This window comes from Excalfactoria chinensis, chromosome 3 (genome assembly GCF_039878825.1).
Source record: "Excalfactoria chinensis isolate bCotChi1 chromosome 3, bCotChi1.hap2, whole genome shotgun sequence".
NCBI lineage: Eukaryota > Metazoa > Chordata > Aves > Galliformes > Phasianidae > Excalfactoria > Excalfactoria chinensis.
This window is the reverse complement of record NC_092827.1, coordinates 55,217,513-55,432,226: the sequence shown is the minus strand read 5'-3', so window position 1 is coordinate 55,432,226 and position 214,714 is coordinate 55,217,513. Positions and strand designations below refer to the sequence as shown.

The following is a 214,714-nucleotide window of genomic DNA, read 5'->3' as shown; positions in this document are numbered from 1 at the left end:
TTCCCCTCACCTCCACTCTTCTTTAGTTCAGTCCATGGCTGTGCTGATGGATCAAGTCACTTCCTTCACTCTTTCTGCTGCCTTTCAAATCTTGTTTTTAGACACACAAAACCACCGTAGATATGGTAGTCAGAAGAGTACTCTTTAATTTCCTCATTTACTAATCTGTCATACGTCTGTGTTTCTGTAAGTGAAAGCCTCTTTTAAAATATGCTTTTGAAAACAAGCAAACAAAAACCCCACCACAACAAATATCTGAAAATGTAAATGAAAATGAAGACAAACAGACATATTGGTGTGGTACCAAAACTGAATTACAAACTGGGCTTTGGGAAATTACTTTCTCCGCTCTTTGTTCAGCTTTGTATATTTTTCTCTTCTGGTGGTCATTTAATTGAGATTAACTGCAGAGGATGAAATGGTAATATGCTGTAAAGCAGAAATTAAGAGAGAAACAAGAAATTTAAACCAACCTTGAGAAGGAAAGAAGCCAGCTGTGTGGCACTGCATAGTTGATCTGTTAGATAAATCAACACAAAAACTGCTGAATAAATGAGCACATAGAAATGACTTTGAACTCTCTCGCAGCCACCTTTTCCTGCATCGTGGTTCTTGCTACCCCTTTCCTGGAACAAAAATGAAAATATTTTGAGACAGCTGCATCGTGAGAATTTCTCTACAAGTCAATGAAATAACCGTAATCCTTGCTGTTCTTGATGACTCTTGCACAACGCACTTAAAACACTGCAGAAGACAGAATGGAATGAGAGCTGTATAATGGGCTTTTGCAAAGGAAAACTGGTACTTAATATCCTTGAGAAAAATGTGGCTGCCACAGCTCCTGACTGAAATCTTAAATTCACTAACTGTATGGATGAGCTGCAAGTTCCTTTGCCATCACTTTCTGTTTACGGAAGGAACACATTTGTATATACTTCACAGATTCATCTTGAAGCACTAGCATTTTAAGTAGATGTGAAGGAGCATTATGACAAGGCTTAGCAGTATGATTACTAGCGGATAAAGTGTCATCAAATAAAACAAGAAGAGGATGAATTGGGATGTCACTTTGGGAAGTAATCTCAGAGATAAATAGAATACCTTTGGAAGCCTTTAGATGCCTCTTTAGGGTATATTATGTAATAAATCTGACTAGTCAGAAATTCAAAATACACAAGATTTCTTCTCTCCCTCTCCCCCCAGATGTTATGTGAATGTCCAGAAATTCTGGTTATTTTTCTGTAGCCACTGACCTAACATCTTTATCATATATGAGAGCCCAAGTGGTACACTGGGATTCAGAACCAAATCTAAAACCTTGAAAGTCTCAATTAAATTTTGGGTGGTTTGGATTAATCACCAAAATTTCCTTTCTCCTTAAGTTTTCTGAACCTGCACGGTCTAAAGTTTGAGAGTGTTTTTATTTTGGATTGACTTTTTATTCCTTATTTAATCTTAGTTTATCTTAATTGAAGTGATATCCTTCTATCAGAGTAAATGACCATGAACATTTACAGCAACCATTTGAGACAGGGATTTTTAAAATTGCAGGCATCCCTGATGGAAGCTGGAGAACTTTCCTATTTTTTCGCCTAGTCACTGAAAACATCCAAGTGAATCTCTTGTCCTGCTAAAGGATTCATTATGCAACAACAGCAACCTGTATGCTGTAGAACTGGATAAGGTATGTTGGATTCAGAAGGAGGAAGTCCACACCCTTCCTTCTTCCTGGGCCAACACAGCTAGTTAAAACATTATTAACTGTAGTATAAGGATCTGTCTTCTCCTGGGAGTTACTTGTTTGTGACAATGATAGGGTGTATTTCAGAGGGGTGCTAACAACTGACATTTAGTATTAGCGTAAACTTTAAATGGCTACCTAAATCTCTGTGAACTGAATCATCTTTATGTAGAAGTCATCTTTTTAGGATACTTGCTATAATGGGAATGCTTAACTACTATGTCTTTTTCCACTTATCCAGTATGGTTCTTCTGTCCTTCATGAATAAATTAGCATGCCTAAATAACCTTGTACTTTTATTTTGATTAGCCTATAAACATTTTTCTGATTCAACTAACCATCCAGATATAACAATCCAATAACAAAAATGAAACATCCAATATAACACCTTCAGAGGTGAAAATTCAACTCTTCTTCTTAATTTATGATTCCAGAGCTTCCAGTGATAATGATACATGATTAAACCATTGCTTGTGTAACTTAACTTATCTATTCAAGGCCAGTGTTCTTGCACCATTAAAATATTAAAGCCAGTGCTTAGTGTGTAGTCTCTATACCACAACTGGTACACAGTATGTTTTGGGTAATGTTATTCTTCTTTCAGGGTGAGCATATATTCTTAGTATTCGCTAATGTCCCAGAAAGTCAAAGGGGAAAGAAATAAATGAGCAGAATATAAAAGCAGAACAAAATGTAGCTGAGAATAAAAGTGTGCACGCAAATGGAAGTATGTGAAGGTGGCAGGAAGTAATTGCATTATAAGTCCCCTACCTTTTTTCCAGGTTTTGAATTATTCTCCAAACTCTGAAATCATAGTGGTGGATAAAACAATCTCCATTAAGAATCAACACAACAACAAAATACCACAACAGCCCACTGTTATTAGGCTGTATAGATATACCGTGTACAGCTTGTTACTATTTGCTGATTTTCAATTAATTCATTAAGATCAGCTCTCATTTTTTAATTTTCAGTAATCAGTGTCACTCTGTTATGAAAGCACCTCTGCAGTCTAGACAGTACATACTCATTTATGTGATAAATAATGAATAAACACTGAGTGTGCCATTAGCCGTTAATGCAGTAGATTGATTCCCTGCAGCACATACTCTCTATCCTTGTTTTAGCACTTATGCCACCTGTCTCTTGCACTTACTGCGTGATGCTTCAATAATGCGAATGGGGTTCCCTGATCATTCTTAATTTAGCTTGTTTTTATTACCTCATAAATAGGTCGGCACTGATATGACAGATGTGCAATCAGAGGGTGTCTCACTACTACCTTCATGATTGCTATTACTGCTCTTCCCATGGTTTAACACGATACAGATTACTTGTGGATGGACAGATAGAATCGGTCAACCTTTTTTCTTTTCACATATTTCTATTTCAACATATCTCTACTGCTTTGGCCAAGCGGCTAGGACAAAAGCAATTTAATTGAAATCTCTGTTCCCTCTTCCTTCAGATATAGGAACAAGGTTTCAAAGTGAATTAAAACAAACAGAAAGATGAGCTCAGTAAGTCATCAGGACAGATTGGCATTCAACCAAGATTTTGAAGGAACTCGTATGTGAAATGGAAGAATTGCTGGCCAAGGTGCCTCACAAATTATAGAAAGGGCCCCTGTGCCTGACTGTCGGTGTAACTTCTTCCTGCCAAAAACACTCTTAAAGAGGTTTGGGGAACTGCAGACTAGTGGCTGACTCTATTCCTGATAAGATAGTGGAGTGCATCTTACAGAGTAAGATGCCTGATCACACAGATAAACATCATCTGTTGGGAAGAAGTCAGTATGGCTTCCGTAAAAGCAAAGGCCATTTGAAGAACCTACCAAAGTTCTATGAGGGGAGCCAATAAGCACAAGAATAAAAAATATTTAGGAAATAAAATATTTTGTATTTTCGAAAGTTCTTTCATTCCACATGAGTGATTATTAAAAAAAAAAAAAAGTAATTTCCCATGGAGGTGTTCCTTTATGGACTGCAAGCTGGTTAAAGGGTTATGCGGATGAATGGGTGTGATGGTCAGTACTAAAAGTGGGGTCAGTTATTGGAATTCAGCTAGGGAGAACAGCTGATTCATGAGAGAGTGAAAAACCAAGGGATTTTCACTTAGGAAAGAAGAAGGTTGAGGGATGTATGACCTAATTCTTAAAGACAGTACAACACTAAAAGAGACATTCAATAAAGCAAGCAGAACCTTAGTTTAAAATGTATTTTAAGAGCAATACCTCACAGAGCAGATATTAAGCTTTTGGAATCTGTTGTCTCACCCAAAATTGTATCTTCTTCTGACATATTTGTAGAGATAATATTGGGCTAAGTAGGCCATTGGTCTGAAATAAGGATGTTCATTTATTCTTGTGAAGCATTTGAGGCTCTCCTAGAGAACATCTAGTGTTTGTTGCATCTCACTGACACACCTTCATCACTGTTTTGAGTCAAAACCATGAAAATAAGGGAAAAAGTCTGCGGTTTCACAGACACAAATTAAAGATTGATCAGCAAACTAGAGATGCTGCAGAATTCAAAGGTGCATCCGACAAAGTAAGAAAATAGAAGACTGAAAGAAGGAGGATGTATGTAGGAAACGGAGAAGACACAGTTTCAGCCTCACTAGAGTCTATTTGTGAACAATGATTTTCAGTATGACACAGCAGTGTGCATCAGCATTGCCAGTGGGATAGTTGGTGACTGATGTGACTGTTGTTACTCTATGTGAATTGGATGCCTTTGGCCAATGACAAGGTATTAGATGAGGCACAGTGACAGATTAGAACATGAACCTTCATTAAACTGTAGGAAAGATGGGTAAAATAAGGCATAAGTAAGGATGGACATAACTAACTGGAAGATGAACTTTTCCTCAAATCCAATGATTAAAGCAGTCACCAGGAACATGAAATGGTTCAGTCCAGTTCTTCCCAGTAGCAGAAAAGACTAGAATCTGTAGCTCCAATTCCTTATTGTCTCCAACGTGCTAGAGGATATGCTGGAAGGGAAGCCTGCTTTTAATTATTTTCGGTGACCGTATATTTGGTATAAATAGTAAAACTGTTATTGTGGTGGTTAGTGTACAGGTTTCATTTCTGAAGCAGAACTGAAGTTTTCTTGTGACCTTGGCTGCTGACTTGGCTGCTGTTTTATGCCAAGGGAAAAAATATAAGTGGTAGAAAATTCTGCTGTTCCACAGCTTAGCTATTAAGGCTGTCATATGCAGACAGAATGAGAGCTAGTCTGAATCGACTCTGTGCCTTATTTATGTATGACCATGACTTTCTAGCCCTGTGTTTGGGTTGCTCTCTCGGGTAAAGAACTGGTGTTGCTCATATCTTGGGTAGAAGTTCTAATCCTTAAGTTACTAGCTAAAAAGAGGGGACAAAAGAGCAGGGAAAAACATTATTTTTGCAATCGTCACTGCTTCCCAAAAGCAAGTATTAAAGTGTTTGAACGAATATTGACAAATAAATGCTCTCTGAATGGGCACATGCAACATTCCTGAGCATGTGAAAGGCGGTTAAGCAGAGAAAACAGCCTTTGAAAAATAGCTCTAGAGAGAACACAGTAGAAGCCAAGAGCAGTGCAGAATGGACAGAGATTTCAAGAGGTCTCCAGCGCTTACAGACATAGTTTATTTTTCACAGGAGCTAAGGCTGTGAACCAATCAGGTTACTGTAAATATATAACAGAACAATATAGATCCAGTGTGATATATGTGATATATCTTTTGAGTTCCACTTACTCGGAAGCAGATTCAATTCCTCACAGAGAAAACTGCCACTATAAGGTGTTCATTCAGGAAGAAGAGTTACATCTTCCCACGACCAGTCATCTTTGCTATGACCACAATGGAAAATTACATTTTTTTCTAAGGCTTTTAGTCAGAGAACGTAGTCTTTCTTCTTTTTGCCAGCACTTGCATTTTGCAGAACTTTTAATATAAGACTATTAGAAATTAAAACTGAAGTTAATAAGGAAGATTTCAAAGTGATACCACTGGAACTAAAAAAATAAAAATAAAAAAATAGGAGTGATTATTATTATTATTTTTTACTGTAAATTAAATCATTATTGCTTGCCAGAAGAACATTATTCCTCAGCAGTACCAGAAAATTCCCAGTGATTATGGCTAAAATTTGGTAGACAGGGTTTAAACAAAAAGCTCAGTATGAAATCAAAAACCTTCCTGGTGCCAAAGAAATGCTTTTTCTTGATGATTTTTTTTATTTATTTTTTTATTTATTATTATTTTTTCCCCCTTCTGTTGAAAAACCAAAGAGTGCTTTTGTTGAAGACACAGGTCACATTAGTCACACTGGCCACCTTCAAGTAAGGATCTGATTTCCCATCAATGATAATCAGAGAATCAGAGAATGGCCTGGGTTGAAAAGGACCATCATGATCATGTAGTTTCAATGCCCCCACCATATGCAGAGCCGCCAACCACCAGACCAGGATGCCCAGAGCCACAGCCTGGCTTTGAATGCCTCCAGGGATGGGGCGTCCATGACCTCCCTGGGCAACCTGTTCCAGCATGTCACCACCCTTTGTGTGAAAATCTTCCTCCTAGTATCTTACCTAAACCTGTCATTGTTTAAAAGGGACCTTGTCCTATCACTATCCACCCTTGTAAATAGGCATTCCTCCTCCTGTTTATATGCTCCCTTCAAGTACTGGTCAAGGAGACATGCACCCTGCACTTGGCCTTATTGAACCTCATTATGTTTACATGGGCCCAATTCTTCAGCCAGTCCAGGTCCCTCTGGATGGCTTCCCTTCCTTCCAATGTATTGACAGCACCACTCAGCTTGGTATCATCTGCAAACTTGCTGAGGGTGCACTTGATGCCATCATCTATGTTATTGATGAAGATGTTGAAGAGCTCCAGTCTCAACCACTAGATGCCCTTTACTGGTCTGATCCTTGATTTTTTCCCACAAGCTCTTGACTTGATCATGGCTGTTCCTCAGAGACAGCTCTTCACAATCTATCCACTCTTTGACATAGAGGGTGACTCCCCCACCCTCCTTACCTTGCCTATCCCTTCTGAAGAGCCAATACCCCTCAGTGGTGGTATTCCAGTTATGGGAGTCATCCCTCCATGTTTCCATGATAGCAGCAAGGTCATTACTTTCCAAGTGCAACACAGTTTCCAACTCATCCTGCTTATTACCCAGGCTGCATATGTTGGTATAGAGGCACTTCAGCTGGGTTTTCTGTCTCATTGCCTTTATAGAGGATCTAGAGTCCCCTAGAACAGCAGCATCCCCCTTCCCTACTCCATCCCTTTGTACTCCACCCTCTTTGCCCATCAAGTTTGGTACAAGGCCTCAAACTACCTGCTCAAACCTAGAGGCCCTCATTTTGTCCCCTTCCTCCTTCATACCTACTTTCATTGAGTCCCTCCAGTTCCTCGGCTAGGATCCTCTTACCCCTTGGCGACAGGCTACATCCTTCTGCAGCCGTCATGCCAGGTACAAAGTAAATTGCCCCATTGTAAAAATAAATAAAATAAAATAAAATAAAATAAAATAAAATAAAATAAAATAAAATAAAATAAAATAAAATAAAATAAAATAAAATAAAATAAAATAAAATAAAATAAAATAAAATAAAATAAAATAAAATAAAATTCCTGTGTTTGTACCAACCTTTAAGCCATTTATTAAGGTGGGCTTTTTTGATACTCTCAGTGTCCTTCCCTGCCACTGAAGGGATAGAGGAAAAAACAACCTGCATGCCTGTTCCATCAGCTACCCATCCCAGTTCCCTGAAATCTTTTTGTATAGTCTTCAGGCTTTTCTCAGTGACTTTGTCACTGCCAGCCTAAACTATCAATAAAGGGTAATAATCAGAAGGGTGAATCAGTCCAGGAAGCTTCCAGGAAATGTCCCTGACCCGTGCTCCAGGGGGGCAGCACACCTCTCTGCAGGTAGGGTTGGGTGGACATACAAGACCTTCTGTTCCTCTCAGCAGGGAGTTGCCTATGACAAGTACCCTTTTGTCCTTCCAGGTGGAGGCAGTCTTGAGGTGTGGGGCCATGGGCTTCACCTGAGGCAACCTAATAGGTGGGCCTCCCTTCACATCTCCACTCACTTCTTCCTTGAGTTCCAGGGCCTCAAACCTATTTCACAGAGGCACCTGGGGAACCAAGGGTGGTCAGGATGGGTGATGCCCACTTCGTCGAGCCGGTACCTGTTTCCACTCCTCATTTCTCAAATTGCCTTGCTCTGCTCGGTGACAGCAGGGCAGGGGGTCCACCACTGTCTTGATGCCTTTCAGGGAGAGAGTTAGACTGGTTTTGCCACTGCCCAAACCTCACAACCTCCCACCATTGTTGCTAGGGGGAGGTTCTTCATCATTCAGGCCTGTCTGACTGTGACTGGGCAGAGGGTCTTTTCTGGGGGTATCCCCCTGGCACTCTTCCCTCCGGCACAACAGCAAATCACTCTGCAAATCATTCTCCCTCTCACACTTAGCCTTTGCACCTCCTCCTTGAGCTCCACCACCAGGATGTTCTTCCTTGAAGAAGGAACAACCATAATGTTCTTCCTTGGTTGAGAGGAGTCCTCAGAGATGGCTGCAAAACTGATTCTCAGCAGTCTTCTCCTTTAGTAACATGAGCCTCCTCCTTCAGAGAAGGAACTTCCCTTCTTATGAAGACATAGACTGGACTAACTGGGCAATGTACCTGACTGGGTTTTTTTTCAAGTATTGGCAGCAAAATCTCCAGCTGTTTGGAGAGGCCAGAAGGTCCCTGCCCCATCATTGCCATTACTGATGGAGGTCTCCATAGGACAGGCTCCTGGCAGTTGCTATGACCAGATCCAGGCCTGGCAATTCATAGGGGTCCATGTGCATGGCTGACAGACAGTCTCTTTGAAGGCACGTATGGGTTTGGCTGTAGTAAAACCACCACAGGAAAGGTTGGAATGCTGGTGTGTTCAATTTAAGCAACAATAACCCTTTCATCAAAGGACTGTCAGAAAAAGGGTTTGCTTTTATTTATTATTTTTGTGGGTGAAAGCTACATCTTTTATCCTCAAAATAAATACATCTAGCCCTGCATAAAGAAAGTGAAACTGAGAGATGCTCTGAGATTTAAAATTCAATACATTTTGCTTCTGGCTCCATGAGATCCTTTCTTTCTCAAAATGAGCAACTGAGTCATTCTACAAAGGAAAATTGCAGAAAGCAATCTGACTTTCAGAAGAATTGTTATTATTGCTGAACCTTGGAAAAAGCAGTAAGAAGCCAACATAAAGTACTGGGCACGTCTTAATGCCAGAATGCCAGTCTCCTGTCACTGAGCTATGTTCAGCCTACTTTTCTCAGTACATTTTCATATTGCATTCAGGAAGCAAAGTTATTTCAGTGTAACAACAGCAAGAACCACTCATGTCCTTCCCACAACACATCCTGTGTATCTTTACTGTCGACTAATCTGATTCTTGTGTGAAAGTTATTGCCCTATCAGTTGACCAGAAAGGACCCGATCATATATACTTTTAATTCAAAGGAAAATCACAACAGCCTTAAGAAACAGGCACTGAGTACCAAGTGGCTGATACTAGAATAATAAGAGCACTTGGCAAATGACAGCGGCACAGTCCGTCCCTTCCCATGCTAGCCTGCTACTTCTACTTAGTTTATCTGTTGGGCTCTGTATTTCCTGGGGCTCTGGGTGGGTGATCTGGCTCCTTGCCTGTGATCTTGTCTGTGGGTAAGATATCAGGCCAGGACTGGGGTCCAAGTCCACTTGGCACTGATTCTGTCACATTCTTCTCCAGTGCCTTGAGGAAAGCCCAGGACAGCCATGGAAATTTCTCCTCTCTGTTAAACAAGCAGCATATGCCACCTTTGCTACTCTGAAAGCTCAGCTGTACTGCCTCAGGAAGAGCACTGGGAAAGAATTGTTTGTATATCTGTACATATATACCACCTCCATTTATGGGAGGCAGTTGCTGACAGTGACAGACTGCTTGCTTTTGACATCTGACTCTTGATAAATAGAATCAAATCCTTGACCCCACTTGCTGTTCTATATACAAAACCTATCAAAACCTGTGTGGTGGAAATGAACCAAAAGGGAAGAAATTGCAGCCTCTTCATATGAAAGGTCACAGAAAGAAGCAGGGAGGTCTGCTCCTCCTCATTTTCTTGCCTGCCAGCACAAACTGAAGTCATAATCTTTTAACTTCAGTTTCCCATCCGTAGAAAAGGGCTGTTTCCCTGCTCTTACATAAGGTTTGGGAGAATAAAAAATTAATCTTTTTTGAAGCAGTCGCACTACAGCAACAGTAGCCACAATAAAGAGACAGCTTCCACTGGCAAAATCTTCAGGGTTTGTATTCCTGGAGTTGACTTTTAGCCGAATCCTACACTTCAGCATGCACTGCGTGCACATATATGTCCTACTTGGTACATGTAGCACTGATGAGAAATAACAGGCTTTTTGAACATTTGAATCACTTAACCGGTACAACATTCATATCTGTGTCCTTAGCAAGATAAAAATAGTTTCAATTACATAGTTAATAACAACTACCTGTATTCTTAAAATTTTCCCTGGTATATCTCCAACTTCACTCCGTCCCTTCTGATTACCTGCTGTCTCTGAGTTGCAACTCAAGGTCCAGCCAGCCCTAGTGGTGCTCTGACCTGATGGAATCAGTGAGATACCCTTAGTAGCCCAGCTTCTGCTGCTTCAGATGTTTTAAGTTTGGCCTTCATTGCTGTTTTCTTTAACCTAAGTCTGGCATAATCTGAACGCAAAAATACTTAGTTAAGTTTCACAGCGACCAAGGATTATCTGACTGAGTTGATGGAAAATATCTTTTAGCCCTTAAAGAGAAAAGGAAGAAAACATCAATCATGTAACCTATAAAAACATTCTAAATATTCTATCATAAATTGTTTAGCTGTTCTGCATGTTGTGAAAGATAATTTATCAGAGTTATAAATAATGGCATGGTAGCAGTCAGATTAATGTATAGCAATACTCAATGCATTCCATCAAGCCATTCATGTAGATAGCTAAATAATCAGTCTATTACTAACCTGATTGGATTCTTAGGATACTTATAATGAGTTTAATTTAGTAATAATAAAATATTGCTTATGCTAACGGTGCTATCCAGATTAATAGGTTTTAAATGGTTGGTGCTATTTTGTTGTCTCTCCCTGAGTAATGAACTATGTCTATATATGCACTGTACATCAAATGATAAATACGCAATTCAAACAGCGTCATTACAGCGGTATGAATATGGGAATTTGAGAGGTATTTTTATTATGCGTTGAAGGGCCAGGTTGAAGTTTAGGGGGAAAAATGCTTTTAGTGTTTAATGTGTGCAACAGAAACTGTAAATAGCTGACAGAACACTAGGAAATTGGTAGCGCCTGAATGCCTCGCTCAGACCATCTGTCACACACTTCTTTGGGAAAAAAAAATATCGAAATGTTTGTTCTGAAAATGCAAATTATTATTTTTTATTTATTTCCAGTCACGTAGCTGGATCTGTTTCTTACACCATGTCTGCGCAGAGATATGATGCTTACTTAACTGCTTCAGAAAAAGGTTGTGGAGGCTCAGAAATTTAGCAGTCTTCAGTCAAGACAAGCTTGAAATCTCTGTTTCAAGTTGCTAAAGGAAAAGGGTAGATGAGGACACACACAGCACAAGCACAGGCAAGTGCCTAAAAGTCCTGTCCAGGTCTGCTGCTGCATCCATTGCTGGATGTGTTGCTGCCATGCTAATGATGCTGGAAAAAAGGTTTTGTTCTAGTCTCTCCTGCTTGCACTGTGAAGGCCCCACTGCCAATAGGAGGAGCAGCTGGCCCCACTGTCAGCATGGCCTGCCTGGCCAGTACCAGCACCTGCAGACAAGGTGGTGGGACGGCACAAAGGGGCAGCCAGAGGAGGGGTGTCAGCACTCAGAAGTGTCGTGGACTGACATTACTCTGAGCAGCTTGTGCAACTTTGCTGCAGAGCCTCAGCTCAGCAAACTGCTCAAATATATACCTGACTGGAGGTGCACAGAGTATTGATATGAACTTACTGGATCACTTAAAGCACATTATTAAGTGCTTCCTGAATTGAAATGATTTCCTTCTCAGTATTTCTTCTATTCCCATCCAGAATAATCCTGTTTCTTCAACCCCTGTCACTACATACTTCATTTCTCTCAGCATATTTCAGCCATCTTCTGACTCCGTCTACCCATCCTGTCAGGCCTCCACCTGACCATGCAGAACACGGCTGGAGTGCAGCATCAGCTCTTTGCCCACAGTAAGCGGCTGCTTGGCAGCCAGCATATTTGCAGGCATGAAATCAGCTGTCCATATCATGTTTGGAACTGAGACCTATGTGATGAAGGAACATCCACTTGTGTGCTGCTTCTGGCTGCTGCTCTGCTCCTGTGGCTCTGAGGAGGCAGAGAAAAAGCAAAGGGATTCCAAGTCTGCTCAAAAGGAGATTGAAGCAAGATTGGTGTTGGCCTCTTCTCCCATGTAGCAGCAATAGGATGAGAAGTAATGGCCTTAAGTTGTGCCAGAGGAAGTTTGGGTTGGATATTAGGAAAAACTTGTTCACAGAGGGAGGGTTGTGAGGCACTGGCGCAGGCTGCCCAGGAAGGCGGTAGAGTCAGTGTTCCTGGAGGTGTTCAAGAACTGTGTGGATGTAGCATTGAGAGACATGGTTAGTGGACATAGCAGGGGTGGATTGATGGTTGGACTCAATGATCTTAGAGGTCTTTTCCAACCTTAATGATTCCCTGAAGTCTTGCATTGTGTGAGTGAGGCCTTTGAGTTTAGGTCACATCTCCCCAGTTTGTTGGCTGAACTGTTTCAGGAATCAGAAGGTTTAGTTCTTGATTGTTCTTACAACAGTTCCCTGAAGCCAAACTTGAAGCCTTCTGTTTTCTTAGGACTTGGGTATTTGTTATGCTGTCCACAAATGTTCCTCTTCAGCAGAATGGTGCAGTGTATGCAGATAATAACTTGCTACATTCGTTGAAAGGGGTAATGCCCTGGATAGTCTTCAAAGTCCTGCTGGGATGGTGATGGAGGACAAGAACTGACAAAGGCTGGCGAATCTATCAGGCGAATGTACTGTCAAAATAGCCTCTTATCTCCCCTCTTAAAAATATTCTGCTCTTACTTTCTTTTGTCTGTCTGAAGCTGCATCTGATCTGAGGAAATCCATGATGTTTTTTCCCCATGATGCCTCCCACTATCTTATTAGATCTGCCTGCTAGAATTGTTTTATTTTATTTATTTATTGTCCAACATCTGTGTTAGCTTACAATTCAGGAACATGAAATGCCTTTAGAAATATTTGGATTTTTTTTTATATATATATATATATATATATTTTTTTTTTGCAAATATGCTATTTTGATACTTTGAAAGAAAAGCATTTCACCTATGCTGTTTAACAGACCTTTATAGATGCCTAGGGCAGAGACTATAAGACAAAAAGATGGGTTGTAAGTTATTGTATGGGTGTGAATGAGTTTTCCCTGCCCACTGCTTACAGCTGCTGTTAACTCCTCTGCAGCTTCAGACATTTATGGAGTATTGAAATATAATTACAGCTCAAATGAAGATGTCATGGAACTTTTGATTTGCTCTTTCAGTAATCTCTGGATTACTAAAACAGACTGTGAGCCAGGAATGCTGATGGTGATGCTGTAGGCCCAGGAGTTGATTTCCATTTCTAAGTGTTGCTATCTACCAATTGCCTTTCCCCACCTGTTCCGTAACAAAGTATTTTTATTACATTGCTGATGACAATTTTTAGCTTAAGGGTAAAAATGTTTTTTTAAAGCAGTCAGTCAATGTCCTTAATGGCCAAAAAGACAATATGACCACTTTTATTATTATTATTATTTCTCCATCTCAGGTATTTTTTTCATAATTATCCTGAGGCCGCAATTAAAACTGTTACTCAGCAACAGTAAATGAATACAGTCCTTTTAATTTAGTAGTGCCTACTCACATGAAAAATCCAGTGATTCTCAAAAACATAGAAAACCGTGTACACTCATATCAGTAGTTGAAGAAAGGAAACCTTTTATTAAGTGTGCTGCTTTGGGCTCAATTGCACTTCTCCCAGAGGTGCGTAAGAAATGTCATCGTCTATGAGAAAGGATGGAGGGCAGAAGATTGTAAAGTCCATAACACTTAAGCATTTGTTTAACCTCAGGCCCAAGAGAGCATCACCAAAATCACTTGCTTTGTTCCTGCACTTAGCAATAAGAATACCTTTACATCACGGCTTTGCTTCATGCTTTACCGTACAATACCAGCTATGCAATTTTACCCAGCTCCCATTGATGTAGGAATCATTATGCCGTCTTTAGTGGGTCTTAAGTAAGATTAAGTATTCCATTAGAGAAATGTTGTTTCCATTACAGTTTACAACAATTTTAACATTTAAAGACTATCATTAAAATACATAGCTCTATAACATGCTTTATTTGTATAAGTAGCAGATTGCTACTTACTGGCAACTGGTCATGTATTAATTTTTCAGAAACATGTTTCCTGAATATGACTAATGACTCATATTCTTTTCATATCTCTTTATTACAGATGAGTGCTATATGGATTCTAAAATGCAAAACATATGCTGACCAGCTAATTGGAGCGACGATGTCTGAAAAAAATAGAAATTCTAAGTTCAAAAAATACAAACTTCATACAAAGTTTCCCATCTTGATATTTCACGTTTATAAACTTGTAGTATTCAGAAGATAGAGCTTATATTGATCTTTTTGCTATTAGGATTGGCTACATCATGACAAATCAGTACCTCGCTAGAGGTCTTTCAATACATTTGGGTTTTTAAAGTAGAAAATGTAATTTGTTTTTTGCCTCTTCCAAATCTGCTACCTGGTTCTTTTTTGTTTTTGAAGCAGGACAGGTTACCCTGCTGGTTGTTAGGCTGAGTGTCAGCGCATGCTCAATTCTGGCTCACGCTCTCCTCGTGACTAATAATAATTGATTAAATGCCACCAAAGAGTAGCCACTGTTTTGTGATCCTGAAGAACTCCATTAGAGGCACACCTCTTGAGAACTACTGGTGAATGGTGGATGGTTGGACTGGATGATCTTGTAGGTCTTTTCCAACCTTGGTGATTCTGTGATTCTGTGGTTCTGTGGTTCTGTGACCTTGGGAGCTCAAGGTAAGCACAGACACAGTGCTCTCCTTGCTCCCTATCTGCACCTTCCTTCCGGTCTGGGGATAGTTTGGTTTGCTTAGTCCTTTTGAGAAGCCACTCTAAGTTGTCCTTCTCACTCTGCTCTCATTTCACCGCAGTCTTGCTTTGTAAAAAATGTGTGCCATCGTGGCTTCATGCAATGCTGCAGCTTTTATATCCTTCTCCTTTCTGTCTCATAATAACCGACCTGTCTTTTTGGCCACTGCTGAACACTGCACCAACATTCTTGCAGTACTGCCCACAGTGATTCCTAGACCATTTTTTGGTCACTGATAGCTAGTATAGATACTCTGTGATGATATATTTAGAGTTAGATTTACTGAGGCAGTGGCAAAGGTTGCCCAGAGAAGTGGTGGGTGCCCTGTCCCTGGAGACACTCAAGGTCAGGCTGAAGGAGCTCTGAGCAACCTAATCTACTTGTAGGTGTCCCTGTGCATCGCAGGGGAGCTGAATTATTGACCTCTAGGAGGATCCTTTCCAACTCAATTCTGTGATTTCTTCTTGGTCTGTGGTTGCTGACCGTGAGCTTTACTTCCCCCGTATCTCACACCTATGTGATACCTTGAGAAGCATACTGTCAGGTATCACAGATTTTAATATGCCATATGAAGGGGTTAGTTAGGACCTTACGTGACAGAACTGATAGAAACACTTCTAACTGTTCCATGTCTTAAATTGTGCATTCATTAATATTTTAATTTTAAAGCATTTTATTTCATTTTTTTCACTTTTCAACTGAAGTTTTAATGAATGTTTTTCATGGGAATTTTTGAGAGTGAGATTTCTTAGGAATGAACAAGCCCAATACAGATGTGTGATAAGCTTCAAAGGCGTGCATTAACTGTTCATTTCAGTGAATCGGAGTTTTAGATATTTTGATCATGTACTGTAACATACATGAGAAGAACTGAAATCAGACTGGAAAAATGAAAGGCTCTCATAACCAGTTTTTCAGTTTCCAGTCCCACAGATAAAAATCCTCGTCTTGTTAAAATATTAATTTATGATCTGTCACTACAACAAAAAACAACACAGACCAATGTTTCAACTTTTTTTTTGACACTTCAGTAACGCTCTGAAAGCGATGCATTAACCTGCATGAAGGTCTGAGTGACAAGAGCCAGTTAACTAGAGGACACCATCTAGGTGTGTCGAACAAGTCATGGCAACGACTCTGTAAAATTGTTTTTGAGCTTGTTCAGCCAAACGATTGACAGGAGGGAGTGCTACCAAAGGGAGCTGCTGTCTGTCTGGAGGAAGCTGTTTGCTCTTTTGTTAAAACCTCACTAATGCCTACAAAGCAAGGGCCATGGTGTCAGTACAACATGTCCACTTGTACAGATTATCCCTGAAGTCTAATCTATCTTAAAGGTATAGGTTCAATTCTTGATATTTATCCCACTTCTGGCAAAAGTGTCAATGTTGGAGTAATGCTTATATGTTCTCTCAGACTGAGGATTTATTCTGATCTCAAGTTGTGTTGCTTACACATCAATTAGATGGAACTAGCCTGGATAATGTTTCCTCATGTGCATTTTCATATCCTTCCAAATGCTGCAGATGAGTTGTGGAGTTTCCCTCTCTGGAGATATTCAAGACCCACCTGGATGCTTTCCTATGCAAGCTACTGTAGGAAACCTGCTTTGGCAGGAGTGGTTGGACTTGATGATCTCTAGAGGTCCCTTCTAACCCCTACAGTTCTGTGATTCTATGATTCTGTGCAATTCCTTATTAAAATCCTTGTGTGAAGGCCTACAAAGTTGAGGAAAGGGTAAGAAACAGCAGGAAGCCCAAGCCAGCAGGAGGTGCTGAGTCCTTCAGCAGGTGGCACACTTGGCTCTGGATTGGCTGTGAGCAAAGGTACTATGGGGTGCTGGGGCCTGTGGGGAGCGTCCTGGGACACAGAGCAGAGTGTCTCTCTGTCGGCCCCCCCCCCCCCCCCCCCCATGTGAGAGCACCTGTGCTTTCTTTGGGTTGAGAGATGATGCAAAACTGAAAGTCACCTATTTGAAGAGCATGCTAAATGAAAGGCTATCGGGTCTAATGGGAATACAAAGAGGTAAGCCTTTAGAAAATAAAGGCACTTAATTATTCAGCTATATATAACTCAAAAGTTGCTAAATCATGCTGTGCCTTTGGCAGGCTCTTACTTCAGCTGTTCCTAGAAAAAGTGGGGCAGCAGGAAGGGTGGGGTGAACACACCACTGAGTGCAGTACACAAAGTAGGTGGGAACTATTACTTTTCCCCCAAGGAGAAATAACCAGCAGTATAAATATTTTCCACAAGTGTCTAGAAGTGAGGGTCTCTCAGAACCCTAATTGGGTTGTGATATTAACGAGAATGATCAAGAGGAGTCTGGCTGTAGCACTTACAGGGTTTGTTTATCTCACGTTAGAAGTGCACGCAGTCACTTGGCTGAGTTTCTGGTCAACACTGTATGTTTTCTTACTCGGCTTGCTAAGTAGCTGTGAAAAATGGAAGTGGTTAAAAATCATCATGTTTTATTTAAGAATCCTTTCCCAGAATTCACGAGCTTTAAAAAATATTCCCACAAAGGGAAGTAATTTCAGACAATTTGGTCTCTTTCGTTCTTTCCCTGTTCCAGGGTCAGGTGATGACATGTTATTATCAAGCTGCTGATGATCACACACAGCATACTTGTTCTGCATCTGGAAATGCTTTCAGTGCAGAAAACCACTGTTTTGAGGGGGGAATGTTCAATATAGCAGAGAAAAAAAAAGATATATATCTTTTTCCTTCAGGAAATAGATCAATTTGTTCACTCCAGGCAAATAATACTCTCCTTCCTTCTGGCCATTGGCCAGAGGTATCAGCACAGTGACTGACTCGAACCAACCACCCCAGCCCTGGGCTCCCTCCCACCATTTGGTCCTGTGGAAGCTGGAAGCTGTTGCACGTAAATGCTTCACGGGAACTCCTCTGTGCTCTGTGGAGGAGTCCCAGGCACACTCCCTGTGAGGAAAGATTGCTCCTGTTTGCACAGGAGGGCAGATAAACAAGATGTGGCAGCCCTGCGTCATGCAACACCCATGGAGGTGCTGGGAGGGTGACCCAGCAGCGCCTTTTCTCAGAGGGTGGGAGGGCAATTGAGCAACATGAAAGCAATGTGCTCAAGTGGGAAGGTGGAGCGCTGTGGCTGGAAATGTGCTTTATGGTATTGAATGACTGATATGTGAAACTCGTGGCTGCTGGTTATCTGTCCCGGAGGGGTCAACAGAAGGTAAATGCCTCTGAAAATAAAAGTCCCCACAGTTAGTGGGAGAAATGCTGCTGTGCAGGCTGACTTTCTGATGCGTTCGGTATCCAGAGCAAAGCAGGAGACGGTGGGAAGCCACTAAGGGAACTTTCCGAGACTCCTGACCTGGATGGATCTGTCTCCCACCTCCCCCAGCCCCAGGGCGCGGTGCCGCAACCCCTATGGAGGGGACAGGGAGTGTTCCTTCAATCAGCCCCTCCCGACGGCTTCCTGATGGATGGCACCGACCCCCCCTTCCCCCCCTATGTTAGGGAAGCGTCCTCTGGAAGGGCTGCATCGCTAATAACTGTGAAGGAACGGGTAAGAGCTTTGCAGGTCCCGGCTTAGGGAACCAAGTGATTATTTATTTATTTATTTATTTCCCCCAAGTTAAGACAGGATGAATTCCTTTCAAACTGTTGGCTCTTTTAGGAGTGGTAAATTGACATTTCAACTCAACTAGGAAAAGGTGAAAGTTAGAGAAAAGTCAGGTCATGTTTTCTATTATCTGCTGAGGGAGCGGCGCCATTTACAACACCGATGGGTTCTGTACGTTCTGAGATCAGACCACCTTTTCAGAATAATTTACAGCCTTTCATAAACTGTGAACATCGCTGCTGAATATTGTGGTTATTGCATTTGCTACCAACAGCGGCTGTGGCGGCCAAGGCGCTTTCCCAGCAGTGAGGGTGACTCCTTTTTTCTGATAATCTACCCTTAAATAACAGCTGTAAATCTCACACCTGAAAACTCCCTTAGTTCTCACGGCAGAGCGACTAGGAGGGAACACAGACGGGATGATACAAAGGCATCCTTATTAAGTTACGTTGTTGCCACATCCAGGCGCGAGAAAGTGATTCGGACAGCTGCTGCCTCTCGGCGGAGCTGCTGGCAGGGGCTGAGGAAGGCTGTCCCACCTGCTGCGGGGTCGCGGCCAACGCTGTCTCTGCAGCTTTGGCCTCTGCCCCAAGAGCGGCGCCCGCAGCGGTGGGGATGGAGGAGGCTCCGGCTGGGATGCTGCCGTGCTGAGGAAGAACGTAGCAGAGGGCACGGAGGGAATCATGCTGAGGTTAACTAACGTAATGGGAAAAAGGCCCTTATTTTGAAAAGCTGCCACCGAGAGAGCGTTCTCTACTTTGCTTTCAGAATAGAGGTTGATAAACGCTTCCTTTAATGCGGACGCTGAGCGTTGCTGTGTGTGGGCTGGTCGCGTCTTGCGAGAGAGCGGCACGGGAGAACCAAGCGGCGCTGGCGCACGGTACGGGGTGAAATGAGCGGCTCAAGGGCTCGCAGCCGCCCAGTAGGGCGGGAGAGCCTCCATTCAGAGCAGCCCCCGGCACTATTGCCTGCCCCTGATTTCAACCGACACCGCATCGAATAGACTGCGAGTCCAAGGTCAGACAGAGTAGCTCTGTCGGGCAGCGCTCGGTGTCAGCAATAGCAGCGTCACACGAGAAACCGAGAGAACGCGGGCGGGCGTGCTGACAGGCTTCGGGTTCGTCCCCTCGCCACCGAGGTGCCCGCGGGTGCGAGCCCTGCACCTAGCAGCCACCAGCCGCTGTTAAGGAGGACCTCGCCCTGCGGCAGCGCGGCCCAGCGGTGCCCAGCCCCGCGCGGCACCCCGGGACCCTCAGGTGGAGGGCCCGCAGCCCCCAAGGGCTGTGAGCCGCGTCGGGGCGTTTGGTCGCGTCCGTGCCGCGGGGAGCCCCGCTGCCCCGCACCGCCCGGCCCCGCCGCCCTCGGCACGGCACTGCGGCCCCGCCCCGCCTCGCCGGTGGGGATTCCCCTGCGGCCGCTCCGCTCCCGGCGCCGGCGGAGGGGGGGACTGCGGCGGGAGCGCGGCCCCGGCTCGCCCCGCCCCGCGGCGGCCGCCCGACGTTGCGGGCGTTCATTGGCTGCGGGCGGCCCCGTGAGAAGCGGCGGCGGCGTGTGGAGTGGGGGGGCGGCGATGGGGGAGCGAGCCCCGGCGGCCGTTAGCCGGGCTGAGGTTCCCCCGTATTGCGAGGGCAGCCGCTGGGCGGCGGCCGGTAGGAAGGGCCCGGGGCTCTCGGGCCGAGGCCGGGGCGGCGCCGTGCCCCCGCGCGTCGGGGGCGAGTGAGGGTCGGCCGCCGGGGCAGCGCCGGCCCCGACGCTGCGTTCCGCTTCCTGACAGATAACGTGATCGCCAGCAGGCGAGAGCCCGGGGGGCGGTGCGCGGGGAGGGAGGAGAGCGGCGAAAGGAGACTCCCACGTCCTCCGAGGAAATTCTCAGGCCGGAGGACGCGCAGCCCCGTGCATGGCAAGCCGGGACCGGCTCTCCTGGGAGTTCCCTCTGCGGGGAGGGGGCGGGGGAGCGGCGCTCTCCTCCGGCGGGGAGCGGCCCAGGCCCGGCCCCCTGCCCCCCCCACGCCCTCCCGGCGCACCTCTCCCTCTCCCCGCGCCGCCTCCCGCACACACACACACACAGACACACTCACACACACACTCACACACAGACACACGCACACGCGCGGGCGGCGCCCATCACCCCGCGGCCGGGCGCTGCCGCTCGCGCCCCGCTCGCTCCCCGCCGGCGCGCGGGGGGACCCGGTGACGTCACGCGCGGCGCGCTCCCCGCGCTCGCCGCCCTGCAACTTGTGCGCTGGGAAGCGCTGCCAGGAATAGCCCGGCCGAGCGGCTGCGGAGCGCGGCTCCCTGCCTGCCTCGCTCTCGCTCTCTCTCTCTCCCTTCTGCCCGCCGCCTCGCCGATGCCGGTCTCTGCCGAGCGGAGGGAGAGCGATGATCTGCCTTAAGATAAATACGTGAAACAGACGCCCCTTTGGCTGCTGGAATACCGCTGTCTGTCTTTATATAAAGCAACGCCGCCGGCCACCTCACTCCGGCGCGGAGCGACGAGAGCGCCCGGCGGGAGCGGCGGCAGCAAAAGGGCACCGGGAGGGCTCTCGGCGGCCACTCGCCAGGTGAGCGGCAGCGCTGCCGCAGCCGCCCCCCGCCCGGCTGACAGCGCGGGTTGGGGGGGGGGGGACGGCGCGGGGCCGGGGCTCGGCAGCGGGGGCCGGCGGGGTGCAGCCGCGGTGCGGCGGGCGGCGCCGCGGGCGGGGGCCGGGGGGCGCGGGTGTCACGCCGCGAGCGGCGCGGGGAATACCCGGCGACCGTATGCAGATGAGGGCAGCGCCTTGCGTAATGCCCTCCCGCGGCGGGGAAGGGGCATGGTCACCGGCGGGCGGCGAAGGGGGGGGAGGGGGGGGACCGCGCTCTCCTCGCGGGGGCTCCCGGGGCCACCCGGCGCGGCGGCGGCCGCAGGGGGGTCCGGGCGGGGGTGCGGGGACGCCGGGCCGCGTGTGCGCGCGCTGCGCCTCGGCGGCCGTTCCCCGAAGTGGGTGGGACGTTGGCCCGTTCCGGGAATGTTCCATGACGTGTGAACGCCACAGGAAGGGGGTTAACGAGGGGCTCGGCCGCGGCCGCCGCCGCCGGGGCCCGCCCGCGGGGCTCCCTCCGGCGGGAAGCGGGCGGCGGCGCGGGGGCTGCCGGGGGCGCGAGCCCTTATGTAACCGGAGCGGCCGGCGGCGGTTATGTAAGCGGCACGTCCGCGCCCGGCGCGGCCACCTCGCGCCGCGCTCCCGGGAGGCGGCGGCGGGCCCTGGAGGGGCGGGGCGGCGGAGGCCGGGGAACCCCGGGCCGGGCCGTGCGGGGGGAGCCCGCCTTGTCACCCCGCGATAACGGCGCTCCGCGCTCGGTTTCCCAGAAAGGGAACTCTGTTTTGCGTATTAGTCGGCGCTGATGGACAAACGTTGTTTTGATGCGTGCGTGGTTTGGTTTGGTTTTTTTTTTTTCCACTGTGGATATGGCAGAAATTAAACTTCTGTTCGCATATTAAAGGGCTTTTATTGTTATTATGGCAGTAATTCTCAGGCGGCTTTTTCAATCAATCTGATAGCAATAGCCTCAGTGCAAACGTGTAGCCGGGTAATGTCCCTCCTCTCCTATAGAAATGGTGCAAACTTTACTGTAACCCCGACCTTGCTCGTACGTTACCGAGCAGGGAGCGCGTCGCATGTCCTCTTAGCTGAGGGTACCGCTCTATTTGCTCCTTGATTTGTTCGCTTCTCCCCCACCCGCGCTGCGGAGCGCTGTGGCTGGCCGCCGGCTGTCGGGCTGCGGGAACCGTGGGAGCTGCTGGCCCCGGGCCGCCCCGGGCTGGGGTGCCGGCGCGGAGCCCGCCGTGCTTTGGCCGTGAAGGCGATAGATGCCAGGCTCGGGCAGCGCGTCTGTCCGTACCGATAGGAGCACCGAGTTTGCAGCCTGTGGACGTGCTGGCGTGGGCAAACGGTAACCGGGAGGTTGTATTCAGTAACAGCTGAATCTTGCCTTACCCTTCCAGTCAGCTGATGCTTCTGAAACTTTAGGTATGGATTATGTGAGATTTCCTTTTTTTTTTCTTTGCCTCATCTTCCAAAAAGCATTTGCTGTGTAGGTGAGGCTGGGAGGCTTTTTCCCACGTGAGCCTTTCAAAGTCACTGCCGTCTCCACTAAGTGCATTTAAGGCTGCCGTGGCTTTCAGCCGCGCAAAGGACAGCGGCGGGGCAGCGTGGGACAAGCCAACGTGCTGCCATCGCTTTTGTCGATGGAGCAACCCAGCGTTGAAGGTTTGCAGCATACAGCACTGCCCCGGGTCTGCATCCCGCTGCAGTGGTGTCAGCATCGCTGCTGTGCTGGGAGCAGAAGGAGCAGTGCCTGCCCCGAGGCACCCGTGCGGGAGACCTTTAATTGTGCACCCAAACACGATGGCAGTGCAGATCTGCACTTTGCAGGCAGATTTTTAGATTCTCAAGTGACTGATTGCCTCATATGTGAGGTCTGTTTACAAACCTTCTTGTTACTATGAAGACAAAACAGAGAGCCATATGCATTCATGTGGTCCTTGCTGAATAATGGTACATGTGTCTGCCTGAGCCCTTGGCAGCGCATCGTGTTTGGTTTGTGCGGTGGCACCCCACAAGGCCATTCTTTGGGCTTTTAACTGTTTGTGATACGGCTGGCCATTGGTTATAGGGGCAAACTTGATGATAGAGCTGGAAGTTTTTTAAGCCTGAAATGTCAACGTTTATTCAGGTTGCTGTTTTTCTGAACTAGGTTTACACAAAAATGAAAGCAGTGAGTACCGTTTTGCACGGCCTTCCTCTCATGGCTTTCAAGCCATCAGCAGGGGAATTACTGGTAGGTGAGGGGAGTCAGGAGCTGTGTGTTGTGCGTACTTAACTAATACTGCAACGTGTCCCATCCAGGAGGGCAATGCTTGCTGTTTGCGTATGGCTGTAGGTGGGAAGGTCGGTTATGTGGCTTGTCAGGTGTTATGAAATACAAGCAAGCTATCTTCACATTTCAACGCGGTATGGTTTTGTTGCATGCTGTGGTTGGCTCCACTGATAATGCTGCATCCAGCTCTGCAGGTGGGTTCAGCAAACAGCCCCTTCAGATCATTCCCACTTGATTCTGTGTGTCACAATTCCAGGTACTACCATTGGAGTGGAGCTCTCGCTTTCTCCAGCTGTCTTTGCTCCTACTTTGAGCTGGGTCCAGCAAGGGCCGATTCCTTGTACTGTGATGAGGGGACAGTGCTTTACTTGCCCCACCTCAGTTAATGGAGAAGGGATGATTGAACCCGAGAGCACCTGTTATAAACCAATGATCTTCTCAGCAGGAGGAATGATGGGTTCCAGTCTTCAGGAAGCATTAATTGCTGATCCTCTTGGGAGCTCAACAAATAGGCTGCATGAGCAGGCTGCGTACCTTTGCTCTCCGAAAAGCCTGATAAGTTAAGGGGAAAATGCTTTAAAAATTATTTTATTTAAAGAGACAGCTTGTTTTTTGTCTTACTAGATTTCGTAAGCAGTGTCTGTGAAGTAGTGTGCTATGGATTAAAACAGCTATTTTTGAAATTACTTGCTTTTCTACTGTAACTCCCCTTTTGTCAGTAGGAGGAACTGTCTGGCAGCTCCTGAAGAAGGAAAGAAACTGTGAGGGGGGGGGGGGATGCAAGCTAGATAGAAAATGGAGAACAGTGTTTTTCACTGGTACGCTTCGATCAGTAACTTTGGGTGCTGCTTTTAATTGAAGTAGCACAGAATTGTCACATAAGAATGTCACTTTCAAGCTGTCTGTGCCATTTTATTTGGAAACAGCAGCTTTGTACGGTTTTGTTTCTCTTTGTAGGGAGACTTTGCGACAGCAGTTCTATTTCAGCAGGAAGTATTAAAAAGCAATTCATCGGGGCTGTATTTTTCTTAAGTGAAATTAGTGCTTGTCTGACATCCTGAAGGCAGAAATCCTTTGTAGGTGGAAGGGTTGGAAGTGTTTCTGTTGTAACCAACTGGCGAGACTCTCCTTGGACTTTGAGAAGTCATCAGTCATTGTGAAGGCTGTGTGAACCTCTGGGAACATCCACTCTTTGGGTTCCTTGCTTAAGCGGCAAACGAGAGGCACCACATAATTCTGGTTTATTATAATGAACTTCACTTACAAGTGAAACAATTGACATTAATTAACCACTCATTAGCAGTGGGACGCCCCCAGTAAGATTTGTCCCCGGAATCTTTCTCACCAAGCTATGGATGTGGAAGAGAGACGGCAGGGCTTGTGCTGCAGGAACAGTCTGATGTTTCCAAATCCCTGATGTGAAATAATCAGAGGACATACAAGTGTCATGTGTAACGTTGCCTGTCAAATTAAAAGTCTCTTTGCTTGTTTCTAATTTTCCCGTGATTAATTTCTCACCATCATGAATACAGTCTGAATAGAAGTTACCTCATGTCGTGAGGAAGTGTTATGCATTCTGGGTGCTTATTTTCATTTGCCTGTTGGGCACATTTGTACACCTGCAAAACAGTACACCAGAGTAATAACAGATGAATGTGGACCACAACTGTTTATGCTCACAGCATCGCCCGTATTTCCTCCCACTGCCTTGGGCATGCCTCTTTTACTGCTTTCTTGAAACTGAATGTTGCCTTTGCCTTTGTCGCTGATTGCTGTGATCGTCAGCAAAGGTGTTTGTCTGAGTAAGTCATCAAAACATATACATGCTGTTTCCCCCCCCCCCCCTCTTTCTTTGGATGGGAATTTCAGGGCTTGTGCTCCAGAAAATATGATGGTAGTCTTAAAGTACTGCATTTACAACAATGTGGTTGTAATTATCTGATAGAAATTCCCCCAGCATTTGGTTGTGTTGCTATGACGAGTTTGCGTGTCGATTTTTATCCTTTTTCCTGAGTGTTTATTCACATTCTGCCCATATCAGAGGAGTTGAGATCTCAACAGGAAAACTGTAAAACTTCTAAAACTGATGTGAAAACTGTAAATATTGTACAAAAGTAATTGGGAAGGTGTTTATGGCCACTTCGTGCACACATGGGTTTGATTTGTTGCGCCTCAATTTGTGTAACAGAAAACAATTTTACTGTGGGTTTTGGTTTTTATTTCATTTTTACTTGTGTTTGACGGTTCTCTTCTAATATACTTACGAGGTCTGAAACACGCCACTCTAATGTAAAAGAAATTTCTGCCTGCAATATTAAGAATATAAGTTAACTTTGTTGCAACCTCAGTAAGCTGCGATAAACTCCTGCAACTCTGGCTGAAATCTCTCATTTATGGAAGCTGTCAAGAGGTTAAATAAATAAATAAATAAGGATGTATGGTAATTATTCAAAGTTATGCTTTAATGGCTCTTGTGTTATAGAGGAGGAAGTCCATGTTTGGTTGCTGCAGAAAGTTTAATTTTTAAATAGCGGTTTATAGTAAATTCTGTACAGAGGAGAGCAGATGGGTTATTTGCATGCGTAGTTCAGTTCAATAGAAAAGTAAAAACTAGAGGAGCCGAGGGGAATTGAAATTGGAAAGTCAGACAGCGTTTAAAGGTAATGCAGTAAAATATTTTGATACTCTTTGTAAGAAAACCTCACAAAATACCAAAGCAGGAAAAATAAACAAGAACAACAAGTGATTATTTTCTGCAATTTATAGCGCATGTTGGACCTTTATTTGGCTGCAGAGGGCTGGTGTTGCTCCTGGGCTGACCAGGCTAACCTCATCCTCCCTGGACACTGGTGGTGTGCCTGGAACTTCCCAGTGCTGGGTTTGGTGGTGAGCTGCGTTCCTTCTTGAGTGGTTTATGAAGAAGCAGTAATACGGGATGTTTTCTAATAAGCAATTTAAAAGGCTGAAAGAAATATCCAATTACGTGTCGTAGAACATGATATCATCTCGGAGAATGTAATAGAGCAGAATGTTTAATTTTGTTGAAATAAGATTATTTAATGAACGGTTTTTCCATAAAGCAGTGTCTGTGCTTAGGCAGAAAGCAGGACAGATCGGGGTTATTAGAATTAGTCTTGTTAGACAGTGTGTATTGTTCTTTGCTGTTAAATTCGAGAAATGGCCCATTCTCTGTATTGATATATTTTCAAGTTGTGGTTTGCACTAAAACAAAACACGTGTAGTGTGTCAAGAAATAACAGTATGAAATAATTACTGGAGCTACCCATCCTTGACAACAAGGCATGACACTATTTAGTTTAGAGCAAGAACTATTTAGTTTATAGCAAAAATTATTTAGTTTAGACCAAAATCAGTATTCAGCAGAGACTGGGCTGCTGGCATCTATTAACAGTGTTCGTCATTGTGTGGCATTTGAGTGCGGTCTGTTCAGAAGGGTCCTCAAAGTATGTGGAGTTTCATGTCCCGCGTCTTTCAGAAACAGCTAAGATAGTTCAGTTACCTGGAAAATGTGTCACTGTGTGCTCTAACTATTGCCAGTTTAGGTGGTGTTTGTGGGTGATTTTATATCATCCTGGACACGCATCAGCAATGGTAAAGAAGCACTGTAGAGATTAGTGTAAGCCCGTCTGTTGCTGACATCCGTGCATGTTGACAGTGCCTAACTGCATCCTCTGTGACAATTGTGAACACACATTCATCGTGAGATCTGAGTTTTTCAAACTCTGCTGTTAACATTATAGAAGAGAGGGTCCAGTTCACAGTCTTCTGTAACAACAGAGAGAGACAGTTTTTGACTTTCTCCCATTTCACATCGTCTATGTCTAGGAAGACAGTCTTTGTAGCTGGAAATAGTTCTCTAGTGAGAGAGTTACTTATATTTGGCCAGATGTTGATAGAGTCCTGCAATTAAATCCCAATGCTCTTTTAGTCTCTACACTAATAAAGTTTCTACACTAATAAAGGTATGATTCAACTATGAGCTTTCAGACCGTAATGTCGGACTTCTTGATGCTGTGTGATATGATAGTCTGTTTTGATTCCCAAGGAAGGCCACGATACTAGGCTCAGAGTGGAGCAGCTTTGTTTTGACATCTTCGCAAAGCTACGCAAATACAATTGCTTTCAAAATTCTTCGTAAAATTGTGTCAAACAGAACTTGTAGCCCATCCTGTTCTTACAGTAGCAGCAAAATTATTTCAGAAGTCAGAGAATATTTTGACTGCTCTTCTTGGTTAGAATTTTTGTTTCCTTAAAACTCAAATAATGGGTAATCTATGTGTATTTAATTGTGATGTGCAGTTGTGGTTAAGTGTAAGGGTAGGAGTCATTTATAATACACTTGGGTTGGAAATGATGTTAGTGAAATTGTGCTTTGTGATGTTAGCATGAGGTCAGTGAAATAAAACTTCACAGGATGGTGTTTCTTTAAGAGCTAGAGCAGTTCCAAATATGTCATCTGTACCTCCCCTGTAGTCTGGTGTTTTGGGGGCAAAGAAGTTAGGATGGAGTGAGCAGTAACATTTGTCTGTTATAAAGTTACCTGTCAAACTTGATACATATTACATACATATTGTTCACATCATTATTTTTAATCTCAATCTGATCTACTTAATTAGTAATTAAAAATATATACAAATCTTCACTTGTCTTTGGCTTAATTTATCATAGTGAGCAGTGTTAATTATTGGTAGAAAACTACCGTGCATTAATAAAACTACTGCATAAGATGGTGGGTGTAACTAATAGCTCATGTTGGAGACAGCTACGCTTTTGGAAAGAAGTATAAGTTAGTACTGGTACATGATAGTATGAAAGTTTCCGTAGCACCTTTCTATGGTTTAGTTTGTTATTGCCAGGACGTTGTCCACAAAATGTCAAGAGACAAAAGGATGACAAAGAACATTAACATTCTCTGCTTTGTTTTTAGATCAGCTCATTAATAGTTGAAAACTGTTGTCAGATAGAATAATAGAATCATAGAATAGCTTAGATTGGAAGGGACCTGCCCACAGCAGGGTTGCCACCCTGATTCCATTAAGTTGGTTAATGGTCTCTATGTAGGCAAATATTCATCACTCTCTGCAGTGCTTTTATGAACAAGCTCAGCAGAGAGGTGATAGAGTAATAGGAAAGGAAATGAGCTTATATTGGGTCCTCCAAAACCTCTCTTTTGGAGCAAAGTCAACATACAGCATCATGTTAATGTTTGTTTTGTTTCTGGGTTGTACATATTTCAGTTTCATTAGTCTTCCTTGCTGGAAAGTTAGTCTGAACGCATTCACTTGTAGAAGGTAAGTGTGTAAGGAGAGAAACTTCTGCTTTAGTTTTGATCTGTGTCCTCTGTGTGATGCTGTAAAGTGGTGCATCTTGGGTCTTGCTTGTTCTTTTATAGTATTGGTGAAGTAGCTTTCTGTAGGCATGTCCTAGTTTTCCTTCCCTTGCTCTCCAGATCACTCTCTATATGGCAGGCAAGAGAAAGACACGTGTGACTGAAGTGTTCCTTTATACACACTTCTCCAAAACTTCAGTGCAGCATATTTTCTGCAGATTGTGTGAAACCTTATAATTTACTTTCTTTCTCACACACTGCCATAGTAATTAGAGAAGAAAGTGAGGAGGGTACTAAATAGACATTTTTGGATGTACAGTGAATGAAAACCTAGAGGGGAAGTTTAATAATATGTTAAGGGGAGGTTTGAGGTGTGACTGGCAGTGGATTATAATTGTCTTCAAGAAGTTACTTTTGTCAGATCAAGTCTCCCTCTAACATTAAGTCCTCAACCTAAAAAATATTAGTATTTCACCTTTAAAGTTCCTGTCAAACTGTAAACCATACGTGCTTGTTTTGGTGAGTAACTAAGATTCATTAAAAATCACCATCATGGCTTTAATGGTAGCATCTGCACTGGTTTACATTGATTTCTTCAGAGAAGAATTGCCCTCAGAATACAGTGAGAAACACCTTACCTTGCTTAATGCTTGCAGATAATTTTCTTTACATTTGTTTATGCACAGTTTTGATTTATTTCAATTGCAGTATCATTTGATCCTGCTCAGTAGTTCAGACCACTTAACTAGCAAGCAAGGGAATAAATTAAACCAATTTTGGACAGACTCGTTCTCTGTCAAGTGGGCTGTCTGGCAAACCATGAGTATAATAAATAGATTTTGTGGCTATTTACAAACTTACATACTAGAAAACAGCTATGCTTCCCAGTTTCATTACATAACTTGAGTGGCGGGGTTATACCCGTGTTTCTCTTGGCCAAAGAAATATAGTTCTGTACTGTACCCTCCCTACTTACCTTGTATGCTTGCTTGGTCAGTGAAACCTCATCACTTGGTTCTGAGACTGCTTGTGAAGAAGACTTGAGGAATCTGTATTTCATCTCAGCTTGTGCATGCCGTTTTTTTTTTGTATTGTGGTTTCATACCTTCTTGTTTGGAATGGCGTTATTGCTGAGGCTTTTAGGCTTTTTTGTTTCTATTTCCTTGTGTTTTTTATTCTTTCTTTCTTTTTTTCCCCTGCTTGTATTTTTCAGCATAAAAAAACACCACCAACAACAAAAAAACCCCACACATAAGAAAACAGTGCTTGTAATAGGACTGTGGTATAACTGATCAGTCCTATGTATTTTGTCTTCCATGTGAAACAATAGCACAGCAATGCTAAGCTGCGTTTGCTTAACACTGATTTTTGGGTTTTTCTTTGCACTTTCACGCTTCTAAATGCAGTTTTAAAAGAGCCTTGTACCTGTTGGGTTGATTAAAGAGGAGGTGAACTTTTGTTTTTATGTGTTACAATGGAAGTAAAAAAAAAATAGGAAAAAGCCTATATCAACCAAAGCTTATGACGTGATTTTAAAATGTATAACCTTGGGCAAAAGGGGCCAGTTATTGGAGTAGTTCTTGAGTAACCTAATTGTTTGATAAGGATCCTTGCCTGTTTAAGTTGTTGTTGGTTGTTGGAAGCATTCCATTTCTAAATTTGTGCCTTACTGCATACCCTGAGGTATGTGTACAACCCACTGTAATTGCAGAGTTTACTATTTTATTAATTAGAGCTATGATAATATGTTGGCTCATGAATTCCCTCTAATCCAGGTATGGTCTCCTAATTGCCTAGGGTTCTGTAATTCCTTTGTTTGTTATGTGGAGGTGATGGAGAGTGAAAGCATGGTCTGAGGAACTCAAACCGTGCCCTGAAGCCTGTAGTTGGTGTGCTGTTGCAACCAATGGCTAGAAAGGTAGGCTATCTTTTTAACGTGCCTGATGAATAATAATAGAATATGTAGAAGTAAACTTACTGTGTAATCCCAAATACCTGAGTCTTTGCCAGCTGGAAGGAAAGGGATGCACACTTTAATTGGCCTCCCCAACCATAACAGTGCACCCCTTACTACTTCTTTGATCTGGGTCTCTACTGATTGCCTATTTGCCCGAGTGGCTGGAAAACTTACATGTGATTGTTGTAAGGCATGCAACTGTGAACTGGTGTGTAGTGGCAGCTCCTGTTTTTAATGAGCCTTTGGAGTAGTAGGCGTATGAAGATGTCCGGTCCTGTGTTCTGTAAACTACATCTGGGTCAAGATAGTAGACTTCATAGTAAAAGAGCAGGAGGAAGCATCAGCAGAGGGACAGTCTGTGAGGGAGTTACGTAAATTCTGTATTCAATGTCTGCAGCTCTGGAGAGGAATCATACTTCCCTGTGAAACAGGCGTCGCAAAACCCCATGACCTCGGGTAACTAACGCTTGTCTGGTGTCTACCTTGCTGATGCATCATTAGGCCCCAGTCCTAGGCTCCCACAGTGCAAGCTGCCCTCCAAGAATGTGGTGGGAGGGCTGGTAAGATTCCCACACAGCACCTCGTGGGCTTCCTCCTTTTTGCAATGGCTAGTATGGCTTTCCACAGTCCCCAAAACTGCTCAGTACAGCTTTTGGCTCCTCTACAAGGGCTTTCCATAGCTGTAGCTCCTGTGGCTTGCTGCAGCATGGTGTTTTTCTGGGTTTTTGTTTGCTTGTTTGTTTTTTGGAACAGATGGTATCTTACGTAGAAAGTTACTGTATTTTTGTATGACTGGTTTTGATTTATTTCCTTCTCTCCCCCTCATTTCCCCCCCCCCTTTTTCTTTTTCTTTGAGGTAGGCTTAATTTTGAAATCAGTGCTGGATTTCTCGTTGATATATTAATGTTTGTGTTTGCGTACGCGTGCGGTATTTTGCAGTGCAATGGTTGTGTTCTCGAGTGTTAATGGGCGCATTTTTGTCAAAACTGAAAGGGAAAATAATCCGTGAAAGAAGATCTTTGAAAAGAAAAGTAAATGTCCTCTTAAACAAGCGTTGTATTCACTGGTGTACGGTGTTGTTTTTAAGTCAGTAGATGGGTTTTCTGTATCTAATCTTTGTGTTGTGTTTTTTAATTGATATCATCTGGCCAATTTGAGGGAAAATGCTATTCCCATAAGGAAAATATTTATTCTAAATATTATTGTTGCCTAGGATCTTGTTGAATTCATGAGATACAGCAGCAGTCAAGTTGATTTAATATTTTTAACATTTTTATAGTGTTTTCTCATTGTTTCCATGAAAGCAATTTCAATAAATATTTTTGCATTTGCTTTTGGGTTTCTTGAAATTAGGTTACCTATTGTTGAAAACTGCAGGTTCCCAAGCATGGCTTTCAGATCTGTTTTGTCGTGATTGGATGTTTGAAATAAAATAGAAATACTTGTGCAAGCCTCAAAAAGATCACTTGTCTTTTCCCTGCTTAGCTTCCAAAATGTACTTTGTTCTGTCTAGTGAGCCTCCTTAATTTGAGCCTTATATGTAAAGATAGCTACATTCACAGAGGTTTGGTTCCATTCAGCCAAATCGCTTTCTTTCATTTGTGTGTATGTGTGTATGCACATGAGTGTGTGTGTACAAGGAAAACACGCATACAAACCATCTGCCTGTAGGCAGTAGTGCATGCCTTAAGTGACTGGAATCATCCCATATGAAAGAAAAGGTTTATGTTTTCATCCTAAACCCAAGCCTTATCTCACAGCAGTATTTTTTTTCTTTGCAATGCGTCACTTCTTTTTTCCCAGTAGCTTGTGAACATGTGGCTTTCTATGTGGAAGTGAGGTACTGAGGTACATAGGAAGAGAGACCGGGGGACATTTGAGTACTTTCTGATGGCCCTGGCTTTACACGTGGTTGGACTGTGTCCTTTCACAGGGGCAGTCTCTCGTGATGCAACATCTAGACAGGGTTCCAAATATGGTAAATGTTTCCCTGCTGATGTTGGGCAGATTGAATCTTGTCATCTTCATTTGCCTTGTTTTCCTCATAAAAGCAGCACAAGTTATTTGAATGATCTGTTTATAGGACTGCTTGAGAGAATTCCTTTAATAATGAGACAGTTCAACAAAAAAACTCAAGATAATGGCTTTTCCATTTGCACCTCTCAGACATTGTTTCAAGTGGAAGCAAAAGCATTATTAAAACCTTTGTAAGTAGTTTAAATTCCCTAGTGATGCACTGTAGTAGGTTTGTTCTAAGTATTACACAGATGGGTTGTAAAGGTAAAAGTATAATTGAATTTGTGTGGATCTGTGAAGGTGTTAAATATTTTGTAGTAGCCAACTTTAAGAGTTATTTTCCATATATATTTGTATTTACCACAACCAGTTTCTGCTGTGAAGAAGCACACGTTTTCATCAGTGTAAAAGGGCACCAACAGTGACACCAGTTCAGTTTGCGTGTGTCCGTTTGCTTTACATTTTGAAGCTTAAATAAAAAACCACAATAGATACAGCTCTTCTAAAGATATTTTGGTTGTAATTTGGTACAAAGTGTATTGTCTAGATGAGATGGAAATTTTTCATGTGGCAAAGATGGCCAAGAAGAAAGATATACCTTTCTTCAACTAATGGAGCAGGAAGATGTGATTACCTGAAGACTAGCTTTTAGCATGTGGAAGAGTGTATAAAAATGCTGCTGTTGCTTTCTGTATTCTGTTGTTTAACAGACAATATATGGCATATATAGGTGCCCACGTATGTATAATAATGTCACACTGACAACTTCAGGATTAAGTCTCTAGTTAACGTAAGAACAAGCAGCAGTAGAAGTTTCTTTATGCTATCTGGGCAATGAATTTTCAAGATTCCACAGTCAAGCTGTCTTTGAACAACCTGACTCTGAAGCAGAGGATAGAAAATAAAGTAGCTCATATCCTTGTAGAAGGACATATCTTTAAAAGCATTTCCAAAATGCTTAGTTGAAAAGTTTTGATTGTAAAAATGCTATCTTTGGCTTTATTTTAGTAAAATGAGCATCTAGGAATCCAGTGGTGTTGTATGTGTCCAGTAACAGATACAGTTTAATATAGCTCTGAGATACAGGCTGGTGGTTCCCTAGTTTCAACTTCAATAATCTGTTTGCTGAGGCTGAAAGGATGACTTTGGTTGCTGGTGTGGTCATAGGGTGGTTACTACACAAACAGCGAAAAAAAAACCATCTTCAGCTAGGGATGGTAGTATGAGGATCGGGATGAGTGTTTTCCAAACTCCATATGATGTCAAGGTACATTGAATTATGTGCCACTATTTGGAAATTAGCTTATGTCAACTGGAGCACTGCTGCCCAGTCTGTCACAGCATGCAGAGGGAAGGTCTGATGTCCCAGTGCCCAGCGGAGGCTGCTGGGACATTCTCACTGTGAGTGAATGGTTTTATCACCATATTTTGATGTGTTGTTGAAACACTAAGAAAAATGGTTCTGGAGCATGTGCTGCTGGAAAGAGTGTGCTGTGGGTGCATCCATCGCCCTGCCTGAAGTGAGAGCCAGCTGCAGCCACACTGTTTCCTATGGCTGCTCTGAATGGCTGTCCAGCAGTGGATGCAGAAACCACCCAGTCCTCTCATATGAATCCCTTATAATGCTTTCCATCTAAAAGGCTTTGCAGTGTTTTGTTTAAGAGGGCAGTAGCAGTAGGTAGGACAGAAAGCTGGCTTCTCCTACCTGCCTGAATGCATTAGTTAGGGTCAGAGGAAGAGTTACTGAATGCTCAGTGGCCATATGCTATGGCACAGCTTCTGCGCCTTCACAGACTTACATACATTGTGCTCTTATTTGCTTCAGAAAGACAGGATGGAAATTAAATAGAAGCATCTGCATTCACTTTGCTGGGTTGTCAGCCATCTCCAACAAGGGGATCCTTTAGTTTTGCTCTCCAGTTTTTCCCTAAATGCATACAGAAAGCATGTTTTACTCCATGGGATCCAGACGTGTGTAAGGCTTCATTTCCTGATGCTAGCAGAAATATGGGCTGCAGCAAGAGCTGAGTGCATCCCCACACTGCAGTAATATTCCTTACACAAGCTAACAAGAAAAACCAGAGCAGCATGGCTCCTGAGCAAATATTGTTTCTAGTCACATAGGATGCTTTGCAGCTGAGCCTGGTAACATGCTGCTCATCTGTTTTGCTGTGCAAGCGCAGAGGAACCGCTGCTGGTTTCTCCAAAATCTCCCTCCTCGCCGCACGTTGGAAACGTCTGAACTTTGGCCCTCAATCTGCTGACACCCTGAGGGAGTGTGAGTGTAATGACGTCTTTGCTTGTTTCAGCTGCACAACAGGAAACACTCACGGCCTCCCCGTCTTCCTGCACTGAGCAGCGCTGCCTGTTCTCCCTCCCTTCTCCTGTGGTGCGGTGGGCTCAGACCCACTTCCAGGTCGCACAGCTGTGTGTGTGCCCGCCCTGTGCTGGGGCTGCCAGCTGCTCACTGTCACCTTTGCACTGGTGCCAGGTGTGGGGCAGTTTATGTAGTGATTTTCCCCTGGAGATGAGAATCCAGTCGTGTTGTAATGGCTCACTGCACAGCGCTTGTCACTGGATGCACCTCGGCTGGAAGGAACAGGATGGTCAGGCGATGAGTTGCCGTGGGAGGGCACATCTCTTACATACTATAGAGGATGTGCTCCCAGGTGGGAATGCAGGGATCCTGGAATGTGGCCCCGATATTGCTGAGTAATGCTGAGCGTGAACGGCTGAAGAGACTGCTGTGCCCTGGTGGAGCAGGGAGGCTCGCTTCTTGCAGAGCATCAGCAGGAAGCCTGCTTAACCCTCGTTAGCTGTGGCTTTATGCTTGTAACCAAAACAGGGATATGAGTAAGAAGGGTTGTTGAGAAACACGAGCCTTTTGCAGCTGGCTAAGAGCAGAGCATTTTGTCTCATCAAAGGCAGCCCAAAAAAATTAAAGCGCTGCAGAGTTCGTACAAGAGAATTAATTGGTTCAATATTCAGCTGTTATCCTCTAATGAATGGGGTGCTGGGGGGTCACTTGTAAAAACGAAGTACATGTGCGCCAGTGAGTTTGCATATTGTGGTGTGAGATGAGATGGTGATTAGTCTAAAATACAGTGTCCTGCATTTGCAAGATTGAATTAACTTTGAATGTAACCAGTTCTGGTGCGGCTGCTTATTTATTTGGTTAATGTTGTAGAGGCATATTATTAGAGAACAGCTTTAGTCTGCACTCTGTAATAAGCAAGTTCTGAATTTACCTCATTAATCTATCGCACTACCTAGCAAAATAACGGTTGTTTTTAACAAGCTGGAGTTATGTAACATGAATCATGCATGGCAAGATGCTTGCAAGCAGGGAAAAGCAAGATGTGCTAAGAAATAACAGCATTCAGCCTTCTGCAGGGTAGGATATGACTGAGTTTGGAAATGAAACCCTGTGTGTTGTTACTCTCAGCCTTACAGACAAGTTCCAGCTATTCATTATGAGAAAGCGTCTTGAAACAAAGTCTTGAGATGGGAATGTTTAACAGACAGAAGGGTGAATTTGCTCAGCCGTGTGCAGTCCTTGGAGGATTTTGTATCCGTGCCTGCCAAATTCTACCCCCCTCCTTGTTGTTTTTCCTCTGGGAAAGCAGTGTAGAATAATAAATGTGAAAAGTCTCATAAATTAGAGTGATTTCATATGTAAAAGAAAATAACTTGATGAGCTGTGATAGCCCCTATAAATTGTTATATAAACCTCCTTCCTTCTTTTAAATGTGCCCCTATAGGGTCATTAGGCATGTATTCAGTAGTCCTCTGTCTCAAGAGATTTTACAACCGGTTTATGGAAAAGGGGAAGCAAGTGGTTCTATGAATGCATTAGAATCAAAGCAATTGATTTTAAGTCAAATCTCTCATAATTTTTCCTTGACAATTTTCTCTGCTGTTGCTCAGTTTTGATCTTAAAAGCTGTACTGAGATGCAAAGCTTGGGATAACCTTTTCCTGTGGTGACACGGATACAAAAATTAAAGAACAATATTGGGAAATAAAGCGTTCCCTTTAGGAAGGGAATGGGAAAGATGGCGGTTTGGAAAAGGAGTGATTTAATGTTCATGAATTTCTTTTCAAATCATCCTTCTCACATTGAGCAAATGTTTCTGTATTTTTTCATAAATGGATAAAATTACTGTAGAGTGTAGAGAAGCACTGCTAACCGCTGTATTTTAAGATTTTACTAATATTAGTAACAAATAAGCAAAAGTAAGTGCTGATATTTATGGTTTTCATTTCTCTGCTACCATGCATGCTTATGAATGCAGTGGTTGATTATGTGTCAGTGCAGACAGCAGCAGAGAAGTTCCAAGAGGGAACAGCTACATTTGCAAGTTGCTTCTGTAACTAACGCCATTGCTAGCGCTCTGAACTTGGAGAACAAGGGATGAACAAGCCTCGATTTTCTCAACGCAGATTTTCTCACAGAAGGCCACTCAGATCACAGACAAAGATGTTGAAAAAGCATTATAAGGAAGGGGATTATATTGCTCTCATTATGTCCTTACTTTCTAAGCAAATGCAGTGCAGCATCCCTCAGAAGAAACTTGCTGTTTAGGAAAACTGAAGAGAAGTTTCAGTCTTAGAATCATTTTAATTTCTCTTATTGAATTGACTTAGTTTAGTATAGTTGTGCATTAGAAGGAGAACTATAGTGCCAAGTGTAGAAGTAGTGCCACAGAAGGGCGCCAATATCTGGTAGGTGGCAAAGGATCCTTTCAGGAATTTGCATGATTGTTAATTAAATATAAAGTTTACCAAATGATTTCCAGTTGTTTTGGCTCCAGTACTTTTTACTTTTTACTCCATAATATTTTTTGGCTAGTAGTAATGTCCTTTCTGCACATCTGTCATTTCCTTCGTGTTATGCAGGTGAGTATTATGGAAAGGCATCAAATTAAATTATTGGCTTTTTTTTTTCTTCTTCACACTGTCAATAGTGGCAAGGTCACACCATTCTATGATGTGAGTAATTAGGAAGATTGGAGTGTCCCTTGTGGGACATTCCCTTGCTCTATGGCCATGGTGTGAGGTGTGGGCAGCACAGGAGGGGCTGCCCTTGTTTTCTGCTGGAATTTTTATTGAGATCAGGGCAACCTGAATGAGCAAAGCAGGGCAAACAGGTGGCTGCTGTGTGAAAGAAAATACCGTGAGTAATGCTGCTATGTATGAATGTGGTGGGGTGTCTGTGTGTGCACAGAGATTGGCTTGTCAGGGAGCAGCTCTCACATCCTGGGGTCCTTGAAATGATCGTCAGAGGTTAATAGCCTGGGTCAGAATGCTCTGCAGAGAGATTTCTTGCCCTGGGAATTGTTGTGCACAATTGTCTCATTTTCCTTGCTTCTCTTAAAAGCCAGTGTTATCTTGTCCATTCAACCCCGTAAAGTATCCCCAGGTTATCAAGTTGTTCTCATATTGCAACAAAACTTGACATAATTACTAATTCAGCTTCACTATTTCTGTCAACTTATAAAAATAAATAAATAAGTGAAATTTAATTTACACTAATTACTCAGAACTTGAGATGCTCAGCATGTAAGTGGCTAGGTGCAAAGTAGGATTAAATATGTAAAGGAGAAAAATACATCGTGTGTTGCATTTTTCCTATTTAATGCTCTGCTTGTATGTGATTACCAAGCCATCTGCAGGAAGAATTCTCCTAGCGGACTGAAGCAGTTATTCTAGGAAAAAAAAACAACAAAAAAAGAAGAACATGCTGATAAATTAAAAACAAAGATTTGATCTGAACAGGTTCAGATGGGAGGGGTTGTACTAAAATGTCATTATTGTAGGCTTGCTTTCTCTTAATTGTGGTACTCTGTGGTCCCTGGTATGATCTGAGAAGCCAGGCAATGGACGTGCTTTCTCCAGGTTTTGTTGCTGAAACACAAACGCTTTGCATCCCCAAAACTTGTGTGTGTGTGTGTGTGTGTGTGTGTGTGTGTGTGTGTGTGTAGGGGGAAAGGGGAAATCATCCTTTAAGTAACACCGAAGGTTGTATAACATAACATCAGAGGTGCAGGGACTGAGCTCTTCATTGCAGCAATGAGTTTTAGTATGGATTTCACTGGAGAGCATTAGTGTTGTTCCTGTAATTGTTCTCAACCCTTCCACTTGTCCTGTGTGAATGTATATCGGTGTGGCACAGTCAGATCACTGTTCATAATGCTTCTGCTCTTTGGGGAATGAGAAAAAGCTCAAGCTTTTGTGCAGTCCCAGATGAGAAAGGCCACAGAGGTGGGCTGGATGCACCGTTGCTCCTGTTGAGGTGAGTGCAATGCTGCACTACTATTGCCATGATCCGCATTTCTTTGGAAGCACCAGCACAACATGCATTTGTGTTCCAGAGAGCTTGTCTCACCATCCAGAAATGCGTATGTCCTCTCTCTTCACCTCAGCTGACCTTGGCTTTGAACCCTCGCAAACCTTGTAGGTGTTTATAGCTGGGCTTTGTTTTGTGAATGGAATTTGTTTTTCTAAGTGCAGCATGAAGATTTGGTTTATCTGCACGGAGCATGCTTGCTTGAGCAGTTGCTTTCCACAGTGCTGCACTTGCAGATTAAAATCTTTTCTGCCGTGGTGTTGCCGATTCAGTTTGTTCTGCAGCTAGTCAGTTTTGCTAGCATGCTACAGTAAGATGCCTGGTTGCTGCAGCGAGAAAGGGATTTTTTTTTCATTTCCTCTGAGGTGTAGATTTGAAATGAAACTATTTTTTGAAGGTAATCTGAAAACTAGAATGACAATCCATGCTTCAATGTGTGTTTTGTTTCACCTGCAGAACTACTTTTAATTCTTGTGTTTGCACGTGGAACTTGAACGCTTCACACTGATATTAGAAATGACAGCCCTGTGCATATCTTGGTATATTTTACTGTCCATCAGGTATTGTTCAGAGAACTCAGCAGTATACAGCTGCTGTGATGTACTTACTGTATGTAAAACTCCACCTAAGGAAACACGGTCTAGTGACTAAGTGGATGGGAGGGGCTCGATGCCCTCAGATTCAGTTCCTGGTTCTGCTACACAGCTCACGGGTTTGGGGTAAGGTTCACACCACCTTGCACTGATTTTCATGTGAGTTAAATTCACAAGTATGAGTTGTGCACAAAAATACCCTCATTGCACAGTATTCTCTTTATGTCAGTAACACTTCCTCACCTGACTGAAATGTCACATAGGCAGATGCTGTATTCTGCTTTTGATCCATACAGAGCCAGTAGGTGCTCTGTACTAACACCAATTGCAAGAAAATCGTGGTTTTTTGGTGTGTTTTTAAGTGGCCATTCTCTGAGCAATCAATAATCGCACTACTTACTATGAGTACATTGCTGTTAAAGACCATACAGCAGTCAGGCTACATGCAGCTTCAGGGCCCAGTTCTGTCTCCTTTGATTGTGAGTAAAAACAGCCAGGCTAAAGCAGAATCAGAGACTACGGTTCTGAGAAGGGCAACTCATGTAGATCTGGGCCCAAATGTTAATTGCCCTGTTTAGAAGAAGGGATCTGTTTTTTCCTCCCAAAAAAACTGGTAAAATTCAAGGTGGACGTTTGTAATTTAAGATGTTGTGTTGAGTGTTAAACAGCAGCACTGAAGAATGGGGGGAAAAGATATTTCTGCTGTGATAAGAATTAATATGGGCAATGCTGAGTACCCTGGTTTTACCCTGGCTTTTTTCAACTTTGTGAAATATGCATTTTGAAGTATTTAGGCAGTTTGGAGAGTAAGTGAACTGAGCAAAGTCTGGTATAATATGGTAAGTGGGAACCTCAGAAAATGTTTGTGCATCTGTAGGGCACAGCAGTGCTTCTCTCAGGAGAAAGGCCCTAAGGACCCTCATAGGCATATGTGGGTCAGCAAGACATCACAGGCAGCCCCAGAGCCATGTCAGTTCATAGCAGATGGTGGTACAGTCCTGAGCAGCCATCAAGATGCAAGGAATGGGAGTGGGTTACCTCCAGAGGTCCAGTCTCAGCATCGTGACTTATCCCTCTGTACCCAAGGACAGCACAGTTACCTTGGCTTCTGACCAGGTTGGGATGTTGCAGCAGAGCTCTATGAATACCAGTTCGGGAATCAGAGCTGGCTGTGGTGAGAAATGCTTCAAAATTAGCCTCTGCTAAGTTCCTTCATCAGCAGCATGTGCACCTCGCTGACAGACCTGTTTGGGAAACGTTGCTCATCCCTGCTTCATACCCAGACTTTGCAGCCTTTCACAGCCCTGCCCCCAGCTGCTGTGAGCGGGTGATGCCACAGAATTGGGGCTGTGAAGGCAGCAGGGAGGGCTGTGCTAGTTTAGGAAATTTAAATAATTAAACTTGTGCTCTTGATACTGCCCTCTTCCTTCTGTTTTGCCAGCGGCCCTTCTGGCATATCCAGGAGGATGTGCTGCTTATTGGTAGTCCTTTCTGCTCATCTCATCTCCTGCCCAACAGTTCTTATTGCTGGGATGCCTCCTGCATGCCAGCATACCCATCCTTCCCTTACACCTCCTTGAGCTGCCTAGTAAATGCAGAGGATCCTGTGATGGGCGGAGAACGTGGCATACAGACTCAGTGAAAAGGGGAGCCCACGTAGGCCAAGTATCTGCCAGGTGTACCTCGTGCTTGCTTCACAAAACCTTCAAGTGCAACTTTAATTCCAGGCAGATTCCTAAGCTGTAGTGAAATCCTGCACATGCTCTTTAATATAGGCATACATTGTGAATAGAAACAGCTTAACGAGCTGGAGCCAGGGTGGGGAATTTTGGGACTCCTGCTGTTCTGCTTACAGTGTTTTGCTGGAGAATTTAAGGCTGAGGAATGACACCAACTGGATCCACAGAACAATCTGCTCCCATTCTCACGAATTCCAAATTATTTTCCTTCTCACATGCGAAGCTGTACCAAGAGTTGCGTTTAAAAACCCATCTGTTGTCCATATTATATCAATAGAAAGAAGCCTAACATTTTTCTAAAATATTCTGGTTACTCACTCCGTACTGCTGTCATCTGTCTTTCAACTACAAGCCATTTCTTGTGGTTGCACTTACTTCTAGCCACTCAGAATCTTCCCTCCACCAACAGATTAAACTCTTAGTTGCTAAAAGTGCAGAACTGGGAATGGGATGCTAGAAACTAGCAGTGAGTGCTTTCCAAACTTGTTTTTGATAGTATAAAATAGATAAATTGATGCAATAATTTTTCTTTATCTAGTGCAGAAAATAGTAATAAATTACTTTAAATGTTTTCTCGTGTTTTTTATTTTTTTTTCCATTATCCCGACAATATTTTGAAATCTCAACAACGTCTATAAATGTCTTAATATAATTTTACACACAAATATGTAGCGTGTGAAGTGTATGACAAGTGGCAGGTATAGGGTGTTTGTAGAAAATAAACTGGTGCCTGCAGCAGCAGTTTGTTGTGGCTGTGCTGGAGTAACAGATACAGGGGATCTTATTTGTCAGTGCCTCGCCTTGGGGGACCCAGTGGGAGGTGTAGGGGCTGGGTGGTTATGAAGCAGCTGCTGTTGAAGTAGCAGCAGATGTGCCTGGTGAAGAGCCAACTAGAGCACTGCGATCCACTGCCATAGGTGAGCTGTTGAGCTGTGAGTTGCAGTGCCCAGACCTGCTTCCTTTCCACCTTTCTTTAAGGGTGGTTAGGTGTGGCTTTTCGCAGCATTGCATCTCCACATGCCTATTTTCTCTAGGGATTCCGTGGTGTTTTACCTGTTCACGCTGCTGTTTTTCCCTTGAGGATGCTAATGGGCTCTCTCTTGCCTGTTCAAGCACAAATTGGGATTGGAAGGAACTTCTGGCGACTTGGTACCTTTAAGCTTGCTACAGCTGTTAAATCTCTTTAGAGAAATTAGTAGGGAAGAGACAGCTACAGGCATGCCATTACACACAGTGTGGTTGCAGGTCTTTTTTACTGAGGAAACAAGGCTACAAAAGACAACTCAGGAGGAAGGCAGAATGTATTCCTTTGAGAATACTTGCTGAATAAGAAGCACTGTAAAAATGGTGAAATGTTGGAACTGTGAGATACAAACGATTTATTATTTTCTCCACGATAATATCTGAAGGTTTTTGTGAAGTTGTCGGCTTCCTAGACTTGCATCTTAAGGCTCGCCCTATTTACAGTGCAAGTATCTGACAAGATTAGGAGTGGTAAGAAATATTACCATGGGAATCAAAGACAGGTGGTGAGATGCCTTCCAGTGTCAGATCTAAAACTCAAGGCGGGTGAGAGCTGAATCTGTTCCTCCATCCATATAAAGTAGCACTCCAAGCGCCAGATGTTACGTAGAGGTCAGCCATGTGATGCTGTGTGAGCCATAAGTCCTATTGTAGACCTTCAGCAAACCTTGCTCCAGTGAAGCTTTTGACATATTTAGAGTTTCTTACATGTATCTTTGTGTTGCGATTCAGGCTTAAATTTGTTTCATTCTGAAGATTAAAGACCCCTTCTGACATAAAGCACATGGATATATATATATATATATATACATATATATATATATATATATTTAAGATGTATGGAATAATGTCAGATGCTGCCATTTAAAAAAAAAAAAAAAGTTGTTGCCTTGCAAAAGTGAATTTCATGTTTCTTTGTCTATTAATGTATTCAGAGCACTTGGAAGGAAGTTTTGGAGTATGGAGATTTCTGCCCTGGGGAGGTAGTATCCTGTGCCTTAGTGAGGTCATGTCGGGCCATTGTTTTGCTTTTCATATCATAAAGATCTCGTGTCTTTATTCACACTCAGCTGTGGACTTGAGTTTCCTGCAGCGAGTGAAATAATTAAGAATTAATAATATGAAATCGTATCTCCTCCATTTGTAACTGGGTTTAGTTGGAAGCAATTCTTATATATATTATCTATAGTAATAAGTGATGTATATAGGTAACAAGCAATGTTTGTATGTGTAGTGCTCAGAATAGCTGAAAAGCAGCACAATTGTTTTCTTTATGAGGAAACAGAGAGATTCAGTGGTTCATAGAACTTGGGTCTTTATCTCCTGCCTGATTTCGTCCCCGCACGCCAGCTGCTGCTTTCCACTTTGTCTCTTCTGGTAGATCATGCCAGGACAGAGATGGAGCTGGGCACAATAGATTTATTGGTCCAGATGCGGCAGGGGAGTTGGGTGGGTATGCAAGAGGTTTTGTCAGTATAAGCCAGTAAAGCAGGCTTATGCATGGGTTGCCAAGGTAGGATGTGCAGAACGCAGAGCTTACTCCTAAAACCCGCTTGTGGCTATGCGCAGTCGTGCAACCTAAATATGGATCTGGTGAGAAAGGGCAGCCCTGGCTTAAATTGAGAGCTTACATTACTGTGTAGTTGTGGCATGCAAAGGAGCAGCAGCTCCCTAGGGATTGCTGCTAATGGGATGGGCAAAGCCTCTCTGTCTTGCCTGGTAAGTCTGGCTTGGTGCTAATTCCAGGGTTGGGGCGTGAACCTGAGTGATGTAAGTAGTAGCATCCACAGTCACAGCCTGGGGTGAGCATGTGCCTGCTTTGCACATCAGCTGGATTTCTATCAAGATTTCTAGCACTGACTGCAAGGCACTTTTCACCAGAACTAGGTTCATCATCAAACAGAAGGAAGCATGTAAAGGGGAGCCTTATTAAGCATCACGTGTGAAGCTTTTTCTTTGGAATGTGTTGTTCCATTTCCTTTAAGTCTTCCATAGAGAAAAACCTGATTTGGGTTTGTCCTGAATCTCCAGTTGTAACATTCTACCTCTAGATTGCAGCCACAGCTTCTGCCTGCACCATCCTCTCCCTGGCTCCCCGCTGGTGCCAGGTGGAGAACAGTAGGATGCCAGCAGAAAACGACCCTGGTTGCCTAGCCAAGGGTGCAGACAGAAAGAAATAATGTCTGCTGCACTGCATATCCCGGACAGGTCTAGCTGGGAGGAGCTGGCAGAGGTTGTGCTGAGACTGTCTAAACAGATGGGGCAACAACAGAAAGAGGTGCAATGCACATCTGTAAGGATAAATGCACAGAATTGGTGCTTCTGGCTTCTCTTATCACAGACCATCCTTTGCTGTGCCGAGTGATGTGCCTGTCGCAAGCTCTCAGCCGCCCTCAGCAGACGTTCTGTTGCACTGTAGGTGCACATCTGTGATCTCATCTTGAAAAATATGACTTTACCTTCTACTTACCCTTCTGGAGACGTCTTGTCAGAGCAACATGGTACTGCAAACTTATCCTGCTTAATGTCAGCTAATTAAATTCACTTTTGAATATAGTACTAAGCCAATTTAATTCTGTCTCTCAGAGCCTGCAGAGACGATTGTGACTCTCGGAGGAGTTCTGTCTCTGATTAGTGATCAGATTTCTTTATGCCACTTCAGACTGTCTCTGTCTGTCTTTGTGTCTTTCAGTGGTCCTCATGTTGTTAGGGGGCTGGGTGTTTTCTCCCTACTTTCACAGGCCCAACACGTGCCGTCATGTCTAACAGCATACTCCTTCTAATGATGTTTGTTCTCTGATATGAAAGTTTCATGCCTGTCGCTGGAAGAGATATATGATTTCTTGTGAAATGCTCTGGATGTTAGATCTTGATTTATGAGGCTGTTTTTCGGAAGCGCTGATGTCTGCAAGGACAGGGATGTGGGTGACCTTCTTGTGCCGTGCTGGTGTCCCAGCCTCTGGATGATCGCCGCATCGCAGCCTGAGCGCGACAGCCCCCAGTAATGGACACAGCCTGTCGTTTTCAATGTATCTTATGATTGCTAACATTCATGAACATGAAACACAGAATTTAAAAAAGGAATTAGTGGAAAAAAAAAAAAAAAGTGAAGGGTCAAAGCAAGTCATAATGAGAAAGAGAACAAAGCGCTTAATTGGGTAGTGCTGATGGAATATATCATGCCGGAGATGATCTGGTGGATATTTTTTGATTCTAAATGCCCTCTGCACGAGTTATTAAAGAAAGTCCAAGAAAAAAATACTGCTTGTCTGTGGGTTTTCATGCAGGTTTTTTTTTTGTTTTTTTTTTACTGCACCCTTTGCGCAGCTTTGCACAGGGCAGCATGTCGGATCTCATTTTGAACCCCTCGATGCTGTCTGGTGGAGGGTACATGTACACTTCAGTGGAGATTTCTGGTGCAGCACATCTTGTGTTTGTTCCTGCTCTCCTTGTTCCCCATCCTTACTGATTGCATATTAGTGTTAGGACATCACAAGTGCAGAATTGAGTTGCTGTTCTCAGCTACATAACTCTTGGTTACTGAGAAACTGCTGTTCCTCTTCATTCCAGGATGTAACCAAGGAGTGTTTGGAAACACTGATCGAGAAGCAGCTTGCATTGCTGCTTCACTGCACTTGTTCTGCGCAGAGTAGACCTTCATTGAATGTGGATGTCAGTCTGGTATATTTTGCAGGCAACTAAGTCATCCATGTTTTCTGTTGCCCTGCAAAGTACACACATGCTGTGGTATCTGTAACGTAGCTTTGGATGTCACAAGAGAACTAAGATAGGAGTTTTCTCACTCATCTGGTGCAAAAGATTACATATTCTCTTCTTCAGTGTCATACTTTAAGAAAATGATACTTTGGGATGTAAGAGTAACCAATCTGTAGTTCATTATGTGTAAAGTATTGTTTTAGCATTGTTTTCTGACCAATGGACTCAGTTTTGAGAAGCAATTGCACGCTAATGTGAGAGTAAGCTGACAGCAAACAATGTATTTCAGCTTCCGTTAATTTTTTTCTGACTGTGCCTAATGTTTGCATTTAGTTAAAAGTAAGAACGTACTGCGCATGAAAATTAAGGTCTTAATTGATGGCACTGGGGATTATCGTCTAGCCAAGTAAATACACAGTTTGGACAAGAACTATGTGTATTTTCTTACAATTCTCTCTTTATGTAGAAACTGTATTGATTTTGTCTTTAGTTCCCAATCCATCCCCTACCAAGATTTTAAGGGCTGGCTCTCCAGTGTATTGCTGTCTGCACTAGCTATTTCCATCAATGTCAGAGCCATGTGCTTAAATATGTCTTTTACAATTTACATTTTCAGATTTCACAAAGGGCTTTAGGCTTCTAATTCACCTGGAAAGGCTTTGCCTTTGCTTTGAAGAGGTTCTTCTAGGACTTGCAATTTCTGTCGAAGTGCATTTTCAGAACTTTGGTATTCTAGTCTTACCAAAGGAAAGACATCCTAGGAAGGCTCTACTCAAAAAAAATCTTTGTGAAAGATCTTGAAGGCTGTCACATTCACACGTAGTTGGGTCTCCTCTTAACTGCTGCTCCCTAGTGCCTCCTGCTCTAGAAGAAGAGGTTTTTGTTTTGAAGAATTCTGGCATTCTCTCGTGTGGTCCCCAAGATCCCTCTGTCTCAACTGTGAGCAAATAGTGTTGAATGTGGAATGTGCCTTGTGGACTTCAAAATCTAGACTGTGGCCTTGACCTTGCTGAATAAGAGCATTAAGAATCTGTGAAGGAATCTCAGCAAAAGGGTCCAGAGACAATAAAACAAAGAACTCCAGACATTCCATGCAGGACATCAGTCAGTAGGGAGACTATAGCTTTTAGCTTTTGAATGCTACTGATCTGTAGCAGGCTAAACCTTAGTTTTGAACTAATTCATTGCACATGCATTTCATTTGGTTCCTTGCGTTATGGTTTATTTGTGTTCAAGGTGTAGCTACTTTGTGATCATTCTTTTCTGTTTGTGTGGTGATCTAGGGCTTTTGTTTCGAAACATTTATTTTCCAAGAGTGCAGTTAACAGGCAACAACAACAAAATGTTTAAATGAATTATCCACCTGGAAAATTCGGGTAGTTTTTTAAAATGTAAATGAGGTGATGTAAGTTAAATGCTCAGGTGCGATCATTAGGGAAAGGCTGATTAAATTACTCCAAATAAATCTCCAAAAGAATGAGTTGTGTGATGCTTTATTTTCCTGTTGAAGACAGCCGGCCATTTTTAGCAGCATCCTTTTATGGTAAAGGTGCTACAGATAATTTCATTGGGACGGAAGCTGTTTTTTTGGTTTTTTTTTTCCTCTTTTCTTTTTTCAAGCCTGCAATGAACACAAAGTGTAATTGGGAAGCAAAATTTAAGCAGGTCAATGGAAGGATTCTAACACTGAAAAATGTCTGTTTTAAGGAAGCTCCTTTATAGTGGTCTGAATGTAAGGAGTTGGTGGTTATCTACTCCTTGAAAGTTTTAAGTGTACTTTTAAAGCTGTCCACCGAATTCAGATAATGCTTTCTAATTCATTTATACTTATGTCTTTCTGGGAATGCAGATATGTACTAGAATTCCAGCGCTGATATACATAGTACTTCATACTATTAATGGACTGGTGAGTCTCTGTATGTGCTTTCTAGTAGAAATCCCCAGGCAGACTGGTTCTGAAGCTCATATTGGTTAGGGCAGAAGTGCTGTAAGTTGTTCTGGGTGTGTTTGGCTATACTGGAAGAGATCACAGGCAGTCAGTGCTGTTCAAATCATGCTCCTGTCTGTCTGTGCCAGGATGTGTATTCTTCACATTCAGAATTCAGCCAGTGACTGCACTTGTTTTCAGCAGCCCCCAGCTGAATTCACGTAGGTCCATAAGCTACTTTTTGTAGTGAAGCTTATGGAACACCTATAAGTAAACCTAAATATACTTTCTTTACTCGTGGCTGGTTCTGTTTGCTAACTTGTATTTACACTGCTTCTGAGTAGGCAAACAATATGACATATTGCCATTGTGCCATTGGAAGTATACCCTCTGCAAGTATGTTTTTTTTTGTTGTTGTTGTTGTTTTCGACCATGGAGTTTGCTCTTCCGACCTTAAGTTTGTTATTAAATACTTGCTTAGGAGACATTGACTTGCTTAGTTGGCAGAAAATGCAGAAGTATTTGGTGCTGGAGTGCTGTGTGATGTTGTGGCTGGCCAATGAAGCGTAATAAATGCAAGAGCCAAGCCACTTTGGAGGTATGAAGACTCAGAGAAGCATTAGAGTAATTTAAAAAATGTAAACTGCGGGTAGAATCTAACAACATCATTTCTTTAAAGTTCTTTGTTATTTACCAGACTTCCCTCTTGAAAACCTCCTACCCTAGAATGAGATGCAGCTTGCAGAGCAGGAGGAAGATTGCTTTCTGGCTGGGGACACTTGGTTTAAAAAGATAGAATTCCAATTTTATCTCTGATGCGACTTCAGATCACTGTGTTTGTGTCTATATGAGTGTGCTTCGGGGTGTATTCTTGGGTATCCTGTAAGTCATTTTATTCACGCTTTCAAAATGAAGGGACCCCAGTTAACCTGCCTTATATATCAAAGCTGGTTTTATAGCTTTACATATATCCTTCTGCACTGTAGGGCTAGTCAATAAAATTTAAAAATGAGTTTCTTAATCTTGCCTTAATTTCACTTCAGGACATACATGGTCCAGGGAATGGTTTTGTCATTAGTTTTAGTAGGAAAAAGCTTTTCTAGCTCTTAAACTGGAAAGTTGGTTTGTTTTCTGCCATATACCTTTTCCTAGGAAACAGTGCTGCCAGAACAATCTCATTTTCCATATCTGCATTTATCAAAATATTGAACAACAGGTCCACCTATCAAGTGATTTTACGTTATTAAATTATTATGAATAATATGACTGTAGGCACCAATAGGAAAGTAATTCTTTTTAAGATCCTTTGATGTCGAGAAAATAGTTCATGCGGGAGTTCCAATGCTGCACCTTTTAAGCTGGAGATTTTCAATCAGAAAAAGAAGAAAAAAAAAGGTTGAGTGGAGCAGCTAATGCGCTGGTGAAAGTTGTCGCTGCCCTGATTGCCTTGATAGTGTGCCTGAAATCTGACCCGGAGCAGTGGCCAGAACAGTTTAGAGACAGCAGGAATATTTTCCTTGCCATTGTGAGTAGAAGAATGACTTTTGCGAGCCTGGGAAGAGCATGGATGCTGTTAACACTATGTCAGAGCACTCACATGTGTTAGTAAAGCTTGAAATAAACTTCTGAATATGATGAACAATATCTGGATTTGTTATATTTTCAGGTGGGACCCTCTCCTGATATGTGACCTACAGCAAGCTACCCTGAATCGTACGATGACAATGTTATCACTACCACATCTCTGGAAACCAGTTATTCATAAATATATGGTATGTGAACTTCTGCGTCTTACATTAACCACTGCTAGCTGGAGCAGCACAGTAAGAATAACATGAAGGTGCTAAAAGCCATTGAAGTAAATGTTAAGCCACATGTATAATAAATTACAGTGAGCCATTCCAGCAGATGTTTATCTGCTAGGCCTGGTCCATATGCAGAGTGGTGAACTGCTTTAACTGCGAATACGATCTTGAAAATACATTCATTTATAGATATTGTTAGAAACCTTCTACTGATGTGTTTTTTTTTTTTGGGTGGAGTTATACTGCTATGACGATGATGTGCAGATGTGCAGCCTGCCGTTCTCTTGCTCGAGCAGGAAGCGGTGGTGGTATTGGCATGAAGGCTTCTGTACCTTAACCGTATTGCTGCATTTAAAGCACTACTATTTTTGTGTTTAGGGAAGGCCTTTAATTGCTTTTCTTCTTCATTCCATTTTCAGTTTCTGGTCAGCCTAAATTAGATTAATTTCACACACAGTGACTCCTTAAAGAAGTGCAAATTAACTCAATTTTACCAAATTCAGCCAGACGATGGCAGTTATTCCCTTGCTGTTTAGCTTTATGTTATACAGTCTTTGAATAAGATTTCTATAGGAATTAAATCCATATATTGTATCTTTTTTTCCTTACCCTGTAAGACTAAGACCCTCATCTTGTGAAAGGAGATTGTTTAATTTCTAGCCTACTAGGCAAAACACTGCCTGTCACTGCTACCTGACATATCTTTCTTTCCTACTCTTCTGATTCACGTACTGTAAAACCACAAGCAAACTGGCTCCATGAGAATTGCTACATGATTGCTTCATATTCTGGAGTAGTTAGTAGCATACCACATAACCATTAGCATGGAGCATCTTCTGATTTATGGTTCCAATCCAACTCCCACTGAAGCTGGTAGGAAAGTGTTGCTTCATGCTGATGGGAGTTGAATTGCACTGCATGTAACATCTGAGATTTTTAAGTAATGTTCCCTGTGAAATATCTTTTTTTTTTTTTTTTTTTAACTGATAACCACTTTTTTGAGATAGAGAATGAAAGATATAAGCATAGAGCAAAATTACAAGGATTGTTGAAATAACATAGGAGAGGACTCAATGGAAGTCCGCGTGCGGATTCAAGAGTTTTAAATGGATGAGGAGAGATGCCTGTTTGCCCCAAAGGCATTTACCTGGATTCAGTGTGATATTTTACATATTCTGTGTGTATATTTTACGTATAATTTTGAAGATGTTTGTCAGATGTGTGGCTGATTTACTGTTACTGTCAGTGATGTGAGAGACGGAAAGTGAGACAGAAGTCTTACAGGGAGCGGGAAGGGGAAATTCATGCTTCATTAAATAATTTGAAGTGTTTTGGGAGAGCCGTTCACAATTCAGATAATTTCTGAATGTTCTGATGAATGAAGAAGTGACCAGATCTGGCTCACTCTGGTTCTGCTCGAAGGGAAGATCCTGGAGATTAGGTGAGAGAGTATTGATCCTGCTTACATAGAGAGGGCTGCTAGTGTATCTGCACGGCCACGCGTGCATGCCGAGTACAATTAACACCGTAGTTTACAGATACTTTTTTTCTGCACGTCTGTTCTGGCATCTCCTGTATCAGCCATATCTAAGAACTTTTTCAAGATGAGCGTAGGAACAATGATTTCCATTTCTCTTGTTTCTTCTCCGTTGATTCATTTATCAGTACTCAAAATTGCCAGGGGATATATATTTATATTTGTAAATAAGTCATTTTGGTATTTGTGGGCATGTTTGTAAAGTAAACCTAGTTTGAAGAAATAGATTTGTGTATTCCGTATGGGCAGAGATCTGGAGAGGAGCTGGTAGGCCAACTAGATTAGCTTCCTGTTGCCACAGGTACCTTTTCCAAAGTTGAACGGGTGTGTTTTGGTTGACATTTTCAGTTTTTTTTAGGTGGAAGGTGGCATATCACTGGGAGAAGGGCTCTCTGAGGGGAAGGCCAGTGGGGAGGTGTGGTTGCCAAAGTGGTGACTGCTTGCAGATCTGTGTGTTTGCTGGGGACAGAGAGGAAGCAGACGCTTGGCTGCTCTGCTTCTGATGAGCTGAGAACAAGGGGTGCTGCGTCTCACACCTTGAGAGAACTTATTATATGAGGTAATTGCCTCTACCCAAATCAAAATGAAATTTCCTTTGTTGGATGTAGGAATCAGAATGAAGTGATGGGTTTTTGTTTGTTTGCGTTTCCTTTTGTGTGTTTTGGTTTTCATCTCTGGCTAGTTCTCATGCAGCACTGCAACAGGAAACTAATCTTCAGGAGCACAGCCCATAAAAGATAGGCCTTCCGAGGGACTGGACTCTGCTTATTGCAGAGGCCTTCCAACACAGGTACATTGTAAAAGATTACAGACCTTCACAGGAAATTAAATTGGATGTGATGTAGTAAAAGAGTGAGAGAATGGAAAGGACATGTGTCGCACATTTATGATGATTAAGTGGTTAGAAAATGAAAGCATATGATACAGTGAAGTGTATGTCATTTAGATATTGATACACACTGCCTAGTGTTTTAAATAATCTGCCCCTCCTCTTCCCTTTGCTCTCCGTGTCATTATCTCAGTGTGCAAAATCATTAATGTCTTGTAAAATCATGTTTATTTGGTGCATATTAAGATTATAAAGCATTCTAAAACAAGTCTCAATAATAATGTGGAGTGTTCTCCGTTGCATCATCCAGTGGAAGGTGTGTGGGGAGCCAAACTGGGAGTGCTGGCCGAGAGCTGAGCCCTTGACTGGTGGTTCTCCATGTGCTGGTGCAGTGCTGGTGGGATAAAACTCCCAGTTTGTCTCCTCCTTGGTGTCATCTCAGCTGCGTGGGTGAGCTGGGCTCATTTCTGGCCAGGTGCCTGTGGGCAGAACTCAGGTTTCCCTATCAGGGAATTCTTTCAAAGAGGACGGTAATAACTTCCAACATTTTAATAACTTTTCTTATAAGATTTGGTTACCTGAAATTGGAAAGGATAAGCAGAACTGTGAGAGATTTAACTTTATTAACCATCATAAATCCTTTCCCTTTTGACCCTAATCAGTCCCCAGAGTCTTTTTAATGCTCTTGACATTGCACCGGCCTTTCATCATTGCACAATATACGTTTTCCTGTAACAAGGAAACCGGTGGTGAGAGCCTGACTTAAAGCAGAGGTGAAGGCGGCAGCAGTAGGATGGGCAGAAATTCATTGCCAACAAAGGGAAGGAGGGAGCTGTGCTTTGGCAGTACTCCTCAGCATGCCTTCCATCTGTGGAGAAGAGTGGAGGGAACATTGGGGTGCTGGAGAAACCTCTCCCTGCAGTTTGTGAGAGCACTACAGACAACACAACAGTGCTTTTGTGTCGTGTGCTGGCACGGGGGCTAAACCTACCTCAGAAAGCCTCCTTATGATTAGGCACAGCCCCACGTCCCCAGAGGGTAGCAAGCAGCAGGAAGCACTTGTTGGCCAGCTCAGCCCCAGGAGCTGTGGACAAGAAAGAGGTGGCTTATGGCACCGGGATGTGGGGACTGCCGGGTGGAGGTGTGGTGAATGGGGCCCTTCTTCGCTGGGAAGGAGCCTTACCAGGTGGTCGAGGGATGAGGAATGAGAAACAAAGGCCTTCTTCATAAAGCAGCTACCTGGGTTTCTGCCTTCCTGTCCAAGGCGCACACAAATCCTGCGGAAAGCGAAGGGGGAATTCCCAGGCTGGTAGTCTGTCCTTCCTTGTGCTGTCCAGGAATTCCTGTGATGGGGAAGGCATCCAAAGAATCTGTCCCTATGCGTAGCGATGTTAAATTCCTTCTTTTTCTTCCCTATGTGCGAGTCAGCAAGTTTATTCTGCAAATGCTTTAATTTTAAGCTTAATGCTATGCAAATATTTAACTTTGGAGGTAAAAGTTTTGGGCTGGCTTCAGCTTATGGACCAGCTTCCAGCTGCTTCTACAGGTACTGATCCAGTGTTTATATACACAAATTGCTATTTATTTATTTATTGTGGTAACCTTTTGAAAGAAACTTGGATATTTGCCTACCCCGTTTTTGCTTCATACTTGAAAACTGATGTGTTTGCAATGTGCGTACAGCCATTTTCAGAAGCTTTGGCTAAACCCACCGATCTGCTGAAGATAATCACTGTAGGCTGAATCCTTAGCACAGAGTTGTACTGACTTACTTTTCCTGTAAAGAAGTGCCCAACACTTTGCTAACTCCTGGAAGCCCACCAACCTCAATTAGGAAACAGAGGTGTAGGAAGAGCTGGCGCCTGCTGCAGGAGCTTCGTGCTATAATTTAGTTGTCTGGACAAGCAGTCACAGGGGGCAAGAGAACATTCAGAATGAGTGTCAAGAGCACTAGCAATACGCATGTTAACTAGGTTTTCAAAATCTACTAAAATGCTACCTTGATATAGAGCACAGTGTTCTATCCACATCTATTTCACTTTCTCTAGCTCTTGTGTCAGCCACTGCTTGCCTGCAAACAGCCTCTTATTAAAAGGGGAAAGTCCATCGTCTTGTGGACCTTCTGCAATATGCCCAGCATGTGAGCTATTGACTTCATAAAGACAAGAATAGCTATCGCAAATGTGTTTCATTTGCATGTGGCGAGATAGAAAAAGCAAACTCTGTGTGAAGATGAGCAGATGAGAAAGACACTGAATGCCTTAAATGCTAAGGGAGTTAATGCTATGCAGTGATTTTTGCTTCTGTTATAGGAAGTGTAAGAACAGTACGCTTCCTGGCATACATCACCATCTAAACTGCAAAGATTTCAGTTCCATGGCAACACGAGGAGCCCAACGGTGCTTAAGGTGTACGTATTAATGCATTCAGAGTTAGGGGCTGTTACTGAGATGGTAAGGATAAAAGCGTGTCAAATATCTCCCGTTTACTTATCGAAGGCTTTCTTTACAGAAAATCATCCACCTCCTCTTATTGTCTCCAGTCCTTTTCATGTGTGTTTTTTTCTCACACAAAAAGCAAATGTAGCAATTGTTAATTGGTGATATATATATATATTTTTCATAAGACTGTTAAGTGCAGCAGCACTTGAAAGTTGCAAGAAAATGCTGTTAATTTTTGATACTGTTGTGCATCCCTGGAGAGGAGGACTCGGTTGCAGGGGGGAATCTATTTTTCCCCGTGATGTACTGCTTTATAGACCAGAGTGAAACTGTGTTTGGTGTTTTTTTAAGTCGTTATTTTCCTTGCTCTTTTTGATCAGCCCTCTTTCTGCCTCTCTTAACATCCACCTCCAGTTTCTCCAGTCTGAGGAGCAGGAAACATGACTGAGCTCTGTTTCCTGGCATCCAAAGAAATATACAAGTACAAGAAAATTGGGTATTTTTTTTCTGCCAGTCACTTGGGTTTGCAGCCTGTCCCCAGTAATGCACCTGGACAGAGCCTGAGTCCCTCTTTAGCTCAAGTGGGTGAGGGGCCAGGGAAGAACCCAGGTGAGCAGCAGGGCTAAGCTGGCATGGGAAGGCTGACAGAAATGGGCAAGTTGAACTGGTTTTACAGCTGTTTTGCATTGCTGAAACAAGCAAAGCAGCCAGAATTATCGGTGGGTCTGGCCTGTAGATTTTGTCGAGATTTCTCTGTGTGACTGCAGAGAGAACACAGCGCTGCAGTTGGAGGCTGGTTGGCTGTTTCCTGTTGCTGTGCCAGGAGGAATAAATTCATCTCTCTGTTATCTCTATCTGTATCTCTCTCTCTCTCTCTTTCTGTTTTTTTTTTTTTTTTTTTTTTTTTTTCTTATTTGCTCACAACAGGAACATTTTTTATTAAAAACAAGACTTTCTTTCACTGAAGGGGGAAGCTTGCCTTCAGGAGTGCAGCACAACCCAAGTAAATCCTTTCTGAGGACGTAAGGTGGAATGAAATAATTAAGTGGCACTGCACTGGCACTCTGCAGAGGGCTGATTTTCACCCTTGGGCAGCAGAACCACAGAGCAAGGAGGTGTTGCATGTACACAGCAGCTTTTAGGAGAGCTCAGCACTGGGAGCTCCATCCACGTGCTGGTGTTGCTTGTCCTTGTAGTTCTTCCTTTAAAAAAAAACAAACACCACAGGTGTAGCTTATTGAATATGTGGCTGTACAATTAATACATGCTTTTGAAATGACATGGGACCCCAAATGATGAGCAGTGTTCATTCTAACAGACAGTGCTATGGGCATCTGTGTGTCAGTGTCTGACCCGGAATAGCGTCTGGGTAGGCCAGATGCTTTGGGGAGTACCTCAGTCAGTGTGGCAGGAAGGATGGAGAGAAAGCACTGAGAAACTTCAAAGTAAGAAAAAAGGGAGGAGAGAAATCAAGGGCAGGAAGAGAGATGAGTGAGGAAACAGGAAAGGCGAAAGGGCCAGCGGAGAACAACAGGGGGCTGGGAAGAACACAGGGCAGGAAGGAGAGAATGCTTTGGTGTGCTTGAGAAAAAAGTCATTTTCAGATGAAACAGACAAAAAGGAGCAAGAAAATATATGTGAAGTGGGAAAGGATATCAGAGTTGTAAAGGAGGAGGATTCAAGCTGATGCAAACAGAAAATATGTATAAAATGTGTGAATTGATTTGATGTATTATTGGCCCAGCCAATTTTAAGTAGCCACTGCCAAGTTTGTAGCAGGACAGGGCTGTGCCATTCTTCATGAGGAAGCTTTGGGCTGGTAGGGAGAAGCAGGACCACATGGGGAGGCTGCTGCAGGTCCCATGGCTGGAGCTGGAGGCATATCACTCCATCTGCAATGTTTGCTTCTTTCTGTCTCTCTCTGCAGGGCCTGGACTGCTGCCACCTCCCTCCTTGGAGAGCAGGGTAGTGGAGCACCTGCCACCAAGCAGAAAAACTGCCTATCCTGCCTTCAAAGGCTGGTGGCCAGAAAGTTGTTTGGTTGTCTGCTCAGTTACCTGAGCTGCTGTTAGGCAGGCAGGTGTAAGGTCTCTGTCTGTATCCCTCTTCTTTCACTTGTGCAAGCTATCTAGGTTACCAGAAATAATCAGCTGAATGGTAATTTTAGTTCTGGCTGTGAAAAGTGGCTTTTGAATGAAGTCTACTTCAAATAACAAATGTCTTCTTTCCTCCTCCTCCTCTCCACCTACTTTGTTCCTAACCATTAACTTTTCATGTCACTTGAGCTAAGTTCATTGTCAGACTCACCAGATCCTACTGAAAAACACATCTCTCTTTTGTGGCAAGCTGAAGAAGATGAGAGGCTTGTGGTGTTTTTCCTTCTCAATCTTTGCTCCTCTGGGAAAAGCAGCTAAGGCTGCGTGAAGCTGCCTCCTTCCCACTCTGCTCAAAAATGCCTCTCCATCAGCTGCTTTGAAGCTTCTCTTAAGGAGGCTTGGGCTGGCCTGCTCAGTGCCATCATCTGCCAGGGGAGGTTTTCTCAGCTTGTGGTGGCTTCCATTGTGGTAGAAGGCTGGAGAAGATTGCTGTGGAACAAGTCATCATCACCACTAGCTATGCCATTTGAAAATCATTACATAAACATGAAAGAGAGGAAAAATATGAAACATTACAAGATGTAAACCCTACCCAAAACTCTAAATAATTTCTGCCATTTCTGTTTTCTGTTTCCTAATCATAGGCTGCTTCTGCCATGAGAGGAAATGGCAGTAACTGGACAGTGGTGCTTGAAATACTCTGCAGTGTGTAGTAGTATTTATGGCAAAGATGGATGTATTCATGAGAAATAAATGAAGATCTGAGCTTACCTGGGGACATTAATGGTATTTTCTATTATAATTTACATGCTAATACTTGCTTATTTTGATCGGTGCTGAAAAACAGGATCAGAAAATAGAACATGGACTTTGGGTGCTGTCACACAATGATGAGCCAGCTGAAACTGAAGCCAGTTCAAGGTTTAAGTATGATTGCTAATGTTCTTGAAAAACAAAATCTCTCAACCAGTCAGCAGTTGAGTTTGCTGCTCGGCAGTTAGACAAAAGCCACCCTTTGCGGGGATGCCCTGTGATCAGGCAACCACAGCTGTGTGACAGAAAGAACTCTTTCCTTTTCTCTCACCTTGGCCATCAGTCCAACAGTTAGGAATTGGATTTAACCCTCAGTGTTTGTTGCAGGCTTTGTGAGTCTTTTCTAGCATGAAAACAATTATTTTTGATAGACACACTAGTTGTTTGTTGATTTGTTTGCAGATTTCCGGGACGTTGTTGTAATGTGGGAGGAACTGAGTTCTTTGCACATGTTCACTGCTGACTCTCTTCTTAGTCATTAGATGCTTTTCGCATTAAGGCACTTTTACTTTTATGGGAAAATGTCAAGCATCTTCTGATAACAGGCATACAAATTGACAGAAGCCATTGGCTAGGGCCAAAGAAGTATCACTCCAGCACAGACCTCGAGGGAGCTGCAGACCTCTGTCCCCATCCATGCACCCCTGCTCTACCTCCTGCACCAGCCTCGGGTCTGACATCCTGGTACCGACCTACATCCATGCTGATGTGCCACCAAACTGAAAGATGTCACTGTTCTTTTCCAAAAAGAACATGTCTTTTTATTCAATTCCCCTGCCATCTCTTTTTATTTTCGGACTGCAGCTCTTTTAAGGCTCCCTGCCTTTGCAGTTCTTGCCTTTGTTTAGATTATTTTTGGAAACTGGGGAACAAGAGGGATGAAGTTCAGGGAGCTGACTGTACTAGGAGGCTAAAACTCTTTCTGTCCATGTGTTCTTCCCTCCTCTTTCTTCTCTCCACGGCAGGGCAGGTTCCAGGGCACGCCGTAGCCTCATGCACAAAACGTGGCTGGCACATGTGCTGATCCCCCCCCTTCCTTCCTGCAACCACCATCATTGCTCTTCTGCTTCCCTGGGTCAATTGGGCAAAATGTGGTCAGGCAGAGTTTTGAGAGCTGTGGAATACTGGGGAGCGCTTGCACCTTAAGGCAAATTTTATGCAGATAGCAACGTGCTTCGTTTATTATTTCCCAGTGAGGTGGCCCCACAAAGGTTGTTGGCCTTTTCTTTAAATATTGCTGTGTTTTTACATCAGAAGTGTCACATACTGGCTGCCAAGCTTTGCAAGAAAATCCACATTCTCTGGAAGCCTGAGGCAGCTTTCTCTGCATAGGTTTTTTAAGATAGATAGCGCTTGGGAAGTCATTGACCATGAGGTAGGTCAGGCTGTCCTTTTTCTAGCTGAGACGGTGCTCGGGTAATTGAGATACTTGTGATTGCCCATGGAAATTTGCTGATGTTTATAATGCTGTCAGGTGCTAGAGTCACTCCCTAATATTGGCTGTGGGATCTTAGAGTGGATCAATATCTCAGCACAATGTGGAAATTTTCCTCATGTATATATTATTATTTTTCCAGTGGTTATGAAGATAGCAGTATGGTGCAGTAAATGTTAAACATTAAAAACTGGTTTTGTGTGTACTGATAAGAGTAAATTGCTTGAGAAGGAAATAACCTGAGTTTGGCTGGTGAAGCCGATGCTTCTGTGGTGGAAATCAAAGTGGGGAATGATCACAGTCCTAATTCTGTCTTTGGAGAATAGATTTGAGTCAATAGGAAAAAAGAATGAATAGGATATGTCCCTAAATTAAAAAAGGAGGGTAGATGATTCTGTACAAGAAGATGCACAACTGATGCAAAAAAACATATACAGGGAGAGGGGTAATCAACAGAACATGAAATGCTCTTTGAAAACACATTGAAATTGAGTGCTTTGTTTTGTTTTTAAACTGCTGTGCTGTAGCAGAGATCAGTTCATTCTGTGATTCTGTGAATGGTTGTGCAAGGTGGTCGCTGTTGGGGAGCCATAGAATCATAGAATGGCCTGGGTTGAAAAGGACTGCAATGATCGAGTTTCAACCTCCCTGCTATGTGCAGGGTCACCACCCACCAGACCACATCCAGCCTGGCCTTGAATGCCTCCAGGGATGGGGCTTCCACAGCCTCCTTGGGCAACCTGTTCCAGTGTGTCACCACCTTCTGTGTGAAAAACTTCCTCCTAATATCTAACCTAAACCTCCCCTGTCTTCATTTAAAACCATTAAAATCTTGTCCTATCTCTATTCATCTTCTTCTATCCCCCCTTGTCCTACCACTAACCATCCTCCATGGTGGAGCTTGGACACCCTGTCAGCAAGGATTTATTGTCACCCACCCCAGTGCTCATGGCTGGCGCTCAGTGAGGTCTTCTGGGGCTAATTATTTATTTAATGAGGTGTGGCCACAGTGGCACTGTGAGAAGGGCAGCCCTGCAGCAGGAGGTGTTTTGGAGGTAATCCCACTGCTCACAGATAGGCTTCTTGTGCATGCTATAAATAAATAAAATAATGAATAAGTGTATGCTGGCATTTTTGTTTAAGCTTATTAACAGTGGCTAATAGCATTGGATGTGTTTTGAGTACTACCATGCTTTGTAGTTCTCTGATTTCTTGAAGAAGTAGTTGAGAGGCTTGTGCAGCAAGTTAAGAAGTCAGGTTGTTGCTGACTGAACTTTTGAACTTTTCCTAACAAAAGGATAGGTCAGTAAGAGAAGAGTCAAATTTATGTGTGTGTAAACATGAGCAACCCAGGCAACTTCACTCCAGAGAGAGAAATCTTCCTCTTTTTAGGCTAAATAGGCATGGCAATGCTGCTCCTTAGTTCCACGTGTTTCAAAGGTAACAGTGAGGACTGGTGATTCAAGGGAGTCTCAGGAAGAAAAGAATTTGAGCGTAACTTAAGAGATAAACTGTTTGACACAAGGTATTTGGAGAGTTTCTGCAAGATTTTAGATCGTGTGTTGGTTTAGAAAAAGAAGAGAAAGCAAAGCAATGAGATCTTGTGGTTGTGCTTTTATCAATACATTTGAGTTTTTGGAAGAATGCATTCTAGGTCTGATCCCCGTCTTTCCCAATTGCTGAGTAATAAGAAAAAAAAGTCTTGCAGAGGAAACTTTTTATGCTTTTAAACTGCATGGTCCGTAGCGAAAGACAAAATGAAGAAATGGTTTGTAAAAGATGAGAAATGGGCAGTTTTGACGTACCAGCCGCAGCTCAGTGGTTGGGCTCAGTCAGTGCTGCACTGCATTCACTTCCAGTGGGGCCCATTCCCCTTCAGCCCTGTGAGGCGGCATCCTGTGCATGCAGTGTTGGGGTGTTCCCTGCCTCCCCCTGCCCTTCCAGCAATATTTTAATTTCACTTTTCCAGCCGAGCAGAAGCTGTCAGCAGCAGCATCTGGAGCAGCTTTGGCCTCGAGTGAGCAGCTCTTCTCTGCTTTGAGGCAGACAGTGGCATTGGCAAGGCTGGAGCAACAGGTCTCAGATTTTGAGAAGTTTTAAGCTGGTTTGTGTCTGTCTTTTAATTGTAATGCTTGACTGCACTGAATATAGGAAGTGTTCTCAGCAGGTCTTTGTATCCGTGAGGCTGTTTGAGATGGAACCTTGTGTTACATTGTTGTATGTGGATGCTGGGATGAGGGAGGTGAAGGAGAGCATCTTCCCTCTGCTGCCTTTCCCTGCTCCCTGCTTTCTGTAATCCCCAGTCAGCCCGTGCTTTCCCTTGCCAGATAAAATTACAGTAGGTATACGCTCAGAATCAGGTTTTTATTGTCAGCACCTGTGAGCAATCAAAGCTTGTTTGTGCAAATTCAAAATGAAACTTCAATCTGAAATGGGTGTGATTTCAGAACAGCTTGTTTGCAGTCATTGTTATTTTTTTTGCCAAGAAATGTAAGGCTTTACAGTAGCTCCTAGGGATTGCTCTAGTAACTGTGCACTAGAATAAACCCATCATGCTTCATGTCTGACTTTATTTGGTCCCTTAAAACCTAGTGGCATCCGTATGATGCGAGCAGACTCATGATACTGCTGCAGCTGTATTATTTTTCATTACCATATTCTGAAAGTTCATTCTAAGAATTTTAGTGGAGAACGTGTCTTTGACATATTCTTAGTTAATATCTTGGAATAGGGAAGTACACCATGCTCAACTTACAGTCACTCAGCTGTGAAAGAGCTGGATATGGAATGGACACGGAGTACAGAGAAATGATAAATCCTCAGATCACTTTGTTACGGCTGCAGATGAGACTTGCCATCAGGTGCTAGTTTCAGAATCCAGGTTCCAGGTGTGTAAGTAGCAACATCCTTAGTCTGATGGTTTGATTTGCTTTCAAACCTTGGCATAAGAACTGTTCGTCACCACTAGTAGTGTTAGCAACTGGAACCAGGACAGACTGTTCCATAGGTAGTAATAATTTGACATTTAATTGTAAGTGTACTTATTTCCAAAAAATAAAAATGTGAATTTTTATCTTAATTATCTAAAATAAACTCACTTCCCTTCTCCAGTTTTTACTTATCTTAGATTTTGTCAGCGGTGTTTGCATGCACAGGGAAATATCCCATTCATACTTTCATATGGAAAAAATAAATAATTATGTAACCTCAGCAAACTCTATTTCTATAATGTTTTAATTTCAATTTTCAATTATAATCAGTATTGCCTGTTCTACCAATGCTAGCATCAGAAGAAAAGCCCTAAGAAATTGATGTGCAGGCAAAAGGAGAATAGCATAACTATTTTTATGTTCCTGACATCAATGTCCTGCTTTGTCTAATGTTGTATGACACAGTGACTCCAGTGCTCCACGCTGTTCAAACATCTATTCCAGGATTGCTATTTGCTTCACAAGTTGTAGAAACTTTTTAAAAAGAATCTGCTGATTTGGGGTGCTCTTTCATTGTCTGCATGGAAAGCTGATTGTCTCTATATTTTTAGCAAACAATATCCTTGCACCACATTAATATGTATTCCTAGTAGAATTCTTTTGGTCATTAAGAGAGAATTCATCTGCTTAGGGCTTCAGATGCTTCAATTCAGAAAACCATCAGGAAGCATTGCTGCACCAGGGCACCTCTTCATTCATTTGCACTTGTTTAACTGGGTAATGGTAGTTAGCATCACGATTCCCCTTGTATTCTGTACCCTTCTTCATCTTTATTTCCTTGTATTGAAAAGCACTACAGTGTTACTACTGGGCACATCCAGCACTGGTCCAGCCAGACCCTTATTTTTCATATGCCCTTTCACCCCAGATAGAGCGCCATCACTGCCCATCCATCATGTCTCCCATTCATACCTATTCTATACGAGGTTTGCAGGGTTCCCCTTTGTTTCAGGAACACAGGCTTTTGCAAAGCCTGTTAGCTTCAGAAGCACTTGCACAACTCGTACTACATCTACTGCATCAGAACTGACAACTGACAGCTCTTTTAAAGAACAAAACGAAAAAAAACCACCAAGCCCAAACAGGTAAACCTTCCAAAAACAAAAAATCCTCTTCCAGATGGAGTAGTATGTCTGTTATACAGAAACAAAGGCTTTTGGCTGTTCCTTGTTCAGACAGACCCTTGGAGGTATGGATTGCTTCCCCTTAATGAGTATTGACCGGGTCTGGGAGACACAGCACTGGGATCCTCCAGACAGGTGCCTGCTGGGATTAACCCCTTCTGCATGTCAGCAGGAGACTGAACTGCCCAGCCATATAAAGGCTGCTGGTTGGTCTGCATGCACTGAGGCTATGCAGGTTGCAATGTGCCTGTGGTGTGTGTTGGAACAGGCAGGTGGTGCTGGACTGGGGCACCCCGGGACACCACTAGATGTGTCTGCTCAGGGATGTTAGATTAGGCCACATGCACTTATATATGTGTGAGGGAAAAGTGAGGGTTGTGCAAAGCACTTGGGCTAAAAATAATGTCCGGTGTTGTTTTTACATAATAATGCTATCGCAGATGAAGAAAGTGAGGGAGGAGTTTGTAGCCTGGGACATTTCTTCTTTCCCCTGCTTCGCAGGGTAAACACTAGAGATCCTGGAGTGTTTGTTTGCCTAAGTAATGCTTTCCAGAAGTATGTCAATGAAGTAGTCATTGGAGTCATAGAATACTTTCCTATATTTAGCTTTTAAATATGCAGTAGAAAGTCATTAGCTTTTAAACTCCTAAGAACTATAAGCATTTCTGCAAAGGAACGTAGATGTTCAAGTGAGCCAATTAAGGATACGGATTTTACTATGGCCAGAATTGTGCAGTAAGTGCTGTGCCATCAGTGGTTGGGGTAAGCTCAGTTACATCCTAGCTGAATTTGGTTGCCATGAGGGCACGTGCAGTATCCTAACACTGTTGAAGGGGCAGGATTGCTGTGGGATTATCACTTGGTTAATTTGGAGGACCGTGCTTTTAACTAGAGATTAATACTAAAAAAAATCCAGTTATGCAGAACTGTAGAATAGTTTAGGTGAGAAGGAATCTCTGGGCATCTTCTTTGCAGCCCCTGCTCATAGCAGCTGCATGGTTTTGCACCTTGTTGTTATCTCACCTGCACGTGATAGTGATTTATGCAAGAAAGATTAATTAATAAGAACTTGTGTGTGTGTAGACAAGAGGCAAGTGCCAAAGAGGGGTAAGAACTGAGCCAAAAATATTTTACAAAGGTGATGGAGATAGTGTTGAAGTGCCACCAGAAATCCTACCCCACTGAACACATATGAGTGCTCGTACAGAAAGCAAACATCGCTCTGGGGCAGCACAAGGGACCTAATCAGAGCATTTGTAAATTAATTTTAAACTGTTGCTGTCATTGTGGGTTAATACACTGAAAGAATCAGTAAATATGCTGAAGAAATTGGTAGGTAGTAAAGACGAAGGCTATACAACAGTTTATAGCCAGTGGTTCTGTTTAGGCTTAATCCCTGTAATGCTGTGTTAAAATTTACAAAACAGCTTGTAATTGCAGGAGCTTATTTAAACCAGCTATTTGTGGTTATGTCTGCTGAGGAAACTTAAACTTCAGCGTTCCCCAGCCATCTAATAGCAGCAAATTGACTGTGGGTCTCTTGTAAGAATATCTAAATGTAGGCTGTTGAATAATCCCTTTGGGGGCCCTGTAACTATTTTTGTGCCTGGATATGCGTCATCAGTGGGTATTTTCTCTGGTGACTAGCTTACATCAGTAGGTCTCCTACCATACACTCTATCAGCAAGTGACTTATGATTGATGGGAGTCACGGCCGCACTTGGGCATTTATCTGTGACCTCAAATAATGGACAACAGGAATCTCCGCGCTGTTAAATCCCTTCCATGACGGGAGGTACGGACTGCCCGTGCTGGGCGATGCAGGTACTGCCCCGGCACCGCTTGGGGCCGAGGTGGGGAGGGAGAAGCAGGGCTGCCGCGGTGCTCCGGGGCTGGGTGGTGATGCTGCTCCAGGCTGCGGGCAGCGCTGCTCCAGAGGGAGACGCCGATCTGGGCTGGGGGTGATGCTGCTGCAGCTCGCAGCCCTGCAGAGGGGGAAGCGCGGTGAAGCTGGGCTGCAGTGCTGGGAGCCGGGCTGCAGCGCGGCAGCGTGCCGAACGCAAACAGGTTGGGGGGCTTCATCACGGGGCTGTCTTGCCTTAAATCTCAAGGTGTGGCAGGCGATGCGTGTTTAAAGTTAAGTTGCACCTGCCCCAGCGAACCTGCTGAGCACGTGGTCGTGGTTTGTTTCCTGCTGATAAATACTTAACGTTGTGAAGAGGAGGAATGCAGACAGAAGTTATCTCTGGTTCTCCTTTTCCTCTGCTTTTCTGTTGAGATGTGACATGGGAAATGAGGCTGCGAGACAGGCGTGAGATCTCTGAGTGCTACCTGTGATGAATTCAGCAGCCTGAGCCAGTCCCAGAGTGGGGCACTTTGCAATTCTTTTTCTCCTTCACATTCTTAGTCCTTTCGTCACAGCTGTGATGGGAAATACAAGATCAGCTCTTTGTGAACTTTTGCTCCAGTCACTCCAGTCCTTCTCCTGGCAACGAGAGAATAAAACTGACAGATAGGGATGCTCTCAGTGTGATGGATGATTCAAAAGCCCCCAGTGTTGTTTATCACGTGGTATTGCTTGGCTGAGGGAGGATAGTGACTGGCTCAAAATTCCTCCTCACCGCTTCTTCCTGTTGGCAGGTGGCCCTCTGCATAGCCTGTGCTTTCAGAGCCTCACGCTGCTCTCACGTGTCTTACTGCCTGCTATTGTTTTTCACCCAGGTGTATGTCTGTTGTGCAAGGTGTTGAGACTTAAAAACTCTCAGAGGGAAAAGGGGAACTGCGTTTTAACTTGTCTGTGTGCCATCTCCTCCCCATGCACTGCTCCAGCCACTGTAGTTAATGAATGAAATCAGGTTTCCTGTAGGAGCCACTTAATCGAGGGCTGTGCATTTGTTGACACAGCACTCCTATAACTCTGCCTTTAAAATCAATATATGTTCTGTACTGTGGATGCCCTCACACTGTGGGATGCATCTTATGCATACCTGACTATTCCTTTCAGGTAGATGCCTCTCTTACAGAATAGGCACTGGGTCTGAATCGAGTTTCCTTCTTCCCTTTGGCTGGTGAGCATTTGCTAAGAATTGCATTCAACAGAAGTTGTAGGGAGATGAATTGCGCGTAAGAAGAGACTTGGAAAATCAAGGGGGAGGAAGGAATGTAAAGGTTTTCATTGAACCATCATTTCATTTGCCTCTAATATTTTTGCTGTCACTTCAGTAAGACTTTGTGATTCACGGCAAACTGGTTACATAATTCAAAATCTGTAAAAGGTTAAGCACAACAAGCATGATGAATCTCGTCTCATTTGCATTGCAGTTCATTGATTCTTCCTGAAGTACCATGCTTAGAAAATGTAAAGCTTGGTAACCAGCTGATGTTGTTATAGAAATTCTTTGCCACAGCTTTCTAAGTATCATTATAGACAGCTATGCATTAGCATCTTTGGGCTAATACTGACCACATTTCTCCAATTTCTGTGAGGATCGTGAATTAAGTTAGTGGTAATATTTTTGGGTAGCTTCCACTTACGGTGCTCATGCAAAATCTTGGTATCACTAAATTTCAAGAAAGACAAATGATGCCGTCATCTGAAATTGTTCAGACCAGTTTGTAGCTTGCTAGGAAGACGCGTTCACAAGTTGCCCGCCAGTTCCTGGTGCTGTGTGCTGGGCTGCTGGGTGAAGTCTACACTGATGTCTGGCAGTGCTCAGCAGTGCCTCTCCATTTGCTGTATTGGGGACATCATTGTGTACACATGGTGACTGAGGTAATGGCCCTCAGGTGAGCTCATGCCAGACAGGTGCCTAGGCTGTGCGCCCACACCCTGTTGACTTAGGTGACTCAGTGCAGGCACGCGGCTCCACTTGCACAGCACTAACTGGGAGAGCCTTTGCCTGTTTGGTGGCCACCTTTCCAAGTATTAACATATTTTTGGGGCTAAAATGGAAACCGGACCAGATACAGTGATATTAGAGGCTTTACCATGAATGTTTCTGAATGCGTCAGTCAAAGATGAAGCAAAGCTCACTTCTCTCCTGCCTAGTATATCTGTGGCTGCGTGCTCCTTCCAACTGCTAAGATGTCTGATACACGGTGAGGGTCATACCAACAACCAATGAGTATTTTTGTCATTTTGTATTGTTTGGACTCTTAGTGCCTAAATTCTCCTGGCAGTAAAGGGGCAGTCAGGGTGGAAAGAGCCACAAGACTAATGCAAAGCTTGCCTTGCTCATGACCCTCCCTTCTGACAGGAGGATTTTGCATGAAGAGTAGCTGCATGGGGCAGGCCTCACTGCTCGGGTCTTACCAAATACATTGCCCTTGGAGAACAGTTGCTACAGCAAGCTGATTGAACTCAGTAGAAGTATTCTGAAATATGAAGCAAAGCAATGATTTCACTGCTTCAGGGAACATAGTGTCTTTGGATTGTGTTAGCTGAAAATCGTCTTATTATAGTCGTCAATACTTGATCTCACAAGATGGTCTATTTCCATAAAGCCCCATTATAACAAAGGAACTAGTTGCTAGAAGCAAAGCAACTCCAGTTTTAGTCAACTTGAGCGGGGAGGAGCTTAGATAATTTCTTCAGTTTATTTTGGGTTTTGTTTTGTGATTTTTCAGATGTTTGGAGGAAAGATAGATTAGCCATTGCCTCATGTAGATGTTAATTTGATTGCAGGGGAAAGGAAGAAGTCACTCCTAAGTGTTGTTGATGTTTGTAGTGAGTGGAGTAATGAAAAGCCAAGAGAAAGAAAAGCGAGGTAGTGAAATATTACAAGGAAAACAATGCACTGAGAAAAGTTGGAAAAGTAAAAAAACTAATTATTGTTTTTTTTTTTCTTTTTTTTCTCTTAATCTTTTTAATCCAATTGATAAGGTCACTGAATAGCCTTCCATATATACATATATGGAACATATATATAATGATAAGTCTGTACAGTACTGGAAATTAATGGGATCAGATAATGCTGAAGTGCTTCCTGCATGCTGTGTGTGAGGGCCCCGGTACTGAAACCTCTGCCCACTTGTCCTTCTTCCTACATGCAGCCAGTGACTTTCCTAAAACTGCCTGAGATCCAAGACCAGGCTGTCAGGAACTTGACAGACTTTCAAATGTCGCCCTGCAATATAATTAGTTTGGAAGGAATGCAAACATTTATTTGAATGTGTAGGAGAAAGAATGAAGATGCTGAAGATGGTCTATATGTGACAGAGGGAAAAGGCATCTTCTTTACGCTGGTAGCCCAACAGCAACTCCTATAAACCATGATGATGTCTTTTCTTTGTCTTCTGTTTTGTTTCCTGTATATGCACAGCACTGTAATTCCTGTAGGCATTTTGCTTGTGGAAGTATTTCTCTCAAGTGCCACGAAGCGAGCATTTTTCATGCAGGACCTCACATCTCTTCATAAACTGAGTGCCACTGGTGACTCAGCCAAGCTGGAGCCAGATGCTGCTCTGCAGATGCAAAGCTGCACATGAATCCTGAGGTGGTGGTGGGTTAGGAACAGAGTTACTCCGGGTAAAGGGATTCTGTTCCCTGCCAGACCAGGTTGAAATCTTCCCCAGGCAGACCCTGACCTGACTCTTCACAGTGAATTGTGGCTGACTTGGAAACAAGAGGTAAAAGAGGAGAGAAAGAAATACCCCCCACTGACATCCTGTGGAGCCTTGATAAAGTCAGGACAGTTCAGGGATACTGAAAAAATATCATTGTTATGAGAGATTTACTTGGTACTGCAAATCACTAGTAACAGGAGTGCAGTACAAGGCACTAATTCAGGATTGCTAAGGAGTTTGTCTGTAGTTTCATATCTTGACTTTGTCTTTTTACTGACTGGCTTTTAGCATTGAGGAGTTTTTCCAGAAACTTGTCTGGCCTTTCTTCTTCTCAAGCCAGTTGCTCCCCAGTTCCAATTTCCAATTGCAAATTTTGACTAAACAAAAAGAAATCCCTTTTCAGATAGTCACTTTGTTTTTACAGACTTGTTCCATAGTGGATGCACTCCGTGAAGCCTTTCTTTTTCTGTACGTATTTATACTTTTAGTCAGTGAAGTGGATGTACGTTTCTGAATAGATTTTCTCTTGTATGCTCCTTTGTGACTGTGTTTGCTCTGGGATAGAGGTGACAGAAATCAGTCTGTGAGGTCTTGCCATCTGCTGTCCCTGCATTGGGAGGTCAGATGTCAGTCCACAGCATGAAACCCCTTGCTTCCTCCAGGGACTTCGATTTCCATATACAAAAGCCAGTCAGGAATCAGAAGCGTGGAAATCTGTAATTTGGGAATAAGAAAGAAATGAGGTTATGGCAACTGGGAGACACAAAGCTCATTAAGAGCCATTTGACCAGTGTGCAGGGAGAAGTAGGAGTAACCAGTTTTGTTTAGCGTAAGCAAATTGTACAGCATCACATTGAGTAAAGATCCTAGCAGATCTCCATTCCCCATAAAGCTCAGGTCATTTACTGATGTGATGTAGCTTTTCTCTCAATTATGATGATAGGTTTTTTTCCTACTCTTGATTCTCAATCAAGAGCTCTATTCTCTAGAAATTTGATGCTTGTTATAGAGGGAGCAGGGCTACAAAACAGAAGATTGGTTGCTCCTGCTAGTTTATCATTTTCTACCTTGATCGTTAAATGTGGTGTTAAAAGTTTTAAAGGTATGAACCACCAAAAAGAGGATAGTAGTTTTGAAGAGGTGTAAAGGAATAAAAAGGTGCAAATGAACTAAAGAAATATTAGCACAAATACTAGGAAAAATCCACTATGGAAAAGGCCCATTCTCCTGAATGGAAATCAGCAGAGCTGATGAGTTCAAAAGTGACACAGGTGAAACACTGTAGAATATACCACATAGATTTTTCTTATTTGGGTATGAGATGATCTAATAGATTTCGGCTATTTCCTTTACGATATAATTTCTGTGATTCCACAATCACTTTTACAAAATGTCATTCTCTCACCTGTCTCATTGCAAACCATCATCTTGTTATTTTTCTTTCTCCTTTCACCAAAAAAGGAGGCATTTGCAGAAATACAACATGGTGATAAATTGATAAGTCCAAACAGACTTTTCATGGTCATTTCTCACCATTGTTCCGTGGTAAAAGTACCATAATACTCTATGGGAGACTTGCATTAAAATTGTATTGCTTATGTATGCTCAGTATCTACTCTTCAGAGGCCTCAGTGATGTCCACACTCTACTCCCAGAGTTGCCTTTTCCCAGTTCTTTAAAGCTACAGTTTGGCTTTACAGGAAATAATAATCATGCCTACCATACTGTAACTAAAGTATTCAGACACATGAATCTTTTTCTTGACTTCATATAAAAATGTCATTTGTAGCTTTATTTTGTTCTACTCTGACTATAATGTAAACAAGATTTTATTAAAGCATTAGTTTTAAGCTGCAATTCTTGAGAATGAGCGGTCTCACAAAAATAGTATTGAAACTGCAGGTCAAAACCATGTAACAGAAAAGTGAATAATGAGTCTGTTTTCACATGGATTTTTTTTTTTTTTTAATTTTATTTTTAATATTTTCAAAGTACAGCTTGTAGTTGAACTAGATGTACTGTTTCTTCCACTGCAGCCAGGAAGCCCTCATAGATTTTTGACAGTGCCGCCAAAAAATTAATGCTTCAGCTGTTTGAAAGATATTGAAAGCTTGTTTGACAATTGCAATCTTTTCCAGGAATTTCCTTTCCCTTTCCCCCCCCCATACAAACTGATAACAAGATGCCTGTATAGTAGAAATGGAAAGACCAAGATATGGGAGAAAGTACTGTGTGTTGCTTCCAGCTTTGCTGGACAAGGCACAAAATCTCCAGGGCTGGTAAGAAAACGAAGGCACTCAGTTGTTTAAGTAATGTTTGCTCCCATGCTTAGCTGCTTGCCAAGACAGTGCAGATAGTTTAATGTTTTCTAAGCCATTTTTGAGATTTTATGCAATGTGGCAGCAAACAGCAGAGCTGTTGGAAATGGTTGGGTAGGAGCTCAAAGCAATAACCAAGAAAAGACAAGAATGAAGGAAGGAAGCTAAGAAATCATCACCTGTGCCAGTATCAGTTGGTATGGCAGCCCTGAAGGTAAGGAGATCAGCCTCAGCCTGGCTTCTTGTCCTCTGCTTTACACGCAGCAAGGTGTGACAAAGCAAAGTGAGGCACAGCTTGAACTTTTGTTCTGAAACATATCAGAAAGGCGCTGAAACACGGACTCAAAGGTCAGAAGTGTTCCCTTTTCCCTAACGAATTTCCCAAGGCAGCTGTTGATACTACTCAATCTTTTAAAGCTAATCTCTACCAGCATTTGCTGACACCCAATATGAAATAAATAGTATTGTCATGACTGTTCTTCTCTGATGATGGAAGGGAGATTCCACATTAAGGAGGGTGAGGCAGTTGGAGAGGTTGCCAGTAAAAAGCCACAGTGTTTGTTTGCAGAGGGTGCTGGTGCATTCAGCAGGCACCAATTAGAGAAATGCTGCTTTATGGCTATGACGGGTTATTGCTGCACAAACACTTGTACAATTACACAGTGGGTCAGAAGGGCAGCTTACCTCGCCTCACAGCTATTACTTTAAAGCAAACACAGCTATCAGGCACACAAATATCACCGATTGCGGAAGGGGAACGGTGAAATAATAAGTGTTTGAAACTGCACACTGAGGAGAAAGAGTGAATATAACAAGCCCTGGTGCTGTGGGAAGTAATTCTTAACCATGTCTGCACTACATGGATTAGAAAAGTCATCCTTGTATACTGGAGAAGTGAATGCTTCCTTCTATCACTTAAATCAAGTTAATAGACCGTTGTGTTGTTCGGGTACGTGGAAATGGTAAGAGAATATCCATATTTTTTCCAGTTACCTTCTTTTATACTGAAATGTCTATATTCTATATGCCTTTGTAAACAAGTTTGCATATTTCCACTCATGTGGCCATGAATGTTAATTGCTTGCAGCCACCCCACAGGTATTCTACTTGTTTCATTTGGTAGGTTTTGCCCAGTGTTTCGTCAGAGTCAAGCCTAAAGAGCTAGAGCACTCCATTTAGTGGAGGGCTTTTAGAGTTAGGGTACTGGTTAGGCTGCGGTTGGACTTGATGATCTTCAAGGTCTTTTCCAACCTGGGTAATTCTATGATTCTATGATTCTGTGGCTGCTGTGGCCACATCAGTGTGTATAGGATGGCTGTGGTAAGTGTGGGTTTGTGAATGTAGCTCTAAGACTACCAGGATCATCTTCTCTTCAAAATTGGTTGTGCTGAGTGCTGTTGCTGGCTTCTCTCTGGCTCATAAGAAGGAGCTCACTTCAGCAAGAATTGCATTATAGCCAGTGGCCAGAATCTTTGCTCTCACCTGACCTCATACTTCTAGGAAGCTCAGCTGGCAAGTGTTGTGCAGACCATGGTGTTAACACCCACTGGAGTGTGGGCTGCTGGTTAGGTTGTCCTACTTCCATATATGCCAAGGTATTTTCACTGACATGCTCTTTTCACAGGTTTGAAGTCACCCTGCCTTCAAGGAGTGGCTTTCCCTAAAGTGGAAACGCAGTCTAAGCTGAAGGGCCAGCTAAAAAACAGAATTTGCTGGGGTAGAACGGGGTGACAGAAGTTAAATGAAGAGTGTTAGGTCAAAAAATTTTATGAGATCACCATGCTTTTAAATTGGTTTACACAGATGGCTGTCTGGTTTGTTGCTTTGTCCTTGCTTAATAGTAACTGTTTATGGAAAAACGAATTGCTTTGCAGAAGGAGGTCCAAAAGCTCATGCTGTTGTTTCCCTCCGTGGAGATCTTCATGTTATTATGGGCATACAAGGATCTGGCCTGAAATGCAGATTGATTACAAAGCGTACGGTGAATAATTAACCGTTTGACTTGTTTCTAAGGCCTGTAGTCACTGGGTTAGAAATGATTTCCCAAACTCCAGGAGATAAGAGAAGGTTATTCCTAGTTTCACAATGTCCTTATTGTTATGGCTTTGTGCTGTGTGTACTCTGACATCAGCTGATACCTACGCAAGCCGGGTCCAGCTTCTCATTCAAACCACTTCCTGGGGTTTTCTCGGGTAATGGCAGTGATTCAGAAGACACCATCGTGCCTCAGAAAGCTGCCTCTGACATGTCGCACCAGGGCCGTGGGGATGGGAGCATGTGAGGTTCTTAGGAAGGAGTTTTGAACTTAAAAATACCCACGTTTTTGTTTGTTCAGCATTCAGATTTAGATGTGCATTGCTTGGCTTGTGTCCTAGCGACCTATTCATAGACCAGCGGTATGTATTGTGGAATATGTGGTGATATATATGTACATGTATGCATGAGGCAGGAGCCTGGGACTGGCCTCCAGGCAGGAGTGCTGATTTTGCATCTGCAATTGTTTCTGTTTTAAAAGAAAAAAAAAAGAGAAATATAAAGAATTTAAATTTTTGAAGGGATTAAAATCTAAATAATGATGCTCTGTACTTTTGCAGGACTATTTACTTAAGAAGCTGAGAGTGAGCTAGAAACATTGATGAAGCCTCTATTCTGTGAGGTGGGTATGCATTCTTATTACTATTTTGTAAAAGCACGGAAGATTGAAACCACTTGCCCAGGTCCAGACACAGAGCTATTTAAGAGCTGTGAACAGAGTCCAGGAATTTTCTGTCTCAACACATGTTCTGACTGATCAGTACTTAGGAATAAGGTCTTCATGTGCCCTCCTGTTGGAGGAAGTGATGAGCTCTTGCATTCTGTTATCATTCAAAGTGGTTCTTTCAATTTTAGATTTCTGACTAATGGCATAAGTGACTCTCACTGATACTTGTGAAATCCTGTCTCCCACCCCTGGTGTGCAGCACATTTAGGTCACATTTTTGAGAGGCAGCAGTCAGTGGAAATCAAATGTGTCCACTGGATCCAGGTCAGACAATCTGGGCTCCAGAAATGCTAAGTGTGTTTGTTCCTTTTTTTTTTTTTTTTTTTTTTTTTTTACATTTTATTTTATCCTTTTGTCACGCTGAGATGCACCAGTAGGCTCTTAATAAATCCCTTCTGTGTGACTTGCAACTTAGATTTGCAGACCCACAAGGAGTGGGCGATTTGAATGATTGTGAGAAGTGAAACTGAGTGTTTGTAGGTGCATCTACAAGCAGCAAAAGCGATGTGTTCCTGTACTTTTGTCTTTATGATATGCTGCATGCAAAACCATCAGCTTCACTTGCCCCGTACCATAGTGTCTCAGGTGCAGAGCCTCTGTGTCTCTGCATGCTGTTGCCCAGCCCATCTCAAGGGGCCCTGGTTTTGTTCAGGCAGCAGCCCAGAGAAACTCTCTTTAGCTCCTCGGTTATTGACAGCAGTTTTCCTTTTGGCTTTGTGAGAGAAACCTGGTGAGGGGGTTTCTGCCTTCTGTTGCATTCAGTTGGGATCCTGGGTCTGTGGTGGTGAGGAGTCTTTGCCTTTGAAAGCCTTTTTTTGAATAAATCACTCTGACAGTAAGTACCAGAATATATATTGATAAAAAACAAATTTATCGGTGTCAGCATTTAGCTGTTTGGTGTCTATTCACAAGTACATACATACACAAGTTAGTTAGCTGTGGGTCCATATGGCTCTCGTCTCTGAGCAAAGGGGCACAGCCTGAAGGTGGGAGTAGCAGAAAAGCTGTGTTCGACGTGTTTTTCTGTGACATCATGGTGGCTCCTCAGGTATCTCTCGGTTCATATGGAAAAAGTATTAAAAATATGACACAGTTTGATGCTAATATTAGCTTCACGCTCTTCTCTGAAAAAGGAATGAAAATACTCAGAGGACAAGTTGCCTGTGTGCAGATTTGGCTTCTAGGCAACTTGAGCTACGTAAAAGCTTTCCTTACTTCAGAAACTTTTCAGTACACATTATGATTGTTAATTAGTATTAAATAATATTATATTTTAAATCTTTAAATCTGTGCACTTTGTTGAAGTTGAGATGTTTGCCCTACTTGTTATCTGCTTAATAGGACTGTAAGAAAACTGAGATACTTCCACCCTCAGACCTCCTATTTTGCAAACATGAGCACCATTTGTTTTGCGCAGTTCCAGAACATTCAAGTTCAAAATTGATGATGAAATTTTTAATACATCATTTGACTAAAATTATGCAAATCCATTGCTGTACTGTAACATACCTTGAGACCTATGGGAGGGAAACCACCCACTCCTTCTGTCGTGGAGCCCCAGCGGTGAAGCCAAGTGTTGAGTCCTGCGTTTTTGTCACTACAACCCCAGGCAACCCTACAGGCTTGGGGAAGAATGGTTGGAAAGCTGCCTGATGGAAAGGGACCTTGGTGTGCTGGTGGGCAGTTGGCTGAATATGAGCCAGAAGTGTGCCCATGTGGCCAAGAAGGCCAATGGCATCCTGGCTTGTATCAGGAATGGTGTGGTGAGCAGGACTAGGAAAGTCATCCTACCCCTGTACTTGGTGTTGGTGAGGCCTCACCTTGAGTACTGTGTTCAGTTTTGGGCACCTCAGTACAAAAAGGACACTGAGGTGCCCAAAGTCCAAAGAAGGGCAGCAAGGCTTGTGTGAAGGGCTTGGAGAATATGCCCTGTGAGGAGTGACTGAAGGAATTGGGGCTGTTTAGCCTGGGGAAAAGGAGGCTGAGGGGAGACTTATTGCTTTCTTCCAATACCTGAAAGGTGCTTACAGCGAGAGCGGGGTTGATCTCTTCTCACTGGTGACAGGTGACAGGATGATGGGAAATGGTCTTAAGATGCGCCATGGTAAGTTTAGGTTGGATATCAGGAAAAACTTCTTTACAGAAAGGGTTGTTAAGCACTGCAATAGGCTCCCCAGGGAGGTGGTTGAGGCACCATCCCTGGATGTATTTAAAAACTGTTTGGATGCAATGCTCAGGGACATGATTTAGCAGAGGGTTGTTAGAGTTAGGGTAGTTCACTTAGGTTGTGGTTGGACTCAATGATCTTAAGGTCTTTTCCTGCCTGAGTGGTTCTATGACCCTATGCGTGGAAGGATTGTGTTACCTGTACCACTGTGGTGTGGGCAGTGTCACAGTGTCACTGCCTGCCTTGCGCTGCTCAAAGACACGAGTTGCTGGTTTCACTCCCTAGGCTTGAACTGGCTCCCCACAGTCTGAAAAACTGGCAAGTCATGATCTAATGCTAGATGTTGTAGTCATTAATCAATTACTTCATTATTGGTTGTCATTGGTTTGGCTTCTGCAGCCTGTGGGTGGGCAGCTAGCTATTTTCCTCATGTTACAGCTCTGCTCAGCAGGGAAGAGAACTGAAATTGTGATCTCTGGATTGAAGATTGCTTTGGACTCCAGTGCCTAATTCTAACCCTCTAGAAACAGTGTCTGACATTACACCTTTCTGTCCTTGTTGGGGCATTAAGTTACGTTGTCACCATGAGAGCAGTAAGATGAGGTTTTGAAACTTCTGGGTGGATAAACAGAGTGGGAATCAGCTAAAGAGGAACAGGAAGCAAAAGCAGGCTGGCAGAAAATTTAAAACTGTGGCACATTCTGAAATACTTCAGCTGTGCTCTAAGCTGGTACAACACCCTGGAAGGCCTTACACAGTAAGCTGGTTTCAGAACACTCTAAATCTTGCCTCGATTTTACTTTGCAGAAGGATATCGTGCTGGTGTACCAATATTCCAGCTCTTGTAACTCATTAAATTGTAATTAATCTGGCAGTGCAACTGCTGCTAAATGTTAGTATCTTAGTATTTCCAAAAACTATTACTTTCATTATGCTTCACTTGAACCAGGGACAACATTTGTATTGTGGTGGAACTTTTAAGTTCTAGAAAAGCACTGTGCTTTTCTTTCTGGAAACACTTTCATTGAGTCAGTTAGTCAGCTGGGGTCAGTTATGCAGTGTTACAGGTTTTCTTGTTTCTTACTGTATAGTTTCAGTTTTTGAGGAGGGAGAGTTGTCTTCTTTCACTGCCCACAGGGTCTGTGAACCCCTAGGGTTACACGATTACAACTGTGGGTGATTTCAGCCCAGACATGGTTGACTCCATTTAAGGGAGAATATTTGCAACCAAATGGTCTAAGCAATAAAAATGCAGCTCTTCATGTGCACAGTTTTGCCAGTGTATGACTTGAGCATGCTCCTAGATGAGAACCAAAAGCTTTGAATTCAGCTTGCAGAGAGGAAGGAATTTGTCTGTGCTGCAGTAAAAGGAAGTATTTGCTGTGTTATTGTAGCACATGGCCTTTTGCCATCCTTGATAAAGCAATCCAGGGCTGTGCACCCAAAGTCTGCTGCCCTCCTGACCCTCCATCAATCACCAGCTGTGTGCAAGCTGGATGCAGTGCCGGCTTCAGAGGTGATCCATTGTTTGCTCTGAAAGCGGAAAGTGCAGACAAAGCGGCCCCTTCCAATCCCCTGTTGCAGCTCTGCGGGGCTGCTCCATGTGCACCTCCGCTGACTGGGGGAGTCAGCCATGGGGGTGCCTGGGACAGGCCTCAGGGATGGTTTTCCCGCAATAAAAAGGAAAGCCGGAATCAATATTATAACACTGCACCTTGGTTATATACTTACACTTACTTCCCTCTTGACTGTTCAGCACTGCTTGTAGGTGAGGCTTAAAAACACTAAAGTCACACACTCTGGATGGCCCAGTCTTTCTTTTTCTCTCTTTTCAAGCAGTTCTGGTTACAGAGATGCCAGCATCGTCAGAAAGCATGCTGAGAATCATAGGATCATTAAGGTTGGAATAGACTTCTATGATCATGAAGTCCAACCACCAACCATCACCACCATGCCCACTAAACATGTCCCTCAGTGCCATATCTCCATGTTTTTTGAAAACATTTGGAGGTGACTCCACCACGTCCCTGGGCAGACTGTGCCAATGACTCACTGCTCTTGCTAAGAAGAAATTTTTTCTGATATCCAACATGAACCCCCCCAGGCCCAACTTGAAGCCATTCCCTCTAGTCCCATCACTGTTACCTGGGAGAAGAGCCTAACCCCCAGTTGGCAGTGCAGAATATTTTCACACACACATTGCTGTCTTGTCACCAGGAAGGGTCTGCTTATAGCATTGTGGAATCTGGGGTCTTTGTCAGTTTGTCTGTGCTAGCTGAAATATTGTGGAGGGCTTCAGCCCCCTGCAAGCTTTAACAGTGACTGCACTGTGATAAAATGAGAATGGAGTTTTATGATTTATTTAATACAAGGGAAGGGGTCTTTCATTTTTACAGACACCTTACTTAAGGTATGCCCAAGTCCTTGGCTGACTTCTGTTTTGAACTGGTTTAGGTTCCTGCTGTGAAACCAAGAAAGTTCCCAGGTGCCGAAAGAAAAAACCGAGAGGATTGTAACAGGGTGTTCAGGAGAGAAAGGGAAAATTGTGCCAGACACTGCAGACAGCAAAGCTCCCGGCCTTGCAGATACTTGGGCTCCAGAAAGGCTTCAGGCTGGAGCACTTTGTGCTGCGCTCCAGCTCACGATATTTCTTGTTTTTAGCACACTGTACTGCTCTGTTCCTGTTTATAAATCTTGTAAGTGTACACATTAAAAAAGTAATTAAATTGTCATTATAATTTATAGTATGCCTGCAGTCAATCACCTAATTAAACAGAAAGAGCAGGGAGGTAGTAGGTTCATAAGCATTTATTAAGTACTGCAGTATTAATTATGCAGGACTTTTGAACCATGAAAAAGAGGAAAGAATGGAAACACTGATCTAAAAATGCTTTCCATTGCTGCCCTTCTCAATTTAACAGCAAGACCTCCCCTCCAGTTAGTAAGACAACACTAATGCTTTCTTTTTGTTAATTTTTAATGACATTATGATGGATTTTTAAAATTTATTTATTTATTTTTTTTACAACAATCACTCACAGTGTTTTATTGTAGTATTTTTTAAAAGAATAATGTCCCTGCATGGGATTCTATAAATATGCTAGCAGGACTGGAAGATATATCTAGAGCTTGATTTGGGGCAGACTGTGCAGGAATGGACTCCCCTGCTCATCATTTGGCAACATATCGGGATGGGAGCAGAGCAGGCACCATCTGCTTGGGCAGACCCCCAAAATGGGCTATGGGTTGGTGAGAGTGGGGGCTGATCCCAACAGAGGTGCTCAGCCAGGAGTGTGGAGGGGGAGGGCACTGTGATTATGAAGACTTTGCTTTTTCATTGAAGCCTTTCTCCCACCTCAAGCTGTGAACCAGGGCACAAGTTGGTGGCCAGCACCAGTCTGTATGTCAGGGCATGGGAAACAGTTGCGGGCCTGGCAAACAGGGAAGCTAGAAACCCAGTTCAGGAGCTCTTCTTTCTGGAAGAATCTGAGATTGTGTGATTGGAATGTAAATTCCAGTTAAAGGCCATTTCTTTTCACTATCTTTAATAAGCAGCACTAAATTGACAGCAAAACCAGAATAAATAAATAAATAAAAAAAATAAAAACGGAGACTGAAAAATCAAGTAAATTTGCTGCGTGTGAGTTTTTCTTCTATACAGAAAACATTAAATCTATGTGGCATTGAGCACTGCAGTTTTCTGTACCTCTGTGGAGGAGGGGCTGTATGCCAAGGAGGAGTGCAGGCAGCAGAACAGTTCTGCAATCCCGTGCCCTCATCCCATAGTCCTGCAGTGACATGAGCTCTAGTGCCTGGCTGGAGGGAGATCTGAGGATGTGACTTAATCCAATGAAAGCAATCGGTTCTGTTGTTGTTTCAAAAGATGTGACTGGGATTGCTTTTGTAGCAAAGATAACTTTTTACCTTATATGGAGCAAATCAAATTATTGGCAGCTCTTGATCTCAGCACTCCTAATTACCTTATAATGAGCAGTCATTATGGTTCAGGTTAGCAATGCAGCAGCATTATATAAGAAATGTAACTTGTCAGTTGTCTGGAAAAAAGAAAGAGAAATATATATATAATATTACAGTAATTGTGGCATAACCAAGGTCTCAGATGACATAACAGAAGTAGGTTTATATAATTCATTTTATGGTCAATAAGCCAGTCTTCTGAGCTGCATATCAGAGACTTTAATGCCTGTCTGTTTGTATCAGACCTTACAGCTATTCCTTCAATACCTAGGTTGCTCATGCTTTGCTCTTGTTAAGCATGTTTTAAGCTTTGTGTACTGGCAGCAGGCAAAGACAGTCCTGGCAGCAATGTCCTCTGTTTGTTGAAATGGCAAAAAAACAAGAAAATCCAACCCTTTCTCTTACTGATTCTAAAAGCAGGTTGGATGAGTACTGCATTGGAGCTATTTGAGGCAATTGTGGGGTGAGTCTTTGGGATGCCCTCTGCAATTTTGTTGAGTATGAGAATCTCTTCTTTACAACTTTCCTTAGGCATATATTTTCTTTGGTAAAATGGATTTTTTATGTTATGGGCAAGGAATTGATTTGAGGTCCCTAGTTCTGCTTAAATGCATATGTATTGTGATTCACCAAATGAATTCAGTGTTTTTAATCCATACACGTGGAAATACTTGTTACTCCTCAGATATTCAAACTGAGGCAGGTGTTCTGCTGTGGATGGAGAATCTGAACACCTAAACCTTTATCTTTGGGTTGCTCAGAAATTGTTCCAAGCACAGTAGCCTGACCACGGTCCGTGTTAGGCACTGGCAGAGTTATCATATATCTGTGATTTTGGCAAAAGTCTTGCACATACACTGTGTGATTCCAGGCATCTCAGTCAAAGATTCTGTAAGTGTTGAGCAGGTCACCAGCTTTTTCTGTGTTCCTGTCCCTCATCCACGCTGGGAGTGTGGAGGTCTTTTAGTAATGAATCCATATCCCGTTAAAGTTGTGCCTTTGTCATGACTGCAGCCTAACCAGGCATATCGGAAGCAGTTTGGAAGCAGTTTAGTGTATACTTCAAATATTATGTGAAAATGCTTGGATCATCTTGGTGCTAGTATGCCTTCACTCCTAGCAGCGCCAAATCTCTAATGGGAGATGTATGTTTGTGTAAGGAGGTAAAACTGTTCAAGTTTGGGTGAAAGTTCCCTGGAATTATATAGCACACCCTGAGGATCAGCAGTGTTAAGCTCCAGGTATCTCATTACTGTGGTTTGTTATTGGTATTTGGTTTGTTTACTATTGGTTTTGTATGGGTGATTTTCTCAAGGTGTTTCTTGGGAGGATAATATTAAATTTGGAAGAACAAATGCCACAGTAAAGTAGGGAGACATGTAATGTAACTTTGAGCCTCATAAAATAAGTAGACAAGGTGCAAACATTTCAAATCCTCTTCAGCTCATAAAATCAAGAATCAAAAGTAACCTGAATTCATGGGGCTCTTCAGTGAAATGGAAGAGCTCAAACACAAGATAAAAGACTATTTGAGACATGAAATCCAGGTATGTTGAGACTGGAAAAAATGTAATTCAGAGCTCCAACTGCACAGATGCGTCCAAGAGAATTGGGGAGAGTGAAGCAACATGTCCTCACCTGTTACTGAAGATAAAAGGGAGAACAATGCTGTGATTAAGCAGCAGCAGAGAGCATTTTGTGTGGCTGTTCAATATTGGAAAGGGGTTACTACGAAGGAACATTTAGGTCAGTGGAGCAAACTGCCTTGGGAGGGTGTGGAATCTGTTTGGCTAGGCTAAATACACACCTATTAAAGATGATAGAGGATAACCCATTTAGAGTTTGCTTCCAGCCCAAATGCTTTATGTTATTTTTGTTCTCCTCAGGTACATCTCTTGGACTTTGGTTGGATTGGATTTTTCTTCCAGTTAATATATTAATTATTGCCGACAGAAAGGCCCTCTGTGCTAAGAACAGAATATAGACTAGAAGTATTATCAATATTACTTTACACATTGCAACATATGTAACATGCCAAACAATTATTACTTAAATTCAGTGGTGTGGTAATGCTTATGGGTAGTCTCTTGTATCTGTATTAAAATATCTTATGAATGCTTAGACTATTTTAAAAACATTACTTAGCATAAAACTTGTTATTTTTTCACAGAAATTTCTTTGTATTTCGAAGATGGGAAATGTTCAAAGACGGGAAATGTATAACATTTTAGAGAATAATATTATACAGAAAATGGGACACACTCTGTGTGCCCATGACCATACAAGCTTCGTCTCTTCTCCTAAAAATATCCATCATAATCATAGTTTCCAGGAGAGGGTTTTTGTGACATGCAGATCAGTAAGTCGACGTACGTGCATGTTGTATGTGTGTAAATGCATTCCTTTATGGAACAGTGTGGTAATCAACTGTTACTGTAGTCAGTGGGATTCTTGATTGATCCTGGGCACAGAAAACATGATTTTTCCATTTCAGGTTAGGTGTTTTTTTTTCATGACAGTTTCTTGTTCAAATAATACAGCAGGCTGTACTGTTATTAAAATTGGTGCGTGGAGGAATGCTCACTTTTATCACTAGAAAAAGTGTAATGTGTATGTAACCACCCACAGCAGGAAAAAATATTTCTTGTTGGTCTCAGTCCAAGTCTCACTGACTTTTATGATATTTGGATCAAGCTTTCTAATCGTGTTGCTGTAATGATCTGAAAACCCACTGGGGACTTCACTGCTCCATGCCAGGACTAGTCGTAATGAAGTGATACAAAAAACATTGGCATGTAGGTGCAGAAACACAACTCTGTAGTTCAACTGATGCAGTTCTTTGATTTGTCAGAATGAAAAAAGAGGAAGCTCCAACGTGAATGATTCTGTTTACCTATCACTTTTGAAGCCAATTTGAAAGTAGTGGGGAACTGGAGTGTTAGTAAGTGATACTTAACTCACTTAAAAGCAGTGAGGAGTGCTTCACCCTATCCTGAGGGCGTGCAGCTGGGAAGGTGAAGTGTGCTGTGCTGGCCAGCCACTGGCCTTTCCCTGAGGTCTGTCAGTTCTTCTCATCTCCTACTAAGCAGTCTTGATATAATAATAGCTTATTTTCTTTCTATTTTTATTTTTAATCATTTAAGCAGTTTTTGGTAGTCACAAAGGTTCTGGAATGGCACATAACAGTTTGGGAAGAATTGACACGAATTTTACTATATCTGCTCACATTTTCCTGAATCAGAATCTGTGGTATTCATCTCCAGAAACAATGAAGTAGGAATTTGAATAACTCTTTGGAGATGCAGAATTCATTAGGGGTCTTTTTTGTCCTTTTTTTCTTTAACTCATCCTGTTTCTTAGTCTTTAATTGTGTCTGAGTTTCTGAACGATTGCTATTGTTTGTTCTGCCTCTTTTTTTATCTTCCCCTCATGAGAGGCCTTTAACTTGATTTCTTATGTTTCTTAGTGGTGGCATTATGTTTTCCTGGCAGAAACACTTCTGCTGTTTAACATGTTGACAGTGCTGTCTGAAAGTATTTTTGGTCCCATGCTCTTTCTTGGATCCTCTCCTAGGGCAGTTTTTCTTCAGTTGGACTTTCCACAGTCAGTGTGGCCTCTTACCATTTTCCTGTTTTCTATTAATTTTTGAGCAGGAGCCCTAGTGTAGAATGAAACTTGGAGGTTTTAAGGGGACAAGTCCTGGTGAAATTGCCACCTTGCAGTCTTTAGTCTTTTGACTGCAGCTGCACTAAACTTCTGAACACAGCAGAGAGAGGGAAGACAGCTTAAAGCCAGATTTTCAGTGGGTTTCAATTTGATTTGGCCACTAGATTCTAGAACACAGACATGAATAAACTCAGAGGAGGCTCTGTTCATGTGCATTGCCATTGGTGTTTCAAAGGTAAATAATTTTCTAATTTAAAGTATGTTGGTTTTAGTGACATTTTGGGGGATGTGAAAAGTAGTTTTATTGTCTTGGTCATTACAAAAGAATATCAGAGCGGTACCTTAACCAAAACAACATTGTCTTGAGAATTCAGTATAGAATCTGTATATCTTCCTTAAAGTAATGAGTCTACTGTCAAGTACCACGTGATTATTATTTAGAGCTCTTAAGTCTGGGAGGGTTACTGTCAAGTTTAGTAGTTCAGTTTGCACAGTAATGATACAGAATTTCAAATTTTCCATCATGCCTTTTCTTAATCTCTTCATCTATGCTGCAAATCTTGGGTAATGGACAGGTACTGCCTTCACATGGCGCTGCAGAGGTTGAAGATGACACTGCCCACGAATGATCACTGCTAACTAGTTAACCATTCTACTTGTTGAAAGAGTTTTGGAAGTGGTCTGTTTCTTACTGTAGGCATAGCCGTCTGGGTTGGCTTCAGTGGCTGTTGAAGGTTAGTGGAGTGCTCACATTGACTGAAATAGTCAGCGTGAGCCTTCAGTCAGCCAGGAGCAAATGGGGACAGGACCACTGTCAGCTTATACAACTAGAGGAAGAAGAGGTCTACTGTCATAGGTCCCAGTTTTCCTTTAAAAAAAAAAAAAACGGGAGCTGCAGTGTCCTCAGAGAGGACTATATCAGGACCATTGGCGGTTACTTCTAGGTCCTCAATTTTTGGCCTTCTGCTGTTTTAATCCTAAACCTTAAAGCTTCTTTCCATGGAATCCATAGTAGCCTGGAGTAGGTCCAGCCTTCCAGTAGCATGTACTGCATTCCTTGTAAGGAAATTAGATAATTTGGGGTGGGCAAGGACCACAACTCTAGACATTGTCAGACTAAAGGCAGGTGAGCCCTTTTGCCAGGCTGCAAGCGATATATGAATGTCCTGCCAGATCCTTCACAAATCTTAGTTTCCTCAAGGGCACATTAAAGTCACTGCCTGTTCTCTTACAAAGATTATAGATGACAGCATTAAAATCTTAAATCACTTGGGTGACTGTGAACAGTAGAACATACCACATAGCACTCCTGGAAAATATCTTTTCAGACAGCTTCTGAAAGCAGATCCACGTGATAATTCCTTGAAAATACATCTTAGGTCAGCTGGATTTCTCATCATCATGGTGAATGTGGTTCTTTCTTTAAGTATGATCCCAGGCACTTGTTTGGTGCGGTTTTTCCTGTCAAGGTGGGAAAAGCATGCGCAGCCTGGCTCTCCTTTCGTGCCCAGAACACTGCAGCAGGTGCGGGACTTTTCACTCCGGGCAGATGAGGAATGTGCCTGACAACAGTTCTGACCAACAGTATAAAGAGGCTTGTTCCTTGACATGATCCCTGACTGACACAGAAGCTCTCACTGTGGATACGCTTACGACAAGTATCTGCTTTTATGGATACACTTTCTACCTGCTGGATTAGGGAAGAGGAACCTTAGGAAAAAGCTATGCTAGCAAATAATACAATTTTGCTACTACAAATGAAACCTGTGCTTGGAACACACTGTCAGTACAGTTTGCTAGGACAGCTGCAACAGTAGAGAGATCCTATTCTGGACACAACCTTGTCTTCTGTTCCAGTTTGTCATGCATGATTTATCTTTCTTTCACCTCTCCAGGTCCCTAGACAACACTCTGCGTAAAAAGAAATTAAAACACAATACATATGAGTCTGCTCTGTATTGGAGTCTTGACCTTTAATATATCAGGTTTTCATATTGCAGCTTTGCCAGCAAATAGGCTGTCCTACAAGGGCTGAGGTTGCTGTAGTGATCTGTAGAGGTCCCACCTCAGCCATGCGTCAGCTTTATTTGCTACAAACTTGCAGGCTGCCTGGAATGCCTTTGAAAGGAGATGAGGTTTTCAGATTGCCTGGGAGATCATAACCAGGAGCTTCAGCAAACCAATGAGGAAAAAAACCTCTATCATCAAAAATCTAGGAAAGCAGCCTGACAACCCCAGTATCATAAGGATTGCTTAATGTTTTGTCCTGTTATATGAGTTGAATTTTTATCATATTGATAATTTTGGGAGTTCCCTTCACTCCCCCAGTGCTGTCATTATGTTTTCCTTTTGTTAGTAAAGAAAAGAATGAAAAGGTCTGCCTCTGTGATCTTGTGGCTGTGCTCCTGCTGAGCAGACTGGCGTGTCGCTGATGACAGGCTCACAGTTAGGCTCCCTAGATCGATAAACCATCTTAGTTAGTTGGTGAGCATATCAGATGTGAATTTTAAAAGTCCACAGTCACACTTACAATACCACAGAAGCCAAAACTTGATGTAATTTTTAAGAAGCATCTGAATCTTTAAAAGGCTCTATTTTTCACTCATAAAACAGCCCGCATTACCTTCTGACCAGCACACTGTTTGATGGGGTTTTAGTCTTCTGTTTCTCTCTGCAGCTATTGGAGATCGTTGTTTTTTATCTCCAAGAGACAGGCAACTGTGTCTTTTAAGAAACAAAACAATTGTGTCAACAGATGGGAGAGAAAGTGCTGTGTCTGAAATAAGAATAAACAATGTTAAAAATAGGTAGTCTTGCCAAAACTGTTTCTTGAGCCAATGTGGAAATCCTTCTTTCCCATACCAGTGTGCTATCAAAACTACTAAAAGCATGCTAGAAAAACTGCCAAATTAGTCTATAAAACATTGGTAGAATAATAATGACCTTTTTCCTGTGCAATTCTAACAGTCAAGCTAGCAAAGGAGAGTGACTGGCAGAATTGTACTGCCAAGGGAAAGCTCCGAACAATACCTTTCATTGACCCCTGGCCAGCAGCAACTAAAACACAGCTCTGGTAGTTGTGGATGTAGATTTTAATGAGGTGACCCTCTTTGCTCCCCAGCTGTACTAGAACAACTGTGTAATGAGGAACCAGGGGGTGTCAGAGGCTTTCCCTTTCTTAGACATGTAGTTTTGCTCCTAGGTGTGGAGGGAAATCATTTTCCTGTCCCACCAGCTGTCTGGGAAGAATCCATGGCAGTTTTGTTAACAAGAAAACTCCTGCCCTCCCCAAAATAGGAAAACAGGATGAACTGTTCTTAAACATGGTTGCTACTGGCAGAATTACAGCTGCAGTTTAGACATTGCATTTCTGCTTTCCATCTGTTGTCTCACTCATTTTTTCAGTCTCTCTCCTTGCTTTCGGTTGTTTTCTCTGTGTCTCAGTTTATGCAGTTTTCAGGGCTGGCTGTCCATTTCAGCATTATCGCTGTCCTAATGGTTGTAAGAAGAGCAGAGAAGCTCTTTGCAAAATGATTTTTTTTTTTTTTTAATTTATTTATTCCACAATGCTTTTCTGCTTTGTTTGTTTGGGTTTTGTTTGTGCTTTATGCTCCCTGTTATGTCATCTTTTCCCTCTGGACGACAGGTTGGCCATGAGCCAGCAGTGTGCCCTTGTAGCCAAAAAGGCCAATGGCATACTGGGGTGCATTAAAAAGAGCGTAGCCAGCAGGTCGAGGGAGGTGATCCTCCCCCTCTACTCTGCCCTGGTGAGGCCTCATCTGGAATACTGTGTCCAGTTCTGGGCTCCCCAGTACAAAAAAGACAGGGATCTCTTGGAAAGAGTCCAGCGGAGGGCCACAAAGATGGTGAAGGGCCTGGACCATCTCCCCTATGAGGAGAGACTTAGGGAACTGGGTCTGTTTAGCCTTGAGAAAAGAAGGCTGAGAGGGGACTTGATCCAGGTTTATAAATACCTGAGGTGTGGGAGCCATAGTGGCGAGGCTGGTCTCTTTTCAGTAGTGCGTGGGGACAGGACTAGGGGCAATGGGCTGAAACTCCAGCATAGGAAGTTCCGCACGAATGTGCGCAAGAACTTCTTTACGGTGAGGGTGACGGAGCACTGGAACAGGCTGCCCAGGGGGGTGGTGGAGTCTCCTTCTCTGGAGATATTCAAGACCCGCCTGGACGCCTACCTGTGCGACGTGGTGTAGGGAGCCTGCTTTGGCAGGGGGGTTGGACTCGATGATCTCTAGAGGTCCCTTCCAACCCCTATAATTCTGTGATTCTGTGATTCTGTGATCTCAAAAGAGAGATGTTTGTATAGCGTGTCTTTTGCTGTGGTGGTTTAATTCCTGCAAACTTTTGTTCTGTATACTGCTCACGTTACCCTTGGGGTAGGGAGAGATTGTAACCTCAAACACAGAATGGATCAGGTCTCTGACCCACTCCAGACCCTTCTACTAGAGTCTGGGGTCTGGGTTCCTCCAGACTTCCGCCCAGGGATACAGGAGAAAACAACCTTGGGCAGCTAAGCAAGATTTCAGGCAACCCTGTGGCACTGACCTCAGAGTGAGGATGAAACAGGGAGGTACCTGGGGCCCTTCCATCTGGGTGGGAGGGAAGCATCAGGTGAGCAGTACAGCCTGTGACCAAATACATCTTCCTGAGCTGATACAGCCCCCCTGCTTACAACAGGCTTTTTTTTTTTTTTTTTTTTTTTTTTTTTTCTCCAACTTTCAGCAGTTGAGGAATGCTCCATGATTGCCTGGAAATTGTCTCTGTTAGATTGACATTTCTTGCTGAGATTAAAGAAAATTTAAAGGAAAAGACCTTAGAGACTGCCCCATTACTTAATTGCATGGAGGAGAGACCACGTCCCTTATCATATCATGTGGTCATTTTTCTAACTCTTTCCTTGTTGCTACATGAGGCAAACAGAATCATAGAATCACAAGGTTGGGAAGGGCCTACAAGATCATCTTGTTCAACTGTCCTCCCATTACCATAGCTACAGCAAACCACTAAACCATATCTTGTAGCTCCTCATCCACCTTATGTCTAAACCTCCTCTGGTACAACTTGCAGCCATTTCCTTGAGTCCTGTCTGTTGCCTGGGAGAAGAGGCCAAGCCCCTCCTCATCACAACCTCCCTTCAGGAAGTTGTAAAGTGCAATGAGGTCTCCCCTGAGCCTCCTCTTCTCCAGGCTAAACAATCCCAGCTCCCTGAGCTGCTCCTCATAGGCCTTGTGCTCCAGACCCCTTACCAGTTTTGTTGCCCTTCTCTGGACACGTTCCAGGGCTTCGATGTCTTTCTTGTAGTGAGGGGCCCAAAACTGAACACAATACTCAAGACGTGGCCTCACCAGAGCTGAGTACAGGAAGCAGAGGAGTTAAGTGCCCATGACTTTTCCCTGTTCTGGTGGATAAGGAAACTGCCAGTTCTATGTGAAAGCACTACAAGAGGCTTATCTCAGTTGTGGATGCATGGGATTTCCTTATGGTAGCTTGTTACCTCATGTTTTCTGCATCACCTCCTCCTACCTCTGTGCTTCCCTGTAATCAGTGGGTAGCTAGCACGTTTATCTCTGCTCAAGGATATGTCCCACATGGTTGGTTTTTGCTTGTTTGTTTTTTAATTTATTTTGCTTAATCAAATCTATGGATGAGTTAAAAAGACTGGTACGTGTGTAAGTGAATTCAACCTTCTTCCAGCACAATGAGCTCCAAGGAAATCAGGGGAAGTTTATGGTACATCCTGAGTCTGTGGAAAAAAATAAAGAACATTCGGAAGGATGCATGCCACCTATTCACTTTTGACTTGAGCACATGCCTTGCTTTGCTTAGCTGGCTTTACTGCTTAGAGATGGAATTAAGCATATGCCTAAATGACTTGCTCAGCTGTGACTGAGGTTGCATAATTTGTCTGCTCATTTTCCTGGAGCTTTCCTTTTGAATTCAGGAATCAGGCCATGGCAACAGAGAGGTGATGCAGTTGTAATTGGCAGGATATGCCAATTAGAACTTATTCTTTTGGTATTGTAAAGTGAGGCTCTGTTTTTTCATTTCAGCCAGTTTGAAATTATGCTCTTGAATTCTGGTCAAGTCAATATTGCTTCATGGCAGAAGGACAGCAAAATATTTTTGCTTTAGCTATAGGAATATACAAATTTGATCCCTCAAAGCTTTCCTATAGCTGCAACCTGCCTAACTGCTATTGCATTGCCTCATTTTTCAGACCATTTTGTTCTTGTACTGGACACCAAAATCATTTCAAAACATTCACTGGCAGCATTTAATGGCATATTAAAAAAAAAAAAAACAAAAAAACACAAAAAAACAACAACAACAAAAACATGAAAGAACAGACGTTTGTGATGCACCACTAATCTATTAGTCATTTGTTTAATTCCACTGCTCCACACATACAGGAGAATAAAATAGAGGTGATTAAAATAAAAGTGATTTAAAAAAAAAAAAATCCTCATAATAAGGTAATAAGGCTTTTCTTTTTCTTTTTTTCCCCTCCTGCAACCAGCTCATTTTCTTTTTCTGAGAGCCCATGGTGATAGCAGAAGGTGAAAAATTGCAAACAAAATTAAGGAAAAGTTCAAGTTAGCTGTGGAGCCAGAAGTGTGATTCAGGAGCTGAAAATATCTCTGCGCTTCATGCATCAAACTCAAACACTGTGCTCTGACAACGCCCTCTGGATCAGAAACGGAGTTTGAGGTCATTCCTCCTCCAGCCTGCCATGTATGGAGAGGGCCCACGCTCGTGACAAATTACTGTCTTACTGGGCACACACCGAGAGTGCGGTGACATCAGTGCAGAGGGATCTTGCCTCACATTAGAGGACCGAGGACTCCACAGTCTTCTTCCTCCTTTAGACCTGAAGGAACAGTGTGGAGGCACTGGGAATGAGAACATTATAAACGTTCCTTCTCTAGTTGTGGAAGGAACAAGGGATAGAGAGCACCCACTTCTTTGTAAAGAAGTCATATGGCATTCAGAAGAACAGCTAGCAAAGATTCTGCTCGGAGGTGTGTTGATGACCAGTTTCTATTCCTAGGATAAATGTACAGCTGCCAGTGATGGTGCTTCACTGTGGACGAAGATCCAAAAAGAGTGTAGTGCATCCTTTGTTGTATGAACTGTCTTTGCATCTAGGAGTGCTGTACCAGAGACTGATCTGTATATACCAGTATGCCTGGGATAAAGTCTGTGCTCTGACTTAATACCAGCCTTGCTGAGGTCTTAAATTTATTTTTGTAGAGAGTAATGCTTAGATTTTGCACATGACAACAATCAAAACTCTGAAAGCAGAACCCAAGTCTTTAGAATTCACATATTTTCTCTGCTGACAAATTTATCTTGTTCCCAGGCAGGCATCACACTTCCCTGGTGTCCTGCATGTCTGCTTAGTTGCAAGCTTCTCAGGTGCAAGTGAGCGTTCATCCCCGGCACTTTTTCACCAAGGTATTTTTGGAGGAAGTTCTCTGTGGTGATATTGCTGAGGCCTATTTGGATTGCTTAGGGCATGAACTTTATCAGAAATCCTATCTTGGGCTCAACAGACCCCTGATGTTTTTGCCTTCCCTGCCCACCCTCAGAGGACCCCTAGAAGTACTCACATCTTTGTACCAGTTGCCTGGCCAAGCAGTCCTGTCCTTTTGTCAACAGCAGAGCAGACAAATGGGTTGAGCAACATGCGTATGTGGACACAGTGTCAGTTGTCAGCCTGACCATTGTCTAAAAGCATCAAGCCTGGTTAGCTGAGGGCACTGATCTCAGCTGGCAGCGTCTGAACTGCTATGTGTAGTGAGGTTATGGACCTATACTTAGGGGGATGTGCTCTTGCTAATTTAGCTCCTGGCTGAATTGGGAAAAAAAAAAAAAAAAAAAAAAAGAGAAACCAAAATCATAGTTCCAGCAGTAGCAGCAAAATATGATCTTGCACATCGTGGGTTCTGGGAATAAAGGAAGTAATTTAGAGAAGTTCCAAACAGTACATATAACACTGCCAAAGAAATCAGGTGCTTGATTTTAATAGAGTGAATTGCTTATGTGTAAATAAACAAAGTTCACAGGTGATGTTCCAAAAGTCATTTGGGATAATGTATCTTTTAGGCACATTTTGTTCTGGTTGCTAGCTTTCAGGGGAGGCTGAGAGACAGTAGAAACAGCATATACATGTGTTAGCATGCACGACTATCTTTATTTATGTAATATGTATACATATGCATGCACATATACATGTATAAATTCACAAGGATATAAATTTCAGCAAATGAAAAATGCTGTAGAGATTTCTTGGTGCTTTTTTTTTGTCTGGATCTGCAGCATAGTGCTAGCATGCAGGAACCAAAATACTAAAATGAAGAAAAACTGTGAAAAAACAAAATTTTAATCGATTGTCATAATCCTATTGCAAAATAATAATAATAAATTAAAAAAACTAGTGAAAACAAACTTTCTGTTTCAATAATTAAAACATTTACAGCACAGAAAAATATATTAAAAAATATATATATCCCTTTAAATTTGGAAGTAGTTTAAGATTTGATCCATAAATTTCAGCAAACTGCTTGTAGTTGCTAGAGTTGCCAGAATGACCTGGAATTAAGAGGGAAAAGGTAGACACTGTATTTTAATTCATCTACTCACAGGTGATTTGTGTGAACAGGTAAAGTGAGAACGCTGGTATAGTACAATAGAATAATTGTCTTTCACTTTTTCCAAATTTGATTGCATATAAGTATGGTTGTATTTGATCAGGATGTGAACGTCATTTCTTAGGCGGTTGTATTTTGCCATTGATTTTATGTAGTTAATTGAAAGCATGACATGGCTTTTACCTTCTTCAAGTAGGGAGACTTTTTACTTCCAGTCTTAGCTGCTGTAGCTATCAAATTGTGGTTTAATGAATTGTGCTTTGTTTAGGGAATGGTAACTGAAATATTGCCTGTTCAGAGAATAAGCACTGAGATGGAGATTGATGTCTGTCTGGAGCTTAATCCATCACAGTGACAGCCAAGCAAATTTTAGACTTCTTACTCCTCCCATTAATGACTGTAATCTCTGGACTTTGTGTTTGGAAAGGAGAAAGAGGGCAAAGAGAGCGTTAGAAAGTCTGTTTCACATATCTAAAGGGGGATTGAACCTATGTAAAAACATGGGAGATTTTTGTATTGCCTTATTGCTGGGAGTTACAAGACATGAGTTAGAGCTCTGGGATGGCAAGCTACTAAAGTGTACGTGTTTTTCTACCCAAGTTGTATGGATCTTCTTTGATTTGAACTACCTTATGCCATCTGAGAACCTGGCTGCAACTTAAATGGTGTCTGGCTTTTTTACAGACCCGATCAAACTGAGTCGTTAGGTGAATTCTCTTCCTATGATAAGATACAGACTGCTGGAATGATACCTGCTGTAAGCAAGTTAAGGAGTAACACAGGCAAGGCTTTGTTTGCCCTTTGTACTCTTGAGACAATTTTACCCATTTATTAGCAGCAAAATAAATATTTGCTAGTTTTTTTCCTTGAATTTTAGTTTCTCATTATAATACACATGAGATTTCTGGTACTCCTTTTTATCTTGTAAAGTGCACAGGAATCTTTCTCTAGCCCCCCTCAACTAATCTAGTAGAGACAGTGTAACGGATACATCAGAACTAATATAAAAGAGGGGTTCTTGTTGATCAGTGAAATGTATTTACCTCTATGGTCAGGTGATAACAATGCCTACTGCTACATTTTAATTTCACTGCTAAACATGTAGCTGTACAATCATAAGATAACTACTGAAACTGCCAAGGGAGAGTCTAGTACTCTTTCCAAAAGCAAAGGGTAAGAGTCATCATCAGGGTACCTCCATTTTCGTGTTTTCAGGTCCTGTGTAAAAGACTTATCCCTGAGAGTATAAGCTGCAAAGCTCAAACTGGAAAAAGTCTTCCTAGTCATGCTGTGTTTCTCATACTCTCATTCCCCTTCTGATGTACTTGTTTAACTTAGTCTCCATGGATGGCAAACAACAGCAGTAGATTAAAACAGTCTTGACCAGATATGTCCAAATACTAGCAAATGATGTACTGTTAAAGGAGTTGTTAAATTAGTTGTTAAAGGAATGTTTTCTTTCACTTCCAAATAACCCAGTATCACACAAGTTTTTACTAACTTGATGATAAAAACAAATTAAAAGTTCTGGATTTAGTATCACAACAAAGCATCTGGAAGCTTTAACTGGGCACTAGCGTTCTGTTTGATGACACTTGAATTATCTGGGGTTGTTAAAGGCATTGTAGGTTAGCTGTTCCCTCAGACTACATACTGCTTGCAAGCTCAAGCATTGCTGTACGGTTGTTGACTTAGTAAGGATATGCAATAGTACTGATCAGACATACTGTCCTTAAACAGATCTTGCTTTGAATAATATTTAACCTAATTATAAGCAAAGAGTAAGCTTTTTAAATACTCAGAAACCAATCCAACCTTCACTGAAGTCAGTGGGAGTCTTTCACACTTGGATCAGATCCTGGTATATCTTTTGAGGAACACTGCTGAAGACAGCGAAGTCTACCACATGGGAAAATATGCTGGCTCCTATCGGTTAAAAGCTAATTTCGTAAATGACGTGTTTCTCTTGGGATTTTGTTGCCTTTTAATGGAATACCCCTCTGTTCCCTCTTGGATTTACCATAAATGACCCCCTTGTCTTTGGTTTGGGGACTGCATAAGCAGATTTGTAATGTATATTCATTAAAAACAACTTTGTGCAAGTGCAACTATCGTCATTAAAGCCAGTTTGGCCTCTCTGAAAGCAAAAGGTGTGGGGCTGCATGCTTAGGGGCTGGAGGATATCTGTTTACTACCAAGAGAAGCAAGCTGCAATTTGGAGCACCCCTAGGTTTTACTGAAGAATGGGCTAATAACAACTCATGGCTTCTTTACTGCTTTGCTTTCATTTTTGACAGGAACTTTTCTCAGTCTAGTTGTAAAAATAGAGAGTGAAATACTGGCTCTGCTATAAACAGGGTTTTGCCCTTGAATCCAGCCTTGCCCTGCTTTCACCCATAGATTAAAAGCATATTGGGCTCTGTCTGCCTGGAGATTGAAAAGTGGTTCCTGGCTCTGCATCCAGATTAATTTCCTAGAAAGCTGTATATTGATGTGATAAAGTGTTAGGGTCTGGAGCCAGAGCATATGTTATTTTATATACTCAGATGCCTATATAGACCACTGTTGACACTGCCAGTTAGTAACACATTATCATTTGATATTTGTTTTTGTTGCTGATAGCAAATATTACAGCAGAAAATATAAGCATATGCCTTTTTTTTTTTTTTTTAACTAACTCATTCCAGACCTTCCTCAACATTCACATTTTGCACTGTTTCCCTCAGCTCACATCTGCACTCTGCTGATGATGGAAGCATGGAGTTATGAGGCTTCACCCATAGCAGTCTTTGCTAGTGTACGGGGCAGTGTGGGCAAGCCTTGAGCTCATGAAAACCTAGAGAGGTTTGCTGCTTGCTTCTGCAGGGATACAATTAGGCCATGGCCATCAATCTACAGGTCTAGCTTGCTGAGTTGGGCATTTTCCTGTCAGAGGCCTCTGTCCAGAATGTTTGTAAGCCCTCGAGGAACAGGCAGCCCTCCTGCTGCGGTGACCCAGCTGCCCCATGAGGGTAGTCAGCCAGCAGCATCATATCCATGCACCGCGGAGCATGGCAGGGCAAAGGGCAGGAGAAAAGGCACACAAGATCTCTCCCTGGAACCATGTGCTGTCATGTCACTCTCCAGGATCTCCCTGAGGGTGCATCTCTTTCCAGGAGCACATCCACCCTGGAGTGCCTACCTCATTGCTCATCCCTGGCACGTAGCTTGCAGTAGCATTTCACGTACAAGGACATAAGGAGACCTGGAAGAAAGGACCCCAAGTACAATGTTGGCTGTGGTTATCTGTGCTTCACAGCTATTTCATTATGTGGTCCATAGAAGATTGCTGACAATGAATTGTCCCAGTATTCATGAGGTGATCCCACTTTTAGAGCACAGTGCTAGGCAGCAAAGAAGTGGCATGAGAGATACTTGCACTGCTCTGATTTAAAGACGGGAAAATATTTGTGTTTAATTAAAAATACATCTTAATGAAAATACATGTCTTACTGTAACTCCGAAAAGCAAATAGACTACCAAGGCACTACCATGCTTTCTATGCTTAGTCTGCTTGGTGTTCTTGTATGTCTGAAAGTAAATCGTTGTATATACCTTTTGGTCTAGGTCTTCTAAGTCTAGTTTTCACTTCAGAATATTTTTAGTTGACATGCATTGTAGATAACTGCAAGGTGGAATCCCCAGAACGGGTACTAATTTCTGGTGTCACATTGCTCTGAGGAAGAAATACCTAGGGAGAGAGAAGGGCTGTGTCTGAATCTCTGAAGTTCCTATTTATATTACTGTAGCCAATGCCATAGCGAGATGACTTGACAAAAATCCTTAAAAATCCTTCATGTTTGTTTTCTAAATAGGTGGAGGAGAGTGTGGACAGCCATATTTTCTGGAGTGGTGAACCAAATTGCCTTGACTGGAACCATTATTCACATGTACCTTTGACTGCAGCAGACAGGTAGGAGAACAAGGGAAGGATGGGTTTAATTGAATTTGGGGAGCAGGCCTCAGTGAATATATTTTTGTTCTCAGAGGGCTTCAAGCAGAAGTCAACTCACACTTAAATAGTAACTGATTACATTTCCTTTTGTCAACTCTTGCTGAAACCAGAAGCATCTCTTTCTGGAAAGGTTATGTTTTTATTAATTCAGAAGAGTTGTCTTTGCTTTGACCATATATTTGGTTTGCCACTTTCCCTTCTTTGTGCAGTTCTTGCTTCAGCAGTCCAAGTAGCACACTTTTTGAAAGAAACAGGCAGAAGAAATTGTACTTGTCTAAAACAAAAGAAAAAAATTGGTCGATGAGATTTTGATATCTGAAAGAGGTATTGTTGTGGTTTCTTTTTTTAAGTTATTATTTAATTTTTAAATGGTCTTGAATTATAACCTGGTGATTTTTTTTTTTTATCATCTCATCATTTCAAGTGCAATGTTGATGATACTGTTCAAGATTAAGGTTTCTTTTTTCCTCCGGGTCTTGAACTCATGGGCTCATGCAAACTACAGTTGTGAAAATGATGACAGCGTAGTATCACGATACCCAAGTTATCTTACAGTTAGTGGATTCTCAGTAGCAGTTATCTGTGACATTACAGACTATGAAGGCCAGCATATGTTGTCAGGAAAGGTCTGTGTTCTGTTGCTCATTGCAGCTCCGTGTTTGAGTTGGCAGTCACAGGTTGGACAGGTTTCACATAAACTTTGTCTGAGGGACCGTACCCTAAAAGACAGTTACTTTGTCGCAATACCAGGCATCTCCTTTAATTTTCAGGTACTGGCACATCCTTGGTGTTCGGAGAGTTACGTTAGCCTTCTGAATTTAACGTGACTGACTTAAAATAGTGAAAAGTTAGGAAAGTATTTCATACTTCTCATTGGCCCTCTCTGTTTTACATTTTTTACTATTTATCTGTAACCCCAAGAGCTAGACATGTACAGAAGGCATCAGATGTCCTCATGCTATATTGACTCAATGATCTCTAGAGGTCCCTTCCAACCCCTACAATTCTGTGATTCTGTGATTCTGTGATATGATGATATCAGGAGAAGGTGTTTAAAGAAAATGCATAGTGTATTTTGATATAAAACTTGCATTTTTCAGAACTGTAAATGGGATTAGACCTATATTTCACTCTGTATGAACTGAAGGAGGGAGTGGAGGGGGTTAAATTGAAATGGGCTTAAACCTTTTCTCAAACCTGGAACTGATCCCAAATATTCTGCAGTCCACAGTGGTGCTATATGGGATATTTCTTCTTTTGGATCCACATCAAAGTTGTGTCAATCTGCATCGCTCTATTTCCCCTCTGCTGTCTCTGAGAGCTGAGATGTCTTCCCATGTACCCTAAGATCAGAGCTGGATGCGAAGAGTATTACCAGGGAACATGCTGACAAAAGCAATTCATTGTCCTCACCTGTAGAATTTACAGTGAAAGTTCAGCAGGGAAACAAACTATCCTGATGCAGTCCTGTGCTCTGTTCCCAGTCTGGGAAGCATTAATAGTGTGTGAAATTTATAAGCAGGAGTTTTGGAATACTGCAGTATGAAAAACTAGCCATGTCCCAACTCACCAGGAAAGATTTAAGAGGAAAACTGAGAACTTTGGTGCCCATCCTCTAAAATAGGCTTTGAGCATAAATTCTTCAGGTTTCATTAGTGTGTAACTTAATGGTACTTCTATGCATTGGGGCCTTGTTGCTGTGGCTCTCTTGTATGCTGAAAATTCCCCATGGAATGTGTCAGCCTAGTAATGGTCTTTACTTTTTCATTTGGGACAGCTGAACTTTAGAATAGATGCTCTCAATTAATATAAGCCAGAGAAATGCTATAGTAACTATAATACATATCACTACCATGTGTGCTAAGGACATTAAGGCCATCACTTAATACTGGAAGAGTAGTAAATATGTTGTGTGAGCTAATGCAAGGTTCACATTGCCTATATTGCCTGCTTTATGTGTGTGAACTTGCAGTTTGATCCCACTGCTAGATGCAGGGTGATAGGAAGGCACGTTTCCCCTGAAGACAGGAGCATGCAATGCTGCCAAACCAGCAGTCCCGGGTGCCCTGCAGGGCATGATTCTTGCAGCAGAGAGCGGTTGCACAAGCTATGATGTTCAAGACTAGCCGCTCTATTTTGGCTGAGAAACCTTTGAGGATGTTGGTCCTGATTCCCTACTGTCTGAAACCTTTTGCTATTTATACCTGGGTAAAGTGAATGCCTGGCGAGCATAAAATGCCACTACGCTAGTGCTAAAGGAGCTGTTATCCACTTTGCCCAAATATAAATGACTATGCAAAAGGTGAAACAAGTTCAAGGTCTGTCTTTTTGTTATAGCCTTACCCCTAGATCCTGCTGCTGGTGGCTGAGTGTGTGAACAGGAGGCTGTGCTTCAGTGGTGGTGGTTTGAGCTCAAGATGTGCAAATGCAGCGAGAAAGAAGAACACTCATCTCTTTTCCCACTATTAGTCAGAGAGAAAAACACGTTTCTTCTTCCCTGAGTAGTGGGGCAACACATTTATTTGCTAGTTTTCTGACAGTCTGAGGTAGGAGAAAGATACTTGAAAACATCTGGCAGAGGCAGAAATGGACACTGTGACTTGCAGTCTCCCTGCGCTCAATAGTGGGTGGTGTATTAACATGCCATGCATTGGAAAGACACAGTCCTTGAAATCCTCTGACACTGCAAGCAACTGCTTTTAAGCTAGAACAGAGACAGATAAGGATACTGTGAAGGAGAAATTGCATATTGTAAAACTGATTCTTTAAAACAAAAAATAAATTGGTACTTTTGGCAGCGTTTCATTTATTGTAAATAGAATCCATATATATTCATAGATATTTTGAATAGAATATAGTGTACTGCCTTTTCTACTATCTAAGCAAATATCTTGCTGGAGTAATTTAAATACAGATCTGTTTCATAGCCAGCACTGCACTAATTTAATAGTAGTACTGACCCGTGTTAGAGATTCTGAGCCAGATTCTGACAGCTGTAAACCTGCTGAACACAATGAAGACATTCATGAGTTTACCTAGCATGGGTAAGGACATCAGCATATGGCTCTTTCTGATCTCTTTCATCAATCATGTTGTGCCATACACACTGCTGTGGGAAGACCATTCGAAAAAGCAAGAGATGCAAATCATATGGAATACCAGGCAACATGAAGGATTCTTCCTCTACAATACCTAGATAAATTTCCATTTATGTGCCTATCCAGTTACTTTAAATAACCCACATTCTGTTGCAGATAGGATGTCATAATGTAATTAACACTGAACAACACCTGGTGGGATTGTTTTTATGTAACTTCTAGTACATGGATATACCTTTTCATATGCACATTTTCCTGTGTCTGAATATATCCTGAGATTACACATGCAAGGCCCATAACTTCAATTTAAGCTTTTGAAAAGATACATGTTATCCACTGCAGTGTGCAAATCTGTGTTAGAGGGCTCTTTTGCTCATATACACTTCGCTAAGTTTCAAAGGCTGCAAAGTTTTAGCCAGCTGGGAATCTCAGATCTGTCCAGATGGCTGCACTCCATTTTGTACCAAGCCTTCAGCATCTCAGTGGCTGCATGTTTGGAGTTATGAAGCAGACTATTCCAGTTGTATTTGCCAGAAAACATACAGGGCATTGTATGATAAGCTGTAACATGTGGTATAACTTGAAGAAGACATGAGGGATAAAGTGTGGGGAGAGAAGAGGAAAAAGGGAAAGAGTAGAACAGGAGAGGAAGGAAGACACAGCAAGAGAAGTTTATCTGTGTAATGAATTTGGTCTGACTGGCAAATACAGTCTGACTTGTGAATTTAATTGAATTTGATCCAAGAAAGACACAGCTGAGAAATCTTTTCCTAGAAGTTTGCAACGCCAAACTGTACAAATTCTTCCACTGGTCGTAAAATGTTTGTGTACCACTAAACCTGTGTAATTGGGTGCTTTTGAAGAACAAGTGGTGCGTTGAGATATCCTACTGAAGAATAGCAAAGAAAAAAAAGTCATTGGGTGTTGAATATTGGAAGAAGAAAAAGCAAATAATTTCAAGTTGGCCAATGAAATACGAGTGATAAGGACAGTTAATCATTTCTGGTGCAGCTGTTTCCTGACATTTCTGCAAAATGTTGTGGAAAAATTAATGAAGGTTCATTCAGTAATGGTTTCAAGCTTGGCTAGTGGAAAATATGACATTATTTCCATCATCAATTAAAAGCCAGCAATGCTCCTTCTTTCTTTCTTTCTTTCTTTCTTTCTTTCTTTCTTTCTTTCTTTCTTTCTTTCTTTCTTTCTTTCTTTCTTTCTTTCTTTCTTTCTTTCTTTCTTTCTTTCTTTCTTTCTTTCTTTCTCTTTCTTTCTTTCTTTCTTTCTTTCTTTCTTTCTTTCTTTCTTTCTTTCTTTCTTTCTTTCTTTCTTTCTTTCTTTCTTTCTTTCTTTCTTTTTTTTTTTTTTTTTTTTTTTTTTTTTTCCTGTAGGGGAAGTGGTGTGCAGTTTGTACTGCACAGGAAATCGTAGACTTGAGAGCAGCTGTGTGGTAGCAACAGGTATGCTGAGAATATGAAGAAGAGCCTGGGCCCATTTTACCACACGTGCTTCAGTGCAGTAGAGCTCTCTCTGCTAGATACTGCAAAAGACAGCTTGCATAGCATGACACTATCTATCTAGCATGTGGGGTATTCCTTCAGACATCTGGCTGAAAATAAATGTCCTTCATGCCACTTCAGTAAAAAAAGGATGTATCAGTAACATTTTCATTGTGACTGTACTTTATTACTACAGTGTTCTGAAGGTGAAACTCATTTTGGTGTAGATTTTTTTTAACCCATCTCAGTAATTTCACTTCAGCGTGTATCATTTTTGCAGCCATGCGGCACATCTTAGTGAGCACGTCTTGTTGCTGTGCTCCTTCTGTGCAGAGCAGCAGTAAACCTGATGTAACAGGCTGGCTGTTTTGCAATTTGGAACAGTGAGGAACCTGTGGGACTCATGTGCAGTATAGACAAGGGGCTGTACAAGCGTGTCAACTCAGTGTGTAGTGTTGCATATAGCCAAGAAAGCATGCAGTTTAGAAACATGAGTGCAGCCCGAGGGCACATTCACAACGCAGATCAGCATAGCTGAAGGTCACTGTAGCAGCTGAGCAGTGGCCTGTGTCCATTCCCTCACCTCACAGCCTGCAATGGCAGGCAGGCAGCTGCTTCTGCCCCAGCTCACGACGTCCCAGCTCCTCCACATAGCTCAGTGCTGGGGTTGCTGGATCATTCTTCTGTTGAATAGCCTGCATTGGCCAGAAGGTAGTTGGGAATGAAGCAAGATACGCTTTTGTAAGTTGTGAAGAAGAGTCCAGGATTTCCACTTGAATTCACCTGTTTTTCCTTCTCCTAAAGGGATCTATGTTTTATCCGGGGTTAAAAATGCATTGGTGTGCAAATACAGGGCTTGTGTGGAATTATTGTAATTCACTTTAGAAGTTTAGGTGAATGACTCAGTACCTCTTTCTGGACTGCCTGCTCCAACAGATTTTTTCTTCCTCTGACTTGCTGAGATACTTCCAGCCCAGCCATAAGTATGATCTCTAGCCTGTTTGCACAACATGATGATTCATGCTAAAGTGATTGATAGAAAATACATTGCAGTGAATGATTTATCCTTTTCTAATATCCCTCTGTAAAGAAGATTCTTACTCAGTGCTCCTGATGCAAATTTAGAAGACGCTTAGCAAGTACACTAAAAATGTTTGTCTTTCTCCTTTTAATGATATCTATGGAGTGTGTAGTTTTGACTGACTGGTTTAGGCCACTGCAAAACAACAGTGATGGAGTTGCATCCATGATTGAGGTGTATTCATATAATAATGTAAAAGTCAGGTGCAGGTTCTCTGTCTTTGGTGCAATCAAGCTCTGAGGAGTTTTGTTTAAGGCTTTTCCATACCTACAATCCCTTGTGTTAGTGAAATTTTTTCTGAAGTCAGTAGCGGTTACCCGTATCAAAACATTAAGGATAGCTTATGCATGAGAGCCTGCATTTAATCTTGATTTGGGACATTAAAAGATCAGGCCATCAAGCATTCCTCCACATGCTTGTCTGTAATTAGGTGAGTACTGTGGCTGCAAGTCAATACGATGTTGTACTTGCAGTGAGACTGCTTGTGCACTTTGTTATTTGCATGGGAGGAAGGGAAAGATGAGGGTTCCAGTCCATCAGTGTATCTGATGGGGGTACGGCAGATAAAAGCTGCTTTTAAACTTCTCAACATGAGGGCTGTGCCTACAGCTATGGAGGAACTTCCCATAAAATCAGGTTATCAATTGAAAGAGGACTTTCCATAAGAACAAGTTTTCCACTGCAAAATTTCTGTGTTGCTGATTTTTATTTTTTGCTTTTGTTTTCTCATGGAAATCTCTGAATGAACTACTTCCTTTTAAGTCACCTTCGTCCATGAAGAAGATACTAGATGAGCTGAATTGTGGTTTCAGCTGTCACTAAGTTGCATCTGTCTATTACTCTTTCTCATCTAATGGCAAATGGCAATACAGAAACTTAATGCTTTAAAAGTCCCTATTGGCAGGTGACCTTGACAGGCCTACTAGTCCCACTGTACACTGGAGTCACCCTGGCGAAAACATCTCCTCATTACTGATAAAGCAACGTCTTGATGAAACAGGCTAAAAAATTGAGTCTGCAGTCCCTGGGACTTGCATTGCCTGCCTGTGAGTTTGCATCTTTGTTGCTCAACATCAGTCTCCCAAATTTTTCTATATTTTTAACCAGTTATTTAAAATGCCTACAGTGGTTGTAAAACTCTTGGATCCATTTGAGATTAATGGGGAATGAAAAGTAAGTACATTCAAGTAACTGTAAAATTGGCTAAGGTCACACGATCAAAGTGCTTGAAGGACACCTACACAATTCTTGCTTTATTGCTCTATCTGTCCCTACAGAAGGCAGCTGGATAATAGCTAGGACGTTACTGGAGATGACTAGACACCTGGTGCTGAGCATGTGGGAAGGGAGGGGAATGCTGCTGACACCAAGGTGTTCATTGAATCACACAGTGACCTCTTATGGATGAAAGTTAAAATAATAAATGCATATATCGCAAGTATTACTTTTAATTTTAAAGTAACCCTTTGAATAGCTTGTCAAGGTTTGTAATGCTTTATTTTCCTTATGGTACTGTATGTCCAGACTTATAAGACTTTTTCTTGCTGTCCCTCATTGGTTCTTCAGCCTACTTTTTATATAGACATGCTGCCAATCCTACTGAAAGCACCAAACCTTTTGACTATATCGCACAGTGACAATCTTGCAGATTTACTGATCGTGGCAGGTGTCATGCACAGAACACTAGTTTCTGCTGTCCTCAAAGATAGCATGTCCCACAGAAGGAAAGCGTGCTGCATGACAGCTACTGCATGGGAGGAAGCTCTCTGTCTACGTGAGACTGGAGGCTGGCAGATGTTTCTCCACCTCATGTACACAGGAAACTGCATGGCAGATGTCTGACTTTCCTTCAGGTGGTCTCCCCTATGCTTCTCAGAAATGCATCAGAGCTGTGGTTAAACATTACAGTCTAACCTTTTGCTTGCATAGGGACCAAAGAGGAGCTAAGTAACTTTAAACCATTAGCTCAGTTTTAAGGATCTCTTCCGTGGGATGAAGGGCAGTTGACTCTTAATCATGTTATGTCTTCCAAACGAATGACTCAGAACAAAAGTCCCGTGCTACCCTTTCCCCCAGCAAAGCACGGTGCCAGCGCAGCTAATGAAATGAGAAGTGCAAGAGACCTCCTTAGCCCCTTATTCTGCATTTTTCATAGGATTCTTTTTGTTTCTCTTACCCTCTCACTCTGTGGTTTTGCCATTTTAGTTTTAATTAGGTGGCCTGAATCAGATTTCTGAGTGTCAGCCACCAGCAGCCCCATACTCACCTGAGGTTGCTGGGTAGCATCTGTAGTCCTGAGCCCTTTTGCTTCCCCCTGCTCAGCTGCCCCAGGCAGCTGGAGACAAAGGAGACAGGCCTGAATTGAACGAAGTTTCTCCATACAGTCTGGCCACTTATTTAAATATGTTAAAAAATGCCTTTGTTGGATAATGTATAATTCCTTAGCATTCAAGGGAAAGTCAAATATACTTTCCATACTAGCAGCTAAGACTTAACTGTAGCTGAACACAATTTCAAAGACAGATGATATAATGTGACAGCACCATTTCTACCTACCCACTCACTGGGGGAAAAAAAACCAAAATGTGTCATACTTTTCACCCACTGTATAAGGTAAAATGTTCTGCAGTGGTAACTGAAACTGGAGTTTTCATTCACCTGTTAGAATTTAAAGACTATGTGAAAGAATAACCATGGAAGTTATTTGGATCGTTCAATTATTTAAATAACAATAACAAAAAAGCATTTAGCAAAACCTACATTGGCAACAATCAGTTGTATTTCATGGTTGCACTGCAAAAGCTACAAATGTCCTCAGTTCTAAATTTAAGATAGACAGAAATTGTTCTGCTTAGCATGTGCTAAAATTATCCAGCATACAAATACTTAGGGGAAGTGTAAAAATTAAATCCCACTTTTTAAAAGGGCAGCTTAAAGAGGAAGGAATGCAGATGTTGCAGTATTAAATAAGTGCCGTCTCAGTAAAAAATTTACCAAACACAGGGAAGAGTCATACACTTCATGTCCTTGTTATAAGATTCTCGGAGAAAACACTCCCACTCAGATAGAAATTCATTGTAAACAGCTCTCTTGCCGTTGTGGTTGGTGTACTTTTGAGGATGCAGTAGCTCTTAGAAGGAGCGGGGTGCGTTGTGTAATACTGTGACCTTATGTTGCATAGACACTTCCAGTTTTGGAATGTGAAATGTCTGAAACTGGGAGTGGGCGGACAAGAGGTGGAGCCGGGCAGGAGCCTGGGTGGCTGTGTTTCTGAGAAACTTCTACTGGTGAGTGCTGCTGATCTGCCACGTGTATGGCCAAAGCCCCAAATATTGCTGTATCAAACCACTAAAGAAAATCGAGTTTGAAACTGACATGAAGCTATGGGGTGATATTTTGGAAGTTGAGCTTTTAAAGCTTAGTCAAAAACAAAGCTGAATTCTTTCAGACCTGAAACCACAGCCTCTCAAAATGCGTCAGAGACTCTTGATGCTGCAGCGAGGTCAGCTTCTCTCCCCCCACACCTGTGAGTCAGGACAACTCTATTAAAGGAAGCTTTTATTGGAAGTTGTCAATAGAGAGGTAGACAACATGGAGATGTTGAGGTCTCAGTGGAAAAGTGTTTGGATCCTGTACCTACATAGATGGTCACCGACAGGAAGAATACTATTCTGGAAAACAGAGGGACACTGAGGAAATACTAGTGTTTAAGCAGAGGTAGGTTCATCTGATTTCACCTTCTCTCTAATTAAAGCTAGAATTCAGAGTCCACACATGCTGGTGCTGTATCCATTTCTCATGGGGAACAAAGGCTAAATCTCCTGTGGGTTAGGTGTCCTCAGTGCTTACCCACTGTGCCTTCTGTACCTACATGTTGTGCTGAAAGCTACAGGAAAATAATCTTAGAGCAGCTCAGCTGACTGTAGAGAGAAAAAAAGAACAGGAAGGATTAAAGTATTGGTAGGAATTTCAGAAGCATGAGCTTGATTTTCAGGTAGTATAGTGCTGACACTTTCTGAAGTTGAAACTTCCTACTGTTCAATCACGCACTTAGTATTTCCTTTGCTGTAGATCCAGACATGCTCATGGGTGAGTCAACCATAATGGGGCTTAGAAATGTCAGTGAACAATTTTGTCCCATTTATTTTAATTATCCTATAAGTTTTTCCTTGTTGTTTGTTATTGCTACTATTAGCTGGACTGCTCTAGCAGAGTGTGAGCATAGGTAAAGAACCTGTAAAATGCATTGTTGTAACAACTAGGACCTCTGGTTCTAGATATGATCTCCTCTTAATGCTGGTGGGTGTTCCCTGCTTACACTTCCACCAAAGAAAAAATATCTTGCAGCACTGAAAAAGAACACATCTAGAACTAATTTATAGTGCCAGTAATTTTATTGCTTCCATGTGAGACTGCTAGCAGAAGGAAAGAGATCCAGCTGCAGTTATTTAATTCATGACCTGTCAAAAAAATAGGCTTTGGTTTCCAGTCCTGATGAGCACCTTGGGTGAAAGGCAGAGCATGGTCCTGACTGTGCAAAGAGCTGACCTCCCCAAACCCTCAGCACAGTTGGTAGAGCTGAATTTGAGCAGTTTTCCTGAGAGTATCCCACGTGGAGTTTTCCACTATCTTGAGGGCTTGCATTAATACTGCTTTGATCCACTTTTCCATTTCACTAATGGAATAATTCTGTTAACTTTCCCACAAGCTGATTCAAGCTCCATTGTTGTTTTTTTTGTTTGTTTGTTTGTTTGTTTTTTGTGTTTTTTTTTTTTTTTTTAAGTTACTCTTTTTTGGACGTTTAAATTTTCCTTTAGGTTTTTGAATCTCTGTGTGTTGTATTTTATGAGCAGCCCCAGAAATGCCTTTTATCTAGAAAATGTAAATAACCTCATATCTGAAGAAGTATAAACCAGTTAAGTGGTGTCCCTACCTGCCAAACGTTCTTTAGCAAACACTCAGGCAAAGAGTCCTCTCTATGCAGGTACAGCTGAGCCTATATGTGAGCGTATTCATGTGTGGAGTATGAGTTTGAGTGAATAAGCTGCTTTTGCAGACTTACTGAGGCAGGTATCTGCTTGAAATAACATTTATGTTTTCCATTCAGAATGCATTTTGTCTAACGATGGTTGGAAAGCAAAAGAAACAGAAATACATAATCCTTAAGTGTAAAACAATAGTTTGTCTGTATATAAAATGACCAGAGAAGGGAGTGGAAAAACAGACCCAAGCATTGCAGCATGGAGGCACAGCAGGAGAGGCAGAGGTGCACCTGGGGACCCTGCAACTGGCAAAGGAAGCTCCTCCACTAGCTGCCACAGACCTTTTTTGATTCAGCAAACTGTTTCCCCATGGGATGAAACATAATGGTGCTTCCCATGAGATCTGCCTGGAAGCCTCCTGTCCAAAACTAGCCTGAGCAGCCAGCAGGAGCTCTGCATGCTTTTGGCCTTTCTGTGGCCTTTCTCTGACAGCATCTTTGCTTTTAAGTTTTGGTAATCAGAAATCAGTGGCTGCTGGATCAACCATCTGTAGCAGTCCTACAATCAAATACTCCAACTTATGAGGATATGAACAACAGCTCCTGTAGCTTGGTGTAATGAACCAGCAGCAATTCACTGGTGCAAGCAGAGCAAATAGATGCTGCTGTAATAGTAGTGTTTATTATGCAATTGCATCCCAGGGCTTGGGGTTGTTTTACTCAAGCACGTCTTGCTAATCCACAATTAAAACGGTATCTTCATCTCACACTTTGAGGTTGAGAAAAAGGCTTTGGAAGATTTCAGTAACTCTTCTGATGAGCTCGGTGGAAGAACAAAATCAAAGAAGGACCTTTAGTTGCACCAGTTGGGCCATGACAGAGACAGCTGGCTTCTTCATTACAGCAAGCATGTAGGTGGCTCTTCTCGTGTTTTAAGATCTAAGAAAGGAGCTGTGACTTTCCTGACACCTTTTGTTGCAGACCGTGCAGGGCTGTGTCAGCTGTGCTGCATACAGCACCTGCCAACAGTTGACCCTTTAGCTCTCAACCGCTTTGAATTAACAGGTTACATTTTGCTGGCAGGATCAGGCATGAGTGGTGAAGTTGCCCTGGGCTCAAGCAATTTAAAATGTGCAGTTTGCTATACTTGTTTGACTGTGGTGTCGATGGCTCATTTTTACCCATACTTTCAGTTTGTCGTACTAGTTACCAGTAGCTTTTCTTGTTGGTTCTTATGCAGCTCTGTGGGAAGGAAAGGGAGGATAACTGAGTGCAATTTGGAGGATGATCAGGGTGAGATCAGCTCTTGAAACCCAAGTCAAGTTAATGATGAAACCTGAGTTTTGTTAATGATACAGTGTAATTATTACTGCAGGCAGGGCAGATACCTTCTATTTCTCATCTTTTCACTTGTGAATCCTATCTGAAATGATCTAACTCCTTGGCCTTCTTGCCCCAGGCTCTGGTCTGACCAAGGGCCCAAACCTGCAGCCCCAACAGAGCAGTGCCCACAGATCTCAGTGGGGCACACGGGCCAGGAGAAGGTGTGTCATTAGCAGATCTAGTGGCAGAAAGTTAATTATAGGGGGCACCTAACCAGAAAGGGAGACACCTGCCCTTTCACCAGACAATGGAGATGTATGTCAGTGCTCAGCGTCAGCCAGGCTGGTGTCAGTGTGCTCCCACGTCCTAAGGTCTTCACAAGGAATAAAACATTACGAGCCAAGCTGCTTACCTGCTGTGATTGCCCATAAAAAGTTAATCCTAACTGTTGGTAGGCAGACTCTATCACTTGCAGCTCAGAGATGCTGGGCCTGATGGAGGTGGCACAGAGCTGGGTGTGTATTCTGGGTGGGTAGGTGGGAGGAAGTTGAGCTGATGAAAGTGACGTTGCACAGGGGCAGCCGGAGGCGGCTGTGGCAGGAAGAACACCTGCGGCAGCATGCAGGGAGATGCGAGATAACATGGCCCCTCCTCACCTAGCGGCCTCTCTTGCAACCTCTCCATAGCTCCTGTCACCTCCTCTGCTCTTTGCTGGAGCATGTTGCAACAGCCACCTCCATTTGCTGTCATGGCCTACGCCTGCCCTCAGTGTAAGATCAACTGCGCTCTCATTGCTGTACGGAGACCCCAGCTCTGCAGCCCACAGTGCAGGGAGCTGCCGTGCCATCTGCTTGCACAGGCCAAAGCAAGGGAGTTATTTACACTCAGGAAAACAACTTTCCAACACCCACAGTTCAAACATTGGCTGATGGAGAAAGTCCACGGCAGGAACTTATCAAAAAGATCACTATATCTTGTTTTACTTCTCCTCTCTACCTTGTCTGTGTCATGACTGTTGCATGTTACACTGAAAGCAGAACGTATTCCTACCTTTGAACATCCAGTGGGTGGGCTCTGTAATAATCCAGCAGAGCCTCAGCCTGACTCAGGCAGCGGAGTAGGGAAGATGGTGGTCTGATGGCCCGGGAGGCCTGGGAGAGAGGTGGCCTTTGAGAGGACATGGCCCCACAATTCCACCAGATCTGCATGAGCCTTCATTGCCATCTGAAGCTGCAACTCCATGCCCTGACCCTCCTTAATCTAGGGCTGGATTCCCTGTGTGCTGGGAGTGATCCAACTGTGAACAACATGGTCCTTATTTCCCCCAGGTCATTTCTGAATTAGCTTGTTTCTTGGTTGCAGATTGAATTAGGCAGTTCATCTTCTCCTTTGTACATTTTTCTCCTCTTCATCTTTAAATCGGTGAAGTACTAAAAAGGTGATGCATTACTCTCATTTAATTTTTTTTTTCCTCTGAATCTAGGTGGGGGCAATAAGATTAGGTTTCAATCACTCTGCTTTTAGCATTATAGCTTAGGAGTTCCATCATGGTCTTGAGTCTTGTCTCGTATTAATATAAACGTACTGTCAGAGTATGGTTTTCAGTACTTAAACCCACTAATAATTATTTTTACATTCATATTTCCAATAATAGAGAAAAAATTACTCTTCATTTCAGATGAAAATTAAATTGTCTGAAGAATAATGGCATCAACTGATTTATCTTGCATCTCACTGTTTATCTATTTATTTAGATAATAATATAAAAATTATGTAGATAAATAGATAAAAATTTATCTATTTAGTATCTGTTATTTTGTTTATCTTGTAAAAAATCAGTGAGTATTAAATTTACTGCTAAGGCATAGGATTAAAAATCAAAACGGTGATGCTGAACAAAGCATAGTTGTATCAGTGAGTATTAATCATAGCATGTCAAGAAAAGATCATGCTCTCAATTTCCCACTGGACTTAATGTTAAAAATATAATCTTATTAACTTCAATTACCATTCTTAAAAAATTTTAAAATAAGAACAAAATAAAAATTGTAATGCCAGAATAATCATTTTCATTGACTCTTGCATGTGAAGTTGGCAGTGTGTTGCAGTTTTTCCTGTTGTAAATGAGAAGGATCTGGTATAAACCTGTGCATTTTTGTTTTATCCTGGCCCCATAGTGATTGATGTGAGGTCTTTGGAGCCACACAGGAAGAGTGCATAATAATGAAACAAAACCCTCATGTAAGCTCAAGCCAAAGGAGTCACAACATTAAATAGAATAACCATAATTGTAGAGAAGACCATTTCCTTACACAGCTCAGATGGAGCAGTAGAAAGTTGGCACATACATTGCTTCCAGTACTAATGTTGCTGTAATATGCTTTAAACAGTTGCAGAAACTCTTAAGAGAGCCTTTGGGACCTGGCTTGTCTTTCCTTTGGGCTAAGCTCACGTTGTGCTGAAGCATGGAGTCACCATAGAGTTGAGTATCGTTACTGCCTAGAATGTCCTATAGCCATTAAAACTGTGTAGGCCACAGGGATCCTCGTACAGCTAGGTGTGACACTGTGAGCAAGGGCTGTGAGTGCCCAAGGTGGGCTGGGGCTGCTTCTGGATGCATAGGATGCCTTTGAGCTCCCATCTCCACTCCTCTGCACATGCCAGCTGTCACCCTGATGGCAAACAGGTGCCATACGAACACTGCAGAGGTGCAGTCATTAATTCCTGTAAGTACATGTCTTAGGGAATGAGAAATTCAGCTGTATGTTTGGAAGTGCTTCTTGATATTTTTTGTAAGATAATAAACTGTATCACTTGGCCAGATGGTCATTTATATGCATGTCACTTTATTAAGCATTGTAGGAGTGCCTTAGATGGCAGTAAGTTATATTTACACCCTTTCTAATAGCTCCTTTGTGCTGATAAAGGGATGTAAACTGGCCTCAGAGTAAGCAAAACTTGCAGAAAGCTGTAAAACTGCCAACTGCTTCTCATTAGCATGAAGGCCTACATCTCTGCCTCTAGTGGGGAACAGCCATCTCTCAAGGGCAGTGCAATTAGGCAGTGGGTCTAACATGGCATATTTCCACCTCCCTTCAGCTCCCAGAGCCTCATTTTTGGTCCTTGGAGAAGTTTTCTGTGTGCTGGGGTGAAGGAGCTGTGCTGTAAACCTGATCATTGGAATGCCTCAGATTAGAAGCAAAAATAAATAATAACCTCCCAGCTTTAATTGTAAAATACAGCTCTTATTCCTAGGTCCTTCAAGCATTCCATCTTGCAGTGGGACTCACACATGTGCTGGCATGGCCATAGATGGCTCAGCCATTGTGGAAGGGACAGTGGAACCTGGGGCAAGGTGGTGCTGCCTAAAGTAGTGCTGCTGCTAGACATCAGCCTGGGTGAAACACTGCCGGCCCCATCAGTGCTGTTTTGAGGACCTGCAAGTACTTGAAAGCGTGTTTGCTCCTTCTGTTTCCTAGTCCTATTTGCTGAGTATGGATGCCTTATGAGCTGGCTCTTGCCCCTCTGTTATTGTTGGGATGCAGTAGAAGTTTTACTCCATCTTTTCACATTTAATCTTTTGTTAATCTCAGTGAAAAGGGTACAGTTTCCAAACCTGAATTCCCCCCCCCACACACACTCCCCTTCTTCTCAAGTTTCTCAAGTTATGTTTAGAAACAGGAAGCTGTTTTGCATAAAGGTAAGATTGTGTTTTTAGCAAGTGAAGTTGGTGTTAGACTGGCTAAATATACCCGCACAGTCATACTCAGTGGGTAGTCCTGGCTATTTTTAGACTTTATTTTTGCCTCTCTTTATTTATTTTTTTTAGTGACACCTCCACTCTACCTTCAGTTTCTAGTGAGGCGCCACTTCCTGAGTCTGTATGAAACTTGCAATTACAGAAGGAGTCAATCTTGTCAGGTGTCATTTATCATGCATTGCAGAGGGCTGATTTCAGCGAAGGAAGAACAAAGCTTAATAAAAAGAGAGAGAGAAGCATTCTTTTAATAATTTGCCCTTTGCAATAGCAGACCCTTATCTGATCACCCACGCTCATCTGGCTGCTGACGCTGTACTTGCTTCATTAGTACCAGCTATTTTTACACCTTTTGTGTCTTTTGAGGAACTGTGTGGGCCTGCTGGCTTGTAATGATTCACCATCTCCAAGTGAACAGGGTGTCCTCAAGTCCTGCAAGTGGGATAGGAAGAAAGAAGTGAGGGGAAAGAGTTCAGCTGGATAAGCAAGTTGGTTAATTGCCTGAGGTGACATGAGTGCCAAAATATTGCAGTTTAATTTAGTGAAAATAACTTATGTGCTTTTGGTTGGCAGCAGAAGCTTTCAGATTGAGAGCTACGTAAAGGAGCATTTACTGATTAATCCACCTTAGTGTAACTTAGCAAACATAAAGCCCTATGTGCTTGTGCATGTACTCTGTCTTCACATTGACGATATTTCCTTTTGTTCGTAGTGTACAAGTGCCATTTGATACATCAGAAGAACCCAAGAGACTTCAGGGTCAAATCTTTATTTGATTTCATTTCCATTTCTGACACTGAAAAAGAGCTAAATTTGGTGGAATGGATCAAGCACCATGCAGGGGGAGAACCCTCTATGGGGTTGTTTGGAGATTTCTGAAGCTGAGCGGCAGTTGCTTTCTGTTTCTACACATCAGTAGTAGGAATGTGGCCTCCTAAAAACCCTGCTGAGGTCTCTTTTACGTGATGGCAGATTCTAAAGTTTTTGCTGTCCTTAGACTTCTCCTGGGTAGGAGAGATTTGTTGTCCCACTGTGACACTTTTGAGTACAGCAAAATGACTTTATCTTGCCGGCTTCCTTGAGTTGTTTCAAAAGTTAGCATGATGAGGGATACATATATGAAACCTGGAGGAATGGACTAGACTACAAACGCCCCATAGTACTGCTTTCTTGTCTAACCTTGAGTGATATCAAGTCATGAACCTGAATACTGTCTTTCCCAGAAAAGCTGTGGTTTTTATTGTGCTGAGACCTTACTTGAGCTATCAGCTTGGACTGTGCCTCAAATATCAACCTGTGCCATAACAGAGGCTTTACAAGTAGATTCAGGAAGTTTGGGTTGTAAATTTTCTCAGCAGTGTTTACTCAGGAGAGTGGCCATATTACAGAATCACAGAATCACCGAGGTTGGAAAAGACCTACAAGATCATCCAGTGCAACCATCCACCCATCACCAGTAGTTCTCAATGAATAGTTCTCAATAAAGAGAGTTGATATATGTTTTGCAGAAAGAAACATAACTGCACAGAATGAGATATCATATGTTCCTACAAAACACAGCATAGTGTATGTATATTTGATTGAATTTTTAAGGGGTGTTCTGATGCAATTGGATATTGTGCATGCTGACTTCCTATGCTTCATACAATGAAAAGAAGGAAGTACTGTAATAAATGGCCAGAGTAACTTAAAAGAGCATTTTTTATTTTTATTTTTTTCTCCTGTTAAGCACCCTGAGGGTTTTAAGCAAAGCACCATCCTTAAATGTGCAGCCTAGTTAATATAAGTTGTATGACCACTGCAGTGATCACAGTCTTGTTAAGAATCCTGTTAAGTGCCTGGATTCGCTACTGTAAAATGCTTGTACTGAGTCACCAGTCAAAACTGAACATTCGGGCTGCAGGGTAGTAACTGCTGTGACACCTGTGGGATGTATGGAGCTTGGGGCTTAATATCTGATCTTAGCTGAATTTTTTAAAAGGCTTCACGATTGGTTGAAATGAAACTTCCACGAAGGGCCCCATTCCACTTTGGGTTCATATAATTGAAAGAAAATCAGTCGGAGCACGGTACCAATGCTTTGTATGCATCTGTTTTTGTTTTGACATGTGGTTGACCACAGGGCTCAGTAAATAATGACAGGTTTTAAAATAAGTTTGTATAATAAGCTTAGTGTGAGTAAAAAACAAACTCCAGATCAGGTACTATAAATGTCTTCATATGTAATTCTTCTAGGGGTGAGTACTTCCCTTAGAGTTGGTGCCTTTGCCCATTCAATTAATGTTTGAAAGACCCCGATATTTTCATGTTAAGTGCAAGTGGCTTCTCCTGACACACTGTGAAAGAAGACAAGCTGCCTGCGAATTCTACAGCAGTTGCATAATTAGTATTGCATAACTTCTAACTGAAAAAAAAAACCACCACTCACTTCCCAGAAAATACAGTGTTATTTTCCCTCTATGATGGAAATGCTAGGCCTAGTATTTTTTTATTTATGTTTCTATTTGGCAGCAGAATAACAATTGCTTTGGCCATGAAAGTGATGCAATATTTACACAAATAGAGAGATATTATTATTTTTTTTTTTTCTTGGGGAAACTTGGGGAAAACCTTTGAGACACATTAGCGGGCTCTTACCAGCACTGGGCTGCTCTCCTCAGCTGCTGCCCAAGTCTGCAATTCTTATGTGAAAGTGAAGACACGTCAAAATTTGCATGTAATTTCAGTTAGGAAAATTTTTCTATCTGACAACTTTATCTGAACTCTCCAGTGTCACCACACTTACCCGTCCTACTGTATATGGTGTTTTTAAATCTAGAAATCTAGAAATGACTACACAGCGCGTGCGTACTGGAATCTTGCCGTTTGTATACACTTTATCTTCACAAGTGCTGTTGAATTTGTAGTTTGGCTAACCCATCCTGTGTTAATTCCCCTTTCTGATTAACACGTTTTCTTGTGCTGAATTAAGAATAAGGTCTTCAATCTCATTAATATTCACCAGCTCTTGCAAGTGCGCATGCTTCATTGCAATCCGGATAGCCTCACATAGCATCACTGGTTTGTTTCTGAGTCTTTGCTTCTCATAGCATTAAGGTGTTCAGCTATCTGGGGCTTTGTAATGCCCACTTGTTTATGTAATAATTAGAGGGCAACAGCAAGGCAAAAGCTGCATTTCTTTTCTGTACTGCAGGCCTGAAGAAAAAGTTGTAACCCTACAAACAGTAATCAGAAACTGCTTCACACTTTTTCAGTTTGGCGTGGTACCCTCGTTGTTCAATTGCTTGTGTGCTGGAAGAAAGTGAGATAGAGCTGATTTTCTGCTGCTTAAGAGAGCAACCCAAGAATTAAGAGCCCTTTTGTATCTCAGCAGCCCTTCATTTTTGTGTAGTTAGTAAATATTGTTTATTTACTACTTATTTCATCCTTGAGTGAAATTCATTCTTGTGCAGGTTAGGACCAATGAGATTACGCATTGTATCAAACTAACTTCAGTCATCAAGATGTTGTTCGAAGAGCACCTTTGGTGGTGTGCATCTCCTTCTGACTGTTCTCTGCACGAGAGCTGTTGTGGTGTACCACTGTATGTTCTGATTCAAAAACAAATGGGGAAAAAAACCAAAATGACAGGACTATTTTTTGTTGCCTTCTGAATTTTTAATAATGCTGGAAGTGTGGGCTGTCAGATCTGCCATTTCTCTGCCAACATATTTGAAGTTCCACGTGGGAAACTATAGGTATTTTACCCATCCATTTTCATTTCTTAACTTTATCTCCAAGGAGTTAAATAGCAGTGTGAGGAGACTAGCAGTTTACATACTTTTTTTGTTTGATTTAACATCTGAATAATCACAGTTATTTGCTTCTGTGTTGAAATAGATTAAATCTGTCTGTGCTAGAGCATAGCCAGACAAGGTAGGTTTTGTATGACGTGTTGAAGCACCTCTGACAAAATGCTATGTGCTCGGCAAGGTTAGGCAACCAGAAGCAGAATATTTACCTATTCTATTAAAAGCAATGGCCTCAGAGAGATCAATTAGCTCCTAAGTGACTGACAAGATTGTCCTGTAGGCTGTTTTGACAACTCTTTGATAGCAGTTATTTGTTCATTTCAAGGAGACGAACTCTGATTAGTTTGGGAACTTGTGCCTATAAAGGAAGTGTTTAAGATGAATTTGGCTCCTGTGTAGCTTATTTTCCCCTACTCCCCACCCTCCCCCCAACCCTGCCCCCAGCCCTTTTTTTTTTTTAATAGTCATCCTGTGGAAATAAGTCTGTGTTCAGTTGGACTTTGGCAACATGAAAGCTTTTTTTATACATTTTTTCCATCCGGTAGTAATGTGTACATTATGTATGATGCTGAGACAGGAAATAACAATGTTCTTAAGTGAGCAATCTGTGTCATTACAGTGAAAAGGTCAATGTTAAGGCATTTCTGCTGTAGGGTTCTTCTATGACTTCTTAAAATATACACTCAACTTGAATTTAAGTTTTTTGGGAGTGCTATTTTTCAATAGAAAGTGGCAATTTGAAATTACATTTGAGATACTTAACATAGCAGTAAGTGAGTTCAGCTGTGCTCTGAGCATTTAGGACAAAAGCCAGCATTTCTTACAGAAAATCATCTGTGTTTTCTTACTAATCTGCAATTGAAAATGTACTGCAGTATGTATAATGAACTTCTCTGTGGACATCTTAGAGAAGTTGGATTAGTTTATTTTCAGTTTGTGATAAATAACCTTAGTATATAGGATGATAAAGTCTAAATCTAAGCAATGTCTGATTCTGTTTGTTTTTATGAATAATAAGTCTGGCATTATGTCCTTGGATTTGATGCTCATTGCTTCATATTAATAACAGGATAATGTAAAACAGAATTTGGCTCTTACTTTGACTCGCTGTTGAAATAATTTGTCTCCTATTAGTCACTTCAAGTCATATCTTATATCTGGTCAAAGCTCCCTGAAGTCAAATGAGAGTCTCTTGCTTGATGCCTAAATTTTCTGTAAGGTAGCCACGGAAGGGATGTATAGCAATGTGAAGATTGAAGTGAGATGAAGCTTTCGTATGAATGAAATAATCAATGCTACTACAATTAACTAAAAAGTGCTATTGTATACTATTTCTCAACTGCCACTATTATAGAATATTTCCTAAAATGGGAGCAAGACTTAGTGCAAATACAAATCAGGATATGAGATCTTATACTGCTTCTAGATATACATGCACAGATCCTGTCCTCTGGAGCCAGAATGTACGAATGACACAGAATGTACCAATGACTGGAGCACTGCAGCAGGCTGCCCAGGAGGGTTGTGAAGTCTCCTTCTTTGGAGATATTAAAGACCCGCCTGGATGCCTACCTGTGTGACCTGGCGTAGGGAACCTGCACAGAAATGAGTAATAGGTTGTTCACTACAGCTTCTTTTCAAGCAATTTTAGTACAGTTTCTTTGAATATTTAATAATAAATTCACAGTGTACTTGCTGAGCTGTATTTTTTTTTAATTTTTACTAGTACTTTTAAATGATGTTTAACAAATATAAATAAATAGTATTTCAGCTGCCCAAATTTAAAAATGTGTGTTAATCTAAATGTTTTGGGGTATTTTAGGAACTCTGATTTTCTGCCTAATTTTGGAAAATGGCAGTATATTCAATAAAATGCCAAAATCCAGAGGGCAGGCAGAATATCTGAGGTGGAATTAAATGAACAAGTCAGAGTAGTGTCTTTAAGTGTGAAGAGGTAGTGGCGATTTCAATATAGAAAGTAGTAGATGAAAATAACCTGTTTTAAAAGGGCTGCCATGGAATTGCATGTGTAAATGGAAGCCTCTTATTGCTGTTGAACTGCAGCTAAGGCACAGGCGTCTTTACATTCCCCAATAAAGCAAGATTTTGCCAAGTGCCAGTGGTTGACAGAGGAATTTACAGTCATTCCTAGAGGTGTTTAAATAGACAGGTAGAAGGCCAGCTACAAAACCGCAGTCAGAAGGGACCTCTGGCTGAGGAGCTGAAAATATGAAGAGAATCTCTCTGGGTAGCCTTTTTGCAAAGCTGGGTAATAGAAGAAGTGTTTTGTTTTCCTTATCTTTTTAGTAAGTGTGGGTCAAAGACTGAAGAAAAGGAGTTTACATCTTGATGAGATTGTCAAGAGTGGTGTCAAACTGTATATATATAAAAAAAAACAACAACAAAACTAGCATTCGATTATCTTTACTTTGTTTGTGCAAAATGTCAAAATATACCCAAAAGACTGTAGTCCTTTTATTACCTTGCTACACTGCACAAGAAAACTCAGCCCACAATGAATCTGTAACTTTGTACAGAAGGGTAAACACATGTTTGTCTGTTTTTTTATTGCTTAAATCCTTTGCACACTGACTGCTGGTGGAAAGCTCTTTTGCAGATTGAGCTCATTGTAACTTTGCCTAGGTAGAAGAAACTATAAATCCATATTCTAATAGGGTTGCCAAGCCTTTACTTTTTAATCTCTCTTTTTTTTTTTTTTAAACTTTTTTCTTCTCTGCATTGTCCTTACCAGACAGCTCTGTGGGTGTATCATTAGTGGAGCAAAAGGAAACATGGGGTAGGATGGCAAGCCAAAGGTGTGCTCTTCTTCTTCCCAAAAGGCCAAGTCAGTTTCGTTCTCACCTGCAGGTGTGGAGTAGCTCAGAGGTGGTCTGCTTTCACTGCAAGGCTGACTGGCTGCTGGTCTCATCCCAGACATAAACTAAGCTTGGCTAATAAGGGTCTTGGCAGAGGTCTGTATGTGAGCTTAGGGATTTTGTAGGAGCCTCTGCAGCAGCTTGTCTCTAACTGGTATCCTATAGAATATGAATTCCTCAGGGGCCAGTTACAGTAGTTTTAGGACAGCTTTGTGCTGGCAGAGACGGACAGGAATGATTTAAAGCAAGGCTGGATCTGACCCTTAGTCCTTACTCTAGAGTCAATATTTATTCTGTATGGTGCACTCAGGATTTAGTCGGGAAGACATAAGCTTCCAATTTGTTCACTTGCAAGAGTTGTAATATGAGCTACAAATTGAGAAGTAGTAAAAGTTGTATTGTGCCAAATTTTATTTTAAAGCTGTTTAGCGTAACCATTTTAATGATCCGGGGGAAAAAAAGAAAGAAAGGAAAAAGAAAGAATCCTGGAGCTCTGTAGCCAACCAGAGCTGTGTCTCTTGTATTTAGCTCACAGAGGCACCTTAGGAACAGGAATGATGGAGTATTTCTCCTTCCTAGAAAGTTTTAAATGTCTTGATTTAGTAGGTGCATCTGACATAAATACAGTTCCCAGTTTCCCTGTAACGTCTTTGTGTTCAAAGTTTGCAGAGAAGTGAAATGCCCTGGTTTGAGGCAGGCAGATAGTGCAGTCAGTGTGGTGGGGGATCTGGCTGCTGGGCCATATTCCAATGGGAACCTAGCTTGGGCCAGTTCCAAGGAGGACTTTGCAGTTGGTGGCAAATGGTGTGCTCAGCGTAGCTCGTGCACGCTGTTGGATCTGTGTAGGTGGGCTCCTCTCAGCCACTCAAGTGAAGCTGAATGGCACCAAAAGCTATGGAGAAAATGAGCATTTTTATCATCCTTAGTTCACTACATTTAAATATGAAGTTTCTGAAATAGAGCTTCTGTCTATTGAAGAATGTATTTTTGATGAAGAGCAATACTAAAAAGTGTATTTACAATGTTTTCCGAAGGAGACACATTAATCAATTGAAATCTGGAAGTCTCTTGTTGGCTTAAGTTAGTCTGTGGATGCAGGAAGATGAGATAAAGCCTTGACTGGAAAAAAACAGACAGAATGCAAACTAGTTTTGCAGTGTGTTGGATTTCTCCAGTAAAATTTAGTCCTAGGAAAAAAAGAGAAACAATATTAAAGCCATACTTGACATAGGGTGGGTAACAGTTCAAACCAAACCAGAAATGACTGTTGATTCTGGTAAAGGATTTATTTTCCCCAGGAGGAAGACGTTGGCCAAACTTAAGCCATCAATAATCCTTGTAATTAGTGTATACCTATTTCATAGTGTAGGTTGAAAAATCATATAGAATGTTCTGAAAATAGTAAGGATCACTGAATAACTTGAACTTTGCAGCAGAACTGGAATTGATGGAAGTGTACTAGCATAATCTTTTGTTCAAATAAAACTATTGCTGTCTTGTTTCTGTGATTGGCAGATTTATTCTCTGAGTATGTTCTTGGCAGTGGGAACGTGGAAGTGAAAGGATGTTTCCATCTTCTAGAAATTTCCTCTTCACCATTTGCAAAATTGCCTAATAAGGAAAAAAGTACTTTTATTTGAAGGTAGCTAATAATTTTATGCTCTTTTGCACAGGAACATTCCCCCTTGTCCCTTTTGATTGCTAGTAGGTGGCACTTTAGTGATTCTCTTTATATCAAGTCATGGATGGGGCCTTACTAATATTCATTTGGTCTTTGAAAATGTTATTAAGTGTCAATCACTTACTGTGATTACAGAGAGCTAAAATATCTTTTTTCTGTTGGTGACTTTTTGGTTTTATTTATTTTACTGTTTTATCGTCTATTGGTTTTATTCAGTGGAGAAGGAATGAGTGTTTTAGCTGCTTTTCTCACAGTTTCTTATCAGAGGTTATTATACTAACCCATATCCCCTCCCCTGCCACTAATACTTCAGGTGTTTCTAAAGATCTCTTCTTAAAAGAAATGAAAGTACTCTAGATTTTTACATAAATAAAACCTCTGAAGAAAACTGCTTTTGTTATCCAAATTGAACAAACCTCCGTTTTTTACAAAACGAAACAATATTCTATTTTCAAGATAGGTTTTGTTGAAAACTGCATGGGAGAATCCTCCTTTTACAGCAAGGGGAAACTGATCTTTCATCCAAGCCAGACACCAGTCAGTTCTCCTTTTTTGGGTGTTGTCTCCTGCGGTGGTCTTTTCTGCAATGCATCATCCTGCAGTCTAATGATGGTCAGACAGGTGGCAAATTACAGCACGTACAGAAACCTTTTAAATATGCACTTGGTTTGTAGGTTTCTCTTTTGAGGAAGCAGCCATATGTTCTTGAGCAGTCTCTCACTGGTGTTAACTGGATTGAAATCTTACTTGCATTTCATTACTTTTCTTGTACCTTTGTGGTGACAACCTGGCTAGGATTTCATCCTGGTCCCTGAAGCATTTAATAAGTGGCCTGGAAGGCCTGAAAGTATTAGCTGGAAAGAGTTATCAAAAGGGGATTTGTCAATAGGATTCAGGGATAATCCAGGCTTAGCAAGGGTGTAGGAATGAAGAGTGACATTGGGCAGCTCTCTTTCTACAGATTCAAGAAGGTGAGACTGCTCCAGTTTAGGAGCTGTCCTTAAAAGACTCTTAAAAAGGTTCATGCTCATATTCTGAAAAAGGTACCAACTTGGACCTCTGAGATGTAATTTGTTGTTTTTTGTTTTTTGTTTTTTGTTTTTCCAGGAGATGGATGGATGAAATTTTCAGGCCTCTACTGTAATTAGTAGAAAACATTCTTCAACATTCATGCTTAATATAAATAATTTCTTATGACTGTATTCTTTTTTCTACAGGAGATCTGAAGATAGTCATGCCCATTAGATGCCTACAAGATGCAGGTAATTGCTTTATACCAGAAAAAGGCATATACTCTCATTCCCACTGAGTTTTCCTGCACTTCTCTAATGTTTCTTCAAGCCCAATTCAGTTTTTCCACCGTAGGAATTAACAATATTCCAGTATCTCAAATACTGCCTTTTTTAAAAAAAAAAAAAACAAAACCAAAAACTTTTTTCTTGCTATTGCAAAATCTTGACTGTCTTTATAGTTCACACCATCTCATCCAGAAAATATCCTCTTTGGGTAATATGGAAGTAGGAAGCTTATGTTCTTCAAAAATTCAAATGCTGTACTTGTCTGTAAAATTGATACCTCTGAGTTTTCTTCTTTGTGATAGAACTTTGGAATCACATTACATGTAAGCCTGCATATATAGCTGGATGGAAATGTTTCAACGTGGAAACTTAAAACACTGAAGTCACTTAACAGTCACAGCTCATTTCTCCAATATGTGTTTTACCTCTAGCAAGACCTTCTCACTAAAATTTAAAATAATGATCAGAAAATGAAGATGTGGAAAGGTACCAACACTGTTGTGTTCGGAATACTTAGTTGATACTGCTTTTGACTGATTAAAAATAGTTTAAAAAGTGATCAGCAGTTCCTTGTAAAATGAGTTATATGATCTAAGCTAAGAAGTACCTCATATGTCTAAAGCACCCCTCATAATATGGAAAGATTTCACCTCTGAAATTACTGATTGCCTTCCTCTGACTTTAGAGGAAAGCCAGGTGACTTTAAGTAAGTGTGCATCTGAACTGTCGATGAGTAATACTGGATAAAGTAATTCCTACCTATGGGGTTAGAACTCTGTTTCAGCGGTGGTTTGCTGAAAGGGCTTTGAAACTAGATGGCAGACTTCCTGAGAATCACATCCCTTTTAAGACCTCAGAAAGCCTTCCAAAACTGTTCAATTTGAGAAGGGTAGATTTTTGTTTTCTCTTCTTATGGGTTTTATTGACTAGTGTTTACACTTGTGTGAAATCTTTGGAGACAGTCTTTACTGTGTCTCCTCACAAAGTGGGGTTTTGTGAAATGTGGTTACCTTTACTTAAGTACCTTATTATTTTTAATAAAAGGCAAAATTAAAATGCTACCAATTGCATGGATGTTATTTTGCCTGACTATATTAATTAGTGTGGGGGTTTTCTTTATTTTTACTTTTTTCCTTACAGATAACTGTGTCACCATGGAAGAGATGAAGAGAATTTTGCTCTAGTAGATCACAAATATCTCTGTGTCATTCTGCATCTCAGTGTTTAATAACAATGGAATATGTCCAAATGCTATAATAAGCCTTTGCAAATGTGTAATAAACTGTTTAAGAAAGTTTATGCCATGAACAGAACTGTATAATAATCACATTAGTATGCAGACACAAATCTAATGCCTATAGACTACTGCGTAGAAAGTTCCAAAGAGAAAGAAAAGTCTGTGAACTTGCAACAGCTCTGGAAAAATGGGAGCAACAAGACTTTAAAAAGTACAGCTTTGGACACACTCCATGAGTCTGCACAGCTTTCAAGTGAACTAGCACTTAAGACCTTGTGTAACAAAATGGACTCTGGGGACACAGCTATAGGGCAAAAAGCTACCTCAGGGTCTGGAGAAACTGCTAAAGTACCAAGTAGATGGAGGCAAGAACATTCAGCTGTTATTAAGATGAGCACTTTTGGCAATCAAGAAATACAGAGGCAACCACAAATAGATCACGAGCAAATTGGAAACACAGCATCAGCACAACTTTTTAGTTCTGGGAAACTGGTATCATCAAATGAAGCTGCACAGCAAGTCACGGAGAAGCAATATCCACAGCATCGTCCAACTCCTTACTCATGTCAACATTCACTTTCTTTCCCACAGCATTCATTGCCACAAGGTTTCTTGCACAACATAAAGCCACATCAGAGCTTGGAAGGCCCTCCGTGGCAGTTTCCTAGCCACTTGCAATCAGTTGCCTCAGAGGACTTATTTCCTTTTCATATGCATAGCCATAGTGGAGGTTTCTCCAGGAAGAAGATTTCCAGTTTAAACCCTGCCTACAGCCAGTATTCACAGAAATCTTTAGAACAATCAGAAGACGCTCACAAGAAGGAGCACAAACCCAAAAAACCTGGCAAGTACATTTGTCCTTACTGTAACAGGGCTTGTGCCAAACCTAGTGTACTTAAAAAGCATATTAGATCTCATACCGGGGAACGACCATACCCTTGTGTTCCTTGTGGTTTCTCCTTCAAGACAAAGAGCAACCTCTACAAGCACAGAAAGTCACATGCCCATGCAATTAAAGCAGGGTTGGTACCTTTCACAGAGTCAGCAGTCTCTAAGTTGGATCTAGATGCCAGTTACATTGATGTGGAAGCTGAAATACATTCAGATGGTGAGCAGAGCACAGACACTGATGAGGAGACCTCACTCCTAATGGAAGGGTCTGAAAAACTGAGCCCCGTCCCACAGCTCCCCCTGGACATGGCTAGTAGGAGCAGTTTTCACTCCTCCATGGAAGAGTCCTTGGTGGGGCCAATGAAAGTGCCCATTTTGATTATCCCTAAGAGTGGAATTCAGTTGCCCAGTGAGAGTTCACCTTATATTGGCTCTGATATGTTGCAAAACCCATCCTTAAGTACTAAGGCTGATGACTCTCACACAGTTAAACAGCGACTTGCACTAAGACTGTCAGAGAAAAAAGGGCAAGATTCTGAGCAGTCGTTAAACCTCCTTAGCCCACACAGTAAAGGAAGCACTGACTCGGGTTACTTTTCCCGCTCAGAAAGTGCTGAGCAGCAAATAAGCCCACCAAATACCAATGCAAAGTCTTATGAAGAGATCATCTTTGGGAAGTTTTATAGGATTAATCAAAGAACAGCACTAACAGTTGCCACAACAAATCAGGAACACAGTTTAATAGGTAGAAAGGGCAAAGCAGAGCCATTACCTCTCTTAAATAACAGATTGGATATAAAGATGCTCGAGGAACATATTTCTCAGCTGACTCCAAATAAAGAAGAACTCATTGACTCCAGTAATTTGAGCACTATTAAATCTGCACAAGTTTATCCAAGCAGAAATACAGAATCTAGACAATCCCAGAATGCCACGTCCCCCATCAAAAGTGAATCCAACCTGTACCAAGCCAGTCAGCAGGGTGAGGTGCCTGTCCTTCTTGAACCCCCGGTAGATTCTTCTCCTCTTATCCGAAGTAACTCCATGCCAACCTCCTCTGCAAACAACTTAAGTATTCCCCCATCTTTGAGAGGAAGCCATTCATTTGATGAGAAGATGACTGGCTCTGATGATGTATTTTACCCTGGCACAGTGGGAATATCCCACCAAAGAATGTTGAGAAGACAGGCTGCCTTTGAACTTCCCTCTGTGCAGGAGGGGCACTCAGATTCAGATTATCATGGAAGACCAGGGAAAAATATAATTATATCTTCCAGTAGACAAATAGCAGGTGACAAAGGATCATCCTCAAAAGAGAAGAAAGTGGGAGACAAGACCTTCTATGACTATGATGCCAGTGGAAAGCACTACAGAAAATGGGAAGAATTTGAAGCTCAGAAGCAGAACTACAGGGACTCTCCATCCTTAGGTGGAATAAACAAGGGGGGAGAATACTTCATTGATCCACTTGGACAATCTCAGGCGATGCCATCCATGCTTGGAACTTTTGAAAACAGAAAGCGCAGGAAAGAGGAGAGTGTTGGAGATGAAGAGGACAGTCCCATGCTTTGCAGCAGTACGACTAGCAGCACTGCAGGAATTCAGCCTTTGGACTTTGATCCCAAATCCCAAATTCAGGATGTGCCAAGGAGTGGATTTTCCCTTCAAGGTCTGGACAATTCTGCCCATTGCCATGCAGAACGTTTTGACATGTGCAGGCCTTACCTGCAGTCTGGAAGTCCAGCAGCTTCTCTGGAAGACTCAACCTTAACTGCAGAGCAAGAAAAGACTGCAGAATCACTGACTAGAAAGCCCCCTGGAAATGTCATTTCTGTCATTCAGCACACAAATTCGTTGAGCAGGCCGAACTCATTTGAAAGGTCTGAGTCTACAGAACATATTGCATGCCAGCAGGATAAGATCTATTCACCATCTGAAACATGTGAGAATGAGATTTGTGAGTCCCCAATGAGCCCAGACCGAGCTCCACAAACAGAAAATACTGACACCAATAAACCGTCACCATCCCAGCAGCCCCAGTCATACCATATGCAGCCCAGGCTGGTTCGCCAGCACAACATACAGGTACCTGAAATTCGTGTCACAGAGGAGCCAGATAAGCCTGAGAAAGATAAAGAAGTGCAGAACAAAGAGCAGGAGAGACCAACTGAAGAATTCCAGTGGCCTCAGAGAAGTGAAACCCTTTCTCAACTGCCAGCTGAAAAGCTCCCACCCAAAAAGAAGCGTTTACGACTGGCTGACATGGAGCACTCTTCTGGAGATTCCAGTTTTGAATCCACTGGTACAAGCCTTTCTCGCAGCCCTAGCCAGGAAAGTAATTTGTCCCACAGTTCAAGTTTTTCGATGTCCTTTGAAAGAGAAGAAAATGTGAAGTTCATCACACCTCCCAAACAAGATGAGTTTGGAAAACAGTCTGAGTTTTTAACAGTTCCAGCTGGTGCTTACTCACTTTCCGTCCCTGGGCATCACCATCAGAGGGAAATGAGACGTTGCTCATCTGAACAGATGCCCTGTCCTCACACTGCTGAAATCCCTGAGATTCGAAGTAAATCCTTTGATTATGGGAACCTCTCTCATGCCTCTTCAGCTGGGACACCAACTACTGCTCTGTCTCCATCAAGGGAAAGGAAGAAATGCTTCTTGGTTCGCCAGGCTTCCTTTAGTGGTTTCCCAGAAATTTCCCAGACTGATCAGAGCACAGAACAAAGTATAAAGCAGGAGCAGATGGAACATGCACAGGCTGGTCTTCGCTCTTCCCAGCTTGCGTGGCATCACTTGCCTTCCTCTGTACTTCAGCCCATTCAGGTGGATGACTCTGGAAAACAGGCTGTTGGCTCCTGTGCTCAGCTTGCTAATAGCTCATCCCACATTGCCCAGCAACAGGCTCTTCTTGCAGATAGTCCAGAAATGTTAAGGACTCCTTTGATCCAACAAGCACCTTATCTTTCTAACAAACACCCATCAGAGCAACAGCAGCTATTTGCACATCAGGAAAATGTCCCATTTCCCTCTATTCATAGCACCTTGTTTCAGTTTCCATATCCAACTGTCTGCATGGTTCATTTACCACCTTCTCAGCAGCCAGTTTTATGGCAGTCATGCACAGAACCTCTGCACTTCCAGCATCATTTTGTACAACAGCTACAGAAATCTTACGTCAAGCAACCTTTCCAAACAGACATTCCTCCAAGTTACCACCTGGAACATGCTCCAGAGCTTATTGGAAAGAAACCAGCTGATTATGTGCATGCTAAAGAGCAAGCGTACCAGCATTACTCAGGAACATCTGGGCAGTATTCAAAAATTACTCTTGCTAAGTACCAGTCAGAACACAGCATTAAACCAACAGATACCTCCTCTGAACAGCATCTTCAGACAGATTTTGACTCCCCAGGTGACAGATCTGTACAACCTTTGCCAGGAACAGTTGTTCCCGTCAGGATTCAAACCCATGTGCCGTCTTATGGTAGCGTCATGTACACAAGCATTTCTCAGATCCTTGGACAGAGCAACAGTCCTGCAATTGTAATTTGTAAAGTTGATGAGACTGTTTCTCAAAGAACATTGGTAACTAGTGCAACAATGCATGGAATTGGATTTAACATAGCTCAGATGTTAGGTCAACATGGAGGGCTAGAAAAATATCCTTTGTGGAAAGTGCCACAGACACTATCACTTGGACTGGAGTCCTCAATTCCTCTCTGTTTAACTTCTAGTTCTGACATGGCTTCTACCTTGGGTGGAAGCAAACGAATGCTTTCACCTGCCAGCAGCTTGGAGCTCTTCATGGAGACCAAGCAGCAGAAGAGAGTCAAAGAAGAAAAGATGTATGGGCAGATAGTTGAAGAGCTAAGTGCAGTTGAGTTAACTAACTCAGATATAAAGAAAGATTTTCCAAGAATGCAGAAGCCTCAACTAGTAAGGCAGAGCTGTGCTACTGAGCCAAAAGAAAGTCTGCCATCCGTGTCGTCCTCTTCACCACTGTCGTCCTCTTCATCTCAAGATTTCCCACCTGTCAGTGTGCCAACAACTGATGCTTTCCCACTAAGCAGAGAGAAACTTTCTAGTTTTGATTCCACATCACCAGGACAGAAATCCAGTGGCCCCTCTGAAGGAAGAGAATCTCCAGAAGAGCTGGATGTTGATGAAACAGCCTCAGATATGAGCATGAGTCCACAGAGGTCTTCATTGCCACCAGGAGAAATTCAGACAGAAGACCAACTGAAACATCCAAAATTGCCTCTTGGGATGCTAGTCCAGATGACATCCAGTAGCAGTGGGAAAGTCACGGGCTCAACTATTCTCCTGACAGATGTAGCAGATTTTCAGCAGATCCTTCAGTTCCCAAGTCTGCGCACTACTACTACTGTAAGCTGGTGTTTCTTAAACTATACAAAACCCAATTACATTCAGCAACCAACTCTCAAATCTTCTGTTTACGCTTCATGGTGTATAAGTTCCTGTAACCCAAATCCATCTGGGCTGAGTACAAAGACCACATTAGCACTTTTAAGGTCCAAGCAAAAAAACACCACGGAAATCTACACCCTGGCTGCTATGCATAGACCTGGAGCTGGTAAACTGACATCATCAAGTGCATGGAAGCAACTTGCTCAGGTAAATAGGAGGTTTTAATAAAATTATTAAATTAATATGTCTTTATTTGAGAAAATCCTAGAAAACTATGAAATGTAGTGTAATTACTTTAAAAAAAAAAAAAATCCCATTGGGAAATCAAACTTTGATATCTTCCCATGACAGTTTTTGAGACTCAGTTTACTCCTTTGCAAACTGCTACTCCTGCTGCCTCTGTCTCCATTCTGAGAATTAGTTGTTACATGCAGGTCCATAAGTAAAGATTAAGTTAAAATCAAGCAAGGCTCTTCTGATCATTTTAATATTTCTTACATACTGATTCTTTCTTGTGGACTAAGCATTAGATAATTGTGCCAGGGAAAATTCTGTAATGGCAATAAATTACTTTCTAAGGCTTTTCCATCTCTATTTTCCATGATTTTTAAATATATATATATTTTTCCTCCTGAGGAAAGATATGGTGCTGTATTTTCTTTCCAGACTCACATAAAAATGTATCCAGGTCACCCCCTCTCTTATTCTCCATCAAATTGGATGGGACAAATTAATTCGTTGTCTAGAGTTGCACCAGTGAAATTTTGGCTTTGACCTGGAATGTTAAAAGTACTTGAAATAAAGTGTGCATTTATTGTGTGTTCCAGAAGTAACACCATTCCTTGACTTTGTTCTGCAGATGAAACATGAGCCATTCTTCTTGTTTGGCAGCAAGCTTGAGAAGAAAGTAGTGGGGAATATTATAAAAGAAAGAGTAAAAGGAGACATTCATGGAGATAAAGATGTTACATCCAAACAAACTGAGCCGATACGAATTAAAATCTTTGAAGGAGGGTAAGAAAATGCAACTGGAAATTTCTAAGCTCAGCCTATTGTTTTAAATAGATTTGAAAATGAATGTGAATGAACTGGGATTTAAACAGTCTGTATTTCAGCCATGTATTGTAGCACCCAGGCTTTTTCTTGTAATAAACACTTGACATGTATGTCAGTGTTAAACTACAGGATATCTATATACTTACTTTTAGTTCTAGTAGGCTGTAGGACATTTTTTTACATCCTTGTGAGAATGCTCACTCTGTATTGACATCTTTGTTCTTTTGATTGTAATTAAAGAAATACACAGTTGAGATTTATTTTCTGTTTTATTTTCTATTGTTATTTTCTATACAGTTTTACTGTACGTCTAAAAGTTGTCCTTCATTACTGTCATGTGGCTTGACTCCCCTTGGACAATGTCCATGAAATGAACATTGATATTTCTTTCTGGTCTGCAACAATGAAAGGGTATAGCCTACATCTTACTTGAAAGACTGAAAATGTTATTTTGAACATTATAGTTGGTATGCTGGCCCACGCACAGAACCTGAATGTGGCTGTACATTGTTCTAGTACCCAAGTCAGTATGTTGGCTACATCAGAGCGATCCAAATTCAGGGATGAGCCTAAGTTTTTAAGAAATTTAAAATGCAATTACTTGAATTCACACCCACTTTGAAGTATAAGATTTGCAAGCTTCCCACTCTGAATTTGGATCACTCAGCTGAAGATAGTTTGCACTGATGTAAGCTACATGATGAGAAGTCGGAAGGATAAAAGTGTGTTAAGAAAAGCAACTTGTAGGGGATTCGAATCAGTGCAAGCTGCAACAGATCACTCTATAAAACTCCTCTACAGTCTAACACCTTCTTTGTGAAAACTTTGTGTGTTATTCACACTATCTTAAGTTTCCCTGTACACTAATAAGGTCTGTGAAACTATTTGTGTAAAGGCATAAATTTCACGTGTCATTTAGGTGTATCTTCTAGTATTACTTGGCTATGTTTATTATCCTTTCTTGGAATAGAACAAAATGAAAGAAACTTTGATGTGCACATTAATTTCTGGAGCTGGGAGGGGACAAATGATTGGTGCGGTATACTTCTCTAATAGGTGCATATGGCCTTCGTATGTAGCCTTCTACATGTGAATGAGGTGATACAGTCCACACTTTCCTTATAGATGAACATTTTAAAGTACAGTTTACCGGAATTGTTTGTGGAAGGGCATTTATTCTTTTCATTATTTTGTTTCTGTTAATTTGTTCTTCTGAACGGATCTAATATTCTTTACATGTAATAACCCTGACTTTTATTATTTCCTGTCCTGACTAACCAGTTTGTCCTCTTCTTCGGGTTTTTGCTTATGACTTCCGAAAGCTGGCTCTTTAAGATGAGTGGGTTTTCGTGCTTGCTTGCTCTTGGCTGTTTGTAGAGCTTTTGTCTTCTACTCTGTTCTCTTCTTTCATCAAGCTCGTATTTGCATCACCTGAGCACATAAGTAGTGCACTGAACTATGCAGAAGATGTCTGTTGTGTTTGTTTCATCTTCTCTCCCCTAGACAAATAAGCACATGTGGCAGGGTATTTTCATTCATTTTTCATTTGTTCTGAAGTGTGGATTTGTTTAGGGTTCTTGGTTATTTTTGTACTGTAAATGCGGAGAAAGCAATTCAGAATTCACAGCTGAGGAAGATCTGCAGTCATCACAGTTTTCAGTTTCTGGGAAAGTCTGTCTGTTATACAGGAAAGTGGTCATGCAGCTGCGCTGTGCCAGGGCAGCAGAGCGCTTGTATGGCAAGTAGACTAAAAGTGAGTTAGATAGGGCTGGGAGTCAGTGAGAAGCTGAAACAACAGAATGAATGGAGTTCAGCAGAAAAGCAGATGTCACAGCACATCACTTAACACACTAAAGCCAGTCAAGAGCAGCTTGTAAGCAGTGCAGCAGAAGGGGTTTTGAAGTAGGAACCTACCAACAATATTATCACCTCTGGCAAGTGGCTTGATTCAAATGAAATGATTTGATTCACAAAATCTGCTTTCCATCAACTATGACTGCAGAACCCTGGTGGGATATGAGAAAAAGTCAGCGATTTTAGGTTCAGTACATGCTACATTACTTATGGTGTGAAGCTGAGAGAAAGGAGGGCTAGAGCAAATGTTCCCACTCATCTGACATCTTACTTAATTCCATTATCAGTTTACAGCAATAGTGCGCACTTTGCTTATGTTTGCTCCTTTATATCTATCAGTAGTAGACACAGATCATTGAAAATCCCCAATAAAATAGCATTTTAGTTAGACATTTCAGGACTCCAAGTCTTATGAATACTTTTAACTCTAGTGCATCATTAAAATCAAACTCAGCACCAGTGACCATAGTCACACAAAGGTTATGTAGTACGAAAGGGGAAACTACTGAAAGATTTGAGAGAATTTCTGGGTGCTAAGAAAGGTATTTACCGTAGATTCAAACTTCCTGTGATTCAGCATTTGGACTGGGCCATATTTACATGTCCAATTTATATGTGTCACTTTTGTTACAGTTGTTCTAGTGGGGCATACTTAGAGAGTCAAGATCAATTGTGGTCAAGAGCTGTGTGTATAAATGACAAAGAGGTGGCTCTTGTCTAATTGACTTTGTGCCCAGTGGGATCTGAGAGGTGACAGAAACTGGTGGAGAGAGGTCAGGCAGAAGAGCAGCACAGATGGAGCAACAGAAAAGTAGATGAAACACAGCATTTTTCTTATCAGTATCAATCGGATGATTTAATAGACTCCATCCCAGCAAAATTAGTCTGTAAGGAATGAGGAAAAGAAGATAAAATGGCAGTCTTTCAAGCAATACTAGACATTTGTCCTGTCTGTGGGAGAAGGCATGAAGGTGGCTGATGAAGTAATGAATAGAGAGATGGCTAGGAGTTGGTAGCATGTTAGAACAAAGGAGAACCTGGGAATTGAGAGGGACAGAAAAGAAGAATCTCAGAAATGCTGTACATCCAAAACTGCTGGAAAGATCACGAAACTATGCAGGTAGTGCTATGGACAATGATGGAAAAGGGAAAGAGTCAACTTCGTTAGAAAGGAGATGAAAAAAATTAATTTAATCTTCTGTATTTGAAAGAGGAGTGGATGTTTTCAGTAGGTGGTACAACGGACATGAGAACAAGACAGTGTTTTATGCATTTTTAATATAGCTTCAGTATTTATATTGCCAACGATACTTTTGAACACACAGAAGTGTTCATCTAAGAAAAGCAGACTTAAGAGATGTTTCAGTGTAACCCTGCAAATTGCCACTTGCTTCTTGTAGAGTTATCATCACATTAGCAGAACCTTTCACACAGTCCTTTATTTATCTAAAGTACTGACTGTCGGTGCCAGTGATGGTTTGTGGGTTTTGCATCCACAGTGTGGCTGAAAGTACTTTGTGCTGTTTAGGGAGAGGACAGTAGAGAAAAAAGGAATAAAAAATTATGATTTCTTGGTTCTTGCAATTTCTGAATATTCAGTGTCCTGAGGATGAAGTTGTCCCTCTGGGGAATGCCCAGTAACTTCAAGCCTCAAAACAGCTGGGGCAGCTCTTTTCGGTTTCAGTATTTCAAGTTTATTGTAATAGTAAATGAAATGTGCAGCTTTATATTGATTTGCATATCATAATTCTTAGCTAACAGATAATGTAATCAGCAAGAATAGCACTGGATGCTTACATGTGTGCTAAGAAAAATTCCTTTTACAGTGTTCTGCTAAATAAGCAGGTTGAAAGTTTCCCATTTTGTTTCTAGAGCAGCATGTACCTTCATGAGCTCAACACAGTGTTCCTTAGAGTGAGATCCATCTTTGGGAACTTCAGACATGAGTAGTGTAAATGCATACATTCTTGCTAGTCATCTGCATTCCCTTTATGCTTAGTAGGGGAAAACGGGAATTTGCAGGATGTGATTTATCTGATCCCAAGGGCTAAATCAGATAAATACATTTAAACAAGTCAAATTAATGATACCACGAAAGGGCTCTGTTTTCAGTGGTGGCTGATGCCCACATGGTTCAAGAGGACAGACAGATGAAATGAACCCAATCTGCAGATTCATGTAAGAGGCTGAGCTTTGTCTACAGGAATGGTGGCTAATCTGTTTCCTAACAAGGTGTTTGTAGTATACCCACCCATATCACAGCTCTTTGTTCTCACATTGTTAAAAAAATAACTAAGATACACAAACAATGAGACCAACGCATTCCCTGTGAAAGGGGAATGCGTTGTGAGCTTCAGCTTGAAAATTCAGCAGTTCACATGGACTTCTGTGGCAGTTTTGTGATAAGATAGATATAAAATCAGGATTGGGTATATAGAGGTAATGGTTGTGCCTGTATGTGATCTAGAGTCTATATGATATAAATACTTATCCTCTTTCAACAGATATAAATCAAATGAGGATTATGTCTATGTCAGAGGACGTGGCCGAGGAAAGTATATTTGTGAAGAATGTGGAATTCGCTGCAAAAAGCCAAGCATGCTCAAAAAACATATCCGCACTCATACTGACGTCCGGCCTTATGTATGCAAGTTGTGCAATTTTGCCTTCAAAACTAAAGGTACTTGACCCTTTTTTCTGATCTTTTGCCACTTCACAAACAAATCCTGGGATATTTTGCCATCTGGGATCCAAGCACCCTTTGCAGCGAAGAAAAGAATTTTCTTTGAAACAAAATGACCTTGTTTATGGATACAGGACTCCGTGACAGAGATTGTTCTTTTCTCTTGAATTTATCCAGGGATATTGTGAGACTTAGAGACTCATTGGATAGCTTCATTAAGAGCTGTGGGCTTTAACCGGTCCAGCTTTCTGGAGATAAAATATGGTAGCTTAAGAACTGCCCTCACAAACAATACCTTCTGCCAGAGTTGTTATGTGGTACAAATTTTAACTGCAACAATGCTCAAATGCTACTAGATGGGTACACTTATTGTGACATAAAGTAGAAGCAGAGCATCAGCTATTGAGGAAAACATGCCTTCACATGCTGTGCAGGAGGTCGGTTTCAAGTTTATAATTAATGTATGTCTTCCAGATGGGCCACTCCATCCACTGCAACATTAATTAGTAATAGAGATCTGATATCCTGTGTTCACATGTATTTATCAGCACAGAAAAAAGCTTTCATTTGTCACCCAATGGCCATGGATAATGATATTCTTTGGAATTAGGATTTACCGTGCAACTGTCCCCTTAAAAGAAGAAAAACCCTCTTCTGTGGTAGCATTTGTTTGTAGCACTGTCCAAATGAGCCTTACATTCTCAGTTTCTGACTGTGAAGGGAAATTGGTTCTGATCCTATTGTACTGAATTTACTTGAAGGAGAAGAAGCTAAAATAAATTTCTACTGAGATCTCAGTGCAACTTCCTGGCTGTGTTGAGGAATGAGGATTATAATAGTTTCCATGACTCCAACACTTCTTCCTCTACCAAAGATGGGCATAGCTCCTGGATGGCAGTAGACCCATCAATCTAGTTTAAGATGAGAACTTTGATGGGAGTGTAGAGACAAAGAGAAGGAGCTGCTTGTGGTAGTTCCTGTGGTCTATTTGGGGAGCTGTTCTCAAATCACTATTTACATTTGACATTGCAGGAAAAATGGGTCATCAGGAGAGTCTTAAAGGGAGGATTGTGGTTTTGGAGCTCTGTTCAGAAAGGACATTCCAGGCAGAAGAGATGGCATGGAAATAAATGTGAAATTGCTTGCTGAGGCTGGCATTTCTGGCAGAGGAGAAACAGGGAGGAGGTGGTGTGCTGTTGCACAAGAGAGGGATGAGTAGGAAGAAAGTAAGACTTCAAAGTGCAAGAAGTGTTTAACTGGTGTGTTGCTGCTCATGGGCAGTTGTCAGCCTCATAAGTGTTGCTATTTTGCTGAGGACAGTTGGAGTCAGACCTTAAAAGCATTTAGCCACATAGAAGCATCAGAGGCTGAGTTAGATTTTTCATGCAGTACACAGACACTGTAAGAAACTTACTGAGAAGGGAATTACGTGAACTACCTAGATCCGAAAATCAAAGAAAATGAGCTTGTGAGCTTCCAAGCACACCTCTGCTATCTGAAAGAGTGATGCACCATTCCTGCCATCTGGAGACACTGGTCAGGATCCCAAAAGCAGCATACGTAAACTCACAGAGTGCTTTTCCTTGAACTAAGAAGTGCTGTGTCTGGGTTGGCACTTTCCCAGTTGTCTGTTGCAGATGTGACTAAAGTGGCTAATGGATTAGAGTGATATTCTCATTTCTTTGGCTTGTGCTTTTTGTGCCCAGGATTCTTTGCTATGGAATGTCTCCTGAGGCCAGTCTCAATCCACTTGTCTTATCTGTGAAAAAAACAGACCAAGACAGACAATCCAGAAAGTCAATAGTCTAGTGTTAGATTGCTCCCTCCTGGGAATGGGAGATCTGATTTCAAATCCCTGCTGTGTCTGGTTCAGATCCATACTCCAAAGCGGGGAGCTGAACTTGGATTTACCACATCCCAGGTGAGTGCTCTGAGTACAGCGCCTCTCTGGTCAGAGATTGCAACCAGACAGTAATCTTGCACTGAGAAATCAGACAAAAGTGTCTTTTTGTGGGATAGTGCTGGTTCAGCAAATGCCTTCAGGGCACTAAATGTTTGGAGCTCACGTGTGAAGTAAGTGGGAAAGTGTTTAGCTTGAGAGTGCCACTGTGAAACTCTGACTGAACCCTGAACTACAGTGCATTGGTGTTCTGTCAATGTCCAGGCAGTATATAGTTATCACAGACACTAAGACCAGGGATAAATAACTGCCAAAAGTGAGTTTTTGAGTTTTCTGACACACCTAAATGTCATATGGAAAAGTGGAGAGGTGCCTATATACCTCTCGGGCCTGAATATATTTGGTTTGGAGTTTCTTGGGGCTTTTTTTTTTTTTTTTTTTTTGTTTTTTTTTTTTGTTTTTTTTTTTTTTGTTTTGTTTTTGTTTTTTTGTTTTGTTTTGTTTTGTTTTGTTTTGAGGATGTGAAAGCCTATTCTCATTAAAACAGGCTCTGGGCAATGGGCCAGATGAGTTCAGCCTTGTCTGTTTCATTGTTGTTGTTTGTTTTTAAACTGAAAACAGGATATCCGCAGGATAACTGAGTTATACACCAAAACCTCACTTTGAAAGTGATCTTTGCTGTTGTCAGTTAATTAGATTCATCTCTGATCCATAGGAAATCTGACAAAACATATGAAGTCTAAAGCACACATGAAAAAATGCCTGGAGCTTGGAGTATCAATGACATCTGTAGACGATGCTGAAACTGAAGAAGCAGGTATGTCAGAATGATTTAATTTAGTTGGAATGGCCTCTGGAGTATGCAAATGACTCACTGCACTTTAGCTCAGTGCCTGGCATGGGAAAATGTATTGAGAGTATTTTGGGCATTTTTTAATTATGAAGCATCTAGCAAACAGGAAGTATAAAAAATAAATCTGATCTGTTTGTCTAAGATATGTTTTTTATGATACATCAGAAGGAGCTCGAAATAGAAATGTGTCATCTGTCTCCTACAAAGTACCAAATATTTTCAATTTAGTTATGATTGAATTTGGGTATATAGTTTTAAGGTTTGTATATACGAACAAAATACATTTTGAGACTGTTGAAAATGGCTTTATTTAGCCATCACAGATGAAGATCATCTGGCTATGGCACTAGGTGTTCTGGGTAGGGACTGAGTGTGACAGAAGAAGTGTGGCATGTGCTTACCATTTTGATTTGCTGTGGCTATTTCAGAAAACATGGAGGACATGCAGCAGGAGGCAGAGAAGAGTAGCAACCTGGCAGGCCTGTCAGCAGAGCATCAGTTTTCTGATGCAGAGGAGTCAGATGGTGAGGATGGTGATGACAATGATGAAGATGATGAAGATGAGGATGACTTTGATGATACTCAGGGAGACTCAACACCAAAAACCAGATCAAGAAGCACTAGCCCTCAGCCCCCTCAGTTCTCCTCCCTGTCAGTGAACTCAGCTGGGGCATCGCAGGGGGCTTCCCCCGAGGGCTCCCTTTCTGTGGGACACTCCTCCCTCATCAGTTACTTGGTCACTTTACCTAGCATTCAGGTTACTCAGCTTGTAACATCAAGCGACTCCTGTGAAGACTCACAGATGACAGAATACCAGAGGTTTTTCCAGAGTAAGAGCATCGATTCAGAGCCCGACAAGGACAGGTTGGACATACCTAGCTGCATGGATGAGGACTGCGTGCTTTCCTTAGACCCCAATTCATCTCCAAGGGACCTCTCACCTTCCAGTCAGCAGTCGTCCCCTGGCTATGATTCTTCACCATATAGAGATAACTCACCAAAGAGGTATTTAATGCCAAAAGGAGATTTGTCACCCAGAAGGCATTTGTCACCCCGGAGAGATATTTCACCCATGAGGCACCTTTCTCCACGGAAGGAGGCTGTGCTGAGGAGAGAGTTATCACCAAGACGGGACGTTTCACCAAGACGTCACCTATCACCAAGGAGACCAATGTCACCAGGGAAAGATGCGTCTGTTAGAAGAGATTTGTCCCCTAGGCGAGAGAGGAGATACATGGCCTCGGTTAGAGCAACATCTCCCAGGAGGGGCTTATACCATAATCCAGCGCTGTCTATGGGTCAATATTTGCAGTCTGAATCTATTCCAGTGGGGCATTCAGTAAGTATGAAAGAATATTTATTCCTTTTGTCAAAAACAGTGTTCTTGCTTAAACTGTGCACAGTATTTTGAAGAACTTTGCCGTTTAGTAGAAAAACAAAGCTTTGAACTTGAGGGGGAAATCCTGGAATGAGTGCAAGGCTTTCACAATAAACAGGGACTGAGTCAGGGTGCTGATTCAGTTAGGCACAGTATAGTCAGCCAGAGGGTTGGATCTTCACTTGGTACACATCAGAGTAGCTCCATTAACTTCAATGAAATTAGGCTGGCTTACATTAACTGCCCCATCTTTATCTTTAAATGGCCCAGGGAGCTTACATGGTATATGCGGCTTGTTACTACACTGTAAAACCTTTTACCTCCCAGGCTGCCAGGTGGAATCAAACCCAGATCAGGGCTCAGGACCTTGGTACTTCAGTATGTTGCCCATCGCTGACTTATTGCTTAGTGCAATAAAAACTAAAGTAAATGGAAATCCTTGGAAAAGCAGGGTGCCCATCTAAAACAGGATCTGTGGCTGGTGTGTAAATAATATTGCATGACAGGAGCAGACAAGTGTATACCTAGCAGAAAGCACCATCACAACTGTCTCTTTTGGCAGGGACACCACTGTCTAGGTGGAAAAGAAAATATACAAAACTTGCACAGCTGCTGTTTGTGCTGTTCTGTTTCAGTAAATAAGCCCTCAGAAATTGCTGACCTGGCACTTTTGACAGGCCCCAGCATTCACAAAGCTCCATCCACAAATAAATGTGATCTTTAGAGTTAGGGAATGGCCTTACTGTGTGTGGTTTTTTTAATTTATGTCATACATTTCCTTCATCATATTTGCTACTGCTGCTAACCTCTCACCGTGTGTCTTTCTGGGCAGCTTGGGTGGGTTTGTTATTGCATCAGGGCAGAGGTGGCTGGAGTCACAGACAGTGCTGAGAAGTACCAGCCAGCCAGATCCAAAAGTCTTTCTGGCTTTTCAGAAGACTAAGGGAAAGATGCAGTATTGAATGACTCTGCACGTAAGTGAAAGTAACACAAGTCCCAGCAGCCCATTGTAGAGCCTCTCCTGCCCTTGGCCAGAGCCTGCTCCATCTCTCTTTCACCAACTGCTTGCCCTAGTCACATCTTCCTGACTTCTCAGCTGGTCTCACTCCCTCATCTTAGATATGATGCCATGGTTTGCTAAGTTGTTTGGGAGAGCAGCGGAGATGGGAGGCTTCCTGAGCTGTCCTGAGGGAAGGGTATGTTGAAACCCTGCTGCAGTTTCACAGACACAGTCTCTGCAGTGATGAGAGACAATGCAAAGCCAGCCACCAGCCTCACCGACAAAGCAAGGAAGCACACAGGAAAAGATAAATAACCATCAGTTTAAGAGCCATAATGACGTGGTATCAAATTCAAGGAATTATGTGGGACACTACAGCTAACACTGTACAGAGAGTCCAAGTTCTAGTGTCCTCCATGAGACATTTCCACTGGCATCCTGTAGTAGAGACCTTGGATGTGTGGGGATGCTGGCAAAAGGGTATGGAACAGTCATACTTTGGCAGTGTGACAGTTCTTGCTGTAATATTTGCCTTGTGTGTTATTACACACCTTCCAGCAAGGCGTTTAGCACTTCCTAAGGACTCTTTTAGCACTCTTAGCTCCTTCGTTGAGAAATTGCTCTTTGCCATACCAGATGGGCTCTTTACACTTACCTTATTTTTGATGTAGGATCAGGCATTTGTCCTACAAGAAAACATTGTTAAATCTATTTCATGTTGATTTTTAGAGAGAAACTCAAATCTCAGTATAATCACTGGACCTTTAACACAGGTGTCACTGGAAGCAGAGCCTGGTCCAATTTAAATGAGGAAATTAGAGATGAGGATGATCTAACAAACACTGTGAGGAAGGAAAGATGGATTCTTCATCTCTTGTATGTCTTTCTAGGAGATATAATTTAGCCATCAGAAGATGAGTTGAAGTGAAACACATGTTAATGCACTCAGTGTGTGGGAAGACAGATAACACCTGAGCTTGAAAACTGTTAGAAAAGAAAAAGGAATGAAGACTTTCAGAGAAGTGAAATTCAGCAAATAAGGACATAATTTGCAACTGCATCAGTGATGCAGATGCCAACTTACAGTGCTGATTCCTGTTTCAGAGCTGCATTAGATTCCCAATCCTTGCAGAAATTAGATCATTTTTGTATTTCTGGTGCCTGAAGTTACCAGAAAAAAAAAACCAAACACCTTAAAGCCAGTTTTATTTCTTTTCTCCTGCAATTAATTTACATATTTGCTGATCCTCTGTAAATGCCAAAGGTTTTTTTTTTATTTCTCAGCAGTCTGGCACTGTTATCAAAAAGGCTCTGATTCTTCTCTCTAGTTATTTTATCCTAGACCTGTCAGAAGAAGGAGAGATGGAATGGCTGTTTTTGTTCAGCTCAAGTGCGTCTCTGTTACCCCCTTTTAGTTTGGATCAGGAGTGTGCTTTGGAGGTGAATGTCTGTATTGTCATATTTATTGTGCTTTGACTCACATTGCAGAGCATTCTTGGAATAAGTGAGCTGAATTATTTTCAGATGACATTAAACTGGAGAATATGCTCAAGGAGTGCATCAGGTGTTCTTAAACTGTGAGTGGGCATTCAAGTGAATAAGAGATTACAGGATTAGTCCAGAGTAACTGTCCCTTCCAACCTGACAATACATAGGCTGTGAACATCAGGTTCATCATCAATGGTTGCATTCCTCTCCTGCTTTTCCTCACTTCTAGTACACCCCATTACTTCTACACCCCATTACTTCCTCATATAGATGAGAACTTTTGCCTCTTCTTTAAGTCATGAAGCTTGTTGTTAGCAGAGCATACCTGTCCCTAGCAACTATTTTAGCTTCTAGGAGTTAGTTCATTTTCTCCCCATTGACAGTTTTCACAAGCAGTTTCTGAAAATAAGAATTTACTGCATTGTGCTTTATTGATATGAGTTTACCTTCTTAAATTACTGTTTTGTTTCACCTTTCCTTCATTTTGATGCCAGAAGCCTGTCTTGATATATTCAGAAGGGCTGAAAGGAATTAAGCACCACCACTTGAAAATCATTAGGACCTAAGGTCCTTTGATCATCTCAGACATATGGATGTTAAATCCCTTCCTGAACTCTGAATACTTTATCATCTTGAGTGAATTGCATTCCTGTACAGAAAGCTAGCATAAAAATCCTAAAGGTGAACTGTAAGTAGGTCCATGTATGCATACGTTGTCTGCAGTAGTGCACTCTCAGTAGGACTGCAAATTGGCTTGATCCTGAAACTGAAGTCCACGTAGATTTGTAGTCACAGCATTAAGCATCTGTCTTTTAGAAGGCACATGGAAATGATGTCCTCTGTTATTGAATTTCTCCACTGAGTTCATTATTTTTTGTTTTTTAACTTTAAAAAGTCATGAGTACTTTAAGATATGGTAATCACAGTGATTTTTTTTCACCCACCATCTTTTTGCAAGCTGTGGTCTGAGGGGATCTGGGGCTGCCAGAAGGATATCTGTGAAGGGTGTTTGGCTTTGAAATGTGATCTTCCTCTTAATTCCTAGCTTAGTTGTTCCTGATAGCCTATTTTGGATAATGCACCAGATACAGGGTAAACCCTGTCTTTTCTGTTAGGGCATTCTGGGACATATGTGAAGTTGGATATGGCCTCACACAGGGATGTGTTGTGGAAATCTATTCTTATGACCAGGCTAGAAAGTTTACTGAAAAGCTCCTAAAACTATTGTTTGAAAAATTATGTATCACTTGGAGTTATTGGGGAAATATGCTTAACTGCTACAAATGAGAACTAATAGAAAATGGAATGGGTCCCCTTTGCCCTGACAAAGAGAGGAGTTCATCTCACTGAAATTATAGGAATCCTTCTGAGTATATAGCAAAACCATACTGTGACTTCCTGCACTGCAGGCAGTGTTGTAATCTAATATTGTAAACAGAATAAAGTCTTTGGATTGTCAGGATATATGCTGAAAGGAGAGAAAACCTCTAATAGTCTCTTCCCCATGAATGTGCACGTGTGCATCTGTAAGTATGAAAATGCTAGATATCTGTAAAGGATATAATAATAGCATGGAAGGTACAGCCACTTCAAAACTCATCTGCCAGAATTAAAGATAATCCTGTGTGTGCTCAGCCAAGCTTGGAAGGTATCCAGTGGACTTGCACACACTGTCACTGTCTATGTAAAAATTAAGCATGAGAGACATATACTAGATGATAGCGCTGATCTTGGGGCATGTAGCAGTTTATATCATGTTAGCCACCTCTATCTGACAAGGACAGACTGACATCCTACTTCTTTTTGAAACTGTGGCAGGGTACAATGTGAAGCCAGTGTCCTTCTCAATTAGAGATTTGAGTGTGACTAGGTTTGTTCTTCTATGAGTTTCACTCCTTTTCCTTTGGTTGCTTTTGCTCTATTTCCCTTGGCCCAGATTCTCATTAGATGCATTAATTATAAATGTCGTGGTTTAGGAAACAGCCAAGAGAACAGCAGGACTGAGAAATGGGTTGATAGAGGAAAGATGGTAAAAAAATAGGGTGCAAGCAACTGTGCAGTGGTGAGGTTAGTGATAGGAAGGACTGACAGAGTAGGTGAACTATGTCTTGTAGCTTGGCAAAGCATTTATTCTGTAAATTTTTCCCCATTCAGCAGTACAACATGCTGTCACTGTGCTTTCTTAAGACAGTTTCTTTTTTATGAGACTTGAGTGTCTCACTTTCTGAATAGGAAAATTCCCAGAATTAGATTATTCTCAGAATAATAACATCATTTAAGTTCAAGTCTGATGATTATGGGTCACCCTTCCTGTCTCAGCATTGATTTATATTAAACGGGACAAAGCATCTGAGCACAGTGAGATTCAGCCGCTGGGTAGCACTGAAACTGAATCTTTAATTGCTCCCTAAACCCATTCCCCGGATTGGGATCAAGAGGTTGTTTAATGCCTTGAGAAATAGGGTTTCCCAGCAGTGAAGTGCTGCCACTGCAGTGCGTTGGCATGTAACAGCACAGTCCCCAGCTGCTGCGCCAGGGCTGGGGGTGGTGGCAGAGCTCTGGGGCAACCAGTAGGTGTTTGATCAATTTGCAGAGCGGAGATGGGTATTTTTATTCATTTAATTTCCTATGGGTGTCCCTGGGTCGTGTGGCCACATCCCACGTACAGTTATGAAAATGTCATCCTGCGCTTGTGTCATCACTGTTTCTCTGTTCGACAACAAATGCTACTTAATCATCAAGTGGAAAAGAAATTTTAAAAGTTAAGAATGAGAAAAGGAGAACCCAAAAGCCCAAGATGTGTTTAATACTAAGTGAAGATGGAGCTATTCATTCTATTGAGAGAAAAACTTATGGGAAAACACTGAAAAATTCAGTACAGTGAGATTGTTTTTTACTAGCCATTACAAAATCCTTCCTTCTTCTCAGTCCCATTAAGAGGGAGTGAGTGTCTCTGCTACAGAATCATCACTTTCACTCACAGTTAACACCCGTGCTTTTGTTATTATTTATTGTTTACACTACACAGGCCAAAGCAATGCTCCATTGTGTTAATGACTATGAGAGCTTGAGTCTTCTTTGCACGGAGGTGTTTGAACTTCCCTGGGAATACTCATCCCCTAAGTCAGTGAGGTGGATGGGAAGTAAGGGGAGGAAGTGCCTTCTCAGGGGCTTCAGAGCAGGACCTTTCAGCAGACAGAATGCTTATACATGCAGTCAGGATTTTCCCATATTGGTAGCAGACAGGGAGCATTCCAATGTGCATTTCTCTGCAGCAAAGCCCTGATACCCAGCGCAGGCTGCCAACACCAGTACAATTTGCACAGTCTGCCAAAACAGAAGGTAAGATGGATGTCCTGGCCAAACATGTCCCGGGGAATGAAACTCTATCTACCCCAAATTCTCTCTGCAGTTTCAGTTGAATATCATGCTCTTTGCTTCCTGACCTAAATTGCCGCGTTGTGTTGCTGAACACTTAACTAGCTGCTGCATTTCACCTCAGAGGCAAGAGCCCTGTAGAGCTGAGTTAAGCAAAACCTCCTGCGTTGTTTGGATAAGTAATTAGTGGAGTTCTCCAACCGCTTTGGGATCCATCTGGATGAAAGGTGCTGCATGAACAGGAGGCTGCGTTGCAGAGGAAAGCAGATAGGTGGTTTGGCAGCTTGACAAGAATTTTGCTAGTGGTGGCGCTGATGTTTCTTTCATTGTTTCTTTGTTACAGAGGAAGGGGTTGTCTCAGGGGCCTTACTTGGGCTTGTATGGAGAAAAAGGAGCTATGGAGCACCACAGGCCTAGCCTGTTCCCTGAAGGTTCGAGCGACTATGTCTTCAGCCACCTCCCACTACACTCCCAGCAGCAGATCCGAGCACCCATCCCCATGATGCCAATCGGGGGCATCCAGATGGTCCACTCACTACCTGCAGCCCTTTCAGGTTTACATGCTCCGTCCACTCTGGCCCTGCAGAGGGAGGGCTCTGAGGAGAAGCAAAGAGGACCGACAGAAACCCTCACTCAAGAGTCACGCGGTGTTCCCAGGCACCACGAGAAGCGTACCTCTCTGCACAGCTTGCACCCCACCACTCCCTCCAGCACGTCCTCCTCCCCGTTGCTGTTGCTGACACAGAGCACTTCCGAGGACAATATAATAGCGACGGAGAGGGAGCAGGAGGAGAACATACAGACTTGTACGAAAGCCATAGCCTCCCTGCGAATCGCCACAGAAGAAGCTGCTCTGCATGGGGCGGAGCAGCCGCAGAGGCCTTCTGAGCCTCACCAGAAACCCTCAGAAAGTGCACATTTTAGCATTAAACACTTTAGTGGATCTGAGCCGGGCCAGGCCTGTGCCTCAGCCACCCATCCTGACTTGCACGGTGGTGAACAGGACAGTTTTGGTACATCACAGACTGCGCTAGCCCATCCCACCTTTTACAGCAAGAGCTTTGTGGACATTCGACAGCTGGGCTTTCACAGCAGGAGTGAGCCCCCATCAAGCACACAGGAAAGACAAGATCTGTCGTCTGAGAAGAGCAAGCCACATTGATCTGAGATGCATGGAGACTTTCACCCGTACATTTACCCCACTTTTTTTTCTAGTGATAGAAGAAGTATTCAACTTTACAGCATGCCTGTTCTAAGTTACAGTAGTTTGCTATTATATATACTTTTGTTATATCAAAAGAATTAGATAAAATAACAAGTCATCATGAGCCTGACCAAAACTAAATTTGAAATTCTTATTGGGTCTGGTACTTTTAAATTGTACAGATGTTTGTGCCTTTTCTTTACTTTGCTTATATTCTTATAAGCATTTTTTTAGCAGTAATTTGTACATATTTTAGAATTTGTGTATCTGCTTTGTAATAAATGTAATTTCTTTCCTTTTTTGGACACTTGGATCTAAATGATGTAAAGCAAAACAGCATCAATATATGTGAGGTTGCACTAAAACATATTTTTATATTGATTAAAACTGAACAGCTTTTATGTACAGCTCTGATTCTGTAATACTAATATTTATTTACTTTGTTTCATAAATTGTAAATTTTTTTCTTAATGTTGTGGATTGCTTTTCTATGTGAAGCATGGGATTTACTGTTGCGTAATTAGAACAAAATGTATATTGTAAAACAAGATATTTAAACTAGAGTATCTTATCTTATTCTGCACTTATGCATTAGTTAAAAAAAAAAAAAAAGATAAAGGATGTATCAGTCAGTTCTTAACTCTTGTAATTTTTTTTGTCTCGTTTGCTGGATTGACTATAACTTAAGTGCTGATTGTGATTTTAAACTGATAGTACCGTAAAGCATTAAAGTAAAACAATGTGCTATTGTGAGTTTTTTCAAAGCTTTATAAAACAGTTATAAATATATTAAAAGTATTTGGTCTTATGTGAACATGTTGATCTAGATACTCCTTTTAAAAGCTATGGGAAAACATTCCACCCCATGTAGATACGTACAAGTGCATCATCAGTGCTGGCTGCTCAGCCCACCCGCAGGCGGGGCACCTCTGGCTCCCAGGTAGGTGAGTGGTCATGTTGCAGCGTAGCCTGCTGCTCCCTCCCCAGAAGCAGGGTTGTGAGGTCCAGATGGCTGCATCATGCTGGGCTGGGAGCTGGGCCACACAGAGCCACTGCAGTCCCTGGGTTGTGAGGGCCTGCTGTGCCTCTGCCCAAGCTGAGCGTGGAAGTTAGGGGTCACGCAGAGGTGCCCTGGTATGCGAACTCGGAGGGGAGCAGAAGATACTTCCTCACACCTAAACACCAGCAGCTGGTTACTCCCCATGAGGAGAGTCTCCCCATCCTACAGATGGAGGAGCAGGTGGGCCCTTCTAGCTAGGCTGAAGGCATTGGCATCTTCAAGAAGCAGATTATTGGCCAAGAAAGTCACAGTCTTCCAGAGTAGGGTCTCCATCTGGGTGAGGTTTGCTCCAGAGGGAAGTCAGTAGGAGCCTGGGCTTGTGGTGGGTTCCCACTACCACCAGCAGCATGTGCCTGGGCACGCACACTCACTCACACATTCTCTCTCACACACACACACACAAGAAACCAACAATCCGGATTATATTTTGTGCTACTTAGTGAATTATAATTCTGTGAAACCAAGTTTGTATATTGACTTACAATACATTTAAGGAGTGTTCTTTAAAAAGAAATAAATATACAATTACATGCACAAGGTGTCCAGTTTTCATGTGTTCTTTCCATTTTCCATGTTTATTGGTGTTCCAGCACATTGATGGAAAGTTTTGTTCAGAAGAGCTGCTTTCCTGTAGGAGGACCGCCCTTAACCGTGTGAGTAGCAGCTAAAAGTATGGATCATATTTTGGCCGTATCAGATATTATCAATTTATTTCCCCAATAATACCATGTGGGGGCAGAACCACAGCTGGTACGTTGTTGTGATTCTAGCACTATGGCATATGACTAGCGGAACACCGTAATGGGCTGTGACCAGTTGTAACCATTAAAGGTTACTTTCCCATCTCCATCGGCGTGTTCCTACCTTTATTCAGATCATTATGGCAACGCTGCCAAGATAAGTGCGTGCCAGAAAGCTGGCTCATATCAGGCTGCCTAGAGGAGAAGCAGCTTATGTTGGAGGCTGCAGCTTGTTGGATCATGCTTCCTTTATGGAAAGAAAAAAATAAAACAGACAATTACACGTTTCAAATAAACACATCCTATCTGATAAAAAACTTCTTCTCCTTGGCCGCATGGCTGTACTAAGAACAAAATGCTTTGCACAGTGATCTGCTAATCAGGTAATCACAGATATTTTATTAAAAGGGAATCAAGCAAACCCCCTGATGGCAAATGTTCCATTAACAATGCCTTTATAAGCAACCCCCTTACTGTGGGAGTTGCTGCTGGCTTGTTTGATTATTTTAATTAATTTGCAGCTGCAATTTACCATCCAACTTCTCAGCCTTGGGGCATTTTTTTTTTTTTTTTTAATATAATCATTGAACAAATATCACTGAAATTACATGTGATATTTTTGGGTTCCGGTAGAGCAACCATGAAGAGGTTTCAGGTATTTATAATCTTCTATCTCCTTAATGAAGTAATGTTTATACGGGGCTTTGAAAAAAACATTCTCGTGCAGCTCCTAAGCATTGATTATGACAACTTTCCATGCTGTAGAAGGGATGTGGAGGAGAAATACAAACACATCCAAAATGTTTTCACAGGCACGAGCAGTTTTCAGAGCTGGCACAGTGGGTACAGCATCCAGGACAGGCTGCAGGGTATTTTGTGAGTGCTCTGCCTGCTCTGAGCCACCAGTGGGGATGAAGGTGTGGGGCTGCATTTTTGTGCTGCAGTGCAGTTATCACACCTTGCAGGCTCGGGCTCAGTGCTGTGGTAGTTCCCTGCTGATGGTTCTTCTGAGGGTCCTGGGGAAGAGGCTTCCCAAAAGTACTGTCTGTGGTGGGAGTACATAAGGTCTGATGGGAATGTCATGAGTGCTGTGACATTCTGCTTCTCAATTTCTGAAGGCTGAGTTTCCAAGCATGGCTGGTACCACTGCAGGTGGGTGACCTGTTGGTTGGTTCATGCACCAGCCTCTTCTCATCCTCAGCGGCCATTAGTTTTTTATGGCTAGCCCATGTGTGACAGAGAGATGGGATTAAGAATAGCTCTGAGATCTCTGATGTAAAATCTGTGCTTTTCTAAGGGATGAAGATAAGGGATTTAACAGTGTACTCTAGAAAACTGCTGAAGCTAATGAGGATTTTTATATGCAATATGCTATGGAATTTCTAACTTGGGAATATAATTACCTATTACATTGTTCAAGGAGGTGATAATTTTCTATGAAGATCTTTCTGTCTCTTGTAAAGCACGGGGGAGATACAGATGCTCTGGCAAGTGCTCCTTAATCTTTTGTTTCACAGAATAATGTCACCAGTGTCACTTTAGGATCCGTTCGCATCAGCAAAACAAAAAGTGTATTGGTCTCATGAAGCTGCCTGCACAGCCCTCTTATAAAACTTCACACCCTGACTATGGGTAACAACTCTAATACATGTTATATACATTTGTGTGGAGTTCGCCATTGTAGGACACATTGACTAAGGTTTAGCACCAATAAAGGACACAATTAACTTAGTCAGGCCTTAATTGGATTCAGATTACTTAGGTACAAGAATTTCAGTCCAAGAATGCTGGAAACTGCTCCCGTTTAACTCCAGTGACAACCAAACGTACCAGTTGCCTCCTTACTCAAGGCTGTTTCCCTGGGTTCTGCATTTGGACATGAGCTGAACTTTGCTCCTCTGATCTACTTCAGCCCAAGATTGAGCCAGGCCCCAGAAACTACACCTTTCTTTGCCTGGATCCTCCAAGGGACCTGCCCTGCTGAAGTGGGTCTTTGAAAATACCTCAGGTGTTGAAATGCATCTCCCTGATAAATTACACTTACAGCAAGCGGTCACCACCTCTTCAGATTAGCCTAATTGGTCCCCCTCCCTGGCTATTTAAAAATAAAAAAATCTGCCTTTAAACCCCTCCCTTGCTAATTGTACCACACCATTCCCCTGGGAGAGTGCAGTAAGTACCCCACAAGGAGTAGAAGAACCTTTACTTTCCTGTTGAAGTTCTGTTATTGTGAAACAAGAAATTCAAGAGTCATTGGCTCAGCAAGATTGCAGCGCGTGATCCCCAGGAGGAAACCTGTGTCAAGAAGTGTAAATAAAGGTGCAGCCTGCATGGGAAAGAGGGAGTCTTCTGGAAGTCCAATAACTAGAGTGATGTGGTAGAGGCTTTGAAGGACAGGGTTTGAGCTCATACAGTTCCCTGCCTGCAGCCTTCTAAACAGCTTGAATAGTGCTCTTTCCAAACCTGCTTCTTAATTAGCACCCATCTATCTGCTTTCCGAGGTGGCAGAACCTCCAATAGAAGAAGGCCAGATGTCAAGCTCACATCTCTCAGTTTCAGAGTGAGAACCAAGTCCCCAAAAGTTAGGTGCAGCAGTGCTTGACTCCGTTACTGCTTTTTGTCCTAAATGGTTCAGGGAGAACAAGTCTTATTGATTTAGTAGCTTGCACAGCGGAGCAAGTCAATGGGATTTATCCTTTAAAGTCATTTAGCTACCTCTGAAAATTCCAATCAATATTCTCAGAAGAATGTTCTTAAAATAAATACAGGATATTCAATGCAAAACCTACACAGCACATCCTATATTGCAGTTTAGCTACTACTTCAGTGTAGTTTTTTTCTTTTTTTGAGTTAAACTGTCTGCATGAAAAAAACAGCCATCTATGTGCTAATTGAGTATATTACTGCAATGATGTTCCTCTGCCCTTTTCTCATATACAGATCACATATGCTAAACATGAGCTCTGAACACAGGCCTGCTGCTCAATTTAAGATGAAAGTGCTGGACAGTTTGTCTTGTTCTGTGATTATCCTTTGGGGCTTTGCACGTGGCATGTCTGTCACTTGTGTTTGCGTGATCTCCTGTGTACCTGCTTTTAACTGGATTAGGCACACTCAGCAACACCAGGAATGTGGGAAACTGCTTTCCTTGTGGAACACTTGGCTTTTGCCCCATTGTGATGCCTTCGTGATGGAACATGTGAAGCTGATTTGCCATGTGGGTTGTTGTTTTTTTTTTTTTCCCGGATGATTATGTCTGGGGAGAAAAACTTATTTTAAGAGTTTCTTTCATTTGTGAGTATAGAAGTGTTCTGTGCATACGGTTCATGGGTGCAAGGTTTTATAGATAAACACTAGATATGACTGAATTTAAGAAAGAGATAAATATCTCTGCCTTTACACAAGATGATCCTGGCATTCACCCCAAGGAGCCTGGACTGGATTGATCCTTGCAGGGAGCAGCCCCCTGCAGTGACCACGAGCCACTGTATCTCTATAAAGGATGTACTCAGGCCCTGCTGGCACCTCACTGCACATCATGCCTTGGGGTCATTTTCCCTTCAGTTTAACAATACAGGAATGGCCTCTTGTCATGCTGTGCATTGCTGTGTAATTCTCTCCAGTCACATAAAAGTGTGAGACAAGCTCCTCATCTGAGGTGCAACAGACCACCTCTGGAGCAGCCAAGGGACTCAGTGCACCTTCAAGGTTCGTTCAAACACACCAATAGCCTGCACAAGCTTGTCTGCTTGCAGAGTGAGATGCCAGCTGGTGAGAGCAGAAAACAATGTTTTCTGAAAAGCAGTAAAAGTTTCTGCTCTAGTGGGTTTCCTTGTTTTTCTGCATTGTATGAATATTCATTCTGAAGCTGACAGGAGGAGAGGAGCTTCATCAGCAGCAGGCTTGATCAAAAACAAAAACAATATTACCACATAAACTGCCTTTTCACATTCTTTCCTGATGAGTGACATCTCACTGACAGGAGGATTTCTAAGCAAAGCAGGCACTATGAATATGTATGGCAGTGTGCACTGCCCCACGGACACCCAGCAAGGTGGGGGCAGATTCGACTCAGTGCTGGAGAACAGTGTTTCCTTTCCCTCACTTCCAACAGAATATATAAGAGGAGGCTGACACCATGCCATAGAAACTAATGGAGTTTCCACATTCATTTTAGCAGTGGGAGATTTGGTCTCTGAAGGCTTGTTTCCATGAGGTGATGAGAAATCTTGCTGCTAACATTTCAGGGATGTCAGAGCACTTGGCGGGTTGCCGGCTCAACTTCTATCCCTCCCATCTGTTTCTGGAGCAGTGAAGGTCTTCACCTGGCTCAGCGCCTCTCTGCTGGGGATAGGAGCTGGGCAGGAGCTGGGCCCTCTATACCCTGAGTGCTGGTGTCCTGAATGTCGTGAACATATTGGCATCAGGCCCTCTGATCAGGGCCATGTCCTGGTCTGCAAATCCTAGGAGATGACCTGTGTGCTTAGTTCCTCAATAGATGCGCATGATCTCCAATGGGGTATTTCAAAAGGACAAATATTTCACCAGCCAGGTTTTCTGAAAAACTTGTTTGCTCCATGGAGGCTCTCAGATGAAGTGGTGAGATTTTTCAAAAGTGCTGAGCACTTGTTCTCAGCAGAAACTGCTGGATTCTGGGCACATTGGAAAAGCTGGCCCTTAAAAACTTCTTAATGACGTCTGGCACCTCACCTCCGTTTGTTACTTCTTACAATCTTGTTTCCCACCACAACATCCCTATTAAGAAGGACAGAGTGAGAGAGTGAGAGGGAGAAAGAAAGGCAGAAAGGAAAAGGGAGGGGAGGAGGGAGAAAGAAAAAGAAAGGAAAGAAAGAAAGAGAGAAAGAAAGAGGGAAAGAGAGAAAGGTGAATGTAGTACTGAGCACATTTTCATGGCTCAAAGAGCCTGCTCCACTTTTCTGCCAGGAAAAATGAAAATGATAAAGTGGAGACTTTGACCAGTTTTTGGTTTTTTTGACAAAATTTTCCCTCTCAATTTCATATTTCTTTATTAGAGTTTAGTAGCTAAATGTGGGACTGGTGCAGAGAGATAGGTTGGACTCATATATTGAAATTTTGTTTGGACAGTCAAGAGAGGGGGGAACATCTAACAAAAAAGAAAAAAATGAAAGAAGAAAGTGAAAGGCACGGTGTGCTGCAGGGAGCAGTCTTTCTCTGGCAGAAGATGAGCTAAATAGCCTAATAGATTTTTCCATCTGTATTTCCTATCGTCCTACTGTGAGCAGAAGGAATTCAGATCCAGCTGATCTCTCGGGTGGGGGGTGGAGGAGGCTGCCTGTTCCATTGCTTAGCATGGGCAGCAGGGAAAGCTGAGGAGAACAACACCCCCACTGCGTTACCCCTGCTCTGCAGGATCCCAACAAACATTTTTGCTGGCTCTTTTCAGTGCTGGATCACTGCCAGGCTGCAAGAAGGAAGGATCAGCCACTGTCTAGAGCACTGCCCCGTGCTAACCCGCAAGATTTCCATACTGAAATCCAAGGGAGATTTTAGTGCTGCTTTAAGCAGCCGAAGTGCTGGCTGGGCTCTCTCTAGCTGCTACCACTCAGCTGTGCACTGGCTCAGCCTGTGCCAGGTGAGCTGTGGATGGGTCCCACTGCCTGGGGAAGCATCATGGGTAGAGCTCTGCAGGACCAGGGTTGGTGGGGGTTCTGCTTGCAGCAGATGAGATTCTTCATCTCTGCTGGCCAGTTGGTGCCCCACGAGGAGAACTTGGAAATGTTGTGCCCTTCAGCTCACAAAGTTTCCTGGCTCTTGCAATCTGATTTTCCAGGAAAGGGTACAATCTAAACCCTCCAGTGATTTGGTTAGCTGTTTTCTTAAAATTAAGGGATTCAAAATAATGCCAGTGGTGCCAAATTGCTACCCATGCCCTGGAGGAACAGGAGGCAGGAGCCAAAAATATGTTGTCACAATGCACATTACCTGAAACTTTCACTAAATTAAAACCAGTGAAGAAGTGACTCCCGAACTATTTTAAAAAGGTAAGGAGAGATTCTTTTCTTCCCCCTGTTGGCCTGTTAGTTTCAGAAACATCAGCAGTGACGATGATTTAGTCATCTGTATTCTGTGAGCCTTAATGGAATGCCAGCTCCTGATTTTATACACAAGTTTCTTGATAGACTGCCTATTTCAGCAGAAATTACTGTTGTCAGCTCAGTGTTCGGGGTGTTAAAATCATCAATGTCACAATGTTCTAAATAGGCAATGTAAAATGTCACATCCAAAGAGAAGAACACAGAGGGTGTGACATTTTCCAAAAATTCCCTGTACTTCAAATGTTATAGAATCTGCAGCAAAAGGAATGAGGGGATGGAGGCGGGGAAGGGAGAGGAGACCTTTCTATATTGTATTGCTTGAACTGCTACAATGGAGTTTGAAGGTGCAAATAAGGCTATAACAAAACATGAGTGTGCATGCTTTCAACACCAAAATGACTTACTGGCTGCTAATTAAATCTCACTGCAAATGGGATTTCATTTTTATTTTTGATGGAAAAAAGTGGTTTTATTACATTTACTTGGCTGACAGCCAGGAATACAGCTCAATACAAATCTAGCAAAGTTAAAGGCCTTCTGCAGCAACATATGGCTTGTTTGGGAAGTATGAGTCATAAATGGAACCAGATGCAACAAAATATATAGCTGTAAGAAGGTAGCAACTGTCCTCAGGCAGATGCCGATAGTGTTATTTCTGATATTTCCACCTCATGAAAAATTTACATGTGCATATTAGTGAACCTTTTTTTTTTTTTTCTTTTTTTTTCCAGCAGGGGTGTGTTTCAGAGCCCTCAGATAGCTTGGGTCCACCCACTTTGCTCCTATCAGTGGTTAATACCTTCCACAAGCTGTTTTATCTTTGTGACTTCTTGTAACGGGACTTCCTGAGAAGCCGGTTTCTCTCCTAGTTTCAGTGTGTATCTTAATGTGGGCCTATATGAGACTCCCAGGTGCCAACCGCAAGCAGCCTTTAGGCACACAGGGCCGCCCCTGGCAGACAGGACTGGCCTTCATTTGGTTCCCCATGCCCTGTGGAAATGAGGGATGACAGAAGCATGTTCTTGAATAGAAAAACCTCCTGTGGTGGATGCCTCATCACCACACCTACACATATCTGTGAGCGTGGCATGCATGTGACCACCTGTGGATGCACAGGCTGGACTGGATGCCAAAAGAAATGCCAACCGCCAGGGGGAGAGGTGCAGTCAGGGACCATCTTCTGCCAAGAGCTCCAACTACTTGTAGCAAGGCAACGGGTAAACAGAGGAGGACGGGAACAGTGAGTTGCAGAGGGTGTGGGCAGACTGGGGCATTTCTGTACCATTAGTAAGGCTGCCTGCTCTTTTCCTGCAGGCTACTGGCCTTGTTATCTTGTGCACCCACAGCATATGTGTGCCTTTGGTACAGAGGCCCATATGTTTTTAAGAGTTTGGCTCTTGAACCCCAAATACCATTTTCTTTCTGTCAGAGCCTTGTGTCTGCAATCTCTCTTCTAATTGTTCCGGCTCTCTGCTCTCTGTTTACCGGGTAAGATGTCAAGTACTTTGTCAGAGGTTAAATCAGCAATATCCTCTTCCTTCCCATATAAAATCTCCTCATGCAGAGGTAAGACAGATGCTCTCCAGCTCTCTGCTAGGAAAAGCCTAACTAGACATCATGACAAAGGAAGTGATTGTACATTCTCAAGTACTGTAGAATAAAATGATAGCGAACTTGAATAGTGACATAAACTGTCCAGTACAAGCAGTGTAGACATAGTGTAGGCCACAGCACTCAATAGGTTGGGCTATAAATTACTCATGTCTAGTGGTGGACACCAGGGTAAATCTTCCAGGAAGGCATTACCCAGCAGCAGGCCTCCTCCCTGCCTCAATCCCTGCACCCACAGCCATGGCTTTGGGGTGCTATGGGGTGCTGGCATGGGCTGGGACACCATGCAGCTCAGCCCTACTGCATATCCTTGCAGGCAGCACCATGCCAGGTTCTGGGAAAGTTCTTGCAGGTATTGTGAGGCATCTGCTTTATGCAGTGGCTTCTTCTAGCAGAATGTACAAGAACTGCCCAGGGCCTTGCTCATATCCTCCAGCTGGGAAGCTCAGTGCCTGAAGCACAGCTTGAAACACTATCCTCTTCTTGCCAGGTTGTTTTGTTTTGTTTTGTTTTGTTGATTTATTTGTTTTTATTTTTTATTTTTTATTTTTGTTATTTGCATTCAGAAAAAGGTTACTGTGTTAACTAAGGAGTTATCAGATTCCAGAGTATCTCAAATTGTCCGATCCACAAAGCTTAGCATGCCACCGGCCTCTCAGTGAAAATACATTTGCAGTCCTTGTCTGTGACCACAGCCTTCCCAAAGTGTCCATCCACACAGTCATACCAACTCCAGTCCCTCTCCGTTGTTTAAGTTCTTTCTCAGCTATGCTGGGAAGCTACTCATAAAAACAGACTGGCTAAGCTGAAGAAAGGGAACAGGCTCAGGTCACAACTTGGATTTGTGTTTCCTTCCTCCTTATCTGAGTGAGTGTTGCAGTACAGGCAAGCACTATCTCCCAAGACTTGCGTTACTCCATACACACAATCGTTCACATTTTAGGAATTCAGATTGTACATCTGAGTTGGAAATGTTATTTCCATCTTTTGCACCTGGTTTCTGTTGGCATCTGGGATTCTAATGTCTCCTCAGACGTGGCTCTCAGTAATTCTGAAGGTGATACCAGGGACTGAGGCTAAGGAGAGAGTTGCTAGTAAGGCTGTTACATTGCATGCATATAAATCCTCTAGGAATGTAGGAGAAAGCTCAGGAGACTGCACAGCCTCTGGGGTGATTCAGAATCTATCGCCTTGGTGGGGAACCCAGAGCTCAGTTGGATGACTAGACATGTATAAAGTTTAAGCCTGTGTGAAAAAACCACCCCTATAGCACACAGTGCTACTTAAAGGCAGCTAGATTTTGCAATCCTTGCTCATGCTGATGACATCAATGGGATTACTTAACTGAATGGGTGTTTATTAACATTAATAAGGGCTTCACTATGTGGCATTGTATGCACCCCAGTTGGGCTGGGGGTTGAGGAGTTCATGCTTGTGACTAATGCTTGGTGCTTGCTCAGAACTGGGAGTTCCAGAAAAGGAGCTCCCAGCTCCTGGGGGAGAGGTTTTACTTTCTGTGTATTAATCCTACTTGCCTCACTCATTTTAAAGGAAAAACTGAGCTCCGCAGCATGCCCTACAAAGGCTTCCTACCTCAGGAAGAGCTGTGGGAGTTTTTGTGTTCGAATGCTCCATGAGAAGAATAGGCTGGGGGGATGGAAAAACTGTGTCTCTGTACCAAACTCCTACAGATTGAAATTTCAGAGGGGCTGGTCTTACAAAGCTGAAGGCATGTCCTTAAATTTACACACCCGGAGGCCTCATTGATGAAACATATTCAAAATCATTGTACAATCTGTGCCTTAACTTGTAAGTTCTTTCAGTCAGAGATTTTGTCTGCCTTTTTGGCCAAGATTTTGTTTCAGACAGTGAATCCTTCCAAGGATAACACGTGTGTCAGTGGAATGGGTAATCCTATTTTGATAGCACAAGAAACCTGATGGCTGTTTCCATGCTCTGAGGTTAGATAACCCTTCACCATATGCTGGAGGCCAATTTTCCTCTCTGAGCATGCATCCTGGCCCTGTGGGGAGATGTGAGCCAGCTTGGGAACAGTCAGCAGACCTCCAGAGTGACTCCTACCTGCTAGTGAAAATCCTACAACACTGCTATCCCAATTTAACTCAGCAGAGGATTTGTTTCTTAAATGTGCATGACTTTGATGAGCAGCTGGTGAAAAGAGCTGCCTTGAGCTGAGTTTTGCTTTGACTTTCTGAGGTTCTCAGGTGGGTACAAAACTTACTAATGACAAGCAAAACCATATCTGTACTTTTGTGGACCAAATATATCTGTCCTTTGGCTATCCGTGGCTTCAGCTAACTATATAGAATTTTATTCTCATGACCTTCCTTGTCAGAAAGTCACTTAAAATCTATTTGTTTCCAACCCACCAAATGTGATACTGTGATGACGGATGCTATCATAACTCCCAGTGTTGGAAACTCTCGGTGTTACAGAAAGCTTAAATTTTCAAATGATTGCAGAGCAGTCTGAGGCATAAGGATGAGAAATGGTATAAAAATAATCCCACAAAAATATCCTCTACTTTATACAGCGTAGGATCAGAAAAATTCAGCACCCACACTGAGAAGTGAGCTACTTGCTGATGGGCGCAGGTGAGAAGGGAGGGTGCAATTGCACAGGCTTATGGAGCTCTGGCAGCCTGACTGGGCAAATTGGATTTTATTGTCTAAATGAGAAAGCATTTTTTTCTCAGGCTGCTGAGCTGAAAGCTGGGTTAGTTAAAGTCAGGGGAGGAAAAATCATGAAGCACATTCCTGTTGCCTCAGTGGTACAATTTTTCATGGTTGTCCTTTGGCACCAGCCTAATTACAGTTTGCTGGCAGCTGGCAATAAGGTGCAAGAAAAATGTCAGGCTTTGGAGTGTTTGTTCACATCAGCATGCAAATCTGGAGGCCTTTCAGAGAGGCCTGGGGAGATCAGCTTCAGGATACGAATTCCGAGAGGCAAAGTTCAGCTTCCCAAGTTTCAGGAATGGGACACTGGTGTAGGGAGAGATTATTATAATTAAAAAAAACCAACAAAAACAAAACCAGAAATGCTGGGAAGATCTCTTCTTATACCAGGTTATATTTCTTATTACACTATTCTTTTATTATATCCCCATTCAGATACAATTTCTTCACATGAATTATGAAATTATAGCAGGTCTATGTGTTCAAGCATCCGAATTTGCAAAGAGGAACTCTAATAAAGAGCTACATGTAGGAGGTAGGATGCTGCTGAGAACAGGATCAGGTACACATTTCGATATAGAATCATAGAGTCTTAGATTTGAAAGGGACCTCTGAAGACCATTTAGTCCAGCTCTGTTGCAAACACTACAGCTACATCAAGTTGCTCAGGGCCTGATCCAGTCTTGCCTTGAAAGTCTCCAGGGCAGGGCATTCACCACCACTCCATGCAGTCTGTTCCAGTGCCTCATCACCCTCACTTCCATAGACTTTTTCCTTATACCCAGTGTAAATCTATCCTCTTTAAGCCTGAAACAATTTCCCCTTGTTCTGTCACCACAGACCCTGCTAAAAAGCATCCCCTTCTTTCCTGTAGCTCCCCTTTAGATACTGAAAGACTACTCTGAGGTCACCTTCTCTTTTTCAGGCTGAACAGCCCCAGCTCTCTTAGAATGTCCTCATAGGAGAGGTGTTCCATTCCATGTTCCATTTTTGTGGCCCTTCTCTGTAAACACTCCAATAGGTCAATGTCTCTCCCGTTCTAAGAACTCCACATCTGAACACAGTGATAGGCCTCACCAGCATAGAGTAGAGGGGCAGGATCACCTCCGTTGGCATGCTGGTCTCACCTCTTTTGATGCAGCCCAGGATACGGTTGGCTTTCCGGGCTGTGAGGACACATTGCTGGCTCATGTCCAGCTTACCACCCACCAGTACTCCCAGGTCTTTTTCAGCAGGGCTGTGCTCAATTCTATCATCCTTCAGCTTGTAATGATAGTGAGGGTTGCCTTTACCCAGGTGCAAAATTTTACATTTGGTTTTGTTGAACCTCCTGATGTTCACCTTGGCCCAATGCTCAAGCCTGTTAAGTCCTTCTGAATGGCATCCCACCCCAACCACGCTCTGGTGTGTTGACTTCACCCCACCGGTTGGTAGCAACAGCAAACTTGCTGAGGGTGTACTTGACCCCACTGTGAATGTAACTGATGAAGATATTTAAGAGCGTCAGTTGCAGCACTGACCCCTGTGGGACACAAGCCTCTCATATCAATCTCTAATTTGAGGTGAGTTGTTTTGGGGGATCTTGGGGTATATTTAAATTTCTTGATAGAGGAGTTAACTGCTGAAAAGGAAGTAAACATCCAAACTCTAACAAAAAAAGGTGCACGTATAAAATGAATTGGAACTAGAAAATTCGGTCTTATTTTTTCCTTTTTCGGAGTGGGAAGAAGCATTAATTTAGAACAATATCCCAAAGTACCTGCGACAAGTGTAACAGAAAGAATTCACTGCACCCTTATTAAATGCTTCTTGATATTGTGGGAGGATAGCTTGCTGCATGGAACAGAACATTTATTTTGCTGGATCCTTCCCTGCACTGCATTTGTGGCACATTAATATCCAGTGCACTATAGAGAGGCAAGTGAGGTATATTAGTTGAGACATACAAGTGAATAAACACTGTAATATTTTGTCATGCTGGAGGCAGCTGGTGTCTATTGCAGATGTGGTCTTTTGAGGAAATTGTTTCAGAAAAGTTTATGGCTTATAGATTGTCTACATTTGTATGACATAGAAAACTCCATTTTTATCAGAAGGCTGATCTTTTTGTTTGCCTTCTGAATTGGACTAACGTTCCTATGAGGACCTGGCACTGACCTTGAAATGATAATTACCGTTACAATTGCAGTGCACCCATTCTGTGCAATGAGTTTTCTCCAATCGAGTCAAACTGGTTGTTCCGTGCATAACTGAGTTTGGCAATGCTGTCACCTGGCAGGGGTACTGTCGTCATCAGATAGGGTGGATCAGATCTGATCTGACGGGGGTTGGAGAATGTACCTTATTGAATCATTTTAAAGCTCAATCTGTTTATTCAGCTGAGGAACAGCCTGCAGGAGGAAATCCCTCAGACAAGGAACTCCCAGAACCATTGAATGCATGTGAATTACCAAGAACGCCCAAGAGGGCAGATGAACTAAAGGGCATGAGACAAAAGCTGGTCCATGAAGATGTTTGTCCTTGAAATTCAATTGAAGTTGGAAGAAAAATAATAATAAAAATAAAAAAAAAAAAAAAAAGAAAAAAAAACAAGAAAAACTTATGTGCATGCATCTTCTCAATTTTTAAATGCGGTGTAACATATATTAACTTTGTTCCTAATGGCTTAATACCCGAGGTTTTGCTTATCCTCTACAACTCTGAAAAAACGAAGCATTGGACCCCAGCAACATCATAGTTTTTCTGTGGATCTTAGCCCTAAAGAAACAGTGCCAGAGTGAGGATCTGCTCCTCAGGAATTTGTTTAGTAAGCTCTGAGACAGATAAGGTGTCTGGACTCTTGCTTATCCCCCAAAGGCTGAAGACATGTAAGGATTCAGTATTGCAGCTGACTCGATCTCTTGTGTGACTGATAAGGTGCAGTGCACTACATATTGCAACAGCAGCTCCAGACATGGTGAGACTGATGTGTGCAGCAGATACACTCAACTTCAAACAATTATATGTAGTTTTGGTCTCCTCTGAAGGGTGAGATTCTTGTCATCACAGGAAATTCTGTTCCAGGGGACTAAGACTCATCTAACACTTGCAGCCCTTGGAGAGAATGAGGGAACACATTTGTGTGCATAAAAGAAAGAGCACACCTTTATTTTAGCAAGGGTTTCTAGGATAAATAGACTCTGAACTCTGAACAGCTACTGGGTAATGAGCTACATTTTGCCTTTCAGAGAAGAGGGGATAAGAAAATGGTGAGAGAGGCTCTGTGCTGTGAGCAATGCATCGATGAATCCATGTAGTAGCCCACTGGAAGTGAAAGGAACCTCTGGCTGGACAGCAGCCCATCATAATCATGAAAGTACAAGCTTCTGTCAAATAAATAAGAAAGAAAGGAGGATGTAGAACAAGGCTGTGATATATTTGAAGACTTTTAAAAAAGACTGTATTTAGTAAACCCATGGAAACTGGTAATTATACAGAAATTTTTGATAAACAGGTCAGTTTGGTGTGGTAAGATTGAAGCTGTCTGTAGCAGGACACCTGAGAGCTTAGTGAAGACTATTAAGCCAATTAAGGAATTGTATCCCAATAAAATGGGCAAACAAGGGACACATAAGGCACATTAAAATGGGAATTTTGGAATTGAAATACAGTAACACTTGGAATTAGGGTGCTGGTTCAAGCATGATATGCAATGACACAGGTCATGCAGAGCAGTGTTGGACAATAAAGGAACCAAAAGAAGCCTCCAATTACTCTCAGATAAGGAATATGATGTAGAAGTGTGTAGCTTTTCAAATCTGTGTACATTAAGGAAACTTGGAAAAAGGATGGCTAGAGTTTGAGCAATAATCCCTGGAAAGTTAGGGTAGTAGTTGACTTTGGAACTGTTTAGATTTCTTTGCTGTTATGTTGTAAATGTCAGGAAAGTGTATTTTTATGTGAACAGTCTGATCAGATAGGTTGCAGGCAAAAAGCTTGCTGTACTAAATTGGCCCTGCAGAACGGGAAGCAGACAGAGGACATGATAAATCATATATTACAATAGTGTACCAGCAAATGTTGGAAAAAAGAAAAAGCAACCATCAGCCGAATCTGGTTTTAATTTAGAGATAAATTTTAGATTTCAGCTACCAAAACTTTCACAAGTTATGGATTATTACCTGCTTGTTCAGTGCTTTTGATCCATACCAACATTTAACTTCTGATATAAATGAGAACTATGACACTCCCAAAGTGAGACAGAATTCATAAATGATCACCTATATGAAAACTGGAAAATTCAAAAAGACTAAGATGTCTCCTTCAAAGTAGAAAATGTCCTAATATCACACTGTTCTTCAGCCTTCCTCATTGTCCTAGTTTAAAAAAGAAGTGGTTACTCTAAATTTGTTGCAGTTACAAAAACGACTGCATACAATGCAGACAGTGTAACGAGCATTGGCACAGGACGGGTGATGTTCCTTCTAAAGGAAAGGAGCATTGTAAGACAAGAGCAGCCCCTGTGCAGCCATATCTTATAGAATCATCAGTGGATCATGCTTCCATTTTGTTTTGATTAGTTTTTGATGTATGCAAGCCTTTGCTTGAGGCAGAAGTAAGCAATCAATATTTGCTGTCAGCAACCTGCTACCTTGCAAAATAATTGGAAGTTTGTCCAGGTAGGAGTCAAGAAGAGTAATAAAGTTCTTGACCAGATCCTGTAAAGTCACATATGGAGATGGTTTTGAACCTTAAGTTATTCAGTGTGTTTAAGAGAACCAAGGGATCAGCTGACTCCAGCCCCCTGGCATCCCATGGGATGGGGGAAAGATCAGTAGGGTCAAGTACCATACCTCTGGAACTGCACATATCCCTTTCTTCACATGCATTACAGGGATCTTTTGATTATTTCTTCCCTGATAAGTTAAGCAGGGCTTTTCACCCTCTTCGTAACTAAAGTAGTCAACGCCCAACAAACACTTGACTTGGCTCAGCCACTAGAAACAAGCTACGCAGGCCAAACTGCTAACAGCTGAGGCCAAAACAGGGCCTGGACTGGTGGGAGGTAAGTTGACTCAACAGAGCCTGATCAATAAGAATTAATGTCCTCCCTTGAGTGTACTCCTCAAGATCCCTTTCCTAGGTGGAAAAGATTTTCTCCAGCCAAATAAATACTCTGAAATAAAAGCACATGGTGTTCCCAGGTCAACACTGCAGCCTACTGGCCATTACACTCCAGTAAATTCACTGAGTCCAGAAAAATGCACTGACTTTGGAAGGAACCAGATCAGGGCTCTGCAGACATACTTGGATTATGTACAACATGTCTTTACCAGCAGAGTCATAATACCCACTAAGGGTGGCTTAAATACATCTGACTTGTTGTGGCAGATCCAATATATCTTCATAGAGAATTTGCAGTTACTATAGCAAAATAAGTCACTGAAGCTGCCTTAGTTATATCTTGGAATTTCCTTTGATTTATTCATGGTTGGAGGATTTGCCATTCAGACTTTTGGCAGCTTGTCAACAGTTGTGTTGTTGAAGAGAGAGATGCATTCCGCAACATTTAAATGGGCTGAGAGCATCTTGTCGGATATGCGTCTAACATCCAACCAAATTCCTTAACATAATTTTCTTGCAATCTTCCACTTCCTAGGCTCCACAATTACTTTCATTTTTTTTGTTTATTTTTTCTTATAGCTTGGATTTGTTTAAAAAAAACTTATAATGTAAACTATGGACATGTATGTAGTGAGTTCTTGAAAATCTAGTAATTCTTAGAATACACTGAAAATACTTAGAGTACAACTAAGATAAATTGCTCTGCGACATGCTCATTCGTTATCACTTATTGTGTAGTAGGTTCGGTACGGCTTGTAATAAGCAAAATATTGCCTTTCTTGTAATCCTTCTGTAGGGTATTTATCAAATATTTGCTTAATAGTGGTAAAAGAATGTGGAGCAAGATGTTATTGTCAATGGAAATGATTGCTTTCCTGAAATCTGGCTCAGGTTGGACATAGCTGTTTATCCTGACCAGAAAACATACATCAAATTGTTTCAGTAGTGATTATATTTATATCTTTTTTCCTCCAACCCTGCATTAATTTAGCATTGCTGTCTTGATTTTATTATATTACCCATGATTAATTCCTGTGTAAATCGGAATGTAAATACTTCTCTGCTACTTTGCTCGCTTCCTGAAATACAACTTCACCATGATTTATTTTTGGAAGAAAAATAAAAGAACCTAATGACAGTATTTTGAAGGGTCTGGAGATTCTAGCTCTGTACTAGGGAATTATGGAGGAACTCAGTCAGAAGAGCATCCTAAATCCCTGAAAAAACACTTTCAAATGCATGTTTTTCCAAACCAGGATGGCCCTGCTCCAGTCAAGCACATAACTGTGTATTTAACACTAAGCTCCTGTTCAAGTGTCTCACTAAGCGTGATACTTCATCAGATGAAGGGTGCGGGAAAGAGCGGAGGGAGTATCAGGCATTGTTTTTGAGGAAAGAAAGTTTAATTCACTGTGGTGGTGGAGAAGAGATGTGGGAGGAACTTGAACTGGTTTCAGCTTCCCAGACTGAAAAAAATCGAAGAATGAGACTTGAAATTGCACCGCTCCCTTCCCCTCCTAAGGAAAGAGAGCAGCAATTTGCTCAAGTGCTCACCTCGTCAGCCAACATCATGCTCTGCTCCAGGCCTGGCAAGCCTCTGTTCCCCTTCTCCTGTGTCAAGCATAGTTGTAGGTGCTCCACTTCACTTATTTGCAACATGTTTTATTTTCAGTAGTACATCTAAAAATTACATCTACATATTAAACTATGTTATTTATTTATTTATTTATTTATTTATTTTCTCTGGTATAGACACAGCGGCATTGTAATAGGGAGGCAACCTTTGGCCTTCAAAAATACACGGAGGCAAAATAGGTAGTTGGTATCACTGGAAAACACTCTGTAATTACAATCCAAGACACTTGTTATGATTGGGCTTTGGCTTGCAGGAGCTAGCATAACCCTCAGGCTAAAAGATAAAGGTCTGCTGACGTTCACGGTTGTGAATTAATGCAATGAATGACTTTTAATAATAACCTTTCAGAGGTGACTTGGTGTTGTTGGCAGTAAGTTCTGACTGGATTCACTACTTTGGCCTGAGGAACCAAGGCATGCACCATCAGGGAAAGTAAGTGGAGGTGCCTTCTGTTTTCTAGAAAATCCCCATGTTCTGTGTGTGGCTGCTGTCAGTTTCTTCATTGTCCATAACACCAGAAAGTTCAGAACTAACCAACTTCATTTTCAGAGATGTGAGCAGAATGACTTCAGCTGGTGTTATATTGCTTGGCCCTAGTAAGGCATACTTCTGACTCCTGAGGGTGATCCTTTCTCGTCTCTTTAAGAGACAGAGATGGTCAGCAGCTGTGAGGATGTTTCTGGGCCAAATACAGAAGCCACATTTTAAGAGCTTTCTTTAGACATGGTGCCTCCTTCTGTTCAAACTCTAGAGAGCTGCAAGGGCAAAATAAGGACACGAAGCAAAAAGCACTAAAGAGGGAAAGGTGTGGTAAAGCAGAATACAGCCTCTTCTGGGTGTGCTCCAGGGCATATTTAATTATTTGTCACTTTGTTTAAATTGATATATACCTCAGGCATATACATCGGGCAGTCAGCACAAATAATGGCCGGATGTCTTCCTTTGCAAATCAAGAACAGCCTTTGTGGCTGCAGTAGTGGAGGAAGGAAAAGTATAGCCCAGGCTAAAGTGGTGGATGGAAAACCCTCAGACATCCTCATTGCACTGATTAGTATCTTGAGTCATTGCCTTTGGGGGAGGTGAGAGTTTCCTCAGTGCAGATGAGTTAGATGAGTTCCTTTAATGAGGTTAGATACAAGAGGCATTGCGCAGTACGGTGGTGTTCCCTGGGGAAAAAAAAAAAAGAGAGAGAGAGAAAGCTCTCTTGTCTTCACTGCTGATGGTAGAGGTCTCGCCAGGGGTCATCACTATCAAAACAATGGGCTTTGAGAGATGCCAAAGCTGCCCTACATACCCAACTGGAGGCAGCTGGAAGTGGCAACTGGTGATGGGCAGAGTGGTAACACCGTATGTCTGCTCCATGCCCACAGATCTGCCTCAGGCAGAGGGTCTGTCACCACAGAGTGTCCCCTGTCCTGCCTAACACAGGCTCTCCCTGTCCCAGCTGCCAAGCAGCCAGCGGCGATGGCACAGCAAAGGCCAATGCACGGGCGGTAACACTAATGCAATGTGAAACCTCCTCCAGACTGCTGAGTGTGAGGGTGGAGGGGAATGAGGACACGGGTGAAAAAGGGAAAGAAATTGCACTGTCTCCTTCTCTCCTTTCAACAGACATTTGTTACACAATGTGCATGTGTCTGCCTCGTTATACAGCATACGTTAGGTTTTCCTGCTTCCTGTGTGTACTGTCAGGATGCAGCATGAAGACAAAGCATGAGTCTGCTGTTCTTGAGGGGTTAAATTCACTGAAGGAAAAGAGAAGGTCTGATCTGCATGGACCTCATGACTTCTAATCTCTGTCCTGTGGCTACTGTGAAAACCCCCAAATCTGGCTGTTCCTGTTTGGAAGCAGTCAGTGCCCTGGTTCAGTCCCAGTGGGCTTCATGAGTTTCAACACACAAGAGTCTGCGGATTGCTCTGAATAGCACGATATCTGAGCTCAGAAAGCAAAGCTATTGCGTTTGCAGTTAGACGTGCTGAGCACCTTCAGCTACCAACTAGGCAAGCAGGCTGTGGCACACTTCACGTGGCCCATGTGGAGGGCTGACCTCTCACTGAAATTGCTGTTTGTCAGACTGCTGCACTAGAAATGTTATCTTCTCTTAAATATTCAGCAAAAGCAGTGGAGGACGGGGTGACCTGGTAAAAATGAGGCTATTTGTTTTTTATTATTATTATTATTTTTAATTCTGTCCCAAGAATTTATAGTTCTCTCTCAATATTTTTTCCTGATATGTAGTTGAGTTTAAGAGCTTGAGATTTTTTTTTTTTTCATTACCACCTTTTCCTTCTTGAAAGCGCCAGACTGAATTTTGCACAAGAGGCATATTAATAGACAGAGAGCTGCTGTAGTGATAATAACAACATAAGTTGCAGATGGAACTGATCTGCAGGGAAGCAGTGATCTGGTCACCAGTATCTGTCTAACCCAAACCAAAGGGCTCTTGGTAGCCCTGCTCCTGTTTGAGATACAGCCTGAACTGGTGGCAATATCTTGGTTGTAACAGTCTTGGGTGAAGCTGCCAGGTGGCTTAGCCAAAGAGCTGAGACCCACATTTAATTCTGGGAACTCAGAGTTTAGATTTGGGGTTCCTGGTAGATGTAAAGTCAGGTGAAGTTCAAAGCTACAAAAAAGGTTTTGACAATGTGGGGGAAGTTGTTCCTAAGATACCAAGTATGGAAGCACCTCAGCTTCCAGTGAAAAATCACCCCTGAGCTATCTTATCTTTTCTTTGGTAAGGTGAACATTTCTTTGGTTCCTTTAATACATTTATCGCCCCTACTACCTTTCAAGATAACAGCTATGAATGCCTTCTTTGTTATAAGCAGCACACTGCCCTGTGTGTGTGGGAGGTGGGTGTTACAATAGGCATTATACAGCAGTATTCTGGTATTTTAATAAATGAGCTTCTGCTGGAGGTGACATTACTTGCACGTAAAACCAGGCGTATCTGTCTCCTTAGCAAGACACAGAGTATCTTGTGGGGGTGTGAAGTAATTTTCTTTGAATAATTGAATTAAGTAATTATGTGTTATATAAATATGTAAGGCTCCAACTGCCCGTAGTAACTGTGTGCCATTCACAGAAATTAAATTAATGCAATACATTTTTTGTTCTGATTACATGAACACTCTTTTCTGAATATGACAAACAACCTTCCTTTCTGGTTGGTGGTGGTTTCTTTTTTTTTTAGAAGTTGCTGAAGAACTACTTCTCAAACACCCATGAGATGTGAAGAACAACCGGTGATCTCCTACAGGGAACAATCTGCCACCAGAAGAGCTGTGCATTTAAGTGATTGTTTTGGCTCAGTTGCCAGCTCACGCCCTCATTCTAGGAGGTGCACAAAAACCATAAAATAAAAAAACAATAAAATATATTTGTTTCTTGGGGAAGCAAATCCTAAGAACATTTAATGTGTTCAAAAGACATTCATTTGGGTACTCACAGATGAAGTAAATAAATGCTAGATTCACAAAAGCTGATGTGGGATTGGAGAACTAGTTCAATTTCCAGCTCTCTGAAGAAATGTGTGTGCGTGCCATGCAGGACAACATTCTCAGTAATCCCCTGTCAGGTGGCTGTGTCTGCTCATCGTTTGGAGTCTTGCTCCTTGTTCTCTTCCAATGAGATGTCCACTTTGTGTGCAGCATTTTGTTTGCACAGTCTAGGAACCAAACATCCATTTTTCTGCTGCATGGGTCATTTTCACACTTCAGCTCTAGCAAACATTAGAAGCAGTTTATTCCAAGATTAGCTTCAAATGGAGTGTTTAAGGTAACCCGCCAGAGTTTAGAGTGACCTCGCAGCCATTTGTAGGATATTCATCTGCAAGATGGAAGAGGTAGGTTAAAGCCTGCCTCTAAAAGAAGCACCACAGCTTTGAATGGACATTCAGTACTTCTCAGTAAAGCCCTAAGTGCCTCTATGTCTCAGGTGGGTCTTTCCAAGCTCTGCCTCTTGCAGCTGTTCCTAATCAATGCTGAGAGCAAGAGTAGGAAGGATTCCCAAGGGACCGTAGTGCTCATCTGGGAAGTGGGAGTGTACAGTTCTAGGTGCAGGGCTTTAGAATTATACTGTTTTAGCTTAAGGTTTCAGTTACTGAAGTAACTGGTGTATAAACTGAATGTGGAGAATCTGGATAAAATATAGTGGTGGTTAGGAGTGTTGCTGTATCTTTCTAATTCCTACAGTTTCTTACTGCAGGATTCTATTTGAACTGAACAGAGCTGGCTAGTTGTTTGAGTGATTTTTGGATGAGCTCTGCGAAATCTGGCAAGAACAGTGTTTCAGATTATTGAGAAAGATGAAGAAATTGCTTGATGTCAGCATGTTGATAACGGGAGGACCCTTGCTTCTTTCTTCTCCTCCTGGTATGTGGAACAAGAGAGGTAAGCCTTCAATAGAAATTTACTATGCCAAGTTAGGTATTCATCAATGCTCACTTCTCTCTGGTCTAGAGAAATAGTAAACTCTTAGAATTGAATACTCCATTTTGTTTCATTCCCAAGTTGTGGGGTATTTTATTGTTTTGATTTTAGATTCTGTTCATTTTGGTGTTCCTTATCATAAAACACTGGATCTTTCTAAGATCCTCTGCAATTTTCCAAGACGTAGAGTTTTGCCTTGGGCTTCAGTGAGCCCATTTGTGGCAACGTTTACATTTCTTTTTCAGTTGCACCTCTGAGTCATAGGACTGCATTTCCTCCTTCTGTTTTCCCCCCTTTTCCTTGTTTTAGAAACATAAAAAAAACATTTCAGCTCTCTCCCTCTGAAAGTGTTTGGCAATCTTAATAACTGGCAATTAATGGAGATGTTTCAGCATCTCTACTAGGTAGCTTCTATTCATTGGTTTTTGTTTATGATTTTGAAGTCAGTTCTGATCCGCAATGCTGTTTGCTCCTGGCTTAGTCTTTTGGCAAGATATTTGAAAATCGTAATGTCCCTGGTACTGACCGTCCAAGAACAGCGTGTTTTCATCCCTTCAGGTGGTTCTGCTGAAACCAAATGTCACCAGGCTGCCTTATGAAGTCAGTTGAAATGTGGCATAAGCCTGTCAGCCTGGGGAAGTACCCCTTTCTGGGTGGCTTTGTGTTCCTTGGCAATTTTGTATGCCTGCATACATTATCCTCGTAAGTGTGATCTGATGTGTAGGTGGTCCCTATTTCTAACACGTTACATTTATCTGCATCTCTGGAACAGATTAAAAAGTCAAGCCTTTTTTACAGTCAGAATATTGCTGTGAATATGATGTATTCTAGAGACTGCATTCTGCATCTTGAGCATTCAGTTAATCAGAGCTGTAGCTCCAGCTGGCCATGTTTTGCCAGTGAAATAAAATGGAGCTATATAGGGAGAGCATGTGAAGGTGTGCAGTAAATTTTTATGATCCCAAGAATGGAATGACCACATTCTCTGCTCGTGAGTCTTGAGCAGCTATGAATGGTCTCACCACACTAGCATAGATTAAACTTTATAGTATTTCACATTGTCATGTGTTAGTGACCTATGTGTAATTTCTAGCTCCTATTTACACTTGTACTGATGGAACTGAGGACAGTGCTTATCCCCACATGGTCACCCCAGTGCCTCAATTATATTTTGTTTGTTACAATGTTTTTCATGAAGTTTCTCTTAGGCTTTTTTCCTTCCCTTTTTGAACTACAAGGTAGTACACAGACAGAAGGGAGCTGTAAGGTAACACTGCCTTCTGCCTTTCGTGCAACATGGTGGGCTTGCTCATGCCAAGTGGGGACAGTGCCATAATCTATATCTTCTCATAGGAACTCTTCTTCCAGAAAACATACTTATGTGGATACCATGGAAACTGAAAAGTGCTAGTGGTGCTTATTATTTTACAAGTGATGAAACACAGGCATTCATAATGGCTGTAGAGTAGATTCATTTAGATGTCTCCTTGAATCAAAACAAGGGAATAACATACTCCTAAGGTTTTTTGTTTTATTTTTTAATAGTTCCTTTTTCTGCTCCAGGTACAGGTGGTCTGCCTGATCCTCTTTTGTGCCCTGGCAAAGGAAAAGGTAGAGAGGAAAGGAGTAGGTGTCAGCTCAGCATGGCAGGGTGCAAGAGGTAAGGAAACTCAGAGTTAAGCAGATGTAACTAAGGAATCAGTTTAAAAAACATAGCTAACAACCTTGGGATAGCTCTTGTATTGAACCTCCATCTGACAAAACCAGAATGACTCAATCTTACTCATATCATGAGATCTCCCCCTTTGAAAAGTCAGGTCTCTGTTGTTAATGCTAAACATCTCCCTCCTTGTTTCTGGCATGAACACTCTCACCAGTGTAACCCTGAAGTCCTGCAAGATGTTGCCTCAGAGATAAGCCTCTCCTCAGGGAATCATAGAAACAAGGGTGGAAAGCACTTCAAGAGGTAACCTAACCCCCACTGTTCCCTCAGGCAGGGGAAGGCAGATTGCATATATGGGTTGGGTGGGGGTTGCATGGGTAGGGTTTGTTTGCTGGAGAGCTGTTAAGTAGCATGTTGGGAGAACAGTGAGGTAATGAGAACAGCTTTGTGTTCACGTGGTATTGGTAACCATCAAGTAGAAATGAGGTGCTTTCTGATGACAGTGGAAAGGAAATAATGTAAGGTAATGACCGTGCCTTAAGTATTCTGTGTCCAAGCAATTTAGGGCCAGATGGACATTCTGATTTGACTGAGAAGGTTTTCATTGTGCATCTTTTTAAGGCATGGGACAGGGGTAAGAAGAAGGGGGAGAGGGGTGAGGATGGGGCTGCAGCAGGGCTGTAGCAGGGTTCACTTTATTCTGTTTTTGCAATCTCAGTATTGAGCAATGCTGCCCTTCCCAGTGACAGCACTGATGGATCTAGCGCGGTTGCTTTATAGGGTCAATAATTTGCAGTAATCAGCTTAGAAGTTGAGCAAGGTAAGAAGCAAATTGACCTCTTCAAGGAGTCTGACTATTTCAGACATCTAAAGTGCTGTGATTCAGAGGAGATGAAAGTATTTTTGGATGCAGGCTTCCAGGTTCCTCCCCTGTGAACTGTAAATGTTCAAAGATGTCAGTGCTGTTTCTTGGCATGTATAGATTGAGTAATAGGGAAGAGTAATGGGAAAACTGAGACTTAATTGGGTAAGGGTCAGTGTTAGAATATAATCTCTGGCTGCAGAAAGGTAAGTGATACTGGAAAGTTAAGAGGGAAAGGTGCAAAAGATGTTGAAGAGCACAGTATGCAGAGGGAATGGAAAACTCACAGGGGAAACAACCCCTCGAAGAAGAGTTTCAGCATCTAGCCCGATAAAATTGCCAGGTGATTAATTTAAAAAACAATCGTTTCTGCAGAACACCAGTAAGTGCAGCAGGATCGCCTGTCATCGCCTGTGATGGGGGTTGGAGAAACCTGGTCCTCCCATGCCACCTAGTGTAGGAAGCTGAGCAGCAGACCTGCGAGGATGGGCTCTGCAAGCTGGGGTCACTAAGCGGGAAATAATGGAGACCTGAAGGCTGCCGCGAAATGAGCCACCTCTGCCCTGCAGGCAAACCCCTTCAGTTCTTCATTTTTGGGAATTAAAACTGAACTGTGTGGCTAAAAGGATATAGCCCTTGGTTTAGTGTTTTTTCTTTCTTTATTTATTTCTTTTTCTTTACAGAATAGGAGATGTTTTTATTTTGTAGTTGATTAGTGTGGAAAAATTAAGTTATGGTCCTAATAGCAGTTGCTCTAAAACACAGGAATGGATAAAAATGGCCCAGAATTGTGGTGTGCAGTTTAACTGCTAAACAGTGCTTCAGATGAGTATTTAGGAATAATCCTCTCTTTAACTAGCTAAATCAAGGACTCTCGATCTTACTCTGAAGCCTTTCATGCTTGTTTTTCTTTGATAAAGAAGAGCAGGTGAGATCCAAAATAATTCTGACAGTCATTCTTATGTTGGGAAAAATCTATATCATGTCAATAGACTCTTTCAAAACTGCCTAACAGATTGCAATGTCAGGCTGGGATGTCACCAGTTCTGGGATAACCAGATAGCTATATATATTTCTCCCAGAACACCCATGGACAATGGCATCTGCATGCTGTCAGATTGTTGCATGCATAAGATATGAACTGTGTTTATAAGAAGCTTCTGAGGGTAGCACCACACATGTCATAATCATTAGCTTTAGTAAAAGGGGAAAAGAGGTGGAATACTATGCTGGAAAGCCTGCATTAATTATAGGAAGAAGTAGTTCTTGTTTAGAGTCTGCTATATCAAATGCTTATTTTTTTTTCTCTTTTTTTCCTTCCCCTCAGCTTCCTGAATTTTTCTCTGCCACTTATTGTACTGCCACAAGTGGATTTCTGACTGAGCTGTCCAGCCACTGTCCTGCTGGGGCTGATAAGCAACATTACCTTGATCCATCCTTGCACCTGGTTTAAAAGCAGATCTTGCCCTTTCTCCTACCTACTTTCACCTGTGTACAGGCTTCCATGCTCCCATATGTGTTCATTGTGGTGTAAATAGGATTTTATGTGGTGTGTAAATAAGGAAATCCCTAGAAGCAAGAGAGCACTTTAGAAGTTTGGCTTGTGTGATGGCAAAATGATGACATGTAACTTCAGCACTAATGAAGGCCGTATGTGAGCAATGTGTGTTGAGAAATGGGTGAAACATAGCACAGGGGAAGAAGAAATGGAATGTAATCATATGTTTTCCATTTGCATCCACATTTAAAAAAAATAAAAACATAGTAGTTCTACTCTTTCCAAGGCAATGTGATGTATGTGTCTGGTTCCATTATTAAAAAGAGATCAAAATGATTTTAAATATGTTTTAGTATTATAGTAATATAAAGTGAATGTTGGCTATTTTGAGTCATCAGACACACTCTTGGCCTTTCTGCATTTTCCTGTTCTTGGAACTCCCCAGCATTTCTAGTTAACAGAACCCCTGAAGATGGCTGATGTTTAAATATTTAAACTACCTCTCTTTTTTTTTTTAATTATTATTATTTCTTTCTTTCTTTCTTTCTTTCTTTCTTTCTTTTTTTTTTTTTTTTTTTTTTTTTTTTCTAGTTTAATTATTGATCTCACAACGTTTAGTATGTTAGAAGCAATCCTGAGTTCCTGAAGTAAAAACCACTTTCCAAAAGCCAGGCTTTTAAAAGATGAGTCATTGGCTGGCACTTGCGTGTTTTTTGGCACTTAGCTTAAAGTAAGAAGTTCTGAGGAGAATTTGTGTGTCACAAAGTTGTGTTTTTTCCTTTTTTTTTTCTTTCTTTTTTTCTTCCTTCTTCTTGAAGAGTGCTTGGCCTACAGCCTGTCGGCTTTCAAAGAAAAATGTTGACACGTAACTTGTGTAATAAACCCGCAGTGTCCTGGGTGAAACTAGGGGGCACTCTTGTATTTAGTGTTTAACTCCTTCCTGCGCATTCTGCAATTTTTGTATTTGTGTAAGGACAGGAAGGCAGGACTGAGGTGACACAGCCCAGGGGCCCACACTTCTCCCTCTTTGGGAATGCATCTTTTCACTGCTGGATCTGTCAGGGAATGCCAGAGCTTTGGTTTCCTCTGGGGTTGCAGAAGCCAAGGTTTCTCACTAGCCCGTTCCTTCTTCCTCACTTCCGCAGGATTATTATCCTCAGAACAAATGTTGGATTGCTGGAAGATATCTCATAATTGACTCACTTGGGACTCTCACTTTGTCCCCTCAGGCATGACCTGGAGCAGGGAAACAGAGGGAAGGAATCTGACTGTGTCAGCTTAAGTGCTCCTAGCATCTGGCAGTAGATTTAAATCTTTTCCTTAGCTTCTTCCAGTCTACTGGAAGAAACTCTGCTGGTTCAGGCCAGAAAAGATTAACAGAAAAGGCAGGAGCTGGTGTGCACATTTCCTTACACCGAACAATCCCAGTGAAAGTGTGTACTATACCAGCAGGGTGTCATGGTCTCTATTAACCCTGAGAGAGGAAAGATTGACAGGTCATATGCACCTGATACTCACAGCACAGGTGGCAGTGCTGCAGGTTCTGGGCTCTGTAGGCCTAAAGCACACCTGCATACTCTATGCTGCCTTATTTCCACATTACCACACAACAGTCATACTGGGAGTAATTCTAGTGACCAAATAGAATTAAGGTTATCTCCAAGGACCTACATTCTACAAGGCTGCAGAATCAGTCTTTAATATTAAAATAGTGTTATAGCTTTGTTTTGTACATGAGGGGTGGTCACGTTCATGTGAACTATGCGTATATTTCAGACAGAATGTTTTCTATATCTATCTGGTTTTGTGTTATCTGGAAATGTGGAAAGGAAACTGCAGGAGTTCAAAGGGTGAGTTGACCTGAAACAATTTTTTCAGTGTTTTCAGCAAATAGTGTGTAGAAGGACTCAAAGCAAATGATATTACTGTTCAAGTTTAATAATTTTTTAATGTAAAGCATCAAGCTGAGAAGTTGATTCAAACTATTCGGAAGTTTTTCATTGAATCAGTGTGTTTTATTCTTCCGATAAAGTATAGGAAAACTAAACAGTCCTTTAGAAAAGATTCAATGATGTAGAATCTGTAGTTTCTTACCAGAGGAAAAAGTGGCAGTGTTCTGACTAGTGTGACCCTAAATGCTTCGTGAGACCCAGTGCCACAGCGACGGATCTTTATTTAGTATCACTACTACATTTTAATGGTTCCGTACTTGGCTAAGGGAGGCTTTCATTTTGAAAAGTGCATTCAAAATGTTTGGCTAGAAAAGCCTAGAGGAAGAAATAAACGGCAGAGTGAATTGCAGCAAGGTTTCACTGGCAGAAGTGTGCCCTGTGCTTGCAAAGCTGCTGCAGCTCAGGGAGCATGCCTGGAAAAAGCTGTGTCACTCTAAGGCACCTGGCAACTGCTTTCAGTGCAGGAGTCACAGTATAAGGAGTGTAGAATCTTATGTCCCCTTCAAAGTGAGTACAGACAAAAGGGAGTTTCTGTGAAGGAGGTGTTTTGAAAGGGATGAGGAATGTATTTGTAGCAAAAGCAGGTATCTGTAGCTTGAGCTAACTGACTGCCTTCCAGTATATTAGTCTCCACTATCTCAGAGGCAGCCATACCTTTGCTATTGACTCAGATGCCCCAAACATCTTTCTAGCAGCATAAAAGCTACAAATCAGTTTTCACATGAGATAGTCATGGTAACAACTATGAAGTACAGTGTTTTTCTTTAGGGGAACAAGAGCATGTAGAATTGGATTACTTACAGGAATTCACTGGAAAAGCTTTATGAATCCAAATGCCAAAGTAGATGGGATCTATTGAGTCACAGAATCACAGAATTGTAGGGGTTGGAAGGGACCTCTAGAGATCATCGAGTCCAACCCCCCTGCCAAGGCAGAACAGCTGGGGAAAGGACCCGGTCAGCCCTGGGAGCACAGGTGAAGGCAATTCACCTGTGTGACCCTAAGGGTGTGGAGCCTGGCTGCACCTTTCTTAGACCTCACTTAAGGGCTGACTGCCATTGGGGCTTGCCTCCTTCGTGAACATTTCCCCTGCAAATCTTACATCTTCTGATATGGGTGAGCAATCTTCTTCCCCTAATTTACAGTATCTTTCTATCATGCTGGTCCTTCTGTCATCACACCTTTGTAGTAATGCTTTTTTCATCTTATTGATCTGTCCATTTGCTACACTAAGGGGAAAGCTCAGCAGCTCAGACTCATAGCGTTTGTTTATTTTTCTAAAGCTCTTTCACTTTTCATCATGGTCTCCTAAAACTTGCCACCTTCATCTACCAGTACGTGCCTTTCCAGTATGGCCTTGCAGTGCCTGAGCACTATTTGATTTGTTTCAGGCTTTGTAATTAGTGTCATAGAGCCTTGTCACAGTGCTTGTGGAAGGTGATAAATGTCTTCCTACATTTGCTATTCTAGGTTTCTTCTTGATAAACTGTAAGCTGACAAGAACTGGGCACTTGGGTGCTGGCCTTGTGAAATCATGCAGCAGTAGGTGGATTGGTGAAGCTCTTCTGGACTTGGGCAACATTTTTCAGTCAAATAGAGGGGTAGCCAGGGTATAACCAGCCAAATTTGAATTACTGTGGGTTATCAAGAGCGTCACCTACAGACTTTCTTGCCAGTAGCTCTTAACCTTCCACAGTAACAGCTGTTGAGTTTTCCATGCCAAGCGCTGGCCTATGAATGTGAGAAAAAATTTCTTTCAAAGCAGTTGAGGTATTCCTCTGTATGAGAAATAAAACCTCTTTTTGCCTACATTAAAAAGTAATTGTCTTCTTTGGCTAGCTTTGGTTCTTTTTTGCTTTGAAATATCCAGCTGAAACTTGACAGAGGGTTAACTGCTCGTGTTTGGGATGTGTCCATTGACAAGTAAAACCCCTGTGAAAATCAGTGAAGTTACAAGATGCAGAGAAAGAAAACTGTGCTGTGTCCATTCATGAAAGACTTCCAGAATTTCAGCAAGGTCTTCAAACGCTCACAGTGGGCAGCTGGTGGCATTGTGACAGGGCAGAGCATTTGGGAGTGGCCTCTGCTGCCATCCTGCCAGGGAGTCAGGCTGCCTTGGTGAAGGCAGCTTCCTGCTGTGCTGTGCCAAGAGGGTGGAACATGAAGGCCCGGGCCTTTGGCCTTTGCCCCTGTGCTCCCTTGCTGCAGTCAGCCTGGGCAATGCAAGGAGAGGGAGCTGTGCCAGCCAGGGGACAGATAAGGACAGGGAGAGTAATGAAATGCATAGTTGGAATCAGGGGAAGTGAAAGCTGGCTGGAGGAAAGAGGAATGACATTGGGATGGGGACACAGGAGCTTGGCAAAGAAACTGGAGGGGAAGCCAGGAAGGGAGGGTGTAGAGAGGCTGAAATTAGGCAGGGACTAGAGAGAAAGTCCAGTTCTGGGGCAACTTCATCCTTGGTTTGGGAAGAGGACCAAGACTTGAAGCCTGGCAAGTGGGCTGTGGCACTGGTTGGGCAGAGATGAACCAGGAGATGAAATGCAGGAGGGAAAGTTGAGGGTTATTGAGCTGAAGGGTTGTGCAGACAAGGGAAAGCAATGGAAGAGCTTATATCTGCCCAGATGCATGCTAGCCTCCTGTGCTGCACTGGGACCTGTCTGCGAGCATCCCTGAGATCTGTTCTTCAGGACAGGCTGTGGTACTGTGCTTTCAGCTTCCTTCATGCTTGAGAATTTGGCAGAACTGGAATAGTGTAACTTTGTTAGGTAAAGTGAGAAGTGAAGGCAGGAAGGTGAACTGTGATATAAATGCTAGAACCAAGTCCTTGTTTGTTTATTTTTGGTTGTGTTGTTGGTTTTGGTGTTTTGTTTTTGTTTGTTTTGTTTTGTTTTTCCTGCTCTGTTATGTTGTATTTTAAAGTAAGAGTAACATTTTATAACCAGAAAATTTGTCATCAGTTCCTTGTTTTGCCATACAAATTAATACTTTTGAACATAAATTCAACCTTCCTTGCAGTTACAAGCCAAAGAAATGAAAAAAAGGATGTCTCTGAAAACTGGACAGATGAATACTCTGCTTCTGTCACTTAAGGCAATGCCTTGCATGGTTGCACCCAGAGCAGCTCCATTTCCTGCTCTGTGGGAAGAGGGAGATATCTATCCCACACAATGCAGCACTTAGCAAAGAAACCCATGTCTCTTCAACTGGCTCCAAAACTGGAAGCAATGTAGATGTATCTGCACTGTGGCAATACAACTGTATCTACTGGTGGAACACAAGTGAGATCTTTGGTACTGTGCTTTGCTGCATACATCTACTGACTTGACTGAAAGTTGCTTGGGTGTTTTTAACACTGGAAAGTACGATGAGATCTGCTAATTGAAACTACGTGAAAATACATGCATGTGAGGGGACTCAGCATGATCAATGCCTGGTGAGAGAGCACAAGATACTGATATGTTTGCTATTTCCTTGTAGTCTGCTATTGACCATATATCAGCTGTATGTGTGTGTGTGTATATTTGATTCTTTTTTTTTTTTTTTTTTTTTTTTAAATACAATGTAATTTTACCAAAAGGTATTTAATGAAAATAAAGCCTTTTCCAGAAGAAATACCACACGAACTCTCCAGCTTTCCCTTCTACTCTTCATGTATTTACCACATGTATTAGCAGTGCAGTTTTTAAGGCTCTCATCCAGTGAAGTATTTGAGCAGGTGCTTAATCTTAAGCATATGCTTAAATGTGTTTCTCTCTTAAACCCTTATTCTTGGCTTCGACTAAGATTGCTGAAAAGAGTGATAAATGTATGGAAGTTTCTGTGATGTAAAAAGCTGTCTATTAGTAACTCCAGAGAAACCACCAAGTGATTCCACATGGACCACCAAACTGTCTTTGGAGTCTAATGATTTTCATTTGTGCTGTCAGTCTGGGGTGGACTTAAGATGAAAAGTTATGTAATATTTTTCCAACTCCCCAAGCTATTCAGTCCTCCTTCCATCATTTGTTTAATACATTCCTCATATGTTGTTCTGGTCTCCTGACACCCAGGCTGTTCCTGGGAACAGCTGAATTCCCATATGGGGGGAAAACACATTTCCATATGTTTTTTAGTATTTCAAAAGTGTTATTTTATTTAATAGATTTAAAATATTTAAGCCCCACCCTTCCACCCCCCCTTGGCATACTTTCGGTGGATGTCTCAAGAGCAGAAATGAGATAATGCTTTTTACAGGAGTTCAGGGTGACATATAGTCAAGAAATGTGTGAGGAAATTATTGTTTTGTATAAACCAAACTCAGCCTCCTCTCAGTTTTATTCAGACCCCTTCACCTCTCTGTCTCTTTTCAAAACTACTTTTACTGTTTTAGTTTTAAGAGCTAATAAAATATATAGAACACTTGTGTCAATTTTAGATTGTTAGTATCAGGGTTGTGTTACTCCATTCACCATAAGACTTCATTAAAATGTTGGCACTCTAGCTGAGGGAGAATCAAGTCCATTCTATCTGAAGAATTCTCTCACTAATATTTTGAGGCTTCTTTTAAGTTGTAGAAATGTCTCTTTAATACAGAAATGTTGGATCTGTGTGAAACTAGTGTGGGAATAGAAGATCATGGGCTAACCTTCAGGCTAAACTCTTGAAGGGATTGTATGTTACAAGGCCTACTTGCCTTGCCAAAGGCTCTGAAACTGAGGAGGACAAAGAAGATAATTATCCTGCAGAGCTCTGAAAATGAAATTGGCAGAGCAAAATAACGGAGACAAAGGTGACTTGGAGCTCAGAATTAGGTGATATTCCAACCCAAGCCATTCTATGATTGTCAGCCATTCTGTGAATTTTCTTCTTGCCTTTTAAGCAAGAGGATTTTACACATGATACATATGCTATGGCATGTATTGATCATAGCCATCTCAAAATGAGTGTTCTTGCACATCCCAGACAGATGAAGTCATTACAAATCAGTAGCTAGCTGATGGATCCCTGGAAGTGTAATGTTACTCAGCATCTGTAGCATTCCATAACCATGAAGTTTCACTCTGTGGAAGGAAGACAGCAAATAAAGCCAACCAAGACATAGTATGGAAAACAAAAGTAATGTATACCTCTGAAATAAATGATCTTTTTAATAGGAACAACATGAAATGACATAGTGCTCGTTAACTTAGGCTCTTTGGTATCTCAGCATTCTGTGTATCTAGGGAATACAGTGTGGTCACCCCAGGTATCTTAAGTTTTCTGCATGAGTGGAAAATTCACCAAGTTTGAGAAAATACAACAGACCTGTGTGTCTTCCTTCCTCTTCCTGTGTCACTAAATGTTTGCTGCTAATGCTTCTCTGTGATCCTACACGGTGCCAGAACCTGAATGAATCACTGAGAGAGACAGACTTGCTGGACAGCAAAGGCACAGAGGCAGTATTTCTAACAGTTATGAGACAATAGAGAATATTTGAATGTCCAAAAAAGGAAGCATTCGACTTTTGTTGTGCTAGACTGTCACTGGCTTATTGTCAACTTATTAGGAAGCATCCCGAGCAGTGACAGAGGAATGTATTTGAAAATACGTTTGGGACTGGTTTGCAAGCAGCAGAATGTTTACACTCACTTTAAGATTTTTTTTCTTATTTGTATTGGATTATTGTTCTAAGGGTACATGTATTTAGGGTTGTTGATTAGTGCTGTTGATTAGTGATGTTTCTGAGGTTTTAAAATTTGGTTTCAGTTCACGTGTGTTAGAATGAAAATGTGAATTTCTACATCTTTTAGAAAAAAGAAAAAGAGAGAAGAATCAAGAGAGGAAAAACAGTCAACAATAATGTAAATAAAAGATAAACTTGGCATTAACCAGGCCTATGAGGAAAAAGCCAGCTGCTTCTGGTAAGCTGAAAACCTTATAAATAACACCTTTGGTTATTCTGCATTCTTCCATGACAGGCTATAGGAAACCTTTCTGATTAACAAAACATTCTATGTCTGGCAGAATGGCAATCTTGGAAATAAAAAATATCACTGAAACTATTTTCATTTGTTTTACTGAGAACCCAAGAGCCAAATTCACCTTAGGAGATTAGGCCTGGAAGCATGGAAAATAAAGACATCTGCAAATCCTAATCTTTATTCCCTTTAGAGGAAGCTGCCTCTAAGTTACACTGATGTGAAAATGTGCAGTTTCATGAGAAAGTGTTAGTGGCACCTACATTTTACTCTAAGTAACATGAAGACCATCCCAAGAGTAAAAGAGTATCTTCTCTCATTGCCAGATTAGTATATTTTGACCTGAAAAATTATGTGTTTCCAAAAACAAAAAAGCCTGTGGGCTCATTATAGCCAATTTGTGATTTCAAAGATTTCTTAGGTTGGATAATAAAAGGGGAACAGGTAAAATTGAAGAACATACTTTAAAAATAGTCTTATTTCAGTTCTGGATTTTTCTTTTCAGGTGAGAATTCCATTATTGTGACCACACCTAAAATTTCTAAATTTGCTCCAAAAATTTGAGAATATTATAATTCAAATTTCATCAGTTGATGTTTGAAATAAGTTGCCAGGAAAGGAAATTGCAGCAAGAAGCATAAATCAGCTCAAGAGTCACCTGGGTTTATTTCTGGAAAAGTAATAAGGTGAGAGATGAAGTGAAAAGTAAGAAATATAATATAAATACAAGTGAAAGAAAGGTAGGCCTAACAAGATAGTTGGCCTTATTCTTATTTTATGTTTTAATCATTCTGTGCAAGAATCAACTTAGGCTTCACCTATGGACATAAATGCACTCCCTACATGGCTTACTTCTTCTACAAAACCTGTGGTTTTGCATCTTATCCTTTAATTGCAAGCATATGCAGTATCAATACCAGATCAGCAAGATACCACATCTAGAGGAGAAAAATATATTCTGGAATTGAAAAAAAGCATGCCAAGTGTAGTGACCAAAAGCGGCCCAAACAGTGGGCTTGATCCTACCTCCTTTGTATCCTATGTATCTTTCTCCTTATCCAAAAGTAGTGGGTCTAGTATTGGCATGGGTCTGGCAGCTGCTGTGCAAGAGCAGCACTGTGCTATCAGTGGGGATTGAGGCTGGCTGGCATCAGTACCCTTTTCCAATTCATTTGTGGACTCAGTTGTCATTACTTCAGGGCTCTGTATGTTGTGTACTACTGTGTATTACTACATGAATAATCTCATGGGACTTTGTCTACTGCTTTAATGTAAAGAGAAACTTTTGATTGTCAGTGCTTCTCAGAGGTGCAGTGCTGTCTTCTGGCATTTCACTTCTGGTCTTGTAAGACAGATATTTCTGGCTTCACTTACAGAGAATGGTATTTAAAAAATTGGCTTTGCTGCCTTTGAGGAGACTTAGATGTTGAAACAGGCTTTTGGAAAAACCTCTATTGTGCTTGTGTATAAGTGTAGGGTTTCAATGGCAGGAAAAGGCCAGAAGAATAAACTTGTGGTTCTCCTCTACAGGCTTCTTTCATCTGAAGCACATAAGGAGGTGGTGGCTGTCACCATAGTTTCGCAGCGTTCAGGATGGAGAGGCTGTGTCAGAGGGGGCTCTGCCTTGCTGACAGCAGCTGCTGAGCCCTTCCTTTTTTGAGGTGCTTGCTCATCTAGCGAGGTCTAACAGCAGTGCAAAGATATTTCTTTCTTCTACGTTCTAAGCAACAAAAGCGTAATGTGTCATATCTAGACTAGATCATTTAATAAATTTGGATTTTTATTAATTGTATTTCTTTCTCAAAGCTTCAGAGATCATGTCTCTCAGAGACTTTGTTGTCCCAACTTCAGGATTATTTGCTGTTAAAACTTGAGTGTTTCTGTCATCACAAATCTTTTCTACATGCAAGACCCTTAGTTTGAGCAGCGTGACATTTTTAGCTCAGTTTAGTGGGCTCACAAGGGAATATTAGCTACACTTTATTAGCTCCACTCCCCAGCTGCTAATCTGATCTCTCTGTGCAGAAAGTCAGTCTCTGTGTGTAGTACAGGTGTTATTTCACAGAGTGCTCTCACATAAGCAAGACTAGCCCAAAAGTCATTAACTTCAAAGTAAATGGTCTGACTCTGCAGTGAAGGTATGGTCATGGCAAGAGACAGCAGATAGTCACAAACAGCTTTTAGTAGGCTTAGGACATTGCCTTCTGCAGAAAAAAAATAATGAAAACTGTCCTTTCACAGAAAATACTCAGAGAATGGCTTTCTCCAGAGTTTTGAGATACTTTACTTGATTCACTTCTGTAATTTTTAGTTTTGTGCATCTGTGTTTAAAAATCCCTTTAACGCCTATCTGTGCTTTTGCTGTCTCCAAAATGCAGGTGCACTAGAGAGGTCGCTCTTCATGCAATAAAAAAAAGATCCTGATTAGACAAATGAGAAATAATTTCAGTTTATTTCCTCTGAGGTTCCTTAGACTAGTCAGTATTCCTTCACTGTGAGAAAGAAGCCATGGGCAATTGCACAATGATCCCATGACTTGCTGCAGCAAGAGATGAATTTATTTTTCCGACGCTAGCACAATGTCTGGGCTCACACATCAGCCCATAATTTTGCATATTATTAAAAATGCATTGATTTTGCATGTCAGTGAACAAGATTTATGGTAGGTGACTGGCATTATTTGCTGCCATGAAGCCCAGGGGACTGAGTGTAAGAATGATATTTACAGTATGGACAATATCTTTGTAACTAGACAAGTCTGCATCTCAGCAGACCATGACACTGAACTGTTCCAGTGAATGCACGATTGCTCCTAGTGTGGCTGTTTTAAAAGCTGTCCAACTAACAGCAGCACCCAGGGTCCTGCCAAGGCCACCCATCAGCCACAGGCTGCAAGATTATGCATCTTGTGCATCAGAGGAGTGCCAGAGCTGGCCACGTGTCCTCCTTTTCAGGTGAGCACCATTCTGGTGGAAAGAAGCCCCTGATGGTGACAGACCTACCTTCTTCATGGCTCTTTTGCACAGGAAGAAAGCAGATGTGGAGTTTCCTTTCTTTAAATTTCTCTTTAAGCAAAGTAAATAAAACAGTTATTAAGCCTTTTGTTGCACTAATGTATATCCTGGACAGTTGTTTTGGTGGCAAGCATAATATGGTGAGTTTCCCTGGCTTAATAAAAGTGCTCATCATATTCAAGATCTGGTAGATAACTGCAAGCAACTGAGTTACTGCTGGACTGAGTTTTTAGACATATTGTCTGTAGACATACATTTTTCTCATTTTGGTTTTTCTCTAATGCCTGTAATGAAGGGGAAACAAAAGCAAGCTATATACATCTCATTTTGATGACAAAATAGAATTATTGCTGTAGCATGATGTGTTATGGCTTTCAAGTCCTCTAGCACAGCCAGATGATGGGAATGACTTTGTGGATAACGGAGGTTTCACTAGACTGTGAACTTGCTTATGTCACAAAATTCAGATGAGCAAGCAGACATGAATTAGCTAGAGCCTTTCTTGTTTACTCCCTGTGAAAGTAAAATAGGCAACTTCTAGCTTAACGCTACTGAAGGCCACATTCAGATATCTTAAAGTCCACCAGCAGACCTGTCTGGTGTTTCAGGTTGGGTATTAGGAAAAACTCCTCTGAAAGAACGGTCAGGTGCTGGATTGGACTGCTCAGGGAGAGATGGCTGAGTCACTGTCCCTAGAGGTGTTCAATAAATGTTTGAATGTGGCACTAAGGGACGTGATTTAGTGGGGAAATATTGGTAGTAGGTAGACAGCTGGATTGGATGATCTTGCAGGTCTTTGCCAACCCTGATGATTCTATGATTTCTGTTGACTAACAGTAGGTCACACCCTTTATGATGCTTGTGTAGTCCCTTTGACTGTACCTATGTGGTTCTTGGCCTATTCCACAGCCTGCAGATATGTAATTGGTAGTATTTAAGTCATTCTAAAATGAATTGGAATTGGGAAGGAGTACAGAGACTTTACTTCAGTATAAATTTACCTTTAAATTTCACTTTCTTGCTTTTAGGTATTGTTTTCTGCCCTGAATTTTAAAAGTACAGTTGTGAAAACTGGAATAAGAATCGCCACTAGAGAGGATAAAGACTAGCTGGCTGGTGGCTCTGTGGATGCTGTAAGTGACATTCTGGCCTCCCTGACACAGAGTAAGTTTTTGCTTATATTGCAGCACCAGAATTTCACCTGTCCTCTGCAAGCTGTTTGTGGTAAATGTAACAGTTCCAAATGAAGTTCTGTTCTGGGGAAATGAGCAATATTGTGGTTTATGTGTGGAAAATCAAATAGTTTGAATGGTTATAACCTAATGAGTTCCCCACATTTTTCATCAAGAAAGATATTTCCAGTTGTGTGCTTTAACTAAGCACCATAAAAATACTTGGAATGGGATATGATTTCAATATAGGTAGATATGCAGAGAGTAAGTATACAAACCTTTTCAACAAAACATGCAAGGTAGTGCAGACAAGAGCATCACAGAGTCAGAGGGCCATCAGCTGGTGGTAGCAAAAGATGAGCAGTGTGTCCATCTCCTCCAATTTGAATAATACTCTAGAATCCTAGTACAAGAAACCTGACAGAGGGTATCTGCATATAACTGTTCTTAGTGGAACAGGTGATTCATATCCTGAAGCATGAGAGAATGTCAGCTTGTATTTTTATGTGCTAGGTTTAGGAGGTAAGGGAAGAAGCACATAAACATTTTTTAGTTCCAAAGTATTTTGTCTTTTGTATTAGTAATTATGTAATGAGAAATGCAGGATGTGCTATTTGTCTTTGGTCAACATCTTGCCATCAGATCCCAGAGTAACTGAGCATGTCACTGAAGATATGCCATATTTAAAGGGGGTTAAAAGAGCCTAAGAGTACCTAGAAGCTGATTCATGGAATACAATCTCAGAGAGCATTGTGGAATGGCAGGATGTTTAACTGATGTATTATCCTCCAGCGTTAAGCTCTTCTGAGCAGCAGATGTATCAGATCTTGATGTACCAGAGGTTGATGGTTGCTTTCTGTCACTTCAGTCTTTTGGCTCAAACGTTGGGAAGAGTCATTTAGAAAATTAATCCACTGGTCACGGGCTTCATCTACTAGACAGAAGTATCATCTCCATTCTTACTGAAAATTAGATACCAGAATCTATTTTTAGAGGCCAAATGAGGTTTTCTAAAAGATCATTTGATCTGCAAATGTTTAAATGTAGCTTAAAAATCTGATCCCCTGTGAACTATATGATTGTACTAGAGAATGTGAATTTGATGTTTGAGTGACCTGAATTAGGTATTTTATACACATACTTCCCCTCTAGATGAGTTTTCCATGTTGAACTTTATTTCAGATAATTGGAGGTGTAGACAGAAATGTTGGAGTTATTCCTAAGATGAAAGAAAAGACGCTGAGTATGGAAAAGTATTCCAGACTGTAAGGCCCTGACTATAGCATTTCAAAAGACTTTGGAGGTAGTCCTGGATCAAGACTTTAATTTCTCTGCGTATATTTTAAAGGATATGTGAATCTTCATGCAAGAGAATTCTGTGAGAAACCATTTTAACAAGAGATTTTTTTAAAAGTAATTGCTGCTTTTTGAGATACTGCAGCCATACTAAATAACTGAAAGCAATTGCTAGAAGGGTACAGAAAAGAGGTCTGTCTAGTTTTCTCTATGTGTATCAGAAATGCTACTGTATTAATTATCTGAGTAGGGATTGGGAGTTCTGTGTTTTAATGAAGAATTATTTTGTTTTTGTTTTTGTTTTTTTCCCCCAAGTTGAATGCAAGGTCAGAAAACAGAAACTGCTTCTTTCTGCCTTGCTCTCTTTTTCTGTGTTGGTTTGGGAGTTTGAACACTGTAGCCTGGCTGCATTCTAAATCCATTATCCATTCTGAAGTAGAGCATTCACATTTGAGTTTTTGCCCAAGGAATAATTTCACTAACTCTCCTCAAAATCCTGCACTAGTTCTGTGTGAGAAAGGCTTGAAAATATTTGCACTAATGGGGGCAAGGGGAAGAAGAGGGGCTAAAAATGTGCTTTATGGGACTGCTCAAAATACATAGAAGCTAGCCATTGTGGTAATATGTGCAGCTAAGCTCTTTCCTAAAATGAGCTGGATATTAGATAGCAGGACTTAGTCTTTCTGCTTCTAGAAAAGATTAGCAGTGTTGGTCATCAACTGTTCAAACTCAACATGAATACCGTGTTCTGCTTTTTTCTCTCTGTGTCCCAGTTTAAGCTGATTTAAAAGAAAGGAAAAAAAAGTAAAAAAAAATCAAAGAAATATGAGAACTGATGAACTGGGATTACCAAGGCATGTAGGACCTTTTGCATATTGAAATGAACAATCCTGACTTACCCATTCTTCATTGAGCTGCTACAGTAAAAATCAAATGTGTACAAAACAAACAAAACAGTTGTGACTTTTAAGAGTCTGACTGAGGTCTTTCTGCTTTCAAGCTTTGACCTTGGTGTCTTTGGCAAGATACCTTGCCCTTTGCTGGCTGCTCACTACTGCAGTGACTGTTAAAGTGCTTTTCTCTCTAGGCCCATCTGCAGCTCTGCAGGGAGGTCACTTAAAGCCATTATCCAAGCTCTGATGCTTGTGTGGGCTTTGTGGACAGAATGCTCCCACAGCAAGCCTGTAGCAGATCTCCATGCTAGCAGATTCTGCAGTCTCAAGATGTGTCCTCCACACCTTCTGGACCTTTTTGTCCTTGGTGAACAGATGAAGAAGAGAGGGTCTTGGGCTCCTGATAGGGGACATAGTTAGATCATCCCCATTCTCTCCTCCACCACCCCAGCAGAACTGCTCCAGTTCCACTGCTAGTGATGCCTCCGTGGCGCCCAAATTAGCCTGTATACCTCATTCCTCAGCACTGGGGCAGTTCTGATTTCACATATAAAAAAGTGCTTTTTAAAGCATTTCTCCATTTGGTGAAGACAGATCGCTCCATAGTGTCTGTTTCCGCTCCCTACACAGATCTCCTGTAGATATAACATATGCTCATAAAACCTGCTGGAAGTGGGACATGTAAACAGCAGTCACTCAGCAGTGGTGGCTCGTGCCAGCTTCAATGGAATGGCATGTGAGGATTAAATTTATACTCACCTCTTTCCCAACAGAAAACAACTCTTTTGGCACCAGTTTCTTAGCTTGTGTAAGAAGTCGGAGAAGCCGTGACAGTTTGCACTAACTGGTGGTCTTCATCTGCCTCTGAATGCTTCAAAATCTCTCCTTCCTGGGGAGAAGGAGCTAGCAGTGAGAGTGGGGGGTTGGGGGAGGGGAAAGTACTTGGCTATACCAAGCAAGAGCCTGTTCTGGGCTGGTGAGAATGCCAAGGCACGGTGTTAGTAGTTATGTTACTTTTCCTACCACAGGTGTTAATCTTGGCTTGTGAGACAGCTAGTGGAACAGAATGAGCACTGGCTTCCTGCGACGCAATGACGTTTCTTCAAATACTGTTTTCCTAGGTTGACAAATGGCAAGCTGGCAACACTGGAAACAGATTTCCCATTGATCCACAAAACAGGTACAGAAATAAATGAGAAACAGCAGATTTCACTAATTCTGTTCCCCATTCTCATCCATCTAGCCACTCGCCTTTTAAACAGTGTCTTCTCTGGTCCACTAAACTGGCTTTTTAGCTGACAGTGCCACTCTTGCTACAATTGCATAGGCTGTGCTCATAATAATTAATTGTCCTGCTTTTAAAACTCTCAAAATCCACCAAGAACTTGCTACTTCATCTATCACTACTTGTCAGACTTGAATGGGACTGACTTTGGTATTACTATTTTTTTTCTCCATAGAATGGCTTGGGTTGCAATGTAGCTTAAAGACTATCCAGTTCCATCCTCCTGTCATAGACAGGGCTGCAACCCACTAGATCAGGCTGCCCAGAGCCCTACACAACTTGGCCTTGATGGGGTATCCGCAGCTTCTTTGGGCAGCCTGTGTCAATTTCTCATCACTCTCCAAGTGAAGAATTTGCTCCTAGTATCTAACCTAAATCTCCTCTCTTTCAATTTAAAATCATTTACCCTTGTCTTATTTGATCATGTAACAAGTCAGTACATGGTATAACCCAATTTGCTCTGAATTTAAACAGAAATTTAGCTTTAACTATCTTTTATCAGTACAACTTCAAGTTAGGATGCAGCACAGAATGCCTGCATTCAATGGCAATAACTGAGCATGTAGGAAACTCAGCTAATGAAGCTCAGCACACCTTGCACAAGCAGTGCAGTGGCTTACCCATTCCAGATCCTGCAAGAGGTGCGTGAAGAACTGCAGTCTTCTGATCAGAACATCCTGTTCTCATTTGGCCAGATTGTCTTCCTCATCTTTCTTTGGAGTTATCAAAGGCTTATTGAAGTTGGCTTTTCAGTTTCTAGTATTGGAATTGCCCCAGCTCCTCAGGCATCTGCAGTTCCTTAGGCACTCCTGAAGACTTGAGAAAGATACAGAACTCATTCTTCAGCTGCTGGAACTTCTGCTTGCAGAGGCTAATCTGTGGGCCTCTCCTTATTTTGATTCATGCTGTAGAAAGGGCTGATATGAGCAGAAGGAAAGGTGTCCTGAATCCTGTTCCTTATCTCTTGGCCAAGGTGCTTGTTGATGGTCTCATCATTCTATCTCTCAATGGAGGTGTTCCTGGGACAGTATGTCTCAAATTTCACCTCATCATTCTATGCTAGTATGGTCTCCATCTCCAAGCCCCAGTCAAATATGCAAGTGACATGAAAGGCTGTTCTGCAGTACTTCACTGTACACTGCAGAAATTAGATTAAAATTCATCAAATATAAATTTAAGAACAACACTGCCCAAAACTATTTGAGCATCCAGGGCTGCTTGGGAAGAAACAACCCTATTACCATGCTCTGCTTCTAAGCTGCCTTACATTCTTTTTCTCTTTCGATTAGATTTATGATTGAGTTCTTTCAGGCCCAGTAACAATCAAATGGCTCTATGGGATAGGAGTGGTTAATCCCTCCCTAGCCCAATCCCACTATGCAATAACCAACAAATCCTCAGGAGGAGCATTCTTACCCTGCCTGGAGTCACTTGCTTAGGGCAGTGTTACACAAAACAGAACATTCCCCTTTGACTGTGCCAGCATGAGAGAGAGGAAAAAATCATCTTGGTGGCTCCAAGCCATTCTGATACTTTAACTAATTAAAGTCTTCTCAGCACCTGGGCCCATTCTACCCAAAAAGCCTCAACTCTTTTTTTTTTTTTTTTTTTTTTTTTTTCCTTAATATTATTGTTATTTTTATTATCCTTATCTTTCTTTAACGAGAGAAATATCTTTTCATAGCACAGACACATCAGCTGGTCTCTTAGATCTGGTTTCTCCTAACAGAGGTACAGAAAATCCTCACCATGATACCTGCTAACAAACAGAAAAAGATGAAAGGTAACTTTATTTTGGAATGGCACATATACTGCACATATACATATACTGGAGAAAAACACCACTTTGCATTATCTCCATTTTATGAATTTGATTATCTTTTTATGATAAGAATCAAAATAAACTCATTTACATATTTGTCACCATTATTATTATTATTATTATTATTATCATTATTATTCAGTTTTCTTAAGCACTTAAGTGAAAAACACACTTGTAATACAGGCATGCCATTTCTAACTGGTGTGTTGTAGGTGTCAAATTGACATCAAGAACCAGAGTTTCTACTACATATTGGGATGCTAAAGAATAATGAGATCTTTGAAATCTAGCACATTTATTGCTAGCATACTATTTTTACTGTGATGATAGAAGTGTATGTATAAGGCAGTATAATGCCAGTTGTATGCATTGTACTAAACATTTGGACTAGGTTAGTGTTGAATCCTAATCTGCCCTTTCCCAAAGTCAGATGAAAAAATGCCATTTTCTGTGGATTTAGGTCAGGCTCACAGATAATAACTCTGACACCTAGACTCATCTACTGGCCACTTTTAAAATTCCTGCAATACTTTTTAAGACATCAAAGCATTTGAAGAAAATTATATTTCTAATGGAATCACAAAATCTTTCTGAATACTATGATTGTAAAGCAATAAAAATGCTCTCAGTGCATTTTAAGCCAACGGTAATTAATTAACAACTATAATAATAGATTTAACTCTGCTTGAGGTAGCATTGGTTTCAGATTAAGAGCTGAGATGTGAAAATTCAGGTCAAAAACATCAAAATGAAGATAACTTCAGACCAGAAACTATGATTAATTTTGAGGGAGGATTTTTCCTTCCTTTACCTTCAACAGAAATCTTTTCATCTATTCTTCCTCTTCATCTAGTTTCATTAAGATGTAGAATTAAAAAAACTGCTAAGTTTTATTTGCTATCAATATTTCCTACAGACTTGTCCTATCTTCCTTCTCACTCTGTGACAGAGGAGGGTAAGGCTGGTATACAGATTGTTGTTGAGCTTTTAGTGGTTTGTTCTTGCTGTAATTGTTTCTGTATTTTTTCTTGGCAATACTGGTGGAGAAGGGCAGTGTAACTGTTTATACATGTTAACTGATTACTTTCTATTGTAGTTAGTTCACTAACATTGAGACCATTGACACTGAGGTGAAGACTTGATAGTTAAAAATATAATTGGTAACATGAATATAGTTGTCAGTTCTGCAGCAATCATCATGTGTTCATAAAATGCACAGCTTTTGTGGATTCACTGTAATTGACATTTGCTTGATTTACTCTTTCCTTCCCCTCTTTGGAGACCCCATTCACTCTGTAAGCTATTCTTGCTTGCAGAAGCACAAAATGTTCTCTTTTACCGAAGGCACCTCATCTGCTTGATTTGACACATCTTTTCAGAACTGCTTCTGCAGACTGTTACTGTGACCTTGGGTGTTATCAAGTATGTCTGTGAAACTTTCAGCAGATCAAAAGTTCTAATCAGGGGAAGGAAGATGCCCTAGGAGCTCCTTTCTTTGGTCAATTTTCTTTGAAAAGAGTGAATATATATGTGTATATATGTATTTTGTTTTACAGAATACAAAATTCAATCTCAGAGAACTACTCAAGCTGTTCTGCATGTTAAAACAAGAACAAATTAGTCTCAGAGTGGGTTTAACAATAGTTTGTCTGTCCTGTACTGTTAGACAGAGAATGAACTATAGGGAAGTGGGTGTCAAGATCATGTGACTTTTCCCATGTTCCTGCACTTCAGTGGCAGCTGTGTCTGCTTATCTAGGAGCAAAACTGGAAACAAAGTGTTTTAAATGTATAAGTGCCCCAACATGACATTATGCAACACAGACTGTTCATAAGTAATTGTCCTGCAGAATTTAAACATGGACAGCAAAGCACCCAAGAACCTCACTCCACAGTAGAGCTGTATACATAAAGAGGTAACTGTCTCCAAGGTTTAGCATATGTTCGTGTTGCACTGTATTTCATGGGGAAGTGTTCCAGGGACTGGAGTAGGCATAAGAATGAGCTTCTCCCCAACTTTATGGAAAAATTTAAATGAAGCTTTCTGCCCCTTCCACCCTCTTCTACCCACATTGTACCTGTAGTCTTTGCCAAAAGATGTAAGTTGTTCTTTCTGATTCAGTCTTCTTCATGATCTGAAAACACCCTTCCAGCCTGGAGTGGATGTGGAAACTTAGAACAGCAGATGTGAGATTTTGTACTTTAAAAGGAATTGGCATTGAAGCAACAAGCGTGTAAGATGCTTACTTATATGGGAGAACCAAATGGTAGGGAGAAAAGTCAAAGTAACAAAGGATGTACTTCAGCATCAGGTGAGGAGATGTGTGTTCAATAAGTACATCTGCCTTGCTAAAATATATCTTTTTCTTGGAAGGCCTAAAATTCCTTGTGACTCACCTGGGTATGAGTCTCTGATACAACAACAATGTTGGCTCTGATCTGCCTGCTCTCCAGAAACTGTGTTGCTTGTACATTGCAAATCCTTTATACCTGTACTTCCTCAGTTGTTTCTCTTGGTAGGAAAATGTATCAGCTAATTCTACAGTTAGAATATTTTGTCTCACAACCTAGTAACAAGATTTCTCTTCTGCTGTTAGGATCTTTATAGCACATGTGAGTGTTTATCCAGCAGTCTGCTAGCTCATTCTTGAAGTGGCTTAAGTTGGAAGGGATCTTAAAGACCATCTAGTTACAGTTACCCTCCTATGGTTAGGGACATGTTCCACTAAATGAGGTTGCTCAAAGCCCCATCCAACTTGGCCTTGAACAATTCCTGTGATGGAGCATCCATAGCTACTCTTGGCATCCTGTTTCTGTGCCTCACCACTATCATAGTGAAGAATTTCTCAGTATCTAATCTGAATCTTTATTTATTTATTTATTTAGCCCCACAGAGTCTGCAAGCAAATGGAAATGTAACAAGCTGCCCACAAGCATCAGGTTGATGTGGAAGAGAACGTAGTCTCCACTCAGAAGAGAGCACATCCCACCTATCAGCAAAGGATGAAAATCAAGTTTTAGTGCAATCTTTATATAAATGTGAATGGAAGCTGTCATAGGGTGCTGCATGGAGCATTTGATGTCTCAACTACTGCAGCTAGACTCTTAGCTTGACATAATTCTGTTTATTTCTTTGTTAATCACCATGTTTGCTCTTTGAGCCTTATCTTCACCATCTTACATGGACATCGGTTATCATCCTCAGCTCTCTCTTCTAGCAGGTCTTTTGAATGAAGGTTGCCAATGTTCCCTTGGTGCCCAGTGTATTTACGAAATGGGACAGAAGACAAGTCCAGCAAAGGAAAGGAATGAGACATTCCAAATTAAAAGATAAAGGGATGCTGCCAAACTCAGTTTTGAATACAGCCCAAGGCACAATGGGCTTAATAATTAGTTTAGGTACCAGCAGTCCAGCCTGCAGTGTTTTGTGTGGGTTGGCTTTTGGACTGCATATTACTATCAACAACTATTGTAATAAATTAGGGAAACATTTTCTGCCAGAAGAGTGTGAAAGCTGAGGGATGTTTTTTGACTTTTTCACAAGTAAGTTTTCTTCTTGCTATGCTTGTCTAATACTTTCCCCCGTACGTATGTATGTATGTGTACATGCTCAGATGTTCTATGAATTTAATATAAGGCTTTGGGGGAAAAATATATGTTAATGTTGATACATGAGAGTAATAGGGGGGCTGGGGAACTTAAATAGAGATGATTGGAGAAAGAAGGTAGGAAGTGCAGTGGACTCAAAGAACAAGGCTGGGAACCTGATAAATTAAGATATTAGAAAGAAAGAGGAATTAAAGGGAATCAGTAAGGAGAATGATGCACATTGTTGTTGCTACTATTCATGCTATTTAGACATGAAACACACCTCACACACACACACACACACACACACAACTGCAGAAGAAGTGCATGAAGCTCCTTACATTCTTCAAGACACAAGGTGTAGCCATGAATGGCATCTGCAGTGTCCCAGCTGTGACTGTGGCACTGCAGGTGGGATATGTGCCCTTAACCTTGTGTGGAGAAGCTTCTTGGGGTCAGTGAATGGTGGCTAGGCCTAGTGTTACTAAATGGTCCAAATAGGCTTCATCAGACAAGAAGCAAAATGCACAATGTTTTTATGTATTGAACATGGACCATTCAGTGTGCATCTTGCCCTGGATTTCTCCATGTTTCATCTGGAGATATGAAGGACTGTTTCATGTAGCTATGGAGCTGCATTGTGAAACAGTGCTGAAGACAACTTCTCTGAAGAGAAATGGTATCTGATTGCTGTCAGATAGTCTTCAGCACTGCTAGCACTTCAAATGATATTATTCATAGTTAATCATTTCACATCAGTCACTCAAGAGAACTTGTTTGTTAGAGGCAGGTGGTGACTAATCATCCCTTAGCCCACCTTTACCGCATTCAAAAGTTGTCAGAAAGCTGACAAGAAGAAAAGAACTCTTAGTAACTCTTCATTATAACAAGTTGACTTAGAAGGCATCGACCCCCTCTGCTACTGGATTAAGATAAAAAGAAAACAGGGCTTCCAAGTTCCTTTTTCTTATAATTGGAGCTTCATTACTTAAGTAATGGCAAAAATGTTTTCCTTAAATGGTGAAATTAATACATGTGTAGTCTCCTTCTCTGTACAGAAATTAATAACAACTTCCAAAATTTAGTTTTTTTGTTTGTTTGTTTGTTTTGTTTTTTTTAACATCTTTTTCTTTTGCTGGGGCAGTTGAGATTAGAGATTTAGAGGCTCCTCTTCCACAGCTCTATGATATTCCTTATGTTCTACTGGTCAGTGATACAACTAAGCCACATTCTGGTACTGCAGATAAGCTTGCAGTTCTCCAAGCAGATAGGGAAGGCTAAGTGTGAGCACATTCTTCAGCCTGGAGCAGATGTTGAGGTGCCCTGTACTCCATAGCTCAATATTGTAGAGTAGCTTTGAGCATGGTGGGCTATAACCTGGGGGCTGACACAACCATTTTCTTGATGGCAGAGCTGAGAAGTGGCAAAAGGCAGAGTAAAGCCACTTCTATATCAGTTCTACTGGGAGTTGAACTAGCAGGAGCTGAAGTGAGCAAAGAGGAGCAATTTTAAGACAGAAGATGCTGCTCTTAGGCTCAGTTTATAAAAAACATTTCTTTAAAGAAAAGAAAAAATTAAGAAAAAGAAAAAGAAAAAGCAGTGCAATGGGGAAGCACATCCTGCAGCTGGAATAGATGACACTTCAGGGATGAAAGGATGATAGATATCCTTTGAGATGGCAGATGTACTACCAAATATTTATTTCTTTTAAATATTTTCCTGGGACTTTAATGTAAAGTTGCAACTTCATTGTTTCTTTTGGCAGCTTATTCTAGCCATGAGTTTCTTTGTGTAATGAAATTCCACCTACGGTAAATCTTCTGAGTTCCTGTCTGTTCCCGAGGTTTAACTCTTCCAAGTCTGGTTCTGCTGATCTGCCTCGCTCTGCATCAATTTAATTGCTACTCTTTATGAGATTGGTATCAGTGGTTCCATCCTGGATGTCCTGGACAGGAATTTCCTTCTTTGTGTGTATCACATCCATTTGGATGAATTGTGAATGAATCAGATCAGCTCTATTCTCTATAGTTCTCTTATTAATCCACCTAATTTGATCACTGGAAATTTGTCTTTGCTCCTGACATAGAACTCATTTTGATCCAGAGAATCAGTCTCTGGGAATTCAATGCATTTCTTTTGTCACAGGATAATTGCAAATGGGGAAGACCACCTAGCTGGCTTGCTGTCCCAATCAATGATCAGTTGTGCCCCACATTTCATTGTCTAGAAGTTTGATGTATCTACAATTGCCCCAGACTACTCTTGCTCTAGCACTGAGTTAGGTGCTGTCAGCAAGAAGAAACTGTTTGACATACTGTGTCCACCCAAGCAACAGAGGGTAAACTGAACAGAATACCAGCAGGGAGGTGATGAATGCAGTAAAAACATGATGAATTGATGTGAGCAGGAAGCCAACAGACCTTCTCTGGAAGCGTTGGTCAAATTCTAACTGGCCAGCCACAATTCAATATTAGAGAGCTATCTCCTATCTTCTGTAAGCAGGGGATTTTTCTATGTATCTTGAATGTCTTAAGGATATTTATCAGCTATTTGGGAACTTCGTATTACACCTGGAAACAAAAAAAACCCTGATAATCTACTGAGCAAAAATAGAACAGCTTTTCCTGCATAGACTTTCCATCCTCGATCTCATGCCACTGCACCTTAAGTACAGTATTTTCTGTGGAGTATGAGATCTATGTCTTCTCCAGGCAGAAGCTGTTCAGGAGGTTTATAATAATGACTGTGAAGTCATCAGATGCAATCATCTGAATCCCCTCTGCCTGTAAATTATAAAGGCATTTTATCTTTGTGAAATCAAACTTAATTCCAAGCAGACAAATTCAGTTTGAACAGTTGATTTTGCCTGAGCAAAGCCTTTAAGAACATACTAAAGAACTGCTAACTTTGTACTTAATATATTAGAGAACTATGATTTACCTAGTGCTGCTTTTCTTCTTAAAGAGCTATGCATTATTTATCAATTTTACACTACATCATAAGTGTGACATCAGTAGCCCAAACAATAGGCTGAGCACCTTCTGTTTTCCTCTATCTTCAGGGGGAAAGAAAGGAAGAAAAGTTTTCCAGGAACATTCTTTTCACTATGTTTCAGAGTATTTAATCCTTTAAAATACAGAATACTTTTCTTAGTTACTGCTCACTATATGTTTGTAAATACTGTCTTGATTTTCAATTAGCAGCTTGACAATTCAGCAAAGAAATTAACCTGAGAAGAGAGGTGGAGTACACACTAAATAAACAAGAAAGCAGAAGGGGAAATTAGTGTAGAAATGAAGTGACTTGCTCAGTATCTGCGCTGGAGTCAAAAAGTCACAAATGGGAAACAAATTGGAGCTGAAAAAGAACATTTTATCATCCAGTGAAATAAGTTTGCAGGGGTTATAATTTTTCCATCTATTCATTCTTAGCTTGCTGTTCTCCAACAGGGATGGCTGAGCTTATATAAACTAAAATTTTATTCACTTTTATTCACTCAAACTGCTCTTTAGAATTCCTCAACTCTATTGCAATTGATGAAAGTATTAAAAAGAGAGCTACTTGGATGGACCTAAGAGGTGTATGTGTGGATTTTGATATGTGTGCTAAAGTTTTGGTCTATACCTGTAAATAATGGAAGGCACTTATTTCACTAGGAGCAGATGCTTAAATACCTCTGTGAAACAGAGCTTCACTAGGAAATTATGTAAGCTGACTATTTATTTCTATATTTAGCTTTCCTTTTACAATCAATTTAATTCAGATCCATTTAATTCAGACCATGAACATTTTGTGGAAGGGGGTAACCTTTACTGTTTAAGTAGTAAACTGGCTGTATAATGCATGAACAATTGCCATAAATAAATAATCAATCCAGGGCACCGTGTATGGTGACGCCTCTTCTTTTGCCGACTCTCTGAAAAGGGGGAGGCCAGAAATGACAGGGAAGAGGCTGAGTGCATAATTTTTCTTTCTCACAATAGACTAGGAAACTCATTTATATTGACAGAATCTGAATACTGGCTTGTTTTATGTGTGCAAGATCTTCTTCTGTGTGATATCCTTGTCTTCCCCTTAGAAACTGTGAACATTACATAACTATCTACGCACTGTGTTACATTTCGGAAACTTGCAAGGAGGATTGTGTCACCTGTCAGACAGATGTCAGTTTGGCTGACTGCTGAGTGCCTTGAAATAGGCTCTACTTGCTTTTGCACATATTCTCTGCAAAAAATGGTTTAACAGGATGAAATGATTTCTCTCAGTTGACAAAGCTGCTCCAGTAAATGAAAAATAATTGTTCTCTCCTGTAAATTTATTAAACCACAATTAAATTATTGGTGTTCAAATGAGACCTGAGCCATATGTATCTCGTGGCATCTAACCCTGTGTACCCAGATACAAAATTTATCACAGCTGATTTAGCTGTGGAATAATACGAGTTTACCCTACTTCAGGGTAAATCAACTCAAAAGAGGCTCAGCTGGCATGGTTATCACACAAATTTTTGTGCCAGAGAGCTGTGCTCTTGGTAGTAAAAATATTTGTTCTACTTCCTTTTCTACTCTTCCTTCTTAATTTAAACGACTGTTGTTACAGTGGTTCTGAATAACTGATGCTCCATACCATATCTTACCTTTACAGACCATGACTGGTGAGAAAAAGTCTTTCTCTCATTTATAGGCAGAAAAGGGGGACTAATTTCAAGAGTCTGATTCTGTGAATTCTGTAGCTTTTTATCCTGCTCTTGAGTCCACCCGATCAGTGAGATGAAGCTGTGGATGGCAACATATTTATTCACATTGAAACTGAAAAAGGAGAATTATTATGATGGAATGCTGAGCAGTTTTGGAACAATTTTGACATGGAAAGCTGATCTGAATTTGGTAGAGCAATTTTCTTTGGGAATTAGTATTACTATTAACTGTCAGTGTTATACAAGCAGCATCTTTCAAACAAAGTGTTATGGTTTGAAAAAAAGTATATAGAACAAAAGATGATGGTAGTATGTACAACTTCATATCTTTCCACTTACCTATTCTCAATCTTTTGTTGTAAGCATTAGTGGATGCCCATCTGTCCTGTTCCCAGTGGGTGCTCTGTCACTTCGCACCCCTGGCAGCTCTCTCCAAGATGCCTGGACAATGGTCAGCTACAGGGTCCAGACACAGTTTAGTACCCTCCTCCAGTCTTACAAGTTCTAGTTACTTAACTGAAGTACATAGATGTCTTCAAAATGTCAAAATGCCTTCAGTGTTTTGTTGAACATGCATGCCAGTTTGATGACAGTTTGCATAAATGCAGCTGAGTTCCACAGTAGGGGTCTGAAGACAGACATATTTAGTCCTGAAATAAAACATGAGTCCCATTAGTGGAAATGGTTAGACCTTTGGTTGTTTTAACAAGGTAGGAGACAAATTTACTACTTGCTACAATAACCTTTAAAATAAAATAAGTTTTGTTTTGTTTTTTTTTTTTTGGGGGTGGGGGTGGGGTGGGGGGTGGGGAGAGGGAGGTTAGAGGGGATAGTCCTGTCCAGTGGTTGGAACACATTTTATAACCTAGATATGCTGAGGTCAGTTGATTGCCATGATGCATCCTATTAAGCTATTTCTAGTCTAAAGAAAACCTCAGAAAAACAATCTGGTGCAGATCAGCTAGCTTATTGATCACCTCTGAAGTCCATAACACGTTAAGGACATATTAACAAGTCTTGCTCTGGACTTATGGATTGACAGAAATTGAAGTTTGCATATATACATATGCACATACATACATATATATATATATTTATATCCATACTTGTTTATAACATACTGTGAGACTAGATTCTTTTTATGCATTTATCTTATATGAAGAAGTACTGAAGTACCAGACACACAAATCTTCATAGCTGGTATTTGTCTGGTAAATTTTAAAAGCAGACGAGCAAAGGGCAGAATACATAAATCATTTCTGACAATTTTAAAGAAAGACTTTGCTAAAAAAAATTTAATACTTTACAAGCTCAAAGACCATGCAAAGGTTAAGCCAGTTAACGTAAGTGCTCAAGCATCATGGGAGTCTCCATAAATTAATGCGTCCCAGAAAAATCCATTAATCAAATAAACATGCCAGTTAAAATAAATGCATGCATATTTTTGTTTAACACAATACAAATTAAAAACAAATATTTTAGCAAATTGTGTATTCTTTTACCTAAAGCTATGAATCAATAAAATTTACAAACCATGGGTAAAGCAGTTTCTACTCTCTGTGTTAAACAAGTTATGGCTTAAAAAGAGTGGTTCAGTGGGCCTCCTCTATTACAGCTATTACAAACCAAATGGAGTTCATGCTTGAGAGAAGCCAACATGAATTTTCCAAAGATAAATCTTTCCTGACTAACCTGATCACCTTCAACAAGGAAAAAGCCCTTTCTGTTCACACAGGGAGAGCAGTGTGTGTTGCTTGCCTGGACTTCAAAAGGTATTTTACACTGTTTCCTGCAGCCTCCTGCTAGGCAAGCTAAGAAGAAAGAGACTGGATGAGTGATCTTTAAAATGAGGAGGAGATTGCATAACAGGCCACATTCAGGAAGTGGTGCTTAATGGTTTTTACTCAGAATGGCAGCTTGTCACACATAGGGTCCTTCCAAGCATTGGTTCTGGGCCCCATGCTTTTCAGTGTCTTCTTATATGGTCTGGATGGTTGGATTAAAGTATTTTTGCCAAATTTACTGATGGGTGGTGAAGTGGACATGCCAGAAGGGAAAGACATCTTACTGAGAGAACTAGATAGGCTGGAAGAGTGGGAAAGCAAGATCTGTGCAAAGTTTAACAAAGGCAGATCCTGCATCTGGGACAATACAACCAGAAAGCCCAGAACTGGGAATGGTCTGTGTGTTCAGGGAGCAGTCTTGCTGATAGGGGCCTGCAGGCCAAGTGGACCATGAATTGCCTTCTAGCCTGGGCTGCTTAATGATTTTATGGTTTATTTTAATAGTGAACGCTCTCCCTAGTGCACTTTTTTAGCACTCCTGTTGCCTGTTTAATCTTACAACCACATTATCTTAACAATTTTTTGGTCTGTATTTACTGCAGTTTGCTCAGTGACAAAGTTACTCTTTGTAATTGAACCAAAAAATGTGGTATGTTCTATTACATCACAGAGATTCTGAACATGCTGTGTTTTTTGTTTTCATCTTTTTTTTTTTTTTTTCCCCCGAAGACACGAAAGATCCAATAGTCACTGAATCAATTGGTACTAACCATTGCCATATGGACTTTGCTGTCCTTACATATGTGAATAGCCTTCACTGCACTGACTTCAGTGAATCTTATTCCTGTACAAGAGTCATTAGTACAGTTTGAGGTACACAAGACAGTCAGTATCTTGAGCCCTCCGCTTTTGAAGAGGACATTTGTTTTACCTTAATATTTTCTATGTGGAACTGAGGAAATCATAACATTAAGAATTCTTTCAAAAATCAGCAAGACATTTCTGTACTATTCATTGCACAGAACTTGGAATCACAGCGTTGCAAGCTGAAGTTAAAAACATAAAACAAGTTAAAAAATCCTAAGATTGTTGCATTTGATAGATGAGGTAACTGCAAGAAGCACAGTAGCTGATATTTTAAACTTCAGTCCAGACTACAGCATCCATTTCACTGAATCACACATGTGGACAATCCAATCAAAAAAATCTGTGTTTATGCTGGCAATTATTATGGTCACTGTCAAAGGAAACATTGCCTTTCAAAATAGCAATGTTTAGCTGAGAATTCCCCAAAGACCTCTCCTTGGTTTTGACATCACTATGGATCCAGAAGTGAAATTGTTAAAAAACTATGTTGCTGTACATAAGTAGTACTAGATATTTTAGTAATCCACAAGTATTCCTTCCTTGTGCTAAGATACACTGCAGCTTTTTGTTCAGGGATGAAAGCTGTGTATCCTCACCAGGGAAAGAACACACAATCTTGGAAGAATATATAGACTACAGGGCAATAGTGATGGAGGTGCAGGTTCTTTTTTCACCACATCCCTTATTTCTCATGACTTTGCAGGTACTCTCTAGAAGTCTACATATTTAATACCCCATGGAGTGCTCCAGGGCAGCTCAGGAGAAATATTCTTTATAGACAGAAAGCTGAGCATTTTTCCTCCAAGTCTTCAACATTAAAAAAAGGATATTACACAATGAATAACAAAATAAAGGCTGAAGACAGATAGGTAATAGAGTATCTGGACAGGAAGAAGGGAGATCGGCGGGGTACCTGGATGTCAGCATGATGACGTCCAAAGGCCCATCTGGTACCCAGATATAGGACAGAAAGGGGATGCTTGCTAGTCGAGGTTTTGAGATATTCTCGGAGAGCAGGAAGGAGATACTGAGCAAGGACAGGAAACACAGAAGAATCATTTATGGGTGGGGAAATCTGGTGGCCAACTTGACTATCAGCAAAAGGTTTAGCATAACAACCTTCAAGACCCACGTTCATCATTACAAGAGGAACATAAAAACAAAAAGCCTATCCCTATAAAGGACCTCCACACTTCATTTCTCCTGTCAACAGTGAAGCAGGTCAACTACCACTCTGTGCTCTGATCTCTCCAAAGCTCAGACAGCTCTTCCCAGGGAAACCTTAGGTAGGTGATTCAGATATTATTACAATGCTAGATGTTCCCTTAAGGTGGCAGTAATTATCTAATCTGGCCCCCAACTTTTCTGTGTACCCACCCAGAGCTGGAGTAGAGATAAACCACAAGTGACTTTACTAATCACTGGTCTAGAGATAAACAACAAGTGACTCTGCTAGTCACTTGTCTCTACTTTAAGTCGCTGATGAAGAAGATTTGACACAGAAGTAATTCTTCAGTGTGCAGAGGGACTTACTGAAAAACATACTGATGCTCCATGTCTGATGTGCCCTGAGCAACAAAACAAGACTGAGGAATGACTGTTGTCATAAATATGGGGCTGACCTTGTAATTCTTATTCATCTCACTTTACTGGTGGAATCTCATCAGCAGGGCATGACAAAATTCAGCAAAGATAGATCTTTGCTCTGTGGGCTGAAGCAGTGCATCGTTACCTCTGACAGATTCTTGCAGCCAACTACTGCAGAATTTATTTCTGAAACGTTTAAAGGTATAGTTTAACATCTTTTTTTCAAATTCATAATCTCATTTGTCTTTTTGGACATAATTTTTATACTAGAGTAGTACACATCTCTGAAAGAGATGTGAAAAAAGCAATAGGAATTTCTCATGAAAAATCACGTTGTCTGTTATGAGACTGAACTGAAATAGATTAGCTACTAAATCTTGGTCCAAATAAAAACAGTTTTCATGACTGGGACTCAGCCAATGAAAATCGAATTTTTTGGTGATGTATGTTGATACCTCACAAGTCAAATGATTTTTGATGAAAACTCCATTTTGGAAAGACAAGGTAAAAAAGTGTTGTACTTGGGGGAATATAATGAGAGGCAAAAAAGTTCTTATATCTTTTTTGTCTTCTTTAATTTGAAGAAAAGTAGAAAATATTCTCTGTGGGAAAAATGAAAGGTCTTGGGACCTCCTCCTTCGTCCTGTTTTCTCTTATAAGGTTTTCAGGTCATTTCTTCAGAGCGCTAGGATGATCCCACATATATAACATCCCTGTGCCCCAGCAGTCCAGTACAGGAGGCTGTATGCCTGTGCTTCTATTGCACAGAAAGAACAGCTCTACTTGAAAGCTAACACTTGTTCAATTGATTTATGACATTTGAGAAACAAGTTTTTGTACGTTCTTTAAGCATTTGACATGGACTTCTTTGTCCTATCTGTTTTCCACAATAAAAGCGGGATCATAAATGGCAAAAAAATCTCAGAGGAAAGTTGTTTTTGTGAATTTTCCAAGGACTTTTTCTCTTTTACAAGAAATGAAAGATGCAGAAAAATAAGCTTTTTGACTTCTGGGTAATTGTTTGAACTAGATCCAACCCCTAAACCTTTCAAGGCATCTTTGCTGCAAATGCATATTGACAAACACACAGCCAAATGCCGCAGAAATAGGCTCTGGTAACTGATGGTATCGGGTGATGCTACCAGGAGAGTGATGAAAAGGAGGGCAAATATAATTATTATATTCAGACTGAACTTTATAGTCTATTTAGTAATCAAAATCACTCTCCATTACAAGCAAAGCCTATTCCTTCATTCTGATGTCAGTCCCCACTAGTATAACATTTGTAGTGTTCCGTATTTTAGAAAAATGATCCTTTCCTTTGCAGTTCAAAGTTTAAGAGCTTTTTCTCGTCTTTTGTTTGTTTTGTTTATTAATAACTTCAGAACCTTCCTTGCTTAATCCTGTATGATCTCACTTCTTTTTTCACTGACCTATATACATTATTTCTCTTCTTTAGGTTCTCTTCTGAAAAAGCCCAGAATGGTAAGGCTGAGAGATGCAGTACCTCCCCCTGCATGCTCTTATTTCTCCATTTCCAGAGCAAGCATCATTTTGTCTGATTATGGTATCCCTTCATTTATTTTTAGACACAAACTTTGTGATTGACAGCTAGATTTGTGGACTCAGATTCTGCTTTAATCATATAGCATTTTCCTCATTGTGTACTAGTCTGGCTACTTGAGTAATCTGTTTTGAAGAAGGAATAATGTCAAATGGGAACAGGGGAGAAGTTGAAGAGTTAACGTTAACTTTGTATTAACAGATTCCATACAACTTAGAAGTCACTCATAGAGCATGACAAGAGGACATTTTGTTTCACCTTTTCACCCAGACTAGTCAGGACATATTCTAAGAGAGAACGGTAAAACAAATATAAAGCCTCAAATCCCAAAATGTGTGTTTTTTGGCAGTGGAGTGTTTCTTAATTACCTGATTTTTCCCAAATGAACCTCTGCCATACAATGTGATTGAGGAGAGTTGCATCCTCAATTTCCAAATATGATATATTTTCCTTGAAAGAAAAATGTTGGATTTTATTTAAGATTTTTTTTTTTTTTTTTCTCCCTCTTCCTTGAAATACATGTATTTGTGCATGTATTGGTAATGCACCAGACCAAGTTGCCCAGAGAAATTATGGATGCCCCACAAGCTAGAGGCTTTCAAGTCCACACTGAATGGGGCTTTGAGCAACATCAACTAGTGAAAGACATACCTGCCTGTGGCAGGGGGTTGGAACTAGTTGGTCATTAAGGTCTCTTCCAACTCAAAGCAGTCTGTGCTTTTATGATTCTGTGATTTGGAGGAGTTTCTATTGATATAAATATATAAATCTATATAGTGTATTCCTTATTGCACAGAACACCCTCAAAAACCCATATATTATTATGGTGGTCACAGTAGGCAACTGAGGTGCTGTATATTCTTCATATCCCCTGAATAAGCCAATTTTTTGAAGATACGTTTTGCAAGAATATCCTTATGAGAAACCAATATTTTTTAAAACTTGCATGAGGTCATCTTGCAAAAGGGCCTTCATTTTTTAAATTCCATGACCACAACTGAAGCACTTAAACTGAAAAGAAGTACTATTAAAACATAAATCTTCATAGAAATCACAGATTTGACATGCCATTATTTCTGTTCCTTAGCAAACCATGCAGTCATTTTCCATTCATTTAAAATGCAGTCAAGTAAGATCAATTCAGGCTTTGCTTGTCTGTATCCTGTGATGTAATGCCATCTAATGAAGCTGGAAAGTATAAAATCTGACTTCAGTCAGCCAGACCATTATAATGCTCTTCCTTCTGTCTTGACCTTTAAATAAAAGTGTAGCACACAAAGCAATGAGTGCTGCCTGTAGTTGGCACTTGTGGCAACATGTTGAGTACAAATACAGATGACAGATATGTTGTTATGAATCATTTACATAATGTTATCTAAGCAAAGAATTTATTTCATATGAGAAAATTTCATTAAAGAAACAGCAAGATGACAAAACCCAAGATAAATGGTTGACCTGAGATGGATCATTTAGCTTTAGTTCAACTCCCTTTATATCTGCTATGTTACAGTGACATTAGAATATAGTGATGTACTCAAATATTAGTTTTCCATGGACAGTTTCATCCTCTGTTGTAGTGTAATGTGTAACCCATGAAGACACAGTCTGTGTGCAGCACTATTCATTTCCTAAAAGATCTTCTGCTAGGCTTGTCTAATAAAATAAGTGCTTTAGAAAGACTGATCCGTCCTGTCTCTCCATGTGTGTACCCAGTCATACATGCAAGTGCATAAGTGTATTTATCAGATTCCTATAAAACATGTTACCATTACAGCTTTATAAGGCCTTTGTATGACAGAGACAATAATCTCCTTGTGCAGTTTCCAAGGAGCACACTCCTACTCCAAAATCTGAGATATCCTGGCTCTTCCATGCATCCACGGAATACAGCATGCTCAGTCCCCTCCAAGGTGCCTCCCACTAAGTGCTGTTGGTGCACAAGGACTGTAATTATGACTAAATCTGGACGCATTTCCATGGGACTGTTTGATGTCTTCTTTACTTAACCAGCACTGAGGCAGCAATATGCTTGAATATTCCAGACTACATAGTGCAGCTGAGAGTAAGCTTCATTAGAAAGAAGAGGCCAAAAGGAAATTAGGAATTTTTATCTCCCATCTAATTCTTCTCAAATATGATGCTCCTCAGTATCCACACACGGCACTATATTCTTTGCAGTCCACTGGAATCAATCATGCAGCAGTAATTGCCATGTAATTGACATGGCATCTTCTTGTTCCATTCAGTTCCATGATGTAAGTCAGAGCCTCCAAGTGGTGACCTAATGTGTGTATTAAGGTTAAAATGCTACTCTGTAATCATTTGTAGTTTTCTACAGTTCTGTTTGCCATTATCAAATGAGAGTGCAAAGAAGTTAAATACTTAAGCAAGCAGTGCTGCAGGATACACTTCCAGTAAAGAGTTTTGTTATGTAGGTATTGTCCTTTGACAAAAAAAAAAAAAGTATTGACCACCTCAGATTAACCTTAGACTGCAAGTTTTGAAAGTAATCTGAACATCTATTTCAGTGGAAAATCTTGATTACTTTAAAGATTAAGTCCTAACTTTCATTGCATTTAATAAACAGGATTCTATTTTTGTGCAAGGTGCCTGCTGGCAGTCTTGCCTGATGTTCTGGAAAGGGAATGGGAAATCATGGCAGGTGAGCAAGAGAAATTGCTTGAGAACAGTTTGTTTTGTTCCAGCTCAAAATTCATTATTCACAGCAGTGATTGTTTAACATCTTCTTCAACTGCCCGTTGCATAAATTCTGGTCATGTTGAGTGATTTTATAATGTAGCCTGCTGGTCTAACTGATTACAGACAAGGCAATAGACAATACATTTCTATTTTCCTTACTCCGATTCAGCACAACACATTCATATTCCCAAGGCTGGAGAATCACCTGTGACTTAGCAGACCTTATGATGCAGACTTATTTTCTAAGAAGCATCTTTGGGACTGCATTATGTTTTCTCGGGGCAATTTACATTCCCTTTTGTTTTTTACAGTGCTGAGGGAGAGATATTCATCAAGAACCTCATGGAAATGACTCAGGAGATTAGGTTGCTAAACTGTTTTTCATACATATCATCCTTCTGGAATAGACATCTTAAAACACAGGATTATCTTTCTGAAGTGCTGCATGAGTAGATGGCTTCTCCCAGCACTTATATTTTTAAAAATCTGCAGTAACTCCAGTGAGTGTAGAAATAATCAGATCCAGTAAATGCAAGTTTGAGACCCTGAAGATTTACATCTGACATCTTTGTGTAGGATGCATAAGGAACCCATCAGATTTTAAACCCAGTCAGGATATGTGATTGTTGCATAGATACATGCTGTAAAAATGGTGGTATAACTTCGTTGGCAGTGACAGCTTGCATCACAGAAAACAAAATTTGAATAGAAACATCAATTTCTCTTCTTACTTTCAGGTGGCATCAAAGATCCATGGGAAATTTGTTTTTGCTAATGAGTTTTTCATTGATGGCAGCAGGAAAAACATTTATAGTCTGGAAAATTAAAAACAACCTTTTTTTTTTTTTTTTTTTTAAGTGGTGAATATGCAGATTTTTATTTTTATTTTTAATTTAAAACTTCTTCAACATATGCTTTGCATTCTGAAATAGTGGAGGCTTCAAAATCATTACATCTGATTTCTTTTATTATTTTTTTTTAAATTTTTTTAATTTTTATTTTTAATGTTTTTGTTACAGTGTTGCCACACAATCCTCTCTCCCAGCTCCTTGAGAAGCTGTTTCTGTTACCAAATTGCAACCAAGGCCCCAACTCTAACACCATGCGAGAGGCAAAGCCCTGACTGGGTCTCTTAGTGAAACATCATAGGATGTGAAAGACTGTTGTCATATTTTCTTGTGTCCTGTGTGAAGGAGATGATTCATGTAAAACAGAGTTCCAGAATGGCAGAGGTGGAAAGGAAGCTTTGCCAATGATCTATTTTTTTTTTTTCCCCACCAGCTCAGAGCAGACTCAGCTGGAACAGGGAGCTCAGGGCTGTGCTCAGCTGTATTTTGACTATCTGCAGTGACTGAGTCTCCACAGCCTTTCTGGGCAAAATCTTCCAGTGTTTTGTCAAACTTAGAGTAAAAAACTTTTAAAAAATGGTTAGGTGGTTAGGTGGAATTCATGAATTCCAACTCTGGCCCAAAAAGGGTTACTTGATGACTCTAAAGTAAAAGGACTTTCAAATTGCTTAACTGTATCAAACAAAACCACTGCACTTCCTAGAAGCTTAGCAAAGACACTAACTAAAGAAAGGAATGTGCAGAAAAATACGCCTACTGACAAACTATGAAGTGAGCAGAATGTCCAGCTAGAAGAGCAAACTTGGATTTAAGCAGAGAAAGGTGGCCACTTCTCACTTGTTTCTCATGAGTAAGTTGGAAATCGCAACTCAGCTGTCCCAAACAGGGAAATATGCTGAATAGAGAGTTCATCAAACATTTATTCATGCAGCGTTAATGATCAGATCATGAAATGATGTGTTGGAATGGTTATTTGAACAGTGACTTGATTGTACCTTTGTCTGGTTGGCTTGGTTGGCCAGGGAGCTGACTGGATGTGCTTCTTAACAGGGAGAATGGCTGTAGTGAGCACACTAAGTTCAAGAGAAGGATTTGGTCCTTCAAGTGAGCCAGATGCTACATCCTGCACTAAGCCTTTTTTTTCCCATTTCCCATTGAGTTTATTGCTCTTTCAAGTGCAATTGGTCACCGGAATGAAACAAATATGACTGCTTCCTGTGTATCTTGCTCATTTTCTACAAATTAGGTCCCTAAGTGTTTGCAAGTTCTTTTCAAGGATGGAGACTATTTTATGACATATGTTGAACATGTAAAGTATTAATAGCCCTAGTCTGAAATGTTAGGCAGTAAGAAGAAAGAACTACTATTGAGAGACTTGAAGGTTTAATTATTGCCATTTTGGAGGAAGAGAAGGGCTTATGCAAGTGTTTAAATTGATCGAGCAGTTACAAACAATTTTTATTCCTATTCCCTTTTCACAAATATTTGCTGGAAACTGGTAGTTTAATTTCACTCCAATAAGCAACAGATTCCTTTAGGGAGATAATTGGCCCAAGCCAGATGATCTGTTTAGCCAACATTTTTCTTTGGAAGGAAAAGAAAAAAAATGTCCACACATACACATAGGTCTGTGATTGATGGGAAGTTTTAAGGCAGTAGGGAGTATTTCCAATTTCAATTTGCTATGCTCTTAATGATGAAGTAACTAAGAAGCTTGAAATCTTATTTAACGTACTTAAACTTAGTTATTTGTTGGCGTACTAAAGGCAAGACTTTTGCCAAGAATAAAATAAAACTGAGAAAACTTTTTATTCTGTTGAGTGAGGGATTTTTATTTTCACTTAATTTTTGAAAGACAATATTTGTGTTGGTAGGCAGCTGTGCCAGCATGGCATTATGAATATGACTAAGTGTGTGGAAATGAGTCCTTGAATACAGTACATTTTTATTATTTGATCAGTCAGTCTAGCACAAAACTGACAATTTCTGTGGGCATTGTCAGCTGTGAGACCAAGAACTCACTGGTGCCAGCAACCAACATCTGGTCTATTTTCTTGGAAAATCAATCTTGATTTTCTAAGAATAACTGAGGCTTGTAACCAATGGGTGTTGATTATTTCAGGGAATGACTCTCTTATCAGACATTTCCTCATTGTTAATTAAAAAAAAAAACAAAAAAAAACTTGTAAGGAAAAGAGATTTGAAACTTGAAAACCTAACAGGAATTATCCTCTATTTCTCACTCATGTCAGTTCAAATTTGTATGGAACATTTTGTAGTATTTAGTCATATATGAAACACACTTTCACTTAGGACTTACATGGAAATGGTGGTAAAAGAAAGAACGTTTCATATCATCACAATATTTTTGTTTCTCATCTAGACAAACCAGTAAAGTCTTTCTGAGAAGACCTTCCCAATTCTGAACAAACCATTTCCTGTTCCAAGCACTACACTCATTTACATGATTCCATCCTATGAACATATTATTTTTGGGAGATTTGTCCATTTATTTTAGTAAATAAACACAATTATAAAATTAATACATTTTGCCTGCGCTTGTGTGTTTAAGGCTTTATTTGAACGGAAAACTTGTAGAAGGATCAAAAACTACTCTTCTATTGTATTTCCTGTCTGAATTTTATTTTTCCATAAGTTCTCTTGTTAATGTAGTAATAATACTCATGGTAAAATATGTACTTTTCACTTGAAAGATGAAAAAATAATCTTATCCTCTAAAGTTTTCTTTGCTTTATGGGAGGAGACAGTGGCATAAGAGGGCACACAAAATTTGCTGCCTTAGCTACTAGAAATTACACAAAGGAGGAGTGACAAAAAGAGACCATATTACCTGTGACAGGTAAAGTCCTTAGCACCTGCTGTAACTCTGCCAACACTGTGGCTAGATCATAGAGCTCATGCTCCAAACACAGCTTGTTTGGAAATGAGCAAGACTAGTTCCAAAGCAAAACCATCCAAAGAGAATGAGTCATCTGAATGTAAAAATTCTCTATGTGTGAGATGACAGGTCACACTTCTAGTCGTGTTATGGATGATTGCTTTTGACTTCAAGCTTGTTACCCAGAGTCTGAATGAATAAGAGGTGAATAATTTCCTCATCACATCACTATAAGTCATATGATTGGCAATCCATTTTCCTATTTCACCAGCATCACCTTACAAACCAAAATTAGAAGATATTTGTTTATATTTAAGTGACTTTCATAGCACTTAAAAAAAAAGAGTTATATCTCTCTTTTAAAAAGAGGTGTTCTGCAAATCTGTCAGCAAATTGCAAGAGCTATGTCTGTAGGCACTGTTTCAGTAAGCCCTCTTGTTAAATGTGGAACTCTACCTAGGCCCTTCTCTGCAGCCAAAAATTTAAATATTCAAATAAATATTTATTGCCCTGATGGTTTTCTTCTTCCTTGGTGTGAATTTTCCTTTATAAGCCAGAAGAACCCCACAGAAGAGCCAAATGTCTTGAATCATGATAACTGCATTGCCTGTAGAACGGCAATCTTCATGTTTTGATTGGCAAAGACACTAAGGAACATAGCAGCTATGAACTATTTCTTCTCCCTGAGTGACAGGGTTTGCAGGACAATTAAAACTAAAACCAGATAATATTGGTTTGGGAATCATATGAAACCTGAGGAAAACACTGAAATAAAAGCTGGGAAAAGTCCAGAATGATCTCCCCTATGCTGTCTGAAAGTATGTCTAGTTAGCATCTATAGTAAAGCTATAGACTGTCTAGATTCCTTTGTGGGAGATATGAACCTGAATTTACATCTGTTCTTTTCTAGACATAGCCAGCACTGTATTTGCTAAGGACGAGTATGTAGGTAGGGGAAAGCTGTGAGTTAGCACTCTTAGTAAACTATGGAAAAGATCCCTTCAGTGCATGAAGGTACAGCAGAATATCTGCAGGACAGATACAGTTTCAGTCCTTAACAGACATAGGCTTTATTGATGTTTCAGGTGATGTTGGGGATGGAGCAGCACTGCATATAGACTGGATACATACTTTTTGGTGTAGCGTTAAATGACTGGCAAAGTCCCCAGAAGGAAAGCATTCAAATGAATAGAGAAGGCCATTAAATTATTCCTATCCCACCGTGCTAGCCAATGGGAGAAGATTGGCTAGACATGCTTAGGAGTCCAGCACTGATCTGTTCCTGTGCACCACCAGTGGCTAGCAGCTAGTCAGGTGATGCCATCAAGAAAGGATCTCTGAAAAATACATGATGCACTTTCCTTTTGCTAGCAAGAGAGTATATTGTCTTGCACACAAACATTGAGAAAGTGTTCTTAAAAACAGAAAATTAAAGAGCAAAACCTTCTTCAAGTTTCTGTGTAAACCGTAAGAGAACTTCTCACAGGTATTAACATTTCAGGTTTTCAAGTGGAGGAAGGCAAATGTGAGGGATCGCCAGAATCATACATCAAATTGCTCAACTATTACCTGTGGTAATAACACATAGTTTAAACCAAAGAAATAAAATTGACATAGGTAATATTGGTCACTGAAAAAACGGTCTTGGAAAATAGACCTGTGGGTCTAATTTTCATGCTTGGAAATCAATAAAATAAAACTAATAAAGAGTAGAATAAACAGATTGTGGATAATGCATTACAGGAAGGAACAAGAAATGTATACGAGAGCCATTTCTCACAATTCTGTTAGAGCTCTTTGTATGTAATGTTATAGATCCACATAGTATATATGGACTTTCTACAATCTTTCAGCAAATTCATTGACCAGAGGTCTTAAAAAAAACTTTAAAAGTCTCAAAAAAAGAAAGAAGACCCTTTGAGGTAAATACCTGCTGAAGATAAAGAACAAACACTTCTAACAATGGAGTGAGGTTACTCATACAGGTCCCTGAGAGATGCTTTACTGCAGGCTGTAATGTTAAATATATCCGCACATGGTTTGTGAGGAGAGTAGGTGATGAAGTCTGAAAGTGATTTGGGATACTCAGTGGTGAAGATGACAGTAAGAAGCTGAAATGTGATATCACAGTATTGAGTAACGGGAGAACAAGGTGATAGATGAGTGGTATTGTAAGGTACCTAACTGGAGGGGTAAGGAGGAATAACAAACCTGGTGAATCGGCTCAAAATTATCTTTCAGCAATCAGATCAGAGACAGCTTCTTTTCTTACTTTTACCCCAAGCATCTACAGAAAACATCTATTAGGCAGTCAAAAACTAAGTTGAATAATAGTCTTTCAGACTGAACATATAAGGCATTTTGTTGTGGTAAAAAACTTTGACTGAAAATTTGGTAGGGGAGGCAGATTTCATGAGCATGCTTTAAATGTTTTCTGCAGTCTTACTTCCTGTGATGACCAGTTTTATCTAAATATACTACTAAATAAATAGTACTTTAATATTGACAGAAGACAGACTTGCAGGAGAGAACATACAAATTGTGTTATTCTCACCATGCAGTCAAAAAAGCGAAGGACAGTAGGATTATGCTGCAAAGGTGATACGATTCAGGAATTTAAGTATATCTAAATAACCAAATGTTTTAGGAAAGATATAAAATGACACATTGTAAAAATACAGTATTTTGGATAAGAAATGAATTTTAATAATAGCCTGGCTAAATGTAGCATGGGTGATAATATTCTATTTAGGTAAATGTTGTAAGAAGATCTACAATTTATCTTGTTATTTATCTCAGTAAACTTAAGTGTTCCTGTACAGACACATTATTGCACTGGCATTTCTTATATTCCCTTGGTGGTTCAGGGGGTCCTTTTTTGTGCCATTTTCAAAGGGATCAAGGCTCTCTGGAGGAGGAAAGTGAAAAGCTGTGTTATCAGTCCCTTGTTCAGAGACTTCCTATCTCACACTGTCGAGTTATCATACCCCACTCTTGCACAGCTGCCTTTGTTCGCTGGTCCAGATGATGACGAGGCTATGGGAGGGACCAGTCGCTTTCGGACAGGCTTGGCCTGAAAGGTCAACTGTGTTCTGGGCTATATTAAAAAGGGGTGGCCATCAGGAAGAGGGTGGTGATTGTCCCCCTCTACTCAGCTCTTGTAAGGCCCCATCTGGAGTACTGTATCCAGGCATGGGGCCCCCAGCATGAGAAAGACAAGGAGCTCGTGGAACGGGTCCAGAGGAGGGCGAGTAAAATGATCAGAGGGTTGGAGCACCTCTTCTATGAAGGAAGGCTGAGGGAAGTGAGGGCTTGTTTAGCTTGGAAAAGAGAAGGCTCCTCATTGTGGCCTTCCTGTATATGAAGGGAGCATATAAACAGGAGGGGGAATAGCTGTTTACGATTGTGGATAGTGATAGAACAAGGGGTAATGGTCTTAAACTGAGACAGGGGAGGTTTACGTTAAATATTAGTAGGAATTTACTCACTCAGAGGGTGGTGATGCACTGAAACAGGTTGCCCAAGGAGGTTGCCCAAGGAAGTTGTGGATGCATCATCCCTGGAGACAATCAAGGCCAGGCTGGATGTGGCTCTGAGCAGCCTGGTCTGGTGGTTGGTGACTCTGCCTGTAGCAGGGGGGTTGAAACCACCTGATCATTGTGGTCCCTTTCAACCGAGGCCATTCTACAATTCTATGATTCTATGAACATAGTATTTGTTTTTTTCCCACTGATGTAGCCTATGCACAGGTGTAGGATGAAAAGGTGGGATCTGAGACAGAGAATATTCTGTTTTTTCCTATATCTCTCTTTGCTTCTGAAGAACCATAGTGGCAGAGATGCTGTTCACTCTGCTCTGCCCCATTGGCCAAGTAATGCCATCAAGTGAGGGCTTTATTTTCTCCTGTTTCTTAACTTTCATTGCCCCTGCTTTCTCTTCCTCTAGATGCTGTCATCATCTGCTGGAAAGTGCTGCACATGTTTGAAAGGCATTATCTTGCATAAATCATAAGCTCAAGGATTGTAAGTGTTTTGTGATCCTGGTGTGGCAATGAGCAAAGCCTGGTCTATTGCTGAAACAGAGCCTCTGGAAAGGGAAGAATAATAAATCAGATTTTTTTTTTTCTGTCTGGTAAAGTAGAAAAAAAAATCCATGGAAAGAATTCCCCTTCATAAGCCGTAGATTGTATTTGTAGTTTATTGGGCCCAGAACAAAGATTTGATATCTATTTCCTTTCTCTTACAGCTCACAATTCACAACCGGAATTTGCTTTTTCTAAAAAAAAATAGAGAAATAAAAAAAAGGGGCTTCAGTGAGCCAACCCTTTAAACACTACTGGACTCTTTAAAATTATATTGTAATTGGAATTTTAAACCTATGTAGAA

At 41.6% G+C, this 214,714-nt stretch overlaps 1 protein-coding gene and 1 long non-coding RNA gene across 9 annotated transcripts; both read left to right on the top strand.

Moving 5' to 3' along the window:
• Window positions 1-20,423: 20,423 nt before the first annotated feature.
• HIVEP2 (HIVEP zinc finger 2) lies at window positions 20,424-146,643 on the top strand. 8 transcript variants are annotated; one of them, XM_072331046.1, is made up of 11 exons: window positions 20,424-21,164; window positions 49,797-49,902; window positions 73,678-73,739; window positions 96,179-96,276; window positions 121,617-121,661; window positions 122,838-128,463; window positions 129,116-129,270; window positions 133,671-133,846; window positions 136,465-136,566; window positions 137,031-137,941; window positions 144,190-146,643. In XM_072331046.1, exons 6-11 carry the CDS (start codon window positions 123,049-123,051, stop codon window positions 145,006-145,008), a joined length of 7,578 nt encoding a protein of 2,525 aa, XP_072187147.1. In that variant the 5' UTR covers window positions 20,424-21,164; window positions 49,797-49,902; window positions 73,678-73,739; window positions 96,179-96,276; window positions 121,617-121,661; window positions 122,838-123,048; the 3' UTR covers window positions 145,009-146,643. The 8 variants fall into 8 exon arrangements, with proteins under 8 accessions (XP_072187147.1, XP_072187149.1, XP_072187150.1 ...); XM_072331047.1 differs by lacking the exon at window positions 20,424-21,164 and adding an exon at window positions 21,742-21,778; XM_072331048.1 differs by lacking the exon at window positions 73,678-73,739.
• Window positions 146,644-168,018: 21,375 nt separating this feature from the next.
• On the top strand, window positions 168,019-172,715 carry LOC140250435 (uncharacterized). The gene is made up of 4 exons (XR_011903171.1): window positions 168,019-168,365; window positions 169,968-170,064; window positions 170,282-170,370; window positions 172,257-172,715. It is a non-coding gene; the product is annotated as an uncharacterized lncRNA (long non-coding RNA).
• The last annotated feature ends 41,999 nt before the right edge of the window (window positions 172,716-214,714 follow it).

Coding starts and splice junctions, on each gene's coding strand:
- HIVEP2 (XM_072331054.1), top strand. CDS start 123,049: ATGCCTATAGACTACTGCGTAGAAAGTTCCAAAGAGAAAGAAAAGTCT. Junction 129,271..133,670: donor ATTAAAATCTTTGAAGGAGG/GTAAGAAAATGC, acceptor CTCTTTCAACAG/ATATAAATCAAATGAGGATT. Junction 137,942..144,189: donor CTATTCCAGTGGGGCATTCA/GTAAGTATGAAA, acceptor TCTTTGTTACAG/AGGAAGGGGTTGTCTCAGGG.